This window comes from Ahaetulla prasina, chromosome 9 (genome assembly GCF_028640845.1).
Source record: "Ahaetulla prasina isolate Xishuangbanna chromosome 9, ASM2864084v1, whole genome shotgun sequence".
NCBI lineage: Eukaryota > Metazoa > Chordata > Lepidosauria > Squamata > Colubridae > Ahaetulla > Ahaetulla prasina.
In genome coordinates this window covers 497,402-730,056 of record NC_080547.1, presented here as the reverse complement: position 1 = coordinate 730,056, position 232,655 = coordinate 497,402, and the positions used below count along the sequence as shown (strand labels likewise).

The following is a 232,655-nucleotide window of genomic DNA, read 5'->3' as shown; positions in this document are numbered from 1 at the left end:
GGCGGCTTCTCTCCTTGATTCGCCTCCCGCCGCCGCTGCCTCTCCTGCCTCCGGGCGCTTTGGCTGGATTCGATCTCTGCTTTGGAGCCGCCTCTCAACTATTGCGCCCAGCCCTTCTCTCCGGTAGACGTTCGGAAGGCTGAAGCGAGCGGGCTCGGCGGGGAGGCACCTGGGAGCTTGGCCGGCCAAACCGCCCCGGCCCTTCAGGCCCTGCGTGGACCGCGGAGGACTCTAGAAGCGCGGCGGCTCTCGCGGCCGCGGCACGAAACGAGCAATCTGCGGCAGGCGCGACCTCCCGGCCGTTGCGCGCTCCCGCCTCCGCCGCCCTCCCGGCCCGAAAGGCGGCCAAATCCCAGACCCTGGACAGGGTCCCGGCCCCCCCCGCCCTCCGGAGCCCGTCCGTGCTGCGTCCCTCCCTTGGCAGAGCGGCGGCTGCCCACCGACCCGCTAGCCGCGCTTGCAGGTGGGGCGGGGCGGGGCGGGGCGGGCGCGCGGCTGAGCGCGGCGCTTTTCTGGGCGGCGCCCGGGCGGGAGCGGCGCGGGGGGGGGGCAGGCGCGCGTCCATTGGGGGCCCTGAGCGCCCGCGGCCAATGACAGGCGGCCGAGGAGGCGGGGGCTCCGGGCGGCGCAGGTTGCCGGGGACGACGGAGGGGCGGCGGCATCTCAGCCGCGGAGGTGACGGGCGCGGCGGCGGTGAAGTGATGCTGGCGGCGGGGAGGATGGCACCCCCTGGACGGAGCGGCCCTCCCGCCCGAGCTCCACGCCCGCTGTGAAGGTAGGTGCGGGGCCGAGGGGGTCGGCGGGCACCGGCGCGACTTAGAGCGAGCGGCTGGTCCCCTCCCACGCTCCGCGGGCGCCGTTTCGCTAGAACTGCCGGGCTGCGGCGCTGGGCCTAACCGACGGGGCTCGGCGGCCGCGGGAAAGCCGGTCCGCCTTCCGCGGGAGCCAAGGGGCCTGTGGGCTGAGGCGCTGATGCGGGGCTCGGGCGGGAGGAAAGGCTGGGCAGCTGCGGGGAGGCTTCGGGGGCGAAACGGGGGATGTGCCGGGGCTCTGCGGCCGATGGGCGGGGAGGCCTCCGCCTCGCCCGGCGCGCCCAGTCCTGCTTCGTCACGGCGCGGCTCGTCTCCCCTCCGCCCGCCTGGCCAGGCAGCCCAGGCGCGGAGCCGCAGGGGGCGGGCAGAGGGAGCGGCTCGGCGGGACGCGCCTTTTGCCCGCTGCCCGGCGCCCCCGTCTCCGCCTGCTCTCCGCCGCCGCCTCAGCGCCCGCCGGTAAGTCGGCCCTCCTGGCCGGGATGCGGTGGGTAGCAGGCGGGCGGCTCTGGCGGGCGGGCAGTGGCGCCGTTGCACCTGCCGGCCTCGCCTCTCCCGGCCGGGCCTCCCGGGGGACGAACTCCGGGCGACTGGCGGGTCGCGCTCGGGAGGCGCGTTCCCCGACGGGCTCCCTGCGGCCACCTCCGCTGAGGAGGGTCGGGCGCTGCTCTCCTCGGCTGGGGCCGGCCTGGCAAGACCCCGCGGGGCCTTGGGCCGCCTTTGCGCCGCGCTCTTCGGCCTCCCCAGCCGGACGAGGCTCGGTGCGGGGAAGGCGGTCCGGCGGGGCGAGAGGGGCTCGCTCTTGAGGCGGCCGAGCCGGGAGAGCCCCGGGGCAGCCCCTCCTCATCCGGGGGAAAAGCCCTCGGCCGGAGCCGCCAGCGCGGCGGGGGAGCAGCGGGCCCAGCCCGGCCGCGCCCGTCCGGCGCTTTGGCGCGCTTCACGCCGAGGGGAAGGTGGCGGCGGCCGAAGCGCGCATGCGCCTGTCTGGGTCGCCGCGGGGAGCCGCCTGTCCGGCTGCGTCGGTCGCTTCCCTGGCCCGCTCGGCTCCGACGCCCCGCCACTGCCGGGCTCCGGCTGCTCGTCCCCGGATTCCTGGCTCGGTCCCTTCCGCGGGGAGCGCTCCAAGGCTCTGAGCGCGGCCATTCCGCGGCGATGCTTTGGCTCGGCTGCCTCTTCGCTCCCCCTCCCCGCCCGGGCGGTTGAGGCGAGGCGGCCTCCGAGGGGGGCACTGGGCGAGTGCCGCTTCTGGGTGGTTGCCGAGGAGGGCAAACGGTCCCCTCCCGCTTGGCTGCTGCCCACTTTGGGACCCTGCAGCCGGCAGGACGGGCTTCCTGCCGCCCAGCATTCTGCCCTGGAGTCTCGCTCTCTCTCTCGCTCTCTCTCTGGGGCGGGGGGAATAAGGGAGGGGGCCCGGCCCGGCTTTCCAGTCACCCGATCAGCTCCCGTGGCTGAATCCAATATTTTAACTCTTTACCTTCTATTTTTCTGTTTGATTGATGGCAAGAGCTTCATTGAAAATCTGTAAAAGGAGAAATGAATAGGTTGTCCCAAGTATGGCCTGAAACTGGAAATAGATTGTGGATTATGGTTACAGACATTTCAAGCAAAGCCTTTAGAATAGAATAGAATAGAATAGAATAGAATAGAATAGAATAGAATAGAATAGAATAGAATAGAATTTTATTGGCCAAGTGTGATTGGACACACAAGGAATTTGTCTTGGTGCATATGCTCTCAGTGTACATAAAAGAAAAGATACGTTCATCAAGGTACGTATCTTTTCTTTTATGTACACTGAGAGCATATGAAGTTTGCCACAACGTCCGCTCAGCAGCTGAATTGTGAGCTGCTGGACGTTAAGAGTTCTGCCCCCCAAATGCTGATCAATGAAACTGGACTGGGGTGTCGGTCCCGGGACCCCTATATTTATATTAATGTTTTATGGAGAGACGGAAAGGATGGGCATTAGATTTTCAGAGGAAACAAAAATAGGTCAGATAATTTGAAACCGGTTAGACAGAAATAAACCGAAAACCATCTTGATAGGAAATGAAAATGTGTTCGGTGAAACGAAAATCCAATACGGGATGGAGGCTATCTGGCTTGGGGACAGCTCCTTAAATAGTGGATGGCACACCAGGGTAGCTCTCTTCAAAACTCTTAAAGAAACATCAAACCTGCTTTCTTTTGTCCTAGACCTAGAGTGAAAGACGCAGAATAGTACATTAATGTTACAGAATGATAGGCTGCAGTGGAATGTCACGGGGAAAATGCATCCAGGAGAAAGCAAAGCCACTTTCAGCAAAATCTACAAGACTGAAGTGCTACAGAACCTTCGGAAATTGGCGTTTCTGTAGTGATGGTTCTACCAAAATGACTTGTCGCCACTGCACCCTTCATGGCTTATCTGGAAACAGGCACATGGTGTGCTGAGCCCTGGAGCCAAGCACAGAACCCCCAAAATGGCGATCCTTCCCTGCAGCCCTTTGGCTGGAGCAAGAAAGAAAGATTTCTTGCTAAAGGAGGACAGCCCTCATCACCTTTGCCAGTTTTGCCATGTATCAGCTCTGGAAGTTCACGGGGAAGAGTTCCACCGAGGAGGGAAGATTTGGGAGGCAAAAGAAGAAAAGAAACTGTCATCACCAATCAATGCTAAATGATGAGAGAATACAAGCTTCTATATTTCTGATTCTGGGTAACCATACAATCAAGAAGCCAGGGTTGCAGGCCTAGAGAAGAGCAGATGGTCACCTACCTACCCTACCATCTCTTGGGCCCAAGCAAAAACCTCATAGTAGCCAGGATGGAATTGCTGCCATTAAAACCTTCTTTAAGTCAATCTCTCCTCCTAAACACTAATTGGAGAGAGATTGCTCCACACTCCCTGAGCAAGTAAGTGTCACAATAATTTTATTTCACATTTAGCATCTGAACTCTAAAACCGCTTAGAATTAACTGGTAATAATTACTAGATACCTGCTTACCCAGACAAAATGTGTTTCTGATAGAGAAAAGGTCCAGGGCTTGGAGTTTTCATTTATCTGGATAGCTTCAGATTACTCAAGGGGTGATGGGAGCTCCAAGACCCACAAAGATCATATGGAGTCAAGTAAAGAGAGGATTCATGTGAATTATGGGATGTAGGGCCATTCCGAAGCCCCCACATGCTTCTGGGGCCTCCCATCAGATACATCTGAAGAGAAGATTCCTCACCATGGTCATCCACCCCCTTCAGATTACACGCAGGCCCAGTCCAGTGGGGCCTGTTCACAGAATACCACCAAGGAGAAGAAAGGTGCTATTTTACCACTCCCATTGTTTCCGTGGACTTCAGAGATGCAGGAGCCCCATGGAGCCTTGCCTGCTCTGTTTCTCAGCCACCTAATCCTGGTGCTCAGAAGGCCACTCACGCCTCTACCTTTCCCCTTTGGCAATTGTTGGATCATGGGCTGCACAGCCCGGCAGCAACAGCTCCCTGAAGTCATGGAGCCCAAGGCTCTTCTTCCAGATTCAGCCACAGAAAGGGGATTCTTCAGTGATGACGACCGCTGCTTGTCCCTGGCCCACTAAATTTACGCCACGCTCAGGGAGGGGCATCCCAGGACTGTGTCCGTTGTGCCATCTTCAGTGGACCACTGAAACTTACATCACTGGAAATAGATTGCTGGTTTCTTCTCCGAGGCCTGGAAGTGGCCACTTCTGGACGTTATCCCTGTGTTTAAAGTTGTGCAACCTAATGCCAATCTAAGGAATGCAGCTTGAGGTACAACAAGAGAGAAGAGGGAGAGCACTGTAGTAACCAAGGTGGAATCAAAATGAAGTTCAGCCTGGCTAGTGAATTTCTTCTTGGGTTTGGGCTTCACAACGATCTTCTCGGCAAGGATGAAGCATCTGCGATGAAAATGTCTGTCACGTACCGCACAGTGAGGAGATGGCCGTCTGGAGTATTTATGCCTGTCTCGTTCGGGGAATGTTTAGGCCTCACTTGCACTCTGTCTCGAAAAGGCGATGGGCAGGTGATGCCCTCCTTCCCACCTGCTGCTGCTCCTCTTTGCCCGCCTGCACGGCAGCTTCCAGGGTGGAACTGTGGAGGGTCTCATAGGCTCTGGTGGACTTGGCTGGAGAGGAGGAGAGGAGGCAGCGGCTGCTCAGCCATTAAGAAATCCACGTTCTGGACTTAAGCCGGAATCAATGCACAAATGCAGCCTTTTCCAACAGAATGTATTTATGGTACAATCTTTAAAGAAGGATGATTGCTCCGAATTGTTTACGTTGGTCATTCTTGAATTCATTCTACATATGAACAACGTCCTTTTGGCTTGTGTCTTTTCCCGCCTGGAAGCCCTCAGTTTTAAAGCTGCCCTTGGAGGAGCTCTCTGGTTGGGCCTTGGCCGGCAAGGGATCTCCTGCATGGGAAGAGAAGACTCCTCCCCGTCCTGGATGGTGAGGTCAGGGTTAGGGTTAGGTGCGCCAGAACCTCCTTTCTTTGGTGCAATCAGAAATTCATGCCCCCCTTATTTTTACATAGATGATTTCTGTATTTGTAACTGAAGTGAAAAATTCCTGTCCACGTTATGGTGGTTTTGTCACAACAATAGCTGGACAAGTACAGATGATGGTATAAATCTTTAACAAGGAAATGGTGATGGACACTTAAGTCTCTGGTCTTCACAAATGGAGTGGTGGACAATCTCCTTACCGGAAGGTGCATACAAGACTGGAGGAAGCAGCTGGTTCCAATCCTCTACAGTCGGTAGTTAGAATTCCTTGTTTCTTTGTGCTGCCTCTTGTGAACATTTCCGGGAAGGGAAGAGAGATAGACATTACTGGGCCAGGAAGGAAGGATGTTCCCACTGGGGTGAAAGAGGAGGAGAATGGGAAGGAGAAAGGGCTTATGGACAGGCGCCTACTCTGACTTTGCCATGCAGCTTTGGGGTGCTGGGCGCTACATTTGGGGCTTTCCTGGATAGCTGTGGGAGTGGGCACTTGCATAAACACCACCCTGGCACAGAAAAATGATCATGCTTAGAATAAAAATAGGGGCAGCATGTTTTCACGTGGGAACGCTGACAGAAAGGAGGGAGGGAGGGAGAGAGGAAGGGAGGGAGGAGGCCCGGGAATGGAATGAGCCTCCGCTGCTCCAGCTGCATTTGGGCCGGCCTCAAGGGCCTTTTCTCCTCTGCCGGCTTTGTCTCCCACTCCGTCTCCACGCGGTGCCCAAAGACGCCCGTGTCTGGGCCGGGGGCGGCAGGGAGAAGCAATCGGGCCACGCGTGGACTGCCACTTCCCGCCACAGGCAGCTTCGACCGGCGGCTGGTCGGAGGCGGCCCCGCTTCCTCCGTGGCCAGCGAGCGAGCGGGATTCCGGGGCTGCGCAACTCGGCCGCCGCGGACCCCGGAGCGCGCTTCTCTCCCTCCATCCCGCTGGGGCTGCTCGGAGACCGGCACTCCAGGCAGCGGGGCTCCCTTATCTGCGTTCTCCACGCGGGCCGCGCCGGAGGGGCCACTGCCGGCTGCTGTTGCGGGCGTGGCCCAGCTGGGCGCTGCGATAGCCGGCTCGGGCCTCAAAGCAGCTTTTCCGCGGAGGAGGCGGTTGAAGCGGGCCTGGCTCGTCCGCCGCGGGCCCGGCCGGGAGCCTGATCGGGTCCTGGGGGGTCTTCGGCCGGGGGTCTCCCGAGGCTGACCTGCCTCTCGAGGTTGCGGCTGTTGCGTTTGGTTTTTGTTGCCAGCCTGGTGTTCGTGTTGGCAGATTTCCATTTGATAGGGGAGGGCACAGCGACATTGGTGTTTATGGGTCTTTAGCCTGCATGTTTGGATTTTTGTACAAGCCAGCATGACTTTGCAGGAAGTTGGCAGCATAGAAATTCAATAAACAACCTGGCAGCACATTTACAATGCCACAGAACTAAGAGCTAGGCATAAACCCTAAAAGATCGCCCTGGTTTTAAGGTTCTTAAATGATGTGCCCAAAAGGCAGCTTGATCTGCTAAGCCTTGTGCTAACTAAGATGAGTAGTGCAACAGGAAAGTGCCCCCCCCAATCCAGAAGGGGTTTTTTTGTAAAAGTTTTGTTTTTCCCTTTACAACAAACGTTTCATCTTTCATTAATCAGTCTGTCTTCTGAGTACAGTTTTTGTGTCATAATAGTTATAGCTTACCATCAAATTCTTTATATACATCTATTCTTATTTTGACGTTACAATTTAACATATTCCAGAAGTTGAGTACAGGTTCTCTCTGCAAGGGCTTGTTCAAGCTAGGGAAGACCTGGTGGGAATTAGGTACCTAAGAGAATATACAGGTATCCAGGGTTGGGCTCAGGCAGCCCTGACTTCAACCAAGCAAAGTCTGATTGTCTTTGGATTGCAAATAGTGAGACAAGGGTTTACCACCTTCCTGGCAGAATGCCAAGCCCCACTCTCCTCCGTGGGGTGCTTCCAGGGGACTCTGAGATGGCCCGGGTCCACTTGCGCTGATTCCCCTGGAGCGCTGGGCAGCCTGCTTTGGGCTTCAGCATTGCCTCCTTGCTTCTCTTCCCTTTTGGCTGGGCACCAACACAGGAAGGGTGGAAAGTCAAACCATGATTTGATTATACTTTTTCTTTCAGCTTCTGGTAGAGTCTTAACCCCAGGTGCTGAAATTAGTGCCCCCGTGGCCAGTAGTGTATTAACCATTAAGCAGGCTAAGCACGTGCTTAGGGCACCAGGCCCAAAGGGGGCACCACAAAGTTGAGAAAGAAAGGAAAAAACCAATGAAGATTGGTTCTTCATTGAAAGGAGGGGGTGGGGACCGAGATTTGTCAGCGCTTAGGGCACCAGTGAGCCATAATCCGCCACTTGCCCGTGGCCTGCCATTTTCAGGCAAAAGCAATCCTCTAGGCTTGCACCCTTATAAAAAACCCCACCTCCTGCAGCAATGGGGATGTGTGTGGTCTGCCCCGCCTAATTAATCCCACAAAAATTTGTGGGATTATTTGGATCATTGCCCTGCCCTTCTACCAAAGGGAAAACACATGCCTATCTCTAAAGTATTGTATTTATGTAGTTAATAAGGGTCTCCAGGTGACCCTCGGTGGCTAATAAAAATAAGACAAAAGTAAAAAAGCCAATCCACTAAAGATTGTTAACTCATGTGAACATCATCCCCCCACCCCAGCAAAGTGAGTTTTGTAGCTGCAACACCTGCTGGTCCAGGGGCTGCACTGTGGAAGAAGGAAGGTCTAAATGGCCACCTGTTGCCCCTGGGAAGAAACTAGCTGGTGCTGCCCCTCCAGAGTCCCCATATGAGGCAGCGGCTGCCGACCAAACCCTCTGGAAAACAAAGGGCGCTCCTCCCCGCAGGCCAGCAGCCCACCCATCTGCGCTGTGGAAAATGTGAGCTCAGGGCTGCCGGGTGCCCAGCCAGAGAATGCAGCCTTATCTGGTGCTCTTCATGTTCCCTCCTGCGCATAGAGCAGGCTTTGGGGGGGGAGGAGTGTCCCCCTCTGTTCTGTCTGGGCTTTGGCTGCACCCCAAAGGTCCGTCAGTCCCCCGGCACCCCAACTGCAGCAGGGTAAGAGAGGCCCTCTTGGTCCTTCTTCTGCCTTTGGTCCTAACAAGAGCTCAGCAGCAGGCTGTCTTTGAGGGCTTTTCCCTTCACAGCAGCTCAGTCCCTTTCCTACCAGGCTTTGGAAACGGGGTCCATTTCTCTCCCGGAGGATCGTTCCCGGTTTCATTATTCAGAGGGGGCCCCGATCCCTGATCCACGGGATGAAATCCAGAAAACCGGCAAGTTGTTCAGCACCCAAATGCTTTTCTTGAGTCCACGACTCTGGATGCTGAATTCTTATTTGAAGGATGACAGGTGGCTGCTTGCTGTCACAGGTCAAAACCCCCTCAGTTTCCCTCCCTCTAGGGCGAAATGGGGAGGGCTGGAAGAAGGCTTGGGGGCTATTTGGAAGAGCCAGGAACCCCGGAGGCTCCCTCTGCTCACAGAACAAGGACTATGGGGGGGGGACGGGGGGGGGCTTCGGAACGCTGCCTGCCTGAAATGGGGGCTACGACGGAGCTTCTTTCCTTTCCTGCCGGCTGATTCAAAACAAATTCCAGAGTGATAAATAAACGGAGCAGCGGAAGGGCAGCGGCAGTTTTATTGTTTTTTCCGGCTCAACACCCGCCTCAACCTCAGGGCTCTGCCCGAGTCAACAAGCCGGCATCAGGCAGGCGGCACCCGGGGAGGAGGAGGGTTGTCCCTCGGCACTTCACTTGGGGGGAGCAACCAGATCTTGAGGTGGGGGGGCCAGAAGGAAGTCAAGAGCTGCTAAGGCAAAGCCGGAAGCCCTGCGCGGGGCAGAGATGGTGGGGGGCAGATTCCATCCATCGCTCTCCCCTGGAGAAGGAAAGTCGGGAGCTGTTTGTCCTCCTCCTCCTTCTCCTCCTCCTTCTCCTTCTCCTCCTCGGGGCTGTCGCAGTGCCGTCCCTTCGCAGGAGCCGCAGCTGCTCCGTTGCCAGGACTGCCTCTGGAATCCTCCCTGGCAGCCGCCACTTCCCGCAAAGGGCGCTTAACCCTTTGGAGCCAAGCAACCCAGCCCGTCAACGGGCGGGGCCGGTGTGGGACATGTGCTGGGCCCCGGGGGTTGGGTGGGGGGCTGCCGAGCTCCCAGCAGGGTCTGGGGCAAGAGGAGAAGGCAGCCGCCGCCTGGCCAGGCTGAGGAGCGGTGGTGGTGGCGCAAGCCACTCAGAGCTGCGGTTCCTGCCCATGTGCCGAGTTGCCAGCACAGCCGTGGGAAACATCCCAGCAGGGGTGACTTCATTTGTCCCTCCCCACTTTCTCCCCCGCCTCCAGGAAGGGAATCTCTGCCCTTCAACACAGGCAACAGGCTGATGTACAGGATCTGCCGGCTTCCCCCCCCCCCAGCCGTTCCTTTTCATTGTCAAAACTGGGAAGCCACCCACTGCCCCTTTTGCCCACCTCCCCAGCCACCAATCGGCACTTCTACACCCCCACCCCCTGCAAAAGCCTCCGGGAGGGGCTGCCCTCAGGAAAGGGTCAGTGGGAAGTGGGCCTCTGGGCAGAGCACAGGCTCCCCTGCTGATGCCTTTCCATTTCCTATGCATTCACACTGGCTGAAGACAGATTTCATGGGGTCTTCCTGGGTCACACACTCTGGAGAATTACCAGTGACTGAGGGTGGGTAGGTGGGTGGAGGGGAATCCTGCTGGCCCCTTCGCGGGTGGTGGGCAAAACTGATTTCCATCTTGTTTTCTTACTCGTTTTGACCTGGCTCTGCAAGGAAGGGTTCAAAGGCAGAGAGCTTGTAGCTTGAGACCCCAAGCAAGTGAGTTGAGCAGAGAGGAGGGGGGGGCTCTGAAATGGATTTCCCCCCCTCCCCAAGTAGGGGTGAAGGTGCTGCTCTTTCATCACACATGGGAAAATGCCTCCCCCACCCTGAGATTTCAGCTCCAGCCCTCCCAGGTTGAAGGTCCTTTCCGGGGCTGCAATCTTCCAGCACATCTGTGCACACACAGACATAAACACATGCACACACACACACCCCTCTGCTAACCTCCTGTCTCCTCTTCCCTCTCAGAACGTGTTGAGTGAGCCAGCTGAGGCTGCCAACGTGGAGGCTGAATGGAAAAGTTGCAGAAGGTAACTTGGGGGGATGGGGGGGGCTTGTTTGTTCAGCAGATTTGGAACACATGGCCAGTATTCCTTTTTGAAGGTCCTTGGTGCCGTCTGAGCTGGGTGGTTTTCTTGCAAGTATTTCATTGTCAAACTAGGCAACATCATCAGTGCTGTTGGGGGCGCTCGTGAGCAAACCCCTTTCCCTTCTACCACTGATGACCTTGTTACCTTGTTTGGGTCATGAAACGTCTGAAAGGAAACCGGCTCAGAGAGCCACCAAGGAGCCTTGATTTCAACCCTGAGCTACAGACCTGCTCCTTTAGGGCTGCTCCTGCCTACACAGAAGGGACCCAACAGGAAGCAGAGAAGGCCCTAGCAGCAGCAGTAAGTGACTGTTGCAAGATTGCCCTCTTCCCCACAGGAAAGGCTGAAGGTTAATCAGTTGTTGGCAGAACAAGAAGTGGCCCCTGCAAAAAGGACCCAGTGGTGACTCCAGGGACCCACTGGTCACCGTTGTGAAAGAGCTCCCAAGGATGGAAGCAGGCGGGGGCTGGGTCCTTCCTGCTGTTGGGGGTGGACAGAGAAGGGGAAGCCCCCCCCCCACATGGCTGCCTTCCCCCACCCCGACAGCACTGTCTAGGTGTCCCTGGCCCCCCTCGGTCATTCCAAATGAGCAGAAGAGGTTCCTTTCCCATTTATAAAACAGAAGACGCTGCAGCACAGCCTGCTCGGCCGTGCGGTATCTTAGCCTTTCTGCTGCAGAGCTCTGTGCCGGCATTGGATCAGTCTCAACGCTCTAACGGCAGGGAGGATCCCTGGTGGTGCAGGGGTTAGAAGGCAGTATTGCCGGCTAAATCTGCCAACTGCCAGGAGTTGAGGCTCAAGGCTGATTCAGCCTCCCATCCTCCTGAGGTCGGTAAAAGGAGGAGCCGGATTGTTGGGGGCAACAGGCTGACATTGCAAGCTGATTGCTCTGAGGCCGGGGAGCGCTTGGAGAGACCACCCTCCCCAAGAAGAGGCAAGGCAGCCAGAGGCCTGCTTCAGCCTCCCTGATTAGCCGCCTCCTTTTCCTTTGCAGCAGCTGACGTCGCCGAGGAGCATCGTCCTCTCGGCTCGGGGCTCAGGGCCCCCCGGATCTCCCTCCACCATCATGGTGAGAGCCTGCAGACACCTGGCCTCCACTTGCCCTGCTGTTAGCAAACCATGGCCGGCTGAAAAGCAGAACGAGGAGAGCAGAGGGCAAAAGGAAGGTGCCCTGTGGGGGAAGAAGCAGGGAAAATGAGGAAAGAGAGTTGTTCTTGGCGGGAGGGATGAGCAAAGAGGAGGGGGTGATCTATGCTGGGCAAAAGAGTGGGGTAGCCCCGTTCGCCTCTCACCCCAGATACAGTGGCTCTGAGGGAGGGTCAGAAGAGCATGGGGGAGGGACCTTTGGACAAAGGAAACCAGAAACCCTCCCATATCTGAGGTGGGGTTCTTCAGCACTAGGATACGGGCGGGGGGGCCTAGGAGTCCATTGAAGCCTAGGAGTCCAGTGAGGCTGGGGTGCTTCAGCATCTCACAGATGCATCTGGCTCTCAAGAAAGAAACCTGGGTATCCTTGTGAAGGGTTGGGGTCCCCTTAAGAGAGTGCAAGCAGATGCCCCCATGCAGGGCTGGCTTTGTGCCCATGGAAGGTCTTGAACCTGGGTTTTCCTGCTTCACCTTAAGCACTTGACCAAACCGGCTCTCATTGCATCCAAGTATCAGTGTGCACAAAACTCACACTGGGGAGGTGCTACGCAACCTTGGCACTGGCTTGTGCTCCCTAAGTCCCAGCAGAAGGTGAGCAGTTCCCCTGGGAGAGGGGTCCCAGTCTAGGCTTGGAAGCCCCTCGCTTTTCTCTCTCTGTGCCACCTTCATCGATCGAACACCCGCCAGTCTCTTCTCTCCTCTTCCCAGGCCAAAATGGATGACGAGGTCCTTGGCTACAAGGACTTGGCAGCCATCCCCAGGGACAAGGCGATCCTGGACATCGAGCGCCCTGACCTGATGATCTACGAGCCCCACTTCACCTATTCCCTCCTTGACCACGTGGAACGGCCAGGGAGCCGAGAGGTGAGGCCTGCAGGCAGTGAGGCTGGCATTGCAAAGGGAAGCCGCCTTCAAGCCAGGCCTCAGGGACGCCCCGTGCAGGTTTTGGGGCCAACTCCTCACCCACCATGACCCGGTCAGGAGGGGCTGTCTAGCCTATTTCCCGCAATGGTCAGAGCACCACAGTCGTGAGGGTTGTTAGGCGGAGTAACAGTAGGTCAAGTAACGTCCGCCTCTCCTGGCTGTTCTTCTTGCAGCCCTCGCTCTCGCCCACGTCTCTCTCTCCTCCCCCATCGCCAGAAGTAAGTGCTCCTCCGATGGGCGGTTGGACGGGCAGGGAGTTGGTGGCACTTGAGGGGGGGGAACTCAGATAGATCTGCTTAGGTTATGGACTGGCTGTCCCTTGGTGAGGAAGCTTCAAAGGAAGGAGGACGGGATATGAAGGCCTGGGGAGATGGCCGAGGAGGCAGCAGGTCCTTCTCCTTGGTGCCCCTCGATCGATGCGTTCTCTGCTTTCAGGTCAGCCATGAGTGGGCAGAGGCCAAATCCCCAGGAAGTGTTGGCAAGGCCTCCGGGCGCCGGGCCGGCAGCAGAAACCGCTCTGGACTCCAGCACTTCCATCATCCTGGTACGGCCTTCCTCGGGGCCAGTGAGACCCCCCTGTTCCCGACTGCCAGGGCATCTTTCCAAGTCTGGTCCAAATGCTCAGCAGCCTTTCCTCACCTGGAGCTGCAGAGGGGCTCGGGGATTCGTTTCCATAAAGTTTGGGGCCATTTCTGAAGGGGCACAAAGGCCATTCCTGAGTCCAAGCCCCAGCCTTTGGGTTTTCCTCCTCTGGAGGTTTGCAGGTGGTCTATCATGCATCAGAGGCTGCTGGCTCTATTCCAGCCTCTATGTCACCAGGGCACAATCTGTCTGTCCCCCAAAAAGTGGGGCTACTCTGCAAATATGCCGTCGAGGGAGGGAGAGGGACAGAGGTGGGTTTCAGCAGGTTCTGCTCAGTTCTGGAGAACCGGTAACGGAAATTTTGAGTAGTTCTGAGAACTGGTAGTGAAAATTCTGACTGGCCCCGCCCCCATCTATTCTCTGCCTCCCGAATCCCAGCTGATTGGGAGGAAATGAGGATTTTGCAGTATCCTTCCCCTGCCACGCCCACCAAGCCACACCCACAGAACTGGTAGTAAAAACTGTTGAAACCCACCACAGGAGAGGGAGGCCCAAAGGAGAGGGAACAGGGTGGAACCTGGCCATCTTCTTGCGTGGAGGTGCTTACCGTTTCTGTCCTTTCCGCAGAGATCAACACGATGGAGATGAACATCTACAAGAAGCCACCCATCTACAAACAGAAGGGTAGGAGCTGCTCCTGGGAGAAGGTTGGGGGCGGGGGTAGCCCTTATCTGGGACTCATGGTTCTTGACCTCTTCCAGAGGCTGGGCTGGCACCGACTCCCGAGAACAAACGGCTGATTGAAGGCCTGATTATTGAATCTTCCAAATTCCCCGCTGCTCAGCCGCCAGATCCCAGCCAGCCAGCCAAGATTGAGACGGACTACTGGCCCTGCCCGCCCTCCCTGGCAGTTGTAGGTAGGTGCTCTTCCCCAGGCAGCCCTGACTGCAGGTCTGCTGCCCTGAGCAACAGCCAACAGCTCCAGCTCCAGGGAACGTTTTCCTCCACTGTCTTCCCTTGGGATCCACCCTTCCATTTTATAGAAGAGAGACAAGTATCAGTGTTGATCCATAGGAGAAATGGAAAAGCCATCGCTGGTTTGACTAGGCTGAATCAGAATGCTACCAGAGGAAGAGCAGGGCGATCCGAGAGGCAGAGGAGAGGAGGATGCTGTCTGGTGGGAGCTGGGGTCCTCGGGGGACCCAGAAGCTTCCTTCTCTCAGGGAGCCCCTCACCCATGCACAGGGACCACTCTGCCTCTCCTTAACAGAACAGAATGGCCACCCAGCCACCCACCCCGCCCAAACAGGAGACTGTGTGCTTTCTTCATGGCTGAGTCTGATGGGACTCCCCAAACTCTGAGTGGGCTCTGAAGCCCTCCAGGGTCGCTCAGTGAAGCACAAAGGACCCAGTTCCAGACCGAGTTCCCTTTGAAATATGGAGAACTGTAAGAGCTCTCTTCAAGGATCTGCTCAGTTTGGTGACATTCAAGTATTGCAAGACAAAAGCCTTTGGTTCCCAGGCCTTCTGTGGGCAAACACACACACACACACACACAGACACACACACACACACACAAACCGCAGTTCGTAAATCCTGCTTGCACCCTCCCAGAGACTGAGTGGCGGAGGCAAAAGGCGTCCAAGAGAGGGGAGGAGGTGGATGAGGATGCCGAAGAAATGCAAAGTCTCCGGGAGCTGCAGGAACAGGAGCTGAGCAAGGTAATGGGAAGCGCGCCTTAGTGCAGGGGGGGGAGGGCAGGGGAGGGAGGGCCAGTCAGGGGCTCCTTCCAGCCCTCTTCCTTCTTACCACCTTAGGTGGCCTCCAATCTGGGCAGACTCATCCTGAAGGAGGAGATGGAGAAATCCCTCCCAATCCGAAGGAAGACTCGCTCTCTTCCAGACCGAACTCCCTTCCACACCTGTGAGTGATGCCCCCACCCCTCGCTACTGAGAGTGGGGAGGGGGGGCTGTGTGCATAGAACCCTAGAATGTAATGTAAGGGCTGGAAGGGACTTCGGAGAGGACCTAATCCACCCCCTGACAGAGCGGGAATCTGCACCAACGGATGAGATGGCTCTCAAAAGTCTGTTGAAACAGCTGCGTCCCAGAAGAATGCCCTGGGCTCATACAATGGGGACAGTCATCCGGATGGCCAGACGGATCGGCTTCCTGGTGATTAAGACCCAGTGTTTCTTCTCCTGCCTTTGAGTTCCTACAGAACGGTCCCATCCCATCATAGGGGAGGCCTTTGGGTGCCATAGTTACCTGCTCTTGACCTGGCTGCTCTCTTCTGGAAACGTTCATCAACATTCCTCCTCAACTGCAGTGTCCAGAGCCGATGTCACCTGCAGGATGACCAGTGCAGCGCAGGGGGCTTCCGATCTTGGCATGAGCCTTCCGTTAATATGGTCTCGCCTGGCCTTTCCTTTTCATGCAGCTGCATGACGTGGTCTCGCAATGACCACCTGAGTGTAAAGGTTGTCTCTCCATTGGACTAGAGATGGCCGGGGGGGGGGAGTGCAGCTATTCTGGAGAGCGAGGTTGCCCTTTGGCATTAATGCTGGCAGATCCCCATTAAGGGCACTTCAGGTTTTAGAGAATAGTTGCTGCCGCTGCCATGAATTGGCATTTCAGCCCTGACCACCCGTGGACCCTGTTGCACCCCGGCCCTTTGCCATGAGAGAAGGAACTGGTCTTCAGGGCAGGACGCTTGGGAAAAAGTCTGCGATTCATTCCGTTCCCCAAAGAGGCTAGAAATGCTGGGCAGTCTGGGTTTGTAAGAACCTTTAATCTCGATCCAGGCCTTTCGCGGTTTAGAAATCAGCCACAGAAGCGTTTGGGCCTTTCCTGTTCTTGAATCAACCAAGCAGCGGCTTCTGAGGATTCGAAGTCCTCCGTGCCCCCAGCTAATGGATGCCAGGCAGAGTCCATCTGCTGCTTGGTTCCCCCCACCCCATCGGCCAGATCTCCTCACCTGTCACAGCCAAAGGTTCTCCTGCTCCACCCACTGACCAGACCATCCTCAGAGCATGGCCCCACACTGACCGGCTGCTTCTCTTCCAGCTTCACATGGAGGAAACTCAAAATCAGCATCACTTCATGCCTCTGGGAGACACACCCTTGCCAGGGTAAGGGGAGACCCCCTGGGGCAGTGTGGGGTATGGGGCATTTGGGAAGGCAAGCAAGCAAGCAAGGAAGGAAGGAAGAGGGGCGGGCAGGCTACCTTGCAAGGGTGTTTCAGGATTTCCACCTCCAGATGGGTTCTTGCTCTTGATTGTCCAGAGATGGAAATGAAATAATGAAATGAAATTGGGAAGGGAGGGGAAGGGAGAGATGGGGAAGGCTGGAAGGAAGGCCTCAGCATCCGAAAGAGAACAGAGCGGCTTCTGGGCAGTGGTTCCCACCCCTTTCAAATTTCCCTGCCCTCCCTTTCTTCAGCTGTCTGCCTTGCCTCAATTCCTCTGGCCAGGTTTGCATTGAGCAAGTCCATGGGGTGCCTGTCCTGCCATGCCTGCCCTCCCCTCCCCCCCACGCCTGGGTGGTGGGCTCCAGCCCTGCATGCAGAGCAGCTGCCAGAACGCTGCTCTCCATGTAGGGCTGGAGCCCACCACCCAGGCGTGTGGGGGGAGGCAGGCATGGCTCATGCTTTGCCTTGTTCGTAGTCAGCCTGTTGGGAGGCGAGAGAAACCACCTTGATGCGTGGATGACGTGCTCTGCTCCTCTCTTTCCCCAGCTGCAGTCGACTGAGTTTGGAACCGGCAGCGGTGAAAAAGGCAGTCCAGGTAAGAGAAGCTCCTGCCCGTTGCAGGCCTGGGGCAGAGGCAGACCCCCCTCTCCCCTCCCCTCCCCCTTTGAGTCTTTCTGCTCCTTTCCCATCACGGCTTCATTCTACCTTCTCTCTTGCAGGTCTGCAGGTGAGCAGGCACCCTGATGGGGGAAGAGGGCAGCAAAGAGGCCGCACAGAGGCCCGTCCCCACATCCAGCACCCCAGAAGTGGGAGGGACAGGCCTGAGGAGGGGGCAGGGGCCGCACACCTCAATCCCATGGGGTGGATGGGGAGCCCTGCCTTCAGCTCAGGGCCAGGTGTGCCTCTTCCCCCGCAGAATGGGCAGCGAAGCCGCATGGACAGAGGCAGCTCCCTCCCCAGCATGCTGGAGCAAAAGGTGAGAGAGACCCCACCTGGCGGGGGGGGGGGGCGTGCAGGGAGGCCGCAAAGCTAGGCCTTCCTTCCTTCCTCCACAACCCAGGCCTACAGGCCTGATGACCAGCTAGCTGTTTGCTTCTCCCTCACCAAAGATTTATCCGTATGAGATGCTGCTGGTGACCAACCGAGGGCGAATCAAACTGCCCCCAGGAGTGGACCGGACACGACTTGAGGTATGGCACGACCCCTCCTGCCCCTCTGGCACTGGCAGGCAGACCTGGCTTAGCCATGGGTTGGGCCAAGCAGAGCCCCTTCAAAGCAGCCTCCTCTCTCCCCGCTCTCCAGCGGCACCTGTCACCCGAGGACTTCCAGCGGGTCTTTGAAATGCCCCCGGAGGAGTTCTCTCGACTGGCCCTGTGGAAGCGGAACGAGCTGAAGAAGAAGGCTTGTCTCTTCTGAGCCCCTCGCAGCCACCCTGCCCAGCGTGAGCCCCGCGTGTGTTGTGCATCGCAGAGGCTTTAGGGCGCCTCTTGAGCAGGCGCCAAGGAACACTCCTCCCCCCATCCCAGCCACGAGGAAGCCGTCGGTCGGTCGGCCTGTCAGGCAGGGGAAAAGGAGCCGCCTGGGAGTGTGTAGTCACCCCCCCACCCCCTCAAGCCTGAGCCAGAACCTGGAGCAATTGGGTGGGAAAGGCGGGGGGGGGGCTCTTTTGCTTCTCTGGCACCTCAGAGGCACCTCCTCAGCCAACATCCAGCGTCGTCAGTGCCTTGGTTGTCCCCGTGGCCAAATGGCCTTGCTGTCTCTTCAGCAAGCTTTGTGGAGCAGGCACCCCGAAACAGAGGCACCTCAAAAGGGCCAGTCTCCCTCCCAGCTGCCTTCGTTCTCCCCCCACCGCAGGCAGTTGGGACCTTCGATTGCCCAGGCTTGCCCTCGTCTCTTCAGAATCGGTGGACCGTTGGGCCACCTTAGTGCAGAGTCGGGCTGGGTTTCCAGGTGGGGCTCTGGGCAGGTCTTTGTTCTGGCTGCAGCTGGCTTCTGGCTGTCCTGCCTTTGGAGGGTGGAGGATCGTTCCCCCACAAAAAGGGGGAGCTGCGCGAGGCCGCACAGCACTCTTTCTGCATCCCCTTCCCCAGAAAGACCCCTCTTAAGATCGCCCTGCAACTTAACTGTTTCTGGGACAGTTTAAGTCATTCCAGAGCGACTGGCCTGCGGCTGAACCTTCCCACGCAGCTGAGCCGAGTGTGTGCAGAGACCCCGTTGCCTCCTTCGCCCACCAAGCAAGCAGGCATTCGACTGGAGAGATGGACGCGGACATAACGGCTGCTCAGAGCTTGGTGGCTGGGGGGCCTGGAGGGAGAGCAGTGATGGGGGATCAGGAGGCGCCTCTTCGTTTCAATTACATTGAAATCACCTTCCTCACTGCAGAGGCGGGTGTGGAACCTCCAGCTCACCCGTGAAAAGGAAAGCCCTAAAGAATCATCAAACAACAGAAGCAACCTGCCCAAAGTTCACTTACAAAGAGGAATAAATAGGGGCGACTGAGATTGGTGGGGGCCGGGGGGGGGGCTCTCCAACCATCCCCACAGGATGCCATGCTCAGCCGAAGGGAGGCTGCCGCCCGAGGGCCTCTGGAGGAACCTGGCACTTTGGGATGGGCGTGAAGGACGCGGCAGCTTCTGTTGCATTTCAACTCCCCCGAAATGGCAAATCCTGAGTGTCCCACCTAAAATCCGGCTGCCCGAGTAGGAAGCTGTGCCAGAGGTTGGTGGGAACTGCCTGCAAAGACTGGAATTCAGCTCACCCACTTCCCTCTGCCCGCCACGCCATTCCCTCCCCCATCATCATCCCACTGTGTGCAAATGTAGAGCGCTACTCATGTGAATGTTGTTAAATATGGGCCTCTTCCCGTAGTTCAGTCCCACCCACCTACTTTTGCTGATGTTAAAATCTGTGACAATTTCCCCCTTTTTAATTAAACGTGAAGCAGCTTTATTCAAACATCTTTGTTTTGGGCTGGTGTTCCTTGAACTGGGGTTGGTAGGTGGCTCCGTCCACTTGGCCGATAGAATTCTGAAGGAGGGGTCCCCAATCCCCGGGCCGTGGCCCACCTCTGGGCCTTGGGCTGTTCAGAACCAGGTTGCGGAAGCGGTGGGCGTATGTGCGCATCCCCACTTGTGCGAACAGCGCCGCTTGTGTGGAACCATCCTCTCTGTGCCAGTCGCAAAGCCGAAACTCTTCTAAAGCATTCCAGCTAATTGAGCTGTTTCTGGGATTGCATTTCCCACAAATGACTGCGGGAGTCCAGCCCCACCCTCAGGGCCTCTGCTCTGGCGCTCTGTGTGGAGCAGACCGGGCAGAGCTGACGCTTCTGCTGCCTCCCAGAGAGGAATGTGTTGCCCGGGCAAGCAGGCAGATGACCGTGGGAAAGAGAAGCCGGGACTCATGGAAGTGAAGCACGGGTGGGGGTGGGGGTGGGTGTTAAGAAAAAAGACACGGACAAAAACTATATTGAGGAACTTCATGTTTCCAGCTATAGGAAGCTCCAGATACTATTTTATTCATTGAGCTTGCCACAGCATCCCTTCTTTGCCTTCATGGGATTCTGCTCAGAAGAATCTTGATTGAGCATTAAAGGTACCTTCCTTTTGGTGGCTCGTTCTCCCAGCTGAAGACCTGCTACTGTTGCTAAAGATGTCACCTATTTACAGATGGCGGCTTAACATCGCCCTTCTGTGGCCAACTTAATTCTTCCAAAGAAATGGGCTATTTGAGCCAGATCCACTTGTCTCCCACGTCAGCATTGTAACCAGAGGCAAAGAAGCGTCCGGGAAGCTACAATGAAAGGAAAGCAGGGGAGATGCATCAGCGTTAAGGAAACATTCCCGTATCCGATGATCTTTCTCCTCAGGAAGTCCTGGGAACTGGCCCTTGGCAGGGAATTCTCTGCTTTCTTCCAAGGGGCTGTTTCCAGGGCTTTGTGAGAAGAAGAACTGGTCCAGCATCAGTTGATTCAAAATTTAAAATAATAATAATTGCTAAACAAAATCATAAAAGTAACGTATCATTAATAAAATGTATTTCCTTTCTAACTCTTATCAGTCTAACAAATCAGTGACCTCCAAACAGGAGTACTTGAATGGCAGCAGATTCACCCCAAGAAAAATGAGCCGCTAAATGGACCGACGGCCGGTCTCTGCACAGCCAGCCAGCCGAAGGTCTTCTTGATTCAGTGTTTGCTCTTTTTTTTGTTTGTTTACATTTATACCCCGCCCTTCTCCGAAGACTCAGGGCGGCTTACAGTGTATAAAGCAATAGTCTCATTCTATTTGTATATTTTTACAAAGTCAACTTATTGCCCCCCCAACAATCTGGGTCCTCATTTTACCTACCTTATAAAGGATGGAAGGCTGAGTCAATCTTGGGCCGGGCTTGAACCTGCAGTAATTGCAGGCTTTGTGTTCTTAATAACAGGCTTTTACCAGCCTGCGCTATTCACGGCCCTGAATGGCCACAGAGGTTTCTCCAGAGAATATCCTCTTACCTCCCTGTAAGAGTGGAAGATTGAGTCGGCATCAAGGCCTCCTATGGTGATTTCAGGAATGTAGTCGGGAACCGCCACAGGACTCATTATCTTTGACTTGTCATTAACACTGAAAGGAAAAGAAAGCTTGTCAGGGTGACGGAGCCAAAGAAACCAAGAAGCGACCAGCAGAAACGGGCCTATTGTGGAGCTTGCCGAGGATGAATTGTTGGCTTCTTCACTCTATTATGGCTCTGCAAAGTGCCTGAAGTCAGGCTTAGGGCTGCTGGGTATAGAGAGCAGAAGCTTCCTCCGAGGTAACCAAAGGGATGGGAGCACCGTCTCCATGACTTCTTCCCCGTCCCACAGAAAGGAAGTAACAGCCTAGCTGGACAGTCACTCTCAGCCTGGAAGAGTTGGCAGATGTAGAACTTGCACAAGGGTAGAAATAAATAATAGAATGAGTTGCGATTATCTCTGATGGTCAAATGAAGCCTGCCCCTGGGGAGAAGCAGACTAATTCCTGAGGACTAGGTGCTGGGGACAAATTATGGCTGGCTTTGCTGGACGTAACTTGAAAAAGCGTAAGAGAAACTTCTGCTGGTGTGAGCCAGCATGGAGGTTCTTAAGAGAAAACATGGGAGGACCCGGCCTGCCCCTTTCCTGCGCAGAGGCCTCCTGGCGTTTCCATCTGGGGGAAGGAAGTTTTCCCACTTCCATGCTGGGAAAGGAATGGCAGAGTGGATCTGACACACAGACACACCCCTCACCAAGAGCCCCAGAGCAGACAAGCACTGCAGGGCCACCTCATGATCACCCCCAGCACTTTCCACAAAGGGGATTATTTAGATTGTGCCTCTTTACAATAAATCCTGATTCTCTGCATTTTTTTCTTACTGGGGAGCAACCAAAAAGCTTCCACCAAACCTGCCAAACTCTACTTTCTCTATGTGGCAGGATATGGGGGGGGGGGGGGAGGAAGGGTAAATGATGTGGGGGGGATGTGTGTGTGTGAAAGAATGGAAAACAAACATCAGTTTCTGTATATCACAAAGCTTCTTGCATTTATAAACTGATCCACATATACTATGAACCAGGGGTGAAATCTAGCAGGTTCTGACAGGTTCTGGAGAACCAGTAGTGGAAATTTTGAGTAGTTTGGAGAACCGGCAAATACCACCTCTGGCTGACCCCAGGAGTGAGGAGGGAATGGGGATTTTGTAATATCCTTCCCCCTGCCATGCCCACCAAGCCACACCACGCCCACCGGTAGTAAAACTGGTAGTAAAAAAAATTGAATTTCACCACTGCTATGAACCCTGGAAATTGTTTTAATCGTTCTGACAGCCATAATTTCCAAATTTTGTGCTGGGATTGGAGAAGTGTAGATACCGTTATGTAAAATGTGCCCACCGGGCTTCCGTGCATTCCATCAGCCGAGGGCTCAGGGTAGAGGTGGGGGGGTGGCGGTTGTCATTAAAGAGAGTCTAGAGCCGAGGGAGACCACTGTACCTCAGATTGCCGGGTGTGAATCCCTCTTTGTGAGATGGGGTCATAGGTGTCAGATGGGCTTGCTGGTCGCGTACCTGGCTCCTTGCTGCGTGACAGCTGCCCTGCCCGAGCTCCTGGAGGTGCTTGCTGGAGTGGCAGTGGAGACCCCCAGACTTATAGTCATGGGGGACTTCAACTTGCCATCTTCCGGTTCGTCATCAACAGCAGCTCGGGAGTTCATGGCTTCCATGACGGCCTTGGACCTGACTCAAGTAGTGGATGGCCCCATTCACATCGGGGGAGGCACACTGGACCTGATTTTTATCTCTGGTCAGTGGTTGAAGGATCTGGACTTGAGAGATGTAGTCACAGAACCTTTGTCATGGTCAGATCACTCTCTCCTTCGCCTGGACTTTCTGACCGCCACTCAACACCGCAGGGAGACGGAACCACCACGTTGGTTCTGTCCCAGGCGCCTGATGGACCCGGAGAGGTTCCGGACGGAGCTTGGGCCGTTTCCTGAGGGTCTGGCTCACGGCACGGCCGAGGAACTAGCCGCGGCCTGGGAACGGGCTGCGGCTGGGGCTTTAGACCGTGTCGTGCCTTTGCGGCCTCTGACCCGGCGTAGATCCCAACCGGCTCCTTGGTTCTCCGAGGAGCTGAGGGGGATGAAACGCCGGAGAAGACGCCTAGAGAGTTCCTGAAGGTCTAGCCGTTCAGAGGCTGATCGGACACTAGTTAGGTCCTATAATAGGACCTACCTAGTGGCACTGAGGGTTGCTACGCCTCCTCCCTCATTGCGTCGGCAGATAACCGCCCAGCCGCCCTGTTTCGGGTGACTCGTTCCCTCCTTCACCAGGGGGAGCGGGATGACCCGTTACAGGGATGTGCTGAGGAGTTTAACGGTTATCTATACAATAAAATCATTCAGCTTCGGGACGGTCTGGACCAAAATTGCGGTGATTCGGATGGGGCGTCTGAGGGTGGTCTTGGTGACATTGTATGGGATGAGTTTGATCCTGTGGCTCCCGAGGACATGGACAGGTTGTTGGGTAGGCTGAATGCCACCACGTGTTTACTGGACCCGTGCCCCTCCTGGTTGGTGCTGGCCACTCAGGAGGTGACACGAGGCTGGCTCCAGGCGATTACGAGCGCTTCTTTGTTGGAGGGAGTCTTTCCGGCCGCCTTGAAAGAGGCGGTGGTGAGGCCCCTCCTCAAGAAGCCTTCCCTGGACCCGGCTGTTTTAGGTAATTATCGTCCGGTCTCCAACCTTCGCTTCACGGCGAAGGTTGTAGAGAGTATGGTGGCATATCAGTTTCCCCTACACCTGGTTGAAACTGTCTATCTAGACCCGTTCCAGTCCGGTTTCCGGCCCGGTTACAGCACTGAGACGGCTTTGGTCGCGTTGGTGGATGATCTCTGGAGGGCCAGGGATAGGGGTTGTTCCTCTGCCCTGGTCCTATTAGACCTCTCAGCGGCTTTTGATACCATCGACCATGGTATCCTGCTGCGCCGGTTGGAGGGATTGGGAGTGGGAGGCACCGTTTATCGGTGGTTCTCCTCCTATCTCTCCGATCGGTCGCAGACGGTGTTATTTATTTATTTTATTTATTATTCATATTTGTATACCGCCCTATCTCCCGAAGGACTCAGGGCGGTTCACAGGCAAATAAAAACAATAATATACAAATTAAAATAACCATTAAAAAACTTATTCTAAAGCCAGATTCTTAAAAAAAAATATATTAAAACTAATTAAAACCCCTATAAATTTAAAATCTAGTCCAGTCCTGCACAGATGAATAAATGTGTCTTAAGCTCGCGACGGAAGGTTCGGAGGTCCGGAAGTTGACAAAGTCCTGGGGGGAGTTTGTTCCAGAGGGTGGGAGCCCCCACAGAGAAGGACCGTCCCCTGGGCGTCGCCAGACGACATTGCCTAGCTGACGGCACCCTGAGGAGTCCCTCTCTGTGAGAGCGCACGGGTCGGTGAGAGGTATTCGGTAGCAGTAGGCGGTCCCGTAAGTAACCCGGCCCTATGCCATGGAGTGCTTTAAAGGTGGTTACCAAAACCTTGAAGCGCACCCGGAAGGCCACAGGTAGCCAGTGCAGTCTGCGCAGGATAGGTGTCATCACAGAGCCACGAGGGCTCCTCTATAACCCGCGCAGCCGCATTCTGAACTAACTGCAGTCTCCGGATGCCCTTCAAGGGGAGCCCCATGTAGACAGCATTGCAGTAATCCAGGCGAGACGTCACGAGGGCGTGAGTGACCGTGCATAGGGGGGCAGAGGTCGACCCCGAGGCGCCTCACTTGTGGGGTGCCGCAGGGGTCGATTCTCTCGCCCCTTCTGTTCAACATCTATATGAAGCCGCTGGGTGAGATCATCAGTGGTTTCAGTGTGAGGTACCAGCTGTACGCTGATGACACCCAGCTGTACTTTTCCACACCGGGCCACCCCAACGAAGCTATCGAAGTGCTGTCCCGGTGTTTGGAAGCCGTACGGGTCTGGATGGGGAGAAACAGGCTCAAGCTCAATCCCTCCAAGACAGAGTGGCTGTGGATGCCGGCATCCCGGTACAGTCAGCTGAGTCCACAGCTGACTGTTGGGGGCGAGTCATTGGCCCCGATGGAGAGGGTGCGCAGCTTGGGCGTCCTCCTGGATGAACGGCTGTCTTTTGAAGATCACTTGACGGCCGTTTCCAGGAGAGCGTTTTACCAGTTTCGCCTGGTGCGCCAGTTGCGCCCCTTTCTAGACCGGGATGCCTTATGCACGGTCACTCACGCCCTCGTGACATCTCGTCTGGATTACTGCAATGCTCTCTACATGGGGCTCCCCTTGAGGGGCATCCGGAGGCTTCAGTTGGTTCAGAATGCGGCTGCGCGGGTTATAGAGGGAGCCCCTCGTGGCTCCCGTGTGACACCTATCCTGCGCAGACTGCACTGGCTACCTGTGGCCTTCCGGGTGCGTTTCAAGGTGTTGGTAACCATCTTTAAAGCGCTCCATGGCATAGGGCCGGGTTACTTACGGGACCGCCTACTGCTACTGAATAGCTCTCACCGACCCGTGCGCTCTCACAGAGAGGGACTCCTCAGGGTGCCGTCAGCTAAGCAATGCCGTCTGGCGACACCCAGGGGAAGGGCCTTCTCTGTGGGGGCTCCCACCCTCTGGAACAAACTCCCCCCAGGACTTTGTCAACTTCCGGACCTCCGAACCTTCCGTCGCGAGCTTAAAACACACTTATTCATCTGCGCAGGACTGGATTAGATTTTAAATTTATACTGGTTTTTTAATGGGTTTTATTATTTATACTGTTTTTTAATAATTCGGCTATGTAGAATAAGTTTTTTAATTGTATTTTAGTTTGTATTTATATGTACTTTTTACTTGCCTGTGAACCGCCCTGAGTCCCTAGGGAGATAGGGCGGTATATAAATGTGATAAAATAAATAAATAAATAAATAAATAAAATGAAATATGTAACTAGTTTTTGAAGCCCAAAGCAAGGTGCTAAAGGAAATCCCCAAGCCTCTTGTAGGATTTGCTTCCTACCTCAGCTTCACAAGAGGAATTCCTCGGCATCCTCTCTGGATGAGGCTTTGATACAGAAATCCCTCTCAGGAGTCACAGCTCTGCATTACAGCAGACTAAACCCCTCAAAGGCTTCTTGGGAAGAAGGCCACTTTCTCGTGGACTGATTCCTGTCTTTAATTCCAAAAATCAGCATGTCCCTCAGTCTTACCTACACCTCAGGTAATGCAAGGTAACATCATCTTGTTCAAGCCAAGGTCCTTTATAAAATTTCAGCATTTCAATGTCTTCAATAATCTGTAAGTTAAAAGATGAGAATTAAACTCTATAACCGTACAGGCTGAAACCTTTTAATTGGTGAGGGAAGGATTGAACCCAGTGCCTTCATGGTATAAAGCTGTCCAACTTTCTCAACATAAAAAGTGGAAAATTTCTGCTTCTGTCTTTTGCAAATTTAATCTGATTTCAAAGAAACAAAAAAAATTGTTCTGCTGTTGCTTCTCACAGTTAAATAATTGCACAGCTTTTTACCTTTGCCCATCTTTTGTTTAAATGTTAGTTCCTTCAACTTTTTTTTTAATTCCTGCTTTCTCTTAGCATAAGTGTATTTCTCTTGGCCTGTTTTAGTCTGATTTCTTTGTGGCATAAATCCCGCAAGAGAGGTCTAATATATTCCTACAAAGCCTTATACCCAAGGGAGTGGTGTTGGCCCCTATCACTTACTCTCTCCAAGTTGTCAGCTTCACTGGCTGTATATTGCAAGACCTCAGAGGTTTCACTAAAAAGAAAAAACAGTAGCAATATGTCATTTGATTTAGAAAATACAAGAACGCCACACATTTGGCAGAGAACAACTGCAATGTTTTATAGTCTTTTTGTAGTCTTTTGTCGAATGCTATATACCACACACCCACACCCACACACAACCCACACAAACACCTATCTCACTACAAGTGACTGAATGGTGCACAACAAATATGAAACAATAAAACAAACAGTCATTATTAAAAATTTTAAAAAGAATAACTTGACTAAAAAGCTCAGAGTACTCCACAGAATTGTGATTATTTAAAATAGGTGTGTCTTACATTCCACTGACCTCATCTGTGGCAGGAAAGATTTCTTATAGACATCTTCAATGCTTTGAAGATATGCTGGCGAGACTTTTTTTTCATAGGGCTTAAAACAAAATACAATTCATGAGAATAATTTTGTTACCCAACTTGATCAGATCATATTTGTATGACTTTACACTTTAGCCCTTGAATTTAAATTACTTCTGGAAGACCCAAGGATCTTTGAGCAAACTTCCTTCCCTTCCCTTCCCTCCCTCTACTCACCACCTCAGTCATGGTGGATTCTAGAGGTTCATCACCAGCTGATCACACCCTTCAGGTGAGATCAGCTGGATTTATTTACTACATGCAAGGAGCTTCTTCCACAGAGAAGGAAAAAATCAATCCACCTCAGAGCTGCTGCATTAAAAACAAGGAGCAACAGCTATTGGAAGAATTAGGCTATATTTAAAGTTAATTGGTTCCTGCCAAACAGGTTCAACTTCAGCTTTAAGCACCAGTGAAACAGCCAAAGACAACGAATTGTACTGTCCTGGAGCAAAATCCTGGTCACAAACAGAGATACAAAAGCAGCCTTACCTCGCCCATCTCCTCAATCCTTTTCTTAACTTCTGAGACAGGAATATCAATATAAATGGCCAGGTGAGGAGGCAAAACCTCACAAATACTGAGATGCTTCATCCTATAGTAGTGTTTCACACCTACAAAAAAAGTAGCAAACATATGGCAATGATTTATTCACCTGAGGATGCAATGCATATCAAGGAAAGCAAGGAGAAGCAGACATTCAGGCCATATGGTTGTAGCATTAGGCTTCCTTTCTTAGACTAATAGGGTTGGAAAGGACCCTCAAGGTCTAGTCCAACCTCCTACTTGAGCAGGAAATCCTATACCATTCCGGATAAATAGTTGCCCAATCTCTTCTTAAAAGCCTCCAGTGATGCCGTCTATCCCACATTGTTCTGTCTTACCAAGAAATAGACTGTGGTCTACTTTGTCAAATGCCTTACTGAACTCTAAGTAAAGTACGTCAACAGCAGTTCCCTTAGCCATGATTTTAGTCATTTTGTCAAAGAAGGCAATAAGCTTTGCCTGACATGATGAACCTGTGCTGGTCCCAATGCCTGACATGATGTCTGCTGGGTCCACTTTGGCCAACTCAAGTTGCCACCGATTGATCCAGCAGGCAGTGCTTCTTCGAACTTTTCACCATGTTAACTCTCACAAGCTAATGGCTCAACATTCCGGCTAGGGGCCGGAATAGCTCAGGCTGTTACGAAGCCTGTTATTAGAACACAGTAGCCTGCAATTACTGCAGGTTCAAGTCCGGCCCAAGGTTGACTCAGCCTTCCATCCTTTATAAGGTAGGTAAAATGAGGACCCAGATTGTTGGTGGGGCAATAAGTTGACTTTGTAAAAAAAAAATATACAACTAGAATGAGACTATTGCCTTATACACTGTAAGCCGCCCTGAGTCTTCGGAGAAGGGCGGGATATAAATGTAAACAAAAAAAAAACAGGTTCCTGCTGTCAAGAAGCATCTTGGTGCCACACAGAACCAGGCTGGAGTCCCCTCCCTGCCCAACTGGCTGTTTCTGAGTGGGAAGGGAGCAACCTCACAATGGAAGAGAGACATTTTGCAGGATCACCTTCCTTCTAGTCAGGAGTCCATAAAATTCTGCTCATACAGGAAGCGGTAAACTCTGTTTCCACTCAAAATTAATCTTCTGGGTCAGACATGACTGAATGGCTGATGACGACGACGATGCTTCGATGCTTAGATACACAATACCCTCTCTTTTCTAAAACTCGTCTTTTCTTTCTCATCTTGGAGGTTTGTTTGCAGGGGGTTGTGTTATTTGTATTGTTTCGATGTAAGCTTCCAAGAGTCATTTTCATTGCAGCAGTGTACAAATACGTTTCATAAGTAAGGCAACACTTATGAAATAGAACCGATGGTTTTCTAACTAAAGAATCCTGTTTTAAATGTTTTGTGTTATTTCCACACATCCATCAGGGTTAAGTCAGCTTTGTGCTAAATATAAATTATGCCAAGAAAACTCACCAGCTTTTCTTGCACTGAGGAGCCAACTGCATCACCCCAATCTAACATCCATGACAAAAACTACCACGTAATTTTGTCACTGACCATAAAATAAACCCCAGTGGGAATTTCAGTGGGAATCGGAATAGAGCTCTGAGAATTGGATGAGGAATTTGAATGTAGAATTATAAAAATTTGGAGGAACAGAAGGTTAAGACGACACCAGCAATCATCACTTCTTGGTCAAAGGGAGCCTTACTTACATCTTGGGTGAATGTAGCCTTGCTTTGACATCGCCTCCAAGAAAACAAAGTCACTGTAGGGGGAGCGTTCCAGCACGACTCCTTGTCCTAAAATGGGGAGATGCAGAAGGAGTGGAGAAATAAATACATTTAGCCTCTCTTAGTATCAAGGAGTAAGTTCTAAAAGTGGCTTTGCCCTGCATTGGTTCTTCGCTCCTTGTTATCCGCCTGCAGAGCTCTTGGTATCTGTTCACCTGTTTCATCTCCCTCTGTTCTTCTGTACACTGGGGGCTTCTGGGATCCACGGCTGCAGAGGCTGCTCAGGTGCAATCCAATTCAAAGTCACAAGTAGCCACCAGAGTTTTGTCGGACTGTGCAGTATGTCCACAAGTATGACCGTGTCCAGACCAACTGCGAGCTCCCTCTGAAACCCATGGAATCCTGAGGTAGACCGAACTAGCCGGTCTAACCTCCCTACGCTGGGGTTGATGCCAGAGACCCACAAGCTTACTAGGCAGTGATTTGACCACGATAGGGGAAAAATATGATCTCCCTTAAATCCATGATCGCGGGAGGATCAGCATCTGGATGATCTGGGACAGTCCGATTATGGCTGTCATGGTGGCCATGAGCTCCAAAGCTACCTCTGACCCCGTTTCCAGAGAAGGCAGGTTGAAGTCCCCTGAGACCATCAGCTTGGAGAACTCCCTCACCAACCGAAGCACAAACTGGGCGGCTCAGGCAGTGAAACTGCTACACATCAGGAAGGCTGGTACACAGCAGTAGCCCCAATTGTTGTTTGTTTCATTTGTTTACATTAATGGAATTTTGCTCGGTTACCTGTACTCAAGAGATGGTTGAGAGCTTCTGCATACTGTAGGAAGCGGGATCCGTACATCCAAGCTTGAAATCGGTAAGAGTTTCCATTTGGATGCTTAGGCTCATTGTAGAAGGTCTCCACACAGCAACTGCCGTTATATTTTAAATCTAGTTTTTTCCCATCTCCCGTTAATTGGTCTAACAAATGAACGTCGGCTTCTGGGAAATATCGCAAACCTGCAAAGAACATTCAAAAGGGCAAATATTTTCTGATGCAGATTCAGGTGAAATTATCTTCTCTGAAGAGACAGTCCTCTTCTTGTAGAGCGCAAGAAAAGCCTCTTCTGAAAAAGAGCAGAGATAGTCCTCGACTTACAGCAGTTCATTTAATGACCGTCCAAAATTACAACATCTCTGAAAAAAGTGACTCATGACCGTTTTTCACTTATGATCATTGCAGATGGTGCCGGGATCAAAATTCAGAGGCTTGGCAACCGGTTCATATTTATGACGGTTGCAGTGTCCTGGGGTCACGTGATCACCTTTTGCGATGGTTGTTAAACGAATCTGGGTTCTCCATTGACTTTGCTTGTCAGAAGGTCGCAAAATGATTCCTGAACACTGCAACCGTCATAAATATGAGTCAGTTGTCTAGCATCTGAATGTAAACCACGTGACCATTGGGAAGCTGCAATGGCCATCACTCACTATTTTCAGTGCCGCTGTAACTTCGAACGGTCACTAAATGAACTGCTGAAGTCGCGGGCTACCTGGATTCTATTCCAAAAGCAATAGCCGCCATGTTTATACCTGGAAGCTTTAGGCAACTACTCTGCCTTCTTCACTTGAGGAAAGTCCTTTGCCAAGGAGGACGGAGCCCCGGAGGGACGTGCCCACCAATCCAGGCTCTGTTCTCGTGGGCAAAAAGGCTTCTTGCAAAGACAACTGGAGCATATGGGGATGCCATTTTCATCCCTGCAGGCCTTGGCAAGCCTTTGCTCAAGGCAAAACCATGGTAGAGAAGCTGGAGAGGAGACAGCTCCATCAATCATCAAGTGACCCGGTCTGGCAGGATGAGATATCGCAGTGGGTCGGGGGAGGCGGCCTTGGGTGGCCAGAAGCATTAGGCTCCCCGTGGCCTTCCCGACCCTGAGATACCTCGTGCACTTAAAGACCCATGCATTCAATGAGAGAGAGCAGGGAGCGATCGCCTTCAAGTTACGTGATTCACTCCTACGAATCTTCCGGCTGTGGATGTAATTGGCAGGCTCCATTACATTCGTAACTTGAGGACTACCTGGATACCACACAATATACCAATATATTACACAATACCAATTTAGCAATATACAACGGCCCATTACATACCCAGTATTTCTGCCATTTGTTGGGCGAGTTTCGCTGTGCCAGCATACAGATTACCATCCACTGTGAAGACTTTGCTGTATTCAGTGAATTTTGTGCTAGCTTTATCTCCCAATATATATGCTGTCCAGCCATACTGAAGGTTCCTGTGGGAACTGACTGGAATCTTTCCCTGGTGAGGAAAATGTCTGTCAAAAACGTATCTGTGCTCTATAGAATTATTTACGACATTCCACACACACACACTGTGGAGAGGGGGAAACACAGGCAGTCCTCAACTTACAACCAGAACTGAGCACAAAATTTATGTTGTGAAAAACATAAGTAAAAAATTTGTTAAGTGAATTTGTCCCATTTTATGGTTTTTCTTGCCAATATTTGTTAAACGAATCACTGCAACTGTCATAAATATGAGTCAATTGTCAAGCTTCTGAATGTAAATCACGTGACCACAGGGATGCGGCAATGGTCACAAGTGTGAAAAATGGTCATAAATCAGTATTTTCAGTGCCATTTTAACTTCAAACTGTTGTAAATCAAGGACTACCTGTAATCTATCAAGGAGAGGTTTGGATATCATGGTTTAATCAAAAACATAAGCAGAAGAAACACAACAATCCATAAAAGGTGGGACACCCTGAATAATAAAAGATAAGTCACCAGACGCCTGTCTTCAAATACAAAACAGCTTCAAAAGAGGCACATTATAAGTATTTAAATTTAAACTACTATCACGCTGAGAGGAATAAAGATCAGCAGCTGACAGCATAATTCTCACCAATACTCTGAAATGACATGACATTTCAAACTAATCACCAAGTTTTTAAATAGAAATTAGAAAAGTGTTTCTAAACAGTTGAATTGCAGTTACTAAGATGCATCCTTAGTATCAACTGCCAATGACCGCAGGGCTGGAAATTCTCCTGCAGCCACCTGACTGACCAAAGGATCAATGGGGTCAATTCAGTTAAAAGGTGGCCTAGCTCTCTAAGAAAGCTCTCTTAGATTAGAGAGTGGGCAGATGTTGGGGTGCAGTGGCTACAAGGCTCTTTTCAGCCAAAGGTCAGGATTTCTTTGGCCTCCTAAGAGGAAGTACAATGAGAATTACCACGGTCACGAAATAAGAGGAACCCATGAATAAATCACCTCCGTGGCTGTGCCTTGTTTGGAACATCCCCACAACCCTGCGAGGAGAGCTGGGCCGAGAGAGTGAATTACTTTACATCAGTTTTTAGGATCTAAGCAAGTGCTTGAACCTTCACTTCAGAGGCAGAAAGGCCCTTATTGTGCCCGTCAAGGGCAAGCAGTCACTGCATCACTGTCCCAGGGCAGGAGCCTCACTATCTGGCATCAGAGCTGCTGGCTGCCAGGGCCTTGGAGGTAAACAGAGGGCCATTGTGGCAGAGCTGGCCGGGGCTGCTGGGCTTTGGAGGAGGAGTGAGGCAGGCATAGCATAGCGTTGGGTCTATGGGGCCTGAGACCGGGCAGGGCTGGGCTGAAGTCGGGCCACTCAATAGCAGCCCCTCCGGGGGTCTGCTTGCTCACTCACCACATCAGCGAAGGGGAAATGGGATTGGGGGGGGGGAGGCGACGGCTGGGGCGGGGCTTTATGGAGCCGAGTCCCCTGGGCCTTTTCTCCCTCCCAAAGGCGCCCCCACCAGCCTCCTGCCTACGGGCACAGGCTGGGCGACCTCCCCTCTGGGGCTTCGAACCGCCCAAGACCACCAGGGGCCCTGCGGGTTCTGGGGGAAGACACGGGGGGGGGGCCCTGAAGCCCTCGGGGGAGCAGCGTGGCTGGACAGGACCCGCACTTTAAACTCCCCCCAACCGGTCCAGGAGGGGGAGGGGGAGGGGGTAGCCGGGCAGGGGCCGCCATCCCTCCGTCTCCCACCTGAGCGAGGCTGCCCGCCCTCCCCCCCTGCCCCCCCCTGCTGCTCCGGATACCTCGCATGACACAAGGCCGACGTCCGTCCGCCCCCCCCCCGGCCCGGCTCTCCTTGAGGAGAAGCGCGGAGCCCCTCGGCCTTTCTCCCCTCCCTCGTCTCCACCGGCTCGAAGCCGCCCAGGGCCGCCGGGAGTTAACAGGGCAGCGACCTTGGCCGAGCCCGGAGGCTGCGGGGCGCTGCGGGAGAGCCTTGCCCAGCCTCGAGGGGCCCCGCCCTCCGCCGAGCGCCCCCTCCTCACCAGCCTCCCGGCCAGGCGGCCCCCCCGGGCGCGGCCCGCGCGGAGCAGCAGCGCAGCCAAGGACATGGCAGCCGAGACCCCGCCCTCTGCTCCGCCCTGCCGTCGCGCGCTGATGACGCGGCGAGGCGCGGGTGGATGACGCGGCCGCCATGGCGCTGCTGGGCCGCCTGGGAGCCCTGCTGCAGCGGGCCGTGGAGGCGGTGGGTGCTCGGGGGGGGAGGGGAGGGGGGAGGGGCGGGGGACGGCGGGGTCGCCTGACGGGGCCTTCTCTCCCGCTGCAGGAGGAGCCGCGCCTCGACCTCCCGGCCGCCTTCACGGAGCACTGGAAGGGCGTCACCCACTATTACCTGGAGGCCTCCGGTAGGGGGGGGGCAAGGGGGGGACGGGCCCGGCGTGGCGTGGCGGGTGAAGCTGCCCGACGCGGGGCTCCTAAGGAGGGCCGGGCCCGCTGACGCCGCCCTTGTCTTTCCCCAAGACGAGGCCAAGCCGGCCAAGCAGACGGAGATTCCCTGGCGCTTAAAACAGATGCTGGACATCCTGGTCTACGAGGAGAAGCAGCAGCGGGAAGGCGAGACGGGGCCCTGCCTGGAGTACCTGCTGCAGCACAAAATCCTGGAGACGCTCAGCACTCTGGGGAAGGCGGAGGTGGCTCTTCCTGCGGCTCCTGCCTTTCGGCAGGGATGACAGCGGCACGACTGGGGGGGGGGGCGGTGGGGGGGGCGGTTGAAAGACCTTCGTTTACCTCATTGGAAATGCCCCTTTCTTATTCTGGCCTCTTTGGCATAATTTCCAAAGTCGTTTCCCTAAAGAGATTCTACAGTCAGATACAGGTCATTCTTCTTCCAAAGAATAGAATAGAATTTTATTGGCCAAGTGTGATTGGACACACAAGGAATTTGTCTTGGTGCATAGGCTCTCAATGTACATAAAAGAAAAGATACGTTCATCTAGGTACAACATTTACAACACAATTGATGGTCAATATATCAATTTAAATCATAAGGATTGCCAGCAACAAGTTATAGTCATACAGTCATCAGTGGAAAGAGATTGGTGATGGGAGCTATGAGACGATTAATAGTAGTGCAGATTCAGTAAATAGTCTGACAGTGTTGAGGGAATTATTTGTTTAGCAGAGTGACGGCGTTCGGGAAAAAACTGTTCTTGTGTCTAGTTGTTCTGGTATGCAGAATCAGGAAGATAAATCCTTTACTGTGGCTTTGTTTGGGTTTTTGCCTGTTAGATTTTAAAAAGTCTTATTTGTACTAATTTCATTTATCAGAGTAAGATAATGTCAGGTCTGCCATCTTCAGCTCCTTCGTTTCTCTGGGATCCTGCCATAAAATGCAGGGAGGAGGGCAGGATTTTGGGAAGTAAAGTTAGGGCATGGGAATGGGAAAACAAATAGACGGGGAGAGGCTAAACCCAAATAAGCCAGCCTCCAAGGACACCTCGCCTGGGAACGTAATGCAAAACTACATCGAGAGGCTCCAACCATCAAAGCAGTTCCCAAAACATCAAAAGGGCATACTATTGGACACTGATGGACTGGTCAGGGGGGAGAACCAAGGAAAGGGGGGAAAAGTGTAATCTTTGCACAGGAATACTCAGATCTAAGAAAAGAAATTACTTCAGAACCATAGGACTGATAACAATTATTTTGTGTAAAGATTGTACTTGACCTGTACCTACATCCTGAGGCTTGTTTTTAGTTTAATGTTCAGCGGACTATCACTGTGTTCCATTAGCATTCAAGACAGCCAAGTAATGTAGTCTTTGATGGAAAGCTTTAACAAACTTTTCCTAATGTGAGCCTTGTTTCTCTGCTTCCGACAGTATCCTCCAGGAATGAGGTCACAGGTGCTTCTCTTTTTCAGTCGCCTGCTGAGGCAGATGCAGAGTCCTCTCATGCATTACTTCAATGTTTACCGGCCTGTCCAGGTGAGGGCCATTTTTTTAGGAACTCAGTAATTTGTGTGTTCAGTTTAAAGATTGACCATTCTGCCAAAGGAGCTACTTCTTAGTGACTGGAAAATGTGTCCAGTGTTAACAGCTCTGAAGCATTTCTAAAGCATCTCTGATGCTTACTGATTTTGCCCCACCTTTCAATCTTTTTTGCAGAAACTTATTCAGCTTCAGGGGGATGCATTGGGCCCTGAGCTCGAGAAGGAAGTGTTACAGTTTATTGCTGTTCTGTGTACCAAAATCAGGCAGGAACCTGCTCTCCTGCCATATGTCCTAGAGGTAAGGGATTGCTGGGTGCACTGATCCTTTTCATACTGTGTATCAGCCCTGCCAGGCTAGTTGGGACAGAAAACAAACATCACAAGAACTAACTAGAGTTCTATTTTATTGAGACAGGTTGTAACAACTGAACTTAGAATGCCTGACAGCATTTTCTCTTCCCTCCCTCTTATACCAAAGAGAGCCAAGGCAAAGCATTTGTTTGTTTCTCATTCTGTCCTGTTTTTCCAATTCCCTGTTTTGCTCATGGTCTCCAGGCCATTTCTGTGCTCCTCTACAGGGACAGACGACGCAGGGGTTGGTTGCTGTAGGTTTGCAGGTGGAGAAGGTGGTGGTGCCAAGATTGGGCTGCAGCTCTTCCTGCTCCTGCAGCAGCAGCCTTAGGCGGCACCAAATTATGCACTTCAGAGAGCACAATTGCCGTGCATGGAGTGTGGGATGAGAAAGGCTTCTTCGTTGTCACTGCCTGCTTCTATCCGATCTGAAAGGGCTTTTGCTGGATTTTTGTGTTCCCTCTGACTTCTGTGCTGGAAGGACCTGATGTTTTTTCAGCGTGTGCATTCTGACTCAGATTGCCTGGATTTTTTTTCCTTTTGGTTATATGGATTTGGGATTACTGGGTGATTTGTTTTAGGAGCTAGAACTGGCCCATTTGTTTGGAGGGTTTCAGTGATTGTTACGTCCAATCATTCTTGCAAGACCAGAGTATTGTATCCTGTTGAGTTTATGTGTATTCATTTATTTATTAAATGTATATGATACCCCATTCACTGTTAAGGTGACTCTTAGTGGCTTACTAATGATAAAACATTAAATATAAAAACAAGAGTTATGTAAAATTAGAACCAAATACTTGATTTGTCAGTAGATCTTGACCTGACCTGCACTCTCCTTCCTCTCCCCTTTTCTTTCAAGAGCCAGAACGTTGGTTCGCTGGGATTGACAGCTAAGCCAAGCATGACCTCTGGCCAGACCATGCCCCCTTCTGAAGAAGAGGGTAGGGGGCTGTGTCCAGAGAAGCAACTCAGAGGGGACCCCACTGCTTCCGTGCTAAATTTGGTGACTTCTCTGATTGGCTTATGTAAGAGCAAGGTATGAAACCATCAGCCTGGTAGCCCTGGGGCAGGTGAAGGTCATGCCTCGTGCAGAGTGGATAGGATGAGCTTCTCTGTCCCTGGCTCTTCCCTTCCACACACACTGAGTGGAGGAGGAGGAGGACTGGAGGCTGCAGGAATTGTGTTATTTTTCCTCCTTGCAGAACAAGAAGGTTGCACTAAAAGCCCAAGAGAATCTACTGCTTCTTACCACTGTGGACCATGCAACTGCTGCCCAGGCCTTGGCCCAAGACAGCATGTTGTGCCTTCTGCTATCCGACTATCTCTGCTCCCTGTACAATGCCATCCCTGGTAGCATCAACCCTGCTGATATTGCCACGCTTCCAGCAGTCCAGTGGAGGTACAAAGCTGTTGAGCCTCAATCTCTGCCCCTGAGATTTTTGCACCTGTGCTGCTCCCTCAACCCTCCCAACCTCTCCTTGCACCTTTTGTACACCCCGCAGAGCCTCTCTCACCCAGAGCCTCCCTGCGCATTCTCCAACCCATACTCTCCTCTCGCACCTTCCGACTCGCATCGCTTTGCCATCCTCCTGACTCTTGTCTGATCATCTGCATGACACCCTCTTTGCCTCCTTGCACACTCTTCCCAATCAGTGCTACATCCTCCCATAGCCCTGTGCACCCTCTGTGACCCATATTGCACTGTTGCACATCCACTCACGCCCCCTCCAACCTGTGCCCCACCTTCCACATATTCCCTGACCCTCTCCTGCACCCTCCCCACCCTCCCTCATCCTCACTACACAGTCATCTACTCTCCTTGACCCTCCCTGTGACTCTTACACCCTTATATACCCTCTGCCTCTTGCAGTGCCTCCCCTTCACCCTCACGCCTGCCCTTGCTGTCTCTGAGCCGACAACAACCACTTATCTTGAGCCTGCCTTGAACTGGCAAGTTCCTGCCAGTTTCCCCACTGACTGTGATTCTGGGAAGCTGGCAGGAAGTTGCCTCATCTAACTGTGGAATTCAGTTAAGGACAGCCACCAGGGCTGCAGGGATTGGTGTTGCTAAGTGATGCTAAATTGCACTTTACAACCGCTTTGATTAGCAACAGAAATTCTGCTCTGTCAATTGTTGTCGTAAGTTGAGAACTACTGATATGTAGCCTAAATGTGTCCACTTTAAGGCTTCCTGGACTCTATTAAATATTAACTGACGTGATTGGCGTCTGTTTTTTCCTGTTCAAGAGTCAAGATAAGAACTAGATTCACATTCCTTATCTGAGGAATTACACTGGGAGATAAATTTCATTGTCACCTATTCAGTGGTGGTGTTCTGTCTCCTTCCCCACTTCGGAGCAACAAGCTGGCCTTCAGCCAGTGGATTCACGGCTCTTATCAGTCCTGGCAGAGAAATCGCAGCTGCCTGCCAAAGTTCAAACAAATGACTCACAGAGTATGACTTTCAGCTCTCTTTGAAATGGTTCAGCTAATTTTTGCTTCCTGTGGAATGAGAGCAGTCCCAAAGCTCCTTATATATCCTGTGGGGTGGGGCTGTTGTCCCACCCTTCCCTTTGATGACGTCGCCTCTCTAATCTTCTGAAGCGCGGGTCAATCCAAGCTTGATTATTATTATTATCAGCTGGGTTTGAAGGCGTAGCCTGGGGAAGGGAGGAATCAGGGGATGACGTCCTCATTACGTCCTCCGACTGGCCTGGTTCTGGCTCCTGGAGCTGGGCCAAAGGAATCGGTGCTCCCGAGGTAAGCCTTACCGGCCCTTCCCCCTCACTCTCGGAGTCACTTTCGGCCATGGGGCCAGGTTCGGGGGCTGGAGTCACAACAGGTGTTCTCAACTATCTGGCTTGCATCTTGTTCTTCAGTAGCTTATCCGTGCTGCAAATCCAAGTGGAAGGATAAATTGTGTAATGTGGTGGTTTGAGATCAGACAAGGAGTGCAAAGCTATCTTAGCAGAATGGCTGAGGGGCAGCCATAGAAATGCATTTATAGGGAGGAATATACTCGGCAAGCATGGCAGTCAGGAGTATGAAACACCCACCCACCCCCTTTCTCCGAGTTGGGTTCCTCTTTTCTCCCCCTCGCAGCAAAAGGATGCCAGCACCATCAGGTGTCCTCGGGTTGAGCTGCCTCTATTTTGAACTTGCAGGCTTCAGAGAGACACCTCAGCTGAGGGACGCTCCTTCCCAGGAAAGCCCAGCCTCGAGGCTTTCTTCGGCTGGCTGGACTTTTGTGACTGCCTCACGAAACAGGCTCATCCCGTAAGAATCCTTCTCCCCTTCCTCTCTCTGCCTTCTTCCTCTTCTTCCTTGGCCCAGCACCTCAAGGCCATGGCTGACCACGTGGGCTGTGGTGGGCTGGGAGGCCTGATTAATTGTGGCTCTGCACCCCATCAGGTTATTGGAGACACCCTGAGCGCGACTGTCGGCCGGAGGCTCTTCCTGGAAACCTTGCGGCCTCAACTTCTGCAAATGTGAGTTTGGGCTGAGCGGACCCTTGGCTGCACAGGTCAGGTTGCCAGGCAGCTCTGAAGGGGAGCAGAGCCCAGCAATCCCCTTTTTGCTCAGTGGGTCCTTTCTTGGCAGGTCAGACTCTGGGATTCTCTTTTCAGTAGCCCTCCTGACAGGCCTGGTGAGACGGATCCGGGCTCCTGCCCTCCTTCAGCAGCTGGCTGGGTTTCTGCTGGAACCAGAAATGGATCCCGTCGGGCCCAGCGATTCAGCCTGCCGGCAACAGGGGTCCAACCTCTGCTCACAGCTGATTGAGAACTGCAACCATCCGTCGGATGAGGTGAGCCTCTCGCCAGTTCCCTGTCCCTTCTGCGAGAGCCATCTAGGAATACCTGACAGCTCCTGCAAAGCAGCTTTTCCTCCCCGCTGAGGCTTTGAAACGAGAGTGGAGTTTTCCATTTGAGCAGCTTTGCAATTCCCAGGGTCAGCAAGAAAACGGAAGCCCTTCTGTAGGGGTGGGGGGAGTCTTAACCATAGTCTGCTGTGCCTTTTGCCTGAGAATTGGGAACTCTGGGGAGTTGCGGCCCAACTCTAGTTTCCCCCAGGACCCCAAGTCTTGCCACCAACTTAAACTGTAGCAGAGCATGAGGAGAAAGCTAGCTAAAAGCCGGCTTTCCCCTGCGGTGTCCGTGGCTCGAGTGTCTTGGCTCGGCTGTTGGAACCCGTCAGGCCACTTTCCCCAAAGCCAGCTGTTGACATTCTCCTCCTTGCCACAGATCAGCGTGGCCACCCTACGGCTGTTTGAGGAGCTAGTTTGGCTTCCTGACCAGCGCATCTTGCAGAGCCTGGTGCTGCGCCATCTGGAGGAGCGCAGCTACGTCTTGCGAAGCCCACTTGGTCAAGAAGACCTTGCCGGCCCTGAGCAAGAGTTTTGTGAAGAGGGGCTGTAAGTGACTGGGGGAAGGAGCAGGGGGCACCTGGCGGCCTCCAAGTTTGCCATTGACGAGGAAAAGTCTCTTCAAGCTGGTCCTTTCTATCAATATGAGCCACTTTTGATGGATTGAAACACAGAGTTGGCATTTGTTGACCCTTCCCCGTCCTCTAGCTTAGGGTCTAAGGCAGGGGCGCAGGGGAGAAAGAGGGGAGAAGGGGGGGAGAGAGGGGCTCCTCTGGTCCTCTTGGATTGGGCTGACCTCATCTTTGTGCTCAAGCAGCAGCTGGTGAGCCTGGATCCCCAGGGCTGACCCGCAGACCAGCACGTGCTGCCTGTCTGTTCCCCTTTCCTGAAGTTGGTCTTTGTCATTAAATACTGTATTTTTGCTCGTTTAAGTGTGGTCAAGGCTGGCCTCTTCCTCTCCCTGCAGAGACCTAGAGGAAGATCCTTACTTTGCAGACGGGCTCCCAGCAGCTGTGCTCCGGAGGCCAAGCAAAGCAGCCACTTTGGCTCCAGAGGAACGGCCTGGCCAGTCAGAGGGTCCTGTGGATGTGAAGGAGGCAGTCAGCAGGTACGGCTTCTGTGGAGTTGCCTGCATCCCTATTTGGATAGGAAGATGCAAGACCTCTGTAAGCAAGATGGCTGAGATGTACTGCCTGCGTTACCGAGTTTGGGTCTCTGCATCTATGAACAACGGAAGGGTGTTGTGTAAGAGTGTATTATGCATAAGCTTGTGAAAGAGCCAGTTTGGTCTACAGGTAGACCAAAGCCAACTCCTGACCCATGGTAGGTTTCCACATGCTGGTAGACTCCAGACTTCTCACACCCCCATGCGGTCACTTAAAAAGCCACCATAGGAAAAGCTTCGATTGCAATCATTGAATAATACTGAACGTGTGGGCACTTCACGTAGCGACTGCAACAACTTTCCAGGTTCAATTTTGGTCATAAGTCAAGGAGTACCTGTAGTGGTTAAAGCAGCCGCCTATACTTGGGAGACCATGAATTCTAAGCCCACTTTAGGCATGAAGGCTGACTGGTTGGACCAGTCACACATACTCCACCCAATTCACTTCACAGGGTTGTGGGAAAACAGGAGGATGAAGGAACATTAGGTATGTTCACCATGAGTTATTTATTTAAAAAAAGGATAAAAAAAATAAAACTGCATCCGCATATGTGTCGGTTTTAATTTCCATCTTCTACTTCAGGGTCCTATTCAGTTGGATTTTCCCAAATCCCAGAGCGCTCAAGTCAAAGTATATAAAGAAACGTGAAGGAATAAGAGATGGCAAAGCAAAAAGCACATTTGCTTGAAGCCAGCGTTTCTCAAACTCCCATTGGGCTCCCTGGGGCTTTGCAAGCAACTCTGAGGAGGGCAGTGGCAAATTGCCTGGCAGCCCAAAGTACTGAAGGGCGGGCAGGCAGAAAACCCAGCGTCTTCTGTAGAGCCGACTCTGCAGAAGAGTCGGCTCTGGGCAGAAAGGATGAAGGGTGAGCAGGCAGGAAGTACAGTTCTGCAGAGCTCCCACTGCCATTCTTTTATCCAGCTTCCTTTGCCTGGTACCAAGTGAAGTGAAGACCTCACTGTATCTGGAGGAGACAGGATACGACACTTATGTCCATGATGCTAAAGTGCTGGTGAGTCCTTTGATACTCTTCCCCGTGCTGCATCCCAAATAAGCCCTTGATTTGCTTTTCTGAACTCCAGCGGTCCAGGGTTTATTGTAATGATTGGTGTCCTTTCCAACGACGACTGAAGTGCAGTGTTCCAGTCATTGAGCTGGTTGCCCATTAGCTTCCAGGTCTGGTTTGAAGTGTTGGCTCTTGAGTTTCTACAGGCCTCTTTCCTGAAGATGTGGGTTCCCACCTCACATGAAGGGCTTGGGGCCCAGCAGCAGGGAGGGTTCTGGGCTGTGCAGCCCCATTCTGCATTTTGTGGGTCACTTAAAATTCTGTAAATCTTCAAGTCATAAAGAAATGGGCAAAATATAAAACTTTTGTTACAAAAGAATAAACATCCAGACCATTCAAAATCCAATCGGTTCTCCTCCTCTTGCAGTTTCAAGAATGCTGTGTGAATGTTGCGCATTGGACGTGGCCCCAGGTTCAACCGCCTCAGAAGACCAGCCCTGCGGCACCCCAGTTTTATGAGGGCCGTTTCCTGCAGGTGCTCTTTGACCGGCTGGCCCAGATCTTACACCAGGTAGGAGGCTGAGGGAATCAGGTCTCCAATAAGGAGACAGCAAGGCAGGAAGAGGCCCCAGTTTGTTGTGGGGAGGCAGCTTCAAGGAGAAGCGTTCCTTGGACACCCCGGGCCTGACTTCCGGCCCTTCCTAGGTGAAGAACCTGGCACAGTTCAGCCATTGCACTGGGCGTGAGTGGCAGGCAGCAACCTCCTCCTGCTCCCTTTCCTTGTGGGAGGGTGGATGGAAGCTGCTGCCAGGGGCTGATTGTGAATGAACTGCTGCATCAGCAAACTCTTGTCTCTCTGCCCTCGGCAGCCCTATGCAGTGAACCTGCAGGTGACGTCGGTGCTGTCCCGCTTGGCCCTCTTTCCTCACCCTCACCTCCACGAGTACCTCCTGGACCCCTACCTCCCTTTGGCCCCTGGCTGCAGGACCCTCTTCTCGGTGCTGATTAGGGTAACGTTTGGCCTGGTGTATCAAGCCCAGGGTGGGAAACTCGGGGGGGGGGGGGGCGTGAGCTTCTGCAGGCGATTCCAGAAGCTTCTCGGCTCCTCCCTCCACCGGCCTCTCTGCCCTTTCTCTCCTGCCAGGTGATTGGCAGCCTGATGCACACAGCTCATCGGATCACAGACTTCTCCGCCAACTTGCTGCTGGTCCGCAGAAAGCTCATGGGGCTGGTGTCAGATGAGCACCCGTAAGTGGGCCGGAGGGGACGGGGTGGTTCTTTCTTTGGGTCGGGTCAGAGCTCAGCTTTTGCCTGCTTGGAGCACTTTCAGGCCCCTCCAGGCACTTGCCTGCATGGCTTCCAAAGTTGATGGCCAAGACAAAGCACCCCTGCGGTGTACAGAAGCTGTGGCCTCGATGGCAGCAGTTGCGTTCAAACAGCAGTGAGCTGCCTTGGAGAGAGCGGCCACAGCCTGAAGCCTCTGGTGCTGATGCGAGAGCAGTCGTGATAGCCTTAAGCCTGCTCCTCCTGCCCAGAGGCCTTGGTCAGCCAGGAGAGGGAAGGGCAGCCGAGTAAGAAGTGGGAAACTGCCCCTTTCTTGTCTTGCCTGCCATCTCTTCATAGGATTGGCCACCAGATGCTCTTGGAGGGGGTGATTGTGCTGGAGGAATTCTGCAAAGAGCTGGCTGCCATCGTCTTTGTCAAGTCTGCCCTCAAGGGCCCCCCTGGGCAGAGCCGGCCACATGCTCCTTCACCCAGCTGAAAGCTCGGGGTCTCCTTGGCTCCCCTGCCTCTTCCCTGAGGCTTTCGGCACTGGAGAGCAACCCCATTGTTGGCTTCCTGCGTGCAGCAGCAGCAGCCGCCTCCTCCTTCTCCGCCTAAAAGCGGCTCCAAATAAGAAGGGACAGTTGGGATTAGAAGCAGTCGGTTGCTTGTCAGCAGCCCCGGCTCAGCTCTGCCAAGAACTTCCTTGACGACGCTGGGACTTTGTTGCCCGCCTTCTGGTGCCCGACTCAGCTTTTGCCAACTCTGGCCTTGTCATCTTTCGAGAAGGGGCCCCTCATACCCTGGACGGAGGTTTTCTTGGCACCTTCCTCAAGAACAGAAAGCTCCAGATAAAGCACCTGGATTTTATCTTCTAAAAAACAGTAGCAAGATAGGGCTGTTTTCAGCTTATTTTAACCACCGGGATTAAATCATGGAGGTCCTTGTAAAAGAAGAATTTTCTGTGGTGCATGGATTTGGGGATCTGTTGCTATAACTTTGCCTCCTTTTGTTTGCTACTCAGATTGCACTTAGGATCCTCTCTAAATGCACACAGAGCCCAGGCCAAAGAAGGAAGGAAGGAAGGCTCCTGTCCAGAGCCTGTTGCCATTCTTTGTGTGGGGCTCTCCAGCTAAGGGGCCCTTTTCTTGCCCACTTTTCTTGGCGTATGTACTCAGCTGAAGGTTCTCTGCCAGGACTTGTTTTGGGCAATGTCTTCCATCCGTCTAAAGATTAATCCTGCTGTGCCACCTGACCTTAGTTTCCTTTTGAACCCAGAGCTTGCTGTGGTGAGATAACGGAAGCCTCCCTGCCATCTCATTCCTAGGACTGTCCCGAAGTTCTCCTATGTATGTTTGAGGAAGTAGGTGGGGACGTGCTGTTCCATCCTGGCCTGTTGCCCAGGTCTCTGCAGGGAGTTGCTCTTCTTTGGCCTGGGATGAAGAGGGAACCAAGGGAGAGCAGAGCCAGTGGCAGCATCCTTTTGAGCCCCTGCAGGAAAGGCAGGCTGTGCATCTAATAAATGCTGGGAACCTTACATTCTTCCTGCAAGAAACACAGCAGAGCCACAATGAAATAGATGTTTTTATTGATTCAACCGCCTGTTAATTGCTGCAAACGTTCCAAAGGCTGCTTGGCCTTCCCTGCCCCCTTTGCTTTCAGCAGGGGTGGCTAGAATGGCATCCCAGACCCGTTCTGCGTCCAGTGACCTCCGGGCGGCTTTGATCTCTGGCGCAAGCCTTGCCTGGGAGAAGCTAACTGTAAACGGGGAGGAAGGAAGCGGTGTGGAGCCTTCGGAGCACCTCGCTCTTCAGAGCGGCGTCTTCCACTTCCCACCAGCTGAAACCCGGCTCCTGCAATGCCGGCGGTGCCAGCTCCTGCTGCTGGGAGCCATCGCCTCCCACTGTGGCCACTATGTTGAAGCAGATCCCATCGCTTTGCCCTGGATCCTTGCCCAGGTGCTGCAGGCCAAGCAGGCCCTGGAGGCGGACGGCCACCTCGGGCCGGGCCACGCATCTCTGGAGCAGCTGCTGAAGGGCCGCCACGAGCCTCTTGCCCGGCTTTGAGGAAGACGGGCTGCTTGTTGCCAGGGGGAGGTGCGGGCCCCCCGTTGTTCCCAGGAGCACCCAAAGGGAATTGTTGCCACCTGTAAAGACGAGCAGGAACCGCTGGCAGACTGAAGCGCAGGGCAGCTCCACGGGCAGGATCGGAGGGTGGCGGGGGGCGGCACGGTACTGCAGAGCCAGGTCCATTAAGGGCAGGATGTCCCGCGAGCGGAGCGGGAGGGCAGGGGTCTCCCGGTCCCACCACAGCGCCTGCAGGGACTCCGTGTCTGCCTGCTGCAGGCTCTTCAGGGTCCCGCCTAGAGAGAGGAACAGCAGAGCTAGGAAGCCGAACCAGGCGGGGGCCTGGCCAGGAAAGGACCCGGCACCTGAGGTCTTGGCTGGCAGGGAGGGGGAGGGTAGCCAGGTGGGGCAGCTGCTCCGGCCATCTCCCCGGGCAAAGGCCAAGTGGGGGGGGGGTGTTGTAGGGAGGAAACGGCCCAGCTTGGCTCGACCAAGGAGGGAAACCTCCTAAAGCAGGGCTCTCCAACCTTGGTCCCTTTAAGACTTGTGGACTTCAACTCCCAGAGTTCCTCAGCTTTGAGCAAAGCTGTCTGAGGAACTCTGGAGTTGAAGTCCACAAGTCTTTAAAGGGACCGGTGTCCTAGAGGGAAGGGAGGGAAGCCAGAAGCCCTTTTGGGACTCCGGACTCCAAGGGGCCCCAGTGGGGGGAGGCGAGAACTTGGGGAAAGCTGAAAGCAGCCCTTCCGGACTCCCAGCCCGCCAGTCGGAGGGGCTCCAGCCGATCAACCCCCCCACCAACCGGGAGCGACCTTCCCCCGCCCCCCAGGAGCCCCACCGGTGGGCCGGGCGAGGAAGACGAAGCGGATCCAGCTGGGGCCCCGCTCCTCCACCGCCAGCAGCGTGAGCGGCCGGCACTGCAGCCCGGTCTCCTCCTGCACCTCCCGCCGCACGGCTTCCAGCACGGTCTCGCGGGGCTCCATGCGGCCGGCCGGCAGGTACCAGCTCCCGTAGCACTCGGCCTTCGCCTCCTGCATCACCAGCACCTCGTCCTGCACGCGGGCAACGGGGGGGGGGGGGGGGAGAGAGAAAGGGTCGTCAACGGGCGGCCCGCGGGCGCCGGGCGGGGGGCAGGGCGGGGGCGGGAGCGTGGCGGCCTCCGCGGACCTTCTCGTTGAGCAGCACCGCCAGCACCACGTAGCAGACGTTGCCCCGCAGCCGCGCCGGCTCCGACGCGCCCGGGTCCCAATCGCCTGCGGCGGGCACCGGCCAGCCCTTCCCGCCGAGCAGCGCGTCCAGCTCCTCCGCAGCCATCCCGCCGCCGCCCGAGGCCGTTACTACGCCTGCGGCGGCAGCCCCCGCGCGCAAGAGACGATTTGATTTTACGCGTATTAACTGCAGCTAGAATTTTATTTGCATAACAATGGAAAAGTGAAGAGATCCCCACGGATGAAAATGTGATTAAAAATATTCGAATGTGCAGAAAGGGATAGCCTGACACAATTACGGAAAAGGAAGAAACTGAATTCTTTTTGACATGGGACTTATGTTATCAATGACAAAAACAGAAGTTAGATATAAGAAAAAGACTAATGATGCAAGGGAGATTTGTTAAAATGGATAAGCAATTATTATTGTATTATAGAACTAATATCAATGTAATGACTATTGCTATAAACACTTTATTTCCTAAAAATATTTGTACCTAAACACACTTGTTTTAACTAAAAATGGAATTTTTACGTTATAAAATAAAATAAAAATTTATTTAAAAAGAGACGGGAGGCAGCACAGCAGGAAAAAAACACCTTTATTGGAAGACTAAAAAGGGGACGGCGGCAGCAGCAGCCCCGGAGGAAGAGAGCGGAGACTGTGGGGCAGGCAAGCGGAGCCAGCCGCAGGTAAGGACAGAGGGTCTCTGGCCAAAGATGCCTTGGCTGCAAAGGTCCTGGGCCAACGGTTAAGGCAGCAGTCCGGCAACCCATCCGTCCTTAGGCTGGCCAAGCCCTTCCCAATAGGCAGCCAGAGACAGGCACTGGGAGCAGCTGGTCCAGGGTCCCCAGGCAGCAACAAGGGGCGCAATACGTTCTTCCTCAGTCCTCGCTCAACATGTTAGGGTGCTCTGGCAGCGGGGAAATAAGAGCAGCTGGCGGGACCCCGAAATCTCAGCCCAGCACCAGTGGTGCGACACAGATGGAGGCCTTGGCAGCCAAGCCCCCAGGGGAGCCTAGCGGTCTTGGTCTGGCATCTGCTTCCGGGAACGACTTCGGACCCCCCGGGAAGAACTCTGCGGAAAGAAAGAAGCGAGCAGGGTTGGCGAGGAAGAGGCCAGGCCTTCCCCCTCCTCTCCTGGCTGGAGCTGGTCAGTGGGTTCTCTCACCAGAGTCTCCTTACCTCTTTAGTCGGCAGCTTCTTCTTCCCCTGCCGAAGGCTTTGGCTCCTGGCCAAGGGCTTAGGAAGAGCAGGGTCCTTGCGGCAGCCTCTGGAGGGGGCAGACAGCTCAGGGTCTGACCAGAAGTCCTCCTCCTCCTCCTTGTTGCTATCAGGGCCCGGCTGCTGCACTGCTAGCCTGTGCCCTGCACAAATGCAGACCGAAGGAAGACTCAGAAAGCAGCAACCTGTCAACCTCCGGACGTCTGCCGGAGCGAAGCATTGCATGTATGGCCCTTAGATGCCACCAAACTGGCTATAACATTTGACCATGTGATTTGTTTTATATCCCACCTTTATTATTTTTTGTAAATAATTCAAGGGGGGTAAACATACCTAATACCGTGCTTCCCTGAAAATAAGACCCTGTCTTATATATTTTTGAATCCTGAAATAAGCGCTTGTTCTTATTGCCATGCGCTCAAAAGCCTGATTGGGCTTATTATCAGGGGATGTCTTATTTGGGGGGAAACAGGGTACTCATTCCTCCTATTTTCTCCACAACCACCACCACCACCCTATGAGGTGCGCTGAAAAAGTGTAACTTGCCCAGGGCTTTTCATGGCTAAGCCGGGACTAGAACTCAGATTCCTGGTTCTATAGGCTGGGTTCACCCAAAAGGGATTATTGCCTCACAGTAAAATTGATGGCCCAACCTGTGATACCTGAACAAACACCATAGGATGGTGTAATCTCGCCTAGAGAAGAAAATAATAAGATATCTTTGAGAGCGGTATGCAAAGAAATTTCATTTTAATGTATGCCGATTAGCGTACATTCAAAGTGACAATAAAGTTATTCTAACTCCTATACTAGGGCACAAAATGCTGAGCTTCAAAAGTGACCAAATCTCATGTTAAGGTGATCTACCAGGCCATCTGAACCGAGCCTTGGAGAATTCTAAAAATACTCGCAGGTTTTCTATCTTGCTCCACAAAGAAGATTTCCTTACCAATCGGTCGCCGGCACAGCTCCTGTTCCTCCAGATAGAGGGGATCTGAATAATGCACCATGGCTGTCTCTGGCATGGAGCGCAAATCCTGCATACTGAAGCTGCGTAAACGACCTGCCAGGGCTCCTTGGCCCTAACAGGGAGGACAAGATGGGGAAAGGGATTTACTTGGGAATCAAGGAAGGGGTTGCTTCGGGAGTGGGAAATCGCAGCATTTCAGAGGAGAAAGATCCATCAGTCAAGCACAGAGTTTCTAATACTTAACCCAAAGTACATGTAGGAGAACCCTGCATAAGCTAGAGAGGAACCGTAGTGGAGAAGATGAGGAAATTAATTACCCGTGTGGTATAAGCTGAAAACAGGGCATAGAGTCATGGGGAAAAGCAGCCCAATACCGCCTAGCTACCAAAGATGATTTGGGGGTGAGAAACCTGCTTCCACACGAAGGAATATACCAATGGCAGCACCTCCCCTCCACGAGACCCCAGCTTGCCTCCAGACCAGTCCCACCAAGAGATCAGAGCAAAGGAAGCATCCACCTGGATAGCTGCTGTGGCTGCCACATTGATGCTCTTCTTCCCAAAGCTCACAAGGCTCTCGTAGCCACGTTCTTTGGCTTGGCAGATGAAGTGGTCGATCTCCTGCAGGGATTCACACACAATTGACAGGATCAGAGGAAGGGCACCCAAGAAACCATCCCCTCCAGGTTTTCCCCATACATCTCCTGCCACGGGATAAGGAAATGCTCCTGTCACTCAGCTGCAGGAAAGGGCGGGGGGGCTGGCACCCAAAAAGCCACTTATCTTTCCCTCCCTCCCGTTTCTTGCCACGCGTAGCAATGAGGCAGCTATTTCTGTGCCAACCGTGTGATCACTAGAGATCTCAATCTGCTGCTGCCTGTACCTGTTTTCTCAAAGGCCGCCTCCCACTCTGACTTGGTGCCTTGGTTCTGCCTTAGTGAAATGCAGGCAGCCCATTCTAAGTTGGCATAATTGCATTCCAACCCAGAGGCCACAGCCCTTTAAAAATGCAGTCAGGAATGCATGTTTTTTTCATGGGGCGAAAGGGGGGGAACAGGGCAATGGGCACCTGCCGTCCACTCGCCAACAGTAGCCTGGGGACCAGAAGATTGTTACCTTTTCTTTGCTGGCCAGTGTGGGATGCACAAACTTGCGGTACAACAGGCTGGCCCCCTTTGTGTAAGGAGACAGAAGCCATATCACAAAGGCCATTTTGATCTCATAGTAGAAGGGAAACCTGAAACCAAAAAGACACTCATGGAGCCAGCAGTGCCCAACAGTTGGCTCAGCTGACTTCAGCAATGGCTGTCCGGCCAAGTGGGCTGTTTTAAGAGCTAAGGAGAGTTAGGAGGAGGCCTTTCCTGCAAACCCAGAGATGATCAGGGAAGGAAAGCAATCCCAGCTCTCCTTTGCTAACCATGAGAGCAGATTTGCTGTCTGCCAACAATCATTTCAGTTATTGTACGTAGTTCTTGGCCTACAAACATTTGTTCAATGACCAGTTTCGACGGCTTTGAATGAATTGTGGGTACAACCGGCCTTAGGAGTTCTGGCCATCCCAGCAATCTCCCTCCCATCACTTGGCAACTGGTTCACACTTACAACTAATTGCAGCATCCAACGATAATGTGACCACCTTTGGCTCCTCCCATCAATCAGCTAGCAATTAAAGCTACTGTTTTGACCCTGGTCTAATCAAGTGAACTCTCCCAAACAAGAAAAGTCAGAGCAAGATAATAAACTACAACATTTGTTCTGAAGGCCACCCACCAACTGAATCTTCCTAACAAGGAGGGATGGGTCCAATTTTCCTCACATGCTCAGAATCGGTTAAAATGGTTTCAGCTCCGCTCAGCAAATTCACTGGCTGTATTACCACATCACATTAAGCAATAATAAGTCAACTTGGGATTTAAGAGGGTGGTAACCCAATTAGCTTTGGCTTATTTAAACTAAGCTGAGTCCCCCCCCCCTCAGCTTCATTTACTCAAAAAGGTTACTTCAGGTATAAACTGGGAAAACCTTGAAAGGGGAGCACAAATGTAATGAATGTTTTTAAAAAGGTGAACGATATGCTTCCAACTGTCACAACTTCTGTAAACAAAACCCTGGAATGCGGCAGGTACAGCCTACTAGTTCTGTCAGTAGGTCAAGCAAAACAGGAAGACTCACAATCCCTGTGAGTCACAAGCAGTTGATGGGAAGACAAGGAAAGGCACTTGTGGGCAAAGCACCTCCCCCCCCCCCAATGCAGGAGGTTAATGGAGGAGGTGGGGGGCTTAAGCGCTCCTTTGCCCTGCAGAATTCAACCTGCTGCACAGCCCCTCTGTGTGTGTGTGTGTGTTCGTGTGCTGGCAGTCAGGGCCGGCTGAGGCCTGGCTTGGCTGGAGGCCCCCCGAGCAGCGACCCACCAGGAAATGAAGGTGTCCGTGATGGTCTCGGTGGCCATGAAGAGAGCGAAGACGATCCAGTACATCATCCACCGCACCTGCGGGGAGCCACGAAAGGACGGCCCGGTGAGTCGGAGCTGCTGCCCGGCAGGAGGGAAAGCCGCCGCCCCCCCCGCCCCCCGCGACCCTCACTCACGTACTCCCGGACGTCCTTGTTCCTCACGGCCTTGTACGAGGCGTAGGCCGGGTACAGCGTCCCCAGCAGGAGCCTGTAACGGAAGGGCGGCGTCAGGCAGGCCGGCCAGCCTCGGTAGGCGCCGGCCAGCAGCCCCAGCCAAGCCCGGCGCCCGTAGCGCAGCGTCGCGGCCTTCAGGGAGCCCAGCACCATGGCCGGCAGAGAGCGAGGGACGGCGCTCTTTCCCGGGAGTCGCTACTTCTTCCCTTCCCTGCCCCGCCCGGGACCGGACCCCGCCAGCCGGCCGCCTCCCCCGGCCCGGGACTCACTGCACGGCGCGGCTCAGCGCCCAGGCCACCATCGCCGCTCCAACCGCCCGCGCGCGCTGCCATTGGCCGCCGCTAACCCCGCCCCCGCCGCGGGCGCCCAATACGGGGCGGGGCCGCCGACCGGTCTGGTTGCTCTGGTTTTGATCTGGTCGGCGGGTGGATGGGCGGAGTTTCTCCCGCGACTTCCCCCCCGCCCCCTCCTCTGCCCCAGCGTCACGTGACCTACTCAGGCGGGATCTGCGCTTCCGGGCCCAGCTCTGAGGAGTCTCGCGAGAGCGCCGAGCGGGATCGTTCGCGGCGGCGGCTGCAGCCCCTCCTCTTCCCCTGCGGAGGTCAAGGGGTGGATGCGCGACCCCCGCCCCACTTTCCCCTCTGTAGGCACGAGTCCCCTTTTCTGAGGGGGGTCCGGATAATAAACCATCTGGCCCAGCGGGACCCTCTAAAGCAGGGGCTCCAACCCTGTCACCTTCAACTCCCAGAATTCCCCAGCCAGCAAAGGCAAAGAAGTCCTCCAGGTTGGAGACCCCCCCCCGGCCTGCTCTCAAGTGGCCCCACAAGGACCTTCCCGGCCCCAAAAGGGAAGGAGACGAACTGGCTGCGAATTGCGGGGCTGGGGGGGGAAGGGGGTCCGAGGCCTCCTTTGATTAAGGAAAGAACCGTCTTCTGCTAACTCCCATCAAGTCCTGCAGCCATTCATCCGTCGTGGGAAGGAAAATATTCTTCCATTTTTTCCATTGTGCAGCTTCCCCCCCCCCACAACACTCCCATACTCCTTAGCTGGGACCACTTCCCCTTTAACAACCCACAGGTGGAGGGGTTCTGAGAGCCCCTCGGACTGCTGGGATTGCCATAGCTACGCCATGCAGTCATTGCATCACTTAAGGGCAATCCCAGTCCCAAAGACCACCTGTGGTGCCTTTCAGTTAAACCCAAGTACATAGATGTAACTAAATGTTTAAAAACTAAGCCCTTGCCTCACAATTTCTCCCCGCCCTTGGCATTTTCTCCCATATTGTGTGTGTCTGGAGAATCCCTATGCATAAAGTCTGTGCTTTTCTTTTTCCTTCACTTGAACTTCTTAATTATTTGTATTTTCCAAAAGAAAAATCTGGAAGGTAAAGAAGAGAGTTACCGTATGTATGAGAGGAGACGAAAGGCCTCTAGTGCCTCCACTTCTCTCAAGGAGGACCCTCTCCTGGCTCCCCACCCACGGACGGATGAACTGGTCTATTCAGAAGGTGTTTGCTCAGTTGCATAAGCCCATTTCAAGGGGGCTTCACTTAAGACGGGGCTTAACCCATTTCAAGAGTTGCCTCACTACTTAATGAAGAAGGAGGCCAGGCCCAACACACCCACCTGACTGAAAAGCCATCCCAAGAGGGGAGCGGATCCTCCTCGGCCCCCAACGGGACCTTGGCATACCTGCCCACAAAATGGAGATCCAGCCACTCCTCCTCTTGGTTGGGAGGTGCCTTAGGAGCCCCTCATTGCCATAGCAAAACCGTAGGAGGATTTGAGAAAATTATTTTTTCTACATTTTGATGAATACTATTAAAATTGCATTTAACAAAATTGCATTAATAATATTGATTACATGTAAATAGAGGAACGGTGGCAATTTTCATTAAATGTTTTCAGTTCTGTAGGAAGGCCAAGAGGGGCTCTCCTTCCGAGGGGTCCCAGCTGAGCTGTGGCGCATGCGCTAAGAGACTGGTTCTGTGTGTGGCACACCAGGAGTCCGCAACATGCGGAAAAGACGAGGGCGACGCACCCCAGGACATGCCCTGGCTCAGCACTTGTCAGCTCCCCTCATCCTTAGGACATCCTGAAGATGTTGGGGCAAATGTGCTCCATTTCAGGCAAGCCATTGCTGAAAGGGAGCACCAGGTGACAGAACACCTGAAGCGCCCATCCCAAGTTGCAAAACCCATGTTCTCGGGAGACGCCTCATCTTGAGGGCCTGGCAGCCGCCCTCCTAGGAGAATCGTGCAGGGCTGGGAATGAATTGGGAGGTGCCAAGGAGGCGATGTGTCTCCATCAACCTCTCCATTGGCTGCCTCTGCTTGCTCAGCGAAGAATAAAAAGAGCCCTGGCCCAGCCCTGGGATGCATGCCGGACAGATCGCCATGTGGCCCCTGATCCTGCTCTGCCTGCTCTCCGGAGGCCTGGGTAAGCGGGGGGGAGGGGGGGGCAGGGGGGCATTGAGTGAGAGAAGCCCCCTGGCCTGCCACCATTCGGGCAGGTTGCTTAGTAAGAGACCCAAAAATGGAGGAAAAGGCTCCTCGGGCTGAGGAAGTCCTGGCCCTTAGCTAGAAGCCGCTGCCTGGATGACATTTGGCCCATCCCTCCCTCTGGGGGAAAATAGGAGGAGGAGGAAGGGAGATCAGGTATCCTTAAAAAGCAGTAAAGGTGGGGGGGGATCAATCAGAAGACCCTCCTAGGCCTCATGAAAGATCAAGAGTTGGTGGGGTGAGTGACACTTGTTTTATATTGCCCCCAACATTTTCTGATCCGACCCCTCAGTAGAAGACTTAATTTGGGGAAAGCAAAAGGGTGGTTTTCTGACTTTTGAGGCCAGGCGGGAGACGGGCAGAGGGGCCCCTGGAGCCCCTAACAGTTTGACCCATTTTGGTCAAAGATCAACTGGGGATGCTTCCTGCTTCCTCTCTATGTCCATCTCTAGATTTTGCCTTCACATGTTCACCCAGCCACCGTCAGGTTTTCTAGGTCAATAGAATTCATCCTTTATTCCATGTCTCAATGTCTTCATCACGGGCTTTTATATTTGCAAAGAAAAGAACAGATTGCAAACTATTCCTGAGTGAGTGAGTGTCAAAATGCACTATCCCTAAAATGCGCCAGATCTATTTCAGTTACGCATCTGGGGTAAGATTGTTAGACCTTTTATTCCAGACTAGCTAAAGGGCCAATGGAAGTGCCTACCGCTGCACCATAGAGAGTATTTTAACATAGTGCACCTATGTATGCTTTGCCAATTGCACAGTGGCACTCCAGAGGATTAACGTCATTGCCAGAGGATCATTGGCTGCCCCCTCCCCTCTTTGGAGGAGCTTGATAGCTCCTGCTGCCTTAAGAAAGTTCAAAACATTTTTAAAGATCTATCTCATCTTGGGGCCCCTTTTTTTGAATGTTTACCATCTGGCAGACGGTACAGGACAATAAAGACAAGGACAGATAGGCTGAATAACAGCTTCTATCCCAGGGCAGTAACTATATTGAATTCTACTGTATAAAACAATATTAATGCAATATTGGGTTTTCAGTTCAACTGTATAGAATGTGAAGGATGTGTGTTTGTGTTTTATTTTTATAGTTATAATGAACACTGAAGACAGCATTTAATTTCGTTGTAGGAGGTGCAATGACAATAAAGTAAACTTAAGTCATTAGTGGGAAATGACTCAAAGTTCAACAGCTTAGTGTCCCATGAAATGAATTGTGCAACCCTGAGCCAATCAACGTCTTTATACTTAACCTATTTTAGAGAATTGTTATGGAAATAATATATATTTGCCCTGAACAGAAGGGCAGACCAAAATTGTTTTGAATGCATTCTGTTTCTTTTGTCCTAACTGCGTACGATCAATAGCAAGCTGACCTTCTCCTTCCCTTCCCAGTCCTAACCAGCAAGATCCAGAATGAATGTGCCAAGGGAGCCGCGTACTGGTGCAGCAACTTAATGACAGCTATCAAGTGTGGTGCTTTGGATCACTGTGTCCAGATTGGATGGAATCAAGCCAGCAATGAGAGTGTCTGGAACAGAATCAGCAATGTAGGCCTTGTAATGTTGTCGTTAGCCATAAACTTCAGCAGGTCTCTTAGCCCAGCAGGCCTTGCCTAGAGAGCCTTAAAAACACCTTTGTTATGTAAACAAATAAGGAGGGGCACCTTGCCCAAAAGAGGAAAGAGGGGCCCTTAAAAAGATGGAGAATATATTCAGTTCAAACATATTGGGTTTGTAATGAGTTCTTTCATTGGCTAACATCATTTGTCGCATCGGTGAACGGTCAATAGCGTTAGTAGATAGCATGCTATGACATTTCATAGCATCCCTTAATATTCTTAAATATCATCTTGTTAAAGCTCATCCTCATATTCAGGAGGTGTGTTTCCCACATTATAATATGTTTGCAAGTTACTAAAGTTCAAGTCTATGTACAATAAAGGAGAATCCTTGTTCTTGGCAATTTGAGCGAGTTCTTATCAGACTCTACACTCCTCGTGGAGAGTTTGTTTGTTACTTGAAAGACATCCTAATTTACTAGTAACATTAATCAAAGAAATTTCTAGTTACTGAAAACATTAATCAAACCCCCTTCTGCTATTGCCATTCCATGGATGATCCACGGCCGAGGCCATGGTCTGAAGCGAGGCAGTTCTGTCCAGAGGTTGCAGGGAAGCATGAGAGACATTCAGAAGAGACCTTCCCTAGTTTTCCAAAAACTAGAAAGAGAAGAGGGGAGAAATAGTCTTGAAAGATTCGGTTAATGGAATCTTACAATAACTATAACTATATGGTTGGTGTTTCTTAACTGGACTACCTCAAGGGGCTAACTGTATCCGCTGGTCTCCTTGACTGCCAGGGCTCAGAAGTCAACACGTTGAAGCGCAGGGAAGAGAAAATACTGAGCAAAGGCTTTGGGTTCTCAGAGGGTGAATCACTTTTTCTTCCAGGAGGACACGTGTGCAGACTGCAAACAACTTATCTCTATCCTGGTGCGCATGGCCAAGGAATCAGCCTTTAAGGTGACAACGCAATTCATTAATGTACACAGCTCTATGGGAAGAATAGAACATCACTATTTGAGTGCCTGCTATCCTTCTTAACTTTTTCCAGACTCAGGTGTGCAGTTTATTTGTTCTTCTTGTCTCCAGAAGTTACTGTATGGGTGCTGAACAGCCATTTGCCTAGAGTGGTCTAGAGTTTCCTGCTTGAGTAGGAGGTCGGACTAGAAGTCTTCCCTTCCAACTCTGTTGTTGCTCTGTCATTCTTCTATTGCATCAATGTTTTTCTAACTTTGAAGCTGTGGGCAGAGCCAACTGGTCCGAGCGCCTCCCAGCTGAAGAGGGAGGGGAGGGGAATCTGACTCTTGTCCCAACCCCTCTTGCTCAATCCCCTTCATATAATTCATCTCTCAACAGAAAGCTCTCCAGGAGTATTTGGAGCATGAATGTACCAATTTGCCACTTCAGACACTTATCCCACAGTGCCAGGCCTTGGTAAAAGACTACTATGCCCGTTTAATTGCCAGCCTGGAAAAACAACTTGTAAGTAGAGACTCCCTGTGAATGATCAGATGTCTTGATCACAACCTCTTCTTCCATTCTCACAAGGAAAAGAGTCTCATGGTTGGGGAGCATGGATGGCTTCTCGGGATACGTATGGATTAGGTTGGGAGTTCCCGGAATGGCCGGGCAGCATCCGAGAGCTACTTGAGCTCCCCTGGGAAGGTTTTCGGTGTAAGACTCTTGTAGCCCACCACGGTGGAGCTTATGCACGAGATCTTCCCACTCAGGGTCCAACCGCCCAGCTCCCTGTACTGGCCATTATATAGGCCACACCGTTTCTCCCCATTAGGATCCCAGCATCATATGCACCAAGCTGGGTGCCTGCTCAGCTAACCTTTCGGGAAGCCAGGATGGCTTCATGCAGCTGCTCAGAGGGCTAGAGCAGCTCCTTCCACAGCTGCAAGGCCAGATACCCATCCTGCCCAGCGGCCACACTCAGGTAAAGGCAGCTTCTGAGTGCCAAGGTGCAGCCCCATGCCAAGGGCTTGTAAGGTCCCTCCTTTTTCCACAGTGTAGGGGAGGGGAGGTTTGGAAAAATGGAAAGGCAAGATGCTCTTCTACAGAAGCACTTTTAGTCTTCCAAACTTCAAGCTTTCTCTTTTAAACCCTTTTCAAAAACCGAGAGGCACAGTGGATCACCGGCAGGTGAGTGAAGAAAGAGCAGGCAGGCGGGGAGGATCTGGGTTCTACCATGGGGCCCATGTGATGAGGAACTGGGGAGGGATGGGTTTTGCTGCTGGCGGAAAACACCTGGGCAGCTGTCAAGGACAGGCTCCCTGTGGTGTGAGAGTGACCGGATCTTCTTTTGCTAGGAGTCCCCCCGGGAGCTGCTGCCCATCCCCCTGCCTCTCTGCTGGTTGTGCAGGACCTTTGTTGGCAAGGCTGAGTCTGTCATCCCCAAGGTACAGCAGCATCATCACCGGGTCTGCCATGTTAGTGGCAGGGAGCACCCTTGAGCGATCGGCCACGCCCACCCGGCCGCTGTGAGTGGTCCTATTGCGCAGCCAGCGGCGGGGAAAACATCCCTATAGAAGGACTCATTGGAGCAGTGGGGGGGTGTTGACCTCCCTGCTCACGTATCCCATCTTTCCCCAGGCCGCCGTTGGCAAAGCCATGTCCAAACTCTGCTACATTCTGCCAGCGGTTGTTGCTGGCATGTGCCAGTGTCTGATGGAGAAATACACAGTGATCATTGTGGACACAATTGTGAGCAAGCTGGGGCCACGCCTGATATGTGGCATGATGTTCATGTGTGCCTCAGAGGAAAACTGTGGTCCAGGTACAAAGGAGCTCAGGAGGCTCTCCCCTTTCTCTTTTCTCCCAGGCCAGGTAATGACCAACCAGACAAGCCAGCAAGCGATGGGCACGTGGGGAGTAGAATATGCCAAGCCCAGTCCGCAGGAGGCTGTGGCCAAACACGGGGCGGGAGGAGAGAGGGACACACGCTGGGTCTCCAGCAAGGCAAGGCTGTTCAAAAGGAAGGAGCCTGCCAATATTTTAATGGCACAAGAAAGATTCATTGGTCTCCATAAGAGCCAGTCCTCAGTATCAAGATGAAAACATGCTAGGAGGCCATGACTAGATCACCCTGATATTCTTTGGGATCCATTCCCATGAAATCTGTTTATGGAAGACAGCAGCTTCTGAGTATTTCAAAAAAGAAATACTGCTTGCCTTCCATGCCTGTGGAAAAACACTCATGCAGATCATTTTGAGAAAAGGGGACTTGCTGCTACAGGTGATGCCTCTCCAGGGAAGCAGAGGCTGAAAGGGGTTTCTTTGGGGGCACTGCCTCCCACTCCCTCCCGTCTAATTTCAGCATCCCTTTGTGCTTCTCTGCAGAGAGCCCGTTGCCAGCCACAGCCGAGGGATGCCAGATGTGCCTTATGATCAGCAGCCAAACGAAGGCATCTCTAAGGGAAAATCACACCAGGAGGGCAGTGGAAGCAGCCTTGTCCACAGCCTGTAGCCCTTCCTTTTCCTCCTGGCCTCAGGTGAGGCTCCCGGTGTGCTCTCAAGCTTAGCATGCCATCTTTCCCGGGAGTGCAGAATTAACCTTTTTTTTTTTTTTGTAAGTGTGACACAGGCAGATATGATGGGATATTGAATAGCACATGGGACTTAGGTTATACCAAGGCAAGGTGTCCCCAAACCACTAATATTCTGGTGCCTATCACTAGGTCTGCATAAAAACCATAACCTCCATCTTTAATGGTAGCTGCGTCTTTTTCAAAAAATGTCTTCAGTCCCCCCCACCCCGGGCTCTGTTTTCGCTGGCGGAGGGCTAGCAAAACAAACTAAAAGCAAACCACCCCTGGTTTACATCAAATACCTGAGCTTCGGACCTTTCGCCGCGAACTGAAAACATATGTTTGTTCGCGCGGGGCTTTCTTAAATTGTCTAGATTTCAAATTTCAAATTTTATTTAAGTCTTAAATTGGGGTTTTTAGATTTTTAACCATTTTAATTTCGGCCACACTGTATAATAAGTTTTTTAATTTACTTTTAATTGTACATTGTTTCTTTTTATCTTGGCTGTACACCGCCCTGAGTCCTTCAGGAGAAGGGCGGTTTATAAATCTAATAAAATAAATAAATAAATAAATAATAATAATAAACCAAACCAAAAGGAGAAATGTTTCCGCTTTTGCATTTGAGCATCCAAGGGACAGGAAAGGAGAAAGAAAAAGCAGGAAAGAGAGCAAGGAAGGAAAAAGAAGGAAAGAGGGGAAGAAAGAAAGGATAGGGAAGCAAGGGAAAGTCCTGCCTTAGCACTTGGCCACCATGAGGTGGCCAGGCTCCTCTGGAGGGCAAAGGTTTGGCGCTCTCCCTTCGTCCAGAGACAATGGATCCCCCCCCAGCCCCGCCTGGGCCACCACAGCCCAGCGCAGTCCCCCCCCCCCCGCCATGAGTGGTGTGAGGCTGGCCATGCCCACCCCGCCTTGAGGTCAAACACAACCCAGATGCGGCCCTCAATGAAATGGAGTTTGAGAACCTGTGGCACGTGGGGTCATTTCAGAGATATTTCTTTCACAGCTCCTCAATATCTCCAGCAATGGCAGCTCCCAATGCTTTGGGAAAGTTCTTAAAAATCCAAGATGATTCAGGTCATGCAGAGATCTCCACCCTTTGGCCTTGGCCCTCATCCCTTTCACCTGCACTTCCTCTGCTCAGGTTGTGGGTTTGGGGATGCGACCGCCAACGGCCCAGAAGATGCATTTCTGTCTCCCCACCCCTAATTCTTCTTCTGCAGTGCAACCTCTTCCTCTACCAGTACCAGCCAAAGCTCTCCGCACTGTTAATGAAGCCGTGGGACTCCCAAACTACCTGCCAGGTAGGAAGAGGGGGGGCACCAACTGTGGTGCGCCATTCTAACTAATCCTAAAAGGCAAAGCAATTGGAGCCGAAACACAGAGCACGCGTCCCGGGAAGACAGCTGGGCAGGTGTTTACAATCCAAGTCATATATTGTGGACTGGGGGAGCAAAGACATAGGAAAAGGGTGCAGATTTTGGAAAGGTCTCTTTGGGATTCAAGCCCAGCATGTAAGCATTGCTGATGGTGACCTGTTCTTCCAGGTTTTAAAAGAAACAGGCATTTAATCCGAGGGCGGCTGCTGCTCTTTTCTGCTTTTCCAGATTAATGAATCGGAGCCAACCCACTGGCAGAGCTGCTGCCTGCAAATGGGTCACTTCAAGGAGACGGGGTAGCGTGGACAGATAGCTTTAAGACACTTGGGCAACACAGACTTGGGTGGCCACTGAAGTCAGGCTATTTCCCCTTCCTCTCGTGAAGAGGGAAGAAGAGGGGGTCCTCCTATCCAGAGGTTACCCAGACGGGGTCTCCATTTCCTCTTGTCCCTCCACAGGAACTGGGTGCCTGCAGAGCTGAGCAGCTTTTGCCAAGCGTCGCTCCTTGTGCCCAGGGACCCACTTACTGGTGCTCCAGCTTGAGTGCAGCCAAGCAATGCAAGGTGAGGACTGGGCCTTTCTCCTCTGGCGTCCCCCAAAAGCGGCCACTCTGGACAGCCAGCAGCTGCCGGCTCACCAGGGCTATTCCAGTCCCAGTAATTCAATGAGGACACAATTGGGAACCAGCGTGAACCCAAAAGGATGGATTTCAAATGAATTTAGGTGCTAGGAGCCTCATCCCAGAATGCCGCAGGGGCTCACAAGGATCCCTTGTTTGGGGCCAGGATCTGATCTCTCTCTCTCTCTCTCTCTCTCTCCCCCATCCTCCTCTAGGCTACACAGCACTGCCAGGATCACGTATGGTTGTAACCGAGTGAGGAGGGTCTGGCTTAAGGCAGGACAGCCCTGCTTCTTTCACCTTGACTGCTGAGAAAGAAAATAATCTCAGCTATTAAAATCAACCTCCACATCGCACCGATGAAGTGTTTTCCTTGTGCAAGCTGTGTTCATTTGTAGGTAGATGTGATACAGTGCAAGACAAAACCTGGGGTTGAAGACCATCTATACCTTACTTTTACCACATGAAAATTCTTGAGGCTTTTTTTACCCTAATGAGACACCATTGAGAATTCCACCAAGCTAACATTAAATATATAGAAATATTTTGGGGAGGGAAGTATGGCCATGCAGTGGCTTAGAATCAATTTGGAACATGAGGTAATAGGAGCCAAGCATCTCTGACTCCTTAAAGGAGCCGTGTCATCTTCTAGGATTGCACAGCTGCAGCAAGACAAGTTCTGCCTTCGTGCTTCATTACTGTCAAGCCCTGAACATCCAAGCACACAACCAAGGAACGCTCTCATCAATCAGATTTTCAAGAAAAAGGGATTAATGAACCTTGGAAACTAAGCAAGAACAGTAGAGCCCTCATTTATTGGTAATAAAAATATGAATTTGTCTCAGAGATGCGCCAGTGTAAGGCTAGAACTCTGCATCTGCTCATCTCCCACCCATTTCCTGAGAAAGCAGCAGAAAGTGATTAAACATCATTTATTTGATTTATAGCCATCTCCTTGTCCCAAGGGCTGGTCAAATCAACTTTAGACATGCTGGCATCTTATATGATCTCCCCCACTGACCTCCCTATTCAGGCATCCTCGAGTTACACAATCCTTCAGGTAATCATTCAGGAGAGGAAACATCAACAATCCCCCTAAATTGTGCCCAGAGAATAACAAGCAACCAGTGTGGGTCTTCCAATTGGAGTGTAGGCTGAGGGGTCCGGTTTTACAATTGGATCACCCCCAGGAGGCCTTCCTCCCCTGGTGAAGAAGCTCTTGTTAGATGGTTAAATTACGTTGCTGGTTAGATTTTTTCCCCAGTTTCTGCGTATCTCCAAAGAATTTGTTCCCATATAACCAAAAGCAGCATCTAAACAATATAAACGTGTGTAACCTAAACCCTCTGTGGATGGGATGCCTTGTTTGAATCACGCCTTCCCTAGGGGCAGGGAGGGAAGTGTAGCAGGAAAACAGCAGGATTGGGGGGAGAAAAAACCAGCATGCATGTTTAATGCACAAAGAGGAGCAGAAGCGCCCGTCTCCCTGCAAGACCTTCTCCAAATGGAGGATGAAACAGGGTTGTACTTCTGGTACCCAGACGAGCCGCTTGCTGAAGTTGCATCAGGACCAAAGTGCCAGCAAGGACCTCTCCAGATGCAGAAAGAAAACTGAAGGCAAGGAGAGGCTTCTCCAAACGACCCGGGCAACAACCGGTCTCTGCAGCAATGCTCCAGTCTCTAGCCGGGCCTGTTCCGCACACAGTTCCTCCTTCACGTTCCTTGTGGGTGGCTCTCTTCTTGACTATCTCTCCTTTTCCAGATCTATTGAAATAAAGCCAACTCCTATTAGGAAGAGAGTGCCCGCTCCTAGCCCTGTGGTTTTCGGTGGGCAGCAGAGGAAAGCCCAAGCACTCACCTGGATGTAAGCCTCAGACAGCGTGATCATCTGGGGGAGAATATCGGTCACCTGCAAGTCCTGCAGCTCATACCACTTGCCTGTGCCCTGCAAGAGCCCCGTCCAAGTCAGAGGTCTGGGAAGTGGCTCACCAGGCTAATGCAGCCTGTTATTAACACACAGCTGCCTGCAGTTACAATTACTGCAGGTTCGAGTCCCACCAGGCCCAAGGTTGACTCAGCCTTCCATCCTTTATAAGGTAGGTAAAATGAGGACCCAGATCGTTGGGGGGGCAATAAGTTGACTTTGTATATAAATATACAAATAGGATGAGACTATTGCTTAACACAATGTAAGCCACCCCGAGTCTTCGGAGAAGGGCGGGATATAAATTCAAAAAAAAAAAAAAAAAGAGAGATCATCGCCGGGGTGACTCAGCGCCCAGGGCTGAAGGCTGGCAGGGCAATAAGGAAGCCAAGAACTCACGTGATGCAACACATGGATCCGGTAGGCCCCTTCAGTAGGTTTCCCATCATGCACGATGTTTGCGATGAGGTCATAGATGGTGTTCTTGTGCACTGCCTGCACTTCCTCAGAGAGGTATTCCCGGAGATCTACGTTCCTGCAGCAGAAAAGTTGCCATTAAGGCCCTGATCCCTCGGGATCCTCTTCTCTTGTGGGCCTCCCGAGAAGTGGAACTGGCTTCAGGAGGCAGAACGCTTCTGACATGTTGACGCAAAGGGAACATGGATGTCTCTGCCACTGAGCCTTCCATCACCTTTGGTGTTTGTGATTTCTCATTGCTACAACAAAATGCAGGCCTAAAACCCAGGAGGAAGAAGTCCTAGAGGCAGACTGGGGTCAATGTAGCCCTGCTGATTGGCCTCCTTTTCAAAGGTCCCTAGGAAGAGGCCCTCTGCTGGCCCTTATCCTGCCCCTTTCAACCACCGGATCGACCGGCAACACCTGACGGTCCCTCTAAGGACTGATCTGCGTGGCTCTTGAGTTTCCCACCCATCTGGCCTTTCAAATCCCAACATCGGCCTCCGGCATTTGCCAAGGCAGCGCGGTTTCTTCTGGAGAAGGGCCACACGTACGTGATGGGGAAGTTGACAATGGTGGGATTCTTTTCCACAAAGAAGTTGTTCTTGGTGAATCTCTTGATGCAGAAAATAAGGTAAGGAGGCAGCTTGGTGAGCTGGAAGCGCTTCAGGAAGTTCTCTTTGTAGGTCTTATATTCCTGAAGGGCAAAAAGATTTTTTCTCACTTTCCCAGGGAAGCCAAGACATTTTTGGTTAAAGTACAACTATTTTCCTTAGTTTGTTTATGCCCAGCAAGTATCAGGGGCTTTCTGCCAACAATAGGTAACAGTTGCTACCTCTCCAGCTCAAGACCCTCTTAAATACTGTCAATTATCATCTTGTACCCCAGGAACATCTGAACTCAGCCGTGTAATATTAACAGGGGACAGGGGAGGGTATCTTCAGTGCCGTCCTCACCAATGTCCAGAAGCCCCCTTCAATCACTCCATACTCTGTTTAGGACAGGTCTAGATGGGAGCCACATGCAGCAATGGAGGCAGCCAGGAGGACCCAAGCCCCCTGCTCATCGGCTCTCTTGCCCTCCCAGGAGGAGGAGGAGAGATTTCTTAATCCAGCAAAGGGAGTGAAGCCCTTTGAATAAAGGGTCCTTGGTCTCCCTGCTTGCATGGAAAAGGCTGCTTCCTGGGGATGAGGCCCTTCCCTTCCCACCCAATCAAGAAAACGGGCGACGTTCACTCCACACAAGGTTTGCCTTTGTAGAGCTAAGCCAGCCGAGACCGCTAGAGTTACCTGGCAAAACAGGGGCTCGGTCCCAGTTGGGGCTTTTGGAGCCCATAACATGCCCAATAGATGGCAAAGCAGAGGAGTTACCTTTTCCATGATCCCATTAAACTTGGCGAGTATGTTGAAAAGCGGAACTTGTGGGATGATGAGCTGTTCCTTCTCATCCTTGTAGAGGGGGGCGGTGGGGAGATCCAGGGTCAGGTACATGAAAGTGGACTCCACCATTTTTTCTTGATACTCATCATTCTGGAGCAGCTGCTCCTTTTCTTCTGCCGGCTGAAACAGAGCAACACTATCAGCCGAATAAGCAGAAGGTGAAGAAACCCAGGTCTGCCCAGAGACACTTGACGGGGTGGGGTGGGGTGGCTGGCCTGGCCAAAGGGTCTTTTAGTGGTCAAGTGCCCCAGTGCAGGATTCAACTTCCAGTGTGCCCATGGAGGACTGAGGTTCTCATTTAACCAGCCTATTCAGCATTCAACACCATCATTCCAGACACTCTTCTAACTAAGCTAAACCAGCTACAGGTACCTGAACAGACTTGTAAGTGGATCATAAGATTCCTAACAGACAGGAAGCAGAGATGAAGCTAAGCAGAATCACATCAGATACCTGTACGATTAGCACAGGGGCCCCCCAAGGCTGTGTGCTCTCCCCACTTCTCTTCTCTCTATATACCAATGACTGCATCTCCAACAATCCATCTGTTAAACCACTGAAGTTCGCAGATGACACAACAGTGATCGGTCTCATTTGAGACAATGATGAATCCGCATACAGACAGGAGGTTGAACAACTAGCCTCGTAATGTGACTGGAACAATCTGGAACTGAAGACACTCAAAACCGTAGAAATGGTGGTAGACTTTAGGAGAAACCCTTCCACCTCTTACTATACTAGACAACACAGTATCAACAGTAGAGACCTTCAAATTTCTAGGCTCTACCATATCGCAAGATCTAAAATGGACAACTAACATCAAAAACGTCATCAAAAAAGCGCAACAAAGAATGTTCTTTCTGCGCCAACTCAGAAAGCTCAAACTGCCCAAGGAACTGCTGATCCAGTTCTACAGAGGAATTATTGAGTCTGTCATCTGCACCTCTATAACTGTCTGGTTTGGTTCTGCAACCCAACAAGACCGACCCAGACTTCAGAGGATAATTAGAACTGCAGAAAAAACAATGGCTACATTGAGGACCTGTATACTGCACGAATCAAAAAGAGGGCTGTGAAAATAATTACAGACCCCTCACATCCTGGACATAAACTGTTTCAACTCCTACCCTCTAAATGACGCTATAGAGCACTGCACACCAGAACAACTAGACACAACAGTTTCTTCCCGAACGCCATCACTCTGCTAAACAAATACTTCCCTCAACACTGTCATCGTTCCTATCAACCATCCTCTTCCACTTAGACTATATGACTGTAACTTTGTTGCTTGAATCCTTACAATTTATATTGATATTGTTTCCTTATTGCTTATTTGTACCCTATGACTATCATTAAGTGTTATACCTTATGATTCTTGATGAACGTATCTTTTCTCTTATGTACACTGAGAGCGTATGCACCAAGACAAATTCCTTGTGTGTCCAATCACACTTGGCCAATTAAAATTCAATTATTCTATTCTATTCTATTCTATTCTATTCTATTCTATTCTATTCTATTCTATTCTATTCTATTCTATTCTATTCCTAGCAAAGGTAAGCATTCATCTTTTTCACTTCAGATGTTCTTCCCCTGCGTTCTCTTCTTTTTCGGGCAAAAAAGGCAACTAGGCCCCCAACTCACCAGATCAGGGTGTGGTAATTTCTTGGTGAATATCCGCATGGAGCCTTGAAAGACATCTGTTACTATGGCTGCAGAACAGAGGGGAGAGAACAGAATACAACCTTTTTACAGTTGTACATTCCATGTTTTTAATCAACAGATTTCCAACATTTTCTACATTGGCTACAGGTGGGTTTTTTTTAAGTACAAAGACATCTATTTGTAACAGTCTATGTGAACAACCAGAGAGAAACAGATTGTGTTTCCCGGTTGCCAGAACCTCCCCAAAGAAGGTTTTGCCCCGGTCCACCAATTGGGGTCTTAGAGGAGGCTCAGGCAGGGCGAATGAGAAAGAGGCAATTCTCACTATAACCCCGTCCAGGGTATGAAAAGGTTCAAAGGGCCAGAGACTGACATTTCAAATTAGAAATCAATATAATTAACATATGACCAATGCAAGGGGATGGATTAGTTCATGCGAACTTCTCCATTAAATGGGCAGAGAAAATGTATCTGGGGAATGTGACAGGAGGAAAAGAGAAGAACAACTGAAAGGCTGTGGGGGTCCTGAGGGATTTTGGACTGAATGGTGAAATGGAAAGAAGCAAGTGGAGGGCGATACTGGCTCGTCTCTCCCAGGGTGAGCTGGCTGAGACTTCTGGCCAGCAAGGGCTGGTAATGGACAACACTATGGTTCTTCTGCTTCAAGAAGCATCAGCCAAGAGTTCTTCCCCTTCGGCCTTGGAGGGGTGGCCAAGGCAGCACCCCCGGAAAGCTCTAATGCACTAAGGCAGACATACTGTCGGATTCCTTGGTCATCCCTACATCAGAACGCTTCTTTCAACCTAGCTGAAGGAGGATCGTCTCTGTGGTAACTCTGAGAGGATCCCTTCATTTGGTTAAGAGGACCGTGATTACTTCAGGAAGCTGCTTTGAGGAGGGCTTCATTCAAGATCCCGAAGCTTTACGTGGTCTTACAAAAGGTTACATAGCTTATCAGAGGCATCGACACCTTTCACTTACTCTTTTTCTTCTTCTTTGTGCCCCCAAGAGCGGAGTGCAAGGCATTCAGGAACCAGGAAAGGAAGTCAACTCCATCACCTACCAAGTGAGAGAAAGGCAGAGGCCATGAAAGGAAGGGCTCATCTGAGCATCAATATAACCTCCCTCTAGGCTCCAGGATTAAAGCAGAATCTCCATATTGGGTTTAAAGCTTTTCAAAAGGGGATCATCATGTGTGCAGGAGCATTGTTCCCCCCCCCCTCACGGACGGCCTCAGTAGCCCTTTGCTGCCCTTCGTGGAGAATACTCTCCATTCAGATGCATAATGGTTATGTGCTCGCTATGACCAGATGGCCGAGTTCACGGTTCCACTGAGAAATCATCACGGATATTTCCCGGCTGTTCTTTTCAGCCTCAGAACTCCTCCAGCCTCTTACCCTGCTTGGTGATCTGGAAGTTCTTCTTACTGCACAGAACCACAGCTTGCAGCATCTCATGGGGAGAGACGTGAGCTTTGAAGTTCCGGGGGTTCCACAGCTTCCGCATCAGCTCTCCAAACCTCTGAACCAGCAGAAACATGATATCCCCTGGAGGACGCTTAATATTTTTGTAATTCTCTTCCTCCAGAAAGTAATTCCGCAGGGGCGGGACATTTGACAACGCCTACATGACGCACACAAATACAAAACAAAAATGGAGCCTGGGCACTCAATGGGGGCGATTGTTGGCTTGATGGTGGCCTCCACCTCCACCCACCCCCAGCTCTGCTCTCCCCCCATCCATCTTTTGTTATCGTATTGATGTTTGTGTGTTGTGTGCCTTTATCATTGTTTATTTTACGGTTCTATTATTTTACTTTTGTCCTCTTTTCACTTTCCTTTTTATACTCATAAGCTGTCTAGAGTAGCCCCACAGAGACGGGTGGCAAATAAATTTAACAAATAAATAAGTACAATCAGTGACAAAACACATGATGATGCTTTTAAGAAGAGACTGGACAGCCATTTATCTGAAATGGTACAAGGTCTCCTGCTTGAGCTGGCAGTTGGGCTAGAAGATCTCCAAGGTGCCTTACAACTCTATTATTCAATTAAGCAAAGTGGTTTCTAAGCATTTATGATCTTCCTTTAGCTTTCCTTTGTTTTTCAGACCTGTTAAGGTCATAAATGTGAGGACTGGTCATAAAGTTACTTTTTCATCACCACCTTAACTGTGAATGGTCACTAAACGAGGCAGTTGCTAAACAAAGCCTACCTGTATTGTATCGCATTGTATTATATTGAGGAAGGGGGGGGGACCTGCAGTGGATTTTCCTACTTTTCTTCACTTCAAAGACGGCACAGTACCTGGAGAACTGCATTGGCATAGTCGTTGGCTTTGATGTTATTCAACCCCACAATGCCCGGCAGGTACGTGGTGCCATCGTAGGCACGGGAGAGCTTGGCCTGCCTGTCCAAATTGGTGATGTGCTGCTTGGCGAAGGTTGGCTTCAGTACATACTGGAAAAGGGGAGAGGAGAAGCAAGAGAGGAGACGGCCAGCTGGAAGCCTCAGCCCAGGCCACACCGAGAGGTCAATCAGCTCATCCCGGTTTGGCTCTCCTCAGAGGGTAAATAAGTCTTAACAGTTTGCAATGTAGAAATGCAGCATTACAATTTGGAGAGTGGTTAAGAACCCCCCCCCCTGCACTTCTGCAGCAATAGAAGGTGGGGTGAAAGTCTGAGAAGAGACATTTTAAATATTATGAGCTGAGCTGGGTATTCCCACCTCTCCCCTCCTCCATTCACCAGAAAGCCACCTACAGTGATATCCTCAAGAGAAGAGTCAATGATCTCATAGTTGTCAGGCAGGCAATAAAACTTCAAGGTGTGAAGGTTGAGGAACACATGATGACTGAACTGGACACTGTGAATGTAAGCATGGGACTTCAAGCCACGACCTGTGGAGAAGACAGGAGGCAGAGCAACCCCATGAGCAAGAACTGCCTATTATGTGCACCACAAGCAGGGAGGGAGTCATGTCTTTGGCGGGGGTGGGGGTGGAATCAATCGTTAGTGTCAGCTGGCCAAGGCTGCTGATAGCCCCACAATATTTTGATCTCTCAGCCCTTATGGGAAAGGATGGGAGAGGCTGCATTTCAAGCGCTGATCTCTCATTCATGCCTATTAGGTCAGAGATCAACTGTAATACCTGCTCAAGATTAAGCTCATCAAGGTGAGGCAAGACACAAAATTTTGTATTATGCACAAGATTTTTGTACTAAGCTGATCAAGAATCACATGCGTGTTCCTATGCCAACTATCAAACAAGAGAAGGGACTGAAACAGGCTTACCCTGGAAATATTTCCCACACACCAAACAAGCATAGACATTGATATGCGAGAGTGAGATCGAACACAGCTTCTCAAAGTCAAAATCCAGGACGCTCCTGCAGTGGCACAAGATGGGATTCTTAACAACACACAACTATCAATACCATGCCAGTCAATTTAGGATATGCAAATAATGCATTACTGGGGAACTCTCGGACCTGATAATAGATGTAGAGGAACAAAATTCCATCCCTACCACTGCCTCATGATGGCAGGTCCACCATTTTTAAATTAGAGATGACCTTTTCTGCCTTATCTTAGTATTTCATGTAGTAAAACATTGTTTTTCTGCTAAAGAGGAGCAGGAGGAAAGATTTAAATCTGTGAGACAAAAACTAGAGATTTTTCTCCCAAGGACTTCTTTTTTTAAAATAAAAACTGGAAATAAAAATATTAAGTATTAGGTTCTATATATAATCCTGCTATTCTATAAACTTGCATCACTCTCAAGGACTCTTGCCTACTTCAGATGTTTTAATTTGCTTCTGCATAAGAAAGGGATCTTTGTTCACAAGAAACATATTCTTAAGAGAAAAATGTTGTTTCCATTTACACAAACATTTGATTCTCTGAAATCTGGGAAGGTGGAAATAAAACGCTCAGCCTCTGATGTCAACCCAGAAGCAGAGACTTTCCTGGATGAAGGCAGAACGTCTCAGTGTGGGCTCCCACTCAGGGGGCTCAGGAGTTCTTAGGCTCCACACTCTAGCCAAGAGAGCCCTTCCCCAGTGCTGGAGTGACAGGCCAGGGAGGAGGAAAGGAGAAAGGAGGGAGAACCACAGGGAACTAGCCGCAGGTACTGGGCAGTGGGGTGGGGTGGGGGCCGGACCAAAGATGTTTCCCTCATTTTCTGAGGAATCTCTGCCACAGAAAAGGGATAGTCAGGGATGGGCCAAGGCATTCGGGGGAGGGGGCGACCCAGGAGTGTTTTTCCTCCAGGGGATCCTTTTGCCAAAGGAGGCTTCAGATGGGACACCAACAGGTTCCTGCCGTGTTTGTTCAGTCTCTGCATTGACACATTTTTTGTGTGCAATTATTCATTCACTGATCCCCCCCAATTCAATTTCATTTTGACACTGACTTGTTTATGGTGTCCAGGTAGGGACAATGGCGGCTCCGGCGATCTTCTGGATCAAATCGACCATACTTTACTGAAAAAGGGAAATAAATCAGAAACATTTAGTATGAAGAGGGGAAGAAAACTTGTAAGATGGGAAGTGGCTGGAATCGAAGGTCCTTAGTGGAATGAATTGTTTATTTCCACTTATTGAATATTTGTGCCGCCATCTCCCCCACAGGACGAACTTTCCCCTTGCAGGGAATCTCCGCCGCGGATTCCCTGCTGGCGACCACGACGGGATCGCGCCGCGCCTCGAAGCCCCTCCAGAGAGCGACCTCAGCGCCAGCGGAATCGCGCCCTCAACCGGCCCCCTTCGGTGGCCGCCACCTGTGGGCTCCGCGTCGCCGCCGCCGTCCTCCTCCTCTTCCTCCTCCGGATCGTCGGGCTCCTGCTTGACGGCGACCTCCTCGGAGGGCTCCCGCTTCACCCGCGCCCAGCCCACCGCTCCGCGAGGCGCGCCCGACGGGCAGCCCGGCCACGGCTGGGGGCTGCGAGGCTCCCGCTTGACGCGCGCCGCCATCTCCGCGGGCGCCAAGACGACGCTCGGCGCGCCCTGATGTCGTCACGGGAGGAGCGGCAGGGCCCGTTTCCGCCTCTCCCGCGCCCCCCCACCACCACCAACGACACACGTGGGCCCGGTGGGAGCGCGCGGGGGCCCCCTGGCGGCCGGTCGGGGGAGGCGCCGGGCCTGGCCGGAGCGGGCGCCGATGGACGCGGGGCGCTGCCGGGCGGGCGGGCGGCTGGACATGAGCCACGGCTTCGTGCGGCACATCCGGCGCAACCAGATCGCCAGGTGGGGCGGGGCCGGGGGGGGAGGAGGAGGGGCCCCCGGGGGGGAGGGGAGGGGGGGAGGAGGGGCTGCTCCCACCGGCTCTTCCCTTCCGCGCAGGGACGACTACGACCGGCAGGTGAAGCAGGCCAAGGAGCAGCTGCGGCGGAGGCTGACCCCCGCGCCCCCCCGGCCCCGCAGGCCCGACCAGCAGGTCTACCGCCCCGGCCGCAGCAGAGGTGAGTCCGCCGAGACGCCCCCTCCCTTCCCCTCCCCGCGCCCCCCCGGCAGCCCCCCCCCCCTTCTCTCTCGCTCTGCCCGGCAGGCGCAGCCGGAGCAGCCCCGGGCGGCGGCGAGGGCGAGTCGGAGGCGTCGAGCGGGAGCAGCTCCAGCAGCCGCGAGCGGCGCCCCCGCGGCCCGGCCCTCTTCTGCCTGGAGTACGAGGCCGACGGCGGCCAGGTCACCTCGGTGGTGGTCTACCAGGTAGGCGGTTCCTCCGGGCCTCCCCTCCCCCCTGGCTCTTCCTGGGGTGCTGCCAAATCGGCCCCCTTTTCTGCCCTTCAGCGCCGAGAGCCTCGGATAGGCCGGGTGGGAAGGAGGAGCCTCCAGATCAGGGGTGAAATCCAGCAGATTGTGGAGAACCGGTAGCAGAAATTTTGAGTAGTTGGGAGAACTGGCAAATACCACCTCTGGCTGGCCACAGAATGGGGATTTTGCAGTATCCTTCCCCTCCCCTGCCACGCCCACCGAACCCGCAGTAAAACACATTTGGATTTCACCTCTGCTCCAGATGCTCTCTGGTCAGCTCAAGGCCAGCTGGGCTTTGATCATTTTAGTGCATTGTTATTGTTTCTACTAATTGTGCTAAAGATCAAATAGCTTGAGTGCTTGGATAAAGGCAGAACTTGGAGAACTCAATAGCAGAACACCAGATTGATTTTTTTATTTTCCTGGCCGCTTTGTGCTTTCAACACAATTTTAAGAGGAGCATTAAACACTACTTTCCCTTTTAAAGGTCACTGCCGTGTGTTTTTTGATTTTTAAAGGGAGCTAATATTTTTGCTGTGTTTCAGTCATCAAGAGAACGGCACATCCATTTTCTAAATATTTTGGAATCGGCTTGCATCTGGTTTGACCCCATTGCTGAACATCTGTCCGCCTCTTGGAAGTAGAGTCGTTTTAGAAATGGGAGTTTTCAGGCTCTTCTCTAAGAACTGACCGTTTTAGGAAGCATTTGGACAAAACTGCTGCTGCTGTATATTATATCTCCTGACAGTAAATGGTTTTTTTCCTACTTTCCATCAGGCTTTTATTATTCTACTGCTGCATTTGGTTTGGGTTTTTAAATTATTCTTGCTTTTAAAAGCAGCAAGCTGGCAGTAAAGCAAGGGAGTTTTAGCCCCCCTTTTGTGACCAATACAACTTTCCACCAGTGAGGTTTGGTAACAAAACCATTCATTCTCACTGTTTCCTTCTAAAAAGACTGAAAAGTATATACTAAGCTCCTGGAAGCTTTATGAAAGTGTGTTTTATAATCCCAAAAGAGTTGCTTAGGAGCTCTTGCGCTTGGTCATTTGAGCAGGGTGTTTCCTAATGGACTTCTTTGCTTCTTGGTACAGGACAATGACCCCGAAGAAGTGGTGGAGAAGGTCAGTGCCCAGAATCAACTGGAGCCAGCCTTGCACGAGGCCCTTCGGCAACGGGTACAAGAGGAATTGGAGAAGCGGCGAGTGACGCGCTGAGAGCCATTGCAGGGATTGAGAAATGTTTTAGGGGAAATGGCGCTGGGCCTGTTTACCAGCACTCAGGACCAGGCTTGGGGGCTCCCCTTACGCTGCTCAAGGGTACCATCAGGAGCAGTGGCAGAAGGAAGCAAATCCCCGCGGCCCATCCTTTGACCGATCTGCCCCAGAAGAAAGCGAGCCGAATTGTCGCAACCCAGACTTGCTGGCTGGCTCTGCATTGTAGTGGTCTGCCTCTCCCTCCCCCTCTTGCGAACATCCGTCGAGCCTGCTGTTTGCTTGGACGTCAGACCCAGGCAGAGGTAGCAGGGTGTTACCAGCTGCATCACCCCCTTTCTCAGGGTCTTGGATGATGCTGAGGGTAGAGATGGCTGCTGTGAATAGGTCATTGAAGGGAGCTGCTCCCTTGTCTGGATTTGCAGCTTTTTGGTAGATCAGCCAGAAGGACGTTTTTTTCCTCGTGCAGAAAGTAGACCGATGGGCTGACCCAAGGGTCGGGGTGAGGAGGATGGGAAGAAGCAGGGCTGTCTTGGAGGCCGTTGCCTTGCCCTCTTCCTGCCAGCAAAGGTTCTCAGAAATGTAGCCTAGGGTTGTAAATAAAGACCTAGAACCTGCTTTTCCACAATAGTTCTTTGGTGCAGGAATTTGTTCTGAATGCTTGTGTAGTTTTGTGAAAACCTACCCGACCCCTTTGTTGACTAAACATGGTTGGTGCTTAAGAAGGTGCTGTTGTCCCTGTTCTTTCTGCCCCAGGATAAAGTTCTCGAGTCAGTTCACAATGCAGGGAGGAAACAGAAGATCCAGAATCGAACTCTTTCTTCTTTAAAAAGGATTTGCATTTACATTCATGTGTAGTTCTGGGCAATAATCCTATTCAGGAACAGACACAACACACTAAGATACAAAAAAAGCAAACTGATTTAGGGAATTGACCTGTGAAGGATACCCACACATCGCTAATGGCATCTAAAACCCCTGAGACTTTTGGCAGAATAGCAGGAGTTCAACTCCCACCATCTAGGCATCACAGAAATAATTTTTCATTCCAAAACCTGAATTAGAATAGATCTAAATAGCCAATTTCCTCCCAGACCATCTAGAGCTTAAAAGGACATTCTCCAAAGAAAAGTTACAAGGCTGGACTCCCGTGGGGCAAACAACGCTGGTACCCCCACACCCCCACCCCCATCCCCGTCTCCATGCACACCTGCCATTTGGGGACATGGACACTGAAAAGGAGCTGTAGTGATACACCTATACCCACAAGTCAGCATCAAGGATTGGGTCCTGTAACCCCCCAAGCGGGTCTTAACAGCTCTACCCACAGCCTGTTGCGTTGCCCCATCCTATTCAGTAATCCCACTAACAACCTGCCTCCCTCAAAGGCTAGATTCCTTCCCAGAGCAGTCATTGATACATTAGGAATTTGTCTTTGTATCAAGGTTACAAAAAAAATCTCCAGAAGGGTAGAATTCGGGCAAAGCCTTCACAGTTCAAATCAGTCCAGGAAGTCAGATTATTCAGTTCCAGGGCTGCCAGTGCCCTGACTGGGAGGTTTCCCTCCCTTAGCTTCAGCCAGGCCAAGAACATCTTCCGGGGAAACCTGGAGCAAAACAGCTATGCAGTTTTTCTAAAAAGCTCATTGAAGGGGATTGTTTTATTTCATGTTTATTTACAAACTCACCTTTTAATAAAAGATGTTGGAAAATATGCTACCAGTTTCCTTTTTGGTTTTTTGTTAATAGCTTCCTTCTGGGTTTTTATTTCTGGGCATCTGAAGCAAAATAATATAAGGCCTATATTAAGAATCGATTTGGGTGGTGTCAACCTCTTTCTGCTCCTTTCTGAAATTTTGGAAAAGTCCAATAACTTTTGCTTGTTTTTTTCCCTTTAGTTCCTATCCATCCATTCACATCACTTGACAGAATTTGTTCCTCTGAATCCAGCCACTTAGAATGCTGCACAATTTTCCCCAAACCTTTTATTTGGTTTTGGTTTTCATTATCGCTGTTCTCTTAAGTGCACCCACAACCGCCTACAATGCATGATTTTGCTCTTTCTTTTAGATCTTTTGTTCACAATTAAACATACTTCCGTGCAGGTTTTCCTCACTTTCACTCCACAAGATGCTTCAGATCTGGTACATCCTTTAATGTCACTTTCCAGAGATACAATATATCCATTGCCTCCCCTTGTCACTTCATGCTCTTTGCCATGTAAATTTGCATTGAAAGATGCAAGCTGTCCTATGCCCACAAAGATACCTGTTGTACATCAAACCTGTTAGTAAAATAAAGTTCCTGGTGTATCATTTCCCATGACCCGGTAGGGAAACAGCTTTTGATTGTAAGGGCTTCCTGAGGGCCAGTCTTCTTCCAAGAGTTTCTACCCATCCAATCTGATCTAAGATTGGCCAGGCTGCAGATGCCTGGTGGTGGGAAGTGGTGGGAACCAGAGGAAGGAAAGGGACTTTTTCTACAGTGGGCCCTGCCTGATGGAATATGCGCCCCCCATTAGAACAGCTAAAAGACCCTGCTGGCCTTTCCGAAGAGACCCAACCTGGCTCTCTAGCTGGGGGGGGGGGCTCAGAAGGTGGGAAGGACCCAAGTACTTCTCTGCACTGTTAATTGATTAGTCACCAGGTTTTCGGTTTACACTTATTTTATGGATTTTTTAAAAAATGTCTTTTACATTGTTTTATAATTTTAGAACGGTAAGCCACCCACAGTTACTTGATTGAGTTGGATGGCCATAAACCATGTTTTAGCACATTTTGACCCAGGGTCAAGCACAGCCGCGCTTGAAAGCAGCTGGGAAACCCCACCCCGGGCGAGCAGCAGCGCCCCTGGCTCGGCCATAGGAGCGGGGTGGGGGGGTGGGGGGGGCAGCTTGGGACCGGTCCCTCCCCTCCTTCTCCCCCCAACCTACCTTATTCGGGGGGAGGGTAGGAGTGACCTCGAGCTCCCCTACAGGGACACCTAGTCCCGGCTCGGATCTGCTTAGCCGGTCCGTGGGGGATGCTCCTTCCCGGGCATCCTCGGGGCTGCCGCGGCCCAACATCCGCTTGCTCGAAGCCGAAACTGCCCGAAGTGGATCCAAGAGGCCGAGCGCTCCACGTCCCCCTGCGGGGAAAGTCCGAGGCAGCGGCCGATCGAAGCGGCGCTGAAGCCAAAGTGCTGGATCGCCATTTATTGAACAACTCACGCGCAGCCCCTCACGACGCCCAGGCTGCAGAGCGCAGGCGCAATCCACGACCGAGCCATCCTCCCCAGCCCAGCGGGCCGGCTCCGGCTCCGGTTCCGGCTCGGCCCGGGCCCGCCTGCCCCGCCACGGTCCGTCAGCCGAGGCCGCTTCGCCATGGCCGAGCGCGGCGCGTCCCGAGAGCTTCTGCCTGGCGCGGCTCCCGACTCCGGTCCCGAGGCTGCCCGGCCGAGCAAGAGCCCCCCCGAAACCCCCCACCAACCCCCGCTCGGCTCCGAGGCCGCGGCCGGGAGAGCGGCGGCGGCTCCTCCCAGCTCGCCCCGCGCGCGCCCCCTCCCCGCCGGCTGCAGCCCGGGCCCCGCCTGGTCAGCTGGGCGGGCGGCCGGCCGGGAAAGCGGCGAGCGAGCGAGCGGGCGGCCGGGACCGGCCTGGCCTCCAACGCTCCGTCCGGCAGGGGCGGCGGCGGCGAGCGGTAAGGGAAGCGAGCGCGGCCCGGCATCCCTGCCTCCTTCCTCCGAGAGCCGGCTAGGGGCCCGGCCAGCCTCCGCCGCCGCCGCCGCCGCCGCCGCGCCCTTATCTCGTCGCCCACGCGGAGCCTCTGCCGGCGGGGCGCCTCCCGCGTCTGGCCCGGAGAGGGGCCGGGCAGAGCTGGCGGGGCCTGGCGCCGGCAGCGGGGAGCCCGCTGAAGGGGCCTTCTGGACGGGGGCCGAGCGACGCGGCCGGCCGGGAGTGCTGGAGCTAGCCGGGGCCGGTAGGGTGGAGCGCCGCCATGGGCCGGTATGCGGGAAGAGGCAGCCGGCCCCTCTTTCTTTGCATGGTTCATTTAAGAAGGCGCCTCATCTCTGGTGGCTCCTCTGGGCAGCTGCTTTCAGTTGGAGCCTCTTTCTCTGCCTGCCTTCCTGAGCTATTTGTAAGGCCTCCTCGGACCCTCTTTGCTTTTGCCCTTCTTGTCCCTTTGGGAGGCCTTTGGTTACTGGCTCCTGTCCAGTGTTAGCACCCTCCGTCCACCAGATCCAATCCCTTAATCAATCCATCACCTCCACTGTGTTTTCCCTGAAGATGTTTTGCTTCTTCAAGAAGCTGCTTCAGCGCTGACTGGATGGTGGGGAGGCTGAAGAAACTTCTTGGAGGAGAAGCAAAACGTCTTCAAAGAAAAACCAGAAAGCCCAGTTGCCTCTTGAAAAAGCACCTTTGGGATAACCAGGACCTGGAGGACGGAGAAGCTCCGTAGACCTTGGCCTGAAGGGATTCTGCTGGGACTTGGGGCAAAACCTGAAAGGCCTTGGGTGGCATTCTTGGAGTAAGGCCCCTCAGATTCATCTACTCCCGTTTCCTGGAAGGGCTGACACTGACTGACCCATCTTTTTCTCCTGCTTCTCTTCCAGGAGGTGCCTTTGGATGGTTCCAGCTGGAGGCCTTGGGCTATAGCTGGGTCCCCCCCCTCCCATCCCGCCCCTCCCATCCCTTTTCCTCTCTTCCCCCCTCCCCCTCTTAAGGGTCTCCCTTCTGCACCCACTAATGACTGCGTGGATCATCCTCCCTATCAGCCTCTCTACCTTCTCAATTACTGGAATATGGATTGTGTAAGAGCTGTTGTGAATTGTAGCTGGGTCACACACAAGGGGGTGGAGCCTCTGGCATGCTTTGTTTCCTCCTGCAGAGAAGCATCAGGTTCCTCTGCTATTCCCTGAGCTGCAGGGTTGTATCAGCAATTCTCTTGTGTACCTGCTGGCAGAATTGTTTCCCAAAAGGTGACTTAGCAAATGTGTTGGCAAATCATGACTTGCAATGACGGAGGAACATGGTTGCTGCGTGGTTTTCTGCCTTTTGAATGAGTTGGTACTGAACGTGCTGGAGACCATAAAGAGACCAAAGCCAGATCAGCGTAGCTCATGTCTCCTCTGGAAGGGATTGTTTGTGGCTACTCCCTCCTTCTGCCCCAGCAGCCTCAAGGCCTGGCTTAGCCACAGCTTCCATTGACAGGTCCCACGCTTTCTGTGGGCCACCTTTCAGTGCCAGGTTAACTAATGTGGCTCACCTGTGCACATCAGGGCTACATTTATTCTGAAGCTCTTGAGGGTATGCGAGTACAATAGTTGCTTGGGCTGGTCCAGCCTTGCAAGAGCCCTTTTAAATATTGTTACTGATTTTTTAGTGAAGAAATATTTTTAAAAAGATATGTATGTGAAATTTGAACAGATAAAAGATTTTCTGAAGCATAAAGTTCTTGTTGTGGCTCTTTGTAAATTAATTGCAATCATATCTGAAATAAACTTGTAGTTTTACACTAATTTGTCTGTGGGAAAAACCATTGCAAATGCACCCTTGTCTCTTTTTGTTTTAAGTCACTACTAAACATTTACACAGGATGTCAGGAACCCTAATCCTGGGGCTCATATTACACCAGTTGCCAAAATTCAAATGGCGAGAAATAATTTATATCTCAAAAAAAGAGGCTCAACTTTGGGGGTCTAAAGTTGCAATCCATCCAGTAAATGGTTTGCATTTCTGTCTTGCACATCTTGTCTAGCCAACAGCTTGAAAGGACTCCCTAGGACTATGCCTAGTTTTCTACAGTAGGTCAGCCAAGATCAGCAAGGTGAGACAGACAATAACTCCCATTTCTATTTATTTGGCATCAATTATTTCTAAGCTGGTCCAAAATGTTTGCATTGATGTAATTGAATGATATGGAAAGCATGGCCTAGGGAGAACAAAACAGTGCAAAGGTTAGGTGTTGGTTTCCCTTCAAGTAGACCTTCATGGCTTTGGGGTGCTCCACAGCTCTACATTTGGGAGACAAAATACAGAATTGGTGAAACCAAATGACGCAAGCCCAGTGGAGAACTTTCTTGTGATTACAGCAACAGGTTTTTTTGAAGCATTTCCTCTGGACCCAAGTTTCAAAAAAGACCAAGCCCAAAATCTTTAGTGGACATCTTGGGCGGAACTTTTTTGTTAACCTACATGCTCAAAGGACTAATCTGGCAAACTTAAGCAACCAAAGTTGGCTATGGGGTGTCAGGCAAAGGTCACGTTCGTATCTGGTCTCCTTAAGGCTGCTTGGAAAGCGTGGTGGTGGCTTCAGTGTTCATTCCAGGTGGGCCAGTTTTCTGAGCAAATGGCCCAACTCAGTTGAGACTGAAATTCCTATAAGGTCTTGTGGTTTCCTGAAATTTTCTTGTTTTTCAGGAATAGAGGTTTCCAGTCTCTAGATAATGGGTTGTACTGAATCTTGCCTGTATGTCCTTAGTGGGCCAGGGGCTGGAAGGCCTATAGGGAAAGACCAATGAACAGTGCCTAGATGAGCAGTTGCAGGTGAATGAGAGACGTGCCCTAATCGTGGCCATTTTCTGTAACTTTCAGTCTCGCTGAACTGGCACTTGGGAAGTGAAAGTGGTTTCTTCTAAACACGTTGTGGGCCTGGTGATGTGAACCACTTGGGATTTCCTTCACACAAGGAGGCCTCTGCCATTTCGGTGGAATTTATACTGGGGGAATTAAAGGAGTTTGTTCAACTGATTTGATATTGTTGCTTTGATTGGTTGAGAACCTTGAGAAATCAGTTGGAAAGCCAAGAGAGAGAGAGAGAAAGAGAGACTAATACAGACTTCCATAAACATTAGGGAACTGCAGTGCTTATTTTCAGGCTTACCCAATTATTGCTGTCTTACCATCTATTTTGTTCCATTTTGCTGCTTCTAGCTATGCCATGGCAGTCATGAACCACCATGTGTGCCCTGTTGAGAACTGGTGAGTTGTGCTGGAAAGCAGGAGGGCAGTGGGAGAAAGGAGGGCACAGGGGTCTCTTTTTCCTGGAGCATCTCAGAATGCCACTTAATCTATCCAAATGGCTGCAGGTCATACAACGAGTCTTGTTCTGCTGATTCTACCAAGCACGGCTACCCCAAAAGCTGCTGCACCTTGGAAGATGTCCCTTTGATCAGGTGAGGTGGAAAGAAGCTCATGGAGGATGAGCCGGCGGCTGCATCTGCTGCTCCAGATGTGGCCTCGTGAAATGGTGCCAGGCAGTTTCCAAATCGGGCGGTTTCAAAGGAAGTGTGTAGGACGAGGTGCTGGTTTCCCATCTTGTGTTAATGCTCTTTTCCTGCCCTTTAGTAAATGTGGCACTTACCCTCCTGAAAGTTGTCTCTTCAGCCTTATTGGGAACATTGGAGCTTTCTTGGGTAAGTATTCATTTCCCTTTTTTCCCAGTTTCATTAGTGAGTGAAGAAGCCAGTGGCAGGGTGGCCGCTGCCCACTTGCCACTCAGTGAGCAACTGCTGATCCCAGGCAGAACAAAACTTACACCCTTAATTCAATCATCTTAGCATACTGGGGGCTTCCTGAAGGTCAGCAGGGTCTGGGCTGTGCAGGAAGCAGGGTGAGGGAACAGCAGGTATCTTCTCTTCATCAAGTAAGCTTTCCAAGTAGCTCCTCCTTTGCGGCTTTTCCTCCGGGAACCCACTCTTCCCTCAAAGTCTTTGCCAAAACGCAGTGGCCAGAATTGGGCACAATACTCTGGATTTGCATTACAGTAACTTCTCTTAAGCTTGACATTATGCCTATTGATGCAGCCTTTGCTCTTTTTGCCCTGTGTCCCACTGCTGGCTCATGTCCAAGTTTTGATTGATCAAGATATTCAGATTCTTTTGACACATACTGTGAAAAAATGTGGAGACTCTAGAAAGAGTGCAGAGAAAAGCAACGAAGATGATTAGGGGACTGGAGGCTAAAACATACAATGAAAGATTGCAGGAATTGGCAAGTCTAGTGAAGGACCAGGGGAGACGCGATAGGAGTGTTTCAATATTTGAGGGGCTGCCACAGAGAGGAGGAAGGGGGTCAAGCTATTTTCCAAAGGTATCTGAAGGCCAGACAAGGAAAAACGGATGGAAACTGATCAACTGTATCACTTCTATACATGTTGTTGGCAACTTATACTTCAAGCACCCCTTTTGTGCATCCAGATCCTTCTCCTGCCCCATTTATCTTTTCACTGGAATATTGCGCTCATTGGAATTCACGGTCATAAAACCTGCAGTGTTGTTTTTTTGCATGGCCTGGTTTTGGCAACATGCCAAGTTTCAGTTTGTCTTGATAAGTCAGCCAGCTAGCTTCATATAATATATTAAGGCTTATGATGGCGGGCTTGGTTTTGGCTGCCATGTTGTGCATGTCCCTGTGGACTTTTGTCCTTAGGAAGGTCATTCCTCGGAGAGCCCAGCAGTTGTTCTTCTGCTTTGCATGCTGGGTTTGACATGCCTCTCTCTCTCTCTCTCTCCCGTTTCAGTGGCCATCATCTGCTTCCTGCGCTACGGGCAACTCCTGGAGCAAAGACAAGCTTCCGGGGTGAATACAGCAGCCCTTGTCACCGGTTGCACCAACGCAGCTGGCCTGGTGGTGGTTGGAAATTTTCAGGTTGGTTGAGAGAAGATTTGTCTCCAAGGTTAGGCTTGCTATGAGCTGTTTTCGCTTCCTGGCCCTGAGGGACCTCTTTGGTGGCTATTTGGCCTTTCCGGAGCAGAGAGAAGCACATGGCAGATTAGTTCCCATTCTTCAACAAAAGCTTGAGCAGGGAACTCGCTCGGCTTGAAGATAGCAATAATGCCACTGTAATGCTGCTTTTGCTCTAATGACCAAAGCCAGTCTGGTACATCCCACAAGGGACGCTTTTGCAAATGCAGAGCTGCCAGAAAGTTGCCAGGCCTGAACTCCTCTTTAGCTAGGCCATTCGGCATTGCCAGGGTGGAGTGGATGCATCAGTTGGGTTGGCCGTTCGACCTATTGCTGCGTTGCTTGTGCTGATGTTGCAAGAGGTTTCTGTTCCCCGAAGGCAATAGCTGCTTTTTGCCTCTGTGGCTTCATTGGAGCCAGACTCATCCTGGGCACGAAGCCCCCACTTTGGCCCTTGTCCAAGTTGCCCAATGGGCTGCTGAGGCAAAGCTGGCTCGCAGAGGCACAAGAGGAACCATCCTATTTGGGCTTCCCGCTGCCTCCAGGTGGATTATGCCAAATCTCTTCACTACATCGGAGCTGGTGTTGCCTTCCCAGCTGGCCTGCTTTTCGTCTGCCTCCAGTGCTTCCTGTCCTATCACACGGCTGTTTCTGCCCTGGACTTCTGGATGGCCCATCTACGCGTTTTCCTCTCCACCATGGCCTTCGTCTCTCTTGTTCTCAGTATCCTTTTCTGGCAACCTGCTGTTTGGGGAGAGGCTGAGAAGGCCCCTGTGCCCAAGAGCCCCCTTGCCCCGTTTCTCCTTCAACCTTCGCCCCTGTGCTCTCTCAGAAGCACCCATCTCCCCCTTGCAGCAGGACTGTGTCCTGCCCAGATCCAGTCCCTGGGATCGGCGCCACCCTCGGCTTCCGTGCTTGGGCACCTGGCATCCCCTGGGCAAGGCCATCTTCTCCCCTGACCTTCCCTTGACTCCGCTACAGGTGGTATCTTCTTTATCCACGAGAGCTTCCTCCTGCAGCACCTGGCTGCCATCTGCGAGTGGGTCTTCGTTATCGACATTCTCGTTTTCTATGGAACCTTCAGCTACGAGTTTGGTGCCATCTCCAACGAGACCCTGGTGGCCACCCTGCAGCACTCCAGTGGCCGAGGCTGCAAGTCTCCGGGCAGCAGCAGCACCTCCACCCACCTGAACTGCCACCCGGAGAGCATTGCCATGATATGATATGAGGTGGGGGAGAGGGTAGGTTCACCCCACCATCTCCGCTGCTCTAGCAGGCTGTCTTTTCTTCTGGCAATTTTTATACCAGGACTGTTTTTTAAAAGAATATATTGCTGCCTAAGCCCTTCTGAGAAATTGTTCATTTTCCAAATATCCAGAGAAGTTCCAAGGATCTCTTTGCCCAGCCTTTGCGTAAGGACACCTTGAAGCGCTTTCTCTGCTGGATCTTTTGCCGCCCTTCAGGGAGTGCCTCCAAGCCAAAAGTGTGCTCTTGTGTGTGTGCTGGGGTACCCAAGAACCCAGGTTCCTCTGGCGAAAATTGTGCCTCACTGCCACCCCTTCTTCTTTCGAGGCAAGAGTTGCTTAAGCTGCAGAAGCAAGTTTATTTGGGGATGTTCCCTGTGCTGGTGGAAATACACCTCCCCCTCTTGTTAAGAAAATAAAAATATGAGAAAGAGAGTACCTCCGCCATTTTCACCCCCAACCTCATACAGAGTTCATTTCTTCAGCCCTGGGTAAAGTGGTTTGATATTTTGTAGAACTTTTTTGTATCTTTACCTATATAAAAAGAGCTATCAGAGGAAGACTGCTGTGTGGTGTAAAGAGTGTTTCTGTGTTGGGGGGGGGAGGGGAGAACTTCCCCTTGCCACAAAACCCCCAAGCAGCAGAAAGTCAAGAGATGTTTGCCTCCCCAGGACTCCTCTTAAATGCAGATTTTGCCCAAACCAAAAGTTGGCTCAACATCTGGGCAGCGCACATACATGATAACCCACTCATACTTTTGCCCAGAAAAATGCCCTAGATTTACAGAGAAATTCCTCCTGCTTTCCCATATTGGATTCAGAGTTGGGCGACAGAATCATTCCTTTTTCTGCAAAGTCAGAAGGGTTGTAAGAGAAACAAAAATGTTGCTGATGTAAGATGGTCTCCAAGCTTGGTAAAAGTGCTACAACTTGCTGCTCTCTGGACCACGATGGTTGTTGGGCATCTCCAGATCAGCTGGCAGGTCAAGATAAACTCGTCCTCCGGAGGGAACTTCAAGAACCCGACCCATTGCCCTTAATTAACCCAAATTCCGGGTTACTTAAGAAGCAGCCAAATCAACATCTCTGCAATGCAGTTTAATTAACAGAGGCAGATCTTGGGGAAAGGCGGCTTCCTGATCCTGGGAATTACATAGATTGTCCTACACTGTATTTTAACATTTTGTTTTTATGTTTATTATGTGTTTTCTAGATAGATGGCCCTTCACATGGTTTTTCTCCTTGGCAGCTTGCCTTCTCTCCCCCCCATGTGACGGCTCAGCTGGCACAGCTTTCAGGGAGAAACAGCCGCAGCCTAAATTCTCACCTGCAGCCACTTCTGGGAATTAATCTGGCTGGATGTGACATAAGGATAAGTGGGAAAGGGTGGAGAGAAACACACCGAAGGCTGCTATTTTTTTGCCCATAGCCCATTGTAGGAGGCAGTTGCCCTCATCTCTGCTCCAACAAGGCCAAAGGACCTCAGGGTTGATAACAAAGACTTGGACTATTTTTATTTTTCAAAACTCACTGAGCTCTGCCTATTTGAGGACTTGCTTAGAAAAAGCATTGAGGAGGTTGGGTGGGCGCACAGCGTCACTTACGAGGGCTGCTTTTCTCGCCCCTCTTGCGACTGGGGACATCCCTGCTGACCAAGGCAAGGGGGGGGGGGTCACGTGTACATCGCGCCATGGAGATATTCCAGTCGGTGCACTTGCTGCTGCCTCCGAACCTTGAGGATTAAAATGGAGGCGTTTGTTCCATGGACCCCAAATTTCCACATATCCCCCATCCCAGGCCTTGCAGCAGAGAGAAGCCAGGAGCCACGGTTGCCTCCCCGCTTCCTGCTGCACTAGAAGGGGAAGCCAGGCAAAGGGGATGGGGGGGGAGAGGGCAGAAGTCTCCCCCACCAATTCTCCCTTCCTTCAAAGCTGAGCCTGACCCACCCGGAACGCAGCAACCAACAGCCCCAGGATGGGCACAGCTCCCCCACAGCCCCCTCCTAGCAGGCCAGGCAGGGAGCCCCCCCCCCTCACCTTCTCCTCCTTGTACTCCTCGTATTCCTGGTCATCGGTGGGCAGCTCGTGGCGGCAGAGCGGGCAGGAATTGGTCTAGGCAGGAAAGGGGGGGAGGCTCAGTGCCTGCCCCGGGGGTTGGAGTTCCGGGGGGGGGGCTGCCTCCCCCCTCCCTCCCTGTCCGCGCCTCACCTTTCCGAGCCAGGGCAGGAGGCAGCCGGCGTGGAAGAGGTGCTGGCAGGGCATCTTCCTCGCCGCCTCCTCCGCCTCGAATTCCAGCAGGCACACCGGGCACCGGAGCCCCTTCGCTGAGCGCCGGGCGGGCAGGACCGAGGAAGAAGAGCGCGTCAAACCGGATGCATCGCCTTCCTCTTCCCCCCATCCCGGCCGGGAGCCGCCCCGGAGAGCCCGGCCTTCCTCCCTCCGGGGCTCCGCCTCTGCTCTCCGGAAGCTTCGGAAGGAGCCCTCGCCGGCAGGAGCCGCTCCCGCCCCTCCCTCCCTCCCTCCCTCCCCCGGGAGAGCCCCTGGCCCACCTGCTTGCGGGGCGTCGACCCGCACCTCGGGCAGCCCCTCCACGGCGCTCCTGGCGGCGGGCGGGGGCAGCCGGTGATCCCAGTCGCCGCCCTGCACGGCGCCCACGTCGATCTCCAAGCCGAGGAAGAGAGACCTGCAGGCGCGGAAGGGGAGCCGTCAGCCCGCCCGGGGAGGGGGGGAACCGGACGGAGAACTCCCGGCTCGGCCTGGCGGCGCTCCTGTCCCCCAGCGCCCGCCCGCCCGCCCCCCCGACCTGGCCAGCTCCAGCAGGGCGCGGCGAGGCGGCAGCGGGTCTCCCGTCGGGGCTCCGGGCTCACAGTCGTGCTCGTCGAAGTAGGACGCCATGGCCGGGACTGGAGGCAGGCCCCGCCCCGCGCCCTCATTGGACGGGCAATCCGGCGTTTGCCCCGCCCCCTTCCCGTGGGGATCCGAGGGTCTCGGAGCGTTTCAGGGGCAGCGAAAGTCTCCGAGGCGCCCCGGAGGCGCAGGGTTCCCGGCCCCGTCCAGCTTCCCGCTTTGCAACTGATCTGGTGGCGGGATCTCGGCCTGCGCCGCCTGAGCCGGACGGACATCTCCCTTCCGCGGAGAAGGCGCCCCCGAGGCCCTCCGGAGCCGCCGCTTGGCAGGCGAGGGGCCAGTCCGCAGGCAAAGGGGCCGCCTCCTGCTTGCTGAAGCCCCGTCCGGCGGAGAGGCTCTCCCTCCGGGCCAGCGAAGCTAAGCCAGGCCGCCCCCATCCAGCCAGCGGGGCGTTTGAGAGGGCGGCGCGGCTCCCAGGAGCTCAGATGGGGGCCCCCAAGGAGAAGCCCTCCCCCTTCCTCTAATGCTGAAGTTGCTTCGAGCAAGTTCTGGAGTGTGAGTGAGGCAAGTTAGTGGTGGGCACTTTGGGGGCTCAGAGGACAAGGGACCCCAAAGCTCCTGTCCCAAGAAGGGCACATTTGGGCCCCAGGCCAGTTAGGGCTCCCCAGGGCCACTTTCCCACCAAGGGAAGGCAGAAAGAGCAGAACGAACTCTGAAAGGTTTAATAATGGTTCAGAAATCCTTTTCCTGCACCAAAATGTGTGCAAGTGGACTGTCCACCGTCTCCTCCACGAGACTGGGATGAAACCTCTCCAGGTGACGGATTGCAAATGGCAGTAGTAGCGGGATACGCCTTCCGCCTAGGGGCAGAAGATGGGGAGACCCCTTCACCAAGCACAGCTGGGGCGGGCAGCAGCAGCATCTGAGAGGGACAAAGCTCTGCCCCTGGCCTGGGAGCAGAGCCTTTCCTAACCAAAGGGCCAAAGGAAGGGGATGCAAGGCCTGGACTTTGGCCCCAGTTTAGTTGCTGAAGCCCAAGACTGCACAAGGCCTTGCTATGGGAATAACCCGTCTCTGGTCGGGGACAATGGAGCAGGAAGTACACAAGCAGGGAGGCAGAGTTTTCCTTCCTTCCTTCCTTTGTTCACACCTCCAGAGTCTTTCTTGGCATTGAGGCCGTGGACATGGAGGGGGCTGTGCCCTTTGCTTCCTTTCTCCATCGGCTTGCTTGCCATGATGAGAAACGAAGGGGTCAAGGCCGCTGCCAGGTCCTAGCCAAGCCCCGATGCCCAGCACCCCTGGAAGCTTGGGAAGATGATCAGCAGCTCAGTCTCCACCAGCGCTGGTCTGTGCTGGAGCCGCCTGGTTCCCAGGTGCAGAGAGAGTGAAGTAGAGGATGATGGCTGAGACGATGAGCAAGACAACTCCCACAACCACGGCCACCAGGATGATCTTGAATCTCACATTCTCCCAGCGTTTCTTCTGGGCCAGTGTCTTTGTGGTCTTGGTGAAAGTAGAACTCTAAAAAAAAAACAATGGGAGACAATTGCAATTTCATTCTGATGAATTCAGATAGTCCTCCACTTATAGCCGTTCGTTTAGTGACTCTTTGAAGTTACAACGGTACTGGAAAAAGTGACTTTTCCACACTTAAGCCTGCTGCAACATTCCCATGGTCACATGATCATCCAAACTAAAATTCAGGAAACAAGACAGTGGGAATAATTAATCAATGAACTGTTTGCTGGAGTTGTGAATGCTCTGCCTGGAGATTTCCAAAAATGAAACGGGTGGGTGTCTTTCTGCCCGCTCAAGCCACGGGTTGGACTAGAAGACCTCTGAGGCCCCTTCCAACCTTGTTCTATGTTCCTTGGGCCTGGCCCCACTGGAATTCCAATTGGCAGGTAGGCCCAACTGGTTGTCCAGCTGCCCTTGCAAGGCTCTGGACAAAGAACTTGCTGGTCATCCTATCTGTCCCACCCAGTCCCCACATCACCTTCCATACCTGTTTACGAAGCTCATCAGCCCGCTCATCCAGCTGGCTAAGCTTGCCCTCGCGGTCCAGCACCTTGGTGAAGTTGTGTACCATGATTTCTGTCACCTCCTCAGCCTCCTGCTGGCATTGCTTCAACTGGTTCTCAGCCTGCAGAAGGGGACAGGTTGGTCTCAGGTGAGATTGGGGCTCATTCCCCCAGCTTGGTACAAGAAGACATTCCTTGAGACCCAAGGAGGAAGGCCTAGTTGCCTTGTCCCAGGGAAGCTCAAGCGGATTAGCTGGAAGGCGCCTCTTTGACACCAATGTGATGGTCCTGGACTGTCTTCTCTGATGACCCTGCGACTCACAAGACAGCAGCCAGGTGTGCTCAGGATGCCTGCGAGGCACTTCTGCACCCCCAGGTGAGCATTCCGGGCATGCTCCAGAATGCTCCCTTCCCTGAAAGGGAAACTGCTGGAGGGCCAGCATGCGTCTCTTTCTAAGTAGAAGATGAGCAAAGGCAATGGAGGCAGAGCATTTAAACATCCCAGACATACATTCCTTGTTGATCTCTTGTATTTACCTTTCCCTTTGAGTGCTCCAGGTACCACACATGTAACATTTGGGAGCCAGTTTGGTCTAGTGGTTAATGCACCAGGCTAGAAAGCACCAGACTCTGAGTTCAAGTCCCGCTTGAGCCATGAAAGCCGGCTGGGTGACTGACTCAACCTGATCCCACCTCACAGGGTTGTGGTGGAGAAAATAGGAGGAGGAAGGTGTGTTGGATAAGTTCGCCACCTTGAGTTATTTGTAAAAATAATAAAGGTGGGATATAAATGAATGAATGAATAAATGAAACTTGTTTCTTTCCTCACTATTTGTCCTTACAATAAACTTAAAAGAATGGTTTATGACATGGTCCAGAGTAATCCAGTAAAACTCATGGCTTAATGGAAATCAGAATGTCAACCTTCCTTCCTTCCTGGTGGCAGGAGAAGGGGGACCCCACTCTCCGATCACTTGCAATGCGGGTGACCTCCGGAGGGTGTGGGGCCTGGGGAGAGCAAAAAATGGGTCTACCGGGCCCACCAAACCATCATGTGCCAAAAGCGTGGGAGCGTGGAAGGGGTTTCACATGCGGGCTCAGGGTGCATTGAATTTTGGGTGTGGGCATGTGCATGTGTGACTCCCCCACGCTCCCCCCACTTTTATTTATTTATTTATTTATTTATTCAAATTTATATACCGCCCTATCTCCCGAAGGACTCAGGGCGGTTCACAGGCACATAAAACATGTATATACAATTAAAATAACTATTAAAAAACTTATTCTAATGCCAAATATTAAAAATATAAATATCAATCTTAAAACCAAATTTAAAACCCCTATAAATTTAAAATCTACGAATTTAAAATCTAAGCCAGTCCTGCACAGATGAATAAATGCGTCTTGAGCTCGCGACGGAAGGTTCGGAGGTCCGGAAGTTGACGGAGTCCTGGGGGGAGTTCGTTCCAGAGGGTGGGAGCCCCCACAGAGAAGGCCCTTCCCCTCTTTTGGCACACGACAGCAAAAAGATTCGCCATCACTGCCGTAGGGGTTCTGGAACCCACAGCTGGCCATTGCGGTTCCCTTTAACTCTGCCATGGCGCTCCCTCTGAAACGCCTCTCTATCCACACGCCTGGCTTCCTTGCTGTAAATACCCATCCATATCTACTGATTGCCTGTGACTGACACTCAGCCTGGACTCTGGGAAGACGACCACAGCCTTCTCTAGCATTGGTCATCTGACACCCCTGCCTTTCCTAAGTCTTCCTCGGCAACATGTGGACGGGAGCCAGAGGAGAGCAGGCAGCCAAGCCAAGGCTGAAGTGCAGCAGCAGCAGCAAGAGAGGAGATGACGCAGGACAGTCTGGGAGGCCTCTGAGCCGGCCTGGGCCCTCTGGGGCTTTCCAAGGAAAAGAACTTTGGCTAGCGGCATGGCTCCCCCATCTGTTTCTCCAAGTTGATTTGAGCAAGATTTAACATTGTTTTGTGATCTCCTCTTGTGCAAAGAATGCGTTTTCCAAGTGCCTTAAAGTGTATGCAAGGATCCTTGACAGAAAGCTTTCAGACATTCCCCCTGGGAACCAGCGTCCTTGTTCCAAAGGAAGGGCCAACTCCTCGGGCGTTTGGCTAACAGGAGGTAAGGAAAGCCCTGGGGAGCTCCTGCCAGGAAGCAGTGGCTTCCTGAGGGCAGGAGAAATTAACTTGAAGGCAGCCAGATGCCTCACGTAGAGGACTTGGAGCGAGGAAGCAACTGGGCAGCAGACAAGCAGCCGCCTGAGAGCTTCACTTCTGAAAACAGCAAGGGGAGGGGGAGACAGGCTCATGGCAGGGAAGCTGCTCTCCCTCCTTGGCTGGACAGGCTCCCTTCCCTGCAGATGGGCAGAGGCCAATTCCGCAGGGCACAGGCCCTGAGTGCAGGCACTAGACAAACAGTGGCGACTGAAAGCTGGTATCACAATGGTCTGGACTCGGACAATGGAAGGAATATGACCAGTCTGGGTCGCCATTGTTCTCTTGCACATGATTGGGGTGGCAGGGGGGAAGGGTGGGCAACCTGGTGCCCAACAGATGTCTAACAACTTCCCCAGGAGTCCATTAACATGGCTGATTGGAGAGCACTGAGTGGCCTCTTCGTTCTCTTGGGCTTTCACTTCCAATTGAAAGGGAATCCCGGGTGTGCAGTACCAAAAACAGTGGGGTCAGAACCAATGCAGTTTACTTAGAATTCATTTAAATTAATTATAGTGATCACCCATTGAAAGGTTGCTTAATTCGGACAGGCAGTTTTGCTGGAAGTCGAACTTAGGGCTTCAGGCTGAGCTCCCCACAGGAGGAGGGGGATCTGAAAGGGGGCTGAGCTCCGTATTTGGGCACCGCCTGTTTTCTTGCCCCGCATCTTCCTTCCCACGAGCGAGGGGGGAGAGAGGCGAGTTTCCTGGGGGTTGCGGGCGTGTTTGCAGTGGAGGAAGCGAAAGGCCGCCCTTCCTCCGCCAGGCTAGCAGCTGCGGGCACATTGGCCTTTTACCCGGAGGGCCTTGGCGCCAGGTGGGTCTCCGGAGCGAGAGGGGCTCCAGGCCGGACGCCCCACCAGAACGGCCTCTCCGAGCGTTCCTCATCCTCCCATACACGGTTGCCCGCTTGCCATGGAGACCGAGCTGGCCGCGCTTGCTCAACGGGGGCTTTCCACCCTCTAAAGGCGTCGGGGAATTTCCCCAGCGCCGGCCTCGGAAGGAGGAGCTTCTGCGCCTTGGCCGGCTCTAAGAGCGGACCGAGGAGCCTCCGGGGCTTACCGGGCAAGGCCAGCCGGACCGCCCCGTCTAGGAAGGCCGCGGCCGCAGCTGCCGGAGCATGGCCACCGGAGCAGAGGCGGAGCCGGCCTTTCTACCGCTCCCTGGACCGGGCAGACGGCCGCCCTTCTCCCGCAGCCGAACGGCCGCCCACGGGCCCAGCTGAACAGTCCGGGAGCGGCCGTGGCCAGCGACTGAGAAGCTCCGAGGCCGGCAACAGGTTCTGCCCCAACGGCCTCTGCCCAACCCCAGACCGCCTCTTCGGCCGGGGCATTGGGACGCCTCAAGGACGCCGGCCAGCCCCCTAGATCACGCATGGGTCATAGCCGGCAAGCCGGGCACCGGGCGCGGAGGAACGGGGCTCCGCTCCGCTCCACCGGCCCAGGAGCCCGCGAGCCCGCCTGGCTGAGCAGAGGCAGCCGTCGAAGCACTTACCATGGCCGGCGAGGGGAGCTGCGGCGGCGGGAGCGGACCGGCGGCGCCTCTACCCGGGCTGAGTCCTCCGGGAGCGGACCGAGCAGTGTCCTCTGGCCGGCTGGGGGCGAGCGTAGGCGGGACCCGCTACTGCTCGGAAGCTCGCCAGCTCGCCGCCCTCCAGGGGCCTCGCGGGGGCGGGATGCGGCGCTCGCCTGGAGGCGGGTCGAGGGCCGCCATCCCCCGCTTCCCGGAACCTGGCGGAGCTCCAAGCCAGCGGACTGGGGGCATCTCACCGTTCAGGAGCTCCGAACGGAAGCCGCGCCGGCCTCGCCTGCCCCGCTTGGGCTGCAGGGGCCGCTGAGCGGGCAGAGACGCGGCAGGCGCCCTTCGGGAAAGGCGATCCGGCGGCCGCCGTTTCCCCGCTCTTGTGGCTTCTGATTTTCTCACTGGGCTGAAATTCTCTTCTCCAGGAAGCCTTTAGCAGCTTTGGATACCTTAAACATCCCACCACCAGGCTGGTGTCCTTCAACACCATTCTGGGATTTCTCAGAATCTGAGGTGGGACCTTCCGGTGGACTAAATGTCCAACAAGTATCGGGTGAATTCTGTGGCCATCCATGAAGATTTCTGTCTCAGTCAAGATGGCGGCCTTTCTGCTTCCCTGCTTTCTTGGCCATTCTTGCGGTTCCCAGTCCTGGTTCCAAGTGCTACATTTTGGGGGGTGGGGATGGATAACTGGAAGGGCAGGCAGGCAGAGGCAATTTTCCTCCATAGCTCTGCCAGCCCTCCCTCCCTCCTAGCTCTGCTGCCCCCCAACTGAGAGACCCGAAGGGTCCCTGCGAGAGAAAGGGAAGCCAGAGCAAGGGCAGCCTCTCTGCACCTGCCCTTGTGGCTCTTGGGCAGAGAGGGAGGGGAAGAGGCTTTCTGGAGAGCACCTCCAGGCATTTGGAGGAGAATCAAACCCCACTAAGGACAACTTTGAAACCACCAGGAATTCTTTACCATGCAATGACCTTCTGTAGCAAAAGTTCCCCTCACTGGAACCCTGGAAATAATTATGGTAAGTGTTGCTTTTCTCCAGCAATTTACAGGAGGGGCCTAGAACTGGCAGGCATCCTCAGTGGGCCCAGGGCCCCAAGGCATTCCAAAGAAGGGGCAGGGGGAGGGGCCGCTGCGCACCTCTTAGTACAAGAATCAAAGCACAAAATCTGCTGTTGAGACAGGTTGATGCGCAACATGCTTCTCAGCAAAGATACGGAGCATCTTTCTTTCAGGATCGCCAAATGGAAGCCAAATAGGCATTGCAACCTTCACTAGGGAACAACTCAGCCTGCAAAGATGGCATCTTAGTTCAATCAGAATAGAGCTGGAAGGGACCTTGGAGGTCTTCTAGTCCAACCCCCTACTCAAGCAGGAAACCCTATGTCATTCCAGACAACTGACCCCAGGCCAGTTACAGCTCCCCAGGGCCACTTTCCCACCAAGGGAAGGCAGAAAGAGCAGAACAAACCCTAAGAGACTTAATAATGTTTCAGAAATCCTTTTCCTGCACCAAAATGTGTGCAAGTGGACTGTCCACCGTCTCCTCCACGAGACTGGGATGAAACCTCTCCAGGTGACGGATTGCAAATGGCAGTAGTAGCGGGATACACCTTCCGCCTAGGGGCAGAAGATGGGGAGACCCCTTCACCAAGCACAGCTGGGGCGGGCAGCAGCAGCATCTGAGAGGGACAAAGCTCTGCCCCTGGCCTGGGAGCAGAGCCTTTCCTAACCAAAGGGCCAAAGGAAGGGGATGCAAGGCCTGGACTTTGGCCCCAGTTTAGTTGCTGAAGCCCAAGACTGAACATCGGTGCACAAGGCCTTGCTATGGGAATAACCCGTCTCTGGTCGGGGACAATGGAGCAGGAAGTACACAAGCAGGGAGGCAGTTTTCCTTCCTTCCTTCCTTTGTTCACACCTCCAGAGTCTTTCTTGGCATTGAGGCCGTGGACATGGAGGGGGCTGTGCCCTTTGCTTCCTTTCTCCATCGGCTTGCTTGCCATGATGAGAAACGAAGGGGTCAAGGCCGCTGCCAGGTCCTAGCCAAGCCCCGATGCCCAGCACCCCTGGAAGCTTGGCCTTGGGAAGATGATTCCAGGGTGAATGGGAACAGTCACCACCAGCGCTGGTCTATGCTGGAGCCACCTGGTTCCCAGGTGCAGAGAGAGTGAAGTAGAGGATTGTGTGTAACAAATTCACACAATACTTGGGTCAACCAGAAATAAAATTTATAAGTTTTTGCAAAAATTGGTGGAGCTTCAGCCTAGCACAGCAACAGAAGTCCATACCCAGTTATAGATCTCAGCATCTTTTATACATCTCTTTCACCGGCCGCAGGTCCCTCCTAGCCAGGCCCAGTTGGTAGGTCTGGTTGCTAAGATCCCAGCGCCTCCAGTTTTCATCTTCTTGGTATTCCCCTTTCCTGTTTTTCTGTACAACCCAGTACCTGTTACATATTTCAAACTAGAAGCTGTGTATGTCATTGCCTGTCAGCATTCAGACATCAGGCAAATATAGCGGTACCTCTGGCTATACTTTAAAAATACTAACTCTAGGCAAATGAACAAAAATTTAATATACAAAAAGCTATGTGCTAGTCTACATTATGGAAATTAACAACCTCTTGAATTTATTATCTTGTTGGGTCAAACTTAATTAACTCTTTATGCTTCTATTTTGATAATAATAACTTGAAACCATCCCCTACAGAACGGTGGCTGTGACAATGGCCAGAACAGCCACTACAACCAGGGCCACCAGGACCACCAGTTTGCATTCCATGTTCTTCCAGGATTTCTTCTTGGCCTTTGTTGTCTTGGCGAAAGCAGAACTCTAAAAAAAACAAAACAATTTGAGACAGCTGCAATCTCATTCTGGTGAATTCAGGTTGTCCTCAGTTTATAGCTGTTCATTTAGTGACTGTTCAAAGTTACAACGGTGCTGGAAAAAGTGACTTTTCCACACTGAAGATCTCTGCAACATCCCCATGGTCACACGATCAAAATTCAGGCACCCGGCAACTGCCACGTATTTATGACCGTTCCAGTGTCCTGGCTCATGTGATCCCCGCTGGCAACCTTCCCAGCTGGCTTCCATTAAGCAAAACGAATGGGGAAGCCACATTCATTAACTGCACTGATTTCCTTAACAATTCTGGCAAAAAGTTCACAAAATGGAGCATAAGTCACTTAACAATTGTTTTGCTTAGCAGTGGAAATTTGGGGCTCCGTGGTGGCCATAATTTGAAGACTACTTAAATCGGCCTTTGGCACTAAGGTCTCTCCCTGGCTTCCATGGGAATTACTCACCAAGGCCCCACATCATGAATGTCAGCCACCAATGGGACAATGGCTGAAAAGAGCAAGGTTGTGTTCCAGCTTCTGCCCTTGAGCTAAGTGGCCAGTGGATGGAGCGCTGGCACCAATTCCAGAGTGAGGAGAGAGAGAGTCAGCCTGGCCTCTGCTCTCTGTAAGTGCCTGCCTGAAAGCTGCTCGAGGCCTCCCTCAGCCACTGCTTCCGATTTCAAGGCCTGGCTGAGAGAAAGTAACCCAAAATCCCCCATAAGGCTTCTAGCAGCCCCTTCCCTGGTGATAACCGGAAAGTGGACAGAACAAAGTCAAACTAGAGTCTTGGACTTTAAGAGAGCTTAAAGAGAGCAAGTTTAGGAAGGATCCGTGGATGGAAATCTTAATAGGGAAAACAAGACATGTGGGAAACTGAAAAATGAAATTATAAAAGCTCTTTCTAACACAATTATCACAGAGAAAGAAAAATCAGAGAACTCTGACTAAACCAGTATGCTTGCATACATAACTCTCTAATAAACTGAAAGACAAAAAGGATAGGTGTAAAAAATGGAAAGAGGGACTCATAACTAATATCCACAATAATAATAATAATAAACCTTGCAACATGACAAAAAAGCAAGAAAAAGTCAAGGAAACAACTGGTCCACTAATGGGAGAGGATAGCAAGGAGGTGACAGGCAGCAGGGGGGGGGGGGTGTCACCCTATTCTCCAAAGCCCCTGAGGACAGGAAAAAGAAGGGGAAGATCAGTAAAAATAGATCCAAACTAGAATTCAGGGGGGGAAAATCTTGACACACAACAATTAATCAATGAACTGTTTGCCTCCAGAAGTTGTGGATGCTCTTTGCCTGGAGGGTTTCAAGAAGAGATTGGACAATCAGGAATGATATAGATCTCTTCCTGCCCGCTCAACCCACAGGTTGGACTAGAAGACCTCTGAGGCCTCTTCCAACCTTGTTCTATGTTCCTTGGGCCTGACCCCACTGAAATTCCAACTGGGAAGTAGGCCCAATTGGTCATCCAGCTGCCCTTGCAAGGCTCTGGACAAAGAACTTGCTGGTCATCCTATCTGCCCCACCCAGTCCCCACATCACCTTCCATACCTGTTTATGAAGCTCATCAGCTCGCTCATACAGGTCGCTAAGCTTGCCCTCGCGGTCCAGCATTTTGGTGTAGTTGTCTAGCATGATTTCTGTCACCTCCTCAGCCTCCTGCTGGCATTGCTTCAACTGGTTGTCAGCCTGAAAAAGGGGACAGGTTGGTCACATGTGGGACTGGGGCTCATTCCCCCAGTTTGGTACAAGAAGACATTCCTTGAGACCCAAGGAGGATTAGCTGGAAGGGCCTGTTTCATATCAATGTAATGGTCCTGGACTGTCTTCTCTGATGATCCTGCGACTCATGAGAGAGCAGCCAGGTGTGCTCAGGATGCCTGCGAGGCAGGGGTGAAATCCAGCAGGTTCTGACAGGTTCTGGAGAACCAGTAGTGGAAATTTTGAGCAGTTCAGAGAACCGGTAGTGGAAATTTTAAGTGGTTTGGAGAACAGGCAAATACCAACTCTGGCTGGCCCCAGGAGCGGGTAGGGAATGGAGATTTTGCAATATCCTTCCCCCTGGAGTGGTAATGGAGGTTTTGCAGTATCCTTCTCCCAAGAGTGGGGAGGGAATGGAGGTTTTGCAGTATCCTTCCCCCAGGAGTGGAGAGGGAATGGGGATTTTGCAGTATCCTTCCCCTGGAGTGGGGTGGGAATGGAGATTTTGCAGTATCCTTCCCCTGGAGTGGGGAGGGAATGGAGATTTTGCATTATCCTTCCCCTGCTATACCCACCAAGCCACAGAACTGGTAGTAAAAAAAATTGGATTTCACCACTGCTGCAAGGCACTTCTGCACCCCCAGGTGAGCATTCCGGGCATGCTCCAGAATGCTCCCTTCCCTGAAAGGGAAACTGCTGGAGGGCCAGCATGCGTCTCTTTCTAAGTAGAAGATGAGCAAAGGCAATGGAGGCAGAGCATTTAAACATCCCAGACATACATTCCTTGTTGATCTCTTGTATTTACCTTTCCCTTTGAGTGCTCCAGGTACCACACATGTAACATTTGGGAGCCAGTTTGGTCTAGTGGTTAATACACCAGGCTAGAAAGCACCAGAATGTGAGTTCAAGTCCTGCTTGAGCCGTGAAAGCCGGCTGGGTGACTGACTCAGCCTGACCCACCTCACAGGGTTGTGGTGGGGAAAATAGGAAGAGGAAGGTGTGTTCCTTAGAACTTAGGGCTTCAGGCTGAGCTCTCCACAGGAGGGGGGGAATCTGAAAGGGGGCTGAGCTCCGCATTTGGGCACCGCCTGTTTTCTTGCCCCACATCTTCGTTCCCACCACGAAGGAAGTGAAAGGTCGCCCTTCCTCCGCCAGGCTAGCAGCTGCGGGCACATTGGCCTTTTACCCGGAGAGCCTTGGCGCCAGGTGGGTCTCCGGAGCGAGAGGGGCTCCAGGCCGGACGCCCCACCAGAACGGCCTCTCCGAGCGTTCCTCATCCTCCCATACACGGTTGCCCGCTTGCCATGGAGACCGAGCTGGCCGCGCTTGCTCAACGGGGGCTTTCCACCCTCTAAAGGCGTCGGGGAATTTCCCCAGCGCCGGCCTCGGAAGGGAGGAGCTTCTGCGCCTTGGCCGGCTCTAAGAGCGGACCGAGGAGCCTCCGGGGCTTACAGGGCAAGGCCAGCCGGACCGCCCCGGTTAGGAAGGCCGCGGCCGCAGCTGCCGGAGCATGGCCACCGGAGCAGAGGCGGAGCCGGCCTTTCTACCGCTCCCTGGACGGGGCAGACGGCCGCTCTTCTCCCGCAGCCGAACGGCCGCCCAGGGGCCCAGCTGAACAGTCCGGGAGCGGCCGTGGGCAGCGACTGAGAAGCTCCGAAGCCGGCAGCAGGTTCTGCCCCGACGGCCTTTGCCCAACCTCGACCGCAAGGACGTCGTCGAGCCAGGCCACGAGCCGCCTCCGGGAAGCCGGTCACGAAGCTCTGCTCCGCTCCGCTCGACCGGCCCAGGAACCCGGGAGCCCGCCCGCTCAGAAAAGGCAGCCGTCGAAGCACTAACCATGGCCGGCGCTGGGAATTGGAGCGGACCAGCGGCGCCTCCACCCTAGCAGCGTCCTCTGGTCGCCCGGGGCGAGGGAAGGCGGGACCTGCTGCTCCCCTGTAGCACTCCACCCCCGCGCCCCCCTCCGGGGGCGGGACGCGGCGCTCGCCTCGGGGCAGGTCGCTTCCCCTAACTCAGGCGCCGTTCGGGAAAGGCAATCCGGCGGCCGCCGCTTCCCCGCCCTTGTGACTTTTACCCACCGGGAGCAGCTCTTCTGCCTCTGGGGCCCCTGTGGCCGCAGGTCCCGCTTGGCTCCAAGGAGGCGGGGGGGGGGTGACCCGGCACCCCATGTCGGCGCCCCGCCTGCCCTGATCGGGCCCCCAGGCAAACTCAGTGGGCCCAGGGCCCCAAGGCATTCCAAAGAAGGGGCAGGGGGAGGGGCCGCTGCGCACCTCTAAGTAGAAGAACCAAGGCACCAAAACTGCTGTTGGACGGATTGATGTGCATCTTGCTTCTCAGCAAAGATACGGAGCATCTTTCTTTCAGGATCGCCAAATGGAAGCCAAATGGGCATTGCAACCTTCACTAGGGAACAACTCAGCCTGCAAGGATGGCATCTCAGTTCAATCAGAATAGAGCTGAAAGGGACCTTGGAGGTCTTCTAGTCTCAAGCAGGAGACCCTACAGCATTTCAGACAACTGACTGTCCAGTCTTTTCTTAAAAACCCCCCAGGGATGAAGGAGCCACAACCTCTGGAGGCAACTTCTGTTCCACTGGTTACTTGTCCTCACTGTCAGGAAATTTCTCATTAGTTTCAGGTTGCTTCTCTCCCTGATTAGTTTCCTTCCTTTGTTTATTGTCCTGCCCTCTGGTGGTTTGGAAAATAAATTTTTGAAGATGGGAACCACATCAGCTCCTTTTTGAAATATATTGCACAACGGCTTTAAGATAACATCTGCCAGTGCCTTCAGAACTCTGGGATGTAATCCATCAAGTCCCGGTGATTTATATCCAAGATCAGACAGGTGTTCTCTAATCATTTTCTTGCATATTTTAATTTTTATTTCTAGTCTGTCTTTTACAGTCAGGTTTTGGTAGGTTGGGCTACAGTTTCTTTTTGCATGAAAAGACGGATGCAAAGAATGAATTAAGCAGTTCTGTTTTCTCTCTGCTTCTTCCTTGCCATCTTCTATTAAGTGGACCTACTGGTTTTTTAAAACTTTTTTTCTTGTTCTTTATATTTTGAAACTTTTTTTATTACCTTTGACATTTGTTGCAATTCTTTGTTTACGCTGAGCCTTTGCTTTCCTATATATCTTTCATATCTTTGCATATTCTGGCTATCTGCTGATACTCTGCCTTAGCTATGTGTTCCTCTTTCCATTTTTTGTACTTATCCTTTTTGACTTTCAGTTTATTAGAGAGATCTTTGTGCAACCATGCTGGTTTTTTCCTTGGATTACTTGTTTTTCTTTCCCAGTGGTGTTTTGTTGGGATGAGAAGCAAAATGTCTTCAAGGAAAAACCCAGAAAGTCCAGTTTCCTGTTGAAAAAGGACCTTTGGGACAACCGTGACCCGGATGACTGAGAATCTCCATAGACAGGCAGCCACAGCCAACTCAGTGCGCTCTATTAATTGCCATCACCACTACCACATGATTACCCAGCTATGCCCACCCAGTCACATGACCACCAAGCCATGCCCATCAAACAAGCCACGCCCATAGAACTAGTAGTAAAAAAATTCTGGAGCCCACCCCTGTTGTGCATGTGTGTGTGGGTGAGAAACACTCACACACACACACACACACACACACACACACACACGTGCACATGTTACCTCCACCCACCCCTGATCAAACTGCCCGTAATTTGGCTGTTGGGGATTTAAGGAGGTAACTGGTTGGGGAGCTGCTCCTTGGCCTAGGCTACCCCCAGAAGGAAAGATCTGGCCCAGAAAGTCCTTTGTTCTGGGGACACAACTGGGGCAGGGAGGGGTGCACCTGGGCACCACCCACTCCCTGTGGTCTCCCAGATACCAAGAGCCGGGACACCCTCCCACAAGCCAGTAGCCAAATACCTGACATTCCTGGGAGCCCAGTCACACCTGAGGCATGTGGGGAGGAAAGGACAGGATTTCCCAGGTTTGCCTTTCTGCTTCCAGAGCCAGAGAGGAGCTGAATGGAGAAGCACTGCCGTTCATCTTGGAGGGGGGGAGGAGGACGGGAGGGAGCAGATCCAAGGTGCAGCCCCAGGTCATTCTGTTTCTCTGCTTAGGTAAGACAAGATCTCTGAAACCATCACCCTGCAAAGCTTGGGCTGCCTAGCATACATTGTGGTTATGATTCAGTGCCATTTTCTGGCTTCGTTCGGTGACCAAGCTTGGCATGGTGTCCTCACTCGACCCCTAAAGTGAGGTGAGGGCCAGGCAATGTCATTTATACCTTTATGCATGTAAGGGTGGTCTATACCAGGGGTCTCCAAGCTTTGCTGGCTGAGGAATTCTGCGAGTTGAAGTCCACAAGTCTTAAAGTTGGCAAAGTTGGAGACCCCTAGTCTAGACTGAATTGTCCAGCCTTAAGGAGACCCTGGTATAGCAGGTGATTTGGACCCTCTTGAAATGCACGAATGGACCATCAGTGAGAAGACATTGTCCCACTTGATAGAAGACACAAAACAGTAACAAATCTAACAGAAAGTAACGAGATTTAGCACAGGGATGGAGGGAAATGTTTTTCTTCTTCTGGTGCTCAGCTGGGAATTCAGAGACCAGTTGCTAGCCTCTCTACCATTTTCTTGGCCAGACAAACAGCCAGAAACCCAGGGGTTGGAGTTCCCGTGGCAGTTTCTCAGTTTCCCGTGGCAGCCAACACAGGGAGGGGGCAATTCTGAGAATCGAAGTCACCCATCTTAAAGTCACTGAAGTTGAGACGCACCACCTGCGTGACGTTTTCAGAAATCCAAGTGCTTCCTCCAACTTGAAGAACTCCCAGGTTGCATTCCCACAACATTTACCATATTGCTGATCCTCCTCATTTCTGAATCCAGAGCTCCAGCTTGGGGTGGGGGGAAGTGGGGAGTTGCGCACCTACAGAATGGCAACTTTTGGGACCAAAAACAGCTCGTCTCTAAGAAGACAAAACTTCATACTTTAGAACTGAAACAATGACCCAGAGCAGATGGCTCTTCACTCTTGGAATGATTAATCTGAGTTTAATTTGCTAATTAAGCAAAGCCATCGTTGAAATGTCACAACTACATCAAGCCAGGGATGTAATCCTATTGTAACCTGTCTCAAAATAAACATTGGTTGAGGAAGCCTCTCGCCAATCAGAAAGCAAGCAGATTTTTTGTTAATGCCTGTTTTTTTGCAATAAATTTGATCTCTATGTAGAGGAAATGCATGGAGATGAGAGGCAGGGAGGGGGTGCCTTTCGGGCTTCTTAGCTGCATTAGTCATGGCATTGGTGGTGTAATATGGGAACAGCTCAGTACACAGAAACAAAGGACTAGGTTTTGTCAAAACTCATAAGATTTTGGTGAGAGTTTCTGAATCACACTATTTTCTGCAACTCAGTTCACCCAAAGCCCTTGAGGCACCTTCCTTTTTTAATGATGTTTGGTTTTGTTTATTCTGCAAATTAAACCACTTTCAGTCCAATGAATGCATTGTTGGAAGACCTGAAAGGCAGATCCTCATTTGCTGAACTGAGGTGGTATCAGAAAGGGTGAACAAAACATGCAACAAGACTGATGACTGATCGATCCTTCAGACGTCTTTGAGAAAAATATCAGACCAAATTACCAGTTTTCTTTGATTTGATGGGCGATTTCGGACTTGTGGACACGCAGAGACAGAAAAATGGCAACTCAGGAGAGTTCGGCCACTTTTCTAAAAGTCACAAATCCTTTTATAATAATAATAATAACAAAGTTGGAAGGGACCTTGGAGGTCTTCTAGTCCAACCCCCTACCCAGGCAGGAAACCCTACACCATTTCAGACAAATAGTTCTCCAACATTTTCTTAAAAATTTCCAGTGTTGGAGCATTTACAACTTCTACAAGCAGACATGAGGGGGATTTCAAGGAACCGGTTTCTCAAATGTAGATGTTGCCAAGGACTTCTGGGGGTCATAATCCGAGTTTGGTCTGGAGAAGGAAATCCTGGCCTTTTAGATAAGGCTTAATGAAATGTTACGGTAGAGAGAAGCAATAGTGGAAGACCCTAGAAAGAAAAGGCACGGAAAAGAGTTTAGATAAAGGTACTGATTTCAGAATGCTTTGGGATGCAAATCAGAAGCTTCACACAACGTAATAGTGCAAATTAAGAAGAACACCAGCTATTTGGGATGAGATCAAGTGAAAGGAAGAAGAATGAAAGACATTCCAGAGAAGGTAAGTAAGGCTCTCAACAAATTAAGTGCCTACAACCGCAGTTTTTATTTATTTATTTTGTGGAGTACATATTAGATAATATCTATAAGTATAAACATGAATTGAATATTTAAAATGAATACAATTAAAGGGAACTTTAGGACAAGGACGGTAGGCACGCTGGTGCTCTTATGCATGCCCTTACGTTAACTACGTATTACTTAGTAATACTTAGTATTACTTAGTATTAATTAATTAATTAGTATAGAATAGAATAGAATAGAATTTTTTATTGGCCAAGTGTGATTGGACACACAAGGAATTTGTCTTGGTGCATATGCTCTCAGTGTACATAAAAGTAAAGATACGTTCATCAAGGTACAACATTTACAACACAATTGATGATCAATATATCAATATAAATCATAAGGACTGCCAGCAACAAGTTATAGTCATACAGTCATAAGTGGAAAGAGATTGGTGATGGGAACTATGAAACGATTAATAGTAGTGCAGATTCAGTAAATAGTCTTGACAGTGTTGAGGGAATTATTTGTTTAGCAGAGTGATGGCCTTCGGGGAAAAAACTGTTCTTGTGTCTAGTTGTTCTGGTGTGCAGTGCTCTATACCATCGTTTTGAGGGTAGGAGTTGAAACAGTTTATGTCCAGGATGCGAGGGATCTGTAAATATTTTCACGGCCCTTTTCTTGACTCGTGCAGTATACAGGTCCTCAATGGAAGGCAGGTTGGTAGCAATTATTTTTTCTGCAGTTCTAATTATCCTCTGAAGTCTGTGTTTTTCTTGTTGGGTTGCAGAACCGAACCAGACAGTTATAGAGGTGCAAATGACAGACTCAATAATTCCTCTGTAGAATTGGATCAGCAGCTCCTTGGCCAGTTTGAGCTTATTAAGTATTACTTAGTAATTAGTAGTTAATTACGTTAACTACATAGTTAAGTGATGATGTCCATTAAGTTAACGCTAACAGTGAGAGAAAATAAAACGGAATAAAACTAAAAAAAAAAAACCGCCCTTCCAGAAGGGAGATCCGCGCAGGCGCTTTCAGACCAGCGGGGTCGTTCCCCCACCCGCGGCGGCCCATTTGCGTGTCAGCCGCAGCTCGGAAGGGCGCCGCCTGCCGGTCCCTGCCGCTCCTGCAACCGCCCGGCCTCCCTGGGCGCGCCAGCCAACCAGCCGGGGGGGGGGCGGGGCACAAAGGGGCGGGGCGGAACGCGCTGCACACCTGCGAGCCGCCCGCCAGCCTGCCGGGCAGAGCGGAGCCTCCGGAGCCGCAGGTGGCAGCCTCGCTCTCGGCATGCTGGGCGGCGCAGCCGGACACGGGTTGGAAAGGTGAACCGCTCCCCGCCCGCACGCCAGACCGTCCTTACCATGGCCAGCGCAGCCGCCGAGCTCGCCCTGCTCACCTTCGGTAAGTGCGCCCGCCCGCCCGCCGCCCAGCCCGGCGCGGAAGGAAAGTTCTTCCCGGGCAGCCTCTGCGCTCCGCTCGGGCCCCTCGGGGCTGGGGGTCTCCGCCTCCGGTTCGGGACAGGCGGCTTTCGAAGACTCCGCTGCCCTGCCTGCCAGCCCGCCCGGGAGCCTGGGAGGAAAGAGGTCGGTCGGCGTGGCTGAAGCAGCCAGGTGGGGCGAGAAGAGCCGGGAAGCGGAGCTAAGAATCTCCCTCCTCAATGAGGACTATCTGCTTTTCTTTAAAGAAAGGGAAAAATAGCTCATTCCAGCCTTTTGCAATCTGGGACCCTCCGTAGCTAATTGGAATTCTCAAGTTGACTTCTAGCTGAATTATAACTATTTACCTCTCAGCTTGCTAGGTTTGTGCTTCCAGTATCCGTCTGTGTGTGTGTGTGTGTGTGTGAGAGAGAGAGAGAGAGAGAGAGAAAGGTAGCCGGAACTGGTCTTCATTTTTCCTACATGATGTGTGACATGGTTTCTGATAATGTTTGGCAATTGAATAATTTGATATTGGAAAGAGTTTTGATCCTGGTAGTTTTCTGGGTATTGCTAGTAATTTTTTCCCTCTTTAACGCCTTCTAAGCTAACTTTGCAAACCAGGGAGTATTTCTTTCTTTCTCAATTGCCCCTCATTGCTTCACAAGGTGTGAAGAAAGCCGCCTCCACAAATTGCAGTAGAGACCCCCCCCAAGTATCCCAGCCTCTCTGGCCCTTTGGAATCAGCAGATCAAGACGTGGCCCTGCAATGCTGTGGTGCATTTGGCATGTGCCATCAAAGCTTTAGCTGGCATTATTTTCCAGTCGGCCACATCTGTGGGCCACTCGTATCTCCCGCTGATTGGGGAGCTGTAACTGCATTGGGAAGGCAGAAACCCTGGGCACACGTCCTACCTCCAGGGACTCTGGGTGTTTGGGGATCCCCATGGCCGTGCCCCACTTGTGCCGCTAGAAGTTCTGGACTTTACGGTGGCAACCAATTCAGAGAGCCCCATGCTGGGGAAAGTTTCCTGGAGGAAGGGCTGGACTCCGGCAGAGTTCGGAACATGCCCTGGATGGTCCTGCTCTGTTCCAGGCAAGCTCTCCTTTCAGGGTTTGGCTGTTTTTTGTTTTTTATATTTTTGTATCTAGAAACTTCCTTATAATTTGGAAACTTCTCCCCTAACGAGCTTTCAACAAAAATAGATTTGCCCTGAGTCACTAGAGTGATGCCATCCTTGCCCAGGACGTAGGAGAGCAATGCAATTGAGAAATTCCTGGTCCTGGCCTCCAGGCAGCCTCATTAAGCATCCCTAATGCAGATTATCAGCCTGCTTACTTCCTAAGTGCCTTGAATTAAGTGGGAACTACTCTGAGTAAACACATTTCAGGTCTGGCTGCAAAATTACAGGCTGGAGAATGCTGTTTTGTTGACAAGCCCTGAGCATGGCTGCTGATGGGCAGAGTGGGGCTGCCAGGCAAGACTGGGGAGAGAAGCAAAGTTCAAGAGCGAGACCATCTAGAAGTGCCCTCTGCTCTTGTCCCCACAGCAGGCTGCTTGTGCGGGCCTTGAGGGAAGCCGGTTGTCTTCCAGAGGATATTGATGTGGAATGATGCTAGCTAATCATGGTTAAAATGAAGCTGGTCTAGCTCTGGAATTCATAAATCTTTTGGGGGGTATAACGGTTTTCAGATGTGCACACCGACCAGCTCCAAGTTCACCCATCATTGGATGATAGCCGTCTGAGACGAGGTTTAGTTGGACTTCTTCAAGTATTTCAAGTATTTGAAAACTATTTGTCAGCAATGGGCTGTTCAGGGCTGATGAATCTCCCGTAAGAAGCAGATGATAGAAAGCAGCTTCCGCTTCCTCCAATTCTAGGCATGGTGGCTGTGCTTACTGGAATTTTGGGAGTTGTGTTCCCAACAGGTCTCAAGCCCAACACTGAAAGCTCTTGTGTTGGTACCCCTAGGAGTGTTGAGATATTCTGTTGAAAGAACTGCCAAGTATTATGAACCCCATCGCCTCCTGAGCGTCCCCGTTGCAGTAGATTAAATCAGATGCCTTTGCAACAGTCAAGACGGTCCCTTCATGGTTTGGGTGTAAGTCTTAGAGGGTTCAGATATCAAGTGCATGTTTTTCTAGAGTTAGAATTGCCTCCATAGTTATATAAAGAGGCTGAACCTTATTTAGAGGGGGTTGTGCATTCATCTAATACTATAGCGGCCCATTCTGGGAAGAGGTTTCCTGCTCGTCTCCTGATAATGCCTGAGTGAGCAAGAAGCCAGACAATGGCCAAGAAAGACCTCACTTTTCAGTAAGTGTTAGTGTACCCTCTCTTCTGTGTGGTGACTCTTCAGCTATCCCGAGAGTGCCGTCATTTATTTTCCTTCCTCCTCTTTAAAGGCCAAGCAGAGAGATCTGTATTGGAAGCAATTACTCCTTACGGTGGGACTCCTCTCTCGCTGTTTTTATCAACCACAGAATTCTGAGAGTTGAAATCCACACATCTGCTCTGTTGGACACACATCCATGAGAGAATGAACCGAGCTGATGATCTGCTTGTATTGCTTTGCAAACTTTTGGGGTCCCTCTCACCGACCTCTCTAGTTCTCAGCAGGGCTGGCAGGGCCTCAGTCTCATCTCTGCAGAGGCTTCATTGTGTGCAGGAGCAGGAATGTGGCACCTGCCTGCAAACACCTTAAAGCAGCCACACCTTTCTGGTGTGGCCCATCTGCCACAGCGGACAGTGAAGCCATCCTAGGGAAAGTCATGGCTCCTTTAATGTGTTGCAGATTGGTGAGCAGGTGCTTTCTAGAGATGCAAGAGCTGCCCAGCCCTAATTGTCAATGCTTGTTGGCTTCTGTAGCTTTTTAACCAAGTGAGATTATTGCACAGATAAGGCCCTGCCAGAGTCCAGCAATGTTTTTACAGGTGCTGCCGAAATAATCTGCACCATGAACTGTGCAATCTTCTGTTCAATAGATAACCAAACTCCTTAAAGCTCCTGGGTCTCAGACCTCTAGTGCCTAAACTTGCAGAGAAGTTATTCTGGCTGATTCTCCTGGGCCACAGACTTTTCAGCAGCCAGCTGCAGTTCTCCCCAAATTGTTGCCCAAGTTTGACAGACAAATTCAGATGATGCAGTAATAGGAAATTGAGGAGACACACAGAGAACCCCTGGGTGTGGGAGTCCAAAGAAAGATTAAAGGATAGAGCATAGATGCCAAATTGATTATTTGAGAAGGAATATCTGGAATTGGCTAGTTCCTCTTAATCTTATTCAGTTGAGCAGGTGTTAAAGTAATTCAACTACTGTTCAAGTTTGAGTAATTTCATATTTACAGTCACATACTAAACAATTCAAGGCAACACCTCTCTCTTCTCACTGCCAAAGTCACAGTAACTCCGGCTAGAAAGGAGTGCCTCTCTGCGTCTGCCCCTCTGCAAGGAAGACGCCCCCCTGCCCCCGCCTCAAGGAGGAAGCTCCAGTTGTGTTTCCAAGGGCCAAGCTGCTTTCAGCTGTGCTGTGGTGGGGAAAAACTGTTTTTGTGTAGCATGAATGATTGGGATGGGAGAACATTGTGGGGGGGAGAGGCCCTTGTTACCAGAATCCGTTCTTTGGGGAGGGGGGAGAGGTTCCAGCAGGGCCAGCTTCAGAGGGCATCAGAAAAGGCAAGAGGAAACTAGAGCAACCTGTAATAATCCGTTTAGGCTTATTTTTAATTTTCTTTAAGGAACTTCTTTCATCTGTTAGAAAATATCTTGACAAACGGGAGGAGTAAATTTTCTCCACTGCTTCTCAAGTTTACAAGGAATTTGAACGCCGCTTGTTGCTTTTCGACAGAGGAACCATTCCTGATTTTGGCTATGAGGAAGTGTAGCTGAAAAACCTGTTGTGGGAATCCTGCCTTTTTCTCTGGCTCACCTTTTTCTGGTCCTCAGAGACCTGGAATGAACCACTCCACCCTTGACTGGCAGATTCTTTCTTGCCACCGAAACTGCCTGGTTTCTCTTGCTGACTACTTTAAAGAGAGTTGTTTGGAGCTGGGACGCTGAGGGCCCATGGATCCCTCTTTTCTATCAGGCTTGCTAGTGGGAGGGCAGGAGCAATTAAGGGAGGGGGATGACGGGGACTCAGTCTGCCTCGTCCTAAGAATGCCTTCTGTCATACCTTGCAGAGCAGTGTTTCTCAATCTCAGTGCCTTTAAGACGGGTGGACTCCAATCCCCAGAATTCCCCAGCCAGCATGGGTAACTAGGCAATTCTGGGAGTTGGAGTCCACCCCTCTTAAACACTGTTGAAGAGGCCTCTCTCTCTCTCTTGCCTGGTAGGTGGTGGAGTATTTCAGGAGAAGCTCCCTGGATTCTTCAAGCAAATTAGGGCCTTAGGTCATATGGTGGAAGGTCTGGGGGGCTTCTGATCTTGACAGTCACCTGGTGCTGTGGCCCCTGCAACAGATGGAGCTCCAAGGTGAAGCAAAGTTGGCAGCCGCGTCCCCTTTGGTGCAAACCTCTTTAGGACAGGGGAGGGAGTGTATTTCAGGCGGGGCCACATCTTTGCTTTCAAAAAATGTCTTTGGCCTCGGAGAACTTTGAGGGGAGGCATGTGTTGCTGATCTACATCACCTCAGAATGAAGGGACCAGAATCCTTTTTCTGGGTGGTGGCTGTTTTTTAGCTGCTGTTTTATTTCTGATGTTGGAGGACTACTTTCATCAAAACTGCACCCAAGTACCTGCACTGGATTGTGATCTACCCGCATAGATATTTGCCTTGAAGAAGGCCCACAAACGTGGCCTAGAAGTGCCCTCAGAGCCTTTGGAGGAAGCAGCCATCCTGTATTAACTGCCTTCCGATATTATTTGGGTAGCTGTCAGCACTATTGTCATATCTCTGGGTTTTGTGCATTTTCCAATCTTGCCTTTTGAAGCGATGGCTTGGATTATACGGCAGAGTTTTAAGGGAAGAGAGAAAACAATGCCAAGACTCTAGAAAGGATGCAGAGAAGAGCAACAAAGATGATCAAGGAAGGGCCTGGAGGCCAAACCATATGAGGAACAGTTAAGAGAACTAGGTCTAGTCCAGGGGTCAGCAACCTGCAGCTCTGGAGCCACATGTCCCTCTTTCATCCCTCTACTGCGGCTCTCTGTTGCTGGTCGGCTTCACAATTGATAGGGCTTTTGGTTAGGTCAGGTAGAGGAAAAAGGACATCGCGCTAGGAGGAGACTCTATGGTGGGGGAACCGGACTTCCGGTCAGCTCCAGAATTGAATGGGGGGCTTCCAGTTAGGACCTTTGTGGCTCTTTGAGTGTTTAAGGTTGCTGACCCCTGGTCTAGTCTAACAAAGAGGATTAGGAGGCTGTCCTCCAAATACTTCAGGAGCTGCCAGAGGTAAGACGGAGGTCAACCTATTCTCCAAAACTCCTGAGGGCAGGAGAAGAAGTAATGGGTGGAAGGAAGATCATGAAAGAGAGATTAAACCTAGAACTAAGGATAGATTTCCTGATAATTGTGAGAACAATAAACCAGTGGACCAATTTGCCTCAGGATTAACTATTTGACCATGATTCTATGATATAGAAACATAGGGCTGGAAGGGACGGTATAAGGTCTCCTGCTCGAGCAGCGGGCTGGACTAGAAGACCTCCAAGGTTCCTTCCAGCTCTATGATTCTATATTCTATGTTGTCTTTTCTAAAGAATTCAGTTCCTTTGTCAAAGTTGCCACCTGATTAGAAGAAATAAGGGGGGGTGTCTAAAGTTTCAGGCCAGGAACAAAGCATCCCTTTGTATGAAAAAGTGAAATATGTAAGGGAAATATTTTTTCAGTTGTTTTACTGTTCTGGGGGCTGTTGTGGTGTGCAGAGAGAGATTCCACTAAGACCATTATTCCTAAGCTCTTTGCTCCTGCTTAATCTGGCATGGTTACGGTCATATCTGATATGGTTGCAACTAAAGATACAAAATGATGTTGCCTCTCAGGTTGTCATGATGAGCTGACTGTTTGGAGGTGTTGTATAGGGAAGATCTCCGGGTTGGGCATATGGTGGCGGATGCCCAACCTGGAGATCTTCCCTATACAACACCTCCAAACAGTCAGCTCATCATGACAACCTGAGAGATAAACATCATTTTGTGTCTTTAGTTGCAACCATATCAGATATGACGGTAAGCTCCTCTCCCGGTCAGGAAAGTGTAGTTCCTTCCGTAGTTTTCAAGGAAAAGAGGAACATGATGTTTTCTCCCTTTCTTATGCAACTGTTGTAAGGCGTAAAAAGAACAAAACTCAAATGTCCAGGACAAGGGTTAGCAGCACACCCTTTTCTCAAGAAATCTAGAAATGTGTAGTCATCATTTTCCATCCCTGAGCATCTTCTGGCATTGATATCAAGAGGAGAGGCTACGCCTTGGTTTGTGTATCTGTGTTCATCATATGTGCTGCTTATACCCATTTGAAAGTCTGAAAATTGCGTAGTGTGTTAGATCATAGTCAACGATGCTTAATAATTTTACCCAGTAAAGCACCTCTGCTCCAGCCTGCTGGATTCCAGCAATCCCTGGATGGCCTTCTTGTTGTAAAACAGGCCCCCTTGCCCTGGGGAGAGCGGTGGGGGGCAGACGAGGGCCTTTCTGGAGCTAAACACAATGGAGGACAGACCCTCAGTAGTCTTGTCTTCCCCCCCCCCAAACTAGAGTTGTTTTCTTTCTGCTGATGATGTTCTCTGCCTGGGTTTTTTCTTTCCATGGCTGGAGGAGATACAGGTGGGCTCCCCTTAGCTTCGCTTTCTGCCCCCTTGGAACAGCTGGTGCAGACCTCCCCTGGATCAGATGGTGGAACAAGGGAGGGCGACCTTTTTTGGGACGTGTTTTTTCTGCCTTCATGGTCACCCCAGGCCTCCCTTCATGCTGCTCTGCTTCTCCCGTGGTTGGGCTTTGCTGGCCTCACTTGGAATCCCGTCCTCCAGTGGGGGGGGGGTAGTTTGATGGAGGCACTTTCTCCCTCCCAGGGGTGTGCTCCGTGCTGCGGTCGATTGAAAGCCCTCTGGGGGGGATGAATCTCTGCGCAGCCCACACCTTGGTTCCTCTCTGCATCTTCCCAGAAGCCCACAAACACAACGTGATTGTGTAGGTCACGGTTTCAGCCCGGGGGAGTTGGTTCCTTCCCTGCCATCTCACTGTGACTCATTGGCATAGAATTTAAGGGAGGGGAGGGGGGGTCAAAGTACAGCTTTTTATACCAGGGCAGCGTAACCGTAGCTGAACCCTGCAGCCTTGGCTAAGTTCTTTCGGCCTGTGGCAGAGCGCCCTGCCCACACCTTCTCCTGCTGCTCTCCTCTCCAGACGGAAACCAGAATATGCCGGCTTGGACGATGGATGTGTTGCACCTCTTCCTTCTCCTCCGCTATGGAGTCACACCGGTTTCCATTTTGCGGTTTCCATTTTGCGGTCCTGCCAGAGGGGACTCTTGGTGTAAGGCAACGCCAGGCTGGCCCTGAGGTCACCTGCAGGCCAAGCCCTTCCACAAAACAGAAAGCCCCCTAATCAAACGGCAGAAGCTGAGGCCTGGCTATTGCTAGTCAGGTTTCATTCAGTAATTGACTGGATCTCTTCAAATGTTTGCATTTTTGAGGATTGGAGTTTGGCTGAGCAGAGAATGCATCAGGACGTGAATTGGGCAGGCTTAGGAGGCTGCATTGCGCCCATTGATTTTGTGGGGGGGGGCATTGTGGGAAGGTTCTTCGCTTTTTAACTGATTTGCCTCTTTGAGGACTTACACTGGGGGCTCCTTTGAGTTCCCTCTGCAAGGAAAGGGGGATTGCAGGAGAAGTTTCTCAGCGGTTGTCTTCAGAGCCATCTGTGGCAACTGCACAATGCACCGATGGCCCAGGGTTCCAGCTGACTGCAGCGAGGTAGGGAGAAGCTGGGAAGAAGAGGTTTCTGCTTCAGTTGTCTCAAATTAGGCCACATTTTTTGTGTTCTATTAAAGATCCAATTCTGGGTGTCCGGTTGGCGCATTTATAAATGGGGGAAGGAAAATAAATCCACGTGTGCCCCTGAGATGGAAAATTCCTCCAGGGATGGTACCGTGTTTGAGAAGGTCAGATGAATAAATACTTTTCCTCCAGGGGAGAAGATCCTTACCTGAAATTGCTCTTGGGGCTTGGATGTCAACATTTTGGATTTCCCCTGGCCGTTCTGTTTATAGGCTGTTGACTTCAGTGGACAAGAAAACAAATATTGTGATAGGGTTTTTTCAGAAGAAAGCCCTCGGTGTGTGACTGGAAAGGGGGGATCTTAAGACTATGGGCCTCTACGATTCTTTCGAGCGGCATTTCTCAACCTTCTGCAACTTTTAAGATGTCTGCAGTTCAACTGGATCCTCAGAGCAAAGTATAAATATTGATAAATATCTAACCCCCAAATTGCCATAGAACAGCAATCTACTAAAAGCCGCCTGCTGGCTGTGAATTCTGGGAGTTGAAGCTCACACATCTTAAAAGTTGCAAGGCTGCAAAACTCTGCTTTAAAAGCTTCTGGTTCTGCAGAAAGTGGGTTGCCTCACTAGCCGGGGGTCAGGTGGTGCATAAGGACCTTATGTCTGTTCTACAGCAAGTAGCCACGGAGGGTGTCTTGCAGCTACTGATAGCCACTCTTGACACACGATGCTCTTTTTTCTTCTCTCCCTCATTCCCCAGCTGAAATCCCAAGTCTATTTTCTTAACTGCAAATGGGACCCAGAAAAATGGTTGGAATGTATGCATAATACGTACATAACTATACTGGTTTTGCAAATATGAGGCTGCTTTGGAAAGTAGGTCACAGCAAGAGCTGCTGTTGGGACGTCAAGCAGATTTGCTCACGTGCTGAATGCTGATATAATTTCCCCCTCACCAGTATTTCAAAGGTTGAGAATGTGGGGCTGCCGTGGAATTGCCCTGCGCTACAACCTGTGGATGTGGAAATAGGCATTCTGTCTGGGTGTGCCCACAGCCGCCAACGGGACTGGCTCTAGAACAGGGATTTCAAACTTGACAATTTTAAGATGTGTGGACTTCAACTCCCAGAATTCTACTTGCATCTGGCAGACCCAAATAACAGCTCTTAAAATATGTTACCACAGTGTGATGTCATACAATCAAAATTTAAAAGTCAATTTGTATTTCCAATTAGCTGCTTGATTGTTTTTAACCTGGATGTTTTCTTCTTGTAGGTGTTCTGTTGGCGGTGTGCCATGCCTTAGAGAACACAACATCAGCCTTGAGGGGTGAGTTTATTGCATCGCAGGATATAAGGTCTTAAAACTTCAACGGCGACTGCTCTTCTCTTCCGGTGGGGCTGTGTGCTAAGATCAGCCACTGCAGCTTGGATACATGGAGAACATCGGTCCCCTCTAGCCAGAGGCCTTCCAGCTGCATTGGGCTTGTGGCCACTTGCAAGTGGGGAAGGCTATTCTGGTCACCATAATACAAAAAAGATACCGAGACCTTGAAAACCGTGCAGAGAAGAACAACTAAGATGATGAGGGGTCTGAATGCTAAACTGTACAATGAACAGTTAAGGGAACTAGGTATGTCTGGTCTAGGAGGGAGGAGGACCAGGGGTGACATGATAGCAGCCTTCCAGGACTTGAGGGGCTGTGGCAGAGAAAAGGCCGGCCTGTTTTCCAAAGCACCTGAAGGCAGGACAATGAAGGAACGGGTGGAAGCTTGTTAAAGAGCCATCCAGCCTAGAAATAACAGTGAGAACAGTTAATCGGGCACCGCTTGAACTCTGGAATTGTGGCTGCTCCATCACAGACAATCCGTCACGGGAGGTTTTCAAGAATAAACCAGACAAGCATTTGACCGTGAGGGTGTAAGGACTCCTGTCTTGGGCAGGGTTGGACTAGTATAGGTTGCCATGAGCCGAGGACTCCTGTATAGGCAGTCCTTGTCTTATCACCTGAGTCCAACATTTCTATGGCCAAGCAAGGCCTTTGTTAACTGAGTTTTGCCCTATTTTGCAACCTTTTTGCCACAGTGTAACGAATCACTGCGGTCATTAAGTGAATCTGGCCTCCCTCGTTGACTCTGCTTGTCAGAAGCCCCTCTGGAAAGGCTACAAATGGTAACCACGTGACCCTGGGACACTGCAGCTCCCATAAATACGTGCCAATTACCAAGCCCCCAAATTTTGAACACGTGATGGTGGGAATTGTGCTGTAGTTGAAAGTGTGAAAAATAGTCGTAGGTCACTTTTTCCAGGCCCGTTGTAACTTTGAGTGGTCACTAACTATATGGTTATAAATTATAAACTAGTTGTACTCTTTCGTTTCTGCCTTGGCTCATTTCTTAGCAAGAGGAATTTCTCTTTTTGAGGAACTCGTCTTTCTGAAAATAACATTTCTTCTTCCAGAAATATCTGGGGCTCGGAAGTTAAGCTGAAATCCCGGGCTCTTTCTCTTATTAGAGAATTTCATCCTAAATTTAAAAGCTGCTCTATTAACAATGAAATATGAAGGAGGAGGAGGCATTTTAAACACATGCCTGCTGGGCTTCCAGAAAACTGCTGGACACACGTGCTTTAAACCCCCTCCCACAATTGCAGCATTGGATTGCAGCCTTTCAGGATGTGTATTCGGCAGTTGTCAGAGAGCTCCTGGACATGCATCAGAGTGCCCCACGTCCACGGGTCTCAAATGCTGCAGTGCCAGAACTGGGCCCCGGAGAACCTCGCTTGAGGCTGTGCAGCCAGCACCCCACGATAAAGCCACTCTAAAGCAGGCATAGAGGAGGCTGCCTATTTTGGGGGTCAGCGGGAGGGCAAAACAAGTGGTCCAGGTGTTGCCTCCACAACCTTCCTGATGCTCAGGTGATGCTGTCCCGTGTTTCATTTGGGGAAAGGGCTCCTGCGTCCTCATTAACCCCCAGACTCTTGCTCAACGTGCTCTCTTAATCTCCCAGATCCCTGCTGAACAAACTCCAGCAGTTTCTCCAACATACTTTTGGAGGGCACCACTTACTAATTGCTAAAATATGCAGGTGTGGTTCCAGACATCTCTGTGGTTGGTTTTTCTCACAGCAGCTTTCAGTGGCATCTTGTTTGGCAGCTTCCGGTTGACGCTGCTGAGAGAAGCGTTTGGTGCCAGCGTTGGCTCCATCACCATTTCTCTGGAAGCATTTTGCTAACAAAGGAGGCAGCGTCCGGGCCAACTTTGAGGAAGGAGCACCCTCTTCTTTCCTTGCCCTCCGTTCTGCCAGGCAAAATGACCGTCGGTTATGCGGCGGCCAAGAACAAGTGGCATTCCTGTCTTTCAGCTTGGTTTTAATTGTACCTTTGCCTCCGTTGTGGCACGCCCTCCGTACACTTGGTAACACGTTTCTGCCGCTGATAGTTTTGCTTTTGGTGTTACTGAAGTTGTTATTCTTTCGCTCAAATAATTGACCGGGTTCTTCTGGGCCTCACATTTTAAGGCGGGTTCAGAGAAACTGGCGCTGGTTGCAAAGAGGGGGAGTGAAAATGGTCAGAGAGAAGGAACTGAGCAGGAAAGCTTGAAAGATCTGGGAAAGTTTATCCTGGTGAAAAAGACGATTGCCGAAGGATCCAGAAAAGAGAGTGCAGGACAGAGAATGGCGGATCTAAGGCAGGGAAAGAATATTCCAAATAACCATTTGTCTGAAGTGGTGTAGGGTTTCCTGCCTAAGCAGGGGGTTGGACTTGAAGACCTCCAAGGTCTCTTCCAACTCTGTTGTTCTGTTCTATTCTAAATAAGAGTGGTAGGATCCAGTGACCAAGGAAAGGACAGGCACTTCTTTGCTGGGGGCGTTCAAGCAAAGGCAGGGAATCATTTTCTGGGAAGGCTGATAACTGGGGTTCCTACGGGAGAGGACGAGACTCAGTGTCCTCCATGGCCCCTTTCAAGTTGGTCATTCTGTGAAGCTGCGTCTCCAATTGATCACTGGTGATTCCAAGAAGCAATGGTCTCCGTCCTCTGGGTGGCTGTGAAAGTTGTCTCTAGGGCACAGCTGATGAGAGACAGGATGGAGGCAGCTTCCTGTCTCCCATCAGGATCTTTGGATCTTTCCTGCTATCCCCATGTTGGGCCTCAACATCTGGAATCGTTAGGATGAAAAAAATCCCATTTGGAAGTAGCCATCAGCTTCCATAAAGTTCCTCATAGAACATTAAGCTAATATCGTATTGGTGCATGTAGCAACCATATGCTGAACACACACACACACACACACACACACACACACACGTGTCTCTCTTCTTCTCTCTCTTCTTTGGCAGGAACTTTTCTGGGCTGTTGTGTTTCCCTCACTAGATTGCAGTCACTGAGAACTCTGGCAGCACAAATTGTCCTGTTAAGCCCAACTTAACAATCAGCAAAGTAGGAAACACGGTTGTGCAGTGGGAGGTAATGTAGTGCCTTAAACTACAGCGCCCACAATCCCTTTCCAGTGACCAGACTGCCTGGAGTTAATGGGAATTGAAGGTCACCTAGTTCTGCAGTTTGAAGTGTTACAAGTGGGGGAGGGTCAGCGCTTGGTGGTCCTCCATCAATCTAAGAAAAATTGGGGCAGAGTCTTTCTCAGGCCCACCCCGACCTCCTCACCTTCCTCTCCTAAAGAGGAAAATCAGACTCTGCAGTTGAACTGCAGGATTTGCCCAAATGGTGCCTTGAGGGCATCTCCCAAGTTCTGGGGTGCCTGCCCATAGTCCTCTACCAGACCCTTTGCCTCAGCTTGAGCCTATAGATTCAGCCCAGCCTTCTTCAACTTTGACACTCCAGGGTCCTGCAACTCATGGAGAGAGTAACACACACACACACATACACACACACACACACAGGGCCACTGACCGGGGACAACCCTTAGATGGGAAAGGCTTGATTGGTTCTCTTGATCCTGCGAGCCAAGCTCAACTTCCTGAAGCCGAGTTGGCCAGCCTTTGTTGGAGTGGCTTAGTGTTGTTGTTGTTGGGCAGGGTTGGGATGAGTGCCAGAAGCCAGTAGATCAAAGGGGAGTTGCTAATTTCTGCTGAAGCGGCGGCACTCTCTGTTACTCATCAAGTAGCGGTCCTGGAGATGCTCTGCAGCCGTGGGAAGGGAAGGCTGTGTGGCAGCTGCCGAGTCAGGCGGGGCACTTCAAGGGGTAGTAAGGAAATACAATTGTTATTTCATTCTCCCCCTTGACTTCCACACTCTTGTGCGAGATGTGGGATGCTGCTGCTTTGTAGCTCCCCCCAACCAGCATAAGGAGAAGCAGAGCAAAGCCCAGCAAGGCAGGAGGGAAGGCTGGGCATCAGATGGCCGAAAGCCCAGCAAACGATGAGCCCAAATAATGGGTCACCTATTCCAAGCATTGGTCAATGTGTAACAAAAGGTAACAAAACCTATTCAGGTGGGGAAACAGAGTCTCTGCTTCACAGCTAACAATGCTACTAAGAGGGAATGTGTTGCTCTGGCCAAAAGCCAGGAACCCAGGCAATTAGAGATGCCATTTAAATTCCCCCCCCCCTTTTCTCTTTTTCTCAGAGACACGTCCTATAAAAAACAGACAATTGGAGAGCAAGCCAGGGCCAAAATGGAGCCTTTGTGCCCCCTCCCACCACGTCTACAAGTGTAGGAAGGAAGTCCTTGAACTTTCAGCTACGCTGGGATATTAGATCTACTTCTGTAGGCATTTGAGAGGTTTAACAGCAGTAAAATATTGTCAGACCTGCCAGGGATATCAGGGTTGACATTATCGTGGGATACTCTCAGATACACGAATATACTAAAGTCCTTCAAGTACCTTGAAATAGGAAGCAAAACGGGGGAAAGGAGCTTGTGCAGAAATGCGGGCGGCGATGCTCATGCCAGAGGCTTCCTCTGTCTTGCATGGTTCTAGATCCCACACACTTATTCTTTGGCAACCGTTTTGCCTGACTCGTACAGTGGCCCACAAGTGTGAAATTATTCCACTGCCTGAGGTCCCTCTGAGGTTTGGTGGATTTTATGAAAGGATATAATTGAAAGGCAGTTGAGGTGAGGGTGGGGGGAGGGAGGCCATAAACCTCTCAGCTTTTCATTTTTCTGGCCAGGGCTACAGAAATATTGGCCACTTGGTACGCTGGGACTGCACAACAAAACCCCAGCGATGTCGTGATGTACGTAGAGGATGTGTGTGTGTGCATGGGGGTCTTCATGCTTTGCCCAGGTTCAAAGAGAAGGAGGCTTGGAGACTTGCAAGGGGTCAATTCATGCATCTCGGGTTATTTACGTAGCAGTGCCGGGTTGAAAAGCAGCCTCTGTTTGTTGGGCAATTCCTTCCTGGCAGTTGAATAAAAACCCTTTTCTCGCAGCTAAGCTTGACTTTGGATGCGAAGGGGAAAAACATAGGAGGCTCTGCAACCTCCACATCAAAGGGGCTGTTTGTCTCCATTTTCCATGCCAATTCCTCAAGGTGGAAACCGCCATCGGCAAACGAAAGGGGATGCCTTTTCCTAACTAGAGCATCTGCCGCCCAATGTGGCTGCCTCAAAGGCATCCGTCCGTTGCTTCCCTGGCAAAATGAGGGCCGCGAAGGGAAAAGCAGCTCACCTGTCCGCAGCACAAGCTGCTGAGGCTGGAAAGGGGGAGGGAACCACGTGGTTTTGTGGGCGTGGACCATGTGCACGTTGTTTTTTCAACATTTGAATTTATTCCTGCTGCCCAACAGCCCTCAGTTTGGATCCTCTCTTCTCTTCAGTTCTTACATCCTCTCTTGGTTCCAGTTCTCCTCCTGGTCGTCCTGCCTAAAAGTTTCTTCCAGTGTCTACTTTTTCTTACTTGTGTTAGGCCATGGAAATGAACTGGATGAATGTATTCTGCAGAACTATTCTTATGGCTGCTCCTTTACTCTGTTAGCAGAGCAGAGCCAATATACTTATTCCCTTAGATATTTATGGTTTATTATCCTGCTTTTATTACTATCATAAGTGCCGAACATGCATACAATAACAACCCTATGAGGTGGGTTGGGGAGATATCTATCTATCTATGTAACAAACTACTGTTATATAATATATAACTATTGTTATATATTGTTATTGTTATATATATATATATATATAAAACAAACTATTCTAAAAATATGAGTTCCAGGTATATTTGTAAAACAAGAAACAGACATTCTGTGAGGTCCCGAACTAAAATAATTAAAATTTTTATTCTACTAAGCTTTCATGGCCAGCAAAAAGCTTGTTTTTTAAGGGCTCCTATAAGCTGTTCCTTTTAATGCAGTTCCATATTATAGAACCATATTTGTCCCATCACGTCAGCCCATCCCAGGTGGGTCAGGAAGGGAAGGCATGTTGCAGACCCCATCAGTCAAAGAACTCCGACTGGGGGAGCCTTCTCTGCCCTATGGATCATTCTCTCTCCCCTGCCCCCCCCACCCCCCACTTCTGCTCTCCTGCAAAAGAGCTAAGACGCGGCTCTGTGGCCTTGTGTGGGGATCTCAGGGAGCAGGCAGCTGGGTTGCCCTGAGACTCCTCCCTTCATCTTTTAACAGTTTAAGCATCCCTGCCTCCTTCTAAATTCTAAAGTTTTAACCTTTATATTATTTTTATATTTTAACATTTTATTGTATGCCTCCCTCCCCCAAAAGACCCTCTCCGAAGGAGATGGATGGTTCAAAAATGAGAAAAATAAATAAAAACAAATATATATTAACCCGAGTCCATCCTTGGGCTAATTTTTCATCTTCCCCATTAGGTTTCTGGAGTGGAAAAATACCTCCTTCCTCCACCTTTGATGGCCCCTGCCTGGGCTTTTCGGCACCTTTGGGTTCTCCGCCACAGAGCAAAGAAGTGCTTTGACTTTCAAATGTGCCCCTTTCAAAGCCGTTTAATCTCTTCCAGGCGACATTGAGACGGCTCCAGGAAATGGCTTCAATTAATTTTGCTGCCTGGTCTGCTCTCCCTTAATGGGAACAGGAACTTGAGGAGGCTTTGAAACGGAACGGAGATCTCCAGAGGGGTTAATTGGCAAAGCAGGATACAGTTTGCAAGCTCTTTGGGGAGGACCAGGGGAACATTTGGGGCTGGGGGCAGGCATAAGGGAACCTCTCTGGTGAATGAAAATTAAGCCGTAGGAATCCAAAACACACACACACACACACACAGACATCACCCCAATTCCCAAGGAAGGGGAGGCTAATCCTCACCCTTTGCAATATAAAATGGGAGCCAAGACCCAGTTGCCAATGGAGGTGGGTGGGTGAGTTATTCCTTTGCCCGGTCTTGTATCCCGGGAGAAAAAGAGCAGTAGGGCAGAATAGCAGTTCTCAACCTGTGGGACCTGCGATGTCATCACAGGGGCTCTGCAAAGGCTTGAAGAAACGCTACGATTTAAATCCTGAGTTAAGCCTTGAGGGTCCCATGGCCACCAAAGATACTTAAAGGGGGTCCGTGGTGGAAGAAACGATTGAGGACCATTGAGGTAGACCATTAAATGACTATAAACCACTAGATAAATTGATGTAAGATGAAGTGCTGTGACAAACGTATCCTGTCTGGGGTTTGGTAGCAGGACAGACCAGGCTGCGGCATGGCCAAGTGTATCACAGGTGTCCTCCTTAACCATTCAAAGTTGCAGCAGCACTGACAAAAGTGACCGGATGAGCGTTTCTCACACAGCTGTTGCGGGTCACGGGATCAAAATCCAGGCACTCAGCAGCTTCTGATAAGCAAGCTCAATGGAGGAAGCAGGATTCACTTAATGAACATGTGATTCACTTAACAACTGTAGTGGTTTGCTTAACAGCTGGGGCAAAACAGTCCTAAAATGGAGCAAATTTCCCTTAACAACTGACTTGCTTAGCAGCAGAAACATTGGGCTCCATTGAGGTCATAAGTTGAGGACTTTCTCTTTGTGTTTAATTTAGCTGGTGGTGTGGCCTTAGTTTCTGGAACAGAAAGAATGCTGGAAACCGTTGAGTTTCCTCTTTCCTCGCTTGCAAGAGCCAAAAACGGGACCGAAAGGAGAATTCTGGATTTCTGAGACTTTGCTGCTTTAAGTGGGTCTCACAAACCCCACGTTGTGTTCTGGATATGTCTGATGAAACAGGCTGCGGTCTACAAAAGCTTGTGCAGTGGGAGTCCTTTGGAGTGGGACAACCACAATCAATCAAATAAAATGACAGATGGGATCACTTTTGAAGGGCCGCAGCGAAGCCTTTGTTGTTCCCGGCAGAAAAGATTTAACGCCGCTCCCTCTTGGAATCCGGAAGTCAAGAATTTAGGCTTCAGAAATTATCGCCACCGAGCAATTTCCGACTGCAAACGCCTCTGATCTGCAACTTGGAGCACTTGGCTGCTGCACATGTGCTGGCCAAAGGCTGCTCGGCTGAGGTTTGCCTCTCCCGGTTGTCAAGGACAATAAAAGGGAGGCAGAGCCACCCACCAGCAGTGCTCAAGTTCTCAGAATCCACGCAGGGCAGGTTTCTTCCCCTGAAATATGAAGCTTGGTGCAGCTTTGGGGCGATTGCATAAGACACCCGGTTGCACCTGCTGGAGTGTTTCATGAGGAGTTAAGGGACTCAGGGCAGCGCCTGGAGGTTGGAAGGCAGCCCCTGATAGGGCAGCTGGGAGATCTGATGTGGAAAGCAGCGCTGAGGATGGAAGTGATTCAGGAGGCAGTTTCAAGACAGATGGTCTCCAAGGCTGGGACTGATGTCACCCTCCATTAGCCTCTTCCTGCAAATGGATGTGGTTTGATCGCAGTGCATTCTTTCTCAGCCCACCAGCCTGAGAAAAATATGGCAAAGTTCCTTCCTGGGCTGAGCAGCTGCTCCTGCTCCTGGGATGCTGAAGTGGAACCTTGCAGTAGCGTCTCGTAGCCGGATCTCAAGGCAGGCAGGATAAAAAGGGGTTTGGACTGTGGTGCCTGCTGGGCGTCTTGCTTCCCCTGAAGACTCTCTGGGCTTTTAATTCACATGATGCTTTCCAAGAGGTGGAATATAAGGACATTTTCCCTGTTCCCTCTAGTCCTTCCTTAGCAACTACAAGTGAAGCAGAATGTCAATTGTTGAGTGAATTGGTTGTTAAGCGAGGTGCCACATGACTGCTTCACTCAACGGCTGCAATCCTGGCATTCTTGATTGTGGTTGTTATGGATGATAAATGTCATTAAGAGACAGAGCCCCAGGCAAGGAGTCCACCGTGCCTCCTCTGGGAGGGTGGGAGAAACCCTGGGAAACTGAAAATCCATGCAGGATTTTCAGCCCTGGAGGGAAAGACGCCCATGCATGGCTGCCCCGCTCTCCCCAAGCCCCCTGCCCTGAGATGCCCTGTGGCTCCCTTCTTTACTGGGCAGCCTTGCTGTTCAGGATCCGAAAATCCTCCCCATCAAAATCCATGCAGGATTTTCAGCCCGCAAGTGAAGAGATGCTCGTGGCTGGCCTGAGGCTCCGTCCCTTTGCTTCTTCCTCTTGCCTCTTGGGGTGGCTGAAAGAGCTGCCTCCAAAGGACATCGGCTGCCCTCCTTCCGTGAGATGCAGGAACGGGGTTCAGGGTCCGCTCCCTTGGCAGGCGACTCTTTCAGCCGCTTGCCAGAGATGAGAGGAGTCCACTTGGCAGGCGGCAACAATCGCCTGCAATTCCCCACTGACTTCCACATGATTGCGAGGAGCCTGGCAACTGGCTGTAAGTGTGAACCGGTTGCCAGGTGCCCAAAATGCGGTCCTGTGATGATGATGATTTGATTCCTGGTTTACATTTAAGTCTTTGTTTTGTATTATGCTGACACTTGAACATATGAATCCATTATAAGCAGCAGACTGCCCTTTATTCCTGGCCGCAGATCGTGGAGGGAGAATAGCAGCAGCGACAGTGTTTTAAGACTAGATGGGGATCTTCTTGGCCTAGAAGAGAGGACGTTCATCTAGTGCTTGGGCTGAAGTCCCTCTTTGTGATAGGTCAATCATGGTTTGGCCTTGCTGGGGTGTCACACGGTCTTATTTTCCTGCCTGTAAAATGGGTGTAATAAGAAGCCTCACAGTTTATGATAGAGTACACTTTAATAAAATGTTCTGAAAATATTCTGAAGAAACTGTCTCAAGAAAGCAGGTCAGAATGCTTTTTTGAAGATATTCTGAATGGTCTCAACACAGGTGTGAGGCTCTAATCAATCCTCTTGGACTTTTAGATCCCCCGGTGGCAGCTGCAGTGAGATCCCATTTTAACAACTGTCCAGATGCCCACAATACCTTTTGTTTCCATGGGACTTGCAGATTCCTGGTGCAAGAAGAAGAACCCACTTGCGTGTAAGTGTTTATTTTTGCATTTTGAAACCCCTTCCTCTCTTTTTCTCTCTCTCGAGGTAAGAAAGGAAGAAGCCTGACTCCTTGCTTTCCTGGCCCTGGAAAACAGTGTGTGTGTATTTGTGGATGCACAGGAGGACTTGCCCACCTGTTGCATGGGACCCCCTGCAAGACCCCCTGGCACTGGATGTTTCCTGAGATCACCCAAGATTCTCAGCCTCCAGCTGAACAAGATTGCCGTGATCTGTCTTGGAGGCAGGAGCAGAACCGGCTTGTTAACCAAGATCAAATTTTCCAACTCTGGTGTATTGCAGCTGGGCTGGCCCCTGGCCCCTCAATTTTAGCAACTTTAAGAAGTGTAGCCTTCAACTCCCATGATTCCTCCATTCCTGGCTCGGGAATTCTGGGAGTTGAAGTTCACACCTCTTAAAGTTGCTAAGGTGAGAAACACCACCTGGGCAATAAACCTTCAACGTCTGGATTATAGCATCCCGATGATATCGGGTCCTCTGCCATGGGTTGGGGGTTGGACTAGAAGACCTCCTCCAGCCCTGTGACTCCATGGTTCTAAAATTTAAAAAGACTGAGCAGAGGAGATGAGCCCACACAGAAATGTAGCCTCATAAAAAGGTGTTGAGGCTGAGGGCAAATGCTTCTGCATCGCTTGAGCAGGTGGTGGGTTCTCCCTCGCTGGGTGGGTCCTCCGGCTGCACAAACAGCCATCCTGGTGCTTGAATCTGGCTTTGGGCACCGAGCGGCAGTGGGGCCGGTTCCCCTCCAAAGCCTCTCACACTGTGGCGGCCTGGAATCCAGACTGTCTGCCTGCTGTAGGCAACCAGATCTCACTTCAGTTGGCACGAACTGAGCTGGTGGTCCTCCCTCCCTCCCTCTCTGCCTCCCCTCCTAAGATGAGGCTTTGGCTTCTGTTTTCCTTGCCAGGTGCCATTCTGGGTACATAGGAGCTCGCTGCGAGCACGCCGACCTCCTGGCAGTGGTGGCTGCCACCCAGAAGAAGCAAACCATAACCGCCTTGGTGGTGGTTTCCATCGTCGCCTCCATCGTCGTGGTCATGGTCTGCGTCCTGATACAGTAAGTATAATTCTATGGAGTGCTGGCTTGAATCCGCGTCTGCTGAAACCTCTTTGCAAGAACTGCAGGCCAGGAGGGATTGTTGTGTCTTGCCCGCCCTCAGAGCCTGATTCGGATTTCCCTGACCCAGCTGTCAGCGGAGGAGTGGGACACGACAGGGATCCTCTGGCGCAGGGCAGATCTCCCCCACCCCGTGTCAGCAGGGAGGAGAAGGGGGGATCGACATGGATGAAGGCAGCATCTGGCAGATTACTGTCCCATTGCTTTCCCTGGCATTGCCTACATTGAATCTAGTAGATTCCCTGATTTGAGACTAAAATCTGCCTGGGAGGAGTAGGGGCAGGGGCTACATGCACCTCATTCTAAATTCAGCTGCTTGGGGGGCAAAACAGCTGCAGATGCAGCTTTCAAGGCGAAGCAGCCCTTTTGAGTTCAGACCTCCTGAAATGCTCCAAACAGCCCGACTGGCTCTCAGAATTGACAATTGCAGAGGAGTGTTTGGAACTCAAAATGTTTTTTGCACATGATTGCATGAAATGAATGCTTGGTTGCCCTGTGGTTGGGCCCTGGCTGCTGGTCAGTTCTCCTTGAAGTCACAAGCTCCTAGTTGGAAATCTGACTTTATACTCAGAAGTTCCAATTCTGCTAGCAGGTGTGGCTGCATGAGATGCCACAATGCTTATTAGTGCTAAAACCCAGGCTGTGTTTTAATAAGCTCCAAAGGGCACAGAATAGGGCAACCCTGTTCTCACTTTCTGCTTCTCCTAAAATGTTTAGCAAAGGGTAATCGACAGATGGATCAAGTGCTATTGCTATTTAGAATTAAGAAATTTAAATTGGAAGAAATTTTGAATTTTGTTACCTCCCGCCTGGATTATTGCAATGCTCTCTACATGGGGCTCCCCTTGAGATGCACTCGGAGGCTTCAGTTGGTCCAGAATGCAGCTGCGCGGGTGATAGAGGGAGTCTCACGTAGCTCCCATGTGACACCTCTCCTGCGCAGACTGCACTGGCTTCCTGTTGCCTTTCGGGTGCATTTCAAGGTTTTGGTTACCACCTTTAAAGCGCTCCATGGCTTGGGGCCTGGGTACTTACGGGACCGCCTGCTGTTACCGCATGCCTCCCACCGACCCGTACGCTCACACAGAGAGGGCCTTCTCAGGGTGCCGTCCGCCAGACAATGTCGGCTGGCGGCCCCCAGGGGAAGATCCTTCTCTGTGGGGGGCCCTACTCTTTGGAATGAACTTCCCCCTGGTTTACGTCAAATACCTGACCTTCGGACTTTTCGCCGCAAACTGAAAACATATCTGTTTGTTCGTGCGGGGCTTTCTTAAATTGTCTAGTTTTAAATTTTAAAATTCTTTTTAGTTTTAACTTGGGGTCTTTTAGATTTTTAACTATTTTAATTTCGGCCACACTGTATAATAAGTTTTTTAATTTATTTTTAATTGTACATTGTTTCTTTTTTACTTTGGCTGTACACCGCCCTGAGTCCTTCGGGAGAAGGGCGGTTTATAAATCTAATAAAATAAAAATAAATAAATAAAATAAATTGGCAGGAAAATGTTTGAGAAGGCAATTTAATCCTGTTAAAAACTGGTTGATGAAGGTGGAGGGAGGGGTCTCGAGGCACTCAGCAGCCCCCCAGCTGGGTGGTCCCTTGGGCTCTCCATGTAAGGCCATAGAGCCATGTCTCAACTCCTTTGCAGAAGGCCAGGAGAGGGGGGAACGCCTGCCTCACCTCTGAGTGGTGGTGGGGGATATTCCATAAGGTGGAGGTAATGGCAGAGAATGCCCCCTTCCTAGACACCCCACCCCCCAGTTGAAATTCTTCGACTGATGGAGTCTGCAGCATGCCTTCCCTGCCTGACCAGGTAGGGCAGGCCGGTGTGATGGGGCGGACCCAGTTCCATAGGTAACCTCGCCCCGGCTTTATAGGGCTTTATAGGACAAACCAACACCTTGAACTGGACCCGGAAGCAAACTGACACCCAGTGCAGCTGCCACAGCCGAGTGTTACATGCACCCTTCTTTGGGCCCCTAAATCAACTCTTGGGCCACATTTCGTACCTCTGGAAGTTTCTGGATACTCTTCAAGGGTAGCCCCATATAGAGTGCATCGCAATGGTCCAAACAGGGGATGACAAGGGCCTGAGTGATGGAGCCTCCCTATCCAGGAAAGGGTGTAACTGGTGCACAACGCAGAGTTGCTTTTCAGCCTAATTCTTGATGGTGGGTTTTGGGGTCAGTCTGCCATATTTGGCTGTCAATATTGGGTTAGCCGAAAAGCTGTTGACAAGACTTGGATCCCAGTCTTGGTTTGAAGGGCTTTCATGCTGTTGACTGACTGAGGGACCGTGGTCCATTTCTGATGTGAATTTGAGCTTCTACAGGACCCTGTGCACAAGTCTCGGTTCAGACAGGTTGAAGCCACATGCCCCCCACTCCACCCCCGAGGCTGCCTCCCAATAAGTCCCCCACTGTTTCTGCTCCAGAAAGTGATTCTCTGCTTCTTCCTTTCTCTCCTTGCATTCCCGTTCTTGGCCCAAACTTTGTTCGATTAACCTACCATTGTGTGTGTTTGTGCAGTTGCTGCAGGATACGGAAGCACTGCGAGTGGTGCAGGACGATGGTTTGCCGGCATGAGAAACCCACCAGGCTGCTGAAGGGGGCCACGTCTTGCTGCCACTCAGAGACAGGTAAATCAACATCATCTGTGCCAATCCGGCGTTTGTAACTTCAGACAATAAAATCCTGGTTCTTTTATTTGGCTTGAGCAAAGGAAGTAAGTTGGCACTTGAACATTCTGGCTTTGCAAGCAGAAGGGAACATGCTGGGAAAGGAGAGCCCTGAGGATCTGGGCCAGTGTCCCAGATGAAAGCGCAAAGTTTGCTGGGCATGTGTATTGGGGGGGGGGGCTCTCTCCAGCCACTCTGAAGAGGATTTCTGCCTTCAGTTCAACGATGGGTGGGCTCCGTGCACTTGAACATCTTGGCTGAGCTTAAAAGCTAAGCAGGCCCAATCTACTCACTCATGGCCGAGAGACTGCAAAGCCAGATGGGAAGTCAGGAAGACCCTCCGAGGGGAGCCCCCTCCCATAACTCTGCTGAGAAACTATTGGTGGCATTCCCAGGCTTCACGCTTGGCTCAAGAGGAAGCTGATCCAGAAGGATAGATTACAGACGGAGACAGAAGCAGGGATGAAATCCAGCAGGTTCTGACAGGTTCTGGAGAACCGGTAGCAGAAATTTTGAGTAGTTCGGAGAACCAGCAAATACCACCTCTGGCTGGCCCCAGAGTGGGGTGGGAATGAAGATTTTACAATATCCTTCCCCTGCCATGCCCACCAAGCCACGCCCACAGAACCAGTAATAACATTTTTTGAATTCCACCATTGGACAGAAGCCTGGTTTGTAACACTTAGTATGAAAAATCCCCGTCCCCAAAACACACTGAATTAACAATTCCCAGGGAAGGAGATGACTAAAATAGGCTTATCTTCTTCTCCTGCTCCACCCAATGTCCTTCAGAGGTTCAAGCCTTTTTGAATGGGAAAGTCGGTGGTCTCGGCTGAAGGCCTGCTTGCCATATCTCTCTCTAGTCTCCTGCTTGAGCAAGGGGGGGTGAACTAGAAGACCTCGAAAGTCCCTTTTTCCAACTCTGTTATCCTGTTAAATAATCCCTTTTGAAGCCTTGATGATCATCCTCCCTTGTGTGGTCAGTATTCTGTTGCTGCCTTGCAGTCCAAGATAAATTTTGGAGTGGACTGACCTCATTGCTTGTTTTGCAGTTGTCTGACAAAAACCACAGATGGGAACAGTGCAGAGTTCTATCAGAGAGGCCTACAATATTCTGAAAAAAACTTAAATATGGACAAGACGGTTTCCAGGGACTTAACCAGAAAGCCAACGTAGTGCAACTTTTGAGGCCTTCTCTGGATCTTCCCCCATAACGCTGATCGTCCAGAACTTTGCTGAAGGAGCCGCGTGGTCAGTGCACCTTCTGAGTAAACGTACGTGTGGTTTGTGACCACAAGGAAACCTCTAAGACTTCTTTTTAGTCGAAATAGAGAAGAGCGACAATTGGCAGCTTTACATTTACTGTAAGCACCAAAGGACAAGCTTGTTCGAGGGAGGGGATATGCCTGCTTTGTCTTGGAAAAGATTTATTTAATGGAGACCGGATCCAGCCTCACCTGAAGGGATGGCTCGGCTTTGCATATCTGTTGCGTCTTTTGACCCCTCTCCAGCGGAAGGAGGTTCCCCGTTAGGCCTCTGGGAGTAGCACCACCCTCCCAGTGGCCGTTCAGCCGCAAGTAGAAAAACGCCAAGACGAGTCTGTGTTTGTAGTCTCCTGTTTGGGGAAGAGGGGGGGAAAACATTGTGGGGGAGGGTAGACTGGAGCCAGGTGAGAGCAGAAGTGCTTCCCCTTCCTTCCCTCCTTCTGAGTCTTGGCTCCTGGCCAAGTGAAAAAGCCCAGGGTCTCTTTGGCAGCTTTGCTACTTTTTTCCAAAAAAGAAAACAGGCCACAGAAACCTTAGCTATTACGTGACAGGTAGGAATGGGGTGTTGAAAGAGGTGCATCTGGCCTTGTTTGTAATACTGACTTAAACACCTTTGAGCTAGATGAGAAGTTTACTAAAAATCCATTTTTAGCAGGTGTGTTTTTAAAACGCTGCACCGTTTCTGGGTTTACATGCTTGTACGGGATTTCTTAACTATTGCAATGTCTTGGGAGATAGAAGATTCCTCCAAGTCACAAACATTCCATAGGGCTGGGGACAACATTCCACAATTGTGTGGGTGCTTGAATGTTTTGACACCCCCCCCCATCCCCAGGATACGACATAAGGGTTTGGTTCCAAGAGTGAGGTAGTTCTGGGAAAGCCTGTGCAAGAAAGAGCTCTGGTGGCATTCCACGAGTCCCGGAGACCCTTGGAAGCTGAGTTCTTCTCCCGAAGGTGGAGAAGCTCCTGAGGTGGAGGGAAGTTCTCTTCTGGAACCGGGCCTTTGGCAGTTGTACGGAGGCTTAGAGGCCTGGCCCCGTGAAAACCAATGGCCTGGTTTCCGGTGAGAGGGATGGTAACAGATCTGAGAGAGGCCTCAAGAAGCCATTCTGAATTGGCCAACCATTAATTCTGATTTGCATGCAAGCCAAAGCACCAGTTTCATCTTCTTTCCTTCACTGATGGAAAGAAGATATATTTGCTGACACTCCTGATTTTTCGGATTCCATTTCCCCAGATGGATGGATGACTCGGCAGGTCGACCGGAGCTTCGTGCCATAAACTTTGTGGCCACGTGACAAAGGAATGAAATGGGGACAAAATGGGTTTTGTTCCTCAATTTGTCTGGCTGACAAATGCTTCCGTTATTTTTAGTGGGTCGATTCTTGTTCTGCCCTTATCATAATGGCATTCCCTCTTTGACTTTCCTCAAAGGGATAATAATTGGATTTTTAAACCCACCCACCCTTCTTTCCTAGCCTTGCTTCTCAACAACCAATCTATAGATTGGGAGTTTCTCAAATAAGTAAAAAAAAAGGAAGAAAAGGATTCCAAAAAGCACGGCCTTTTGCAGAATCCCCCACGGCATAATCAAAGCCACTTAAGTTTGAGCCAGAGAGCTAAAGAAGATGTACATTTGCTCAGTTGAGAATTGCCCCTAAGGAGAGCTGGATTCCTACCAGACTTGGTTCAGGAGCTCCAGCATCAGATTCAGAGGGCTTCGGTTGCATTGGTCCTGAATTACGCTTTTGATACTTCGAATGGCAAGATGCTCTCCCCTTTCCAAGGGAAGAAGGCGCCTCCGCTGAAGGCAGCCTTCTGCTCTTCTCTGGGTTTCTGTTTTGTGATGCTGTTTGGAAATAAACGGCCCCCTTTCAGCTGGCAATTGTTTAATCTGATGCAACCGGGACTTATGGAATTGATCGACACTAAGCTGAGCGTAGAAGGGGGAGAAAAATGGTTTCAAATTCTCAAATGAAAGATTTCTGCTAAAGCAAAAGAACCCTTTTATCATCTTAAGTGCCTTTGAATTATGCTGAATTATCAGCCACCTTCCTTCCCCATTCTGTGTGTTGACTCCAAGTTAACATTTTGTCCTTTTTCACGATTTAAGTTTAGTTTGGTCCATAGCTAAACTGAAGTTTTATTTTTAGCCAAGGTTACACTTTTTTCTTCTGTATATGTTGCACTGAAAGTTACTATTTAATATTTTAATTTATTGTGTGGATAAATTAATTTGATTCATGTAAGATGTTTATGTGATTGGTTGTTATTTCTTCCTTAATACGCTGAGTTAATAGATATTTAAATGAGTGAAATACACTTTTCATAATACTTTGTTGTATTTTTTTTTTAAAGGAAGGCTATAAATTAAATAAGGAACTCTTTATGCAAATGTTTGGGCTCCCTGTGTCTCATTGCAATCCTACCTCTTCCCTTGAATTGCAAAGGTTCAGGCTGGACATGAAGCAGCAGTTTGTGTAATGAAGAAGATAATTCTTTCCGGGGGGCTGTGAGTGTAAGGAAGTTGGCCCAAAGCCACGTGTTGTGTTACGTACCAGCTCCCTTCTTCCTCCAGGTGATTGTATGAACTGTGGTCGGATGTGCCACAGAGGCTTGCGTCATACAACAGAGTAAGCCATGGACCACAGTTCACAAACTATAATGGCTACATTCATACTGTAGTTGGATGACACATCACTATAAACCACAACCAAAACAACCAATCAAATTACTGTTACATGCAAAACAAGTGGTATGTTTCAGTGATCTGACCAGCCTCTCTATGATATAAATTTGTTGTTCCGCAAATTTGAATGCTTACTTATGATTTATGTGCGTTGTTTACATATTTAAAATAGGAAAGTATGTGTTGTAAGTGCAGCGTGACTAGAAAAGGATTCATATTGCAGCCAAAGATGATTGACTGATTGGGCATACAGTTAGACAGGAGAAGGCAATTCCTGATTCTTCTAATTTTCCAGATTGTAATGTTTCTGACTACTTTTGACAACCATCAACATTCCCTGAGTGCTTGAAAAATGAATGTAATTCTCTCTTGCCAAACAGGAGAGCTTTAAAAGTTTCCTGGCTGCCAGCTAGCAATTTCAACTGTAAGAAACCTAATTAAGAAATGGAGGTTACATGGAAAAGTTGAGGTCAAGCTGGGGAATTCTGGGAGCTGAACTTCACCCATGCTAAAATTGCTGAAATGGAGAAATACCAAATCTCAAATGTGCAAGAGAAAACTATGATAAGCCTGAAATATTCTGGAACAAAGTGCCTTGGACTGATGAGACAAGAATCGAACTGTTCAGCCACAACTACTCAGGATACATTTGGAGGGGGGTGGAAAAGTGAGAGATGAAGAAAAGAACACTTTGTCAATTGTTGAGCCTGGGGGTTGCTCTATCGTACTTCGGAGTTGTGTGGCAGCCAGTTGCACAGGAAATATTGTGTGGGTGGAAGGAAGCAGGGAGGTAACTAAATATCAACGTGCCCCAGAAGCCTCAGTGGCGGGATGAAATGGAAGTTGAGAAGAGATTGGGTAGTTCAGCAAATCAACGCAGTTGAAACCCAGATCAATTAAGAAGCACAGGAAAGGTAACAGTGTTGAATGTCTTCAAAACTCAGAGGGGAGATTTTAAGCATGAGCTGCATCTGAACCACGAAAGGTCTGCAAAACCTTGAGGTGAGGGCCCTGTAATGTTTCCAAGGAGCTCAGAGTGAAACTTCCTCTGGTCCTAAATAAAACGTGGTGACGCCTACTGGAAACTTATTAAACCTATTTAGTTACTGACTTGTCTTCATCAGTGAACGCAACACTGATTTTGTTGGTATTTTGCTTTGACCTTTTGGGGCGCAGGCTGGGAGGGACTTCAAAAAAGGGTTAGATCCATGGAAGAAATGGGTCCGGGAAACTACAGACCCATCAGCCTGACCTGGGAAAAAGCCTGGAAAGGATAAGGAGCGATTTGTTCTGGAAACCTTCCCTGGGCACTCGGGGTGAATGTCTTTGGCCGGCTCAGCTGAGCAGCTTGCAGAGACATTTTCTCTCCAGACTCAGTTGCCCCTGACCGTTTCTTGACCATTAGGAGACACAGCAGATGACTGCAACTCCCATCATCCCTTTCCATTGGCGAAGGAATGCTGGTGCCAAATTGCGCAGGACTGCTTATGAGACCGAGCCTCTCAAGCCTCGGTGTCAGGTGCAGCTGCAATAAACAACAATTATTTCCTTAAACCCCCCAAGGGAATCATCCACCTGTCCGGGTCACAATATGGGCGTGTGTCCCAAAGGAGATCTGTGGGTTCCCGTGGCCAGAATGAGGCCCCACTTGAGGAAGCAGCGTCAGTTCCCAAGCTGGACACTCCTCCGTCCTCCAGGCTGTTTTTAAGGCCAGTCAGCAAGGTGTGAATGTGTACAACAAACCGAGGGCAAAAGAACGAACAGGTTTTTCTCCATCTGCTATTGTATTAGAATTGGAGGCCACCCAAGGAAACTGACTAGGGGAAGATTAAATCTGATAAGGGGAAGTATTTCTCCACCCAGTGTGTAATCCGCCAGCTGAACAGCCTGCCATGGGATCTGAGCTTGGCTGCTGATTTAGTGGGCTTCCAAAGGAGACCAGACCAACTCCTTGGAAACAGGCCCTCAGTGGCCGCAAAGCTTGAGGACTGGATCTGCCCACAGGTACAGGCAGCCCACCTCCACATGCCACGTCCAGGGGAACCACAGTGGGTGAGAACCTGCCTGGACCTCCTCTTGGTAGGCCACTGGTTGACCACCCTGCGTGAGAGAGAATGCCGGCTAGGTAGGCTGAGTCATGCTCTCTTCTTCTGTTCAGGTCAGCTTTATTTCAGTTTTAAAGTAAGGGTTGGTTTTTTTTCTTCCTTCCATTCTATCATGTAGATTCTCAGAGAAAAGTCCCTGGAGTTTTCTTAGGAGGGTTTTTTGGAAGTGGTTTGCCATTACCTCCTAGTTCCCAGGGATGAGAGAAATAGGAGAGGAAAAGTGATTGAGTGGTGAGAATAACATCTGCATCTTTTTTAAAAGATTCTTTGTCAGAAACCATTGTGGCTGCTTTGATAGGACAGAGTTTTTCAAATTTGGCAAACTTTAATATGTGTAGCCGGGCCAACCTGGGAATTCTGGGAATTGAAATCTGCACATCTGAAAGTTGCCAAATTTGAAAAACCCCGTGACAAAATAAACCTGTTGCAGCCAACGCAAAACTTTGGCACTTGGTGGGAAAGTTTCTCCTCTTTGCCACTCTGGCTGGCAAAACTATGAGAGACACAAAGCTGCCCCTAGTTGCACTTGGATCTCTGTGTTCATCCGGTGCATTTTTTAATTTCTATTTTTGAGATGTTTACTCTGTTTTTAATTTTGGGTTTGTACTCTCCAAACCTGTTTTTTTAATTTTAGCTTTGTTACATCACACAGCTTTGTTAATGGTAATAATTTAAATTTTAATGACCTTTGTAAAAAATACTGTGCTGTGTTTTGTTCAGGACTGGTTGCAGCAAAAAAAGAAACAACACTCATCACATGTTGATGCACAGTTGCTGGAACAACTTCAGGAAAACTTTTGGGGCCACACATTTCTTTTTAGTCAGATCCCATGTAGGCAGAGACCTTTATTTAGTCAAGAGTCTACGCGAGGTTACAGTTCTGACGTGACCCTCCACACTGAAGACCTGCATGAAGGTATGCAATTTCTCAGCCTTCTTGAAGCAATCCATTTTAGGCAAATAGATGAGATGGGTGATACATAAATCTAATAAATAAATAAGAAAATAAATATATACAAAACAAAACAAGCAAAATACATAGGTCACAAGATAGCTACACAGGATTCTCCATTGGGCAAAAAGAGTTAAGAATCAAAATCAGGCCATCAGGATATCTCACTACATTCTCAGACAGTGTGAGAGAACTTAATGGCATCTTATTAGACTCAAAGTGATGCTAGGTTTCACTAGGCAGAAATCCAAAGATAATTTTTGACCCCCATTTCCCCCCCCCCAGGAATTTTTGAAAGTCCAAAATATATCTGTTTGCATCCTTTGCGGGTGGGCACAGATTGCTTGGCCGAGAGAACCAGGTGAATTGGGCAGCCTACGATGTTCCACAAGGTAGTAGAAGTCAACAGAACCAACAGAGATACCTAGAATGGGATCAGGGCACTTTTGGAGAACTCAGACCAAAGACAGGGCCCAGATATCCTCCTTTGGTATAGCGCTTCACTGCTATACGGCTACATTTGGTATTTTCAGAAGACTGTAAGAACAGTAGGAGCTATGCTACTCAGGACAAATAACAACTCTTACTGGAGCAGCACCTTTATTAGACTAAATGAAGATGCTTTTCAGAGCGCGGAATCCCGCAGGGTAAGTTGTTAACAGAATAAAAGAGGTGGAAGGGACCTTGGAGCAGGCAAAGTCTAGATGAAGGTCCTGGCTGTCCACAGGTCCTTCTTTTTCAGATCCTTCATAAATGCATTTTTATGGATATATATTGGTGGGTGATCAAACTCATCCTAAATACTTTTGTTCGGATAGGAAAGCCTTGGGGATGACATTAAGGTCAGCTTATCACATAGGGGTAGCCAGATAAAATCTTGTGTGTGTGTAAGCCAGAACGCCAAGGCTGATAACAGAAAAGGCTCCACAACAGTTTCCTGCCTGGGACACAATCCAGCCACCCATCCGACTGGCCTCCTATTGATTTCTCCTAGGGAAGAACTGGTCCAGACTGGTTTTCTCAAAGTACACTGAGCCACCAATAAGGCAACCACATTTCAGGCCAACAGGTTGTGCAAAATTACCTCACTGATTCTAATTAGCGTGTCATGAGAATTCAGAGAAGTGGGTCAGTTAAGGAAGCTGTCATTAAACTTGGTAAGCAGATTGCGCAAAGAAAGTTCTCGAGAGGAATTTTGCTTCTCATCCTGAACATTGCATCAGGAAGTCCAGGCTGACAAGCGTATTTGCAAGTGTGGCCAAGAAAGTCAGGAAGGGGGCTATGCTAGCATGATTGCAGCCTTGCCTGATGCTTATGTTCATTGCACACAAACGTTATCAAGGTATGTGATATGCTTGCCATCCTTGGACACCAGAGGTGGGTTTCAGCAGGTTCTGACCAGTTCTGGAGAACCGGTAGCGGAAATTTTGAGTAGTTCGGAGAACCAGTAGTAAAAATTCTGACTGGCCCCACCCCCATCTGTTCTCTACCTCCCAAGTCCCAGCTGATTGGGAGGAAATGGGGATTTGGCAGTAACCTTCCCCTGGAGTGGGGTGGGAATGGAGATTTTACAATATCCTTCCCCTGGAGCAGGATGGGAATGACAATTTTACAAAATTTTACAGCCACGCCCACCAAGCCACACCCACAGAACCGGTAGTAAATATTTTTGAAACCCACCACTGTTGGACATGTAAGCAAAACACACTTACCTAATGGCCAAATTAAAAGCCATAGAAATGGAATGAAGATAGTTAACATTTTAAAAACTAGAATGTTATGGCAAGACTTAGGATACAGGTGGAATTGGGCCAGGGCGTTGCTTCTGAATAGATATATAGAATAGAATAGAATAGAATAGAATAGAATAGAATAGAATAGAATAGAATAGAATAGAATTCTTTATTGGCAAAGTGTGACACAAGGAATTTGTCTTGGTGCATATGCTGTCAGTGTACATAAAAGAAAATATATGTTCATCAAGAATCATAAGGTACCATATACTAGACAAACATGGAAACTATATCAATATAAATCATAACGGTACAAGCAACAAAGTTACAGTCATACAGTCATAAGTGGAAGGAGATGGGTGATGGGAACGATGAGAAGATTAATAGTAGTGCAGACTTAGTAAATAGTTTGACAGTGTTGAGGGAATTATTTGTTTAGCAGAGTGAAAGCGTTCAGGAGAAAACTGTTCTTGTGTCTAGTTGTTCTGGTGTGCAGTGCTCTGTAGCATCGTTTTGAGGGTAGGAGTTGAAACAGTTTATGTCCAGGATGTGAGGGATCTGTAAATATTTTCACAGCCCTCTTTTTGACTCATGCAGTATACAGGTCCTCAATGGAAGGCAAGTTGGTAGCCATTGTTTTTTCTGCAGTTCTAATGATCCTCTGAAGTCTGTGTCTGTCTTGTTGGGTTGCAGAACCAAACCAGACAGTTCTAGAGGTGCAGATAACAGACTCAATAATTCCTCTGTAGAACTGGATCAGCAGCTCCTTGGGCAGTTTGAGCTTTCTGAGTTGGCACAGAAAGAACATTCTTTGTTGTCCTTTTTTGATGACGTTTTTGATGTTAGCTGTCCATTTTAGATCTTGCGATATGGTAGAACCTAGAAATTCGAAGGTCTCTACTGTTGATACTATGTTGTCTAGTTTTGTGAGATGTGGAAGTATGGAAAGGTTTCTCCTAAAGTCTACCACCATTTTTACAGTTTTGAGTGTGTTCAGTTCCAGATTGTTCCGGTCGCACCACGAGGCTAATTGTTCAACCTCCTGTCTGTATGCGGATTCATCATTGTCTCAAATGAGACCAATCACTATTGTGTCATTTGCGAACTTCAATAGTTTAACAGATGGATCGTTAGAGATGCAGTCATTGGTATAAAGAGGGAAGTGGGAGAGCACACAGCCTTGGGGGGGCCCTGTGCTAATTGTACAGGTATCTGATGTGATTCTGCTTAGCTTCACCTGCTGCTTCCTGTTTGTTAGGAAGCTTATGATCCACTTACAAGTCTGTTCAGGTACCTGTAGCTGGTTTAGCTTAATTAGAAGAGTGTCTGGAATGATGGTGTTGAATGCTGAGCTAAAGTCTACAGAGAGGACCCTTTCATAGGTCTTTGGAGATTCAAGATGTTGTAGGATGTAGTGCAGAGCCATATTAAAAGCATCATCTGTTGATCTATTTGCTCGGTATGTGAATTGCAAGGGGTCTAACAGCGGATCCGTGATGGTTTTCAAGTGGGACAGCACTAGCCTTTCAAAGGTTTTCATGACTACAGATGTTAGAGCAACTGGTCTGTAGTCATTCAGTTCCTTGATGGTGGGCTTCTTCGGCACTGGGATGATGGTAGAGCGTTTGAAGCAAGAAGGAACATAGCACATCTCTAGTGATTTATTGAAGATATGGGTGAAGATGGGGGCCAATTGGTCAGCACAGACTTTTAAGCAAGAAGGAGTTATCTTGTCTGGGCCTGGAGCTTTTCCTGGCTTTTGTCTGTGAAATAGGTCTTGCACTTCCTTTTCTGTGATCACTAGGGGTTGTGAACCCAATGGGATGGGGTCAGTTGTAGGAGGCTTGGCTGTTGTTGGTGTGTCTGAGATGGGGGTTGTGGAGATAGGTGGCTGTAGTTTTATTTCAAACTGCAGTAAAACACATTCAGGTCATCTGCCAGTTGTTTATTTCCTTCAGCTTGGGAAGAAGGTTTGCTGTAGCCGGTGATATTTTTAAGAGTTTTCCACGTTTGCTGGTTCATTTATTGAGAACTGATTCTTTAGCTTTTCAGAGTAGCTTCTTTTTGCTGCTGTGATCTTCCTTGTTAATACATTTCTGGCCTGATTGTACAGCATTTTATCACCTCTTCTGTAGGCTTCCTTTTTGGAACAACGCAGCTGCTTAAGTTTAGCTGTGAACCAAGATTTGTTGTCACTGTATATTCGCAAGTTCCTGATCAGTACACATAGGTCTTCACAGAAGCTGACATATGATGTTACAGTATCTGTGAGTTCATCCAGGTCTGCAGAGATAGTTTCAAAAATATTCCAATCATTGCAGTCAAAGCAAGCCTGTAGCTTTAACTTTGCCTCCTCAATTCAAGTCTTTACTGATTTAATTGATGGTTTTGTGGTTTTAAGTCTTTGCCTGTAAGCAGGTACAAGGTGAATCGTACAATGATCAGAGTGTCCTACAGCTATTCGTGGCAAAGACCAATAAGCATCTTTTAGTGTTGTGTAGCAATGGTCTAAAGTGCTCTTGCCTCTAGTGGGACAATTGACATGCTGAAAGTATTTTCGGTAGAAGATCGTGGTAGACATTTTCTATGCTGGAGATGCCATAAATTTGAAGGAGCATTGGAACAAATGCTTCAGGCATGGCCACTGGTAGGTCCTGCTTTGTGCTTGGGCCACATTCTGGGCTCAGTTTTGGTGGAAAGTCAAGGAGTACCTGTGGTAAGCTGGAATAACAGCTCTCAAAGCTCACCCTCCATCTGAGCCCTATTGAAACAGATTTCCTGGCATGCGATTCCAAAACAGAGCAAGATGGCTATAATTTCATCAAGGTTGAAAGCGGACAACATGTTTCCATCAGACACACGACCTGAGGAATGCAGGAAAATGCTTGCTTAGGATTCAGTTCACATGTGGCAGAACCAGTTTGCTCAACAGCCACTTGATAAACTTTTCCACTGACTAGTTCGTGCAGCACCCAAAGCAAAGAACCAGACTCCTGGGCCCTCTGGGCAACCATGTTCACACAATGTGCTAAGCCAAGGTTTGCTAATTAAACACAGTGGATAGGGTCGCAGGGTGCATTAAGCAATAAATGGTAGTTTTCTAGCTTCAGTGGCCAGCTTCCTACCACAAATAAAGCTTCCGTATACCAACCAGTTTTTGACTTAATCTTAGCCTAAAATACAGGTATCAGAGACTTTCTTCTGGTACTGTCTCTCCCTCACAGGTAACTTACAGGAGCAGAATTGTCCAATTGTCCAGACCCAGTTCGTTCCTCCCTCTCCTCCTCCTCTTTGGCTCATCCCAAATGCTGGTGTGCAAGGGGGGGTCTATTCTGCTGGGGGGGCAGACTTGGTTCCTTCCACCAGCCCCCCCCCCACCTTGGCAGAGATGCATCTTTGGGAAGAGCTCTGTGCCTGGGGGCTTCCCTGAGCCTCCCTTCCTTCCACCCTCCCTGAAAAGGCTCCCTTTGTGCTTGGCTAACTGAGGGCAGCCGGGAATGGCTGGCAGCGGCCAGAAGATGCGTCAGGCCTCCTGGAGCTCCTACAGAGCGATCCCTCCCAGCCTGGGCAACAAGGAAGCTGCAGCCAAAGACTCCGATGGATCCCAGGAGGGTCCCCAGGTGGGACTTTCCAAGTGTGGCAAAGCTTGAAGCTGTTCCTTTGATGGCTTCCTCACAAAGGACTCATTTTTATCCCGACGAATCCTCTGTATTTCTGGCTACAGGCCACACTCAGTTCCCGCTTCATCTGACTGAGTAACGTAGCCTTGCCCAGTTGGTGCTCTGGGCTCCAGGGTTCTCCAGCCGGTCCAACCCTGGCAGGGCTGTCGTTGAGCATTTGAAGCTTGGCTTAGTCTCTTGCACAGTGCCACACCTGCTGTCACACCTGTCTGCGAGACCACAAGGCTGAACGTGGGGTTTGGTGTCCACAGGGGGTGGACGAGGGTGGCCATCCTGAAAAAGCAGGGAGAGCTACGGTCCCACCATCGTGGCCACCATATGGACCTCGTTGCCTTTGTCATAGCGTGAAAAATCAGAAAGCACAGGGAGCCTTTTCGTGGGATAAAGCCACGGCTGGAGTGGGGGACCAGTAAAAGGAATATTTTTAATAAGCCATTATTGGTTAGATTTTTTTAAATTAAACTTTTTACTGTCTAAGTTCCTTAGCTCTGGGCAGCTCATGCATCACACTAAGCCAACATCAAGAGAAAGAGAGAGAGAGGGAGGGAGGGAGGGAGGGAGGGAGAGGGAGAGACAGAGAGGGAGGGAGGAAGAAAGAGAGGGAGGAAGGGGAGGGAGAGAGAGAGAAAGAGAGAGAGAGAGAGATCGTTCTTAGAGGGGGGAGTCCAAGCAGTGGGGCAATGCAAGACCTTAATCCTGTCTCAACATGAGGTTCCTCAGAACCAGGATTGGCAGCTTCCACAAAGCCCCTTTTGGCTCTGTGTGAAAGAAAGGGTAAGGGGGATTCCCCTTCCATTCAGAAAGCTCTGGGGGTTTCCTGGATCCCAGCCAGTGGATCAGCCCTGCGGGGTCTTTCAAAACCTTCAGAAAAGAACAGATTTCCAACCGTCTTTCCGGTGCAGTTTCAGCATTGTGTTTTGTTTCTAGCACTACCATTGTTCTACCCATCAGGAGGCTGTTGTGTCAAGCCATCCCTGTGTGGCTGTGTTTGTACAACATGACACAATACCGTTTGTACACGTATGTGATAAATGAAGCCCAGTCACCGGGTTCACACAACCATGGGGCTGCCTGAGCAGGCTGCATATATCTGGAGGATGACTAAAACTCTCGTAGTTATCTTGGGTTCTCCGGTGTGAGGTTGGGAGCCCTGGGCTAAACCTGCGCCAAACCCCGTCCCCCAGGCCATGACTCAGCAGTGGCTGCGAGGGAGCAAGAGGGGCGAGTGATGAAACGGGACTTGTGACAGTGTGATGCGAGGGACGGGCAAGGGGTTGTGACATCACAGCGTCTGTTTTGCTGTTTTAACATCCGTGTGGTTGAGCACCACGGCCTTTGAATCACGGCCTGGTTGAGCATGCAAGAGGAAGTCACCAGGCAGCCTCCAGCGGGATTCCACGCCCCCCCCTCCCCCCAGTCTGTGCAAAGTGGTTCTGTGTGCGTGTGGCGTGGCCTGGCTGTTCCGCTTGGACATGTCCCCTCTGACCCCACGAAAAGACAGAGATAAAAGACAGAGCATCCCAGATTGGGGGGCGGGGAGCCAGCACGTGGCCTTCTGCTCAGTGGATGTTTTCTGGCCACTCAAAACCACAGCAGCCATTTGGGGAGCAATGCAACCACTGTGGCAACTAAGGTGATTACAGAGAAAGTCAAAAAAGTCAAAATGGCAGCCGTAAGGGAGCAACTGAAGCTCTGCCTGTTGCATACCTGGTGCACACATAAAGCTGGTGGAACTTCAATTCGGCCATCTTGCCTTTTTTCTCCGCACCCTGAAGGACTTCCCAGTGACAGACAGCCATTTTGTGAAAGCGCCCACCATAAACTTGCAGGTCCTAACGGTGGCCAATTGGTTAGTATTCTGTTTTCACAGAATGAGCGGACAAATGGCCCCTGATTCTTGAATCCCTCTGCCTCCTCTGCCTCCGTCCCAGCATCAGGGCCTTTCCGGAAAGAGGTGGATTCCCTTTTGGCATCCTTGCATCTCATGCTGGCCAGAGCCGGACCGAACGCTGCCCTGCGTTTGCCTGCCCGGCCTGGCTGCTTAGGGCTGGAGGGCATTTAGTGACTGACCCCTTCCTTTGGATTGGCAAACTTCCCCCTGGGAGACCATGGGCAGAGGAGCAGAAGGGAGGGAGGCCTCTGGAAATATTTGCTTTTCTTCCTGCTCAGAGACGCCTTGACTCGTGTTCTTTTGCAGGGGCCAGGAAGAGCCTCCGTGCAAAACCTGGTTGGGTTTGGTTCATTTGCAGCCTAGAGAAGCCTTTATGCCCTGCCCGTTGGAGTTAAACGGAAGCAGGAGAGCCTCCTATGCGGCTGCCCCTGGACGTCAGCGAAGGGTGCTGCTTGGGGGTGGCCAGAGGGGCAAATCAGCAGGAAGAAACACCGCATGGAATGCTGCTAGCTTGGAACTGCAGCAGGAATGTATGGAAACCTAATGCCCAGAATGGACCGTGGGTCTGTGTGTGCGAGGGCTAAAAATAGCAGGCGAGGCTTCTCCGGATGTGCCCCAAAGAAAAGGAAGATCAGCTGCTTAGCGAAGGTGGCAGAGAGGCTGAAAGGAAAACCTAATCGCCGCCTCCTTCGCTGCAGCCTATTCCCGCAACAGGTGTGTGACCCAGCAGGCAATTGTGATGAGCCAAAGGACGGGGCAGGACTGAATCTTGAGACTGGTCAGAACTACTGCAGCAAGCTTTACGTGGAGCTGCCCTTGAAGATGCTCCAACTAATCCGGAATGTGGCACCTGGGCAGCGATGAGCAAGCCCGCTCTGTGGCCATGCAGCATCCCTTCTGCAGGAGCTGCACTGGGTCCCGCTTGGCTTCTGAGCATCCTTCTAGATGCCGGTTGTTACCTAGAAAGCCCAGCATGGCATACCATGCAAGCTCATCTCCCATGGGGTCTGTCTGCTCCAGGGGTGAAATCCAGCAGGTTCTGACAGGTTCTGGAGAACCGGTAGTGGAAATTTTGAGTAGTTTGGAGAACTGGCAAATACCACCTCTGGCTGGCCCCAGAGTGGGGTGGGAATGGGGATTTTGCAGTATCCTTCCCCTGGAGTGGGGTGGGAATGGGTATTCTGCAGTATCCTTCCCCTGCCAGGCCCACCAAGCCATGCCCACAGAACCGGTAGTAAAAAAAAATTGGATTTCAGCACTGGTCTGCTCCGTAGGATTTCTGGCATTGAGGGCCACCAATTAAACAAGACCATCTAGTGGGACCGAGAGTTGGGCCTTCTCTGCCGCTGCACTTCCCCCAGGGAACAGCCTGCCACCCCCTCCTGCCCTTTTTCTGGCAGTCCTTAAAAACTTAGTAATTTCTCCTGGCCTGGGGCTGGTTGATTTGGATGGGGGAGGGTGCTAGTGGTGTTCTTGCATGTTGAGTTCTAATGGTTTCCGCACCCCCCACTTCCAACTGCCATGCTTATTTAATACTACATTGTGTACTGTTTTAAGTAGGTTCCTATGTTCTTGATTTCTAAAGTTGTCCAGAGTCCTTTGGAGTTGAGCAGCTCAGAAATTTGAATCATAAATAAATCAGAAATGTTGACTTTATGGAATTCTCAGGTGATAAAACTGGCTGCTGCTCTGGTAGAACCTTTGTGTATCACCTTGAGAAGGCCTGGAGAACAGAGGAAGCTCCGGATGACTGGAAGAGAGAAGTTGTCTTTGTTTTCATTGGGAACTGCCGAGAGGCAGCACAGAGCTCTAAAGAACTAGTCTTGCCAAAGTTACTTATCAATCTAGTATTTTCTTTGATGAATTTTAGGAAAGCTGTAGGCATAATGCATCTTAATTTCAGCAAAGCATTTGACAAAATGCTCCATAATATTCTGATTAACAGGCTAGTTAAATGCCAGCAATTAGTCAGCTAGTTAAGCCCAGCCATCTAAAGGTTATCTCTTGATTGATAAGAAACGGAGAACTGAAGACAGCTCTGGTAAAAGTGGAGCCAGCGACCCCAGCAAAATGAAGAGACATTGAGCGGAAGCTGGGCTGCCGTCTCCAGGGCCCCTCCAGGACAGGAGCGAGGTCAGGGGAAGTTCTGAAGCTTCTTTGAAATTTCTTCAAAATTCCCATCTGACAAGGAGAAGACCTGAGACTGCCTACAAGTGCTCCAGACCAGGGATTGACGACCGGTACCAGGTCGTGGCCTGTTCGAAATCGGGCTGTGGAAGCAGTGGGTGAGCTCACATGCATGCGCGGCTCCATCTGCATGAGTGGCCGAAGCGCATATGCCTGCCCCTCACACGGAACCCTCCCTTCCCCTCCCCCTCACCCGGCTGGCCCACAAAGCCGGAAAGCCAGTTGCTCCTTCAGTCCTTAGAAAAGAAAGTTTTACATATAAGTTTCCTCTAGCAGATGTTATTTAAAAAGCATCAGCTTTCATGAGCTGCAAGGATGTGAGTCTAGGGTGGCAAAAATAAGGACTCTGAAGAATAAACTTCAAAAACTTCAACCAAAAACTGTCTGCTATTGACCTCACCCCATTCCTAAGACAACTATAAGGGGCGTGCATAAGAGCACAAAAGTGTCTACCGTTTCTGTCCTATTGTTTCCGTTCATTATATCAAATTAATATAGTTATTGCATAATTTTGCTTATGTATATGCTTATATGATGTGTTGTTATTTTATGTTGATGCTTGTGTATACTGTTGTGACAAAATTAAAAACAAAACTTTTATGCGAAGACGAAAGCTTCCATAAACTGCATCTCACTCCAATGTATGCACATTTTATTTAAAGGATGCAACTTCTTCCTTTGAATAAAATTTGCATCTGATGAAATTTGATCTGCAACATACAAAGGTTTGTATCTTTTAATAGCATTTGTACATTGGAGAAGATGCTACCAGACTCCTTCTGAATTTTGCCTACAGTAGACGAATATAGCATTCTCCTTACTATCTCAGCCATCCAGTATATATATATGTGAATTTAAACTAGCTGAGATGCTTCTGGCCAGCTTAGAGGCTCAAAAGGGGCCTTGAAATTTTTTAAAAATGACATTTTAATGAGGAAAATGCGTGGTGTTTGTATGATTCTTTCCTTTCTAACATATTTACTTATTTTCCTTAGTAGTTGAAATAGATTTTTGTCTCTGCTGGAAATATGAGAGAAAATGTGGAAATTAGCAATTTAAAGCATTTCATGTGGATTTCTCCACTCATCTAAGCAATGCAGTTTGGAAAAAAAAATACTTTCCATTGGCATTTTTGTTCTACAGTTGGAAAGAGTTGGGGCAGGCAACTTCCCTGGAGGCTCAGGGGCTTTTCTCTTTCTTGAGGTAACTGGCTCTTCTTGGGGATTTTCCATCAGTGCCCCTGTCATCCCACCCCCCACCCCCCCGTGAGAGAAGGAGAGCCCCCCACTGTCTCTTCGGGAGGAATTCAAGAAAAGATGGGACAACCATTTGTCTGAGGTAATATAAGGTCTCCTGCTTTGGGCACGGGTTGGAGTAGATGACCTCCATGGTCCCTTCCAGTTCTACGATTTTAGGCCTATGTCTATTCCTCCTCATTTAAGTTATATGAAAAGGTCATTATTGAACTGTTCAAGGAAGTGCCTCCCAGTTTATTAACAGCGCTGATGAGCCAGGGTAAGGCTGCTCTGCCACTGGAGGGAATTTCATTCGTGACAAATAAAGGGAGCCCCAGATGGGGCTGGAATCAAAGGTCAAGTGAGCCCGACTTGAATAGCAGCCTCTTGAGCAGGCCTGCTCGGACGTAACAGATTCCCTTGGACGCCAATTTTATTTCAGCCATTCCTGTCCACATAGAAGATGCTCCATTTGTCATGCTCCGTCATTTTTATCTCAGTAGAACCTCCTTTGGAGTGCAGTTTCCGCTGTAATAATGTTACGTTAGGAGAATGGTGTGTATATAATTTCATATGCAGAATTTCAGCCAGGCTTGAATCACACAGGCAAAAATGGAGTTAAATGATTTGTTACAAGCACTCCTGATTGTTGCCTTAGAATGAGCCTCACTGTGATCCTTTTAAGCTCTGTTATGGCTTATCTATTGGAGTGTCCAAGGGGCAAAACCACTCGGTTAGCCCTCCTCCTCCTCCTCCTCCTCCTCGGCAGCTGAACTTGAGTCTGCTGGCTAGAGCCGCACAAGCAATAAGCCATGAGACCTGGAAGCTGCTGTGGAGGCGGGGTGGGGGGTGGGGAGGGGTCTGCCCTTCTACCATGGGGAGGATGACTCCTCTGGAGGCTGCCCCTAAGTTCAGCTGGCTCAGATTCAGAGGAGTAAGAAATGATTCATGGTCCGCTTAGAGTAGGTAATCTCTTTCGGGAATGGGATCACCTCTTCCAGCCTCTTTTGAAAGAAGTCAGCATATTTCTGGGCTGCATCACCATTATTTTTAACACTGGGAAGTCTCGTTATGCTAAAAAGACACCAGGGCACTAAGCTCTAATGATACAAGTACCATCCTAATCTCTCTCTCTCTCTCTCTCTCTCTCTCTTCCTCCCCAATATACCTGTGCACAAAAGTACTTGGCCCTAACCACACACATCCAGAGCCCCACTTTGAGAAGCACAAAGCAGACGGAGGGCTGGGTTCCCAAAAGCAAACAGGTGTGTAGTTGTCTAGAGCAGGGGTCTCCTGGGTTGCTGGCTGAGGAATTCTGGAAGTTGAAGTCCACAAGTCTTAAAGTTGCCAGGGTTGGAGAGCCCTGGCCTAGAGATCCCACTGCAAGCATGTAAGCCAGTCTAGCCAGACCAGTGGGGGAAGCGGGCACCTCCCACAGGGGCCCAATATCTGGGCCTGAGGCCCCTTCAGAATGCATTGCTCCCCCCTCCCCCATTTAATGATGGCCACCAAGGGAGGAGGGCTCCAGGCTTGCTCAGGATGTGACTCTGCCTGGGAAGAAGTTGCTGGTGGGCTTCAATCCCGGCCAGCGTGGCTCGTGGGGAAGGACCGTGTCAGACCTGCCTCAAAGAGCCCCAGAATCTGCTTGACATGCCACCTGCTTGTTCATCCTCGTAGCATCCTGGAGAGGTTTTGGTGAATTATCAAAATATTTCACTTGCACTCATGGCCATAATTGGTTTTGGCTTATTATGATTTGTGATTAAAAGTGTGGATAGTTAATCGTGGTTTGTGACAAAGGGGAATTCCTGTAGCCATACAGCTGTCTGTTGCTGTATGGCTTTTTGGGGGGCTGGGGGGGGGGCAAAAGCATTCCTTTCACTCCTTTGAGGTGGGAATTGATAGAACTATTGCACAATGTGTAACGGGCACAAAGTGACAGCTGCACAAAAATGTGGCCATCTATTTGATGCAGCCCTGCCTTTTTGTGGCTCTCGGCCCCACCCCAAGCACCGAGGGGGGTCCCTGCCACCAAAGGTTTGCTCAGCCAAATATCTTGTGACTGAGTCACCAACCTACGCTTGAGCAACGTATGTAAACACAGCTCCTCTTAACCATGTACTAACTGCAGTGCATTCCAGGTGCTCACAGTCGGATGTATTATAACCTGTTCCAGACTGGCTGGTTTGCAGTTCCTGGTCTGCTCTGCTTCCCTTTGTCTCAAGAGAGGGAGAACATTGCTCCCCTCCAGCCTGCGGGGGTGTGGGGGGGGGGCTTGACTCATCCCCCAGGAGTTTTCAGAGTGAATCAGCATTGGCTGTGTGAGATCGACTCCTCTGACTTCTAGATTAAGCCGGGTTCTTCAGGAAACTGGAGCCAAGTAGATTTAAGGCCATTATTCAGCCTTCCTGATCTCCAGGGATAGTAATGCAGGTTGAGGAAGCTACACGGGGCCAGCAGGCCACACGGTCACCTCTTGTGCCTCATGACACTGTCATGCAAATGAGAAGAAAATTCACACTGGTGGGAGTGATGCCATTTTCTCTCCCTTCTGTGGGACAAGGGATGTGGGACAGGTGCTGCAGAGTCCAGTATCAGTCTTCCCCCCTCAATCTTCTTTCCATCCCTATTAAAGGTAAAGGTTCCCCTCGCACATATGTGCTAATTGTTCCCAACACTGGGGGGCGTTTCAAAGCCGAAGAGCCAGCGCTGTCCGAAGACATCTCCATGGTCATGTGGCCGGCATGACTCAACACCAAAGTTGCACAGAACGCTGTTACCTTCCCACCAAAGGTGGTCCCTATTTTTCTACTTGCATTTTTTATGTGCTTTCGAACTGCTAGGTTGGCAGAAACTGGGACAAGTAACAGGAGCTCACCCCATTATGGGGCACTAGGGATTCAAACCGCTGAACTGCCGATCTTTCGATTAACAAGCTTAGTATCTTAGCCACTGAGCCACCACGTCCATCCCTATTACTTATTACTTATTATTATTATTGTTGTTGTTGTTGTTATTATTCTTATTACCTATTACCGCATCCATCCCTATTACTGAGATAAATTGGACTATGGTTTGTTAAAGGGCAGCATTCCCATGAAATCCTGAAGGTTTTAATATGTAAACAGGCTTATCCAACAACTCATGATAGACAATTTGCGTCATGTAATCCTCCTCACCTTTAAGTCTAAGCCATAAATCAGGGACATTTTTAGGGCAGAGTTGAAATAGTCAAGCCAGTGCCCATCTGGTACCACTCTTGATAACCCGTATCCGATAGGTCAGGTCTTTAATTCGAGATTCGCATCTTGCCTTTTTTGATCTCTCCTCTGAGGACAGCCCTGCTGACAGAGGCTGGACAGCCACCAGTTGGGGAGGTTATCAGCACGATTCCTGCATGGAACTTGTAGTTTTGATTACACACTGCACTAAGCCATGCTTTAATCATTGTCTGTAGGGCCAGCCAGGCTGCTAAGATCCTTTTCAGAAATGAAGTCTCCTTCTCAGTGACAGAGTCACTCAGCTTGTGATGGGGAGAGCTTTTCTGCTGCTGACTTCCGAGGGTGGGTGGTCTGCCCGGCCAGACGGGCTCCGGGCTGATGACCTCAGCCTGGGCGCAGCACCGGCAAGGCTCAGTGTCAAAGACTGGGCTCCCTCTGGAAATGACCTCACCCTTAGCAGACTTGCCTCTTTGTGAGATTCTGAAGGGCAGAATAAGGGGCTCGTTTCTCTCCAAGCTTCTCCTCCTGCATGAGGGCACCTTAGCAAAGCTGCTCCACCGCAGCTCCTTGGGCTCCCAGCCAAGCGGTGAGAGGTGACCGACTCCAACAGCATATATGTGGGGAGTGTAGCCTGGCTCCTGCCCCAAGGACTCCAGGCTGGCAAGGGCAGGCCTGGCTCCCACCTGCTGCTGCCTAGGCTGCAGGGCTGGCAGGCTCCATGGCCGGTCAGCTTCCATGCTCAGGAGGAGGGATGGCTGCCAGCTGTGGGCCTGGGGTGGGCCCTGGCCTTCTTTGGGGCCGGGTGGGGCAGCTTTTTGGTGATGTAGTGGAAGGTCTCAAGGTGGAGTTATGCGCAAAATATGCCATGACGCATAGCCACATGCTCAGGATTCCATCATTTTTTCCTCAGCTTTATATATATATATGTGTGAGTGTGTGTGTGGAGGTTATTTATGGCTGCTTTGGAGACAATGTTATGTTTTACAGCTTTTGTGAGCGTCCCACTTTCCCAGCAGAGACTTTGCAGTCACTGAACAGGAAGAGGGATCCCAGGAAGAGGGATCCGTTAGGAGCCCAAATGAGGCCCCAGCGATGGGAGTGAAAACCACCAATTGCATACTCCACTTCATTTGCACGATGACATTATATTGCTAATGGAACAGATCACGCTGGGCCATCGGGATCCTTTGAGCAGCTTGTCCATCATGATGGAGGCTTGCCTAAGCCTGTGGGATCCCAGATGCCCTTCTTGATTGTTGGCCAGGAAGAGGCAAAGCAGATCGCAGGGCCAGTCTTGCTGGCTCTGTTTTAAGTTAAATCTGGGCTATTTTTCTTCTTATCACAGTCACTCTAATCACTCAGCCACCACTCCCGCCACCCCACCCCGCTCCAACTAGTCCTCAGGAGGAGAGAAAATGCTGGCTGGGGGGGGGGAGCAGTCTACTCGCTACACCTGTGTCAGGTGTCTTTAGCCTTTGTGGTCCTCCCTTCAGGGCAGAGGGGACAGGACTCTCCCCAAAATCATTTGTGGCAGCAACCAACGGATGGCTGGCAGCTGAGGGGCTGCCATCTGCTTTCCCACCCCTTCGGCCCCCTTTGGCTCCAGGGAAGAGGCATCATCTGATGAAGTCATCTGGGCCCTGGGAGTCAGGAATGCAACCCTCCTGCTAATTGTGGAGGTTGAAGTCATGCGAAAGGCACACACTCAGCCCCCCCCCCCGCCCCCCCACTCCCCTTCCCCAGCTCCTGGAGACTTTGCAGGCGCTGAAATATCATCCGAAGGAACAAAAGGAAGGCTTGCAGGAAGTCCTCTGAGTGGCTGGGAGAGAATAACTCACCTCAACCCTTCCCTGGATTTTCTTCTGCCCCAAATAGGAGAGATTATGCAAGAACACTTTAGTTTATATCTGTTATCATCTGGGTGCCATTTTCATACAAATTTTGCTGGTTCAGGAAATGTTCTAAAACTGTCTTTCCCTTGATTTATGATGCACCATAATCCTTTCTCTTGTGTAGCAAAAATTGATCCACCCAGATACAAAAAGGGACATCAGCAGATTTGAAGGTTTCTCAAGATTTGGGGAAGCATTTCCTTTTTTGTCAGAATTCTTTTTTTAAATTTGGGGAACTTCCAAGCTAGTTTAATCTCAACAGAAGATGCAATAAGGATACAAACCATCTGTGGTGGAGGAAGGAGTGGAAAAGTGGCTGGCAGAGGAATGGAGAGAGCCTCCAGGAGTGGTCCAGGGAGAAGCAGCAGAAGGTTCTGGGGGGATTTTCTTCCCATTGGGCATCGATCACCCTTCTCTCCTGCTCCAGATGATCTGGGGAAAGCAAACACACCCACATGTTGCTGTGGAGATCCTTCACAGTGAATATCAATAAACTTCTGAGGAAAACCACAGAATAAGGAAGGAAGCTGTTCCAAGATAATCAAACTCACATAAGTTCCCCGATCAGACCTAACAAGCCTTGTGTTCACTTCCTTTGAAAACCATCAAGTCTTATGATTCCTTACTCATTAAGAAATCCGAGGATGGCATAAGCATCTCGCGTTAGGTAAAGTGGGCCTTGTGTCATGATACAATCTATGACATCAACTTCACCCACTTGGGCAACTATAGTGGGCTGACAGCTACAAGCCATCCAAAAATCACAAACGATCTGGCTACCAAATTACCATTTTGTTCTTAGCCACAATTGCTTCACCATTGGGGAGCACATGGATTTCCAGATTGCATAAGGTATCAACATTCTCATGATTTTATAGCTATGTTGTGGACAGGACCACACAGGCTGGATTACACTCACAAACTGAACATTGCCCTGCAGAGGAGGCGGGATTGTTGTTTCAAGCAGCCGACTGGCCTCAATGCCTGTGAATGCTCTCAGTGGCTGCTAGGATCAGAATTTGTATGAGTCCCAAACCAATTGCTAGGAGGGTATCAGGAGAGGCCTTGGCTGCTGCTGACTGTCTTCACAATGGACCTCTGGTTGGCCATTTTGGGAATAAAATGGTGGAATAGATGAACTCTTGGTCTCAGCCAAGACGTCCCCTACATCTTTGTTTCTCAGGCTTAGGGACTTTGAGAGGTGTGGACTTCACTTCCAAGAATTCCCCAGAAATGCTGTCCTACATGTTCTTCTCTTTACATACAGTATTACTGAAGACCAAAGGCTTTACACAACATGGCTAAACTTGGTACTGAATTAATCCATTTTTTCTGCATGTGCAATACATTGACCCATTGGCTAATTAAACAGGCTGGCTTCACACACTAAGGAGGCACAAAAACACAAATTAAGGTTAACACTAATTAAGCATAGAGTCCTGCATGAATACATCTGCTAGATTACTGATGGTCCTAATTAAACTTACAGTATGTTGGATAGGCCCCAGTGTTCAAGTCGATCAAAATCCTTCTGTATTTTGAGTCTGTCTTCCAAAGTGTTAGTATTGCCCCCAGCTTGGTGTCATCTGCAAATTTGATGAGTTCCCCTTGTATTCCCTCATCTAAACCATTTATGAAGATGTTGGTCCTTCCTTGGACCCAGCTGTATTGGCGAACTATCGTCCAGTCTCCAACCTTCACTTTTTGGCGAAGGTTGTTGAGAGTGTGGTGGCATATCAGCTTCCCCAATACCTGGAGGAAACTGTCTTTCTAGACCCATTCCAGTCCGGCTTCAGACCTGATTACAGCACCGAGACGGCTTTGGTATAGTTGGTGGATGACCTCTGAAGGGCTCGGGACAGGGGATGTTCCTCTGTCCTGGTCCTGTTAGATCTCTCAGCGGCTTTTGATACCATCGACCATGGTATCCTGCTGCAGCGGTTGGAGGGATTGGGAGTGGGAGGCACCGTTTATTGGTGGTTCTCGTCCTATCTCTCTGACCATTCGCAGACGGTGTTGGCAGGGGGGCAGAGATCGACCTCTAGGTCCCTCACTTGTGGGGTGCCTCAGGGGTCGGTTCTCTCACCTCTCCTGTTCAACATCTATATGAAGCCGCTGGGTGAGGTTATCTGTGGTTTTGGGGTGGATTATCATCTGTACGCTGATGATACTCAGCTGTACATTTCCACCCCGAACCACCCCAACAAAGCTGTCGAGGTGATGGACCGGTGTCTTGATGCCGTGCGGGTCTGGATGGGGAGGAATAGGCTCCAACTCAACCCTACCAAGTCAGAGTGGCTGTGGGTTCTGGCATCCCGGTACAGTCAGCTTACGCCTTTGCTGACTGTGGGGGGTGAAGTTCTGACCCCCAGGGGAAGGGTGCGCAACTTGGGCGTTCTCCTGGATGATCGGCTGTCTTTAGAAGAACATTTGACGGCCGTCGCCAGGGGAGCATTCTATCAGGTTCGCCTATGCGCCAGTTGCGCCCCTTTCTTGACCGGGACTCCTTACACATGGTCACTCACGCCCTCGTTACCTCTCGCCTGGACTATTGCAATGCTCTCTACATGGGGCTCCCCTTGAAGAGCACCGGGAGGCTCCAGCTAGTCCATCACGTTGCTCCCATATAACACCTATCCTGCGCAGCCTGCACTGGCTGCCGGTAGCCTTCCGGGTGCAATTCAAGGTGTTAGTGCTCACCTTTAAAGCGCTCCATGGCTTAGGACCGGGCTATTTACGAGACCGCCTTCTGCCACCGATAGCCTCCCAACGACCTGTGCGCTCCCACAGAGCGGGCCTGCTCCGGGTGCCATCAGCCAAACAGTGCCGGCTGGTGATCCCCAGGGGGAGAGCCTTCTCTGTGGCAGCACCGACCCTATGGAATGAGTTACCTCCAGGGTTACGCCAACTTCCCAACCTCCGTACCTTCAAGCGGGAACTGAAGACTCTGCTATTCAATCGGGCGGGACTAGCCTAAATATTATTTTAATTTAATATTTTAGTTTAACTTAATTTTAATTGAATTTTAAATTGTATTAATCTATTTATAATTTTATATTTTAGGGTTTTATATCGGTCTTTTGACCGTTTTAGTTTTAAATTGGCCGGTTAAATATTTCATTTTAAATGTATTGTAAATTTGGGATTTGTATTGTGTACCTATGTGTTTTAATAAGGCTGTACACCGCCCTGAGTCCTTCGGGAGAAGGGCGGTCTAGAAATCTAATAAATAAATAAATAAATAAATGTTGAAGAGTACTGGCCCTCAAACAGAGCCTTGAGATACCCCACTGCGTGCTTCTCTCTATCTAGACCAGAGGTCAGCAACCCACAGCTCTGGAGCCACATGTGGCTCTTTCATCCGTCTGCTGCGGCTCTCTGTCACTGGTCAGCACCACAATTTTGAGAGGATCATCCGGTTTGGTCGGGGGGAAACATGGCATGCCAGGAGGAGACTCTATGGCAAGGGGCGGGTTTTCCAGTTGGCTCCACAATTGATAGGGCTTTTGGTTAGGACAGGTAGAGGAAAAAGGACATTAGGCGAAGACTTTATGGGTGGGGGGGAACCAGACTTCCGGTCGACTCCAGAATTGAATGCGGGGCTTCCGGTTAGGACCTTTGTGGCTCTTTGAGGGTTTAAGGTTGCCATTTTTGAGAAACCCTAGGTTAGAAAATTGTTTGGCCAGTAAGGATAGAACCCCAGTTTCCTTCAACTTACAGACATCATGGTATATCCAACATTAGTTTCCTTTAAAGCACACGCTCCCCCGGGATAAAGTTTTGGACATACAGTGATCACCGATTCATATAGGTAGCCCTCGGCTTATGAGCAGAATTGGGAATGAAACTTCCATTGCCAAGCAATGCAGTTCTTAAGTGAGTTGTACCTGATTTTACAACCTTTCTGCCACAATGGTCAAGTGAACCTTGTGGTTGTTAAACAAATCTGGCTTGTCAGAACTCGGAAGTCACAAATGCTGATCGCATTTCCCCAGAACGCTGCACTCAAGCTAACTGCTAGTTGTCAAGCACACGATTTTGATCATATGACTGTGGGGATGGTCGGTAAAGAAATGGTCGTAAATTAGTGATACAACTACTGAATATGCAATGCATCCACAAGGCATTATAAGTGGCAGTAGTCCCAGAGCCCCATTTCCGAGAGCCCGAGAGCCCCTCCCAGCCCACTCCCTCCAGGCTGAGTCCCAACACCCAACCATATAAGGCCTGGCAGCTAGCCAAACTCTCGCAGCAGGAGCCCTGAAAGCTCACGGATGCCCCGTGGGAATCTGCGGGATGCTCTTGCAATGACTTCATGGCCCTTAATTTTAGAGCACTGTCTAAAGACTCGCGGAGCCCCACAGAGAAGACTGCGGGTAACCAGAGCTGGGCCCCCGAGGGTCAGCCCTCCTTCTTTGGGTGAGGTGCCAGGGCAACTATTCGGCCACTGAGATTCGGCTGTTACTCTGGTGGCCACTTCTCCCTCATTTTTCCAAGCTATTTTCTTCCTCCATTCACTGCTGTCATTTATTGCTGCAGACCTTCCTCGCACAATGGGTCTTCCTATCCACTTCTTCCACTGGGGTGGAGTGGGGCGAGCCCTCTGCAGAGAATCGGTTGTCCTACTGTTTCTTTGCCAAGAGGCTTCTTGCCGTTCCTTGTGGGTAAAAGAAGGGATGAGAGGCCTGGCAGGATCACAGAAAGGCTACTCTGGACAGCTTTTCTTCTCTCAGAACATAAAGGTGGTCCGTGTTTCCCCCCCCCCCCAAGATTCCAGAGAGTGGGGTGGAGAGAAAAATTACGCAGCAACAGCAGAAATCCAAAAATCCAGAAGCGGACAATAAAGCACTCAAGAGGCAGAGACATTTTGGTCTCCTTGGAATAGAGATTCAGGCCCGCTCAGATAATAGAACACACAGCGGCTTTTTGCTGAGCCTTGAATGGCTCCAGCCCTGCAGCCATCCACGTCCCTCAGCCAGAAGCTTCCGCCATTTTTCTTCCTTAGGAAGCCCCCCCGGGTGGCCCTGCCCATGCTGTCCTCCTGAAATGATTGTGACAAGCTTATTTCAGTCAAGGCAAAACATCGGCCCTTGTTTTCCCAGAGGCTTGGATGTTGGTTACCACCTTTAAAGCGCTCCATGGCTTAGGACCGGGTTACTTACGGGACTGCCTACTGCCACTGTTTGCCTCCCACCGACCCGTGCGCTCTCACAGAGAGGGACTCCTCAGGGTGCCATCAGCCAAGCAATGTCGGCTGGCGGCCCCCAGGGAAGGGCCTTCTCTGTGGGGGCTCCCACCCTCTGGAACGAACTTCCCCCAGGACTTCGTCAACTTCCTGATCTTCGGACCTTCCGCCGCGAGCTGAAGACGTATTTATTCGCGCAGGACTGGCATAGAATTTTTAGAAGTTTTTATTATTCGGTTTTAAATTTTAAAGTGGTTTTTATTGTTCTAAATACATTTTAATTTGGGGCCATATTTAATAAGTTTTTTAATTATTGATTTTATTCTGTATTTATTCATTGTGGTTTTATTTGGCTGTGAACCGCCCTGAGTCCATCGGGAGAAGGGCGGTATAAAAATTTAATTAATAATAATAATAATGGAGGGTCCCAACAGGGCAGCCTTCGGACCTAACAGAGCTTCCAAGCTGCCTTCAGCTCCAGACTTTGTATATTGCATGTAAAAAGGGGAGGGGTAGTGTAGTAGCAGCCACCATCTTGCCTTTTTTTGACCCTCCCTGTGGATTTTAGACATGGCAGTCAACAATGTCTTTATATCTAATCTGAACTTCCAAGGAGCATCTCAGTTGGCCTCCCAGAGTTTCAAGCGGAGCAATCCTGCCGTTAGGAGCATCTTACAGGCACATCCACCTGCTATGTTCAGAAAAATCAAAATAGCGGCTGTGATTGAAATTGCACATTATGGCATAAAAAAGCGAGCAGAGCTTCAGTTTCCCTCTTGGCCTTCCTGACCGTGTTCTGCAGCCCTCTCTGCAATCTCCTTCTGAGTTCCTCCTTTGGGACAGATCATGGGGGAGGTCAGCTGGCTTCGTGACTTCAGGGGCCCTGGGAGGCCTTTCAGGGGCCCTGAAGGTAACTGACTGGGGACAAGAGATGGGCTCACAGCTTGCAGGCTTTTTCTGTGTTTTGCAAGAAAATAGCCCAGGTGTTTTGGCTCCCATCATTCATTGCATTGGAAATAAAACTCCAAAGCTCTGATCAAGCGCTGGTCAAGGACCTCGGAAGAAGTTGGGCATCCAGAGCCACAAAAGGACTTGCTGGCAAAGAAACCAAGGAAAATTCCAAAGTAAAACCAAAACATTGCAGCACACTTGAAAAGGACCAAATCCTTTATTCCGGGACAAAACTTTGTATGTGGCTCCCCCTGCTGGAGCCCCTTGATGGTGGCTGAGGCCCCAATTCTTTTCCAGGAGAAGTTCTCACCCCCTGTGGAACATCTTAGAGTAAGAGGGTGGAAGGGGCCTCAGAGGCCTTCTAGTAATTTGCCATCTCCAGCAGAGCAGGTCGAGGTTAAGAAACCTGCAGAAATGCTTTTGGCTTTTCCTTCCATGGTTGGAGGCCGGAGCTGAGAAGGGCAGCCGTGAGTCCTCCCACCTGTGCCAAGGGCAGAGCAGAAGGGCTGCTCCAGTGAGTCCCCTTTTCTTCGCTGCCCAAAGGAGCTTTTGCTGCTCAGGCATGCTAGACCATGAGGACTCATGGGGCACCTGTGGAACAGTTTAAGAAGTTTTTTTCTTCAGTTTAGGCTGAGGCAGGCGAGCCTGGTGTCTATTTCTATTTGTGATTCCAGTCTTGATTCCTGGCTGGAAATCTTTCCTCCCATTCCCATTGCAAATAGGCAGCCTCCCTCCTGGAGACCCGGGCCCCATCGCCAAGGACAGCTGTTTGCAGGAGGGCCTTGGTGGATGAGAAGACCCTGAATCCCTTTCCAACCAGAGGTCTCTAGGAACCAATTGGAGACTGGCGTGTTTGTCCTGTATTAATATTATAGAAGTTAGAGATGTACGTGGTATCTCTAGGTGGTTTATGTAATGCTCCCTCCTCCTGCTTTTCCCAAAAACCCTGTAAGGTAGATTAGAGAGTAATGGTCTAGAGTCCAGTTGGGAGCTTCCATGGGTGAGGGGAGAATCTGGTCTTGGATCCCAGATCCGGTCTCCCCCAGTCCTAGTCCAACAGCTCCACAGCATTATGAACCAGCCCCTCACAATCTCAGCTGGAAACAACAGCGGTGATATCTTTCAGCATCTACTTTTCAGAATGTCTTTCTCCAGCCTTTGGAGAGATCACACCATGGAGACAGATAAAACAATGAAACACATTTATTTTCTTGACATGGAGAGTAGTTCCATCAAGCCGGAACTCACTGTGATCTATTTTCAGAAGCTTGGAGATGATTGTCATTATTTTTCAGGACCTGTACTTCTTATTTAGGCTGTGAAAAGGCTCCAAAGAACCCCAGTTCTACTTAGACCAGAGAAGAAGGAAACACAGGAGTGAGTTTCAGATTTTCAGCAGGTAGCAGCTCCAGAAAGGCTTCACCTTGACACTTTCCATAAGCCCGATGCCCCGCTGTGTGGAGAGAGGCGCGTTGGCTGCCGCCCCAGGGATGCTGACAGAGCGCTGGCCCTCTTGCTTGGCTGGAGCCCAACCTCTGGCCCTGAGTGGTGCCTTTGTTCATTCAGGAGAAGTAAAGGTTTTCAAAGAAGGTCGATCAATGGCTCTCTCAAGCCAGAGTGAGATGTGGCCTCAGCTTCCTTCCCGAGTTTCCAGGATGCAGTGTACTCTGTCTGTCTGGGGTTTCCTGAACCTCTTGACCCCTCGTTGCACATACTGGCTCAGTTGTGGGGACTCTTCCACCTATTCTGAACTGTTGGCTGCCCCAAATTGTATTTGGCCAGGATGGAGTTTTTGCAAGAACTATAAATGAATTCATGTCTGCAAGAGGCACTTTGAAGACATAATGTGTCTTTTCAGCAGCAACCGTTAGGCTTGCAAGAAAGAGACCTCTCTTCCCTTTAGGTTCCATGTTAATTTAAGTTCTTCGACAGTTCATAATACTTAGCATGTACTTCAGGTTATAAAGTACTTCTGCTTGATTTAGGCAATCCTCACAACAGACCGGTTAGGTAGGTCAACCTGTTGCAGATTTCAGCCTGAGGCTAAGGAAGGGGACAAACTTACAGGAAACTTTCAAAACAGAGGCCTTTCCAGATTGTGCTTGCTTTACCATTGCCATTCCTTCCAGCCAGCCTCCCCTTAAAGTGCCAAATTGTTTGCTGAGCAGGATTTACTTGTAAGCAAATGGTACACAATGGTGATGCATTGTGTAGCTCTTTATTTATTTCACATGTTCTGACTCAATGGAGTAACCTAGATATTTCAAAACAATCACTTAGGCAATAATCAGCCAGCTAGTGCAATCTGAAACTCCATCTGAGGCCAAAGGAGAAATAAAACCACGGTGGAAAACAGGAATGCCTACAAAGGGAGGAACAAAAAAGCCGAGCTCTGGCTAAACTCTTGCACAAATAAAAGAGGGAACTCTTTGTTGGTGCGATTTGACTCATGATTGTTTCATGATTACATCACATGACATAATCATGAAATAATTGTGATGTAATCATATGATAGGATTATACTGTTATGCAATCAGGATTAATTTATGATTATATCGCAATGGAAAAAAGACACTAAAATCTTAAAGTGTAGAGAAGAGCAACAAAGATTATTAGAGAGCTGGAGGCTAAAAGCTACGGAAGAGCAGTTGCAGGAACTGGAAAAATCTAGTTTAATGAAAAGAAGGGCTGGGGGTGACATTTTATTTATTTAATTTTATTTGTCAAGCATATATAAGAGAACAAATAAAAATATTAACATGATCATGAACACATGAAATGGATATGAATAAAAAGGGACATTGGGACGGGGATGGTAGGCATGTTGGTGTGCTTATGCACGCCCTGACATGATAGCAGCCCCACCCGCACCTTCCCGTCGTGGCTTTTCTCCTCCCCCCGCCCCCGGTCAACCTCCGTTAATCAGAACGAGAATGAGCTGGAAGGGACCTTGGAGGTCTTCTAGTCGAACCCCCTCCTCTATACCAGCCCAGACAAAAGGCTGAACAGTCTCTTCTTAAAAGCCTGCAGCGATGGAGACCCCACCACTTCTGGGGGGAAGCCGTCCACGGGCCAATCGTTCTCGGGAGCTTCTATCGGGCTTCTGTTCCCGGCCGAGAGTAAACCTCCCCGGCCCACCTTTGACCGCGCAGCGCCCCCTCCCCGGCATCACCTGGCTCTGGCGGAGGGGGCGGGGCGGGCATTCGGGGCGGGGCTGGCCCGCAGCCGGGGCGGGGCTCGTGCAGGCCGGCCTCTGCAGCGCCGGCTCGGTCCGCGGGGCAGGAGGGGCGTGTTGGGGGGGGGTCTCCGCTGCGCTCCCCGTCCGGCATGGCGGAGGCTCAGCAGCTGCGGGTGCAGGAGGCCATCGACAGCATGGTGCAGGGCCTGGAGCGGGAGCACATCCGCAAGATGCAGGTCGGGCGGACGGACGGGCGGGCGGGCGCGGCTCTTCCGGGGAGAGCGGGCCGCCGGCCGAGCGCTGGCGCCGGGCAAGAGGCCGGGCCGGGGCCCCGCGGCGCTCCCTCCCGTCCCTCGGTCCTTGCGGGGCGGTCGGGGGTGGCGGCTGCCTGTCCTTGCGAGGCCTGACCGGAGCTTCCTCCCTGCAGGGCCTGATGTTCCGCTGCAGCGCCACGTGCTGCGAGAACCAGCGGGCCTCCATGCAGCAGGTGCACCAGTGCATCGAGCGCTGCCACGCGCCGCTGGCCCAGGCCCAGGCCCTGGTCACCCAGGAGCTGGAGCGCTTCCAGGTGAGCAGCAGGCCGGGCCGAAGGGTCTCCGGCCGCCGCAGCCAGAGACCGTCCGGGTCCAGAAAGCTCTCCCTCCCCTTTCCTAGCTCTCATCAGTCTGGCCCTTCAATCCCATGCTCCTGGGCCAGGCGTTTAATGGGGGTTGAAGCTCTGGGTTGTTTTTTTGTTTCGCTGTCAGAGCTTCGTCTGGGCTGCCCTCTTGACTTACTCTTCCTTTTTCTGGGCATCCCTGCCTTAGAAGCAGCCCTGCTGAATTAAGGGGTGGCGGCAGAATCATTTGCATCATTTGGGCCGCACCCCAAAGGTCCCCCAACCCTGAATTCCTGTCCTTTTAGGAATCCGGGATCAGCGGCTCTTCCTGTTGCGTGAGGAGACGCTCCTCTGCTGTGCTCCCCAGTACCCACCTCTGGTTCTCCCCCACAGAGCCGCCTCTCCCGCTGCACAATGCACTGCAACGACAAAGCCAAGGATGCCTTGGACTCAGGGACCAAAGAATCGCAGGTGAAGCTGCAGCTGGAGAACTGTGTGATGAAGTGTGTGGATGACCATGTTCATCTCATCCCCAGCATGACCAAGAAGATGAAGGAGAGCTTGGCCGGCATCGCTCAGTAGTCCTACCCCTGCACACAAACCCAGGTCTGGCTAGGAAGGGTGCCATGAACTCGATGAAACTGGGAAACAAAAGTGGGGATAGGTCAGGCGCTTTTTTTGGGGCAGGGTGGGCCAGGATGCACCCGGCCTTGTGGAAGGAAGGAAGAAAGGTTGTCAGAATGGGAAACGGGTGGTTGGGTTTTCCCTGGCTCATGGATATGTTCACAAGCCCAGGGAATTTCCCTGCCTTGTTTTGACCCACTCTCCTCATCCTTGTGGTGATAATGGGGAAGGAGAGGCGAGAAGGTGCTTCCTTATCAACCCTAAAGTTTGCTCACCTGTTGTCTTAGAGCAGATTCACTTGGAACCGTTAAAATTAATACCTCTGGTGCTGTATAAAGACACAAAATGGCTATTCCTACAATCCTGCTGGCTGTTTGTTCTGGGTCTTGTGGTGTAATTGAGTGACAGAAGATACAATATTAAACCTTTTGAATTCTCCAGAGCTGCTGGGAGCTTCTATTTGTGCTTTCATCCAAATCAGGCAGGTTTTTTTCTTCTTTGTCCAGGCAGCAGATATGGATGTGTGTGCCTTAATAACGTCCTGAGTAGGGGAAAATGCACTTGTGTGCATATCCAAGTCTGGGCCAGATCTAAGCAGAGGTTTTGTCACTGGCAGCCGGCATGTTTTGCCACCCACTCATGACAAGGGATTCAAGCGGGAAAGGAGCCAAAGAACCTGGAAAGCTGTGCTACTTAAGTTTGCCGAGTGAATCAGAAATGAAGATTGAAAAGGGGTTTAAAAATGCGACATCAAAATGAACTTTGCTGTCAAAATATGTGAGGTCTTCTTAGTCGCTCTCAAACAAATGTTTATTAAATTCTTAAAATATTGTAGTTTCACATTATTTGCATTTGGTCTGTGTTAATTTCAGTATGGAGAATTTCTGTATTTGGCCGAGTAACCTTATTGGCTACTCTCAGGGTTTCTTACTTGGAAAAGTGAGCTGGAAAGAATGGTTCCTTCTCTTCATTGCTGGATGTGAGGGCAGAATAAATAGGGGTAGTGCATATATGAGGAAAGGAAATGCCGGTGAGTGATTGGCAAAAGGGATTATTCCACTTTTTAATGGAGTGAATTGTCATGATGCTTAAGGCCTTGTGACCTAGAATAGTTCCACAGATTGTGAAGGGGCAAGAAAGTCAGGTGTGGAAATAGAGCTGCATTACCAACACAGGGAGCGGACTTTCTCTCACCGAAGTCAATTTGCTGACCTAGGGATGGCCATGGCACACACCCTTAAGGGCTCCAGCATTCCTTAACTTTAGCTCTTATCTGTTACTTCTTTGCTGTAGAGTCGAATGGTAGCTCAGCTCTGGCTGAATGGAAAAGAAACTTGGCTGGATTTGGGGGAAGACACTGAATTTCCTCCCCTGAGGCTGCAAAAAAAAACAGGGAATGCTGGTGACTCCACTAAACTTTCAGTGATCCATATTTCAGGATAAAAATATACCTAAATGCTTCACAGTCACAAAAAGTAAATGGTCTGTCTGTGCAGAAGAACATGTTTATTTAATGCACATCCTATTTCTCTGGTCCAATCAATCTGCAGTGATCTCTGGAAATTCAAGATAATTCCATGAGTCAGCATTGCATTACTGATAGCTGTCTTAAGTACTGTGCAGATTGCCTAGAGTTGAACAATTGTGCACTGCTCCAATCCACAATGGATCCATAATCCAGAGAACCTTTGGATGTTGGGGTTGCTGCTTGGGAATCTTGTGACTTGCTAGTAAAATAGAAATTTATTACTTACAAGTTGGAAAAATACTGATCAGCAATCAGCTTAAGATCCCAATGTTGATTTCAAGAAAAAATGGCCATCCCTGTTTTTTCCATTTCTTTGAATATAAATTATTTTCTAAAGATGTAACATAACATAACATAACATCAGAGTTGGAAGGGACCTTGGAGGCCTTCCAGTCCAACCCCCTGCCCAGGCAGGAAACTCTACACCATCTCAGTCAGATGGTTATCCAACATTTTCTTAAAAATTTCCAGTGTTGGAGCATTCACAACTTCTGCAGGCAAGTCGTTCCACTGATTAATTGTTCTAACTGTCAGGAAATTTCTCCTTAGTTCTAAGTTGCTTCTTTCCTTGATCAGTTTCCACCCATTGCTTCTTGTTCTACCCTCAGGTGCTCTGGAGAACAGCCCAACTCCCACTTCTCTGTGGCAGCCCCTGAGATATTGGAACACTGCTATCATGTCTCCCTAGTCCTTCTTTTGTTAAACTAGACATACCCAGTTCCTGCAACCGTTCTTCATATGTTTTATCCTCCAGTCCCTAATAATCTTTGTTGCTCTTCTCTGCACTCTTTCTAGAGTCTCAACATCTTTTTTACATCGTGGCGACCAAAACTGGATGCAATATTCCAAGTGTGGCCTTACCAAGGCATTATAAAGTGGTACTAGCACTTCACGTGATCTTGATTCTATCCCTCTGTTTATGCAGCCCAGAACTGTGTTGGCTTTTTTAACAGCTGCTGCACTGCTGGCTCATATCTAGATGGTTATCCACTAGGACTCCAAGATCCCTCTCACAGGTACTACTATTGAGCAAGCTACCACATATACGGTACTGGTGCATTTTGTTTTTGGCCTAAATGTAGAACCTTACTTTTTCACTGTTGAATTTCATTTTGTTAGATAGCGCCCAATGTTCAAGTCTGTCAAGATCTTTCTGTAACTTGAGCCTATCTTCTGGAGTGTTAGCTATTCCTGCCAGCTTGGTGTCATCTGCAAATTTGATGAGTTCCCCATCTATCCCTCGTCCAAGTCATTGATGAAGATGTTGAAGAGTACTGGGCCTAAAACAGAGCCTTGGGGTACTCCACTGCATACTTCCCTCCATGTGGATGTAGTTCCGTTGAGGACTACACGTTGAGTGCGGTTGGTCAGCCAGTTACGAATCCATCTGGTGGTGGTGCTGTCTAACCCACATTTTCTACTTTATCTAGTAGTAGGTTATGGTCTACTTTATCAAATGCTTTACTGAAGTCCAAGTAAATTATATCAACAGCATTCCTCTGGTCTACTAATTTTGTCATTTTGTCAAAGAATGCGATAAGATTAGTCTGGCATGATCTGTTTTGACAAACCCATGTTGGCTTTTGGTTATTACTTTGTTTGCTTCTAGGTGTTTGATTCGTTGCTTGATTATCTTTTCCAGAATCTTCCCGGTATTGAGGTCAGACTGATAGGTCTGTAGTTTCCTGGATCTGTTTTTTCCTTTTTGAAGATGGGAACTACATCAGCTCTTTTCCAGTCCTCTGGCAGCTCCCTGTGCTCCAGGATCTTTGAAAGATATAGTTCAGTGGTTCTGAGATCACGTCTGCCAGTTCCTTCAGAACCTTGGGGTGTAATCCATCCGGTCCTGGTGATTTGAACTCGTCTAGGGTAGACAGGTGTTCACTTACCATTTTCTTCCCTATTTTAACTTGTGTTTCTAATCTGTTTTTGTAGTGCTGTTTTTGATAGGTTGGATTGTTTTTCCTTTTGTGTAAAGACAGATGCAAATAATGAATTAAGCCATTCCAATTTCTCCTGCTACTCATCACTTCCATGCCATTTTCTCCCGTTAGTGGACCAGTCATTTCCTTGACTTTTTCTTGTTTTTAACATGTTGGAAGAAGCTTTTTTATTATTTTTACTTTTGTCGCTAGCCTTTGTTCATTGTGAGCCTTAGCTTTCCTCACTTCATCTTTACAGGCTCGGGCTGTTGCTGATATTCTGCCTTAGTTATTTGCCCCTCTTTCCACTTTTTATATTTGTCCTTTTGTCTTTCAATTTGTCAGATAGTTCTTTATGCATCCATGCTGGTTTCTTTTGTGATCTACTATTTTCTTCTTCATTGGTATTGTGTTAGACTGTGCTTTTATAATCTCACTTTTCAAAATTTCCCAAGCTTCTTGAGTTGTTTTCCCCTGAGTTCTCATCCATTGAATCCTTCTCAAGATCTCTCTAAGTTTATTGAAATTAGCTCTCTTAAAGTCCAAGACTCTAGTTTGACTTTGTTCTACTACTTGTATTTGCTTAATGTTGAATTCCAATATTGCGTGGTCACTTGCCCCAAGGTTCCTGTAGCTTCAACACCTTCTATCATTTCATCTCTGTTAGTGAGAATTAAGTCCAATATGGCTGATCCCTTATGCCTTCTCTATTTTTGGGAAACAAAGTTGTCTGCTAGGTTTGTTAGGAACCTGTTGGATCTTCCACTTGGTGCAGAGTTTGTTTCCCAGTTGATGTCAGGGTAGTTAAAATCCCCATTACTACTGTGATGTGCTTCCTACATACCTTAGTTAGCTGACTAGCAAAAGTTCATCTACTTCCTCTGTTTGGTTGGGTGGCCTATAGTATAGACCTATGGCAATATCGTTTTCACCCTTTTATATTGACCCAAATACATTCAAGATGATTTTCATCATTGTTGTGCTTTATTTCTGTACAGATGTAGTTATTTCTTATATATAGTGCAACTCCACCTCCTCTTTTATTTGGTCTATTTCTTTTAAATAATTTATATCCCTCTAGCTGTATGTTCCATTTGTCAGTTTCATCCAAATCAGGCAGGTTTTTTCTTCTTTGTCCAGGCAGCAGATATGGATGTGTGTGCCTTAATAACGTCCTGAGTAGGGGAAAATGCACTTGTGTGCATATCCAAGTCTGGGCCAGATCTAAGCAGAGGTTTTGTCACTGGCAGCCGGCATGTTTTGCCACCCACTCATGACAAAGTTCAAGCGGGAAAGGAGCCAAAGAACCTGGAAAGCTGTGCTACTTAAGTTTGCCGAGTGAATCAGAAATGAAGATTGAAAAGGGGTTTAAAAATGCGACATCAAAATGAACTTTGCTGTCAAAATATGTGAGGTCTTCTTAGTCGCTCTCAAACAAATGTTTATTAAATTCTTAAAATATTGTAGTTTCACATTATTTGCATTTGGTCTGTGTTAATTTCAGTATGGAGAATTTCTGTATTTGGCCGAGTAACCTTATTGGCTACTCTCAGGGTTTCTTACTTGGAAAAGTGAGCTGGAAAGAATGGTTCCTTCTCTTCATTGCTGGATGTGAGGGCAGAATAAATAGGGGTAGTGCATATATGAGGAAATGCCGGTGAGTGATTGGCAAAAGGGATTATTCCACTTTTTAATGGAGTGAATTGTCATGATGCTTAAGGCCTTGTGACCTAGAATAGTTCCGCAGATTGTGAAGGGGCAAGAAAGTCAGGTGTGGAAATAGAGCTGCATTACCAACACAGGGAGCGGACTTTCTCTCACTGAAGTCAATTTGCTGACCTAGGGATGGCCATGGCACACACCCTTAAGGGTTCCAGCATTCCTTAACTTTAGCTCTTATCTGTTACTTCTTTGCTGTAGAGTCGAATGGTAGCTCAGCTCTGGCTGAATGGAAAAGAAACTTGGCTGGATTTGGGGGAAGACACTGAATTTCCTCCCCTGAGGCTGCAAAAAAAAAAAAAAAACAGGGAATGCTGGTGACTCCACTAAACTTTCAGTGATCCATATTTCAGGATAAAAATATACCTAAATGCTTCACAGTCACAAAAAGTAAATGGTCTGTCTGTGCAGAAGAACATGTTTATTTAATGCACATCCTATTTCTCTGGTCCAATCAATCTGCAGTGATCTCTGGAAATTCAAGATAATTCCATGAGTCAGCATTGCATTACTGATAGCTGTCTTAAGTACTGTGCAGATTGCCTAGAGTTGAACAATTGTGCACTGCTCCAATCCACAATGGATCCATAATCCAGAGAACCTTTGGATGTTGGGGTTGCTGCTTGGGAATCTTGTGACTTGCTAGTAAAATAGAAATTTATTACTTACAAGTTGGAAAAATATGGATCAGCAATCAGCTTAAGATCCCAATGTTGATTTCAAGAAAAAATGGCCATCCCTGTTTTTTCCATTTCTTTGAATATAAATTATTTTCTAAAGATGTGATTAAATACATTTTAAATGATTAAACTATTGTTGCCTGAATTTTCTATGGGCTGCATTCTGAATTATTTCAGCAATTTCTAGATTACTATAAAATGAATTCAACCCTGATGATGTTGGGAAACCTCGTAAAGTGTCCAGTGACTTCCAAGTCATACCCTTGCACAGCTGTTAGGGCAGGAAGTGGCTCACCACGGCTTCCAGGATATTTTTCCACAAGGGCTCTGTAACCACCTCCGTTCAGGTACTAGCCTGGTCAGATCCTTTCTGGGGATCAGCCTAGATGTTCCAACCTCTTAGTGGATTGCAACCTAGTGCTGAAGAAACTCATTCAGGTACTAGCCTGGTCAGATCCTTTCTGGGGATCAGCCTAGATGTTCCAGCCTCTTAGTGGATTGCAACCTAGTGCTGAAGAAACTCAGAGAGTATTGAATAGGTCTGAGATACATTTTTTTTGTTAAAGCACGAATTATTTAATATGGTACGGGAGGTAGCAGAGGCTAACCTAAAGGACTGTTTATATACCGATAGCTAGGCGGGGTTAGCACACCAAATAATTGAATGAATATAGCATAATCTGATTTGGTGTGTACACACATGTAAAATAAAAATATGAAATAATGAAAAAATAAAAATACATCAATATTATAAAAAGATGGATGGGTGAAGAACAGAGAGCAAAGGGTGGGAAAGAATGGAGTCTACCATCAATTCAGCAGCCACCTCCCCCATTGGGTCCTAAGTGTTTCAGTGCATTTCTTTTGCCTCAACATTTTTTAATGTCTTAACAAGAATTTATTCTGGATTTACGAAGAGGTAATTGATGCCATTTTAGCTTCGTTTAGCCTGAGTGAATAGAATAGAATTTTTTATTGTCCAAGTGTGATTGGACACACAAGGAATTTGTCTTTGGTGCATATGCTCTCAGTGTACATAAAAGAAAAGTGTCTGTTCCTTCCTACCAATGGGAGGCCAGCCCTGTTTTGCTTTCCCATCATGAATTCTCTGGTGGAGAAGACACGGCGGCGTTGGGTTCCCTCCACACCCTGTAACTGGTGATCATTTCTGGCCCTTTCAAGGGGAAGGAAATGCAGCCCTGCCTAGAGGAAGCCTCCGAGAGAGACTCTTCCCCCAACGGAGCCCGAGGGATCCCGGAGGGGAAACCACCAGGTGAGCTTCCAAGGCTTCGAGCTAAAACTCCTCCCGTGCCTCGTTATATGACGTGGCGGAGAGAAGCTCCGAAAATGCCGGGTGGTCTGGCTCGTTCCGAGGCAGCTGCCCTGCCACTCCCAGCGGCCGAGCGTAAAATACGGCGGAGGACCCGGACGAGCAACGGGAGCGGCTTTTCCGCGCGCAGAGGCACGTGGCGCGGGAGACGCGGGCGCCATCGCACGACTTAAAAAAGAAGGCGGGGTGCTCGGTGATTGGTCGCTGGGATCGGATGACCCCGCCCCTTCGTGAGCCTTTGGGCGAACTCCGGGTTAGTCGGCTCGGTTGCGCATGCGTCTGAGGCGCCTGGTGATTGGGCGGTTAAGTGCGCGCCGTGGTGACGTCTCAGCGCGGCAGAGACGGCCGGCAGACGCTTCGCGAGGCGGTCGTCTCGGAGGAGGCAGGATGAGTAAAGCGCACCCGCCGGAGCTGAAGAAGTGAGTGCGCGCCGCGGGGCAGCGTCGGGGCGCTCCGCTCGGAGGCACCGCGGGGCGGGGGCGCGGCGGCCAGAGAAACCAGCGGAAGGGCCTAGCGGGCGGCAGGAGCCCGTCGTAAGGCCACTCTTCGGCCCGTCATGCACTGCGCGGCGTGTGGCCATAGAGCCACTTTTCTAGAGGTGCCTTCCTCGACCCACGTGCCCGTTCCTTCTGGGCCTGCAGGCGCTCTGGGTAGCCCACAGATAAGTTTTTCCTTTTATGTAAAAATAGGTGCAAATAATGAATTAAGCCATTCCAATTTCTCCCTGCTACTCATCACTTCCATGCCATTTTCTCCCGTTAGTGGACCAGTCATTTCCTTGACTTTTTTCTTGTTTTTTACTTGTTGAAAGAAGCCTTTTTTTTGTTATTTTTGTCATTTTTTGCAAGTCTTAGTTCATCCTGAACCTTCTTAGCCTTACCTCATAGGGTAGCTATGAGTGGCCATGCAGCCTTTCCCCGTTGACAATGAACCTCTTGATTTGTGGCTCATTGCTGCCCAATATGGAGAGAGGCTTACAACTACAGGGTTAAAGCAGCATGAAGTTGAAAGAGAAAAATCATAGCCTCACACAAACGGCAGCCCTAAAAAAGCCTTGTGAGGCTAGCAGATGTATTATCGTTTTAAAGGCTGTGAACCTGCACATTTCTTCTATTGAGATGAAACCAGTTAATTTCTCTTTTATTATGGACTTGACTTCCATGAGGCTTATTTCCTGTGTTTTGATTTTTCAGGTTTATGGACAAGAAGCTATCATGTAAGTAAACTGATTGTTTTAAAGATCCTGTTTTGCAAGGAAAAAAACTCTACAATTTATTTCTTGTCTGCTTATCTTGTGTAAATAATTTTCCTACGAGGTGCTCACTTCCCCTTATTTTCTTTATTTGTTTCATCAGTTTCAGTACTTGTCCAGATACTGTTTCATTAATTTTGTATTGATTTACATAATTCATTAATGGTTTAGTCTCCCTATATCTGTTTCTCTGTATCTGTGTCCAGTTATGGTCCCTATAATGCAAAAATGCAGAGAAGAGTAACAAAGGTGATAAAGAGTCTGGAGGCTAAATCATATGATGAAATCATATGTTGCTCGCTATGTCTAGTGGGCTGGAACCCATTATTGGAATACACAACCAGAAGGAAATAAATTGTTGAAAAGAAACAAGCCCAACTCAAAAAGAGGGGGAGGATGTGCATTGTATGCAAAGAATTACAGAAATACATAATACTTGTATTGAATGTGTTAATGCTGCTGAAGAGATCTTAGAATGCATGCTTCAGTTCACCAAACAGGAGGGAATGAACAGCAGGAAAAAATCCACAAGTACTTGCAGTCTCGGTGAATGTGGTCTGTCTTGTGAGTTACTGTTGAACCTCTGCATGAAATAGCAAATGACATTCAGATACTAGCGTTGTTTCATACTTGCCTATAGCTTGTGCTAAGTATACATGTAACTCTTAATAGTGAAGGAGATGGTGACAGAATTGATTGTGTCTCCTGGGGCGTCTTTGTTCACTGAATACAACTTTGGTTTAAAAGAACTGATTGAATGAAAACTGTTGGAAGCTTTATGTGCCAATTTCTTGTGCCTTAGTTGTAACTTGCTGTCTGTTCTTTGCAGTAAAACTAAATGGAGGTCGGCATGTTCAAGGGATATTAAGAGGTTTTGATCCATTCATGAATTTGGTGATAGATGAGTGTGTGGAAATGGCACCTGGTGGACAACAGAACAACATAGGGATGGTGGTAAGCAAAAATGAATTAAGTTATAAGAACTGTTGAAGCTGTTTTGCCAGGGAAGGGAATGTTAAGTTGTTGCATTCTGTCATGGTACAGCACAATATATACTCTTTCATGAACTTATTCAAGAGCTGAATAGAGTTGCAATATAAATCAACATGTGTTGATTCTAGTAGTAAAGAAGCAATTATCATTTGCATTTTATGATTTAGGTCACAACTTTCAAATTCTCCTTCAGGCACTTTTGACACTTAAGAACCTAGTACCTTTGTCAGTACTCTCAGATTGGGGACACCAGAAACATTCAACAAATGCTGTCCCAGTGGAGCAAAAATACTCCTATGAAAGACTAAGCAATCCATCATGGAACTTTATGGATTACAGTTGTAGAACAGTTCTCCATATCAGCTGCCTTTAGCCATCTTGAAACTATTTTCCCCCTTCAAATTCATTCTTAGGTATGCTAATTATTTGTTCTGATTTCTAGGTAATACGAGGAAACAGCATCATTATGCTAGAAGCCCTGGAACGAGTATAAAAAATGAAGTACTGGCTATTACTACAGCGTGGGCAATTTTTATTGTTGGTTCTACAGGAGCATTCCATGTTTACATTTTTTTAAAAAATAAATTCTTAAAAATTGGTAAAACTTGCTTCACAACTTTGAAAAATTAATTTGGAAATATATGAAATTTGAAAAATTGACATAAAACCAGAGGTGGGTTCCACTTACCTTTACTACCTGTTTGAAATGGGAGCACGCGCGAGGGCACCTCTGCACATGCGCAGATCATCCGTGATGACATAATGGCAGGTGGCAGAGCCTCCCACCTCCCACCGGTTTTACTACCCGTTCTACAGAACTGGACCGAACTGGGGGCAACCCACCATTGCATAAAAACCATGTACAGGAATGGAGATAGGATAATATTAGTGTTCCACGTACTTGGCCTAATAAACAAGTGAACAAAACAATTCCAAACAAGTTGAATGAGAAATGAACTTATGCTGGCAATGGTGATAAGCCAGCATTCTGAACATTTAAGATCCTGCTTTATGACTTTTGAGAAGTTCTTGATTTATGACCACTTGTTAAACAATCATTTTGAAATTACAACTGGGAAAGGGGCTGTCATAAAATGTTTTGCTCCAGTAGTGCGATTGCGATCTGGGTGTCAGCAACCTGGTCACACAACCATTGCCGAGCACCCCACAATCATGTGATTGCCACTTGCAGTCTTCTCTGCCGGCTTCCTCAGAAAGTCAGTGGGGAAACTGGCTGCGAAAATTGCACGCTGCCAGGAAATTCCTGGCAGGCAGTCCTTTGGCAGTGAAAGGGCCGCCTGCTGGAAGGATGTTTGGTTTTGTTACCTCCCGAAGATCTGAACTCTGTTTCTGCTGAGGAGCTCCCCTCAGTGCATGGAAGGGAGAGGAACTCCTGCGAAGGAAACGGAGGTCCCTTAAGGTCCAATCTCTGCAGCCGACCAAAACCGTTCTGTCTTGTGCAGAGAGATGAACTTTTGTGGCAGGCTCTGGGAACAGCTCAGCTCTTTGGGAGCCCAGCTTTGTCTCTGGCTCTAGGCATACAAGTTCCCTTCCATGCATCAGAGACCTACCTGCCCTTCTTTTGCCAGGTAGCTCTTCCTCTGTCTGCTTGACAACCTGTATAATCACTTAATGATTGCAGCTAATTAGAGCCAGGATTGCGGTCATTGAGCAAAGCGATCACTTGGGTGTCTTGCTTAATGACCATTTCGCTCAACAACTGAGGATCTGGTCCTCCCAATTGTGGCCATAATTCAACTCAAACCTCCCATAATGTAACCCTCTGGTTTTATCGGTGTGACATCTTTCTAGAATTCTCCATTGCAGATCCTTAGCCACGCATTTGTAAAAAGCAGAACAGTACCACAAGAATGAGTTCCTCCCACTTTTAATAAAGTTAGAAAGTTTACCTAACCTGTTACCTGTAAATTGCTGCTAGCCAGTTCTCTGCCTAACACAATCACGAGTGGATGGCACCAGCAGTTCACAGAACCATACACCTGGTAGCTGAGGTATGTTTTTTTCCTACTGCTTTTAGGTAAAAAGAAAAGCCACTTGCCAGTACAATTTTCCTGACTGCCTGAATAAGCATAAAATAATTGTTATAAGAATAACCATAAGATAATTTTGATTAATCCTTCTCTCCATTTTATAAATACTTTATTTTCCTCTCTCTCAAGCTATATTTTTTAATATGAAGTTTGGTCTAGTGGTGAAGGCACCAGGCCAGAAACAGGACTGCGAGTTTCAGTCCTGACACGAAAACTGGCTGGTCCCCCCGTCCACAGCAAGGGGTTCAAGCAACAAGCCAGTATCAGTTCCTGTCACAACCAAATGGCTCGGTTGGTCTGCTATTTATATGTGGAAAGAGTTTGCGAAAAGCAATCCTGAATGTCCAATTTCCTCCTCCTTCAAAAAAAAGAAGGGGCTTATTCAGAACTGATACCTCATCGTTTCAATGCCTGGAGCAGCTGAATTCTCCTCTTACAAGTCCTTATTTCCATAAAGCTTTTAAAATATGAATTTTAAAGAGAATCACTTCAGTTATTTGAACAGCCCAATTCAGCGATTCAAATTGGGCATATTCATTTTCTTCTGTGTCATTCCCCATACTAATGGCTTCCAAGAATTGTAAAAATACCTTCCAATCAAAAGTAATGAATTGTTGGGAATCATTGTCTGCAAAACTAAGTACATGAAGTCTCTTGACAACTTTATCCAGTGGCTTTAAGAAACATTGCTATGTAAAATACCTAAGTTGTTAGACTGAAGGCTTTATTTAAGGTTTTTCTTGTGCCCCAAAGACTTATAACAAGTAACGTGATTTGCAAAAGAAATCCAGAAGATACAGTAGTTTTTAAAAGGCTGTTGCCCAGAATTCCCTTTAAACCTGTTTCCTTGGAGAACCAAGTAGGATTAACAGTGATGGTTGCAAACAGAAGCTTGAAACATTTTCAAACCCTTTCTTACCTCCCTAAAAATATTTTGGCCCTTGTAGGAATGTACTGAGCTCAAAGCTGCCCTAGTTGCTGCCAAGCAAAGTTATTTGAAGCTTAACGTTTTGGGCTGCAAATGGAGCATTTCAGAGTTCAGACATGTTGCGCACTCATATCCAACACCCAAGCTACATGGCAAGTTTCCCACACCCTTCGAAGCCTCCCCCCAATGCTTGTCATGCCAAGTCAAAGCTCTGTCTTGAGTCTCTCGTGCAAATCCTCTTGATCAATCCTATCCATCTTATTGTACCAATGATGGTGAGCCAAGAGGGCCGCATTTTTGGCAGAGATTGCGCTCATCTCCATGGCGCTGGCTGCCCATTCTATGGCGCTGACGTAATACATGTGGTCATGGAGAACGAAAGGGGGGCACTTCTGAGGGGGACTGTAGTGTGGGTAGGCCAACCACTTCCGTACTTCCACCAAGTCATAGGATGAGAAAAGCAGCTTCAGTTGCTCATCGGTCAGCAGCTGATGGGAGAACACTTTCCAGACAGGAGGGCCCAGGTGGTTGTCCTTCACCGGAGAAACCATCCCAAGGCTGCTGATGAACAGATGAGGATCTTCCATCGTGAAAATGGTCTGCAGGTTGAACCGAGAAGGATCCCGATAGCCAAAAAAAGAAGCATTGATGTGCCCGTGGACAAACGTTACCACTGTCTGATGGTAGGGAGCAGAGAAGTCGGGGATCCGTGGATCGAAGTTGCGGAAAGTTATGTTGGCGATTTGGCGCTGCAAAGGAGTAGCGATGAGGAGGATGTCGTAGACATCTGATGTTACTCCAGACGTAGAGTTGTAGGTAACCTCATATTGCTTTGTCAGACCACCTTTGAAACAACCAAAAGAAATTAAAGCAGCAGTTTTGACGTTACTGAGAGATTTTGGGGGTGTTTTCCCAATGTGAAAGAGTACAGGGTAGGCATTTTTGTGCTGGCAAGTTGCCTTTTTTCAGAGAGCAGCAGAATGCCAGGGCTGCACGATTCCCAAGCTTCTCCCGTTTCCCTCTCCAGCCACACTCAGACACCCCTTGGGATAACTTTCTCCATGTCCTGACCACCATCAGTATAACTGGTCCCTGGGCTCATTTCACTCTGAAGCAGTGACCCAATCAGGTAACCTGCCTGTCAAGGTTCATCATCTCCAAAATGGCATATGCTGACAGCCAAAGGGAGTTTTCTGTTCAATTACCTGGTCTCTGATGAAAATTCTTCCCAACAATCCAGGGTGGTTTGAAAGGAAGGAGTGGAATTCCCTCCATGTTGTGTTTGGGGGATGGCAACCCGCACGCCAGGCTGCTCTGTCTCAATCATCACATAGCTCCCTCTTCCCCACCTCTCTTCCAATCTGGGGCTGCCGCTTCTGAGTTTTGGCTCTGGGAAGGAGCTTTCCACGACCACCCTGTTCAAGGGGTGGCTCCTGATGTCCCACCCAACTTAGGCGGGATTTAAAATGATCTAATTGTTTAAAAATAGGGAGCTCGCCTGCAGCAAAGCCCCAACTTTCAGTGCCATCTCTTTTCCCAGCAATGACACTGGACTCGCCATCTTAAGACTGCAGACGCCCATCAACTCCAGCTCTTGTGGCCAAAGACAAGGGATTGGGGAAGGGACAGACCCAAACTTGGGGATTGGCCACTTCTTTTTTCAATCTTGCACAACTTTCACGCTTGATAAACGTATCTCATATTTTGCAAATGTGAAATAAATAACTAAATATAAGGCAACCACACCTGCACGGGGCTTCGGCCTTGTTTTTGCTTCTATGGAGATAACGGGACCAGAAATCAGCTGGGCTTTGGAAGTATACAGGAGGCCTGTACACACCAATTTATTGCCTCCTTCTATCGACCAAAGTCCTCCACTCGCTCCGGCCAAAGATACAGCTCCTGCAAAGAAGCAAAGTCCAAGAAAAAAATGGTCAGACACACCTAAACAAGACAGTAGCTGAGGCTAAAGTGATTCAGTGACAGGGTCAGAAATAAAACTAAGCCAAAAGCTTAAAAACTGCATTATGGCTTTAGAAAATATGTGAACCCAGCCACTGGACACTTGTGTTTATGACTTACTTATGAACAATCAAACCACTATGGCTTACTGAGTAATGTACAAAGCCAGCCATCCTATAATGCAAGAAGGGAAGTTTAAGTGTGATGTTCCATTTTCAACTGGCTCTGTCGTTTACTACCTTTCAAAGAAGTATGCAAAGTCCTGTCTGTTTCGGGGGGGGGGGTGTTTCCCCCATTCATTTTTTTTGTGTACAGGGATGTCCAGAAACGAAAGTTCCCCAAAATGTATGCCTGGTTCATTTTTCTTTCTTTTGTTCAATCTTGTCTGATTCTCAGAAACTATCTGGACAGGTCGCTGCAGTTTTCTTGGACAGGTTTTTCAAAAGTGGAGCAAGTTATGCAAGAAGCACAAGTGGCCGTCCAGTGGTGCAACACTAAATTTGCTACTTAGGAACAAAGAAGTGCCACTTACCTACGAAGCTGTTGATGCTGGCACTTTGCCCATAGTTGACTCGCATTATAGGAGTGACCATTTCGTTGATGAATGCCTGAGAAAATCTGGCCTTTTGCAGGGACTCATCGATGGTGTGGTTCAACATGTGAAGGAAGTCCGCCCCTCCAAGGGCATGGAGCAGGTTCTCAGGGCTGCTGAAGGCATAGTCGTGCGACTGGTACCGATAGATCCTGGACATCAAAGGGGGAGAGGGACGAACAGGCTAAGGATCTTGCAATGGTGAAAAATACATCAAGCAGTGGGACAACATATGCTCTCAATAATGAATATCTGAACTATTTTGAGTTGATGTTTCTGTCTTGTTTTTGAAGAAAACAAAATCAGAACTGCCGTTTATTATCCTTTGATAGGATCAAATAACATCTCCAAGTTGTGCTTTCGTCTCCCATCATCCCCCAGATGATGAAGACAGTAGAAATCCACCAGATTTGAGGCAGTTCTATCAAGGAGAGTCCTGATTGTGCCAAACCTCTTCCATCTGAGAATTAATGGAGGCCACTGTGCTTCTAGGAACCTTCAGTGCAGCATAGGTTTTACTGTAGCCTTCCCCAGATCTGTGCCTTGCAATAATCCTGTCTCTCACTCTGCAGGCAGTTCCTTTGACGCACCGTTAGTTCTAGAGAGAGAGTGCGCCTTTCCAAATCATGGCCAATCTATTCATCACAGGTCGACTCCAAGATGTAGGAACATGTCAGCAACAATTAAGGGAAATGGGAGACACCACAGATAAATTTCATATGTTGTTGCAAAGGATCTGAATACTTATGCCCAAGTGATATTTCAGTTTTTTTCTTTTTAATAAATTTACAGACATTTTAAAATTCTCTTTTCATTTTGTCATTATGGGGTACTGAGTGTCAATTAATGAGGAAAAAAATGAATTTCAGCAGTTGTAGAATCAGGTTGCGGCATAATAAAATTTACAAAAGTGAAGAAGGCAGAATACTTTCTGAATGCACTGTAGCTCATTAATCCTGCCGATAGTTTTTTTCCCCCTCACTAAGGAAATCCCTAGATGCAACCTCTTGTTATTACATGCTTTAATGCAGTAATTTTCAACCACAGCAACTTTTAAGATGCATGGGCTCCAACTCTTAGCATGCTGGCTGGGGAATTCTGGATTTCGAAATCTTAAAAAGTTGCTAAGGTTGAGAAATACTGTTTTAGGAAGTGATGACTGGCATTTATCTAATTGCTGGCTGCCAGTCAAACTTTTATTTTGTAGGCCATTGCCAGTTTTATCTGCTGTTGGTCTTTCCCTTAACTGCAAAGCTGGTTTTGTATCCAGCTCTTTTATTGAACATTCAGTGGCTTCGTTACTTTGTGCTCGTCTGTTTGCTATTAGAATCTTCTCTGAGCAACCAGAGGTTGTGTTTGAGATTTCAAAAGGTAAAGAAGCCTCCGAGTTAAGTTCAGCTCTTGGGGGCTTCGTAGCCTTGAAACTAGGAAGGGGGTGGCCAGCTTCCTCTTTGGGGTGTTCTTTGACTCGCCATTCTAGCCTGTAGTCTTGGCCACCCATCCAGGTACAAACCAGTTTGACTGTACTTTCGTTTCTGATCTAGAGCAATTCATGAAGCTTTGGTTGGTTGGTTGATTTAAACTAAGCCATTCTGTGGCCCTCTTCACAATTATGATATGATAAAGTAATACAGCAATTTGACAGCCAAGCAATTTCCTGGTCTTTTTCTTCTCCATGGCAGACTGAGGCCTTGCTTCCCAAAAATAGAAGGACCCAGGGAAAAGCAAAATGCTTTCCAGTGAGCATTAACTCAATTAAACCTGGTAACATGATCATCCTCACTCATCATGCCGTCCGATAAGAATTTGGAGGAGAGAAAACTTTTGGTGCAGAGGCTGTGCCATAGAGACCACAACGTCCCCTCCCCTCACCCTGCAGTCCTTTGCTTTGTGCAGCTCACCTCATAAACTTTTCAAGGACTTCCTCCACCCACATGTAGATCCGCAGGGGGTTCAGCCCGTAACGCCACAAGAGCTTCAGAAGAGTCCAGACATACCAGCCGCTCTCCTCAAAGACAAATTCCTCCCCATTGTAAATGCCCATGAGCCCATCTTGACTCTGAGGAACAGGAAGCCCTGCGGATTTAAAAGCAGAGATGGCAAGTTGAGAGAGAGGAGACCCACCCAATGCCCCAGGTCCTCCCTGCAGCCACTGGCCCTCAAGAACCACTCAGACTGGCCAAAAGAGAATCAGGATGCCTCCTTGGGTATTACTGGGACAAATACAAATTGTACGTCATTTCAAAAGAATTACGCTAAGACACGGAATGAAATTAAGGCGGACATATTAAGGTGGGAGAAATTTAAATCCTCAAAAGGGGGGGGGATTTCTGTGACAAAAATGATTGTTTTGCTTAAAATGATGTTTTTGTTTCAGTTAATATCTGTTTTGACAACTGAAGTACAATGCAAGCAACGGCAAAAAGATCTCTCTAAATTTGCATGGAAAGGAAAAAAAACTTGTCAAATACAACATTACAAGAGGCAAAGGGAAGGACGGGATTTACTGGATTTGAAATACATTTGGCAACTTGTTGTTTGCTTTGGATGAAAGAATGCCTATTGCTGAGAAATCAAAAGGGTTTTAGAAGGGCATCACCCGAGTTTGAATGCCATGGAATATTTAGGGTATGATCATTGAAGTTAGTATGGATTTTAAAGACCACTTTTATTAGTTGTTCCCAGTAGTGGGTTGCTACCGGTTTATTTATTTATTTATTTATTTAAATTTTGGTTCTCCCCAGTTTGCAAGAACTGGTAGTAAACATTTTGAGTAGTAAAAATTCTGCCTGGCCCTGCCCCCAATTTATTGCTGCCTTCCGACTCCCAGCTGATTGGCTAGAAGGAAAAAATCAAGACTCACTTGTCGAAGAAGAGAGAGAGAAAAACAAGATACCGTCCCTTTAAATTGAGAAGCCAAGAAGCCTCCCAACTGATCGGCTTGCTTCTCAGCCAGGATATCGCTTGGCAAAGAAGAAGGGGGGAAAAAAACGCTGTCATTTTAAATTGACAGAGCTGGAAGCTCCTTTCTGGGTCAGCTGAACAACAAATTGGATAAGAGGAGGAATTCTTATATGGTTCAATGTTTTTGAAGTTTTGGGGTTTGTGCAACATGGGCTTTGTGTTTCTAAAAAGGTTTGGGCAATTTCCATTGTGAAGTATCCTGTCTTGAATGAGTTTTCTGCCTGCTTGTAAATAGAGCCGAACTTCCGGCTTCCACTTTCTATGATCTCTAAGCACGCTGTTTTGTGCTCACAAAGTTTCCTTTATGCAGCTGGCAGGAATGTGGAATTCCAGGCAGGTTCCTTGCTAGCAGCTTGATTATTCCTTAATTATGTAGGATATTTTATTTGGGAAATGAAGAGGGGGGAGTTTGATTCCTTCCCAGAACAGATTAGTGGGGTGGGGAGGAAATGGGGGTTTTGAAGTAACCTTCCCCTAGGAGTGGGGAGGGAATGGGGATTTTAGGGTTGCTGTCAAACATCAGCCATAATACTAATGATCGTTTTGAACAATATGCAGGTTGTATTACATGAATGGCTATTTTATATGTGAAATTATGACTGAAACCTATATAGGTTCACACTGTCAGGAAGTTTGTCCTTAGTTTTAGGTTGCTTCTCTCTTTGTTGAGTTTCCATCCATTGCTTCTTGTTTTGCCTTCTGGTGCTTTGGAAAATACTTTGCCCCCCCACTTATTTCTAGCAGCCCCTTAAAAGCCTGTTGCCTATCACACTCTTGGACAAAGCATGTGAGCCATTTCCTCCTTTCAGTGCATCTATAGCAGAGGTCTCTAACCTTGGCCACTTTAAGACAGCAAAGCTGGCTGAGGAATTCTGGGAGTTGAAGTCCATAAGTCTTAAAGTGGTCATGTTTGGAGACCCCTGATCTATAGTATGTAGATAATAAAGTTGAAAAAAGGTGATCAACATTTTTGCAGAACTATAGATACCTTGAGGCTGGGTGTGGCAAGGAATGGCTGGGAGGGGCGGGGCCAGGGGAGGTACCCCTTGACATGAGAGACATTGGGTTGGCCACGCCTACCCAGTCACATGACCACCAAGCCACACCCACAAAATAATTTTTACGGTAGTAAAAAAAATTCAGAACCCCGCCCTGGTTGTTCCACATTAAGACTATGGATGTAAACCGAGGCTGTGCCCAAAAGCGCCTCCTCTGTGGATCTCAGCACAAGCATTTTACAGACAAGAAACCGGCAAAGACAAATGGTTAAGGTAGCAGGAGTAGTTAGCGAATGGGGCGGAATATGAAATTAAATCAAGAGAGCGATTCATGCATCACCCCAGGCTCCACGGCCCCCTTCCTCGGAGAGAGAGAGAGAGATGTGGGGGGGGACAGAGAGAGGGGGCCCCCCCTTCCTTCCGAGCAGAGGAGTTCCTTCTTGGGAGGGGGGGGGCGGAGACCGGGCCTCACCCAGTTCCTTGACGAAGTGCTTCATGTGGAGGTTGAGCGGGTGCAGGACGGAGCCCCCCGCCTCGTAGTCCCTGCCTTCCAGCTGGACGGTGGCCAGGCGGCCCCCCACCTCGCCCCGCTCGAAGACGTCGATGCGCGCCTCTCGGCCGAACTTCTGGCGCAGGAAATAGGCCGCCGAGGTGCCCCCGATGCCGGCCCCGATCACCCCTGCAAGAGGCAGCCGCCTGGTCGCTTCCTTCCTTCCAGGCCCCCCGGAGACCGCCGCCCCCCCGCGTCCTCCCCTCCGTCCCTCGGAAGCCCCCACGGCCCCGTCCGCGACCCTCCCCGCAACACCCCCCCCACCACCACAACCACCCTGCGAGGTAGGCCTGCCCGAGTCCCCGCCCGGCCCGGCCGCTACGGCCGGCCCGTCAGCGGCAGCCGGCAGCCCTGCCGAGCGAGGCCTTCGGGCCAGATCCCCCCCTTCCCGCGCGCCCGGCTACCGATGCGGGAGGGCGGCCGGCGGAGCTCCGGAGTCCCCGCGGCGTCCCCGCAGCAGCAGAGCAGCATCAGCATCAGCGGAGCCATGGCCGAAGGAGCGCGGCCGGACGCTTCCGCCCCTCTGGACCCGCCCCCACGCCCCGCCCCCCTTTGCTCCCTCGGTCCCCGTTTCCTGGCGTTCCGCAGGTGATGATGGATCGCCCGGAAGCCTGGGCTGTCTTTCAAACCTTTCCTCGAGTGGGAGAGAATGCAACCTCCAAACAGTCTGCTAGGTAGAATATTCATTGCACAATAAAGAGCTGAATCTGTTCAGAACGTAATTTTTGTACGCTAAGCCACTCCAGTGGACTCTAAACACTAGAGGAGGTTTCTAGACGAGGTTTCCCTTTTAAGACGATTTGGAGGAATACTTTCTTCCTTTAAAAATAAGTCTCTTCTTTTCTTTGCAGAGCCTCAAAAATATTTTCTTGGAACAAATTGACCCAAAAATACACAAAATATTATTTTTTTAATGTGATATTTTTTGATACAAAAAAACCTTGTCAAACTGAGAATATTCATCTTTGGCCTTTATATGAATTATGACGCCTGCAGTATAGTGTGTTCTCTTTTTAATAACTGCTATAAAACCTTTTTTAAAAAACTGAAATATAATTGGACTAAATTCAGGGATAAACTTTTTTTTAATTAGTAAGCTATCTCAAAGACGGGACATCCAAAGGATATGAATATTTTGTGAAGTATTTGGGACTCTCCCTGGATACTCAGGATACTCATTTTGGAGATGCTAGAAACTTTTTAGAACAGTATTTTATAGGGCAGTTTGGTGCATGACTTTTTGAAAGTATTTCCTGTGCAATTTAACACATTTAATTCAATTCTTTTCCATCTATCGATTAATTGTTGCTTTCAATTTTGGAATAACCTAGTTTGATAATACTGTATTTGAGGGCTTATCTTCACAAAGCTTTTATAGGCAGGTTGAGCTTTAGTCTCTGCTTTCTAGACGATTCTTCCCATAAAAATTCATCAGCGCGCCGCTGGTGTAGTGGTATCATGCAAGATTCCCATTCTTGCGACCCGGGTTCGATTCCCGGGCGGCGCAGTCTTTTTCCGCTTCTTTATTCAGCATCCCCGTTTTTAGCACCCATCACTAAATTTGCCTATTTCCTCCACCCAACGCTGACTTGAATCTATTTTTTTCTCTTTTCACAAGAAAGGAAACAAGCGGAGCCTCGTACAACAGCAGCGGAGACGCGATCTGGGAAAAGAGCAGTACTGCGCATGCGTTCTCCAGAGGTATCGCGAGATCCACTGCCCGAAAGGATGCCTCCAGGAGAGGCAGGATTGGGTGATCCACCGAGAAGGCGGGCTTCCTCGGGCGACTGCGCTGGCGGGAGACGTTGCGCATGCGCGGAGGCGCCTTTCCGTCGGCCGGCCGGGCCTCTCCGCCCAGCAGCGCCATCTTGAGAGGACGGGCGGCGGGTTCGTTGTCCGTCGGGCCTACGTGAGGGCCGCCTCCTTGCCTCGCGGACTTGGCCGCGGGTAGCCCACGCCTGACCGGTGCGGCCGAGGCGCCGCCGCCGCCGCCGCCATGGAAGACGAAATGCCGAAGACCCTGTGAGTCTGGCGGGAGCCCCGCGCGCGCAGTGGGAGGGCCCGGCCACGTTGTTCCCGCGTCTTCGCGCCGCCAGGCCGAAGGCCTCGCCTCCCGCAGCGGATGGCTGCCTCCCTCAACCGGGTCCTCAGGCCGGGTCGGGATGCGCGCCGGGGAACCGGGCCTCGGCCTCCCGAATGGTCCGGCGGCCCGAGAAGCTGTTCCGGGCTGGCCTCTCCCGGCCGCGCGGGCAGGTTTGGAGCGGGGACCCTGCGCTGGCGGTTAAAGGAGAGGAGCCCCGGCCCACCTGGCAGGGTCGTCGTTGGCAGGAAAGTGGGAGGCAGCAGGACTCGAGCGCCTTGGCCGCCTGCGGGGATGTCTGGTTCCCCGTCCATAGACGAACCAGGCTGGATAGAACAAGAGCAGTAATGGCGGGGAGGCGCATCTTCCTGGTCGGGCTCCGCTTGTGGTCTTACGGCTTTTCACCGGGGCAGATTCTGAATTTACAGCCCCGCTGGCCGGGTTTGGGTTCTTTCTTTTTTTTCCTGGCGATTCCCAATTTTTCCCCCTTCTCCGTCTTCTCTTTCCCGGCCCGAGCCTCCCTCGTGACGGGTTTTCCCCAGGAAAAGGGGAGGTCGGGCGGCCATGGAAACGCCGTCGGCCGGTTCTTGAAGGGGGGAGTTTCAGAGAGGTGTCTGCCCGGACGAGGATCGCCTTCACCCAGCTGGGGTTGCCCTGCGTTTTGTTCGCGGCTTCGCAGAAATTGCAGGGAGTCCAGCCTCCTTTTTCTAAGGAGATGCCAGGCGCTGAGCAAAAGCCCAGAAAACGCCGCCACTTTTTCTGCCTTCTGTCGAGTTGGGTTGTACGTTGCAGCTGGTGGCCCACGGACTTGCCCTCCTCGTTGAAGGGATGTTCAGCTGCCCTCTGGCTGCTTCCCACCTTCTGGAGTGCAAAAAATCACCCACCAAAGAAAGGTTCACAGGGGGCTCTTTTATTTTTCCAGGGCTGTTAAATTACAGTACCAAATGCCTTGGTTTAATTATGTTGATGATTCCTTCGATCCTAATCTAGGTTTTCGTTTATGCTACCTTTTGCTTGGTTGGTTTTTATGCTGATCTGTTATATATCCACATTTTGTTTTAAAGAAAAATGTTCCGCATTTTTACCATATTTTGATAGCCAGAAAATGTGTTTATGAACATGAAGGTGCCCCACATAGACTCTCAGACAAAAAATACATTTCAGTCTTGAACTTTCCTCATGTTAACATATTTTTATTGACCATTTGTAGTTGCTTATGCTTCTAATTAGTTTTCTCAATTACTTTCTTTTTTTTTTTGTTCAAAAAGTTTTTATTAGTCAAAAAAGGTTTATACAAATACATATCAGGTATGGTAAATTTTCATTTTTCTTATCTAAAATAAGAATTTTACTCAAATTTTTTAACACACATACAACAGCCATAAGGCAAGCAGGTGACACGAAGTAGCAAAGTTTGCAAATTTTAAATACGTAATAAAGAAGAGGCAAGAATAAACAGAATATCGTACAAAAGAGAATAAGGAAAACCAACACAATCCCAAATATCTTTATCACTTCCTAGTTTTGGATCTCAGAACTCTGGGTTCAGCCTGACCCAACTCCAGGGCCGCAACAGCGGCAGCCGCTTCAGCCCCATGATCTATAACCTCCCCTTCTTCAATTCCTGGGTCATCTGATTCCAGGAAGGCTTTGTGTTCCTCCACATAGGCCGTAGCCTCCGCAATTGTACTGATTTTTTTCGTAATGCCCTCCCGGAAAATCATCAATCCCTCTGGCATCAGCCATCTGAAGCCCACTCCCTTCTGGTACAATTTGCTTGACAAAAAATAATATTTCTTTCTTTTTTCACGTACCTGTCTGGGAATCTGCCTCAGAATGGCTATCTCCCTGCCCCTGTAAATCAGTGCCCCACTCCTATGTTTTCTAAGAATTTCATCTCTCGTCTCTCTTCTCACAAATTTGACATGAACCTCTCTGGGAACTGCATGCGTGCGTGCATATTGCGAATTAACTCTATAAACTCGATCCACATCCCAATTCATGAAATCAACACCTCTCCCAAGAAATTCTCCCAACAATTTAGTCACAACATCTCTCAAGTCTTCTTGGTCCACTTCTTCCAAATTTTGAAACCTAAGGAAATAAGACATTTTATCCATCTGTGGTCAAGCACAGCATTGCCTGTCGTCTCCTCTCTTTTCTGCACTGCCGCATTTCACCCTCAGACCTTCCACTTTCTGCTTGTTTTCTGCTGAGACTTGTTGAGTATCCTTTAAATCCTTTTGGATAGTCACAATTTCTTCTCTTATTTCCGTTTGGCCTCTTTGCAAATCATCCAGTTTCTTGTCCATATTGGATAACTTTTCCAGAATTCTCTCCATCTCTCCAGCAGTTGGTCTCTGACCTTTTGCCATTTGAAAAAAAAAAAAGAATCAAAATCCTCAGGCAAGCACAGTATCCTTGTAATTTCCTCCGGATCCACCAGGGGGCACTCACAGGAGCAACGAGTCCAGAGTACAGTTAGTCAACCAGGAAACCGAAGGGAAGTGATGTCATCAAAATTCTCATAGTGAAGGCGGAAGCTGGACGCCACCACTGTTCCCCAGAAGGAGGGGGGCCCTCAAACCTTCCCTCCTAAATTTCTCCATCACCTCTTCTCTCCAGAGCTCCACAAAACCGGTAATCTTCTTATTTTAAGTTCTCCTCTCTCCAAAATAACTCGTGCTCCTTCCAACCGCAGGGGAGAAAACCCCCGCACTCCGGGCACTCCACTCACGTTACCGATATTCCCTTCCTTCTCCTCCTCAATTCTTCTCCGTGCCCTGTTCACCACCAGGCTGCTGCAGTTATAAATCAATGCCCGGTGTCACGGGCACAGCGGCAAGCGGCGACCAAAATAATGGCCGCGGCCTGTGGCCTCCGAACCCCGCCAAGCCTAGGACGCGCCAGCATCGGTCCCCACAGTCCTGTATGTCGGCTGGGAGACCCCTGGCGAGCCGTCCATACGGCAGGTGTCCTTTTCGGAACACCTGGCCCCTGAGGGCCTCGGCGGCGGCCGGATTCGGGCGCTGGAGGCAGGAGAAACCTTCCAGACGTCCGTTGCCACTGGATACCGGAAGTCGTCCCTCAATTACTTTCTTTGAAGCCCCACAGTTTCTCAGCCAGGATGGCCAATAATTACATTAGCTGAGGATTATGTGGATTGAAGCTGAGGCTATCTGGAATAACTATGGATTCATAAGGATTGTTGTAGCTAAAAGATGAGAGGATTTAAACAGATATTACTAGTTAAACCTATTAGCACTTTGACATTTTGTTTACTTCAGGAATAACTTACAAATGAAAGTTCTAGTATGCAATCGTTTAAAACAAACTACCAAATATAAACTGGTGTTTAATCAATTATTGGACATAGAGCGTAGAACAAGAACTAAAAAAAAGATCTATCTTTAAAGGACCTTTCCAGATTCTTCATAACTTCACACCTATGAGCTTAGTTTTTACAAATAATTATTATCCCTTCTTTTAGCATAGCCTCCATGTTTCTTCATTACCAGGCAAGACTCATTTGAGAAGGAGGTATTAAGGATCCAGCCACAGGGCATTAAATCAGTGTTAACTGCATATGGAATCATATCTGTAGCCTGTGGAGTAGCTTTTAAAACAGCTGGTACATTTTGCACTGAGTAGCTTTTCAAACCTCATGCTGAATATATTTTGATGGAATCATCTGCTGGTCACAAACCATGAAAAACAATAACCAATTCCCTGTCCTTGAATAGGAGATGCCTTTATTGTACCAGTGAAAGCTTGTAAGAGAAAGTAGACCCTCAAAATCTCAATTGTAGCCTGGTCCTCTAAGACTGAAGCTGTTCCCAGCAGTACCAGTGTATGTTTGTGTAGAAATGAGCAGCTTTATAGCTGGAATAATTTTGTATTTGTTAATTCATAGATAAGTAGTAAATAAAGGTGCAGTCATTTCTCAAGACTTAAAAAATAAGGCAAAAATATTAATGTAGTAAACTGGTGAAACCAAAAGTTAAATTCAAGAGTACAATTTTTCCATTGTCCTTTACTTGAAAAAAGTTTAAATTAGTTAAACGGATCTTTGATAAAGGAAGGGTTAATATTTGGCAACTACAAATATACAGAGCAAAAGAAATCCAAATTAAAAAAGATAATATCTGAAAGATAAATACAGTGTGGATACCTTGTATAAAAATACTAATTTTGTTCATAATATAAGAAATAAAAGTCTTGGAAGTCTTCTACAGATAGTCCTCAACTTACAACCATTCGTTTAGTGACCTATGTTACGACAGAGAAAAGCGATGTATGGCCATTTTTCACAAGACCATTGTAGCATGGCCATGGTCACATGGTCAAATTTTGGATGCTCGGCAACTAGTTCATATTTATGACGGTCGCAGTGTCCCAGGGTTATGTGATCACCTTTTACAACCTTCTGACAAGCCAAGTCAATGGGGAAACCAGATTCACTTAATACCAGTGTTATTCATTTAGCAAATGCGGTGATTTGTTTAACAATGGGCAAGAAAGATTGTAAAGGACAAAATTCACTGAACTGTCATGCTTAGCAGCAGAAATTTGGAGCATAATTGTTTACTATAGTAAGTTTACTATCTGTAGCTTGAGCAGGAGACCCTATATCATCCGCAACAAATGGGTGCTCCAATCTCTTGTTTGTACTGATTTGCACAGCCTTCATTACTGCTGTTAGGTTTTAATTTTGCCTTTGCTCAATACAGATTTTCAAATCAGAAGGCAGAGAGTTTTTTTTTTGTTTCCTTAGCTCAGTGTTCTAAACATCTTAGATACTTTAATAATTACTAAGCTGGGTGAGAGCACAGTACTCTCCCTGCTCACCTTTTGTTATGTAAGACTTACAAGCTTCAATGTGTATATTTTACAGATATGTGGGGAATCTGTCAAGAGATGTCACTGAAGCCCTAATTCTCCAGCTGTTCAGTCAGATTGGACCATGCAAAAATTGCAAAATGATAATGGATGTAAGTTGATGCCAGATAATAATTTTTCATATGCATAGAATTTTGTTATACGCTGGTCAAAACTATAGAATGTGTTTGTGTCCTCATGCCTATGAACAGGAATATTCTTAACTGATAGTATCTGCTTGGAGTTAGGTAAGGGTCAACACAGAATTCAAGGGAGGTTGGACTTTCTTTCCATAAATTCACATGCTAAGACAGAAAAAAAGTAGACTAGATAGTGGCTTTAGTTAACCAATATGCCAGGAGTGCACTCAAAGTTCCATTTTATCCTACGTCATGGTTGACCAACCTTTTGGCTTGCCTAGCCCACATTGAGCGAAGAGGAATTGTGTTGGGCCACATGTAAACTATATAACATAGTTAATGTCTATAATTAATAAGCTTCCTTTGTTTTCTTAATGTTTTTATTAGCTTTTTGGGCTGCGTTACTAGCTGTCTAGGACCGCATGTAGCTCATGGGCCACAGGTTAGATGTGCCTGCCCTAAGCATATTCACACTGCTAAATAAAACTAGAATCTTTAATTTAGAGAGGTCCTTACAAGTTAACTTCCTGTTGCCTGCATCTCATCAATTTTGCACTACATGTAAGATACTGAATCACATTCAGAATAGTAAAACATAATGGATAGTGTTACTGCTTTTATACTGTATATTTTAATATTAAATAATATTAAAAACTCATTCTAAAAATCACTTGTGAAGGTTCATGAAATCATTTGGAAATCCTGTTAAAGGTAATCCCGTAATCCTGTTAAAAGAAAAATAAAATAAAATAAGATTACAAAGAAGTATAAAATATAAAAGGAATGTGTACCTATTCAAAAATATCCATCAGGTTTAGTGATTCAGTAGAGATGTATAGGTTTGAACTTTCAGTTTGGCTGTTAAAAAATAATGCATCCATTTAGGGGTCTAAAACAATTACTTTTGAATATTTACTTTGTGGATAGAACATTCCTTTCTCTGTCAGTATTTTGGTGTGGTTAACAAAGGGTCTTCCTAGAGTATAAGAGTGACTGTGTGTCCTCTCTGTTTAAGCAGACAGCTGGGAATGATCCGTACTGTTTTGTGGAATTCTATGAGCATCGTCACGCAGCCGCAGCTTTAGCGGCAATGAACGGGCGGAAGATAATGGGTAAGGTAAGCTCTCAGGTCTAAAGGGGACGTGGAGCAGGACTGTGGCTTTAAATAGATGGATGAAAGCATGTTTTAAAAAAGAAGAAAATCGAAAGGTAAACTTTTATCCTGTTTGAGTCTTATCTATTGCAGAATTGAACTGAGTTCTTAAAGAACATTTTGAGCTAAAACTGCATGATGACTTCACAAATAAAACTTGGGAAAAATAGCTTGGCAAAATAAAGCATAAGGTTATAAACAAGAAAACTATTTAAAGTTACTTGCTATTCATTCGTGGAAGAGTCTTTGTTGTTTTTTGATATACCACTTAATTGTTAAATACAGCAGAGTCATGTTTTACATGTTGCAAAACCTCAGTGTAACGGATGCCTGTTTAGCAGCCTTTGGATTTCATGGATGAATTTTTTGCCTGGACTTTTCCCAGAAGCAGGGGGCAAGTCTGTTGCCTCTGAAGTAGATAAATCATCTACATTTAATTAATATTAATTGCAGTGATTTATGTCATTTGCATATGATGTTGTAGCCCACATGACAAATTGCCATGAACTATAGGATTTGTAGTTCCCCTGACATTCAGGAACAATGCCTTCTCTCTCTCCCCCCTCCCCCCATCTGTTAATTCAAGGTTTCACTGTCTAATATGTCAAATCATTGACAGGACATTGGCAGATTATATTAATCTTTGTTCTAACTTTCCTGGATTTAATTCTAGTAAATATTATTTCTAGGAGGTCAAAGTGAACTGGGCAACAACCCCCAGCAGCCAGAAGAAAGATACCAGCAGTAAGTCCCTTCCTATCCTGAGTCATTACTCTTTATTTGCACAAAAGTGTTTTTAATGTTAAGCAATAAGCATCATGCAAATATTTGCCCTATTATTTTGATCATTATCCTAAGAATTTATTTAATGTGTTTGTGTTAATAAACTTAAGAACAAATCTAATCTTTGTCATCAGGTAGTACCGTTGTCAACACACTGCGTTCACAAGGTAATTGTATCTTCTTAAACATAAAATGAAATCTCCCAGGGGTATCTATTCACTAACCGCCTGAAGCTATTGGGGGGGTGATTATGTTGTCGCAAGCTTTCTGCCTCCTCCTCCTCTCTCAGATGGATCAGGATGTGGACTGTTGCTGACTTGTAAGCCCTGTGACCCCCAGTGGGCGTGTCCCCTCTGAGGGGAAGCTGCTGCCCGCTCTGCACCCCCACATTTCTTGTGGGGTACCAGTTGCTCCTCCAATTGGATCTTCCTTCCCTCCTGTTATTCGGCGTCCCGGGGCTGCCTCTCTACTTGCCTGGCCTGAGAGCTCTGAAAACTTGGGGAGGATGTAAAGGGATTCTTGCCAGAGCGGTGCTGTTGCAGCGCCAGGTGTGCCGTGAAACCTGTTAGAGGTGCGGAAAATTGAAGTGGGCTTTGTGTGACTATGAAGAACCTCCTTAGATATGACACCTGTGTTTCGCCGGTTCTTATGTAAATGGATCTAATCTAAATTATGAAGGGATTACTCTTTCCGTTCTGTTGCCTTCAGTCTTAGTTCACTTGCTCATGGATTTCACATACTTTGAATTCACATGGATTCACATGGTGTAAAGGCTGGGCAATCAAAACTCTTGGCTTTTCAGAAAACTGTCAAATACTTTAACATCAAACTGTTGCAATGCAAGGTATCTTTTTGACTGTTCTTCACAAAATATGACTTAAGTTTGAGCTATATGTAACTTAGGTTCTCTGTAACTAGTTTGTGTAAATTTTACTCTCTTTTGCTCACGGAACCAGTAGATGATGTAGCTTTTTTAATGCTAGTACTACAAAACAAAGCTACAAATGCAGCATATTGTTTGCTCTGGCTTTGAGCTAGATGAGCATAGTTCTCATGGTAATACATTTTCTGCTATGAATAATTACAGATAATATAAAAACAATAAATGTTAGTTTTATGTAAATTTTTGATACTTTTGTACTGCCATGTCTCCTGATGGATATATAATAAAGCAATGTTGTATTTTGTTATCTGATAGGTTAATAAAATCTAGTTTTCATGTAGTTTCTATTTGTGTGGAAATCAGTACAAGATATTTTAAATTACCATCACCTACATTTCTATGAACACTCTGCAAACTTGTACATTTTTCTCTTTTCTTGAAAAGACCACTTCCATGTCTTTGTTGGAGACCTCAGCCCAGAAATTACAACTGAAGATATAAAAGCAGCTTTTGCGCCATTTGGAAGAATATCGTAAGTAATGACTTATTGTCAGATACTGGGGGCAAACAAGTATTCAGTTGAATGCTGTGAATAGAGTGTTGGCAAATTAATTTGTATTCTTTAAAGAGAGCATCTTTTTTGTATCTATTCAGATTATCAAATAATCCAGTTAGTTTTACTAATTGTGCTTAGTATTTCAGAAGATACGTACATTTTACAATATTTGAAAATCTGTGTTCTATGACTTATTTAGTTTACTTTCTAGAATGAATTTTCATGATAAGTAAGGTCTCTTGAGTGTCTCCTAAGGTATCACATAGTCTCATTAAAGCAGCTTTCAAATTCATCGGGTTTCAGAGAAAATGTGGCCTGCAAGACTTTGGCTTTTTGTGAAATGGGTGCTCTATTAAATAAAATAAACTAGAAATTGGTATCCAGTATAGTGCATTGCTGCTGTTGCTACAGATGTCCAGTGAACCTAGAGTGGCATGATAACAATGTATCCTTTTACTTAATCTGATTTTAGGACTCACCAAAGGTTGAATAACAATAACAATAGCTTGAAAATCTGATTTCTAAATGTAGAGTGTCATGAATCGATTCATTCATTTTGTAACTTGTGCAGACCTCCTGAGAGCCAAGGGAGATGAGTGGGTCTCTTGCTTTCTCCTCTTGAAGACTGCTCTTCAAATTATTCGTGACTGTTGCAAATCTTGATTCAACCACACCTAAATGAACTATTTTCAGGACTGATAAAAGCCAAGAACAAGTTATCCTGTATGCTGCTCACATTGCCTGGATCTGCACAGTGCAGTGCAGGGTCACCAGCACACGATCACAAAGGCTCTGGTCAACCGGGAGAAATCACCTCCCAGCTGCTACACAGCTGGCTGGAAATCTTCCCTTTATTGCAGATTAAAACTGTTTTTTTTTAAAAATTAAAAATCAGATTGCCCAATTGGGATTAGCATCAGTATAGATGACATTAGGGTGCAGGCTGCCCTTTTTGCCCGTTTCATCCTATGTGGCATGGGCAATAATGATTAAAGTGGAGACCAGGGAGAGAGCATTCCTAGAGCAGCTGGTCTCTACTGGCAGCAGATTGAGTGAGTTCACTCTCTTGCCCCTGTTTGCATGGTGCAAATTACTTGACGAGACCATTTGAGCCTCAAATAACTTAGAAGCTGCTCTGAGCAAAAAAGCTTCCTGCTGAGTTCAGTTCAGCTGTTCATGTGATGCGCAACCCCCAAGCCTAGTTAGGGTTTATCCATCCATTTTGAATGGGTGATAAGAGGCTGCCTATTCTTGCCCACAAAATGATGAGGAAGATCCAACAAATGCTTCCCTTTGCAAGGCCTCTTGCTAGTGCTTGCATTCTAGCACTGTTCCCTTCACGAAATCCCATTAAACAAAAATAGGATCTGTGACCGCTCCTGGGCCAGCAAAAGGAAGAATGGGGCTGTTTTCTCCCCATCCCTAGAGATGTCTCTCTGTGCCCATGGTAGACTTGAGGCAGTCCTCTTTGCCTTGGGCCTAGCTGCCAAGGCAGGATAGCCTAGTCTTAAAGGCCTCCAGCTGTTTCTGGCTTTGAGGATGTTGGGAGTCCTTTATGTCCGCTCCCTCAAAATAGCTGGTGTCGTAAACATGGCTACCCTTTTTTCAGACAGCAAATTGGTGACATTCTTCCTCTGCCCTTGTAAGATATTCCCCTTCTGGCTTTTCCTGTCTGTCTCTCCAGCCCAAACAAGACACTTAAGCTGCAGCCTGGACCCTGAGGCTTGTGCTCCTTTTCCTTATGTCATGAGAGCTGTTTGTTTCCCATATTTATTTAGCCACAGGTATTGTGGCTGCCTACTTTAAACAGACAACTGGGCAACTAACAAACAATACCTAAGAAGCCATGTTAATGGAAAACAAACTTAAACAATATGGAATTCTCTTAAGAATAACTATAATTCTCTTGCAATACAATATGTATTTAATAATCAAATTTGTATAGCCGCCCATCTCACAAAAAGCGACTATACTACTTATTCTGAAAAAAGCAGAGTATCTTACATTGTAATTAGGTAGTAATCCTCGTGCGTGTCAAGGGGTACCATGTTGAAAACTAAAATACTTGATGGTAGGCTCTGATTTGTTTTGAGAAAAAGTTTTGCTTCTGGGGGGGAAAGGAAGCCTTTGACCAAAAGTTATTCTTAGTGGTTTTTTTCCCTAAAGAAGAACTTTTGGTCAAAATATTATGGCTGCCGGGGTTCAGAAGCAAACATTCTTCCGAGATTTATAAGCTAAAAATCTCTTCAATTTTTGTTCAAAGGATAAGACAGTTTGGTGTAGTAGTTCAGACATCAGGCTAGAAACCAGGAAACTATGAGATCTAGTCCCTCCTTGGCCATCAAGCCAGTCACTTCTCTTATCCCTAGAAAGGAGGCAGTGGCAAACCACTTCTGACAAACCTTAGCCAAAACTGCAGGGACATGTCCAGGTACTCTCTGAGAATTGGACACAATTGAATGGCAGTAAAAAGAAACCTTTAATATTTATAATGCATCGAATACCAGCATAAAATGTTTTGTTTGTGAGCTGCAGTTGAAGTATCCGATTCATGGCCCCTTTCAGGGATCAACTCCTGATGTCAGTGAAGGCGATGGGCATGTGCTCTCCAGTTCCCCCTCTCTGCCTCCCTGAATGAAGGGCAGAACTAACCATAGATAACTTGAGCTGCACTGGTTTGCCATTTTCATGAAGACAAATCCATTCAGTTGCGCGTGGTTCTGGTTCCTCTTCATATCTTCCATATTCACATGGGAGCCTATGGGATGGAGGAGGGGAGTACATTGCCTCTCTTCCCCTCTGCACCCTTCGGTTACATCTGTTGGCCTTTGAAGAGTACAGTACTTTTGTAGCCCTCAGTACTGGTAAAAGTGGTCTGTCCTTGTTTTGGAAATAGTTGCTTGATTTTGATTCAGACAGACTGAGATAGAAAGAAGATGACTCAGTGAATCTACAATTGCAGCCCTTCAGCTGTTCTTCATTCAAGTGTCTGGTCTATTTCTTCTTCTCCAGCATCTTCTGGACATCATTTTATTCTATTTTGAGGCCTGAGGTTTTCAGGGTGCCAGAAACCAGGCTTCACAACCCACAGTGGCTAGATTTACACAGCAGGATATATAGGATATATAAACACAAGATATATAGAACGATGATGGCTTGGTTCGTGGACTTGGCCAATTGAAGGCCTAGGACACATTCCAGATCAGATTTGCCCAAGTTTAGTATTTAAGTTTACATTTCTGCAATCATAGCAACTGTTTTTAATATGATAAGCTTGTAAACTCCAGGGAAGAGTTAACTTAAAAGGTTCTGCTAATGATCCAGAATGCTGGTGCTAATCCTAACCAGGGTTAGGACAGAACATCAGAAAATATTTAAGAATAAAAACATAACTAGCAGGTGGCATTTCAAATTTCCTTTATCTAATTTAGAAAGTAGAAGTAGAAGAACATGTACTTCATATGCTACATATTTAGTATACTGAAAATGTTAAAAATCTTATTCTTTTGACGGGATGGCTTTCAATTTCTGGGTGAAAATAATTCTGATATTCTACTGATAGTTCCAGAAATATTGATTTGAAACATTCAATATTTGTATAAACTTTAATATATATACTTAGAACAAATTGATAATTGTACAAATGCATTTATTCTATCAGGGTTTGACTAGCATGCCTATGTGTTTGTGGTTTGGGTTCTTATTTTAAAAAATGATAGTTAAGTGTTAAGTACAGAGAATCATCCATGTCATTATGAAATTAATTGTTCCCTGCTCTACTTTAGACAACTAAAAGTTTATGGCAAATATCCATTTCTTCTGGATTATTCGGTTATTTTCTTTCTCAGAGTAATATCTTTAATAATCTTGATAACTAGTTGGCTGTTTCAGTGATTTTCCAATTCCTTAGCTTCTTCCCTGTATCTTAAGTACCAGAAGGCAGATACTGAATGTCCATAAAAATTCTTTGGAGGACTGCTTGGCATCACATGAAGCCTCTTCCAGCTTGAGTGTATGGGACTGTGTCTTTGGGGCACCCTGCATGGCCTTCCCCCTGGCTTCACTCTGTGATTGTGTGTCTGTGTGTGTCAAGTGCCTAAATCGTGTGGGTTGGGGAGGGTAAAGATGGCTGCGTGTCTTAAGCCTTCTCGATAGTGCACCCTTAATGCATAAATTATCTGAGAGGCCTTTAATTAATAAAAACAGCATTTCCACCAGTGGGGTTTAGCTATTGTAGCTGGGTCTTTGTCTTTTTTAACTCAATCTCAAATAATAGGGCTCTGGTTATTTTGCAGAATGTCTCTGAAGAATGGACAGCATTGCCATGGCTAACTGCAAGCTACAGTTCACAGTGGACAAACGTTGTAGTTTTTCTATTTACTTTTATAAATTTTTACTTTATATACTTTGTAGTTTTCAATCAGTCCTGTATGATTGTTAATTACGAATGCAATTTTTAAAAATTATTTAATAGTGTATAGTTTAAAAAACATGTTAGTGTTTATTTTCTTCCATAATGCAACCATTTCTGAAAATGTCAATTTCTCAAAATTTACAGCTGCCCAAGTCCAAAAAGGGGGTAACGAATTGACCTGAGAAAATTAAAGAATTCAGTTAACAGGCGACGTATGCCTTTTAATTCCTATTTTTTCATTTTTTCTATTTTCTATTTCTAATAAGTAGGTAGAATGTGTTGGCCAATAGTAAGTTTATAAATTGCATGGTTCAAGAGAGCCTGTTGCTAATATGCTAGTCAACTACATGCCCTCAGTTATTCCTTTGAATAGCTGCTTTGACCATGCGTAGTGTTTTTAACAGTATATAAGAGCATTGAACTGTGAACCAACGACTGTAAAATAGTTGTTTTTAAAGCTATTGATTTTGCATGTTTACAGAATTAAGTTTAATTTTTGCTATCATGTGATAAGACTTTAGTAAAAGGGAAAATTGCTTTGACTGTATATTGCTGGTGCATTTAAGAAGTTCATTTTATGAAAGGAGAAACATGAGAAATGAGCTGCGTGTGAAACATTTTTTTACTTGGATTCTGTTCAGTTGATGCTTAACTGGCTTTCTCTTTCCTTTCCAGGGATGCCCGAGTTGTTAAGGACATGGCAACAGGAAAATCAAAAGGATATGGCTTTGTTTCTTTCTTCAATAAATGGGTGAGTTCCTGCATTTTGATTGATAGTTTTTACGCCCAACGCACAGTTGGTCAAACATATCCAGCAACTATTACAAAAGGCATCTTGGTGAAGCTGGTTGTGTAATAATGTGAAATAATGAAATTATTATTAGTTAGATTTGTTCTATTTCAGACGTCTTGTGGCAGTAAATTACACCGTGTTATTAATAACCCAGAACCTGACAAGACGATTCACAATAATTAACAGTCCAGATGTACTAAGTGGTTTTTCAGCAATATAGTTCCTGCATCATAGCTTTTCACTTGCTCTAATTTCACAAGACTATAATATTTCATTGTCACCACCCTAATTCATTCATCCCCTGAAGTATATGAAAAGCAGATTCTCTTCTGATCTCACTCTAGAACAAACCTGAGCAAGATTTCAACTTAGTGTTTATGCTCCATTTTGGGAATGGTGTTCTCAGTGAAGCAGTGAGGCTGAGCTAGAGACTGCAGTGAACTCTGCATGTGGAGAACAGATGAGATTTGGGAAACATGTAGGTAAAATTTTGCACCATTTATAAAGAAAACGTGGGCAGCGCATCTTCAGGCAAAACAGATGTTTGCTTACAGTGTTCTAATGCTCCTTAGGCAGTTTCAATTCTTGAACTGAGTTACCCAAGGAAGAATAATGGATGAAAGCTATGGGTTGTGCTGAAATAAGCCAGGGAAGGGACTGAGAGTCATTTGCCCCTTACCAAGAATATATGTATGTATGTATGTATTGGCACAAAAGGCCATTCCCCCACCTGTTCACCACCGTTCTGACTGATGGGCTACTAGCAATGTGGCTTGAACAAAGCCCTCCATCAAAGCTGCTTTGGGAAGCAACATAACACTTGATTGGAGCAAATCTAGGGCACCTAAGGGAGGCCTAGCATGTTTCCCCACCTTTGGTTAGACAATATTTGCTCATAGGCCTTTGGCCAACTCCGTGTTGTGCGCCAGTTACGCCCTTTCCTGGATAGGCTCCATCACTCAGGCCTTTATCGTCCCCTGATTGGACCATTGCGATGCACTCTATATGGAGCTACCCTTGAAGACTATCCAGAAGCTTCCAGAGGTACAAAATGTGGCCCAAGAGTTGATTTAGCGGCCCAAAGAAGGGTGCATGTAACATTCGGCTGTGGCAGCTGCACTGGGTGTCAGTTTGCTTCCGGGTCCAGTTCAAGGTGTTGGTTGTGTCCTATAAAGCCCTATAAAGCCGGGGCGAGGTTACCTATGGAACCGGGTCCGCCCCATCACACCGGCCTGCCCCACCTAGTCAGGCAGGGAAGCCATCAGTCGAAGAATTACAACTGGGCGGGGGGGGGGTGTCTAAGAAGAAAGCATTCTCTGCCGCTGCCTATGTATTATAGGACCTCCGACCCCAAGAGTCTCCTGGCCATCCAGAAAGGGGCTCTGGGCTCTTGTTTGGGAGGCACAGAGGACTACCCAACTATTGGGCTGCCTGTCCCCAAGAGAGAGAACACACACACACACACCTCTCTATTAACTAATGCTAAATGTCCATCTTGAATTTTTTTACCTTTTTGAAATGTTATGCTTTTATAATTTTCAATCTTAAATTAATGTTGATTTTATACATTGTTTATGTATTGATTATATTTTACATACCCGGAACCCCTCTTTGGGGGAGACGGGCAGTTTAGAAATAGAAAATATAAATAAACCAAGCAAGCAGACCCAGCCCAAGTTACCTATGTTGCATGTTATCCCCTTTTCCTTTGTTTTTTTAAAAATAGTCTTTAAACTTTATTTCAATTTATATAGTTGCCCATCTCACAAAGATACTGGGCAGCATACAAGTTAAAACAGAAAAGACAAACTCATATAATCAAATGTAAATAATTAAAACAATTAACCAGAAATGTAACAGGATAGGAAATGTAACCATAAGGCTGATTGGTGTCCTGAAAGTCTTCCCTTTAATCTCTTGCCCCTCTTACAGTTTTTAAATTTTATATATACTGTTTTATAGTTACCTGTGAGGGAGGGAGGGATGATCCGGAAACAAGAACAGCTGGGCAACTGCAACACTTACCTTTGGTTTTGGAAATAATGATCAATCTTGTCTTCAACTAATACAATGAAAGTTAAATTGCCTGCAATTCATAGAATTTCACTTCATAATGCTTGTACATGCATATTTCTTTTAAAATAGATCTCTTTTCTGAAAAGAATAAATTATTCTTTTATGATACAGTTCTTGAAATATGTTGGAAATGTTGTAGAGTGTGGTGAGCCACAAATAAGCCTTTTTTAAATCAGAGTGATACAATTTGAATCCTCTTGGTAAATTTAAAGATAAGACTTTGATTTCTTAGGTGTTATACTATAATAAATGTTTATGATAAAGAATTTATTACAATTTAGTATTTTTGAAGGGATTTTTAAAGATATATTTTTTCTTGACCTGGATAGGATGCAGAAAATGCAATTCAACAAATGGGGGGACAATGGCTTGGTGGAAGACAAATCAGGACTAATTGGGCAACACGCAAACCTCCAGCTCCAAAGAGTACATACGAATGTGAGTAGCCTTCAAAATAAACAAGGATTTCCAGCTATAAGAAATAAGCTTTTCTGAATCCAAAGGGACAGTTGTATCTGATGAATGGGCTATTGCTGGGGCTGAAAGATTTAATTCTCTAAATTTTCAGAATAGGCTACCAGTCTTAGATTGTGAACTAAATATTTCAGAGGTTGAAATTAATGCCACTTAAAGTTAATTGTAAAAGGAAATCAACCCCGGCCATCCTTTGGAAAGGCAGAGACTGAAGCTCAGATACGTTGACCACCAAATGAGAAGAGGGGACTCATTGGGGAAGACTGAAGGCAAAAGGAGAGGAGGAGAGGCTTAGAGAGGGCAAACTCAGGGGGGAGGGGCTGGCATGCTGTGGTCCATGGAGTCACGAAGAGCAGACATGACTTAGCGACTGAACAGCAAGAAAAATTAAATCCTTAGGTTAGAGAGGGATAGTTTTGGAAAATAGTTTTCCAAATGTCATTTCTTGTGTTTCATTATTTCCAATATTTTAGACAACTTTGTTTTATTGCAAATAAATCATAGACTGGTAAAACCTTTGTGTTTTTTTATGTAGCAAATGCCAAACAGCTCTCCTACGATGATGTTGTAAATCAGTCCAGTCCAAGCAACTGCACTGTGTATTGCGGTGGCGTAACTTCAGGTCTGACAGGTAGGATCTGCCATCAGTTTAGAGTGACCTCATGGAGGACAATTGAGGTGCACATTCTGAAATCTTTTTGATCTTCTTGTTTGTAGAACAGCTAATGCGCCAGACATTTTCTCCATTTGGGCAGATAATGGAAATTAGAGTCTTTCCAGATAAAGGATACTCCTTTGTACGGTATGGAAATATTTTTCTTACATACCCTATTTGTGTTTTCAGAAGTTTTATAAAACCTTCTCTAGTTAGACTCCAACTAATGTGCAAATTCACATTTGTAAATGATTTGCCGAGAGACAGATGTATATGTTGCTGTGTGCAAAATGTTTTTAATACAAAGTTTCATTCACATTTGAAAAACACAGCTGGGACTTTAGCAAGTGCTATAAGTACTTTGGCCAGCATGAAGGAGTTGGTTGGAAGGAACCTCCCCTTGCAGCCCTGAACCACAGCACGGCCACCCAGATGGCTCCATCAAGGCAAATCCTGTGGCTCCTTTGTTTCAGCAAAAGGGGTGATGATGCCTTTGGAAAAGCAGACCGTTTTCTTCATGCAGCCCAAGAAACAACTCACTATTTTATTCTTACATTGAATTAAGTCACTTGGGAAGGAAAGCAAACCCTGAAAAGGTTTGGGGAAGAAAATGGGATATCTTGATACTGAGCTGGATACAACAGTAATGGAACAAACATAGAAAGGACAGTGGAGTGCAGACATTTTCTTCTTTCAGATAAAAAAGGGTTTCTAAGCTAAAAACTCATTAAGTGACACCAGATACCTGTTAAAATAAGTCTGCTGTGTTTTCTATTTAAAGTACTGTATTCAGTATTTTAGAAGTCTCATAGAATAACAGAGATGGAGGGAAACTTGGAGGTCTTCTAGTCCAACCCCCTGCTCAAGCAGGATATACCATTACAATCAAATAGCTGCCCAGTCTCTTCTTAAAAACCTCCAGCGATGGAGCACCCATACAACTTCTGAAGGCAAGCCGTTCCACTGGTTAATTGCTCTCACAGTCAGAAAATTTCTGTGTTAGAGCTATGTTTAATCATTTCCCATCCATTAACTTTTTGTCCTGCCCTCCCTCGGGTTTTGGAGAATGTCAACCCACCTCTTTTCTGTGACAGCCTCTCAAGTTTTGGAAGACTGTTATCAATATTCCCCCCACCCCTTCTCTTTGCTAGATTAGAAATTCCTAATTTCTGCACTGTTCACCATATGGTTTAACCTGCAGCCCCATAAATATCTTTGTTGCTCCTCTTGCGCTCTTTCTAGAGCCTCAACATCTGTTCTGTATCGTGGTGACCAGACGTTCAGCTTAGTCATAACAATGCAGTATAAAGTGGTAGATATCAATACTATTCCTCTGCCAAGGACTGCATTGGCTTTTTTGGCAGCTGCAACACACTGCTGGCTCCTACTTGTCTGGCTGTCCACTAGGACTTTTAGATCCCTCTCATTGTTACTGCCATTGAGCCAGAGACCACCTATTCTGTACTTGTACATTTTGTCTTTCTTGTCTCAGTGTAAGACCTTCCCTTTCTCTTTACTGAATTGCATTTTGTTGGCTAGGGCCCAGTCTGCCAACATACTTCCAAAGTTTTAGCAACTCCTCCCAGCTTGGTGTCGTCTGCAAGTTTCAGGTGTTCCCCTTCTGTCCCCTTATCTGAACCATGTATGAAGATGTTGAAGCCTACTGGGCCCAAGACAGAACTTTGAGGTACCCTACTCCTTACTTTCTTTCATGTAGAGGTCACTCCATTAAGGACAACACATTGAGTTGGGTGGTGTCTAGTATACCTCCTTTTCCTTTTATATTAACCCAAATGCATTCGAGAAGGTTTTCTTTCTTGGATTTTTGCATTGCTCTAGAGGTGTAGTTATTTCTTACATGTAAGCCCAAAGCTCTGGCTTTGCCAGTTAACTTGAGGGGTGGGTGGCAATGGTGGAGCATCACAGTGGAGGTGGTTGATCTACCCTGTTTTCCCCAAAATAAGACATCCCCTGATAATAAACCCAATCGGGCTTTTGAGCGCATGGCAATAAGGCTAAGCGCTTATTTCAGGGTTCAAAAAAATATAAAACAGGGTCTTATTTTCGGGGAAACACGGTATTAACAACAGATCACATCTCTTCCCCCCGCTCCCTCCTTCCCCATCTGTAATTAGATCACTGTGTTTGTATTAATTTATGTTTTTAGTATATTTATCTTTCTATGATTGTAAGCCACCCAGAATTACCCTGGGGTGAGAAGGGCAGCCAATACATTTTACAAACAAAAAAACGAATAATGTGATTCTAGCACCTCTTTTACTAGGTCTGTTTTGCTGAACAATTTAAATCCTTCTAGCAATATGTTCCCGTCATGGTTTCATCCCACCAAGTTTTGATAATGCAACAATGTTGTACCTGCCCTCACATACTAGGACTTCTACGTTGCCGTGTTCTGCATATCTTGAGCGTTAGTTTATAGGCATCGGAGTCCTTTTTAATTGTCGCTGTGTTTGCTTTCTACATTTCCTGTTTTATATCCAAGTTCTTTTTTCACAGTACTTGAGGTTTATGCTTGAGAGTAAGTCCTAAACATTGGTCTCCCACCCGTTCCAGTTTTAGTCTAAGGACCTTTGAAGAAGCCGAGCCAACTGTTTTCCAAAAACCGTTCTTCCCGGTTTTTGTGAGGTATGGCCCATCCCCCACCAGAAGTCCTCCATGCAGGCATTGTAGTCTAGGACTCCGAAGTCCTCCCAGAGGCATCATCCTTTAAGCCAGTGTTTGATTTCTAAAATCCTCCGTTCCCTCATTGGATGTTGACCTTCCATTGAAGTACAGAGGAAAACCGCACCTGTGCTCCCCTTTCTTTGGCCTTCATGGCTAGCTGCTTATCGTCTCCTGATATTGTTCCTGCCTCTTCGTTGCATCATTCATCTCCACATAAAAGAGGAGAAAGGATAATGTGTGGGGTTGATTATTTTGGTAAGCGTCTCTGTCACGTCTTTGATCTTTACTCCTTGGAGACCACATACCTCCCTTGATAGATTGTCCGGTCTACAAATTACTGATTCCATTCCTCTGGGTAGTGAGTGAGTCTTTTGCATTTGATCTAGACATTATAGCTGTTAAAATCATGGCATTGGAAGGATCAAATAAAGTAAAACAAGTATTTTTGTCACGATGCTGTGTGGCTGAGAATTCTTCAGACTTACTTTCTGCATGTGTCACTTATAATGTCATCTGACTTCTAGCGCAGGGCCACAGCAGAGCATGCGCCTTTAGATTCTGTCTTTCAACTTGTCCTCAGAATGTGACTTTCCCAGCATTGTCCTCTTCTGTGTGGACAGCATGTGCATATTCATATTAATGAAGAATTGTTGCATCATCTTTTATTTGTGGTCTCATTAATGATGGTGATTATGTTCATTTATTCCCTTGTACGCGCTTTACAGGTTCAATTCTCATGAAAGTGCTGCACATGCAATTGTTTCAGTCAATGGCACCACAATAGAAGGGCATGTGGTGAAATGCTATTGGGGCAAAGAGACACCAGACATGATCAACCCAATTCAACAGGTAAGAGACCTTTGCTGTTATTACCTGTCCCACTGAAAAGCATTCCCAAGATTACTACATAGATATTTCCTCAAGATGGATTCCAAATCCCTTTTCTTTGCTATTCATTTATAGTCTGGTAATCATAGTTGGAAGGTGGGTAGAAATTAGCTATAATACATGTCATGGTGAAGAACTCGTCCAAGTTCCAGTATGAAGTACAATTATTTCCCTGTACCTTATTAGGCATGAATTTGCAAAGCGATTTTGCCTGTGTTACATGCTAACTTTGGACCATCATTAACGTTTTCAGCAGAATCAAGTGGGCTATCCACCACCTTACGGGCAGTGGGGCCAGTGGTATGGAAACGCCCAACAGATTGGCCAGTATATGCCTAATGGCTGGCAAGTCCCTGCATACGGAATGTATGGGCAGGCATGGAACCAGGGATTCAGGTAAGAGTTGGAGTTTGCCGAGCCTTGCTGACAGCATTGAAAATGAAAGTACACATAGTTAGAGCACTACGTTTTTATTTTTAACATGTTCATAGATTACTGTTACGTGCTTGTTTGAAAAACAGCATTTCTGTCTTCACCAGTGCGATTATTTTTATATATTTGTAGGTTGCAAAAAAGGGATAAAATACTAATTAAACCAGCATTAAAAGAAGCATACTACAAAATTAGACCGTCCTTCCAAAATAGTAAAATGAATCACAGTTATACCTGCAATACCAAATAGTAATAAATTTTATTCACCAAAAGGTTGATTAAACAAACAGCTCTTAGAAGCTAGCAGGAGTGGAACATTTGATGAACTGAATTGCCTTCCAGTTCATAGTCACTGTAATCTGGAAAATACAAAATGGTAATTATTTAAGGCACTCGAGTTGATAGACTGTTGTGATCCCAGGCTTCCAGTGTTATGGAAAATGTAGAAGAAATACTCAACATGATCGCTTGCTGTTGTCTTCCTATTACAATGCAAGCTTTATCTAACCTCGTTTCCTCTTCCATTCAGTCAGACACAGTCATCTGCAGCATGGATGGGTGCAAATTATGGTGTACCACCCCCTCCTCCGCCCCCCCCACCACCACCCCAGGGGCAAAATGGAAGTGTTCTAACTAGTCAAACTGGATATCGGATGGCAGGTTTTGAAACACAGTGAGAGACAGAAGGACTCTGGAATAGAACACCTGTGGCTTTGAGGCTGTATGGAGCATTGTAAAATCCTTTGTTTACTTAAAAAAATCTATCCAATCAAGTCAGTGCAAAAGTCAAACAGTATTTATTTTTAATCATGAAACTTTGTTGTTGTTCACGCTTTTTTTTTAAAGACACACAGGAAATACTAGATGCTGGATATCTGCCAACTTTTGCCTTCTTTTCCTCTTTTGAGATGTGTTTCTTAAGATCCATGTTTGAAACACAACTAATGCAGGGATTTCTGCCACTTTTAGTATAGCGGCAGGAAATTGCACAATATCAAACTTTTTTTTTCCACTGAAGTAGTATGCAGTCTAGTTTGCATTCCTAATATGACTTAAATGTACATGAAAGAAGTTATACGAGAGAAAAAAGACACGCCAAAACTGTGTGAATTCTGGGGGTTTATTGAAATCTTCAGTTTGTGCACAATTCTGTTTTAAAGAGAGCCTGATGTATAAAGTGTCCATCTCCTTGCTTTTGTTATACTGGGATTTCAAATATAACTTATTCGTTTACATTATTTTGTATCTAAACATTTTTCAGAAAGTGGTTTTTGCCTTACTGTCACTATTAAATTATGAAGTAGGAGTCAGGATGTGGCAAGCGCCTTGCGTCCAGAGAATCCAGCTCTGCACTCCGCTAGATATCAGGAGGTGCCTGGGGGATGTCCCTGTTCATTGACTGAGGAACATAAGCCCAGTTCAGATCTTATTAAAATGTGACACAATCTTAGGAGCCAGCTTTTTAAAACCTGTCCGTTTTTACATTTACATGTATCCTTTATCATGTCAACTATTTTAGCAAATTAATATTTTCACAAAAGTCGCTCAGCTTTTGTATGTCTCTTTTGAAAGAGTAAGAGACAGAAAGACCTCTACATGACTTTTGGCTATAATTTAAGCTTTGACTTTTGCATGTGAATATTCTAATACACTGTTAGACTTTGAATAAACAGTCATGCTCTCATTTTTCAGAGATATAGAGAATACATTGGTCTTAGCAGCTTTTTACTCACGTGGAGCAAGTCTGACGTGATTTAGCATGTACAGATAAGAGCTATTAAACAACATAGCATTGTGTGTATCAAGCCAGGAGTAAAAGGAATGCTCCAACTGAAGCCTGAAGGACCAACTGGATAAAGCATCCTTGAATTGTTCAGAGGCCAAATAATAATAATAATAATAATAATAATAATAATAATAAAAATAGCATTATCCTACCTCCTAGCTAGCTTTCAGAAGATGCAGAAAGAGCGCTACCCTGGGTGTAGTGATTATATATCCCAATTGACATCTGGGCACATGGAGGTGTTTGCTTTCCGTTCTGCATTGGTTGTTGTGGAGCAACCGATTGAGAAGTTGCTGGTATCCACAAGACAGCAGCCACCCTCATTTCATGGAACAAAAAGGGCCAGAATCAAAGCAGAGGGTCGGCTGCTAAGAAAACAAATTATTATCTTGTAGACAGATCCTGGCCCTAACATTTTATAAATAAAGCATCCCCAAAAGATGCCATTGAACTTGTACATTAATTTCACTCATGTCTGCTTCCTTTAAAATTTGTATAAACCTGTCTTCTTTCTGCTTACTGTCTCTGCCTGCACAATTCTTTTAAAAGAGAAATGTGAATAGGTCTGAGGTGAGCCTGGTGCCCAAATTCGGGGAGTTTTCTTTGTATATATTTTCAACAGCAGAACTGAGTACAGATTTCTTTCACAGAAACCAGCTAAGATCCCACAGCCAGCAAACCAAGAAAACTTTCTTTCTTGACAATATTTGTTGTTGTCCCTGGAATATCTTCCCTTGAGTTGACAGCAACTCAAACTTTAATGCATTTCAACAATGTAAATATTTGAAAGGGTAAGGCAAAAAAAGAGATTTTCAGTATTTTTAAAAAGTCGATTACCGCTTCAGTCTGACAAGACTAGGAAAGCAGTGGATTGTCCCGACGGTTTCCTCAGAGGAGACCCTTCCCTCCTGAGCCTCCGAACCAGAGTCTGTTTTTGTTAATGGGAGCTTTTTAAGCGCCACTGTTGGGGTCTCCCTTGTTGCTACAACCAGGCTGTGGGACCCTAAGGAAAAAGGGTGGGACCCTTCCTTCTACCTGCTGCCCGCTTTCCCCCAGCTTCTCATCTAGGCGTCAGATTTGTTACTCCGATGTGCAAACAGAGTCTTTAGGCAGCGGGAGAAAGTGCTGCCTGGGGATGGTGGTTTTTTCTAAGTAGCAGCCCGGTTTTTTAATTTCTGTATGAACTTTGGAAGCTTCATTTAAACGAATGTGTTTTGATACTTATGTACAGAAGTTGAAGAACTTCACTCCGGAAGCCCTGACTTTGGAAAGCCATTCAGATGTTAATAAAAGATGTGAGCTCGCATTTACCTTTGTATATTTTAAATGGTTTTTGTTTTTAGCTATTCCAAGCTTGCCTTGGGGGGTGTGTGTGGGGGGGGGAGAGGTTGGCAGCCGAAAGGCGTCGCTGTTCGCCGCGAGGCCTTTGGGGACTTTCCTCGGACTCCCCCAGAGATCGGAGCGGGACGCTGCTCCGACGCCAGACCCATCGGAGGGGGAGCGCAACGGAGAAGTCCCCTACGGCCCCGCTGGGTGTGGAGAGCCTCGCACCTCCGCGGCTGCGCCCAGATCCCGCGGGTCAGAGGCGGCTGCGGAGCGCCACGTGCGTCTTCCGGACCAGCGGGGCCCGGACTCGGTCTCCCGTGGTGCTTCGCGCCGCCCGCCCCGGCCAATAAGAACCTTCGTTACAGAAGGATTTCGCGAGCCATTTGTAAGAAGCCATCGCGGAGGCTGCTCGCCGCCTTTCCTCGCCGGCCGCCGGGCCGGGAAGTGGGGAGGGGGGCCGCCAGGTAAAAGCGACGCAGAGGGACCCGCGGGGGGGGGCGCGAGGGCAGGAAATGACGCGCGGCCTGATGGTCCACGGTTGCCAGAGCGACGGGCGGTAGCGCGTGACGTCAGAGGCGGTCGGGTACCGCGGGGCCGTCGAAGCGACTTCCGGGTGTTTCTGGACTCCACCTCCCAGAATTCTCAGCAGGGGCGATCCTGACTAGGGCGTTCTGGGAGTTGAAGTCCACTCATTTTATAATAGCCAGTTTGAGACCCACCGGACACGAAGCGCGGCTCCTGGGAAGCGTCCCGGCTTGTTCAGGCCCTTCTCGCTCAGCACGAAGGAGGCCGGGAGAGGCTTCCCGGAGGTGTTGGCGAAGCGGCCTTCCCCTCGCCTGGCCCGGAGTTCCAGGCCGGGAAACTCCATCTCCCAGAATTCTCTTCGGCGGCCGCACTGGCGGTGGGATTGTGGGGAATGAAGTCCGCCCGGCTGGGCCTGGGGCCGAGGTGACCTAGGGATCTCCTGCCCCCGAGTCCCTCCCGTTCGGGCGCAGGGAAAGGATTCCTCCCCCGAGCAGAATTTCATCCAGCCTAAAAACCGCAGGGCCGGCAGGGACCCCGGAGGTCCTCTAGTCCAACCCTTTGCCCCAGGCAGGAGCCCAGAGGGCGATGCAGTCGAAGGGCCGCCCGAAAACTCTCGGCCTGATGGAAGCGCCAGAAGAGGAAGGGAAGCGGCCGCTCACGCCTCCCTCCCGCCCCCGATGGGGCTGCCTGGGCCGGGGAAGGGAAGCGGCTGCTCTACCTCCTCAGAAATAAGACTCTGCTTGAGCAGGGGGCTGGACTAGAGGACCTCCAAGGTCCCTTCCAGCTCCTTCCTTCCATAGTCTAAACGCCTCCCTGCGGAACCTCCTTGGGAAAGGAAAGCCTCGATTCCTCAGACTTTGGCTGCAATAAACCGCTTTTCCCTTTGGGCCTCATGCAGCTGATGCTCTTGGGAACCCCGGTCCCAATTCGACCTTCCCGGAGGCTTTCCTGCATTTGGGACCCTCTAAAGCCAAAGCGAGGAGAGCTCAGCGCTTGGTGCCTGTGGCCAGTTCGTGCCCTCCATTCTCCACAGGCTTAGTACACCCCCAGGCAGGTCCTTTTAGTTGTCCACGGCGATCGAAGCCTCATCACTACTTTATGTGCATCTTGCATGTAGGTTGCATGTACAAAGGCTCACACTGACATGGCCTTCATTGTGACTCTGACACACACACACGCACGCACGCACGCGCACACACACAGTGACCACCTCTGGCACCTTTTCAACCCCAAACTTTCTGCTGATTTGGCTGCTCCACAAGGCTTCAGTGGGCAACAAGGAATCTTTTCACTCAAGGAGTCAAGACCCTCATTTTGCCCTTAAAAACGCCCTGCAGAGGCTGAAGGGGTTTATCCTGCTCTCTCCAACTGCTTGATGCCATTACTGCGCCCACAATTTCACACACACACACACGAGATAGCCCTAATCTTGCACCCAAACTAGTTTTGATCCTCCCTTGACAAAAGCATCTGCTCAGCTTTTGGCCCTGAATCCTCTTCAGAGCTCCTCTCCTGTGGCAGGGAGGGGATCCTGCTGGTTTGAGAACCAGGGAGAGTGGAGGGACCCCTCCCCACCCGGGACCTGCCTGAGGCTTCATTGTGACACCACCAGAACCCTGAGGAGGATTCATGGCATTCCGCCCTTTCCTGTCCCCTGCAGGGCTGGGACCGGCTGCCCACAGGCTCTCTGCTCAGTGCTGAACCACACGGTCTCCTGGCAATGGTGGGCCATCAGTTGATGGGGAAGGCGAGGGGGGGGAGGAGTATGTTTTCAGCTTCTTGTTGCTTTTTAGATATTGGGTTTCTTTTCCTGCAGCTCAGATCAGCTCAGCCAGCTCCTCTGGAGAACAACTGAAACCATCTCCTTCCTTCTCCCCATTTTAGGAGGTGATCAGATTTGCCCAACCGGGACTTTTTTTTTTTAATGACCTCCCTAGTTTTGTTCTTCTTCCGCTGACAAGATGGATGGAAGCAGGCTGAGCTGAGTCTGCTTGGGCAAGTTTTGTACACCAGCTCTCCCCTGTGTGGTTAGCTCTGCTCTTGGTGCCAGAAAACCCCGTCTCGGCAGCAAGTGGGGGGTGAGTCCAGGAGGTTGCTTTGCATTTTGGAGGCAACCTTTCTGTTCTTCCATTGAAGTAGGCCAGATCAGATGTCTGAGCAATTAGATCTGGCTGATGGGTTATAATCTCTCTAGGAAATTCTCCTATGCAAACCATGGTAAACTGAAGTAGCAGAAAAGTCTCTCTTAAAATAAGCTCTGTTCTGTTACGATCTTTACAATAATTCCCCAGTTGGATGTGCTTTTTTAAAAATTGGCTTACAGTCCTCCTTAGATGTCCCACCTTTGGCACCAGGATTGCCCTCTGCATTTCATAGAATCATAGAACCGTAGAGTTGGAAGGGACCTTGGAGGTCTTCTAGTCCAACCCCCTGCACAAGCAGGAAACCCTATACCATTCCAGACAGGTGGCTGTCCAGTGCCGCCTTAAAAGCATCCAGTGATGAAGCACCTACAACTCCTGGAGGCAACTTCTGTTCCACTGATTAATTGTTTTCACCATTAGGAAATTTCTCCTTAGTTCTAGATTGCTTCTCTCCTTGGTAAGTTTCTATCCATTGTTTCTTGTCTTGCCTTCTGGTGCTTTGGAAAATAGTTTGACCCCACGTCTTTGTAGGAGCCCCTCAAATCTTGGAACACTCTTATCATGTTGCCTCTACTCTTTCTTTTCACTAGAATAGAGATACTCAATTCCTGCAGTCTTCCTTTGTATGTTTTAGTTCCCAGCCCCCTAATCATTCGTGTTACTCTTTGCACTCTTTCCAGAGTCTCAACATCTTTTTTATATTGTGGTGACTAGAACTGGATGTTTTATTCCAAGTGTGATCTTACTAAGCTTTGTAAAGCAGTACTAGCTTTTTCACATGATCTTGATTCTGTCCCTGTATTAATGCAGGCTAGGATTGCATTGGCTTTTTTGGCTGCTGCCATAGACTGCTGGCTCATATTTAAGTGACTGTCCGCCCGAACTCCAAGATTCCTCTCACAATTACTTGTTTTAAGCCAAGTTTCACCTAGTCTGCACCTATACGGTTGGTTTTTCTTGCCTAAGTGTAAAACCTTAGTTTTATCTATGTTGAATTTCATTTTATTAAACAGGGCCTAGTGTTCAAATCTGTCAAGAGCTTTTTGGATCTTGAATTGGTCTTGTGGAGTGTTGGCTATTCCTGCCAGTTTAGTGTCTGCAAATTTGATGAGTTGCCCTTCAAGTCCCTCCTTTAGATCGTTTTTGAAGATAATGAAGAGAATTTGGCCTCCAACAGAACCTTGGGGTGTGGAATTGTGGATGTAGTTCCATGAAGGGCTACATGTTGAATATGATGTGTCAGCCAGTTACAAACCTGTCTAGCGGTAGTGCTGTTTATCCCACATTTTTCTAGCTTGCCAAGAAGTAAGTTGTGGTCTACTTCATTAACATGTTTTATTGAGATCTAAGTATACTACATCCAGAGCATTTCACCAATCCACTAATTTCTCCAGTCCATTTCTGGTCCTGTTCTCAGTCAACAATCAGAGATGGTAAATGTTCCCAGGAAAACAGTTTAAATCCATCCCAGAAGGGACCCCCCCCCCCAAGGATTCAGGCAGGGCTTTTCTACTGAATCAACCTTTCCCATTCCTCCTTGGCCCAGGTTCCCTGAAGGATGGAATCCGGGTCCCTGAGGAGTAAAGTCCCGGCGTTCTTATCAGACCTGGGCAAGGCAACCTTGAGAGGCATCAGGAAATGCCCCCGATGCGGCACCTACAATGGCACTCGTGGGCTGAGCTGCAAAAACAAGACCTGTGGCACCGTCTTCCGCTACGGCTCACGCAAGCCAGCCGGCGTTGATGCCGTCAAGATCATCACCGGCTCAGACCTCCAGGTCTACTCCGTGCGGCAGAGGGACAAGGGCCCTGAGTATCGGTGCTTCGTGGAGCTGGGCGTCTCGGAGACCACCGTCCAGACTGTGGATGGCACCATCCTCACCCAGCTCAGCTCTGGGCGCTGCTACCTCCCAGCGTGTCTGAAGGCAGCCACCCAAGGGGTGGTGGAAAACCAGTGCCAGCACCTGAAGCTTGCCGTGGGCTGCCAGGCAGAGGCCACCCCCTTGACCCTGAAAAGCTCCGTCTTGAACGCTATGCAGGCCTCGGCCCAGACCAAGCAGGCCCTCTGGGAGCTGGCCACCCAGCCCACGGGGCCCCTGGTCCAAAGGGTCACCAAGAACGTGCTGGTGGTCAAGGGCAAGGCTGGCCCTAAGCACAGCCTGGGCTATCTCCACATCACCTTTGCTCCCAGGTCTGCCCACAAGCACCCGGCGGGGCCCCGCTTTTTCTGCCCCTGCCAGTCCTCGAGGGCCAGCAAGGCCGGCCCTGCCACCGAGGAGGGCAGCCAGAAGTGCATCCATTTCTTCGCCTGCCTCTGTGCCTTTGCCAGCGACGAGGCTTTAGCCCAGGAGTTTGTGGATTTCCTCAGCGATGAGTCTGGTGGTAGGTATACACGGAGGACTGGGCGGCCCCTGGGGGGTGGGGAGGAGACCCTCCGGACCCCTTCGTCCTCCTGAGCTTCAGCACTGATCAACGGGCAAGAGATCTGCGCAGGCAGGCCTGGCTTTTGGTGGGCAGCCGGGTTGAAGATTGCTGGCACACAGGCACTCCCTGGCTGTTGTGCCGCAGCTGGTCGCCGGGCTCTTCCAAGAAACGGGCAGCCATTTTCCTTTCCCAACTGCAGGCTTGAAATCCCCGGCAAGCGCTCTGCCTTCTTGCCAGCCGGACTCCCCTCTGCCCTCGGGGGACCCTGCGGCCTCCAAAGCGAAGCGCAAGAAGAAGGACGAAGGGCTGGGTGAGGAGCTCCAGCGTTGACTCGTGTTGTGGGTGGACCCGGGTTCCACCCTCAGAAAAAGGCTGGGAGAAGTCAAAATGTGCATTCTGATGGTCTTCAATTTGGCCTTTTAGGCTTGCAAGCCACCAGCCCCCTCTTGTCTCAAGATCTGGCAAACAAGTCCTTGCAGAAAAACGGGCTGAAGAAGGCGGCCGTTGCATCCCTGAAAAGGCAGAGTGAGTCCATTCCCATCCAGACCAATCAGGCCACAGAGCCCCAACCAGCTTAGGCAAAGCTACTTAGAAGGCCGTTCAGGGCCCTTCGCTTGGCTGAGACAAGGGAGGCTGACAGTTGTGAACCTAAACATGAACCGGGAAGAAACGGCAGCTTCATTTCGTTTTAAAATGTCCATGGCAAAGAACAGAAGCCAGAGTTAAGTGTGTTTTTAGAGCCTGTCTGCGGGTTGGGGGTTGCGTAGAATGCAAGGGGGAATACCCACCCACCCACCTTGGAACAGAAGGGAAGAGAGTCGGGGGCTGGTCTTTTTCAGGTAGTTTTTAGTCCGATTCCTGGACTAAAAATTCCCCTTGGCCTAGAACGAGATCTGGCCAAGTCAGTCTGGCAGATCCCAGTGATCGGAAGTATCTGATCCCGTAATGCCTCTTGGTGTTTAGAAGACTTGAGGGTGCCACCTAGGAGCAGTGGTGAAAGTGCCGGGTTAGAGGCCCGGGTTCAAGTCCTGCCTTAGGCACAAAATCTGACTGGGTGGCTTTGTGCCAGTGCATCTCTCTCCACCCAGCCCACCTCACAGGGTGGCGATTGTGAGGAAGATAAGAGGCAGGAGCATTGTGAAGGTTGGCTGCCTTCGGTTGGGAAAAAAAGTCCATAATCAGTCAATCCTTAAAATGCAGCCCCCTGGAAAAACATTTCAAACTCAAAATGTAGGGGTGGTTTTTTTGGGGGGTGGGTGGGTGGGCTTTCTGCGCTCCCTTGTAAGTGGCTGTTTCTTTGCCATCTGAGGGGCCGGGAGGGGGAGGGAGGGAGCGAGACTTGCAGCTGTTCTTGCCTTCCTTTGGCTTAGCTGGCCTTCAGGTGCTGGAGGAGTCGCAGGTGGCCTTGTCCTTCCTGGAGTGGCTGGCCAGCGTCACGGAGAGGCTCCACCAAGCCATGCACTACCAGTTTGACGGTGAGTCCTTCTGGCTGGTCACACTGGCCTCCCCCGGCCTCAGTCAGGACCAGAGGGAAAGCAAGTCCGGAGGTTCGGCAAGCCCTGCCCTTCGAACCTTCCAAAAAGTGCTCAGCCTCTGGCTCCCCCCCCCCCCCGATGGTGCCAGGTCTTTTGGGTTTTAACAGTTGCATTGTAGAGGGATGTTATTTTCCTTTTGGGTGTGAGGGTCTCAGTCTAATTCAAGAGGGACGGCTATATAAACATTTTCAATAAGTTAATGAAATAAATTTCCTGAGGTGCCCATGACTTAGTGGGAGAGCGTTGGTGGGAATCTTAAGAAAAGCCCAGGATTCAAAGGCAATTTCTGTCGACTGAAGGGCACTTTGGGGTCCCCCTGGCTCAGGGCAGTGAGCCTCACCCCATGTGCACCCCTTTGCCTGCTCACTGCCTACCATCGCCCCCTGCAGCATAAACCTTAAAAGCAAAGGTGGGGAAGAATCGCGCCAGAGTTTCGGCTCTGCTCTCTTTCCTGCGTTGGCTTTTCCTTCCCCTTCAGGTCAGAGGGGACCTTTTCCCAGACAGGGGCCGGTGGGAGGCTCAGGGTGGCTGCCCCTTCTTTCCCAGGAGCAGGGAGAATGGTGGCAGTCAGGCCTGGGGCGTCTCGGCCTCTCCTCAGTGGGGAAGGTTCTTGCTCTGCCTTTCCCAGGCTGGTGGCCAACTGGTGCTTTGGGGCCTTGAGTGACCAGCCCAGCAGAGATCTGGGGAGTCCCAAAAGTTCTGGAAGGTTTTGTTGGCCCCTCCAGGTAGACCAGACCGGGAAATCTCTGCCATGTGGATCGGTACTCCTATAAAGCTGTAATGGAAGAAACGTGCAAGTCTCCCTCCCTCTCTTTATCCCCGTGAGATATTTTCTCAGGCCCCTCTTCTCTGACCGCTTTGTGTTTATGCTGTTTGTCCCTTGGGCACTTTCCAAACATACAAGTTTTCAGCAGAGCCCCCCCCCCTTCCCCCTCCCCCGGCCTTCCTGGCTTCATCCCAGAGTCCTCCGCTCTTTCTGTTTCTGTTCTGTCTGAATGCTGAGACTTTCCAGCCCCTGTTTCTGAGATGCCCTCAGTCACCAGAGGCTCCTGCTGTGTTTGCGTGTTTCCCCCAGGCAAGCCGGAGCCCCTCGTCTTCCACATCCCGCAGGCCTTTTTCGAGGCTCTCCAGCAGCGGATCGGCCTCGGCAGCGTCAAGATGCGACTTCCCAACTCGACGACAGGTGCTGGTCTTCAGGGCGTTCTCTCCTCGCTTCCCGTCCCCATGGGCTCCGTCCCCATGGCTCAGGACACCCCCCGCCCAACCTCTCCAGCCAGCCAAAGCTCTCTGACAATGGCCGCCGCTCTGCTTTGCGGCCGGTGGCATTTGTGCAGAGGACGTGAAGCAATTGAAGCCTCTGCCTCTGTTTCCTTGCCCCATCCTGAGTCTCACCGCTGGGCAGGGAACCTCCTGCCAAGGCGGGGCTGCAATTGGCTCAACCCATGGAGTGGGTGGGGAGCTGCCTTCCTTGCTTGACCGACACGGAGCACAGGGGGTGCTGGGCTTGCAGCTGATGGGCACCCTCAGTAGAGCTGTCTTTTTGGGGCAGCTCCATCCCCCAAGAGCTCTGGGGAGGGTATGTCACAGATGATGGCGCTCGTTTGAACCCTGTGGCTGGTTTTAAGACAGTTGTGGTGTGTTGGCTGCCACTGTTTGGGGCTGATGGAAGAGGCTGCTTTGGCCTGCTTCTGCAGAGACAGGTGGACACTTGGCTGGCAGGAGGGAAGTCCCAGGGGGCAATGTTGCTGAAAGGGCCTTGGCTGCAGATGGCAGGGCATGGGGGCTCTCTTCCAAGACCTCCCCCCACCCCACCCAGCCTTACTTCCTATCGTACGAAGGTACAAGCAGAGCTAGTCTTGGTTGCTGCGGCTGCTTCTGACTAGCCTTCTCCTGGACTTCTCAGCTTCAGGATCTCCTAGGGCGTATCTCCTTCCCTCCTTAGGATCCTGACTGGCCAACATGAGCAGGAGAGAAAGGGATGCTGGAGTCTCCCCTTCATGCCACGTGGGCCAGAGGCACCTTTTGCCACAAGAAAAGGGGGTGGGGGGTGGGGAGGCTCCATATTGCAACACTTTCCTTCCACACATACGCTTGGCACCCTCTTTCCTTTTGTCTTTTTTTTTTTTTTTTTGGCAAAAGAGGGGTCCGTTTTGCTTCCATCGTTTTGCTTGATAGGTCCTGTCTGATTTGGGTGCAGCTTTATGATGACTAGACAGGTGTTTTTATTTGAGCTGTTTTGTATGCCTTTGACCTGCTTTTATTTAATATGTATATTGTTGTTACTATGTTTTTAATCTTACTAGCACAAAATGCCCAGAAGCGTATCTATGATTATACTTCATCGATCAATTTTTTGTCTCCAGCTTTTGTCCGCAAAGATGCCTTACCGCTGGGTACCTTCTCTAAGTATACGTGGCACATCACCAACATCTTGCAGGTCAAGCAGATCTTTGACACCGTTGAGGTGAGTCCCATTTCCCCTGCCGCCTTCTGGCTTGCAAGCTGTCCATTTCTGAGCAGAGGAAGAGGAATCTGGCATGTTTGTTGAGGGATGAACCACGGGTGAAATCCGACAGGTTCTGGAGAACCGGTAGTGGAAATTTTGAGTAGTTCGGAGAACCGGCAAATACCACCTCTGGCTGGCCCCAGAGTCGGGTGGGAATGGGGATTTTGCAATATCCTTCCCCTGCCACACTCACCAAACCATGCCCACAGAACTGGTAGTAAAAACATTTGGATTTCACCACTGGGATGAACAATGGAAGGAAGTCTCTCCAACCACCTCCAGTTGCTTTAGACCAAGAGATTTAAAAAGCCTCATTTTCTTACTTGCTTCAAACTTTTCTAGATTTCCTCTGTTCATCTTCCAGAACAAACATTTCCTTCTGCAGTGAGAACGGGTTAGGCTCCCTGGGGATCTCTGCTCTTCTGCTCATCTCCTCTCTTTCCAGATGCCTCTAGAAATAACGCGCAGCTTCATCCAGAACCGGGATGGGACCTATGAGCCTTTCAAGTGCCCCAAAGTGGAGGTGGAGAGCATTGCCGAGACCTACGGACGCCTGGAGAAGCAGCCTGTCCTTCGCCCCCTGGAACTGAAAACGTTCTTGAAAGTTGGTAAGTGTGCACAGAGCCGGCTTCCCCTTGTGTGACCTGGGAAGTGGCTCCTCTTATTTTCCTCCTCTCAGGCAACACTTCCCCGGATCAAAAGGAACCGACGCCTTTTATCATTGAGTGGATCCCAGATATCCTCCCTCAGTCCAAAATTGGCGAACTGAGGATCAAATTTGAGTACGGCCACTACAGGAACGGTCATCCGGCCGACTACCAGGAGCCGCATCCTTCCCTGGAGATCATCACCTTCCCTTGAGCTCCTCGCCTGCCTCTTTGCATGCGCAGCTGCACCGGCCAGCCTCTCCTGCTCCCTACCAGCCACTGACCGGAAGAGCTGCCGTTTCGTGTGACCTTGCCACCCAACTTCTGTTCTCAAGGAGCTCCTTGCTCGGGCCTTTCTTGCAAACAGCCACCTCCCAGCCTTGCCAGATACTGGAATTGGCCCTCCCCGAATGCCCAGGCCGGCTGGCGGCTCCAAGAAACCCAGACCGCCTCCGCTGTCTTCTGCACTTCCTTCCTCCCGGAGGTGGCTGTCATCCCAGCAGCTCAAAGGGCTGGGTGGGTTGGATGCTACAGTCTCTTTACTGGCATATTTTACAGTATATTTTTAAAATAAATTAAATTAAGGCCATGGCAATGTTGCGAGATTAGTCCTGCATATAAAAGAAAGTGAATCCATTCCCTTGGCAACCGGTGATGCCACGAGTATGTTTACCTTCTCCAAAGACCGGTAGGGCTCTACCCCACGCTACTTTGAAGGCAACCACCCTCAGCCCTTCAAACAACATCCCCTATGTAACAAAGAGCGTCCATTGGATAGGAGCATGCTCACAAGGCAAGGTCCAGGGTCCCAAGTCCAGTCCACCTGGCTAAGAGACTCCCTGAGGCAAACTAGCCCACAAGACCAAGGCACAAGTCAAAGCCGGGCAAGTATAAGCCAAAACAAGCAATTGTTCCTGGCAAAGACCAACTCCCCACAGCTTCTCCTTAAGTCAGTCCACTCCAGGTGGTCCTTGTGAGCAGGAGGGGGCGACCTTCTGCCCAGTAGCCTTGCAGCCCTTCTCTGGGCTTGTCTATGCTCCGCTCTCCCTCTCCGTGCCCTTGGATGGACTGGGGGAGGTACCCGTTCCTCATCAGAGGGGCTCTGCTGCCTGTCAGCAGCCGATTCTCTCCTGGGTCTGTGAGGGCAGGCAGCTCTCCGTCTGGTCGACCACCTCCACCAATGCCTGAGGGGCCTGGGACAGCATCGTCCTCAGCCCATGGCCTCTCCAAACACACCAAGGGAGATGTGCCATGCCCATCAGACAGCCCTGGTTCCAATTCCTCCTCCTCCTCTTCCTCCTCTGAACCGGCTCCGATGGGGCCATGACAGGCAAGAAGGGCTGCAGGAGGTTGGAGATGCCCAGTGTCATTTTTCTATTGGGACATCCAGAACTCAAGACAAGGAACCTCAGTTGGCGGGAACCTTCCTGGCGTCTGTCTGGAGAGGCTGCAGTGAAAAGCGTCTAGCTGGGATAGATGAGGAGCTTCTGACTTTCTTCCAAATTTGCTGCAGTCCAGATATTTCATTGCTGTGCCTGCAGCTGCTTTCCCTAACTTCCTAACTTGCTGTGGAGATGCACATTTGCTCTGGGCGAGTGAAATTGGTTCAGTTTGCTTAGAATAAATGGGGAAAGCTGGTTCTGCCTTTCATGGATTCCCAACTGGGAGGGAGAAGCCCAGTTCCTTGCAGTCCCTGATCTCTGCTGAAAGGACAGCACAGGGGACCAAAAGCCACACGCAACTTCCAGGATCTTTTAACCAAGATCCATAGGTGCCTTTTTTGTTGCTGATGCTAACAAAGAGGAGGGAAACAATTATATACAAGTATATTCATGCACGTCCAGGATGGGACAAAGTGGAAATTTAAATAAATATAAGCTAAGATGAAGATGTGGTTCATGTGTGAGCAAGTGTTTTGAAATGTCTTAAGGGAACATTTTCAGTATAAGGCACAAACAGACCCAGGGATCTCTTTTCCCCTGAAACTGGCTCTCTGCTTGCTGGGTCTCTCAGTTCCCCCTTCCTCCAGAGGAGGGGAGCCAGTCTGCAGCCAACAGCGGCCTCCCATCTTCCCTGCTCTGCCCAGCTGGTGCTCTAAGTGGCGCTCTAAGCCACCTTTGCAAGCTGAGTCGCAGCGGCTGCCCTTCAGCTCCTTGTGGGGCCGAAGCCAGGAAAGGATGGCCAGAGTGGGCGAGGGTGGGGTCTGAGGGAACCAAGGGGAACATAATGCCAGCTCAGCTCCCTCCCATTCCCTGAAGTTCTGAAAAAACAGCTCCAGAATACTTTTCTCGGGCCCTGTAGAGGGGAGGCTTGCCTGGCACAAGGGACGCCATCCGAAGGATGCCACCAGTTTAATGTTTGCACTGCTAAGGTAACCTGACAAATGCAAAAAGGGGACCGTGAATTTCTGAAATCTGGATTGCCTGCCAGATTATCAGGTGTGTCGTCCCCCCCCCCCCATCCAGCCGTGGTAGAGCAAACTCTCATCAAATAGAATCACATACATTTTAACCTTTCACATCCAGTTTTTCATAAATGAAGGCTCACAGTCTTTCATCCCCTGCTGTCCATGAATCTTCATTAAGCGTTTTTTAAAGAATCCCCTGGGGCAAAACTATCTCCAAAAGTCCTTCAGGGTGGATATTCCACCCCATCTGACTAAAAGCTGAACGGAAAATATTTCTAATAAAATCTGACACCAAGAAACAGCTGACCGTCTGGGTCCAAGAAAGACTGAAGAGGGAATTGCTGTTCCTTCTGACCAAGAGACAGGGTGAGTATTGCTTTCCAAAAGAAAATGGCAGGTCTTTCTAAGAGATGTGAAATCATATTGACAGAAGATTAAATTCACAGCTAAGAAAGGTACCAGTTGTTGCCTTCCTTCACTCAGGACCCTGGTCATCTCACAGCTGGACTGGTGCTCTACACGGGGCTACCCCCACACACACTTTTTTTTTTTTTAGAAAAATTTTTTATTGTTTAGTTTCCCCCCCCTACACCCATACATAATTTATGAACAGAGTATTGGCCATATCATATCTTGTACAATTCAATATATTCAAATATATTTTACTTAGTTGCATTTTTTGCCGAAATATTCTTTTTTCATAGTTTTTATTCATTTCCTAATATTTCCTTGTACATTTTATTAAGTCACATCTTCTTTCACCCTCAAGTTCTAATTTCTCCATTTTTATTCCTATTCATTCCCTTTCATTTTTTGGTTAACTATTTCAATTTTTATCCTAATATATTCAAATATATTCGGGGTTGTCTTTCTTCCATTTCATCTTTTCCTTTTCACAGCAGTCCTTTCTTCTCCTCTCACTTCTTTCCCTCCCTCCTTTCTTCCTCCCTCCTTTCTTCTCTCCTCTCCTACTGCTTCTCTACTTCCCCTTCCTTTCTCCCCCTCCACCCTACTTCCTATCTAACCTTCTCTCCTACTCTTATTTCCCCTATCTTTCCTCCTCTCCTCTTCCCTTTCTTCTTTCTCTCTCCCTCCTTCTCCCCTTCCATCTCTCTCCTTCTTATCTCTCTCCATTGCTGTATTTATTTTCAATATTTCTGGTGTCCAGACAATCCCCGATTTTCTCATTTATTATGCATATTTCTCAAACCTCCCCTCCTATATTTTAGTTATTAACATTGTCTTCATCTTGTTCCATTTGTATCATACAATTAATGCAACTTTCCACCTCTTATTTTCTTAATGTTTTTGTTCACAATTCAACACTTATTATTTTCTTCCAATAGTGTACATCATTTACTAACATTTCAATTTTATTCCATTTTACATCTTAATTTCAATCATTTTCACTTATAAACCATGCTATCTTTCACATTTCATTTGCTGGATTTTCCATTCTTTTATATATTTAAAATTTATTTCCTTACCATCAACTTTAATTGTCTCTCGTTCCATGTATTCTCAAACACAAACAGAAAAAGAAAACATATATCAATCCCATTATATGTTCCACATTTAATTTACTTCTCGTTCTCTTTTTTTAAAATTTCCTTCATTTATTTTAACCTTTTTTACTACCTTTTTACAATAATCCATATATTTCTTCTAATTTCCATTATTTCAGAAAGAAAGAAAAAAGAAAGTTTCTACCACTATTTTAGTTTCTTTTCTACTATTCATTTTTCTCTTCTTTTAACCATTTTCTTTCAGTCTCTCCCAGATCTCATCTCTTGATATTTTCCTCCCTTTCTCCCATTCTTTCATCTTCTTTCTCCCTTTCTTGCATTCTCTTTTCCACCTTTCTCTGACTTTTACTCTTTCAATTTTCCCCAATTTTCTCTATTTCCTCCTCTTCTCTTTATTCTGTCACTGCTAATCCCAGTGTAATCATCTATTTTTTTCACTCTTGTAATTTCCCCCCTCAATCTTTTCTTTTTTTCCTTTTTCCTTCTTTTTTAAAATATCTTTCCCTCTCTCCATTTTTATTTTTTCACTATCAGTCCCAATATGATCATCTATATTATCCTCACTCATTTCTTTTTCAACATTATTTTTTGAAATTATATATTTTTGTTCTTGTTTCCTCATAATTATTTCATCATTTCTTTTTTTATTTTTAAGCCACAATTCTGCTTGTTTGTTCCCATTAAAAGACTCTTGCACCATGTGAAGCATCTCCCATAATTCCTCCCAATTCTCCATGTTTTCAATATGAGGACAAAAACTTTTTAGATTTATTTATCTTAACTTATATATAATCCAAATCCAAAATATTGTCTCTCTTCTCCCCCCTTCCCGTTTTCTATTTCCAAATGGAAGCCAGTTCAAATGTTTTTTGTTTTTTTCCCCTCTAGGTCGTCCAGGTTTCAATTTCAATCTTGATCTTTGAACAGCTGTTCAAACAAGTACTCCTCAATGTTGCAATGTTCCTCCTCCCTTTAGACAAAATAATACAATGTCGCCTTCTTTTTCTTCTCCAGCAACAAAATGTCATTCATTAATCCTCTATTAAATCTTTCGTTAGCAAAAGCTGTTTCCTCTCAGTCTTCTTCTCCTTCCAACATTTACATTTTCTTCCAAAACCGCTTTTAAATCCAGATGGAATGTTGTGTCTTTTAGGGTTTTTGTCTTGTAAATCCTCTTTGTTATTTGCTTCCTCTCACTCCAAGTTTCTGCATGCCAATTAGCCGCTAACTTCAAATTGGAGAGTTTTTGAGCTTTAAAAGTTTTTTCTTATTACCTGCGAGTAGGCCAATTGCTCACCTGGTAACAATACTCTGTTCTGATATTTCCTCCTGCACAATCTTCTTGTGTGGCCATCTCCGACTTTGGCAGCTTCTAATGGCTGCCTTTCCTGTTGGATGCCGGTGCTGCAGGGAATTTGCAACTTCTCTGTTCGCGCCGGCCAGGGCCTTCTTTCTTCGCTATCCCTCCAGGACAGCTATGGTTCATTGAGAACCCCCAGAACGGCAGGAATGTCAGCATTCACCCCAGAGCCCCATGGCACACCGTTGCGACGCTGGCCACAGGGCTACCCTTGAAGGGTAGTTTTAATGGGGGCTTTTATTAGAGTTTTATTAGAGTTTTAATTATTTTTAGCCAAATTGAATCAGTTTTTTAATAATGTTTTAATTTTTGTATTGTTTTTTAATCGGCTGTAAACCGCTCTGAGTCCTTCAGGAGAAGGGCGGTATATAAATCAAAATAATAAATAAATAATAATAAATAATAATAAATAAAGAGCGTTTGGCAGCTACAGCTGGTGCAGTGTGGCAGGGCAAGCAATTCTTGGGGTCCCAAGAGTGGCCCCTGTAACACCGCTGCTCCACGAGCTGCCCTGGCTGCTGGTGTGGTTCAAGGTGCTGGCAATCACCTTTAAGCCCTTCATGGCCTAGGTCCAAGCTACTTGAGGGACCATCTCACCCCAATGGGATTGGCCCATCCCACATGCGCCAGCAATGTGAGCCCCGTTGGCCAGGGAGGTCCGACTGGCAGGGCTTTCTCTGCCCTTCTTTGCCCCCCAGAGTGAGTTTGGCTCCCACTGTCCTGACCTCCTGCAAGAGCTTAAAGACCTGGCTCTGGCAGTTGGCCTGGGGTTTCAATGGGAGGCATCACTTTGGAGATGATTGATAGATTAACAACAGATCCCCCTCCCCCACCATCTTTTTAGCTAGGTTGATTTTTATAGTATTGGTATTTAAATTATTAGGGGGCACGATGGCTCAGTGGTTAAAGACTGTGAGGTTGTCAGCTGGAGAGCTGACAGCCTGGGTTGGAGACCTGAGCTCTGCGCAATGGGGTGCCTCGGAGAAAGACAACCTCACGCAGGACTGAGGAGCAGATTCCAACCACCTGAACATCACCCTCGCAAAATTGAGGAATAATGCCTTTAATTACAGGAAAATAGATTCCAGGGAAAGGCTAAGGGAAGAATTGGCCAGGATGTAAGGCCTAGCTACCGTCTCTTCAGGGCGCTTTAATGGGGATTGCAATCTGTGCAGGTAATGGCCACGAATGGCCCAAAAGGCCCTGGGGGTGCCTTCCGCTCTGGGATTCTCTGGCTCAAGGAAGCCTCTGCGCCATGAGGAACAAAGCGAGGCCGTGCTTGCTTAGCTTTAACGCGGAGGTAGAAAAGGGATGCTACCAGGAAAGAAAGGCACGGCCCTCCAGAGCTGGCAAATGCTGAGGGAGCTTGTTCCTGCCATGGCTGCTGGTCGGGGCCACCCACATCTTCCTTTGTGTGAGGCCACCTTAAAAGCTGTGGAATTTTCAGCATAAAGTCGAAAGGGATGTTTTAATCAGTGGTTGCAAGCTCCAAGTCAACAAGCCGGTCGCCCCCCAAATATTAAATGATCAATCTGACAGGTCAAACCTTAAAGGTCATCCGTCATCCAATTAAACCCAGAGATAAAAAGATAATGCACTCTGCAATTGTGTAAGCGTGCTGCCTTTCTGCTCAGGTAATCAAGTTTGTTTAGACCCAGAGCTATAAATAAAAAATGGAGGCTATAGGTTGATTAACTGTTCCACAATGGTAAATATATATCCCAATAGGTTTCTAAAAGCCTCCATCAAGGCTTGGTTGCTGAATTCCCTGGGAAAGTGTGAGAAACAGCCCAATGTTTCAGTTAAAAATATTACTCAGTTTGCATCAGTTAAAAATATTACTCAGTTTTTCCTTGAGCAGGGTATGATGCAACACTCTTTATGGTCAAAAGGAAGGAAATGAGTTAAACAAAAGCAAAACATTTTTTGCAATGGCTGTGATGTCACAAGATGGTTCCAGGAGAACTTCCTCTATCATTTACTGTTTCCATATCTGGAATCTGCTTTCCTGTAACTGCAATTATTTCAAGGACCTTCTTTGGGCTTTGCTGGTTTCAATTGTGCAAAAGAAATTAATGTAATCTATTCCATTTGTTAATCCATCACAGGAAAAAGTATAAGCGTGCATGGAGAAAGCCAGGCGCAGCCTGAAGCGGGAGGAGAAAATTAAATAAAACGATGCATTAAGTAATTGGGACGTTCCTTCAAGGGCATTTCGGAAGTTAACCAGTCTTAATCTCTTTGGATTAGACACAGGGAGAGATTTCATCCTTTGTTTACAGATATTCCTTTAACTTGTGCAAAACAGGCAAGAGCAGCAAGAAGGATTTTATTTATTTATTTATTTATTTATTTATTTATTTATTTATTTATTTATTTATTTATTTATTTATTTATTTGATTTGTATACCGCCCTTCTCCCGAAGGACTCAGGGTGGTTAACAGCCAGTTAAAAGACACATATAATACAAATTTAAAAACAATATAAAAAATTAATTCAATTAATGGCCAAAAAAGTAAAATAAAAATAAAAAACCCCATTAAAAACTGCAGTTAAGCTAGCCCTGCACAATGGAACAAGAAAGTCTTCAGCTCGCGGCGAAAGGTCCGGAGGTCAGAGAGTTGACGAAGCCACGGAGGCAGCTCATTCCAGAGGGCAGGAGCCCCCACAGAAAAGGCCCTCCCCCTGGGGGCCACCAGTCGACATTATTTGACCTACGGCACCCTGAGGAGGCCCTCCCTGTGGGAGCGCACAGGTCGATGGGAGGTTATTGGTGGCAGTAGGCGGTCCCATAAGTAACCCGGTCCTATGCCATGGAGCACTTTAAAGGTGGTAACCAACACCTTGAATTGCACCCGAAAGACCACCGGAAGCCAGTGCAGACTGCGCAGGAGAGGTATCACATGGGAACCACGAGGCGCTCCCTCTATCACCCACACGGCCCCATTCTGGACCAGTTGGAGCTTCCGGGTCCCCTTCAAGGGGAGCCCCATGTAGAGAGCATTGCAGTAGATTAAAACCAGCCTTTGGGTTAGCCAATCCATTGCAGCCTGGAGGAGTTCTGGAGGAATCAGCCCACCAGTTCTAGTCTGCGCTTTTTCAACCTTAGCAACTACAAGATGTCTGGACTTCCACTCCCAGAATTCCCTAGCCAACATCGTGGCTGAGGAATTCTGGGATTAAAAGTTCACACATCTTAAATCATGCTGGCTGGGGGATTCTAACATTGCCAAGACTGAGAAAAGCTGCTTGCTCTAAGCCAACATCCACCCTCCCCTTCTTCTTTCTCCCCTTCCCCAATAGGAAGTTAACATTCTACAGCTGGGGGGGAGGGCAGGGAAGGGGGAAGTGATGTCATTTGTACAATGATGTCACAATGCAGGTAACAGCACCCTGTTTTTATTGAAGGCCCATGATTCTTCCTTTCCACCAGCTCCTCCTCTGCTTCTCCTTTCTTGCGTGACAGTGGCTCAGGTGGAGCACCAAGTGTCATTCTCCAGTGTGCAAGTAACTTTTTGGAGCATTCCAGTGTAAGCTACTACTAATTTAAAAACAACTAACTAACTAACTAACTAAAAATCAAATAAATAAAGTAATTTGCTATAAATCGCCTCTAGCAAATGGGCTGCAGCTCACCCAGCAGGAGGTGAAGAGGCCCCCTTTGCAATGTGCATCATCCGAAGACCCTTAGCTTCCATTCCTCCAATACAAAGAAAGCCTCCCAGCATCCTCTTCAACTTGCCAATAACACTAAAGGAATCCTGAGGAAAAAAGTCCTGATACTGAAGCTGCTGACTGCCCAGTCTTCATGGGGGTTTCTCTCCCCGCCCCCCAGTTCATCTTATACCGCCTCAGCTGCTGGTCTTGTCTCTTCGCTCCTCCTTGAAAGCCCAATTTAAAAAAACACATCCTGATTGAAACAGAGCAGAGCAAAGGTATCAAACATTCCTAGCACCTTGGGCAGGACAGGTTGTTGGGGGTGAAAGTAGCCTTTCCCTCTGGGAAAAGGTTCAGTAACCCTTTGAGCTGCAGGAGGGCAAAAGACAAGAGACCCTCCCTGAAATCAGAAGATCTCCAGACCTTCATGTTGGCAAAGTCCAACTCTTTCCAAGATGGAAGTGAACTGGCTTCAGCAGGCACAACAACAGAAGAACCGAAATGGTGTTTTTACGGCTTTGCTTTCCAAGATCTAAACTGCTCAGTTTTTCAGCCTTCCAGTCCAGGGCCCACTTTGCATACTGGCCAAGGAAGAGAGAAGTCAGAAAGGGCCTGGCTTCACTTAAGCAAATGACATTACTAGATGATATTGTTCCTCCCTTGTAAATTTGCAGACAAGACTTCTTTTTAAGCATCTATTATTCAATACTGAAATCCTGCATATTGGAAACTTTGCCCAAGGAGGTAAAACTGGAGCTTGTGGGCCTTTTTAGAGTGAAGGCAAGCAAAGATAGATGGGATAGAGTCATACGTAGATTGAAAGATCTCCTCTCAAATAAATTTTTCTCCCTTTCCTAGGAAATTAAAATCCAGGGCCATAGAATCCTACATTTGGGAAGCACAGTACATGCTCCACTGAGCATCTCAGAGGAACATCTAGCCTGGTGAAGAAGGAAAATGCATCATTTCTTGGGTCAGCCGATTTCCCTGACTGAGAGCTTGAACAATCGGGAGCTGTTGCTGAGAACCTCACCTGACACTGGAAGGACGATGACAAAGTGGCGTCTGTTGAGAGGAGATAGCATCACTCAGAAGAAGGACTGAAAACCTGAAGATCCTTTGGTCTGTTCATCTTGGAAAAGCGGACAGGAAGCCACGAGCATTTTCTTCAGTGCTAAGATCACCATGGATTCCGTCTCCTGGGAAGATGATCTCCAAGGTCTCTTTCAACCCTTACATTATATGATCCTGTTTACTTTGTGGGTGCCTAGCAAGATAAGGCCCGCCAGATGGGAGAACTATGTGGAAGATTCCCTTAGGGCCAAACAAATTTTCTGTTTTTGGTTTTTGAATGTTGCAGCTTTTCAGTCGCCTTATTTTATGACATTGAATCATATTTTGCTGCTTCTTTCTTTTTATCCTGAGAACAGCAGTAACTGTGAGAAGGATCTAGGAGTCCTAGTGGACAACTACTTAAGTGTGAGCCAGCAATGTGTTGCCGCTGCCATAAAAGCCAATGCAGTCCCGTTGCTGCATTAACAGATGGACAGTATCAAGATCACATGAAGTGTTCAACTGGCTTTATAAGGCCTTGGTAAGACCACACTTGGAATGCTGCATCCAGTTTTGGTTACCATGATACAAAAAAGATGTTGAGTCTCTAGAAAGAGTGCAGAGAACAACAACAAAGATGATTGAAGGGCTGGAGGACAAAGCATATGATGAACCGTCACAGAGAAGAGGGGGGTCGACCTATTCTCTAAAGTACCTGAAGGCATGGCAAGAAGCAATGGATGAAACTAATCAAGGAGAGAAGCAACTGGAATTGAGGAGAAATTCCTGACAGTTCGAAAAATCAATCAGTGGAACAGCTGCCTCCAGAAGTCATAGGTGCTTCATCACTGAAGGTTTTCAAGAAGAAATTGGACAACCATTTGTCCAGAATGGTATAGGGTCTCCTGCCTAAGCAGTGGGTTGGACTAGAAGTCCTCCAAGGTCCCTTCCAGCTCTATTATTTTGTATTCTGTATTTGTATTTATTCCCTTTTCTTTGTTTGCTTTTTTTTCAGAAAAAAAAGGAAAGAGATGGAGAGGGAGGGAGGACTAGAAAGAAAACCTTTTAGAAGAAGACAGCCCATGTGCAGAACAAAGATGTTGAAGCGTGACCATGCCGGCCTGAATGGCGGCTAAATTAGGGTGAGTTGATGAACTCAGAGATGGTGTACTAGGAGAGCCTTAGTCAATGAGGGCAAAAATCAGGAGGGCCATAGTACCTTCCCCAGCCAACAAATTCCATCAAACGTATTAAAGTTGCCATTAGATTCCTCCTGACGTTCAGAGTGAAATAATGTTTTTCAGTTAGGAAGAATCAGCTGGTTTTTGCACCCACCTCAACCCTGAGATCATACTTTTCTTGTGATCACAAAACTGTTGAGTCACCCGTCTGGAATTCCCTTGAAACGTGACTCTCTGGCTGCCTGCATTGGCTTCCTCCAGCTTCCTTTGCAGTTGACTAAAGGCTGGGGAAGCAGAGTTTCCAGAGCAGAGTTTCCCAACTTGGCAACTTTAAAATGTGTGGTTTTCGACTCCTAGGCCCTGCGGCCAGCAGGCCAATCTTAAAGTTGCCAACACTGAGTAACACTATGTTGGAGGTTTAAGGTAGTTTGTGCATCTCGGGCCCCAATCATTTAGAATCGTAGAATCGCAGGGCTGGAAAGGACCTTAGAGGCCTTCTAGCCCAACCCTCTGCTCAAGGCAGGTGGTCTTATGACATCCTGGACAAATGTTGTCCAATCTTTTCTTGAAAACCTCCGATAGAGCACCCACAACACTGGGAGGCAAGCCAGTCTACTGATTAATTGTTCCCACTGTCACAAAATTACTCCTTAATTCTTGCTTGGATCTCTGTTTAATAATCTTCTACATGTTATTTTTTTGTCCTGCCCTCAGGTGCTTTGGAGAGTAAATTGATTCCTTCTTCTCTGTGGCAGCCCCTCAAATATTGGAAGAGAGCTATCGTGTCACCCCCAATCCTTCTCTTTAGGCTAAGCACGCCTAGTTCCCTTAGCCATTCATCATATGGTCTAGACTCCAGGCCCTTTATTTATTTATTTTATTTATTTATTAGATTTTTATACCGCCCTTTTCCCGAAGGACTCAGGGCGGTGTACAGCCAAGGATAAAAACTCAATATATATACAATTAAAACCAAAATTTAAAACAGAGCAAATTACAAAAAAGGCCGACATTAAAAATTTGAAAATTTAAAACCCTAAAACAATAAAAACCCAATTTAAAATTTAATAAAACTATTAAGCCAGTCCCGCTTGAATAAATAAGTATGTTTTTAGCTCACGGCGAAAGGTCCGAAGATCAGGCACTTGGCGTAAGCCAGGGGGAAGTTCGTTCCAGAGCGTCGGAGCTCCGACAGAGAAGGCCCTGCTCCTGGGGGCCGCCAGCCAACATTGTTTGGCGGACGGCACCCTGAGAAGACCCTCTCTGTGAGAGCGGGTCGGTGGGAGGCATAAGGTAACAGCAGGCGGTCTCGTAAGTACCTGGGTCCTAAGCCATGGAGCGCTTTAAAGGTGGTAACCAAAATCTTGAAGCGCACCCGAAAGACCACAGGAAGCCAGTGCAGACTGCGTAGCAGTGATGTTACGTGGGAGCCACGGGTGGCTCCCGTTACTACTCGTGCAGCCGCATTCTGGACTAACTGCAGCCTCCGAGTGCACTTCAAGGGCAGCCCCATGTAGAGAGCATTGCAATAATTCAACCGAGAAGTGACCAGAGCGTGAGTGACCGTGCATAAGGCATCCCGGTCAAGGAAGGGGCGCAACTGGCGAACCAAGCGAACTTGGTAGAAGGCCCTCCTGGAGACGGCCGCCAGGTGTTCATCAAAGGACAGCCGTCCATCCAGGAGGACGCCCAAGTTGCGTACCACCTCCCTTGGGGCCAATAACTCGCCCCCAACAGTCAGCTGTGGGTGCAGCTGACTGTACCGGGGTGCCGGCATCCACAGCCACTCCGTCTTGGAGGGATTGAGCTTGAGTCTGTTTCTCCCCATCCAGACCCGTACGGCTTCCAGGCACCGGGACAGTACTTCGACAGCTTTAGCATCCTTGTTGTTCTTCTCTGCACAATTTCTGGGGCTGCAGCATCTTTTTAATATCGTATATAATTCTCCTCTTCCTTATGTTTCCGCAGTGGCTCTTTAAGTTGACTCAGCAGAGGAGCTATCGGTAACAACCGGTCCTTGGCAAGGCAGGGCCTTGGGCCTCTGTTGACCTCCTCCTAGCCCCACTCTTGGCCTCAAGCCAGTATACTTCAGATGTGTTGGACTACACCTCCCATCCTACAGCTCCAGGATGATGGTTGGAACAGTGGAGCTGCCTGGCCCGGAGACCATCCTAATTGAGAAGCCAATCTACCCTTCCCAGGTTGCTCTTCCACACGTGGCCAGCCAGAGGTAAGACGTGCGATGCTGTCTTGGCATCGGAAGGAGCCCCTGTGGCTTTTCCTGTGAGGCAGGCAGGGGAGCCCATGGCTGGGAAAGAGCCATTCTGGGCTCCCCACCTCATAATTTTGCCCAGCCCCGGTTAGTTCTTCTCTGCTTGCTCACAGGCTGAATTCTCAGACTGAGTGTGAGGCAGGCGGGAGGGCAAAGGGTGGGGCCCCAGGGACAAGGAAGAAGCCAGGGCCCCATCCCTGCCCAGGGCACAGAGCGCCTGGGGCTGAGTTTCCCTGGGGATCAGACAGTGAGTCAGGCAGTTGCAATGATCAAAACAGAAACACAATGCAATGCAGGCTGAAGCAATCCCCCTTCCCCTCCCCTCCGAAAGAGGGTGCAGGCTGGGACAGGAGCCCAATGGCATCTTGGCAAAAAAAAGCACCAGGAGGCACAAGGAGGGTCAGGCTGGGACACCCGAGGGAGATAACAGGAATCCGCCCGCTGAAACCAGCCCTTTGTGGGCAGACAGAGCGGGGGGAGGGGGAGCGAGGACTCTTTGTACTTGGGGCCGGTTCAGGACTAGCATGTTTAACCTCCCTCCCCTCCACAGCTGGGCCCAGGGACTGAATGGCAGTGGCAGGAGATGGAGAAGCAGCAGCTGCTGACCCCGCTTTCCAGGCATGGATCTCCCCTGTCCAAAGGAGGCCGTGCCAGAGGGGTCTGGGGCGCCAGGGACCTTCAGCCGCGTCCTGCTCTTCCATGAGCCCCGCATAAGGATCAGCAGGGCTGGGTGGGCGGCCGATGGGATGGCAGAGGGGTCCAAGAGATGCAAAGAAGGCAAGATGCAGTGTGTGGCATTTTCTGCCTGGGCCTCCTGGGAGGGCACTTGCAGTGTCCTTGCCATGCTGATCCTATTAGGGGTTCTTGCTTCAAGTTGGTGGAAGCCATCTTGCTAATTTGTAGTGGCTGTGGTGGTTTGGGATTCCAGGGGCTGCACACAAACACAGTGGCCCCGTAGTGACCTGGGCTGCTGGCTGCCCATCCCAGCTTCAAGGGGCATCTGTGGGGTATGCAGTCAAAAAGAATCAAGATGGCAGCTGTCCCCCACCCCCCTTTAACTTGCATCTTGATTGTGTTTGGCCTCCAGCCCTGGGGCAAAATTAGCCCAACTGTGACTTTAGTGACCAGTCTATGAAAATGGTGCTGGGGAATTCGGGGAATCGAAGTCTATCCATCTTCAACCTGCCCAGGAGAATCCAGTCCAAGGACGAGCCTGGTTAGGGCTAGATTAACCTTGTTCAGTTTTCCAAGATCATCTGCGATGCTGCATCATCCTGGGGAAAAAAACCATCTGTCAGTTGTCCTCCAGACCAAACTCTTGTAAACGTTCAGAGCAAACATCACGCGGAAGAAGCTTCAGGCTTTGCCAAGCCAACTTCCAGGGCTCCCCTGCGGCAGACAGAGTGGGATCACCGGGCAAGGGCCAGTCCACGAAAAGCGTCCCTCCTCATTTACGGGGGTCTCTCCTGCCAGGGCTGGCACCAGCTCAAGTGGCTCCCCCGAAAGATGGCAGCACCTGTCAGCTTCAAGAGCCCCACAGAGCTTCGTGTCTCCCTCCAGCCAGGGACAGAGAACATCGCTTGAGTCTCTCTGGCACAGCTGCCCTTTCCTCGCCAGCCGATTAAGGCAGCAGGAGCCCCAGCACGGAGGGGGACGATCTCCCTCCCTCCCAACTTTAGATGGCTGCCCATTTTGCAAGTGACTTTGGCGGCACACAACAAAGAGAGCTGAAGTTGTGTAAGTGGCCAAATCTTACATGTGAGGAGGTGGCTCCGGAGCCTGTTTCCTTTCAGGGATTACTCAATAGTAACATTAGTTGTGATAGTAGTAATGGTGGTAATCAGCAAGGCCCAATCAGAGGATTGTGGAAAAAGACCACATCACATGTTCTCCTGAATGGAGGAGAACACTACCGGTACGGCTACGTGGAGCAAGCGCATCTTTTTAAAAGTGCCTTGATGGGGAGAGATGCTGGGGACCCCCAATTTCCTCTTGGAAGCACCTGATATTCCCCCCGAAGGAGCTCAGGAGCCTAGGGACACTTCCTGCCTGCATCCGTGTTGTCTCACCAGGGCAGGACAGCTCGTCATCAGTGGGCTGATCTGATTGGAGGGACGTGGGTCAAGGCTTATAAATAAATAAAGGCAGGAAACCAAAACTCGCTCGTGTGTCATTATCCCTTCAAAAGGAAACACCTTAGTGAGTCATGGCTGGCTCAGTGCCTCACGGGTGCTCCTCTCAAAACAGAAAAGGAAAACAGCCGCACACCAGGCATTGAAAAAAGATGCAATGCTGCTCCTGAGCACAACAGGCCAAACTGGCTGTCCCGGCTCTCATAAATATTGACACCTGCCTGACAGGCGAGAGAGAAACACCATCTCTACTAAAGCCTGAAGCTGGGAATTCAGTACCTCTGCTACAAGCTCTCTGGAAGCTCCAGGGCGACGGGCCAACTGTGCCCGTCTCTGCTCCTGCCAGGGAACAGGGCCCGGTCATCCAAGGAGCTGATGGAAGGTCATCGTAGCTTGACAGTTGCTACTGCCTGAGCCCCGAGCTTGACATTTTAGGAAATTAAGTGCTTGCTTACGTGTCAGCTCCCCATTCCTTTATCCGTCCACTGTTAAAGCTTGTCCACAGGCTCTGTCCTCACTTCCTGCAGAGCCTGGTTGAAAAGCTGGATGCTCCGAGAGCGTCTCTTCACCCCCGCATGGAGTGGCCTTGTTTACACAGACTCTTGGAGCAGAGCAAGAACGGTGGTGTACTGTTTTTTTGTTTTTTTTTAGTAAAGAAGTTTTATTTTTACAATCATGTCAAACAATTCATTCAATGTACAGTTATATACATTTAGTCGGGCCTGCCCAGTCACCACCCCCCTTTTTAACACTCCCCTCTTCTACCTTCTTTTACTATCCAAACCTTCCTCTCCTTCTCTTATCTACATCCTCTCCTCCCTCCACCCTACACCTTCCTTCTCCCTCTTCTACCCCTCTTCCTTCCTCCTCTTTCCTACCTCCTACTCTCTCTTTTCTCCCTCCCCACTGTTCTAAAATGGTAGCTGGGCAGACCCGACCCTACATTAATTATATTTATACATCTTCAATAATCCCTGTACATTCACCATCACTCCATCTCTAGCCTCAACCCCAATTCCCTCCCCATACCCTCCGCCCCCACCCGACTTCCCAGAACAAAATGCAGGGTATCAAAACTAACAATCATAATCTAAAATAATTCCTAAATTATAATCTCTAGTCTCTCCACACTTAATCACACTCTCAATTCCCCTCTCCTTCAGAAATATATCTAATACAAAATATTTCCTAAATTTACTCATATGCTATTCGATATTTTTTTATCTGATACTTATTTTGAATATAATCAATCCACATTTTCCATTCTAAAATATATTTTTCTTGTGTATAGTCTTTCAAGTAAGCAGAGATTTTTG

At 49.0% G+C, this 232,655-nt stretch overlaps 18 protein-coding genes, 1 long non-coding RNA gene and 1 other non-coding gene across 48 annotated transcripts; 12 read left to right on the top strand and 8 right to left on the bottom strand.

Annotated features, from left to right (window-relative positions):
* Positions 1–540: 540 nt before the first annotated feature.
* DMTN (dematin actin binding protein) lies at positions 541–19,293 on the top strand. Of its 5 annotated transcripts, none has more exons than XM_058194234.1 (16): positions 545–775; positions 10,376–10,437; positions 11,492–11,566; positions 12,352–12,507; positions 12,741–12,785; positions 13,003–13,111; positions 13,777–13,833; positions 13,911–14,066; positions 14,764–14,870; positions 14,967–15,072; positions 16,215–16,279; positions 16,885–16,933; positions 17,058–17,314; positions 17,448–17,528; positions 17,641–17,779; positions 18,477–19,293. In XM_058194234.1, the coding sequence occupies exons 2-15, from the start codon at positions 10,420–10,422 to the stop codon at positions 17,752–17,754; spliced, it is 1,395 nt and encodes a 464-aa protein (XP_058050217.1). In that variant the 5' UTR covers positions 545–775; positions 10,376–10,419; the 3' UTR covers positions 17,755–17,779; positions 18,477–19,293. The 5 variants fall into 5 exon arrangements, with proteins under 5 accessions (XP_058050220.1, XP_058050217.1, XP_058050219.1 ...); XM_058194235.1 differs by lacking the exon at positions 545–775 and adding exons at positions 1,035–1,268; positions 3,006–5,562 and having other exon boundaries at positions 17,641–19,293; XM_058194233.1 differs by lacking the exon at positions 545–775 and adding an exon at positions 1,035–1,268 and having other exon boundaries at positions 17,641–19,293.
* Positions 19,294–19,799: 506 nt separating this feature from the next.
* Positions 19,800–33,748, bottom strand: NDUFA10 (NADH:ubiquinone oxidoreductase subunit A10). 2 transcript variants are annotated; one of them, XM_058194242.1, is made up of 10 exons: positions 33,565–33,693; positions 31,384–31,552; positions 30,037–30,252; positions 29,218–29,304; positions 27,490–27,611; positions 26,934–27,013; positions 26,558–26,612; positions 26,046–26,131; positions 20,837–20,945; positions 19,800–20,127 (listed from the first exon to the last, which is right to left on the bottom strand). In XM_058194242.1, exons 1-10 carry the CDS (start codon positions 33,628–33,630, stop codon positions 20,059–20,061), a joined length of 1,059 nt encoding a protein of 352 aa, XP_058050225.1. In that variant the 5' UTR covers positions 33,631–33,693; the 3' UTR covers positions 19,800–20,058. The 2 variants fall into 2 exon arrangements, with proteins under 2 accessions (XP_058050225.1, XP_058050226.1); XM_058194243.1 differs by lacking the exon at positions 31,384–31,552 and having other exon boundaries at positions 33,565–33,748.
* On the top strand, positions 33,663–44,753 carry FHIP2B (FHF complex subunit HOOK interacting protein 2B). Of its 2 annotated transcripts, XM_058194229.1 has the most exons (17): positions 33,663–33,764; positions 33,846–33,924; positions 34,040–34,209; positions 35,401–35,505; positions 35,686–35,808; positions 36,724–36,900; positions 37,067–37,263; positions 39,029–39,140; positions 39,276–39,352; positions 39,465–39,669; positions 40,106–40,275; positions 40,694–40,834; positions 41,814–41,904; positions 42,326–42,469; positions 42,768–42,908; positions 43,043–43,146; positions 43,522–44,753. In XM_058194229.1, exons 1-17 carry the CDS (start codon positions 33,714–33,716, stop codon positions 43,658–43,660), a joined length of 2,226 nt encoding a protein of 741 aa, XP_058050212.1. In that variant the 5' UTR covers positions 33,663–33,713; the 3' UTR covers positions 43,661–44,753. The 2 variants fall into 2 exon arrangements, with proteins under 2 accessions (XP_058050212.1, XP_058050213.1); XM_058194230.1 differs by lacking the exons at positions 33,663–33,764; positions 33,846–33,924; positions 34,040–34,209 and adding an exon at positions 34,282–34,515.
* Positions 44,733–46,577, bottom strand: NUDT18 (nudix hydrolase 18). The gene is made up of 3 exons (XM_058194244.1): positions 46,392–46,577; positions 46,063–46,276; positions 44,733–45,523 (listed from the first exon to the last, which is right to left on the bottom strand). Exons 1-3 carry the CDS (start codon positions 46,536–46,538, stop codon positions 44,916–44,918), a joined length of 969 nt encoding a protein of 322 aa, XP_058050227.1. The 5' UTR covers positions 46,539–46,577; the 3' UTR covers positions 44,733–44,915.
* A 439-nt stretch (positions 46,578–47,016) lies between these two features.
* On the bottom strand, positions 47,017–51,671 carry LOC131203729 (receptor expression-enhancing protein 4-like). Of its 3 annotated transcripts, none has more exons than XM_058194246.1 (8): positions 51,521–51,671; positions 51,217–51,285; positions 51,038–51,114; positions 49,743–49,863; positions 49,146–49,247; positions 48,607–48,739; positions 47,619–47,800; positions 47,017–47,511 (listed from the first exon to the last, which is right to left on the bottom strand). In XM_058194246.1, the coding sequence occupies exons 1-8, from the start codon at positions 51,581–51,583 to the stop codon at positions 47,452–47,454; spliced, it is 807 nt and encodes a 268-aa protein (XP_058050229.1). In that variant the 5' UTR covers positions 51,584–51,671; the 3' UTR covers positions 47,017–47,451. The 3 variants fall into 3 exon arrangements, with proteins under 3 accessions (XP_058050229.1, XP_058050230.1, XP_058050228.1); XM_058194247.1 differs by having other exon boundaries at positions 51,213–51,285; positions 51,521–51,580; XM_058194245.1 differs by lacking the exon at positions 51,521–51,671 and having other exon boundaries at positions 51,213–51,496.
* Positions 51,672–51,797: 126 nt separating this feature from the next.
* Positions 51,798–61,212, top strand: SFTPB (surfactant protein B). Of its 3 annotated transcripts, none has more exons than XM_058194241.1 (12): positions 51,798–52,035; positions 53,159–53,689; positions 55,159–55,313; positions 56,216–56,287; positions 56,684–56,809; positions 57,120–57,269; positions 57,643–57,732; positions 57,926–58,109; positions 58,673–58,824; positions 60,084–60,164; positions 60,698–60,802; positions 61,074–61,212. In XM_058194241.1, exons 2-12 carry the CDS (start codon positions 53,626–53,628, stop codon positions 61,107–61,109), a joined length of 1,215 nt encoding a protein of 404 aa, XP_058050224.1. In that variant the 5' UTR covers positions 51,798–52,035; positions 53,159–53,625; the 3' UTR covers positions 61,110–61,212. The 3 variants fall into 3 exon arrangements, with proteins under 3 accessions (XP_058050224.1, XP_058050222.1, XP_058050221.1); XM_058194239.1 differs by having other exon boundaries at positions 52,623–53,689; XM_058194238.1 differs by having other exon boundaries at positions 51,798–52,758.
* A 442-nt stretch (positions 61,213–61,654) lies between these two features.
* On the bottom strand, positions 61,655–71,397 carry USP39 (ubiquitin specific peptidase 39). 2 transcript variants are annotated; one of them, XM_058194231.1, is made up of 13 exons: positions 71,121–71,393; positions 70,755–70,824; positions 69,635–69,729; positions 69,104–69,240; positions 68,649–68,801; positions 67,740–67,965; positions 67,324–67,401; positions 66,322–66,389; positions 64,609–64,797; positions 63,793–63,935; positions 63,182–63,317; positions 62,717–62,803; positions 61,655–62,622 (listed from the first exon to the last, which is right to left on the bottom strand). In XM_058194231.1, exons 1-13 carry the CDS (start codon positions 71,311–71,313, stop codon positions 62,572–62,574), a joined length of 1,626 nt encoding a protein of 541 aa, XP_058050214.1. In that variant the 5' UTR covers positions 71,314–71,393; the 3' UTR covers positions 61,655–62,571. The 2 variants fall into 2 exon arrangements, with proteins under 2 accessions (XP_058050214.1, XP_058050215.1); XM_058194232.1 differs by lacking the exon at positions 62,717–62,803 and having other exon boundaries at positions 71,121–71,397.
* C9H2orf68 (chromosome 9 C2orf68 homolog) lies at positions 71,381–75,017 on the top strand. The gene is made up of 4 exons (XM_058194256.1): positions 71,381–71,586; positions 71,683–71,801; positions 71,888–72,045; positions 73,182–75,017. Exons 1-4 carry the CDS (start codon positions 71,501–71,503, stop codon positions 73,302–73,304), a joined length of 486 nt encoding a protein of 161 aa, XP_058050239.1. The 5' UTR covers positions 71,381–71,500; the 3' UTR covers positions 73,305–75,017.
* Positions 74,060–77,004, bottom strand: LOC131203905 (uncharacterized). The gene is made up of 3 exons (XM_058194627.1): positions 76,868–77,004; positions 76,233–76,725; positions 74,060–74,198 (listed from the first exon to the last, which is right to left on the bottom strand). Exons 1-3 carry the CDS (start codon positions 77,002–77,004, stop codon positions 74,175–74,177), a joined length of 654 nt encoding a protein of 217 aa, XP_058050610.1. The 3' UTR covers positions 74,060–74,174.
* On the top strand, positions 76,840–83,768 carry TMEM150A (transmembrane protein 150A). 7 transcript variants are annotated; one of them, XM_058194252.1, is made up of 9 exons: positions 77,048–77,282; positions 77,891–78,088; positions 79,036–79,104; positions 80,211–80,258; positions 80,366–80,452; positions 80,625–80,692; positions 81,799–81,926; positions 82,508–82,685; positions 82,944–83,768. In XM_058194252.1, exons 4-9 carry the CDS (start codon positions 80,218–80,220, stop codon positions 83,183–83,185), a joined length of 744 nt encoding a protein of 247 aa, XP_058050235.1. In that variant the 5' UTR covers positions 77,048–77,282; positions 77,891–78,088; positions 79,036–79,104; positions 80,211–80,217; the 3' UTR covers positions 83,186–83,768. The 7 variants fall into 7 exon arrangements, with proteins under 7 accessions (XP_058050232.1, XP_058050237.1, XP_058050233.1 ...); XM_058194249.1 differs by lacking the exons at positions 77,048–77,282; positions 79,036–79,104 and adding an exon at positions 76,840–76,977; XM_058194254.1 differs by lacking the exon at positions 79,036–79,104 and having other exon boundaries at positions 77,041–77,282; positions 82,560–82,685.
* RNF181 (ring finger protein 181) lies at positions 79,117–86,163 on the bottom strand. Of its 3 annotated transcripts, none has more exons than XR_009156466.1 (6): positions 86,008–86,163; positions 85,754–85,887; positions 85,413–85,528; positions 85,242–85,316; positions 84,810–84,937; positions 79,117–79,291 (listed from the first exon to the last, which is right to left on the bottom strand). XR_009156466.1 is itself a non-coding variant. In XM_058194257.1 (5 exons), the coding sequence occupies exons 1-5, from the start codon at positions 86,097–86,099 to the stop codon at positions 84,878–84,880; spliced, it is 477 nt and encodes a 158-aa protein (XP_058050240.1). In that variant the 5' UTR covers positions 86,100–86,163; the 3' UTR covers positions 84,288–84,877. The 3 variants fall into 3 exon arrangements, 1 of the variants encoding a protein (XP_058050240.1); XR_009156467.1 differs by lacking the exon at positions 79,117–79,291 and adding an exon at positions 84,222–84,240; XM_058194257.1 differs by lacking the exon at positions 79,117–79,291 and having other exon boundaries at positions 84,288–84,937.
* VAMP5 (vesicle associated membrane protein 5) lies at positions 85,754–92,834 on the bottom strand. Its single transcript, XM_058194258.1, has 4 exons — positions 91,796–92,834; positions 88,057–88,194; positions 87,202–87,572; positions 85,754–85,887 (listed from the first exon to the last, which is right to left on the bottom strand). Exons 1-3 carry the CDS (start codon positions 91,796–91,798, stop codon positions 87,378–87,380), a joined length of 336 nt encoding a protein of 111 aa, XP_058050241.1. The 5' UTR covers positions 91,799–92,834; the 3' UTR covers positions 85,754–85,887; positions 87,202–87,377.
* Positions 92,835–96,375: 3,541 nt separating this feature from the next.
* LOC131203737 (uncharacterized) lies at positions 96,376–101,541 on the top strand. Its single transcript, XR_009156469.1, has 2 exons — positions 96,376–96,754; positions 96,797–101,541. It is a non-coding gene; the product is annotated as an uncharacterized LOC131203737 (long non-coding RNA).
* Positions 101,542–103,802: 2,261 nt separating this feature from the next.
* Positions 103,803–130,760, top strand: TGFA (transforming growth factor alpha). The gene is made up of 6 exons (XM_058194797.1): positions 103,803–104,000; positions 113,227–113,280; positions 123,169–123,286; positions 124,223–124,372; positions 126,962–127,071; positions 128,163–130,760. The coding sequence occupies exons 1-6, from the start codon at positions 103,961–103,963 to the stop codon at positions 128,168–128,170; spliced, it is 480 nt and encodes a 159-aa protein (XP_058050780.1). The 5' UTR covers positions 103,803–103,960; the 3' UTR covers positions 128,171–130,760.
* Positions 130,761–159,339: 28,579 nt separating this feature from the next.
* FAM136A (family with sequence similarity 136 member A) lies at positions 159,340–161,344 on the top strand. Of its 2 annotated transcripts, XM_058194829.1 has the most exons (4): positions 159,353–159,513; positions 159,705–159,845; positions 160,269–160,481; positions 161,006–161,344. In XM_058194829.1, exons 1-3 carry the CDS (start codon positions 159,427–159,429, stop codon positions 160,455–160,457), a joined length of 417 nt encoding a protein of 138 aa, XP_058050812.1. In that variant the 5' UTR covers positions 159,353–159,426; the 3' UTR covers positions 160,458–160,481; positions 161,006–161,344. The 2 variants fall into 2 exon arrangements, with proteins under 2 accessions (XP_058050811.1, XP_058050812.1); XM_058194828.1 differs by having other exon boundaries at positions 159,340–159,513; positions 160,181–161,344.
* A 6,619-nt stretch (positions 161,345–167,963) lies between these two features.
* On the top strand, positions 167,964–170,531 carry SNRPG (small nuclear ribonucleoprotein polypeptide G). Its single transcript, XM_058194897.1, has 4 exons — positions 167,964–168,097; positions 168,872–168,894; positions 169,760–169,884; positions 170,366–170,531. The coding sequence occupies exons 1-4, from the start codon at positions 168,066–168,068 to the stop codon at positions 170,414–170,416; spliced, it is 231 nt and encodes a 76-aa protein (XP_058050880.1). The 5' UTR covers positions 167,964–168,065; the 3' UTR covers positions 170,417–170,531.
* A 1,264-nt stretch (positions 170,532–171,795) lies between these two features.
* Positions 171,796–180,520, bottom strand: PCYOX1 (prenylcysteine oxidase 1). The gene is made up of 6 exons (XM_058194882.1): positions 180,373–180,520; positions 179,891–180,097; positions 177,358–177,532; positions 175,397–175,608; positions 174,649–174,804; positions 171,796–173,746 (listed from the first exon to the last, which is right to left on the bottom strand). The coding sequence occupies exons 1-6, from the start codon at positions 180,455–180,457 to the stop codon at positions 173,106–173,108; spliced, it is 1,476 nt and encodes a 491-aa protein (XP_058050865.1). The 5' UTR covers positions 180,458–180,520; the 3' UTR covers positions 171,796–173,105.
* An 884-nt stretch (positions 180,521–181,404) lies between these two features.
* TRNAG-CCC (transfer RNA glycine (anticodon CCC)) lies at positions 181,405–181,475 on the top strand. Its single transcript has one exon. It is a non-coding gene; the product is annotated as a tRNA-Gly (tRNA).
* A 313-nt stretch (positions 181,476–181,788) lies between these two features.
* Positions 181,789–204,784, top strand: TIA1 (TIA1 cytotoxic granule associated RNA binding protein). Of its 4 annotated transcripts, none has more exons than XM_058194885.1 (13): positions 181,791–181,990; positions 186,943–187,039; positions 188,082–188,183; positions 188,909–188,963; positions 189,137–189,169; positions 190,330–190,417; positions 195,531–195,606; positions 198,054–198,162; positions 198,734–198,829; positions 198,916–199,000; positions 202,264–202,387; positions 202,680–202,822; positions 203,388–204,784. In XM_058194885.1, exons 1-13 carry the CDS (start codon positions 181,965–181,967, stop codon positions 203,533–203,535), a joined length of 1,182 nt encoding a protein of 393 aa, XP_058050868.1. In that variant the 5' UTR covers positions 181,791–181,964; the 3' UTR covers positions 203,536–204,784. The 4 variants fall into 4 exon arrangements, with proteins under 4 accessions (XP_058050870.1, XP_058050868.1, XP_058050871.1 ...); XM_058194886.1 differs by having other exon boundaries at positions 181,792–181,990; positions 188,085–188,183; XM_058194887.1 differs by lacking the exon at positions 189,137–189,169 and having other exon boundaries at positions 181,789–181,990.
* A 1,392-nt stretch (positions 204,785–206,176) lies between these two features.
* Positions 206,177–217,607, top strand: C9H2orf42 (chromosome 9 C2orf42 homolog). 6 transcript variants are annotated; one of them, XM_058194874.1, is made up of 10 exons: positions 206,549–208,218; positions 208,380–208,573; positions 210,186–211,020; positions 211,262–211,372; positions 211,486–211,587; positions 212,433–212,537; positions 213,673–213,780; positions 214,961–215,061; positions 215,549–215,711; positions 215,783–217,113. In XM_058194874.1, exons 3-10 carry the CDS (start codon positions 210,198–210,200, stop codon positions 215,962–215,964), a joined length of 1,695 nt encoding a protein of 564 aa, XP_058050857.1. In that variant the 5' UTR covers positions 206,549–208,218; positions 208,380–208,573; positions 210,186–210,197; the 3' UTR covers positions 215,965–217,113. The 6 variants fall into 6 exon arrangements, with proteins under 6 accessions (XP_058050860.1, XP_058050861.1, XP_058050856.1 ...); XM_058194877.1 differs by lacking the exons at positions 206,549–208,218; positions 208,380–208,573; positions 215,783–217,113 and adding exons at positions 206,177–206,434; positions 217,141–217,607; XM_058194873.1 differs by lacking the exons at positions 206,549–208,218; positions 208,380–208,573 and adding an exon at positions 206,183–206,434.
* The last annotated feature ends 15,048 nt before the right edge of the window (positions 217,608–232,655 follow it).

Bases quoted from the DNA above. Each gene is read 5' to 3' on its own strand.
- DMTN (XM_058194234.1), top strand. The intron at 12,508-12,740 runs GTGAGGCCTGCA...TTCTTCTTGCAG, and splicing joins AACGGCCAGGGAGCCGAGAG to CCCTCGCTCTCGCCCACGTC. The intron at 13,112-13,776 runs GTACGGCCTTCC...TCCTTTCCGCAG, and splicing joins CCAGCACTTCCATCATCCTG to AGATCAACACGATGGAGATG.
- C9H2orf42 (XM_058194873.1), top strand. From the start codon at position 210,198: ATGGAATCCGGGTCCCTGAGGAGTAAAGTCCCGGCGTTCTTATCAGAC. The intron at 211,373-211,485 runs GTGAGGAGCTCC...TTGGCCTTTTAG, and splicing joins GAAGAAGGACGAAGGGCTGG to GCTTGCAAGCCACCAGCCCC. The intron at 211,588-212,432 runs GTGAGTCCATTC...CCTTTGGCTTAG, and splicing joins TGCATCCCTGAAAAGGCAGA to CTGGCCTTCAGGTGCTGGAG.
- FHIP2B (XM_058194229.1), top strand. From the start codon at position 33,714: ATGGCGCTGCTGGGCCGCCTGGGAGCCCTGCTGCAGCGGGCCGTGGAG. The intron at 37,264-39,028 runs GTACAAAGCTGT...TTGAACTTGCAG, and splicing joins CTTCCAGCAGTCCAGTGGAG to GCTTCAGAGAGACACCTCAG. The intron at 43,147-43,521 runs GTAAGTGGGCCG...ATCTCTTCATAG, and splicing joins CTGGTGTCAGATGAGCACCC to GATTGGCCACCAGATGCTCT.
- PCYOX1 (XM_058194882.1), bottom strand. From the start codon at position 180,457: ATGGCTCCGCTGATGCTGATGCTGCTCTGCTGCTGCGGGGACGCCGCG. The intron at 177,533-179,890 runs GTGAGGCCCGGT...TTAAATCCGCAG, and splicing joins GCACTTCGTCAAGGAACTGG to GGCTTCCTGTTCCTCAGAGT. The intron at 175,609-177,357 runs GTGAGCTGCACA...TTTGATGTCCAG, and splicing joins GTCCTTGAAAAGTTTATGAG to GATCTATCGGTACCAGTCGC.
- USP39 (XM_058194231.1), bottom strand. From the start codon at position 71,313: ATGGCGGCGCGCGTCAAGCGGGAGCCTCGCAGCCCCCAGCCGTGGCCG. The intron at 67,402-67,739 runs GTAAGAGGCTGG...CTCACTTGGTAG, and splicing joins CTTCCAGATCACCAAGCAGG to GTGATGGAGTTGACTTCCTT. The intron at 63,318-63,792 runs GTACGTGTGGCC...TTTCTGCTGCAG, and splicing joins ATTGTCAACTTCCCCATCAC to GAACGTAGATCTCCGGGAAT.
- RNF181 (XM_058194257.1), bottom strand. From the start codon at position 86,099: ATGGCGTCCTACTTCGACGAGCACGACTGTGAGCCCGGAGCCCCGACG. The intron at 85,888-86,007 runs GTCGGGGGGGCG...CCGCGCCTGCAG, and splicing joins GCCCTGCTGGAGCTGGCCAG to GTCTCTCTTCCTCGGCTTGG. The intron at 85,529-85,753 runs GTGGGCCAGGGG...CCCGGCGCTCAG, and splicing joins GGTCGACGCCCCGCAAGCAG to CGAAGGGGCTCCGGTGCCCG.
- NUDT18 (XM_058194244.1), bottom strand. From the start codon at position 46,538: ATGGCTGCGGAGGAGCTGGACGCGCTGCTCGGCGGGAAGGGCTGGCCG. The intron at 46,277-46,391 runs GTCCGCGGAGGC...GCCCGCGTGCAG, and splicing joins CGGTGCTGCTCAACGAGAAG to GACGAGGTGCTGGTGATGCA. The intron at 45,524-46,062 runs GTGGGGCTCCTG...TCCTCTCTCTAG, and splicing joins CTTCCTCGCCCGGCCCACCG to GCGGGACCCTGAAGAGCCTG.
- LOC131203905 (XM_058194627.1), bottom strand. From the start codon at position 77,004: ATGCCGGGCCGCGCTCGCTTCCCTTACCGCTCGCCGCCGCCGCCCCTG. The intron at 76,726-76,867 runs GCGGGGCCCGGG...TCGGCCGGGCAG, and splicing joins CCGCCCGCCCAGCTGACCAG to CCTCGGGACCGGAGTCGGGA. The intron at 74,199-76,232 runs GTAGGTTGGGGG...TTTGTATCTTAG, and splicing joins CTACCCTCCCCCCGAATAAG to TGTGTTGTGTCTGTTCCTGA.
- C9H2orf68 (XM_058194256.1), top strand. From the start codon at position 71,501: ATGGACGCGGGGCGCTGCCGGGCGGGCGGGCGGCTGGACATGAGCCAC. The intron at 71,802-71,887 runs GTGAGTCCGCCG...TCTGCCCGGCAG, and splicing joins CCGCCCCGGCCGCAGCAGAG to GCGCAGCCGGAGCAGCCCCG. The intron at 72,046-73,181 runs GTAGGCGGTTCC...TTCTTGGTACAG, and splicing joins CCTCGGTGGTGGTCTACCAG to GACAATGACCCCGAAGAAGT.
- VAMP5 (XM_058194258.1), bottom strand. The intron at 87,573-88,056 runs GTATGGAAGGTG...TTTTTTTTTTAG, and splicing joins CTGATGAGCTTCGTAAACAG to AGTTCTACTTTCACCAAGAC.
- TIA1 (XM_058194885.1), top strand. From the start codon at position 181,965: ATGGAAGACGAAATGCCGAAGACCCT. The intron at 187,040-188,081 runs GTAAGTTGATGC...TCTCTGTTTAAG, and splicing joins ATTGCAAAATGATAATGGAT to CAGACAGCTGGGAATGATCC. The intron at 189,170-190,329 runs GTAATTGTATCT...TTTCTTGAAAAG, and splicing joins CAACACACTGCGTTCACAAG to ACCACTTCCATGTCTTTGTT.
- FAM136A (XM_058194828.1), top strand. From the start codon at position 159,427: ATGGCGGAGGCTCAGCAGCTGCGGGTGCAGGAGGCCATCGACAGCATG. The intron at 159,514-159,704 runs GTCGGGCGGACG...TCCTCCCTGCAG, and splicing joins AGCACATCCGCAAGATGCAG to GGCCTGATGTTCCGCTGCAG. The intron at 159,846-160,180 runs GTGAGCAGCAGG...CTGTCCTTTTAG, and splicing joins AGGAGCTGGAGCGCTTCCAG to GAATCCGGGATCAGCGGCTC.
- SFTPB (XM_058194241.1), top strand. From the start codon at position 53,626: ATGCATGCCGGACAGATCGCCATGTGGCCCCTGATCCTGCTCTGCCTG. The intron at 57,270-57,642 runs GTAAAGGCAGCT...TTCTTTTGCTAG, and splicing joins TGCCCAGCGGCCACACTCAG to GAGTCCCCCCGGGAGCTGCT. The intron at 58,110-58,672 runs GTACAAAGGAGC...GCTTCTCTGCAG, and splicing joins AGAGGAAAACTGTGGTCCAG to AGAGCCCGTTGCCAGCCACA.
- TMEM150A (XM_058194249.1), top strand. From the start codon at position 78,024: ATGACTGCGTGGATCATCCTCCCTATCAGCCTCTCTACCTTCTCAATT. The intron at 80,259-80,365 runs GTGAGTTGTGCT...AAATGGCTGCAG, and splicing joins GTGTGCCCTGTTGAGAACTG to GTCATACAACGAGTCTTGTT. The intron at 80,693-81,798 runs GTAAGTATTCAT...CTCCCGTTTCAG, and splicing joins GAACATTGGAGCTTTCTTGG to TGGCCATCATCTGCTTCCTG.
- LOC131203729 (XM_058194245.1), bottom strand. From the start codon at position 51,404: ATGGTGCTGGGCTCCCTGAAGGCCGCGACGCTGCGCTACGGGCGCCGG. The intron at 47,801-48,606 runs GTAAGGAAATCT...GCATTTGTGCAG, and splicing joins GCTGTGCCGGCGACCGATTG to GGCACAGGCTAGCAGTGCAG. The intron at 47,512-47,618 runs GTAAGGAGACTC...TTCTTTCCGCAG, and splicing joins AGAAGCTGCCGACTAAAGAG to AGTTCTTCCCGGGGGGTCCG.
- TGFA (XM_058194797.1), top strand. From the start codon at position 103,961: ATGGCCAGCGCAGCCGCCGAGCTCGCCCTGCTCACCTTCG. The intron at 104,001-113,226 runs GTAAGTGCGCCC...TTCTTCTTGTAG, and splicing joins GCTCGCCCTGCTCACCTTCG to GTGTTCTGTTGGCGGTGTGC. The intron at 124,373-126,961 runs GTAAGTATAATT...GTGTTTGTGCAG, and splicing joins ATGGTCTGCGTCCTGATACA to TTGCTGCAGGATACGGAAGC.
- NDUFA10 (XM_058194242.1), bottom strand. From the start codon at position 33,630: ATGTCCTTGGCTGCGCTGCTGCTCCGCGCGGGCCGCGCCCGGGGGGGC. The intron at 27,014-27,489 runs GTAAGGCTGCTT...TTTTGTTTTAAG, and splicing joins GGATTGAGGAGATGGGCGAG to CCCTATGAAAAAAAAGTCTC. The intron at 26,613-26,933 runs GTCAGTGGAATG...TTTTCTTTTTAG, and splicing joins TCTTTCCTGCCACAGATGAG to TGAAACCTCTGAGGTCTTGC.
- SNRPG (XM_058194897.1), top strand. From the start codon at position 168,066: ATGAGTAAAGCGCACCCGCCGGAGCTGAAGAA. The intron at 168,895-169,759 runs GTAAGTAAACTG...TGTTCTTTGCAG, and splicing joins TATGGACAAGAAGCTATCAT to TAAAACTAAATGGAGGTCGG. The intron at 169,885-170,365 runs GTAAGCAAAAAT...TCTGATTTCTAG, and splicing joins AGAACAACATAGGGATGGTG to GTAATACGAGGAAACAGCAT.